General features: G+C 43.0%; 5 protein-coding genes and 2 long non-coding RNA genes across 14 annotated transcripts in view; 3 read left to right on the forward strand and 4 right to left on the reverse strand.

Annotated features, from left to right (window-relative positions):
- Positions 1-11,133: 11,133 nt before the first annotated feature.
- Positions 11,134-65,627, reverse strand: znf438 (zinc finger protein 438). Of its 3 annotated transcripts, XM_086307327.1 has the most exons (6): positions 65,496-65,577; positions 52,967-53,110; positions 38,376-38,461; positions 34,725-34,814; positions 14,106-15,871; positions 11,134-13,970 (listed from the first exon to the last, which is right to left on the reverse strand). In XM_086307327.1, the coding sequence occupies exons 5-6, from the start codon at positions 15,845-15,847 to the stop codon at positions 13,382-13,384; spliced, it is 2,331 nt and encodes a 776-aa protein (XP_086163453.1). In that variant the 5' UTR covers positions 15,848-15,871; positions 34,725-34,814; positions 38,376-38,461; positions 52,967-53,110; positions 65,496-65,577; the 3' UTR covers positions 11,134-13,381. The 3 variants fall into 3 exon arrangements, with proteins under 3 accessions (XP_086163453.1, XP_086163452.1, XP_086163454.1); XM_086307326.1 differs by lacking the exon at positions 52,967-53,110 and having other exon boundaries at positions 65,496-65,627; XM_086307328.1 differs by lacking the exons at positions 34,725-34,814; positions 38,376-38,461; positions 52,967-53,110; positions 65,496-65,577 and adding an exon at positions 19,626-24,850.
- A 16,366-nt stretch (positions 65,628-81,993) lies between these two features.
- zeb1b (zinc finger E-box binding homeobox 1b) lies at positions 81,994-132,203 on the forward strand. Of its 2 annotated transcripts, none has more exons than XM_086307330.1 (8): positions 81,994-82,102; positions 116,886-117,041; positions 122,441-122,602; positions 123,495-123,697; positions 123,955-124,060; positions 124,530-126,232; positions 127,506-127,683; positions 128,360-132,203. In XM_086307330.1, the coding sequence occupies exons 1-8, from the start codon at positions 82,045-82,047 to the stop codon at positions 129,097-129,099; spliced, it is 3,306 nt and encodes a 1,101-aa protein (XP_086163456.1). In that variant the 5' UTR covers positions 81,994-82,044; the 3' UTR covers positions 129,100-132,203. The 2 variants fall into 2 exon arrangements, with proteins under 2 accessions (XP_086163456.1, XP_086163455.1); XM_086307329.1 differs by having other exon boundaries at positions 127,503-127,683; positions 128,360-132,200.
- A 24,023-nt stretch (positions 132,204-156,226) lies between these two features.
- Positions 156,227-219,298, reverse strand: arhgap12b (Rho GTPase activating protein 12b). 5 transcript variants are annotated; one of them, XM_086307331.1, is made up of 19 exons: positions 219,123-219,298; positions 214,352-215,093; positions 168,880-169,152; positions 166,632-166,772; positions 166,429-166,509; positions 165,789-165,911; positions 164,325-164,399; positions 163,897-163,958; positions 163,740-163,821; positions 163,436-163,558; positions 160,978-161,082; positions 160,762-160,860; positions 160,443-160,545; positions 160,234-160,353; positions 160,032-160,130; positions 159,184-159,261; positions 158,949-159,083; positions 158,724-158,829; positions 156,227-157,628 (listed from the first exon to the last, which is right to left on the reverse strand). In XM_086307331.1, exons 2-19 carry the CDS (start codon positions 215,024-215,026, stop codon positions 157,454-157,456), a joined length of 2,655 nt encoding a protein of 884 aa, XP_086163457.1. In that variant the 5' UTR covers positions 215,027-215,093; positions 219,123-219,298; the 3' UTR covers positions 156,227-157,453. The 5 variants fall into 5 exon arrangements, with proteins under 5 accessions (XP_086163457.1, XP_086163458.1, XP_086163460.1 ...); XM_086307332.1 differs by lacking the exon at positions 164,325-164,399; XM_086307334.1 differs by lacking the exon at positions 163,436-163,558 and having other exon boundaries at positions 160,978-161,079.
- Positions 219,299-221,939: 2,641 nt separating this feature from the next.
- Positions 221,940-239,715, reverse strand: LOC147322763 (kinesin-1 heavy chain-like). The gene is made up of 26 exons (XM_086307336.1): positions 239,430-239,715; positions 238,397-238,484; positions 238,247-238,320; positions 238,029-238,133; positions 237,905-237,953; positions 237,771-237,826; positions 237,250-237,337; positions 235,404-235,528; positions 234,802-234,906; positions 232,686-232,831; positions 232,241-232,389; positions 231,589-231,788; positions 230,868-230,936; positions 230,346-230,552; positions 230,107-230,250; positions 229,174-229,362; positions 228,869-228,986; positions 227,230-227,285; positions 227,044-227,153; positions 226,859-226,960; positions 226,705-226,765; positions 225,724-225,795; positions 224,987-225,091; positions 224,672-224,885; positions 223,988-224,105; positions 221,940-223,582 (listed from the first exon to the last, which is right to left on the reverse strand). Exons 1-26 carry the CDS (start codon positions 239,553-239,555, stop codon positions 223,576-223,578), a joined length of 2,883 nt encoding a protein of 960 aa, XP_086163462.1. The 5' UTR covers positions 239,556-239,715; the 3' UTR covers positions 221,940-223,575.
- Positions 239,716-245,845: 6,130 nt separating this feature from the next.
- On the forward strand, positions 245,846-248,184 carry LOC147322764 (uncharacterized). Its single transcript, XR_015130926.1, has 3 exons — positions 245,846-246,201; positions 247,565-247,695; positions 247,787-248,184. It is a non-coding gene; the product is annotated as an uncharacterized LOC147322764 (long non-coding RNA).
- Positions 248,185-250,167: 1,983 nt separating this feature from the next.
- On the forward strand, positions 250,168-255,490 carry LOC147322765 (uncharacterized). Its single transcript, XR_015130927.1, has 3 exons — positions 250,168-250,455; positions 255,086-255,270; positions 255,357-255,490. It is a non-coding gene; the product is annotated as an uncharacterized LOC147322765 (long non-coding RNA).
- Positions 255,491-259,541: 4,051 nt separating this feature from the next.
- The window catches only part of gfod1 (glucose-fructose oxidoreductase domain containing 1), a 35,343-nt gene continuing 6,526 nt past the window's right edge, over positions 259,542-288,358 (reverse strand). The window contains exons 2-3 of the mRNA XM_086307338.1: positions 267,000-267,193; positions 259,542-266,722 (exon numbers count right to left, since the gene is read on the reverse strand). Of these exons, the coding sequence (XP_086163464.1) occupies positions 265,982-266,722; positions 267,000-267,193 (935 nt within the window). The 3' untranslated portion in view covers positions 259,542-265,981. The remainder of the gene's footprint in view (positions 266,723-266,999; positions 267,194-288,358) is intronic.

Consider the following 288,358-nt stretch of genomic DNA (forward strand, 5'->3'; position numbering starts at 1 on the left):
CATCTTCTTGTGCCACCCGCAAGCAAAAGCTCCCCTAATATTTGTAGTTTTCTGTTAGATACATGAGCATGAAGTTTGTTTAGATATTCACGATATTGTAATTGGGTGTTTCACAATTGTACAGTTTTTGACAATGCGTTTTAAAAACTGAAGTGCCAATCTTTATTTTATTAATGCCCATTTAAAAAAATAAAAATAATCCAACGGCAGTAATAATCCTAGCACCGAAATACCGAGTACCTGAAAAGTTAAGCTAGTAGAGGTTCAGACAGACAGTCCTGTAGAAAGAGTTTTTCTTCTTCCACTTATCCAATTCCTGCTCTATTGCAGGGCTAACAGACAGATAAACCATTTGTTATTATTTTGGCTGTTATAATGGTATAATGAAAGTAGGGTATTGTGGCAGCCCTGCTTTAGCCCCTCTATCAGCCATAAGAAGCTAAACTCTGTGATAGATAATACATGTTAATCACCTCTTTAACATGCTAACAGAAAAGATGTCACAGCGTCACATCACAGCCTTACAGAGCCACAGTGGTCCTTCTTCCTCCTGGGATTGGTTGGAAGTAGTTAACGTACTGCTGTCACTTTTGGAGCAGCTGAACAAATTGTTAAATTCATAGATTACAACACACTGTTATTCCGTGAAAAACAACTCTGAGGGTCAGTTTAGGTCACTTGCTAACCCTAAACCCCACCCAGATCTATCCAGCTACTTGACTCGGGTGCCAAATGCTTCGCAACCTCTGGAAATACCTTCTCACTGAGTGCTCCTTCTCTCCCTCTCAACCCTTTCTTTGGGTTGCGTAACAGCTCTTGTGTTGTATTATTGAAACGTTTGGCTCTGATTAGTGCAGCAGATGAAACGGCTAAATGCTAATGTGTGATTTCCCAGGGGGCCGCCCAGCTTCATGGGCTGCAGGTGTTTGGAGAGCAGGAGGAGGGCTTTTAAAGCGCATCAGTGCCAATTACACCTTGCATTGTTTGTATTTTATGTTACTCATCGGGGCAGGTAAACACTCCAGGTTTGCTTCTGAGGTATTTTAGGTGTCGACAGATGCCAGCTGATATCAGACCCCTCCTCCATCCCCCCCTGCCCACGAGGAGTGTAAGCTATTAAAATCAGCCAGGCATTAAATATGAGAAATGTAGGGAGCACCAGAACCCCTTCTTGGCTCTGCTCTAGAGAATAACATGGTATCGATTATCTTGATGGACACAAACCCTCCCACATATCAGCCCCAGGTCACATTTCTGTTGTTTTCTTCTCTACAAGACCTGTAATACCTGAGTATTTATTTCAGCAGCAGAGCTTAGCATGTCTAAGGTGATGCTGCTTTGCAATGATGTTGAAAGATGTTTTTACAGTTCTTGCTCAAGGGGCGTGCTGAGGGCTTCCAGCTGTATGATACCCTGTGAGCAAACTCAGCTGCCTTTAGGATCGTGCATCCAGTGTCCAAGGTGAGTAACTCTCTTTTACTGTCCTGTTTCACTCTGCCACACCTAACCACCCCCACTCCCCATCTCCATCCTTCTGCGAAAGCCTGTGCTTTTTTTCCCCATTGTGCTGAGCAGGCAGGCAGTAGCACTGAGCCTCCCGGCTTCCTTTCTCTTCTCCTTCATTTAATTTTTTTCTACAGTACATCACTGCAGATTTATCACCGTGTGCCGTTTTCCTCCCAAAAGCGTTGGAAAAGCAGGGGAATTATTCCTCGGCCCTGACAGGATGGGGGGCCTCAGGGTGGTGGATGGGGGTGGACGCTGTTAAGAAAGAATGGAAGTAGATGCTCTAGATGGGGTCTGAAAAATGTGAGTCATGTAAACGCTGCTGAGGAGGGAAAAGGGAGCTGAGGATAATTGATTCTGACGACCCGAGTCAGACGGCGCTCCACCCCAAGGGGGTGACGGTGAGCAGATCCCAGACATAGTCTTCAATGTGAAGCTGGGGACGAGGGGATGAGCTGGAGAGGAGGTGGAGGTGTGTTTTCTACACAGATTGTTGATTTGGAAGTCACTTCACCTACAATACAACACTTGCTTTCCACTTAATGTTTAACCCTCTCAGGCTCAAATTAAACTTTTTGTTGCTAATGCACAACCAAGTCCTTGCAGTGGTACTCCTGAGTAAAAAAAACTCATAAAATATGTATGTGGGGTAATCAGGTTGTTAGTTTTTAACTGTTGCAAATCGGCAACGCCTGCCTCGAGAGGGTTAATGCCACCTTCTTTAATCAAACCAAATGCATATTACATAGGTCAGTAATGCAGATTTCCCCATTTCTTGTTCTTACCTATCTTAACTGTAGGCAGGACAGAATAAAAACAATGTGAGGATGATAGCTCTAAAGCAAAATTTCTCTTTTCCTCACATGCACAACACTCTGCAGAAGAACCCCCTTCCTCTTATTAGCCCACGCCCACGGCTCCTTGGAGCCAGACTAAATAAATTCATTACAGATTCAGATGCCTGCTTACTCGCTAACCTTGTTAGCTTTTGCGCTCCAGCAAACAGAGTCCTACTTGTTTGAGTGTGTGCGTCTGGAATGTTTGTATTGATGATTGTTGTATCTGTGTGTGTGTGTGCTCATATAAAGCCCTGTTTCATTTAACCTTATGTGTAAGAATGCTCAGTAAATGTAGGTTACAGCTCAGGCAAACATAATTCCCCAAAGGCAAAGAGCAGCATTAGCATCCGGCTGTTTCGCCACATTCCCTGGAGCTAAGATGACTCCGGAAAGATGCTCTATGTCTTGTTTGAATCCTTTCGGACGCACACACTTAACTCTGCCACACACTCGCATAGCAGAAATAGAAGCTGATGTGAGGATGAGAAATGAGGACAAGACACAGGTAAAAAAAAAAAAAAAAAAAGGCATATTGTTACAGTATAAAGACAACCATGGAAAAATACTAGATGGGAATCTGACCTTTATCCTTTATCTGTGTCTTTACATTCACTGCGTTGAGGCCTAGAGAGTTGGAGTTATATGAGAAGATAGGGGAGGATCAGAACAGATGGCACAAGTCCCCCTGGGCAAATGCCGCCTACCCTGCTGAACACTGGGAGCTCTTGACCATCTGGACCAAGAGGCAATGAGTAGAATCCCCCTAGCAGATTCCCCATCGAAGCGACATGGAAAAGTAGAGGCGGACTCACTTGGAGCAATGTCACCAATATGGTTTCCAATCAGCTCCATGTCGGAATAAAGTGTCCCACATTTGGAAGTCAGTGACCAGATAGACCTGCTGTGTAGGGATATAGCAGAGTAGTGTGTTGCGTTTCCTCTGCAGACATTAATGAAATGCCTGCTGAGTTCAAAGTTGCAATAAAATGCATTTGTTATCCCGAGAAAAGAAGCCTGTCTTGAAGTCCAGGTAGCGTGTATCATGGAGGGAAAGGTCCTGTATTTCTAAAGAAGGGAATGTACAGGGAGGCTAGAGATTTCTTAAAACTTTATGAGCTGTCCATCCTTCGTGTAGACAGTTTCTGGACCAAACTGCATGCAGTCAGAAAGGTTGGCTAACCCTGCCTCTCTGGCAGAATAATGTCTCTTCTACAAATCAAAAGCATATTTTTGGTTTGGCTTGATACACTGTGCAGTCATCTCTCCTGCTGAAGAGTATGAGACTATTGGATCCAGACTGGTAATGGAATAGGAGAGTTGGGCAAGTTCTACATTTAGTTACTGAACTCTGAGCAGGAAAAAAAAATTGGATTTCAGAAGAAGATTGCAGCATTAATGGGTCTTAAGGTGGCTAACTCCACTAGAAGGAAAGTGATATCCCTGAATCTCTCATACATCAGATCAACGAGCTAAGAGGGAAGTACACAAAGGAAAAGACTAGCAGTATTGACCAGACACCATGGAATTCCAGTGATATTTGGTGACACGTAGAAATGACAAGTAAAATAACCATAGGCAGTACTGACAGTCAGCTATGAGGACTGAAACACGTATCAGTGTTAGGAATACCACTCATTGACTGATAGGTTTGGAAATATACAAGAAGGTTGCCTCCATATCATGAAACTTTGTGTCGGAGCAACATGTTACTGGAGGCAGGGAACATCAGTAGTTTTCCGAATCTGGATGCATGTCACACATTTTTACTTTTAGCATCAGAACCCGTGTTCCAAAAGAAAACTAAAGCCTTTAAGCAGAGTTGCTCTATACTGTACTTATCCAATACATCTGTGGTTTGCATCCTGAGGGATTAAAGATTCAAATCTATGTTGTAACTGAGTACATGAACAGTGGAGAAGAAAAGCATAATGGAAACAAACCCCTCCAGAAATGAAGGCAATCCGATAATGCTGCAGCTGCTTATGTCACAATATAAAGGTTTTTAGCCCTACTTAGTTCGACCTAGCTACACTGGATAGCTCAAGAAAGAGCAGTCACTGTTGTTGTTGGGCTTTTTTGTTTTGTTTTTTGAACTGCCTTAGAGTGAAAGTCAAAATCAGATGCTATCATTTCCTTCCTTAGTAAAGCAAGACAAAATGGAATATATAGGCAAAGTAAACTTTGCAGAGTTTTGTATGTCTGTTGGGTAGTTTAGCAAATCTGAAACTGCCTACAGCACCTGATCTAATAATTCCTACTAGTAATTAAAGTTTTTGTTTTTACACCGAGCCAAAAAGAAACCATGAAATTTCAAATTTGTCAGATGCAAATTTGTTGTGTAATATTATTAATTGCATTGCAATTTTGCAAATAATTTGTCCTCAAAAATGCTCTACAAGACTAGTCTTACTAGATCATTTGTTCAGATGTGACAAATCAGGAAAATTGAAAAAACTGAGCACGATCCCAGAAAATAAATCTGTCTGGTAGGTATGAACAGCTGCATAAAGAACAGGTGGGTCCAAAAAATATTTTTAACACACAACATATTTGCATGAATTTTATGTATTCTGGTGTGTAAAGGCCTTTGGTCTTTAGTTTACCTTCTGTCCCAGCAATGTTCCTCTGAGTTTTCATTACATGACCTCACCCAACATTTGTTATCAGTCATTAACAATAAAAAATTATCTATGCTGAGTTTTATTACATTAAAACTCAGCATAGTTTTATTACATGCTATCACGCTGCCATCAGCGTGATAGCATCAGCAAAACCTTTTTGGTTTGTTTTCCTCTATAAGTCATTTTCATTGAACTTAGTTTAACACCCTCCCCTCCCTGATCATGCATGAGCCCACTAACAGTGAAGATCTACTGTGGCAACTGGTATTCAAGTACATCTCTTACAACGGTTATCATCTGCATGCTGCAGCAGTGCAGGTATTTTTATACCTGCACTGCTGCGAGGTGGAATTTATTAACTGTTAAGGTTATAATGGAACCCCCATAATTTTAATGGCTAAGTTATAAAATAATTCACCCTCTGTACTGTCACCATGAATGAAAAAATAGGTACAGAGACCAAAAGTGTTTCTTATACCGGGCTGTAAACTACATTGGACATTATACTTGCTAGTTTAGTCGGATTGGCTCGCTTTGGGTGCCAGCCTCAAGTGGCCATTAGAGGTAATGCACTTTTTGGCACTTCTACAATCTTTTTAAATCAGTTCTTTGTGTTCTAACAGATCTATTGCAATGCTAATAATTAAATAAATTAAAGCCTACTTATAAGGAAGAGGCCTCCCTTACTACATTTATTTATATTCTGTTATCTGTATAGCACTTTAGAGCACACCTTTCACTTTATCAAAAGCACCTTATCAAGCGTTTTATTCAGCATCACACTTTAAGCATGGATTTGCACAGTAAAACATTTGCACACAAGAAGTTTAATTATTTATTGAATATTTATTGGGAATTTTAAAATCAGTTGGTAGCCCTGTTTCAGATCCTGCACAGCTGCTCCTCATCAAGCAATGTGTTGGTTGTCTGTGAGGAGAAAAGAATGGTGATTGAGATTGTGATTAAGGTTTACCAGTAAGGAAAACTAACGCAAATGTGTGTGGGAAATCTAGGATTAAAAGTGGTGCAAATAAGTGTTTGTAAGATATGATTACTCACTTTTCTTGCCTGTGTCCTCTTCAAGGTGTCTGGGCAAACGTTTCCCTGGGGGGTTCAGACACCATATGAAGGTTCCGGGAGAGACCATGGGCTGAGAGTGTGGTGAATCTTTTTATAATATTGGGTTTGGTGTAAAATTAAAGTGTGAAAGATTTATTAATATAAAAATGTGCAATGTATTTATGTATTTATTTATTCAAATTGATATATTGTATACTGTGAGTGGAATAATGGTTTAGTCTGTGACCGGTTGTCATTAGAGAGGGTTGATTGTGCTGTGAAGAAGCTCGACGAGTGAATTCTTTGTAAGGAGAGCTGTATGGCAAATAAATACTTTTTGTTCCACTACACTTGCGTTGATTCACTGTGATTCCAGCCACTAAGGGCTGCCATGTTACACTGCTGCAACAATGAAATTATAAACTTCAGTGGAGGTATTATTGTAATTAAAGGCTTTACCTCAGTATTATCACAAATTCACATTCAGAGGTTTTATCAAGATTTATCAAGTTGGTCTTCCTACAAACTTTGTTGTCCAGAAGTGGCTCTTTAGCCTTTTCCTATTTGTGAATCAGGCAAGAATACTGAATCTACATCCTAATCAACTGAGCACAGAGTGTTGCAGTGGTGTACCTGCGCCTGCTTATCCTCCTGAGGTGTCTCCTTCCCTGCTCCATTTAGAGCCACAGCCCAGCTCGGATCGATCCCTTTCTCCAGCCGCCCGTCATCAATTATTCACCTGATCAGCACTGCTGCTCATTAGATGACTAATCTGGGAGGAGTGAAGAGAGATGAGGTGCTTTGAAACCTGAGACCAAGAGGCAGCAGGGAAGGAAGGGAAGGGTTGGGTCACATCTCCACATCGAGAGGAGAGAGATGGAGGGAGAGTTCATAGATGTGGGATTACCAATTTGTTCGCCTAAGTCCTGACATCCAGGAGAGTTTATAAATCTTTGATGAAACCATAGAATCACTTTGATGAACGTGCACATGGATCACCAACACGGCACACGTGCTGACAGAAGCTTCACGGGTGTTGGCTTATTGAGACAGAGTGGCAGCAGAGCATGCGTCGACACTGAAAACTGAGAAAGTGGGAGTGGAGCCGGCCAGAAAGATTGCATGTTGCCCTGTAATTACACCCCACCTTAGCTGTTCACGAGAACATCTGTGGTCAGCGTGGGTCACATTTTTACTGTCCTATAAATCTCCCTCGGCTTTCTCCCGGTGACGCCAGTTGTTATTCCAAGTCTTCCTGCCTGTTGTTTTGTGCTCTTGTTTCGACCCAGCCAGGCATGCACATCAGGGTCAGATGGAAGAGAAACAGGTACACACACCAACTAAGTACATAAGTGGATCAATGTGTCCAATATGAATAGGATTGAAAAAGCGCTGTTTAGAAGCTGCTCAACCTCAACACTTCCAGGATTGTTAACGGAGGTTTTGCTCAAAGGCTCGAAGAAGGAAAGAAAGAAAGAAAGAAAGAAAGAAAGAAAGAGGCAGCCCCTAGCTCTCCTCCTTTCCCACTGATCATATACAAGCAAGGTTGGGGTAGGTGTGTGTGTGTGTGTGTGTGTGTGTGTGTGTTGTGGGAGGCGGGGGGTCGTGGGGGAGGGGGTGGCTTTGATCTCCCCTGTCCCCCTGAGAGCCACAGTGAGGTGGGAGTGCGCCGTGATGGCTGTGGTGTGCGTTTGATTAAAGGGAAATATGCATCAGCGTACAGCGCTTTCCTTTTTATCTGCGCCTGCGATGTGGTGCGATGGTGACGATAATGTAGCAATGTCGCAGCTCTATCTGTGTTTCCACCCAAGCTGAAATCCACCTGAAGTCAAGTGCTTGTAAAGCAGTTTGGAGAAGTTGAGGCACCAATACAAAACCTGACAGAGGCTGTCGTTGTTTTGTGTTGTTTGTTTGAGTTCGTAGCGGCCGAATCAATTAGAGCCCAGGACCTGCATTCCACACCGGTGTGGCAATGGGTAGCATGGCTAGGTCCCAGGACACATCAGAGACAGTTTGAGCCTGGCAGCATGCAAACTACTATAACGTCAGCATCTCTGTGTTGTGTGTGAATTTGTCGTCTAACAAAGCAGGCAAAGGGGTAAAAGATGGAGATCAATACTCATGACTGGAAGTCCAAAAGCTAGAAGCGTTTGCACACATGTATCTGTAGAGTACATCAAGACTCTAAAACAGACAGATGGAGAGTCTGCTGGGAGGGGAGGAGCACTGAGGTAAGGCATATGCAGGCTCACAAACGCTTTTTGGGTAACCCACTTTACTTGACCTTTATATCCATACATACGTGCACGTCTCCAAAGAGAAATATCAATTAATGTCATTGTCTAAATCTCTTCTGGTGAGTATCCTGCAATGCCTCTCTGCTGTTTTTGCTCCAGTGCATTCCTGTAGAACGGTTTCAGGCAATTAAAATCAGTTTCATTATTTATGTGATCATCTTTGCAAAACTTTTGACATTCCCATCAGTGTCAGTTTTAGTTTGGGATTAGTGCTAATTAGCAAATATTAGCATGTCCAACACATGTAAGATTGTGACAATAGTAAACATGCATGCAAAACAGCACGTTAGCATATCGATGGCAGTTCTGAGCACTGAGCCCGTGTCATGCATGACTATCTTGTCACCAGTGCCGATGTTTTTCACGTGCAGCCGGCTGCTGGTGAGGTGCCAGAGGTAGGAGCTTAGCAAAATGAACAATGTCTTTTCCAAACAAGTGGTTTCAAGCAAAATCAATCATGACCTTTCTAAAGCTGAGATTTTGGGTTGTTTTCAATGATAACCCCGGTAATCATGTCAGGGTTTAGAGCTTTTCAATTCTATTCAGGTTTATTTATACATTGTAAGGTAAAGACCCTGCAATAATACAGAGAAAACCCCAATGATCAGATGACAGCTTATGAGCAAGCACTTGGCGACAGTGGGAAGGAAAAACTCCCTTTTAACAGGAAGAACCTCCAGCAGAACCAGACTCAGGGATGAACTGTCAGCTATGACCGTTTGAGGGTGATTGGAGGGAGACGGGACAAGAGACAAGTTGAGGCACCAATACAAAACCTGACAGAGGCTGTCGTTGTTTTGTGTTGTTTGTTTGAGTTCGTAGCGGCCATGGTGTGGAAGCAGGGTTTTAATAGTTTTTCAATTTTCATTAGTTTTTATTTTTATTTGGTTTTGACTTCAGATTTTCAATTTTATATCAGTTTTAATTAGTTTTTACCAATTGTTTGCTAGTTTAGTTTAGTTTATATTTTTTTGAAAATCCTTAGTTTCAGTTTGGTTTTGATTAGTTTCAGTTATAGTTTTAGTTGTGTTTGCAATAATTAAGTGTAACAAAATCCCAGTTTCATCATATCAGTCATTCTCTTCTGCTTATCCTTGGGTATGTTGCTATTCCAGCTACCATACCCTGCACCCTGCACAGGTCGCCTGTCTGTCGCAGGGCTAACACGCAGAGACAGACAACTCACATTCCCACCTATGGGTTCTTTAAATAAATAAATAAATAAATTAGGCCAGATGAACAACCATTGATACCAGGCAACTATAAAATGTATATCTTGGCCCCAATGAGACTATTAACTCTTGCAGCACCGGGTGTTCGTAACTTTGGTTCAAGTGAATTGATAAACTTTTTGAAGGCAATTGACTCACACAGTTGTGTAGATATCCCAGTCCTGTTGTCTCGGGATGCATCACGCTGCCTTGCCTGGGGTTAGCTTCTGTTTCTGGGGATGAGGGTTGAGTGTGCTCCCTTCTCAAGGTAAGCTAGGTTAGCCTTCTTGTGTGAGCTTTTCAAGTGCACTTTAAGGTTTGTGGGATTTTTTTCCCATGAGAAATGTCCCTCATATTTTGTCTCTTTCCACTACAAGACACTTGCTTCATCCAAAACACAGTCATATTCAAAGTAATCCCAAATTGGACTCTGGCGCTTTCTCCCAACTTTTCCTGACATGATTCTGCGCGTGGACGGAGCAGCAACGCAGACGACTCGACTAACGTGCTGCCACCTGCTGGCATAATGAGACAGCAAGAAATAAATCTGGAAACTAAACTTCATTTTCACCCTTGACTATTGGATGACATGCACACATCAATGAAAACTAAACACATTTTTGCTATAAATTCAGTTAATTTTAGTTAGTTTTGTGAACACTCATTACAGTTTTAGTTAGTTTTCCTTTTTTCGTAAAGTCTCGTTTTTATTTTTATTTCCGTTAACGAAAATGTTTTTTCACTTCTAGTTTTCGTTATTTCATTAGTTTTCGTTAACGATAATAACCTTGCGTGGAAGAGAGTGAGAGATTAATAATAACTAATGATTATTAGTGATTGTTATTCTTTATTGATATAAATAATGCAAGTTATGTATCAGCCACACCCAACCACTCAGCGTCATTACATAAATGAAGTAATGCAAACTTCTTTTTAATAAATCCTGTCCTGTGTGGAAGCTTTTGCAATCAGAACTGTGATCTGAATGCATTTTGGTGCCGAACACATTTTGCTTTTGCAAGAACAGCCGCACAGAATCTCTACAGGCTCCTCTTGTTCATGTGAATCTTTTATCTGTTTATTTATTCATTTCTTTTTGTGTTCATTTTGCTATTACATTGTAAGTGGAATAGTATGAAGATGTCTAAGGCAAGACAGGCAAGAGAAACAAGCCAGAAATGGTTGATGGAAACAAATAGAAATGTACAATGTATCGCCAACTACTGCACCAGGAACCCGACATTCCCCTAGTGGCCAACCCAAGCCACAAGGGGAGCGGGCCAATGACCACACTAGAACATCCAGCCACGCACCTCAGAACCAACAAGAACCTGAATCCCAGGAAGGGGCAGAAGCGTCCAGACGGGAGCAGTGACCATGTCCCATCTTAAACTAGGCCCAGCAAGCCCCAGCCCCATTATTATAAAGAGCTAATGTTAAACCTTCAAATACACAGTGGGTGGCATCATGGCGGCTCTGTCCATTGTTTTCAAATACAGTCTATGCTTCTTACAAGTTTAGCATTCTGAACTTTAACTTTTCCTGAGTTACTGTTTAGTGAAAAAAAGAAGAAGAAAAAAAAACGTCCACACACACACAGTGTCCTGAACAAAGCATATCTTTATTCTCATAAACATCAGGTTCTTCAGGTACATAAACAGCCACAAGCACGAACACTTTCAGTCTTTTGTTATTTTTTTTGTTTCTGACAGCCAACATATCATGTGAGCCAAACACATTACATCGCCTAATGTGAGATTTTTCACTTTCTGACTTTTGCTGACAGTCATACACGCACGTATCTGAGGAGAGAAGAGACTGACCCTTAAGCCTGCCACTTCCTGGTTTGCGTTGAGGGCTTGAAAGCGAAGAACAAGTCACCGATGAACACCCAGACACATCAGAGTACTCTCTCAGTGCTTTGGCCTTCATTCAGTCCCCTGTTTGTGTCAGACACATAAGGACAGCTCTACATGGCTTTTTGTTGCCAGTGCTGGCAATGATATATGCATCTTGTTTCCCCTCCTTCACTGACAGAACAAAGCAGCTGATTCACTAGTTACTCTATGTAAATATATATATATTTATTCTCATTATATCTATATATTCTATCTATAGAATAAGTCTATGTAGCATATATATACTTTTGGTAGGTCTTTTAAAAGATTCAGGTACATTCACTTGACCCTGTGATTTTTTTCTTTTCTTCTTCATATGAAAGATACATACAGACAGACGTTAACAGAGCTACTGTGCTCCCCAACCAAGAGCAAGACATTTAAGCACCCCCACCCCCAAAAAAGAAGCAAACAACAAATGTCTCAGTGCTGGTTCTTTAAGGACCAATAACAAGCATAAATATTCTCAGAGACCTCTTTAATAATCTTTAATAGTATAAAATAGCATATTTTCTGGACTTGACAACAGTTTATATTAACTCTATTCAGAGTCTAGGTGCACACAATTCCACAGGTGCGTACATGAGCTGGCAACAACAGGTAGGCGATTCAATGGTTTTCCTTTGCGTATTTACTAAACCGATGGTATTCTGTCAGTGGTTGAAAAAGCTTCAATGCAAACCTCACTTCTACAATCACAAGTGTGAATAGACCCTTGGCATATCACAGAATACACATATAGGCATTAATCGACAAGTCAAGAAGATAGAACTCGGCTTACTGAGGACCATACCAATGATAAGTCACGTTACGCATGAACACCAACATTTTTTTTCCGTTTTTTTTTTTCTCAGAAGGCCACAAGGATGTCACTTGGGTGCTGGTTAAGAAAAGTGTTCCTTCATGGGTCCAGGTGGATAATGAACCCCAATACTGCCCTTAATCGGACTCTGTTACACGAGCAATACTACACTGAGGATTGTACAGTTACAGAACACTTTTAAACTGTTATGACGCAAAGGCCAGTGGTTAAATTGTCAGCCACTGAGATGGTACCCAATGAACTACTTTTAATTCAGCCGTCCCCGAATAAAATGATCTCCTCAATGCTCTGTTGTAGTATCTAGCCATGCAGACCTGGTAGCTTGAGTCATCTTTAAGATTTCTGACTCTATCTGATAAATGGAGGTGACTAGAATTAGTTTGTGCTCACATTTTACATATCCCCAATAATGTTTTGCTTATAAAAAATAGCAAAATGAATGGGAAATAACGAGTAGGAAGCTGCAGGAGCTATTGTGACTTATGAACAACAAACTTGGAGCTACAGCAGTTGACTGCTAAACCTTTGTCCTGTGAAAAATGTGCCTGGTGTTACATGGAAAGGATTATCTGGCTACAAAAACATGTTTCGCTTTTAAACATTTGATCGTGTGTGGTGTCACTTTTCGTTTTGGTTCGGCACGTTTAAAAAAAAGAAAAAGATAAGAAAATCTGATCTTATCTGCATGGCTAGATATATTAAAGGGTGAAATGACCCCTGGACTATTTCAGTTGGGTCATAGATGACCTCTAATAACTTTTAAATAAACAATAGATAGAAAATAATCATTTGCATTTCCAACGAGATATTAAATACATACTTCCAAACAAAACAAAGTCCAAAAACAGAACAGTGCAATCAAAATAACATGAAAAATGATATTGTGTATAAAACTGGATTCTCTGACCTAGCGAGAGCATCTCTTGCAAATCTTAACACAAAGATCACTTTTCACCACAGGCTTGATTTTATCTTTACTGTTTTTCATCTTTTGCACAAGGTCAGATTTCTCCAGTGGTGAAAGATGAAACTAGTGCTATAAGAGAACATCTCTATCCCTGTGCTGCTGATTGTTAGAACTGAGTGTGTATGAGTAGGAGCCCACGCCAACCCAAAGGGCCAGTCGGCTAACGCGGGCTTGGAGCGGGAGTTTCCAGATCCCGGTCGGCCTCGCCCTCTTCCTGGCCAGAGTATGAGCTCAGGGCATCCCACAGCAGGCTCGGACGCTCACAGTGGTGGTGACACCTCCAGTGCTCCATGACCAGCTCTTTAGTGTCTAGCACCTCACTGCAAAGCACACAGTTAAAAACTGCACCTGTGGCAAGAATGCCGAGGCCTCCGCTGCTTTCTGGTGATGGGAGGACCCCGCTGTCATCTCCTTCCCTTCCTCGGTGGTGGGACATGATGTGCTTCTTAAGCTTGGAGAAAGAAAAGAATTCTTCGTCGCAGCTTCCACACTTGACCAGATTGCGCTTCTCATTTAACTGTCGCCAGTAGTGGGCAGCGTGCTTTACCAGTTCGTTCTCAGCCTCACGGCCTCCCCGTGGGGGTTGGCCCTCACAGAGTTGAATGTGGACCTCCTCCCCGTGCACATATCGCAAATGCATCTTCATGTCTGCAAAGGTGGGAGTGATTGCCTGACAGCGGCCACATTTGATCTGCAGCTCCACAGGATCTTCACAATCCTGTTCATCTGATGGTTCCGGCAAGCTGCCCCTGCAGAGAAATAAAAGGAATAAGGTGCAGTCAGTCAGTATCTTTGGCTGTTTAATTCCCCTTGCCAGAAGTTAAAGATCAAAAATGAGGTTGCAGCATATATTCATTAGTTATCTCAATCGCTAATAATCTTACCCCTCTACAAGCACGTCTTCCTCGTGATGACTGACTGACGGCTCCACGGTTAGCACCACCTTATGGACCTCTCTCAGATGACTGAAGTATACCCCAACATATCCAAAGGCCTTTTCGCAGAACTCGCAGGATAGAGAACGACGTGGCCGTACCTCAGAGTGATGAAGCTTCTTGTGGGTGCTCAGGCTGCTTGAGTGAGCGTACGTCTTGCGGCAGACGGGGCAGATGTGCGGCCGATTGTTGGCGTGACTGTTCATGTGGCTCTGAAGGTGATGCTTGAATTTGAAGCAGCGGCTGCAGGTGGGGCAGCGGTGGGGCGGTCGGCTTCCTATGAACACTCTAGGATGGGAGCCTCCTCTGAGGTGGAGGGTTACCGGGGTTGGCTGAGGTGGACAGTCCAATGCTTTTGTTGTGGTAGAGGTGGGGAGCTGATGACCAAGTATGAGCTCCTGTTCTTGGCCATCTGGCGTAATAGCAGGCAGACTAACCAACTGGGGAACTGTCTCCATCACCAACATGGGCTTGGGTCGAATGCTGCGGTATTTTTTTGAAATATCAACTTCCTTTTGTTTGGATCCTGGAACAACTGCCGGCTGTTTCTCCGGGACCCTTCTACGGAAGAAGGATAAAGACCTTTTCTTGCGGGCTTCAAAAGCTAAGATGTCTTCCATTGTTTTTCTCTTCCTTCCTCTCTTCTTGCCAGGTGGCTTCTGGAGTGTTCCTACAACAGGCAATAATGTGGGCTGGGCCTGAGGCTCTAGACTGGAGTTAGGCACCCGGTTGTGACTCAAGGTTTCAGCTGTCTCGTGGGACTTGGATGTAGAATCTAAAGGGCTGGTGAGTCCTTTCAGGCTAGGTAAACTTTTCTTTTCTGGAGATAAATTATTGAGCTTGGCAGCTGGGATGAGGGTGCTCTTCATTTTAGAGTAGGGCAAAATGGGTAATTTCCCCTTAGGTGGGGATGGGATAATCTGGACTGCTTTACTGAAGATAGCTGGAGAAAGGACAGTGATACTGCCCTGGGTCTGGGCTGCAGCCAGCTTAGATTGGCACACTCTCACTGTAGTCTTATTGTCCTCCGGTGATTTGCTTTGGGAGCTTTTGATGGAAGCAGGGGGGTACTGCAGGTTCTGAATGAGACCAGTGGTGGTAGGTCGTTCTGAGCCATCTGGTACTCGCTCCAACTGAGAACCCGGGTAGAGGACAGCATTATCTGGTAGAAGAGCAGTAACAGAGATGTCAGAGGAGGCTGGGTCTATTAGAATTAGCTGCTCTGAAGGCTCTTCTTTGGGCACAAGGGTTTCCTTTGTGTGCTTGGTCTCTTGTAGATTCTTCTTAATAGCTGTTGATGCTCCACAACCCACTGATTTGGTCTGTGCTGAGTCAGAAACTCTGGAGGCTGTTTTCACCCTGGCAGGTAGTGGAGGAGATTTGACCTTATCTGTGGTCCCCTTGCTCCTCATTGGCTGGTATCTGGGAATGGGTAGTTTAAGGTTCTTCTGATGCTGCGGCGACTGAGAAGAAACAGAAGGTGGGAGCGCCACCAGGGAGAATGTGCCATCTTGACCTGCTATTTGCATGAGTGCATAGTTTTGGGTGGGCACAATGATGGACTTGGGGCTTGAGGCAGTGGTAGCCTCAGGCAGAGCAGATGAGGGCTGACAGGACTGGACCGCAGGGGAAGGAGAGGGCACCACAGCCGGGGCCTTGGGGGCAATGCTCCGAAACTGAAGGCTCTTCATCTGATGGTCTGCAGTCACTACCAACTGAAACACAAGCATAAAAAACATGTATATAAGTTCATGCGCTGAGGGCCTTCAGCTTTTCCAGTCTTAAATCCCCCTTAAACCCCGAACAGGCAACCCATCAGCTAGCCTGCATGCTGATGCTCTGACAGGAACAGCCAATAACGAACATCAAGGCCAAGACGTCCTGATCGTATTTACAAATGCAGATATACTTTTACATTAAATACTTACCAGCATGCTGCCAAAATGTGCATTGCTGGTGACTAGAACTTCAACTAACAGTCCTTGGTGCCAAGGCTGAGATAAACGAGGAGTTATCTCATAAAGAGGAACAAACAGTACTCCAAGAACAGACAAAGCCCAGCAGAAACCTTGAGGAGGAGCTCCATTTGCCCCCACCCGGGAAGAGCCTCAGAAAGGAGAGACATCCATGGCATCTGAGGAAGAGCCTCAGAAAGGAGAGACATCTAAGGCAAGAAGAGGGGTCCCTATTTGCCTCCAACTCTCTCAACAACACCAACGACCAGGACAAGGGACCACGACCTTCCCCAGTCCCCCAAACCCCTGACAGGCCATCACCCTCCTCCCCCTCCCTTTCTCCCTCCTCCCCACACCTGAAATTCACTGAGGAGATGATGGAGCGGGTCAATGCTGGGCTCAGATCTACCCCCCGTCCCAATCCATTTTTGTCCCCCATAAACCCCCCACCAGAGCGGCCAAAGGTTCGCCATCGAGCCCCACCCTCAACAGAGCAATCGAAGTCACATTGCCCAGCCTCGCCCCCCTTAGTTCCTCTTCATGCCCTGTCTCCGCAGTCTGATATGTGATATGTGAAGGGTCCGGGCTGTGAGGATTATGGCAGTGATGACTTTTCCCAGGAGAAGCTGGGACCCTGTTTACTAGAAGGTTTTAAAATTTCTGTACTTTTAGGTGACAGGAGACATGTGGCCTGGTCAAAACACAGAGAGCTGCACTCTAAAAGATCTTTAAACATAGTAAACATACCTTGTGTGCCACAGACTGCTCCCAAACATGAGGGGACAAGTAATACCTCTAAAACACTTAAGTTGGCTTTATTAAACATTAGATCTCTAGCTGGGAAAACATTTTTAATTAATGATTTAATCACTGAGCACAGCCTTGATTTTATGTTTTTAACTGAAACTTGGTTGGACCAAAGTAACAATGGAGCTGTTCTCATCGAGACGACCCCTCCTAACTACAGTTTTATCAGTGAGGTCAGGGCGAGCAGGAGAGGAGGAGGGGTTGCTGTAAGCAGCTATCTCCTGGAAGTTTTCAGTCTTTTGAATATGTGGCTTTACAGCTGAAGGCCCCATCCAAAGTTGTGTTTCTTAATGTTTACAGGCCTCCCAAATACTGCACAGACTTTTTTAATGACCTCAGTGAACTGCTGTCTGTGATCTGTGTTGATTTTGACTGTGTAATTATTGCTGGGGATTTTAACATTCATGTGGACAACCCTCAGGACAAAGGGACTAAAGACCTGAGTAACACTCTGGGCAACTTTGGGCTGACTCAGCATGTAACAGAGGCCACACATAATAGAGGACACACTCTTGACCTACTGATCGCCAAAGGCCTGAGCATTTCAAAGGTTACTGTGTCTGATGTGGGCCTGTCTGATCATTACTGTGTTTTCTTTGAAAGTAAAATCTCAGCCCACACAAATATATCAACAACAGTGATCACAAAACGGTGTATAACTGAACACAGTAGTGCAATTTTTAACCAGGTCTTCCCATTAACACCTGACCTGCCCAGAGGGTCAGTCAATGAGCTCGTCAATAGCTTCAATGCTAACATGTTAAATGTAATGGACACTATTGCTCCCATTAAGGTGAAGGTTATCTCTGGAAGGAAAAAGTCTCCATGGAGAAACTCCACACTGGTGAAAAATGAAAAAAGAGAGTGTAGGAAAGCTGAGCGCAGATGGAGAAAAACAAACCTCCAGGTTCATTATGACATTTATAAAGAGAAACTTCACAATTATAATTTACAACTGAGGAATGCAAGGAGGTCCTACTTCTCTGACATCATCACTAAAAACAGCCATAATGCTCGGGTCTTATTTTCTACAGTTGACAGGCTAACAAACCCTCCTGTGTCAGTGGCAGCTGAACTTCATTCGACCATGGCCTGCAATGACTTTGCCAAATTCTTCACTGAAAAAATCCAAAAAATTAGACAAGCAATTGGTACATCAACAGCAGATCCAGGATATGTACTGTGTCCACCAAAAAACTGTTTAAACACCATGAAACAGTTTCAACCTATTAACAGCAAAGACCTGGAGGACATCTTAGGTCAACTGAACTCCTCCTCCTGCTGTTTAGATGTCCTGCCAACAAGTTTTTTCAAAAAGGTCTCAAAGACTTTAGAGTCAGACCTGTTACAGATCGTCAACTTTTCTTTATTATCAGGTGTGTTTCCAGAATCACTAAAAACTGCTGTAATCAAACCTATACTGAAAAAGGACAATCTTGACAAGACACAAATGAACAACTACAGGCCGATCTCAAATCTCCCGTTTTTAAGTAAGATCATTGAAAAAGCAGTTTCCCAACAGCTCAGTTACTTCTTAAAACAGAATAATTGCTACGATGCCTTCCAGTCAGGTTTTAGACAGAACCACAGCACTGAAACCGCTCTGACCAAAGTGTTTAATGACATATGTCTGAATACAGACAGTGGAAAAATGTCAGTCCTAGTTTTACTGGATCTCAGTGCAGCATTTGATACAGTTGACCACAACATATTACTCAAACGACTGGAGAACTGGACAGGTCTTTCAGGAACTGTACTAAACTGGTTCAAAACATACGTAGAAAACAGGAAATACTTTGTATCAATAGGTAACTTCACATCTGAGCAGACAAGTATCACATGTGGAGTTCCCCAAGGTTCCATCTTGGGACCCCTTCTGTTTAACATCTACATGCTCCCACTGGCACAGATTATAAACAACAACAAAATAAACTATCACAGCTATGCAGATGACACACAAATATATATCACAATGTCACCAGGAGACCGAGGCCCTGTACAGGCTCTTGGTAAATGCATTGAGGAAATCAATGACTGGTTGTGCCACAATTTTCTCCAGCTAAACAAAAACAAAACTGAGGTAATAGTCTTTGGCGCCAAAGAAAAACGATTACAGGTCACCAGAGAACTTCAATCTATACATCTAAAAACCACAAACCAGGCGAGAAATTTGGGTGTAGTGATGGATGCAGACCTAAACTTAGAAAAACACATTAAGACAATAACAAAGTCAGCTTACTATCACCTCAAGAATATATCAAGGATAAAAGATCTGAGGTCTCAACAGGACCTGGAAAAACTAGTCCATGCATTCATCTTTAGTAGGCTTGATTACTGTAACAGCATCTTTACAGGTCTACCTAAAAAATCAGTCAGACAACTACAGCTCATTCAGAACTCTGCTGCTCGAGTCCTCACTAAGACCAAAAAAGTGGACCACATCAGTCCAGCTCTGAGGTCCTTACACTGTGTGACAAAGTGGGTGAGAAGACCATTTGTCTACATTCTTAGTTAACATTCTTGTTTTGATTTAACCATATTTCACATGTAATCTGCAATAGGCAAACATCTACTATCCCGGGTTTGTTTATGTTCTGCACTTTTACAGATTATATAATATAACATCTTGGTTTAAATCAATTCATGCAAGTTTGTTAAGTTAACATGTTATTTATTTCAACTGTTAATTTGTATTGTTTGAACTTACCTTTACCTACCTGTCTTCCAGAAGCAAAAGGAGGAAATGTAGTTCTACTTCCTGCTTTATACCTTCTGGGTTCATCTGAGGTCACAGGAAGAGACCAAGGGCAGGAGGGGAAGAATTCTTATAATTTAATAAAGTTGATTTTAAAGGGTTTATAAAGAAATAGATTTAATGTTGTGATATGTATTGATTACACCAGAGTTTATGTTGCCAGTCAAGAGGAGTAGTAGAGGATGAATATAATCATGTTCATCTCACCTACCTACTGAATGGAATAGTCCAGAGGAGAAAGTGTTTGATTAAGGGGACTACTTAAGCAGACGAACTCAGGTGTTTCAGAAGAAGGGTTCAGGTCAGTGTAGCTGTGTGCAGTTTGACCTTAATTTCCGTTGATTTAAGTTCAGTTATGTTTATTTGAATTGAGTTTATTATAGAGTTGAGTTTCTTATTTGTTTCTTTGTAAATATTCTTGGGCCACAGAATGGTGAATAAATCACTTGCTACACTGGACAGCATCAGTCTCCTGCACTTCTTTGACCGCTTAAGTCGAGTCCTACCACACACTGGCTGCCTGTCCGTCAGAGGATAGACTTTAAAGTTCTGATGCTGGCCTATAAAGCTCTGAATGGTTTAGGACCAAAATACATCAATGACCTCCTGACCCAGTATGAACCATCCAGATCCCTCAGGTCATCTGGATCCGGTCTTTTATCAGTTCCCAGAGTCAGAACCAGACACGGAGAAGCTGCATTCAGCTTTTATGCTCCTTATATCTGGAACAAACTCCCAGAAAGCCTCAGATCAGCTGAAACACTCAGTTTATTTACTCACCTGTTCTCAGCTGCATTTGAATAAAGCACCAAATCCACACTTTAAGCTTAAATTTCAAAACTTACATTTAACTACTGATTTTATCTACTGTTCTGATTTTATCTGTTTTGATTTTATATACTGTTGTTTGTTTGTTAATTAGTTAGTTAGTTTATTTGCTTGTTTTATTCAATTTTAAATCATGCTTTTTATTTGTTCTTGTTTCTAATGTCTCTGTAAAGCACTTTGAATCACCTTGTTGTTGAATTGTGCTATACAAATAAACTTGCCTTGCCTTGCCTTGCCTTACAAGTATCACATTTACAAAGCAAAGACTTCTTTGCTTTGTGTCGAGGTGTTCATCAGTGACTTCAAGTATTGTAAATCTTGCCCCGTGGATGCAGATTTTGTCTATGAACGAGGCAAGATTTTTCCACATGAACAATGAAAGTCAACGCTGCAACACGTAGCACGTGCGCAGGCTTAAACTGGTTTGGTCTACAGACAGCAACAAGATGTGGTCAGAATGGGCGGGAGATATATTTTGGATGCATTTTTTACTCCTGATGCAAGAACAATTTTCAGAAGCCAAAATTTAAGTATTCTCACTGCACTGTTAGTGAGAACTGGTTAGAGTTCATGTCATTGTGGTTGATGGTTCGGACCTTAATATAAATGCAACCCCTCTGCATACGGTCTCCTTTTCTTTCTTTTTTTTTTGTGGTGTCGCTACTTTGCAACCCAAGCAAGACAGCAGCAACGTGCAGTGTGTAAAATGCAGGCATATGCACAAGTGTGACAAGCTGTCCTATTACCCATGTCTCTCTAGACCCAAACAGCAGACTCTCTGTCCCCCAGGCTAAGGACAGAGTGCCCCCTTTGATATGGGCTCAGCATGTAGTCAAGGTACATGCTGAGGATCTGTGGTGAAGGGACTCCTTTTACCTCCCCCCTCACTTCCTGTAAGGATCAGTCAATGGAGCGTGAAAGCTGCTCCCTACTCAACCTGGCCAAAGGCAACGAGGATGTCCCTGAAAAAAAAAGACCTGGGTTTATTTTATCATCCCTTGTTCACAAATAACAATTCATGGTAGCCCAGTGGGGATGAGGCTTTGCACTCCGTGTTTCACCTTTCTGACTATGTTGATACAGTGGGGGAAACTATAACCTCAGAGTGAGGTTTTAAGCAAGTCTTTATTATCTCAATCTACCATAGCGTTTCCATCCATCAATCAAAAGCCACAGGTATGGTTTTAAAAACAAAGACAGAATTCCCTTCATTTATATCAATACTCTATCTTTATATCAAAAGCAGGGACAGATTACACTGGAATGCTTCAAAAGGCCTAACTGTAAACAGACTCTGGGATTTCAATTTCACATTATAACCTGAACCTTAATAGCACCGTTTGATACAGGCAATGTTCCAGCTCCACTCTGTAATACCAAACAGCATAAAGTGCAACAATCTGGAGGTGTTACAAAAGGCAAATATTTAAACAAAATCATTTCTCCATACAAAACCCCCTGCCTGCTTTCACGCTCAAAGCCCTGCACACTCAAAAGGAGGAGAGGAAGAGAAAAACGGCAAAGGGCATATTGTTTAACAGCTGGAAGTGTTTCTGTGCACAGATTATTTATACAGTACCCCTACCGCATTACGACTCCATAAAGCTGGAGATATTCCTCCTCTGTGTGGATAGTTGATTCCAATTTGACTGTGACTTTGGCAGAACACAGAGTGGAATAAAACTGTGGGATGTGCGTTCCTCTGGGTGCTTTATGTAGGTATAAAAAGTGAGAGAATGGACTTGAGGCAATACCTGTTGATTAATTCTGCAATGTGTACATTAATTAAGTTTCTATCTGTGGTGTTATTGCGTTGCTGTGTTTTATAAGACCATATTCACTGCAGGAGGAAGAAGTAGGAACAGAAAGAAAGGGGGAAACTTCCTCATGATTTTTGTTCAGGGAATTTATCCTTGGGCAACTTTGTACACAAAGAAAGGAGAAGGCTCAACCTATGTAGGCAGCTGAAGCACAACTGCACAGTCACTAGGCAAACAGAGCAGCGCCAGCGGTGGGAGATCAGGAGGGTTATGAAAACTGTCCTGGTGTAAGATGGCTCCAGTGAGTCGAGCTGAAAGTTGATGACCACCGTTTATGTTCATAAGCTTAAAACAGTATAAATTTACACTCTAAAAATTACCTATCCAAAGCCTGAAAACTGAATACCTACCTAACGATCAGCCACCTGATCGTTAGGTAGGTATATATGAATGTTTTACAGAGCTGCCATTGTCACTTAGCATGCTAACTTCCATTCATTTGTGGGACTCATTTTAGCTCATTTCAGGATTTAATCTCTGACTGTTTCTTTTGTCCAGACTCCCTCTCCACATCTGTCCCTCCCTGAGCCTTGTTCTGCTGGAGGTTTCTTCCTGTTAAAAGGGGAGTTTTTCCTCCCCACTGTCACCAATTGCTTGCTCGTATGGGATGATCTAATTGTTGAAGTTTCCTCTGTATTATTATAGTGTCTTTAACTTACAATATAAAGCATCTGGAGGCCATGATAAAACCATATTAAACTGAACTGAATGTACTGTTATCACAATTAAGACTTGTTCTCATTTTAAGAGGCCCTAAAGACAACACTTTAAAAAACACTTTCGGGCCACATCTGCTAATTCACTTCACTGAATGGGTCAATGACACAACACAGACCCCTTTACTGTTGCACAGAAGGCAATACAGATATATGTCAAAGTGCTACTTTTAAACTTCCAGCTATTTTTGTAACCCTTCTACAGTTTGCTAATTTCCCTCCGTGTGCTCATAATTTGATTCAGGTCTCAGTATGTGCCTCTATCTACATAACCTGCATTTTAAAAACTCCCTTCTTCCACTTCAGGCACATTGGAGAGGGAAGAGACAAAAATGAGAATGAGAAAGAGGAAGGAGTGGGCAAGGGTTTGATTTCTTGTTGATGTAACAGCAGCGGTCAACTTGCCCTGTCATCATTCTCTATTCTCCCCAGAAGGTTATTTTGGTGTTCAAACACAAAAAGACACCAAATGAACAGAAATCAAGAGCAACGGTTGTTTAAAAGCTAGACCTGCAGCCCTTTGCAATGTCCAGTTACAATCAAGCACAAGCTATAATAAAATCCAGCTAGTGTAACTAGAATTTTTAATAGTTCTGTTGTTTTCTGTTTCACAGGTCAAAGCATTTCAAGGCTCAACATCTGATCAAAGAAGACAACAGAATGCAATGTCATTTTCAGTAGACACACAAATGATAGACAAAGCTTTCAGATACCTTTAGTTGTTATTTTACACATGACAGGATGATGCTGGCACCAGCGTACTTAACCAAATATCCCATTAGGCCCAGTGATGAGCAATATCTGGATCCTGCCAGATTTTGTCTGTCCACTCTAGGTCTGATCAGCTATGAGTTTTTGAGATGGCTGCTCTGCTTACAGTTTCTCCAGACTAGTGGAGCTCTGCAACAAATGGAGATGGTGTTTCTTGACCATTTTATTGGTGAAAGCTAGGGCTGCTCAATTAATCGAATTTTAATCACGATTACGATCTGGGCTTTCAACGATCATTAAAAATGACTAAGCCGATTATTAGCTCCTCCCTCGTGCTTTACTCTCGCACTGCTCCGTGTGGCAAATCGAGCGCACCTCTCTGCATTTCGAACACCCGTCACAACAATTAAGAGGACCCGAGGGAAGCTCGGAAAGCTAAGTAGAAGTTATTTGGAGAGGAGAGTGACTGCCGTTGGTTGAAAAGAGAGGTAAAAAAAAACTTCAGTGGTGTGGAAACATTATGGGTTCGCAGAGTCAGACGTGAATCAAGTAGACACAGTGTGTAAACTTTGCTACAGTGTCGTAGCTGCACCACAGAGCAACACTGCAAAGTTCACTAAACATAGATGTTTACATTTTTCATTTATTTTTTATATTGCAAACATTTGCACTGTTATCAGTATTTGCACACTATTTTATATTATTTTTTGACAATCTTTAAAGTCATTATTCAATACATTGTTATTGTTAAATAAATATCGTCAAATAATCGAGATCTCAATTTCAGTGAAAATAATCGTGATTATCATTTTTGCCATAATCGAGCAGCCCTAGTGAAAGCCTTTTTCAATCTGGTTACATCACTTTGTTTGGCCATCTGCCTTGGATCTTTGAGGGATGATTAGAAAAATCCTAACAGAAAGCTGGATCTTAATTCAAGGATGGTCCTGCTACGTGCCCACTCTTTGTCTACGTATAGAGAATGGATAAACTCCAACAAAGCACAGGCTACAGAAGTGCACTTATGTGCAGTCCTCCAAAAAAAAGGAAAGAAAAAGGAGGGGTTGGGTGATGATGCCATATGTAAATTGGAAAGATAATATTTTTTAATGTGTTATTTTTTTGGGCCTTTCATTTTTATAGACAGTGGAGAGTGGACAGGAAAGTCGTGGAAGATGCACAGCAGAGGGCTTTGGATCGGTCGCTCCATTTCACCTTTGCGCCATGTTCGCCTGCTAATCGTGTGACCTAAGCTAGCATCAATGTAAACCAGACTCACCTCAGTAAAGCTCAGATTAGTGTGCCGTGACAAAGATTGCTCATTAAATAAAATTCACAGTAATTACAAAGAAGTCTTTGCTTTGTAAATGTGATTTATTGTGTGCAGAAAAATAAGCAAGAAGTGCATTTAATTCATAAAACGTGAAGGGCCTGTGAACACTTTCCAAAATAACTCATCCACACACTGATGGCCGACATGCTCCCGTAAAGAAAAATGTCTTCGAATGCGAACCCCATTCACCTTAACTGTTATGCAGCTTTGACTCGAGGGGGCATAACACAACAAGGCTAAGAGACAAATGTGCAAGCAGGTCACTGATGCTACTCAAACTGCTGCTGGATTCAAAACGCCAACTGCTCCGATCTGACTGGGGTCAGAGGTCACTGCTAGGGTGATGCAGAAATCTGGTTTCTGGAGAGAATGTAAGAAACTAAGGAAGAAAGAAGAAAAACGATAGTGTGTGTGTGAGAAAGAGGGGGGTTGCTCCACAGAGACAGATTATCAGGTAAAGCCAGAGGGGTGAGAGGTGAGGATCTGGTGTTTATGCTGGAAACAGGTCAGGGGTGAGCAGCAGGGCAGAGTGGGGACGGGCCAGGCATCCACCTGGAATGGAATGACATGGTATGAACTGCAGACGCTTTACTCACACACACAAAAACGTCAGCTCATGCTCTCACAGCTGAACGCTGGTCACATGAAGATCTGGTCCAGCCAAGACCGACTGGCCGACCAGCCAAAACAACCCACCTATTGTTAGGCAGTAATGCAATTTAGTGAGAACTGAAAGCGCCACTTTGTTCAGTGTCAAAACATGAAGAGCACCGTGTTTGGGGAGCATCCCCGATGCGTTCTGTGATTCTGCTTTGTCTCGCTTTTAGCCAAACAACTACTGTTTAAACTGCAGAGTGCAGCATTTTGCTTCCTATCTATGAAGGCGGTGGCAAGGACCCAAACATAACAACAACCACATCTCGAAAAAAGAAAAAAAAAAAACATTAAAAAAAACCCAATTCTCACATGAAAACGAAGCAGACAATAAGAAAGGGAGAAAGGGGAGGTAATTTCTTTTTTTCCCCTCACAGTGAGTTTTGAAGAAATCAAATCTGAAGTATTTTGGGGAAAGGAGAGCAGAGGAGTGTGAGGTTTGTTATCTCTTCTTGTAGGTGAGAGCAATGCTCATCTGGGACTCACAGATAGAGTCTGGAGATGGAGGGGGTCTGGAATGAGACTGTGTGTGTGTGTGTGTGTGTGTGTGTGTGTGTGTGTGTGTGTGTGTGTGTGTGTGTGTGTGTGTGTGAGTGTGAGAGAGAGAGAGAGAGAGAGAGAGAGAGAGAGAAGACTTAAAAAACAGCAGAGGCCAAGCTCCCCCAGGTTTTAGCCCAGATGAAAGGCCAGGATCTGGACTAGATAAGAGAGCAGATCATGGGGGGTCGGGGCCAGTCGGCTGTGAGAAGCCATGTCCAGCGGCCATCTCTCAGTAGCCCCCTCTCTCTTGCACGCACACACACATTATGTGTGGGATAAGTAAATGTGAGAGAGTTAGTTAAAAAGATAAACCTTTCTTGCCTTTGTTAAGATGCAAAAACATAAAAAAAACCAAAAATGCATCCAAGAGGAAATGACATCATTCCCTCCTGTGTAAAGTTATCTGTGCTCCATTGCTTCTGCCTGCATGCATGCTAACTACTCATTTTTGCGCACCAGCTCGTATATGCATGTGTGTGTGGGTGAAAGCATGAAAGCAGTCATGGGGTAATGAAGTCAGTGTTCTTGCTTTATCTCAGAGTGCTTCTGAATGAGAGAGCCAAAGAAGAGGCGCACACGCTGCCAACATCCAGCTGCTCCTTTTCACCTCTTCACCGGACAACAAACAGCGAAAGCTGTTGTAAGACAGAACATCAGAACACCATATGGTATTCAGCGCACGCACACACACATATGTCATCCACTGTCACCTGAGCAAATCAATGCAAGAGAGAAATCCATTCCAATTAGGATCCGGCTGCTCTGCCCTGCATGTGGATGTAGATTAATCAATAAAGAAATCCCACCACTGATCTGCCATTCACCGTACAGAACACACTGAACTCAGACTCTCTGTGTTTTGCTTTCATTCACTTGCAAAATAAGGAAGTGTACGCACTCGTCCTTTTTATATGAATCCAAATAATTTTCTATTCAAAAGGATTCCAAAGTGGTCAGTAAAAAATGGAGGTCCTGCCCTTTAAAAGCAGGATCCTGTAAACCCCCGACAGCCAGCGACCTGTGACCCGATGTCCACAGCGAGGCCATGCGTCATTCCCCGGGAAGCCATAGCGTCCTCAATCATCTGTGCTTGCAGATGACCCAAATGAGCGTACGAGCACACATAAACAGACGCGGCCACGTTGCACGCAGCTGATGTGGCTCCCGGCTCTGAGCTGAGTGTCGTCGACACGGATGCGAGGTGACAGCAGTGTGTCAAAGTGCACGTAACTGTGTAGAGGTAGGTGTGTGTGTATTCAAGGTCGGAAGTGTTAACGTGGCCCTCCTCCCCCGCCTCGACGCCCTCGGGCATCCAGCGCTGTGTTAGCCGTCCAGACTTTGCTCAGCACTAAAACCTTTACCTGACCTTTCCCTCTGCTGTGACATTTGGGCCCTTCTGAGCAGGTCAAACAGCACTAAACAGTGGTGGAAAAGCAGAGGGGAGCTGGAGGAGAAAAGGAAAGAAGAGAGGGACGAGAGCTGTCAGAGATGACAAGACGTGTTACAGGACAGCCACTTGGGACCATTTTAGTTAAGAAACTGCCATCCAAGACTGTGCATCAAATCAAAATCAAATCAAAATTTATTTATATAGCACATATTAAAACAACAGTGTTGACCATAGTGCTTCACAGTACTGCATAACTACATAACTGCACTATTTGCACTGAAATCCACAAAGAAGAACCGTCATTGACAAGATCTCTTAGCTTTGTTTACCTGGTAGTAGGCACAGGTACAGTAGGTTAAACACATAAAAGTATTGATACTCGTAGATGTACAGCAGCAGAAGCTGCCTTCACCAGTAAGGAAGCAAACCAGGATTTGGCAAGCCCCACTGTGGACACCAATCTCCAACAAGTATACAGGGTGGGCCATTTATATGGATACACCGTAATAACATGGGAATGGTTGGTAATATTAAAGTCCTGTTTGCGGCACATTAGTATATGTGAGGGGGCAAACTCCTCAAGATGGGTGGTGACCATGGTGGCCATTTAGAAGTCGGCCATCTTGGATACAACTTTTGTTTTTTCAATAGGAAGAGGGCCATGTGACACATCAAACTTATTGGTAATGTCACAAGAAAAACAATGGTGTGCTTGGTTTCAACGTAACTTTATTCTTTCATGAGTTATTTACAAGTTTCTCTTTGTTCACAGCCATTGACATGTCGAAGAGGTTAACACGTGAGGAGCAGATTGAAATTGTGTTGATATCTGGTGAACGCAGTAACCGGGTCATTGCAGCAGATTTCAATGCAAGACACCCTACGAGACCACCCATCTCCCATGCTACAGTTAGCAAACTGCTTGCTAAGTTTTGTGAAACTGGTTCACTGTTGGATTTGCCAAAATGTGGACGCAAGAAAACTGCCACTAATGAAGAAACATCAGTGGCTGTCCTAGCTTCATTCAGCAAGAGCCCACAGCGCCACTCGCATGTCACTGGAGAGTGGCATTAGTTGAACATCCCTTCGGCGGATATTAGCTACTCACAAATGGCACCCTTACAAACTCCAGCTACTGCAGCATCTCAACGAGGATGACCCAGATCATTTGCAGAATGGACAAAACAAAAATTGGAACAGGACTCTCAGTTCACGCAGAAGATTTTGTTCAGTGATGAGGCAAACTTTTATGTGAATGGTGAAGTTAACAAACAAAACCACCGCTATTGGTCTGATGCTAACCCACATTGGATGGATCCCTCCAAGACTGTTGGAACAACAAAAGCGATGGTTTGGTGTGGTATATGGGGTACAACGATAGTGGGTCCATTCTTCATCAATGGAAACCTCAAGGCCACTGGATATTTGAAATTGCTACATGATGATGTGTTTCCCTCTTTATGCACTGAAGCTGGCACGTTCCCTGAGTTTTTCCAGCAAGATGGTGCACCACCACATTATGGGTGCCAGGTTCGAGCATTCCTAGATGAACAGTTTCCTGGAAAGTGGTTTGGTCGTCGTGGGCCAGTTGAATGGCCCCCAAGGTCTCCCAATCTGACCCCCTTAGACTTTTATCTTTGGGGTCATCTGAAGGCAATTGTCTATGGTGTGAAGATACGAGATGTGCAGCACCTGAAACTACGGATACTGGATGCCTGTGCTGGCATTTCTCCTCAGTGTGTGAAGAGTGGGAGAAGAGGGTTGCATTGACAATCCAACACAATGGGCAGCACACTGAACTCATTTTATAAGTGGTCAGAAACTTGTAAATAACTCATGAAAGAATAAAGTTATGTTGAAACCAAGCACACCATTGTTTTTCTTGTGACATTACCAATAAGTTTGATGTGTCACATGGCCCTCTTCCTATTGAAAAAAACAAAAGTTGTATCCAAGATGGCCGACTTCTAAATGGCCACCATGGTCACCACCCATCTTGAGGAGTTTGCCCCCTCACATATACTAATGTGCCACAAACAGGACTTTAATATTACCAACCATTCCCATGTTATTATGGTGTATCCATATAAATGGCCCACCCTGTACTAGAAGGTCGCCTAGGTGGCTGCTGTGGCATCAGATCTCTCTTTTGCTTACTCTGAGTCGTCTAGTTTGAAATAGAAATTACATAAACTGTTGTTCTGTGACACCAGAAATTTGACCTGCAACATTCAAGAAAAAAAGATTTGAAAAGTGGTTAAAAAACCCTGAATGCATCCTCAGGTAAGTGCACGAAGCTGAACTATTCTCGCAGTCTTTGTACTAAGGAGACGGCTGGTTAAAGACTGTTTAGTGTCCAGTGGAACATTTGTGTTGCCACATGCACCTCTGTTGGGTAAGTCCAATAAAAGTTCAGGGATGTAGCGTGAAAGCGGCTTTAGTCATGCAACAAAGAGCCAGCTGGAACTGGTGCAACTGAGGCCGCAGTGTTTGAAATTTCAAAATCGCTAAGCTGCACAGTCAAGTAGGTTTACAGTGAATCGGGCACAAGCAAAAACAGACGTCCAGCGAAGTGGGTGTCAAATCCTTTAACCTTCACCTGGTGACCTCGCAACACCACAATCATACCCAGTGCCTGGCAGACTGCAAAGACTTGTTAAAGCATGAAGGCTTTGAACTTTGAGCTTTCTTTTTTTATCTAATTCTTTTTAAAAGGAAAGACTACCCATCTTGTGAGATTATGTACAATCCAGTCCATTTAAGCAGCAATCTGAGCCCTGACATCTCACAGATATTCACTGGCAGCTGGATAACGGTGCACGACACAGAGCATTAAGGGGTAGGGTAACATGACCAAAGAACAAGACACTGAGCGCAAGATTTGTACAACCGCCTGATTGTCAAACACATAGATGTTCAAACAACAAGGCCTGTCCACTTCTATCTATTCTCTGCTGCTCCTTTGTCCATTGTTTATTAATATGCTCCTCCATCTTTGCTGACAGACTGAGCGATGTTCATTACTCACAAGGAGAAAGCTCAAACACTCCCGCAAATGAAGACTGCATAGAGTTTTTGCTCACGCTGGCCCCGATGAAGAAAAGTGATGCCACTGCAGCCTTGACTGGGGTGCTAAGAAAACACCTGCACTCCCAGACCCACCTTAATGATCACTCGACGCAATGGGAGAACTTTAATGGGGCCCTGGAAGGGAGGAAGGAAGGAAGCTGCCAGCTTGCTAATTTTAGGCACTCTGCATCTCAGATGAAACACTGGAAATGGCAGAGAGGAGGCGTGGAGAGGCGGGAAAGATTTCTGTCTCTCACTTTTGACTTTCTGCATCACGTCTCTCTAACCATCATTACGCCATGCATCCGGTATGAGAGAGTCTCAGAGCTCTTTGATTCTCTGAATCATTTCTCCCTCTCTTCCTGTTTCCTAGCCCTCTCTTTCCCTCCCTCACTTCCCAGCTTTCTCTGCCTCATCCTTCCTTTTTCCAACTCTCCCTTTCATTCGCGCCTCCCTCCCCTTCTGCCAGTACCTGAGTAAATAAACAGTGTTGTGTGGGATGCTAATTAGAGCAGGTTCAGGGACGCGAAGAGCCCAGAGATGGATAAACAGCAAGGTGGGGAGGAGAAGAGATGAGATGGAGGGGGTGGAGGTGGAGGTAACCCACCCCAAGGGCAACACAACACACGAACACGTCAGATTAGCGGTGAAGGACAGACAAGAATGGTTTTGGCTTTCAACCCAACTGAAGCACTGAAGCAAAGGGTTCACATACTGGAGCTTTGGCCATGTTGAGAGGAAGAAAAAATGTTGTGTGAACCTTCTTAATGACGCCTGCTCCTTGAGACCCAGTGTGAGATCAAAAGAAATGCAGATGAATCCAACAGTTAAAACAAAAACAGGTCAATGTGAGGCAGCTTTTCCATATTTAACGTTGAATTGTCTTTCTGGTGGGGGGGGGTAAGCTGCAGGATGTGTAGGTAAGAAGGTAATGTTACAAAGGAGAGGTAAACGCAAACAAGTACACTCACACAAGTGATGAATGTACCTCATTGCATCACTTAAAACATTGCATCCCAACCTTTGGGATTCAACAAACACGTCACATGGGCTCAGGAACGCTGTTACTAACAACAACTGTGACTTTCAAATGTGCTCATTATAAACTGGATCCAGCCTTTTAGTTACTGCTACATATAACAGGTAATCTTTGTCTGTAGGGACCATTCGCGGCACACCTTTGCATCATTTGCAGCCAGAAGTTGTAACAATTCATCCATTCACCTTGTTAGCCAGGTCCACTATTTGATGCTTAGCTGGCAAATGTAACCATTTATACTTTTAGCTAGCCAAACACACTTTATGCTAATAATTCCAGTTTATCCTCTTTGTTCGGCTGATAATTCGTTTTTTTATCCACATTAAAGCTAACAAATTGACCTGCATCCTTTAAAATTTAAACTTCTATTATATTATTTTACATACAGTAACTACTAGCATATAACAGAAACCAAATGGAACCATTTATAAAAGGGACCTGATCTTAAATAAATCTCTAAGTGACCTTTAAAACACAGTATGTGCATTGCTGACTTGTGACTATTGTTTTGTATGAAACCGTCTAATCCAAGGTGAGACAGATCAATGGGTGAATCTTGAATGGGAGTTCTGGTCAGTAGCTTTACTCCCACTGAAAGTTCCTTCTTACAGAAAGGTTCATGATTTTGCTAACAGCAATTGTGCCCAAGATTTTATGTCCAACAGACTGAGAAGCCAAAGCAGCCTTTGCAGTCCATTTCTACACAGGCAAGGGGAAAAAACCGAGGTAACTTTACTCTATAGGAAGTTTGATGTCGGAATTCTAATCAGCCTAATGCTTGTTATGTTGGCACATAACTGCATACAGCAACCCACACAGTCATTTTTCAGATTGCTCCGCTGCATGTGATAATTGTTTGTGTGCTATCAGCGCTTGTGCCAGACACTGGGCTTTGTGTTTGCTGTGGGTGCTTTTGTTATGAAATGACAGTGTGTTTGCTTAATCAATCACAATCATCGGCAGCAGCACCCTCCCCTGCAAGAACATTATGGATCATGTTCTGTAGAGACACTATTCCAGAATTTCTGATAGCATGGAATAAAAAAACTGGGATATAAAAATGTTTTTATACTTTCTTATGGACATTTCATGAACTTGTCGAGGTTTTGCATTTTTTTAAAGCCTCTGAGATAAACCATTTCCTCCTCTGTACTCAGGCTGTGTGGATAATGTGTGTGTGCGTGTAGAAAGCGTGAATGTATGGGCGTACAGTTAATGTAAAATTGAAACCTGAAATGATTTCAAAATACTCAGAATGAGGCGTTTTTAAAAATTCAAAAGGAAAATCATTATTTTATCAACACTACTCGAAACTCAAAGCAGGCAGAGATCCACGAGGAGAAAAGAAGATCTTTCTGTCTGCAAAAAGCTACTGCGCTCGAACATCAGCTCAGATTTCATTCTGCGGCCTATGATTGCGTGTTTTAAAGCTTAGCATTCAGATTCAAAGTGACAGACTTTGTGACAAAAGACTTACTGGATAAGGTTCATATTTCCTAAGTTTGTTAAACTGTTTGATTTCTTTATTACACACACTCTTTAAGTGTTAAATGCACCAGAAATTAGTTTCCTGAGAAACAGTAATTTTGCAATGTTTAAGTACACTATAACTCTGTTTCTAAAAAAAAAAAATAACAAACTGTAGAACAAAGTGATTTGTAATCATTTGCACTCTAATGATTATTCCTGCAGTAGCCTAAGCTGCTCCAGCAGAGTGGCTCAGTGGCTGACAAACATCTCCCACTGGTGACTGTGTTTAACTGTGAGCTTTACTAAACCTCAGCAGGAATGGTCAAATCGCCTTTATCTCCATGTATGATGTCTTCAGAAATTGTCTGTCTATCTCAGTCTTTGTTCACAGTCCATAAATCGAGCATCTGCTAAGGAGTCTCTGTTGGATTATAAAACCCAACTAAGACAAATGCTGTCTGGCAGGATCAAAGGCGAACTCGGACTGTAATAATCACTGATGCTGCTGTTAAATTAACCAGACGCTGCTCACTCCAGTGGGAGGGATTCCTCTCTTCTGGCAGGCGGTGGACCAGGTAAAAGAAAAGACAGGAAGTCTGTGGAAAAACGTCGAAACAGCTTGGAATCTCTACCCTACCAAGAAGCAGCGTTAACTGATTATGTAATACGCAATCTTTAATGTTGCTCTGAGATGTTGCATGATTAAAAGACATCCCCAGATTAGGGACACAAAACTAATGACAGGGGAAGGAAACCTTGGCGTTACACGGACTTGCATAAGCTTTTAATCTCACGTTAAGTCCACCTCAAACACTGATGAAGAGATGAGAAAGAGGAAGGTAGGGAGGACTGCCACGTATCTAAGAGGCCGAGGAAGAGAGGGGAAATGTGGGATATGTGATGGCTGGATGGACGAGCTATTTTTATAATGAGGTCAGTGTGAGCTGGGGGATTTCATTCCCCTGGGATGGACACACACACACACACACACACACACACACACACACACACACACACACACACACACACACACACACACACACACACACACAAGAACTGTGGTGCTGTGATGCTTCTGCTGAGTGAGACCGTCTCTGTCCACAGGAAGATGAGGAGGAGGAAACCCAGAGCTACCCAGGTCTTTCAGGGATTTTTGCCATACCCTGATTAATCCATCTCTGCTACTAGAATGAGAGCCGATCTTTGATTATGGAACACGACTGACATTTTCTGATATCTCTAAAATGTTTTAAAATCCTAACATAATGACAGTAAACCCTGCTCTCTACAGCCATCACATAATTTCATTCTCTAGTCCAATTTTTAATTCAAACTTTCCTTAACTTCGTAGTGTTTTTAAGTCATCGGCTGAAAGCAGCAGGTACAATGTTTTGCTGTGTGCTGGTGTAGCACTTCAATGTCTCTGCATGGGGTCAATAAAGTTTATCTTAAAACAACTGACGTAGACCTGAGGTGTTTACCGATTGGATGATCTTTCCTTCCTTTTCAGCTGCTCACTTTCTGGTTGGTGCCCAGGTTGTGGTCCCCTCCCCCCAGTCTCCGCACTCCTCCTGTGAAGACACATCAACCCTTTCACTCATTTTTATAGACAAAGTCAAAGCAATCACAAAATTTTGGTAAATGGTGACACAGATGTGGTGGATTATGGAGTCCCAAAGGGATCAAAATTATAATGTGGGATAAAAAATAAATAACAGGAAATAAAGAATAAAGTTTAAAGAATTATTTAAAAAAAATAAAATAAAATGAGAAAAATAAGCCAATCAACAATTAATAATAATAATTACCCCACCTAATAACACAGTAGTTCAGAATATGCTAACGGTCAAGCTAACTAGCAAGGTCAAAACTGTATTATTACTCTGCATCAAAAATAAAGAACCCATCTTAGCAGACAGCTAATTCAGTTTTGCTGTAGTACTAGTATGTGAGGAGCAAAAAGCTGACTTTTTTTTGTTATAGTAGCCAAATTTAACTAGCTAGCTAGTTAGCTAGAGAGACTCAATAGCCTCAATAACTCTAAATATGCTATCTAACTGGCACGCTAACTAGCAGGGTTGAAACTGTTTTAGCTTTAAGATATTTTAATTAGCATTAAAACAAACACAACAATCACCCTTCTTGTTTCTAATCTGTGATTATGGTGTAAAAAATAAAGTTATTATATCTAGAGACAATAAAAATAATTAGTGAGAATACCTTGAGTAAAATTAATCTATAAATTGCAATTATTTTAATTACTTTAACTTATTTTAACTACTAAAAAAAAAAATACATGAAATATTTAAAATCCCATTGATTTAATTTAATGTTGAAAAAGCATAAATGTATTCCATTAATTATCTGGAGAAATATTGTGGTAGCTGATCAGAAATTTAAAGAGCAAACTGGTGTGATAACAGACTGCACAGGAGTGACAAGGTTTACACCCTAGCATGGCTCTGCATGGCCTGTTTCAGAAGTTTGCGCGCACACACACTATATCAACAAATTCTCTCTTGCAACCCCTCGCTCGCTCTAAACGCCTGTCGCTTTGACCCTCCATTAAGCTGAGCGAGTGCTCGTTTAGCCAACAGTGTCTCAGCAGTTGGGGACGCAGGCTGCCCACTCAGTCAGATCCAGCCGTATTAAATAAATAAGGAGCGCTCTTCTGTGTAAATTATTCATTTAACACGCCTTATCCTCCTCCAACAACCTTGTTAGAGCAACTCAGGAGTCGGAGGGGGGGAATGGGGCAGGGGTGGGGCAAAAGGAGGAGGAGGGGAGCAGACACCGCGGCTCATGTGCGACTCAGCAGAACCTGTGGTGCATCTCTAAGCTCTCTGGGCGTTCAGTTGTAGGGGGGCTAATTCGCTCTGACACCTCCTTTGTTTCAGGCGGAAAAGTGCTGCATACACACAGCTCCGTGTTCGCTCGCACTCTCTACACACTGACATGCACAAACTTGGAGAGAAAGAGCACAAGAATGGAATTTTTAGTGCATATTCATATAATAATCATTCTAGTTGTCTGGATAAATTATTGAGAAATAGGAGGCCAGGACACGCGATGCTGGAACGTGAGGGCTGCATTTGTTTTCTGCCTCAACTCGAATCAGACAACACAGCGAGTCATCCGCTCTAAACAAGCTGATTCTAATGAGCCGGGATGCTAACCTTGAGGACAAATACGCGACAGTACAGAACACCTCATATCTCAAGAGTGCACTCACGGCACGTCTGAGAAAACGTTTATGCAAGCTTGAGTAAAGCACACAATAGGCATCTTTAGCATTTTCTTCATATATATTTTAGAATATAAATATCACACTGACCCTTTATTTTCAACTCAAAGTCAGCTGCACTCAAAGAACAGTTAATTCCTTCTGATTAGGTGGTCTAAAAGCTTAAGTAATAAGCTTCAAAGCAGAGTGTAATTCTTTCCAGGTATGGGGGAATTAAAAGTAAAGTCTTTCATACTTTGAGTTTTAACGCCATTTAAGTCTAACCTCACACCATGTGTCACAGTTTGTAGAAAAGAAAGTCTGAATTTAAAGGAGACGGGTTTTTTTTTAGCACACATTACACTAGACTGGTGAGGTCTGACCATCAGTCTGCAGCTGAATCAGGATCAGCCCGGCGCAGACCGACACACTCACTCTCTCTCTCTCTCTCTGACTCCAGCGTTCAGGCCCAGAGCGGGAGGTTGTTATGTCAGCTCTGACAGTGCTCATTACCAGCCTCTACGCTCTGGATTGGAGTTAACAGGCTTTGGCGCAGGCGTAGGCCAGTTAGACCCGACTGGTACAATGGAATCAGTGTGTGTATGTGTGCGTGCCTGTGCCGAGAGTTAATCACAAAACATTCTTTCATTTCTAAATCGCACCTCGGGGCCACTGTACATTACAGAGGCACCGATATGCTATGTGCAATGACATCTACTGCTTATTTCCATTCTCACTTGAGAAAAGTGCTCCATACGAGGGCTGGCCGCTCAGCTTCCGCATGCCAAAAAGCTTCTGTTGAAGTGTTGGTGCACTGCTGTGCATCATTTCTGATTTATCGTGGAGAAGTTCTCACTCGAGTGTTTAGATGGCTGAATGAAAACGAGATGCTTTTGCTCTCTTATCAGGGAGACAAGAAGTTAAACAAAGTTGTTTTGAAATCTAAATAGTCTGTGGAGGAGTATTAGGACCACGTTCAGCAGACGACAACTGTAATCTTCACATTTCGACTAATTTTGAAATTAAGATAAAATGAAGCTGCAGTTTAAAAGTAATCTTGTCACAACAAGTCACAGATTACTCATTTACACTCTGCCCGACTCTGCTTGGATCAGCTGGGTGTTGGTCATGATGGACCTACTACACAACCCTCACAGCGCGGTTCCTCCCATCTCTTCTTTACCTTTCTTGTCTGATATAAATGCCAATACCGATGTATCAGAAAACAGGCCGACAAAATCATGCAATAAGCTCTTTGTCTGTCCGTGTATACAGCCTACTGTGGTGACTGTTGTTCAGCAGGTGGGTAGGTTAGTGGGTCGGTCTCTTGCTCGTTCCAGTCCACATGCTTTAGTAGAGCCACTTCAGCAGCGACTGATCTCTGATGGGGGTCACCGCCCCTCGAGGAGTAGCATCGGGAATTGAAGCGTGGATTTCTTGCTCATTAGACAAATGTATAAACCACTACACTATGAAGGTTCTTAGTCTATACAGTCAATCAACCAATCAACCACTTACAAATAGATCTGATCTGAACTTTGGGTATAAACCACACCTGTCCACAGAAAAAACTTCTTCCATTCCAGCCACCATGGGCAAGACCAAAGAGCTGACAAAGGACATGACAGGACTGTAGACCTGCACGAGGCCGGACAGAGGTACGAGCCATCGACAAGAACCTTGGTGAGAAGGTGAAAAATGTTGCCAACTTTTTGATAAATAGAAGAAATTTCAATGTCAAACTCTGTGTTGTGTTGAAGTTCCAGTTCAAATATGCAATAAGTCTGAACAACTTTTCCTTGAAATAAAAATGCAGAAGCTTCTTACTGTGAAATCAACCGCTGTCATCCACGAAACAATATGTTAAGGAGTGGTTTGCTCTACGTGATCAAAGTATTTTGGAACTTACAAATTTTCTTGCACGCTTAAATTTGCAGGTTGCAGAAGGGGGGGGATTATCCAACCAGTTCTATACATGCCACCAACGTGCGCCACCTAGAGGAAAGAAAAGCAGCACAAGTCAAGATTTAAACATTTCTCATTTATGTCCACAGACATTACAGCTTAGAAGCTTAATACGTAAAAGCAAAGAGATTTACATGATAGTTGTTTTGGTGTTAGCAGTTATCTGTTGCTGTCATATGGATCATTACACCGGCTCTGGTCTATCCTGCTGCTTTCAGGTGTCTCTGCAGGTCTTGCCCTCCTTCTCTGCCCGTCCCCTCTCAGCCCCGTAACCAGCAAGTGATGCCGGTGATTACACTTGATTAAGGCCTTCTACTTCAAACAGACCTGATGTTTATACAGCCCCTGATATGGCGGATAGGATAAAGAGCAAGTTGAGTTCTGTGTTTGTGTCGGTGTGCATGTGTATTTGTGTTTGCCTAGATGGGAGGATGAACACCATTACACCTAGGCTTTGTGTACATACGATTGTAATGACAGCCTGTATAAAACATGCGGTGTTGTGTTGTTTATCATTAGGGGTGACTGTAGTTCATCGATGCAGTGTTTCTTCCCAGCCTAATTTTAAAAAGTTGTGGAAAACCTACTACCTTAACTTTGATTTAAAAGTCCAATTTTTAGACACGAGTGTGCCCCAACTCAACTACACCTAAATGCACCTACCTATGAGGCGGTGCCTCCTCATATGAGCTCCTCTGTATGTCTAAACCTGGGCATTGCCAAGCCCGTCATATTGCTTTCCATATTTTTCTAATCTCTAGGCAGAAAGAGGAGGACAAAAGTGTGAGGTGTCCCGCAGCTGCAGCACTGCAGCCTGAATTAGCCCCGACCACATGAAAAGCTTTCGTCTCTATTCCAGGCCAGGGCGGGAAAATTACAGCCCTACTCGCTTTACTCTAGCATTAAACCTCAATTAGTGCACAAGTACGCCGATGATGTCATCACCCAGGGACCCAAGAGCCCTGGAAAGAAGGGGCGCTGAACAGTGAGATACGCTCACAAACCACGTTGCTTCGAACTTTCGGGCCCGTCTTCTCAGCCGCTGAGAAACTCAGTTTGGCGAGGAATAAGGTGACGCTCGTGCGATACGGCCTGGAAAAACAAACGTGCAAAAGAGGCTTGTGGCCTGGTTTGGCTAAATTTACCAGGAATTTTAATTCTGAGATGTAACTCGAGGTTTCCCAAGAGGAGAGAGAGGTCAGCGAGGTAGGACAAGAAAAACTCTGGTTTGACCCTCGGTGACCTGGCAGGAGACAGAGGAGGAGGTGGATGAGGAGGAGGGTGACGAGGCCTGGCTTCTATCCAAAAAACACACTGAGAGTTCACGCTGCCCTTCTCTCAGCAAACCACTTACATTACACAACAAACTTACATAATCATATGGAGGACTACAAAAAGCCAGCTGTAACAGCACCATATCACAATGATGCTACACTTCATTATTGCTGTCACATATCTGAGCATTATTTCTGTTAATATAACTGACACTGGCCTTCATTACAGGTTTTGGAATGAGCTTTTTGGATACAGTTTTTTACTTTTAACTGGGAATCAGAGAACGTTTCCTTAAAGGACTGAAAAAGCCGTATCTGGAATTGATCAAATCGAAATCTTAATCAGAACCTATCCTGTGACAAGTGGTATAGTAACCTAACCTGACGTTTCTGCTTCTTGCTCCACCACCATTAACTGAATCGAATAAAATTTGAGAAAAACAATAAGAAATTCTAAAAGTAAGACCCAAGCTCTAATAAAGTAATTCCCTTTTATCAAAAACCCCAGACACAGCGCTCCCTGGATGTTTATTGTAATCCAAGGTAGTCCCCATGCTGTGGGGTCAATGTTCCTTCATGTCCTACAAAGAGGGGAGCGACTTCAGTGCAGCTCAGCATGGGATCACTCGCGGGCATCGCCTTGTACCCTTCTCTTTGTAACACCCTGTGAATAATGCATCGCAGCTCCCAGCAACTTCTCACAGGTTGTTTGAGCGAGCTGCTCGAGGACTACGGGTCCTCTTAGGTGTACCTCCACCTGAAGAGATGGATCACTCTCACATCTTCAAAGAGAAGTCAGTCAAACCATAGATTGTTAGTACCACCCCGTGGGTTTACAAAATGTTACTCGGTCTCTCACAGGTGCAGAGAAAGAGGATGGGGCCAGCATTTCTCAGAAAGTAGAACAAAAATTTTTTTCCCCCTCTCCCATAGAGCCAAGCTCTGACAAAAACTTTGAGCAGCGGTGGGGGTGATGACGGGGGTGGTTGAGATCAAAAGCCTGCAAGTTCCTGGCGAGCGGACCCAATCAGCCGAGAGGGCCAAGGAGAGGAGGAGAGACAAGTGCTTCCCTTTTAAATTGATCCCACTGAGACCCTCAAGGTTCCCCTCGCAGGACTCGCAGAAAAGCGATAAAAATCTGGCCCTGTGGATCTGATGAGAGACTGGGAGGGGAGAAGGCTGAGAAGAAAGACTGTTTCGGGGGGGAAAGAGCGGCACAGAAAGAACAGAGAGGCACAGCGAGAGGAGATCAAGGAGAGACGAGAAGGGTGGGCTCATCCTCTGAAGGTGCATCCAGGCGGCGCCGTCGTGTGCCAGCGAAGAACCAGAGCAGTGAGGACCGGCACTATCAGCTATCTAAACCCATGTTACACGTCTGATCATGTGCTCAACCAATCAACCGTGGGTGTATCTTTATTATGCTCGGGTCCTGGCAGCCTGAAATATTGGCTTCTTCCGAGCTGGCCTGAGATCAGACTCTGGATGAGGCCGGTGTCGTTATCCGCAGCATGCTGGGGCCTCAAAGGAACACGCGCTATCAGAGCAACCCAGAGACCCCACAGCGTGCCAGACTCACCACAGACCTGCCCGAGTCGCCAACACAAACACCCAAATGTGCTCAATAAGGTGCTGTGAATTTGCATTTCCTTTCCAGGTCCACTGGATGTAGTTCATAGTAGAATAGAAAAGTTATTATCAGCAGGGGGTCCCAGTTATCAAAAGCGGCAAATGGGTGCGTCTTGTCAAATGTGACAGAAAAAATAAAGAAAATAATCATCTGCAAATCTCATTTATCACAAATTAGACTATGTAGATTCTGAAACGTCCACAGGAAGCTCTTGGTCTTCATTAGATGATGAAATAAAGCATACCTGGTTACAACTGAATAACTGAAATACATAGTTAGGTTTATAGTTTAAATTCAGATCCTAGACTGTGCTCACAGGTTTTTCCCCTGCTTGTGCCTTAAAACAAACACAAAATGAGAATAAATAACAGAAACAGTCACCCAAAGAGCCAGTTTATAGCGCCAACATGTTATGGAAGTCCTGTGACGGGTATGTTTCCTGCAGGGTCATCCTGGTAAAAACTGGGGATGTCTGAAAAAGATTTAAATTGCAGTGACAGAGCCATGAGTTTAAAGGCTGTAAACTTCTATCCAATAATATACGAGAAGAATTTACTCTATCATAATTAGCTTCTTTTTTTGTGGGCAGTTAATGCTATATGTAGACTCACTGCATACCAAGTATTTCATTTCATAAACCTTTTCAATTAAATATAAACTTTATGTATTTGATTGGCAGGCACAGTAGGATCTGGATGGCACTGTGTGCACTATACTGCTCTTTGCTACTCCACCAACAGCTGCATACGAGTGTGAACCCTCGGGCTCAAAGTGTGCTTGAAAACAACTAGTTTATATGACGTGCCTCTGACCGTCAGACAGAAACATTTTGCACCTTTTTTTCTCAAATGGTGGCACTCGAAGGCGGGGTGGCATTGCGGATGTCGTGGAGAGGCGATAAGGGATAATTGTGTAACTGTGGGGATAATGACACACGTTTTCACACGGCTTCGCACGGAAGCCACTTGTGGTGATGCCCGTGGTTGTAAACATGAAAACTGAACAGCCACGTGCAGTGAGCTGAGAGTGCTGCAGAAAGCTGCAGAAATGTTCGGACACCACGTAGCAAGAGGTGTGGAGGAAGGAAGGTTCAGATGCCGTCCGACCTGCCGACAGCCTTCTGTTTTTTGAAGAGCACACCGGCTCCTTTATTTCCATCTCTGTGACTCACTGCATCAAGCACACAAAAAGACAGGAGCTCTTGGAAAGAGACTTAGGAGGCAGTGGGATGCTGCCTGGAGGATGATGGCATGCTCTCTGCACCACTTTCAACTTTGGACATTCAGAACAGCTATAAACACTTTTGCTTTTAGACACGGTCAGACACACTGTATGAAGCGTGAAGTATTTAATTTTAGGCATTCTGAGCCTGTTAGCGGGAGCAGGAGGCGGCAGGTGAGAGGTGAAGTCAGAAGGAAGCAGGCGGAGGAAACGTGAGCAGAGAAAAAGAAACATTCCTTGACTCGGCCAGAAAGAGGCCTGGTGGGCTAACTCTGAGCAGTTTACCCCAGCGTCATGATGTGAGTGACTAGATAACAGAGCTCCATCTGATAATCACATACTCTGCTATTACACTTCTTAGCTGTGTGACTGTAGCAGGCCAGAATAAGACAACCAAACTGTGATGGATAGCCCACGCTGAGCAAGAATAACTTACAGCCTCATAAATAAGCAGATCTCTACTAATAGGATTACAGTAGCCCTGAGGCTGACACCCCCCCTCTACCAGCCACGCTCCTCCTCTCCTTATGACAAGCACCCTGAAATCACGTCAGCGTTCGACATCAATATTTTGACATTTCATTCAGCTGACTCTCCAGACGGAGCCATTTATTTAATTAGCTGAATCAAAATTGGCAGGAGCGGCAAATTCAAAGTTAACGTGACTGGGGCTCAGTTGCCACAGGTAACCTTTTTGGAAGGACTTACTGTGGCAAATTGATTGCTGAGAGCGCAGACTCATCATGAGTGCTAATTTTCAGAAGCGGCGCACGGCGGAGCAGGGAAATAAGAGGCTCTATTTATAACAGAAGGAAACAGCAGAGGGGGATTAGCCTGTCATTAGAATAAAAGAACCCAGAAGAAGAATCAATTTCAAGGTTTAAAAAGCTGACAAACTCAGTTCACTCGCTCGCTCGCTCTCCATCCTTCGCTGCTTCTTTCACCTCGGACAGACCAGCCTACAGTCGGCCACATATGAGCTTTCATTGAGGCGCCAAGCTCGGATTTCTCCCTCTTCTGCCTAAATGGAAAACTAAAACAGTTGTGTTGTTTTATTCTAACAACGCCGTTGCTCCAGTCACCTGAAAAGTATCACACTGCTGCTTTTTGATTTAAGGAAATATTCCATCATTTTACTTTCTGTGGGTTTGACTTTGTGGGGAACAAATAGCATTGAAAGCTTGGTTAATCCACACTCAGTATTTTGTTTTTCAAAAATATCATCCAGCCAGATAATCCTAGCAGAGCTGTCACTATCACTACATTAAATCTCTTTGGCATGAGCCGCTTTGTTTACAGATTTCACGCTGCTCATTTCAGTGTTCGCCTCCTACAGAGGGAAGTGAGTGTGTTTGATTTAGAGGCAGATGAAATACTAAAGATGGCATAACCGAACGTGTGCGGTTCACCTCTTATTGCAGATGAAAATAAGGAGGAGGACAATGACGACTCCCGTGCCAAAATCTTTCATCGAAGGTGATGATAGTCCTGCGCTGCCAGGAAGCTGTGACAGCATACAGGAGACAACATAATAAAACTAAACTGCACGGCAACAACAAAGAAAGTCTCACTTTTAGCAAGTCATGCTCACTAATTTTACTCTTGGTCTTTAAAAGAGCAGCTTTGCACAACAGTTCAAACTAATTAATATTTATCTCATGCCGGGCCTTAGTTCATCCACTGTATGAAACCAGCTGTTTTAGGTCTTGTCCCTGTGTGTCTAGGACACAATTTTAGGTTTAGCATTCTTATACAGGGCTTTCTATATGTGAGGGCACATGTAAGAATCACGTTTCTAGGCTTTTAGTCCATTTTCAACCAACAAATCATTGAGTTGACCTTCAAGGCCTTGGTGGATTGTAAGCCTGACTTTACCGGATTGTTAACATGACCCCACTCTACACCCCTACAAAATTTGATCACAGTATATCTGAAACTTTTCCAGCTACTTGTTTGCGAATAGAATGTCAGCAAAAACCACCAAAAAAACCTCCTTGGCAGAGATAAGAATAGAGAAGCTGTCTGAAACTCTGAATTCACCACTGTAACAGTGTATTTCAGAAAATAAAGAAGGCCATCTTAGATAAGACACTGAGGCACTATAAGCGTCATATGATTTGCATCGTTGTAGCTGTAAAACTGTGAGGATGACCACCATCACTGTGAAACATACACTCTAAAATCCCAGAGTTGCTCAGCGAGGTCACAGCATCCAACTCCTGTGCTGCCAGTGACTTTGTCACCTCTCCTTTCCATCAACAGCTCACTGAATTATGTGACATTTTCATTACTGGCACGCTACCTGGTCTACCTCCAGGTGTGCATAATGGAGACAGCCTTGGAAAACCACCATCTCCCAGCATGCCGTTGGGAATTGGACCAGGAAGGAAGCTTAGAGCCGATTACCAGGCCGAGAGGCAACCCAAACTGTGTCATCTTCCCACTCCCTCAGCACAGAGCCCTCACCCCCCTGACCCAGGCCATCATGTGCCCGGGTGAAACACGGGGCACGTCTCTGGGACAGGAACCGCACAGGAAGCAGCGCAACTCGACAAGGACGGAAACTCGCGAATCGGGGGAGAGGGCTGGTGGTGAGAACAAATCGCAGAAAAGTAAACTTTTCCACCAACGCCACATCGCAGCAGAGGAGAGGCAAGCGGGGCGGGGGCACCGGCGCATTCCTCATTTGGGGAAGCAGCTAAGCTGGCTGTAGGAGGCGGCAGCGGAGGGATTTAGCGGGCCTCAATAGCGAGGATGAAATGAAGACGGGCTCGCGGTGTCGCTTTCAGAGGATGCTGCCAAGAGTCGTCACATTACTGATACAGAGGCAGGAAAACAGATTCAATTAATACACTGCAGCAGACAGTAATGCTGGACTCTTCAATCCAATCCGCTTAGAGAACATCTTAATAGCGCATGAGAAGGAAGAATATTGTGCTAATCTGTCTTGTCTGCGGAGCGCTCCGACATCCCCCATTGATGTTGACATCCCTTTAACATGAGGTTAGTGGGTGTTTGGCCTCCCCTCCAGTCATTTGTGAGCTGCAGAGCCTGGAAATGATTAGGCCTGGGAGGGCAATTAGCCGGAGCATCGCCGAGCTAAATATAGTCCAGCTTGGACTGTTGCTCCTGGGTCACATCTACACTGCAGCCTCTACCCAGGCATGTTAGCGCAATCTGGATCCCGTTTTGTTTTATGACTGATGCGAAGGCCGCGCTGACTCAGGCCAGATAACATAACTCAGCCGTCGATCAGGTGTCTCCAGGGGAAAGGGAGTGGGAAGGAATCGCGTAAGGAAGAATAAAGAGATGAAGTTTAAAAGAGAAGCACATGTTAACCGTGATGTTCAGAAAATACCAGTCGACTCTATGAGCTGTACAATCGAAACCTTTTGGACTTCTTTCGTAACAAGCTGCCTAGAAGCATGGTTGGGAAAACATGCTTTCCCACAGCCTTACAGCAGCTAAATGGTATGCAGGGAAAGAATTCTTTCCCATCGCACAGCTCCCTGCCCCGCCAGTCCCCTCTAGTATCTCCAACCCCGAGTAAAGAAAAAAAAAAAAGAAGAAAAAAAGGGGGAGATTTTATCCTTAAAAACAGGAGGTTCGCCCACTCGTACACCTGGGACGGCTGTTGGATGGAGGAGGCAAGCTAGAGGGTTATAAGAGCCTGGGAATGTTTAACATCAAGAAAGCAATCAGAACGTAGCCGGAGCTCTGGGAATTAAGACAGGAAACATGGAGAGTAACCCCTTCCAGACCGAGAGGAAGGAGAAGAGGAAGTGATTTAGGTTTGGTGGCAAATTCATACTGTTACCTGAAAGTGTAAACTTCATTTCCGCAGATCTAAATGAAGCCATTTCACAGAAGGACTTTTTAAGGACCTGAAAAGTTTCACTTGTGCCTTCTTAGCCAGATCTCTGCTGCCTACATCAGTGATCACAAGGCTGATGAGGGGCTCAAACATAATACAAGAAAAGCACTGGAAAAATAAAAAAAAAAGCTCAACATAGGCTCTGCTTCAACTTCCCCATCACTGGTTTGACCTGGTGTATCTTTCAGCACAGTATACTTGTGTAGACCGAGGTGAAACATAAGTGGAAATGTTCTGGCACTACACTGAGCTCAGCACAAATTGTACAAGACAGCTCAGGAAACAGAGGTTTGCTTTGTGCCCTGAGCAGAGAGCATTTATCATCCAATAAAACCTGCAGTAAGAGACCTATTCCTGCACTGTCCTCTGACCCACAAGTGGCATCAAACAAGACCAAGTGCCCATAGGAACTCAGGAAATACATGATAGCGAGAATTTTTTGGTTAAATTTAACTTATAATTGGGAAAATAAGTTGAAAATCAACACGTAAATTTTTTTAAACTTGGTCAAAATCCTCCCAGCTGTATAGAGTATTTTCTTGGGTCTCCGTATCAACTTTGAAATTCTAGTATCGTGACAACCCTATAAACTATATCAGTGGCCTCACCCCCAGACTCTGTTTTCATTATGGAAAGCATGACAGTGGGATTGAGGAGATCCTTAAAGTGTTCCTTCCATCACTTGACCGTAGCATCAGTTGAGGTCAACAGCATTCCCACTGTATCGTGTATAAGTAGAGCACTGCTTCCCCCTCTGACAATTTGCAAGAATCATTTTGAGGCTGACAAAAGTGTTGATCCGTGGTCTTAAACTAATCCCAGGGGAGTGGGCCTTCCGGTATCTGACCTGGTACCTCTCCCAGCATCTGTCAGCTACCTCTAGGGTCCCACAGGCTAACCAAGTCCAATAAGACCCCTCCGTCAGCCTGACAGATCCTTTCTGGTGTTCATCACCTGGATCTGGGTTTACAGGCACTAACGATTTTGGACTCCCTCAGATTGCAATCGAAGCTCTACTGGGAATTAAAGATCTCATGGACGGGCACCTCAAGCAGACATACCCATGCTATAGCTCCACCCACTTGTTCTTTTAAACCTTTTGTAAGCTGCAAACAATCACTAGAAATCTAGCTGCTAGTGGCTGGTAGCAATAGGTCTCTAACTTTTTCTGACATGCCCCACTTTCCAATTTTTATGAATTATTAATACTAAAAAACCATCCAATCTGAATTTTTGTTGACCCACAGTTGAGACTTACAGGCTTAAAGTGAGGATGAGGAGAGCTAAATGCCTTTATGAGCAGAAATTTGTTTTTCAAGCAATCACTGTCTTGTTTGATTTTCACAGTTAACAAGCTGCGATTTCAAATAATGGTCAGACTAGAAATCTGCCCCAAGCAGCAACATTATTGATTACTTTTAAAGATGAATCAGTCATTTGTTGTGTCCATAAAATGTCAGAACATAGTGAAAAATGGCTGTACTCTCATTAAAGCCTCTCATTAATAATGCCATCACCAGTAATTATTGGGTATTATTATTAAATTAGCCATTTTTTTCAGTTGCTTGCCCAATTATTCTACATCCAACTGCTTATACACCTACAGTACATTCACAGTATTCAGTAGATCTCAAGATATTTTTCTTGGAATCACAGACTTGCTGATGGTGCAAGAAAAAAGTAAAGACATTCACAAAGTAATAAAGATTTAACATTTTGAAACATAACACATATATGCAATTCTGTCCCAGTTCAAGTAGGAAAACCTCAGGACCGGGAAACAAATAGTTTGAAGGAGAAAAACTGTACATAGCAGTGTACCAAGCAGTAACTTCCAGAACAGGAAAGTAAAGCCAATACTGTAGTTAATCAAATACCCACTTGAGGGTGTCTTCAAATGTGAATCAATGGGTTTTGGGGAGTTGGAAGCCCGATGGACTGAAAGTCGTTCCTGTTCCACTTCTTTGAGGTCTTTTTGAAGTCCACCGCCTGGGGTGCATGCGCAGTTGGTTCATTGTAATATAAAGTGTCTGTGGATGAGCGTCTACGTTCGAAACAAACTGGCACGGACGTGGACATCCACATGAATCCTCGTTGACACAGTCTGATGACAGAATTAACAACACTTGGACCCAAAAATGGACCCAAGCGGACTCTAGCAGACTAGAGAGACACGTGAAGTATAACGCAGGCCATGTTAAAATTACCAAGATCAGTGACAAAATAAGCATGTTTAGGGTCAGGTACAAAAATTTGTTATGGTCTCAATAGCCAATTTCCCTTTTCATCAAAACTGTACAGGAAGGTAGCCATCTGCTGGACTCACCTCCGTTAAGTCTCATCTTGAACTGTGCACACTCTGTGCTGCTGATGCCTTTGAGCCTTTTGATCGAACAATCTCATAATAAAAACAGCATGCTGCGCGGTACAGCCTGCCCAAGAAGCTCATGCTTCAGTTTTAGTGAATGAAATTTTAGTATTTCATTTGTCAGATATGTTCGGATATTTCGGTTTATTTCACACCTCAAACATTTAGTAAACAATTAAGCAAATACAAGTAATCTGCAATAAATTACAGGTAGTAAGAAAATAAACTACTAACTTTTTTACACTACGTCCGCACCTACACGAGTATTTTTGAAAACGCAGCTGTTTCGTCCACACGTAAACGGCGTTTCGAATCACCGAAAACTGAGATTTTTTAAAACTCCTTTTTTGTGTTTACCTGTGGACGAGGAATACAGAGTTCGTCACACAATGTCAAAAGTATGTGCCTTCCACGTCACGCTGTGCGCCACGTTATTGTTTACATGAGATGAATTGCAGAATGGCAGATAGAGACAAAATACTGTTAATCTGACTATCTTCGGTTTTTACAGGCTTACATACACACGCAGCTACTGTTCTTCTATTTAGAAAGGCAGAGGCGTCACGGTGTGATTATTTTACATGTAGTTGGTTTTTTTTCCTGTGTAATAATATTCAACATTGCTATCAATACACTTTTCAAAACATGCCTCTCTGTGCAAAATGGGTTTAAAAACATAAACAGCTGTGGGATCCTGTTTGTCCGTGATTTAGACGGGGGGAACAAATCGCGGCAGGATCAGCCTGATGTTATTTATATCCCGCTGTAACTTTACTGTATAAAGAGCTAAAATCTCCAAAATGTCAGGAGTAGTTAGTCATTACAACGAGTGTTTGTGAACTAAAAATCAAGAATGTGGGATACTGTTTGTCCGTGATTTGAAGAGCCCAGCGAAAACCAATTCTGCAGGGGAGACCTACCTCGGCACTTGTGCAGGTGAAACCAAAGGGAAGATTGGCTTCACTATATTTTCTAGTCTTTGGTTTAGAATGAAGTTGGTTTGGAAACATATTCACTGATGCTTCATCTCCTGCTTTGCGTTTCTGTGGCCGCCCCGTGCTAGCAGTGTCCAAGCGTTTTGTTTTTTCTCCCCCTTTTCATTCCGCCCCCCCTGCAATGGCTCTGCGCCCCCCCTAGGGGGCGGGCCCCACACTTTGGGAAGGTCTGCGTTAGCTGGTGACTCAGCACTCCAACCCCCCCTTGCTCAAAAAAACCCAAAAAACCCCAACTAAACTAAACTAACTGCAGCTAAACCAGAGAGTTCAAAATCCTTAGAGACACTGCAGGGAAACAATGCTACAAAATGCCCTTTTTTCATGAATGAGTTTCACAATAGAGGTCAACCAGTCAACCACTCACCAATCCACAATCTCTTTTACACTTCCCTTAATTCCCAACAAGCTTTCTACTTCTAGAAGAAACTCAGGAAAGAGACAGGCATAGGGAAAAGTCTAAACAGTACATGCTAGCACCACCTAAATAGCACCTACCAGAAAAAGCACACTGGGCATAATCCCAGCCATAAATCGTATCCACTTCTTGCCCACCATATGAAATTCCCTGTAAGCCCTAACATTATGGCCATACCTAAAGATAGCAGTCCAGCTTGTAGGAGCAGAATAAAACTGGAAAATACATCCATCATAAAGAGGAGGAGGTTATTTTGGCAGTGTGCGGAGATGATAAAAGTGCAGACATACTCAGTGCCCCGTTTCTAAACTGTTTGTTAATCTATCATTTGGCACAAGGAGGAATGAGATAACAATACGACGTGGCTTACGGTGAGCGTGGCCGCCGTGCAAAGATCGAAGCGTGTCCTTGGAGTGACATTATTTATTGAAATAAATTCACTCAAGCTGAAATGTGTATAGCGAATGCATTATGAACAGCGCTTCTGATGGAGTGGAGAGCGCATTAACTCACCGTAACATTGCCTTGCTCTTTTCAACAGATGTCCCTTGTGTGACACACGGCGGGGAAAAATGGAGAGGAAAAGGTCTGAACGCTTTAAATTAGCCCTTTCACAAATGGAAGGGATTTTCCATTTGATGGCCTATTTGAACGTATAGACAATTCTGTGAGCCGAGATTCCGATCTTAATTACTTCGTTAATTAGCTGTGATTCATGGGGAAAAGCCTTGCCCTACCCAAAGTCCCTCTGTATTGCTTAGGGGGTTTCCAAGAAGCTCTCACATCCTCACTGACTTTTTAAAGCACCAATCTTGCACTTGTGACACTGTCTGCCTTTGCTGAAGGGCCCCCTCCCCAAAAAAGAAAATGTCAGCAAACCCCACAGAGCCAGAGAGCCTTCGAATTCTACTGCCTGAGGAAGGCGAAGCAGATCGGGCCTTCTGCTACTCCCCGTCATTCCCTGATCCACCACGGACTCAGATCACAGGGATGCATTCCACAGATTTATGTTTATCGTTTTCCAATGAAAGAGTGATAGCCGGTGCAACTGCCCTGCACTGCTCCTCTCTCTCTGTGTGATAAATATAAAATATGGCCACTCGTGCTGGCTGCTTAAACTTGGCCGATCGTTGGAGCATTTAGTTAATCGGAGAAAAGCAGCATGAATAAAAAATAAATAAATTAAAAAAAACCTCTCAGGACAAAACGACAAGGCTTTGTCCAAACACCCCAACAAGAAGTTCTCACTCAACAAGATGGATCAAGCCTGTTCCCTGTCATGCTGCATCCGGATTATGTGCCACCTACAGCGCTTAGTATCTCGGACAGCCAGGGCAGAACTTGGGGGGGGGGGGGGGGAGTAGGCGTTCTGGCATGCAGGTTAGCTTTGAGAGAGCAGCAGGCTAACAAAAAGGAAAGGTAAGGTCCAGCTGAGGCAGCTGCTTGCTATTACTCCATCCCAACCCCCCCAACTCCACTCTTCTCTGGCAGGAAATAAGCAATCATTTAGTACTGACAGGTACATGCTGAACTGCTGCTATCTCTGCTCTGAATCCAACCAAAAACTGGATTACAGCAGTTTAGTATTAACCTTAAGCGTCTTAAATATCTGTGCCGAGGTTAGCCTCATGGCTTTTAGAGTGTGAGCATATATTTTCCTGAGCAGGATAAAACGTGAAGTAACGCTGGCGTTCCACACTGAAGTGAGAGAGATCCAACTTCTGCTTTTAACAGAAAAAAGCATCTTGCACAAGGAAAGATATCAGATTTAAGTGTTTTCGGTGCGTGCGTTTGTGTAGTTGCCACTGAGACAGAAAAACATAACTGCAAACAAAGAAAAAGAAAATAGAAGGGGAAAAAAGCTCTTCTCAAACATGCAAGGTGCTTTTCTGGTTGTGAAAAGCAGTAATTTAGAGGTCTCTGGTGAGCCGCACAGGGTTCAGCGTGTCCAACAGGATTCGAAGTGTAGCTGCAGATCTGCCTTAATGCACTGCCAGGTCACCGTTTCTGTGTGAAAATGGCAATGCAAGGACAGTGTGACTGCTTGTAGCTTGGGGCAAATAAACAAGGTGGTAGTAGAACGAGGGAGGGGGGGGGGAGGCAAGAATGACTGCCAACCGGTCATGCTGCAGTGTAAATCCATGTCTGTTAAGACTCATTATGGGGACTTCAAAGAATTTAAGAGATGGGAACAACAGCTTCAAGCTGCCATTTCATTATTGAACCAAATGGGAAAATGTGATCACAGATCCCTCTTTGTTCCTCCTTATGGCATCAAAGAAAACATTACAGTGTTTGCCACTGAGCTAGATTGAGTAGATCTAACTTGTAAATATTAGTTTACAAGTTTCTCCTCTTGTCTCAGTAGTAAGCTGCAATTAACTCCAACTCCGATGTCACGGAGTTACTGTTCTGCAGCCTCAGCACAGAGGAGCGTAGCTCTCCAACCCACAGCTGACCTCCAGAGCCCAACGACTACAGCTGCCAGCTGCAGTCCATGACAGTGGAGTTAGGGACCACATCCGTCTGCAGCAGCAACAACATGGACAGGCCAGCCGTTAGATTTAAAAAACAGAAGAACAACTGAACTTTCAGATTCAGGGAGGGTTGCCCACCAGGAAACTGATCACAGACGAGTTGGGAGAAAAGAATGATAAAAATAAAAACACGCAAAGAAAGTGTATGTGTGCAAAACAATATGTCGTTATCATTACATTATCATTTTAACCAGTTAGATCACTACCAGATGTGCTATGATTACCAAGTGAAATCTTGAGAAGTTCATCCAAGTTCATCCATCAGTTCATCCTCAAGTACAAATACATCTCCTCCTGGTGCTCCTGAGACATCACATCCAGAAGAATAGGATGGACATGAAGTCACTGTGGTAAAGTTCTTCCTTTCCCTAAAGACAATGTTTAAGAAGTGAAGAGAATAGGATCGATGCACCAAAAGGGAAGGAACAAGCTCAAGTTTACAAGGTTACAAGACTCCTTTGGAAATATTAAAAACATCTAGACAGAACTAGTTATAGCTCACAACAAACAATGGAAGGAAAATTAAAAATAAAACCATATGCAAACACTTACTTAGATTGGTGGTAGATCAAGAAATTACACACGAACAGAAAAAGCACCCATATAGTTCTCTTATATGACTGTTAGGATCAGCCTGCTCTTATACTAGCTGTAGCCTATGGACAAACATCCACTACCCTACTCAAATCAATGGGGAAAAAATCATAATAAAACTATATACTTACATATGGTATAAACTGCTTAGTGCTTTCAGCCTACATGGAGAAAATCAGTTGAGTTGCAATCAAAACTGCAGAACCGAGAACATGTCAAACTTTGGTCAATTTCAACTAAACTATAAGCTCAGGAGGAACATCAGTGTGGTTGAAAAGAAGAAAAAGGTTTCTCTTACTCTCCTCATAAACAGGGAGGCTGTACTGAGGGCCAACCTGGAGCTATAAGTGACTGAGTGACACTATGACACCCACAGTGCCCAGCCTGCAAGGTTTTTGTTTTAGGCCGCTGCTCTTCACCATCTAACTAACAGAAACCAATTTTATTCTTCAATACACAAACTACAGCCAACACACAATATAAATAATAAGTAAATACATTTAAAGTAAAACAGAACTTCAGTTTGCACTGATGCTAAAAAAAACCTATAGTCAAATTATACCTTAAGTGACAGCCTCTTGGCAGCTTTATATTCAGAATAACAGGCTACAGACCAACACAGGAGATGTAGAGAATGCAAACTTAATATTAGAAGACAGGGCAATGAAACGTCCTCCCTTTAACTTAAATAGCCTCATCCTTGTCCTAAATTTCCCAAATGTATTATTCTTTCCAAAGAAATAAATCAAATCTAACATTAGCATGGCTGATGACACCGTGCCAAGGCGGCTAGGGCAAAATAAAAATGCCCACATACAGATAGGAGCAAACAAGCAGTCAGCTCTGTTGTTCTGTCTGCGAAAGCCTTGCAGGCCCTCGGGCTCGGGAACCACTTCTCCCACTACAAACAGCTCTGCGCTCGGGCCCCAGATGTCTCATTACTGTAAAACAAGCAGAAAGATGAGCGACGTACAAGCCACTGGCCCACAACGCTGCCTCCCTTTCAATTAGAAAGGATTAGCTTAGCCTGAGCGGGCCTTCCTGTGCTGTGATATGCTACCTTGCCTCGTGCAGGACAGCCATATGTCAGAGTTAAATAAATTACAGAGGAGCTGAAAAGCTTGGCGATAGCAGAAAGGGAGTTATGGCTCCACTGAAGTGCACAACAGGCTTAATGGGAGTAGGATGCTATAGCCTCTATAAAACTTTACACCCAATGAAAGGGGGCGTGGGCAGAGAAACAGGTATACGCCTTCCCCCAGTGACTGCCATAAATTAGACCTATAGGATCCCACAATTCCTCGGTGGATTTAGCAGTTTTACTCAGCGTGCATCAATCAAGTGATAAAGCCAAGCCTGTGAAATTTCTGCAGCGTCATGTTTTGGCTACACAAGCTGGACAGCTCTCATCCAGGCCCCGTGACACGCTGTCTAGGATGGGAGACCAAACCTAACGGGATAGCCAGGCCCTCATACTGCCTGCATCAGTCACTTTTATGGGCACAGGGCGGTGTGGGCTTTAACAAGACATTTTACTCGTCAAAGGAACCGACATTACATAACCATAAAACGATGAGGCCCACAAATCACCCGTCGACTTGTGACGCATGGAAGGGCTGGGCTTGTTGTGTGGCTCACAGCTGGTACACAGTCTGCACAGTCTAGTGTTTGTGGGTGAACTGGTAACGACAACAACAAAAGATCCCCAATGCAGCCCGTTTGCTCTGTGGGCCAGGCGAAAGCAGCCCAAGTGCTGGAGTTACGACAGCGTCCCACATAGAAACCAAAGTAAAACTACACTAACCCCTCTGCCCACCACGCCACATCATTTTCCAGGGAGTCTGTGCCATAGCTGGAGAGACTCCACTGACCAGGGGCGTCTGTGGTTGAACTGAGCTAGTCTGCAGGTCTGGAGAGGCAGGCAGGCTCCGCTACACCCCTGACATGGAGCACCATCGCAGGGGGAACGTCTGAGTAATGGCGGGGTAACTTGATCCAGGGCTGGGAAGGAGTGGGAGCAGCCCTGACGCCTAAATCATAGCTGTGGGATGGAGGCAGGGAGACACACAAATGTGTCTGGAGGAAAGATATGCCGAGAGATGAGAGGCTGAGGAGACAGTGGGTAGGGCAGGCAGAGAAATGAGCAGCAAGAGGAGAGCGGAGGGGAGGGAAGGTGAGATGGTATATCTGGGAAATGGCCAAATGACAGGGGATGAAAGCGAACGCCTCTCTTCTAACTTTCATGCGAGCGCCGTGCCCGCCGCCGGAGTGGGAGGGGCCTCGGAGGGACGACAAGGCGTGGGTTTGGGTTTCAAATTCTCAAGCCCGTCTCAAACAGAATAAACACGCGTAGGCCCAAAATGACTTCCATTTTCCCTGATGTCTGAGATACTTAGACTGGCAGACATAAATAAATATATCCCTCTTCATATAGGCCAAAACATTTAACCGGGAATTAACCTGCTCTACGGAGCAGAAAGCAAAGGATCACTTTAACACTTACAGAGGCTAGCATAAAATAAATGTCAGTTACGTGCATCATTTTGCAGTAACTTCACCAACTAACAGGACATAACTGGCCTCTACAAGTTTCCTCATAACTGCTCGGATCGTTTGCTCATACCGAGGCTGCTAGCTTGTGGCTAACTATGAACTCCAGCGTTAGCCCCTTTTCCTTTATCGGCTTCTTTAAAATGCTCACGTTCAGCTTGGTGAGCATTTTAAAGAAGCTGATATCTGTAGCCCCATTTTATTTTTTTAGAACAACTCCTATACTCTCTGTTTCTCATAAAAACACGACATAATATCAACATTTGGAACAAGAGAAGACCAGACATATTTCACATTTTATATCAAGGAAAATAAGACACTGTAACACCGGTAACAACACAACAAAGTGTGTTAGCTCTGCTACTCTAGTAGAGTTAAAAATCAGCACTGTGTATGGCATTCAAACTCTTAAACTGTAAGATTAAACTGCCTGCTAGTCCCTAAAGAATGCTTCTTACACAACATTAGTGATAATTTTAAGTGTCATGACTCGGGTCCTGCTTTATTGCGAGATGTGTAGAAAAACAGAACAGGGTTCACACAGAGTGGAGGATTGGGGGGGGTAGTAGGAGCACTATGCCTTGTTTTTGTAGGGGCCAACAAGAACCAGAACAAATGAAACCTACTTGATTCATGCTTATGGATTTATGCCCAAAGTAACCAGTTTAAATGTCATTTATTTCCTCTTAAGACTCAATGAAACTGAGACTTTTTTTAAATAACTTTAAACTTCAAAAATACTCTTGTTCTTCTTTAGCAACCATCAGTATTTGCAAAACATTGCAGCAAAATTAGACCTTTAAAAATACCCTGCTATACACATTTAAAAAACTCCAATACAAAAATAGAGAATGATGAGAAAACCCCATGACTGCACCAACTCATAGCAGGGCTAGGCCACTAAACCACTTCATGATCGTGGCAGAACGCAGCTTCCTTTTCCTAAAACCTTTATATACAAACAGAGAGAACATCCTGCTACACATTTTTAAGAGCTGTTTTCAGTTGGAGGTTAAGCTTGGGGTTAAGGGCTTTGATCAAGGGCACCCCAGTGTGGAGGTATTGCAGAAAAAGGTATATACACTTTCTCACTAGATCTGTAAGAGCTGTAATTGAAACTCGTTATCATAAAGCACCTGATTTGACTTGTGACGCATCACACTGACAAATCTAAAAAGTACCACTCTGTAACCGGTAAGTACAGGGTCGGTACTGAAGTCTACTCTCATCAAAACACTTGGTGGCATTTTTGACCAAAATGGTTTGCTAGAAGTGGAACACAGCCAGGAACTATGCTAATACTCAGAGGGGCAGCCTAATATAATAATATACCTTAGCTGCCTGCAGCCTACAAATCCTGTAACAGTCGGTCATTAGACTTCACATGTAATTTTCAATAACTTTTCTTGGAAACAAGAGTCTAGCAAGACCAACAATTTAGCCGAGAAAGAAATGCTCACCAGACTATTACTGAACCACATCCTCCTTTTTTTCCCCATCCACAATATGGTCGCCTATTCATTATTCAGGCTAGAGATGCACTTTCCTTGTTCTTCAATCCGCCACTCTTGACTTCTTTGGGCAGCACTTAACAGATGCAATGCATATCATCTGCACAGAATTCAGATAGAACTGAAAAAAAATGGGGGGGAAAGTGGGCTAAATGGGATGAGAAACTTTAAGGTTTTCTTTTCAAAACTCACACAGGAGAGTTCTATCTTTTTAGGAAAAGAGCTGCATGTTAATTCAGTTTTGCAGGGTCTATATTGGGCCCATAATGTAGACGCACCATAACTGAGAAAGTAGGCCAAGCCTTCCAGCAAGTTTCAGCTCAGAAAAACACAATTATTAGCAGCTACACAGTCCGACCTGCGAGCTAATCCATGCAGAATGACGGGCGGAATGTTAGGCTGTATTATCATATCCCTCGTGTAAAATGTCAACAAGTTTTGGGAATGCTCTCAGCTTCTTCTTTGTTACTCTACTACTTAGGCTGTTACTTCAAAGCTTGGAAACAGAATGATGCCTGAGTGCAGAAATCTGGTGTGTGCATGTGTGTGTGTTTGTGCGTTATGGTAACCTGATCTTGGTTATGATTGAGCGGAAATGTTAGACAAGCATCTAAGTTTCCTCTGCCTGCTTCCACCATCCTCATCTAGCCACATGTGAAACCACAGCTTAGCTGCGCGCCGGCTAGAACTAAATGCTCCAGTTGTTGGCGCTCAAACATGTTTACACGCTGGATGCTGGGCTTTGCATGCCAGTCCCTTGCTCATATTCTGGGAGCAGGGGGTGGTGGGAGATGTTATCATGTAGCACAATTCTTTTTTTTTTTTTTTAATCGTTGAACCTTAAAAGTGTGAGACATTTCCCACAGTGAGTTGTGTGATAAAGGAGGTCGTGCGTGCGTGCGTGCATGTAGGAAGACAGAGAGGGTGTTCCTCATGCTGAGTCATCTGTAGGCCAGAGCGCGGCTCTGAGTCGGCGAAAAAAAGAAAAATCTTTAAAAGAAAAATGTGTAGGCTAACCAATTTTCCAAGTGAGCAGAAAGCTGCTCTGTGAAATGAACAATAAAAGTAAATGCAAGTCATTTCCCAGATTTACCAAAGCCACAATCAAAGCTGATTTATGAGTACGTCATTAGCTTTATAAGTGGATATGTCACATAATCTGGCAGCTAGCCTAAATGAAGTGCACACTCAGTTTACGCTGCCGTGCTCAGCTGGAGTGACCTGCGCTCATGTCACATGAGACAGTCCTTGCAAGGCAAACATAAAGCAGCCACTTAAAGGCAGAGAGCGCCATTCTGCACATCGCAAAAGGGCCACTTCACTCGAATTAGGTCAAATCAAAACATTTTGCCACTTATCTAGCCATGCAGGTCTGATGTCTATTAGCTCAGATTCTACTGTTCGAGGGGATCCTGGGTGCCCGTGCCATAGCCCTATGATTCTTCTACCGGGGTTAAGCTATGTGGCATCTTACTGATATTTCAGGAAGTCCCACAACAGTTACCCACAGGAAAGATACACAACAGAGCAAACTTTAGGGGAATGTCCTAATTAAATTAGTCTAGCTACGAGATCATATACATTTCTAAATCCTGGTGACTTCCTTTTTGAGTTACTGCATTTACAGAGATTTTCAGAAAACTTGACCTCTGACCTTGAATATGAGGTCACACATAATTGGAATTTTTAATACATACACTACCGGTCAAACGTTTTAGAAAACCCCAGTTTTTCCAGTTATTCATTGCAATTCAAGTCATTCAAGTTTAGTGAATAGTTAAGTTAAACCCTACAACCATAATGGGTGGCTGTGGCTCAGGTGGTAGAGCAGATCAGCTACCCATTGGAAGGTTGGTGGTTCGATCCTTGGCTTCCCCAGTCTGCATGTCAAATATCCTTGGGCAAGATACTAACCCCAAGTTGCCCTCCAATGTGTTCATCAGAGTGTGAACGTAGATTAGTTTGCACTTGTGTGAATGAGGCATGTTGTATAGAGCGCTTTGAGTACTCTGGGAGAGTAGAAAAGCACTATATAAGAATCAGTCCACTTACCATAAACCACCTATCTAAATGTATTTATTTTATTGAGACCTTTCCTCTTTCTTTTCACTTTTCCTTACACTTAATTCTTTGTACAGCATACAAATACTCATTTTCTTATGCAAATATTGGCAGGGTGCTGCCATCACACCTCACTGCTTGGGTTAACAGCGCCTGCAGCTTTGATTGGGGATCCTGACCATTTTGGTGATCAGATAATAGCCTTGTGTTTACAACATCAGAAATCATTGAAATACATTCATTACAATACTGAGTGAGAGTGGAGGAGATCACCAAATGTTCTGTTCAGCTCACAAGAAACCAAAAACTACATTTGCTATAACATGTAATATATCGACTACTGTCTCTATGCTGTCTGTGGCAGCTTTGCTATAAAAACTACTTTCAGTAATGTATCCATTATGTTTAATTAGTCATCTGACTAATTGTCAGGAATTTCTTCTCCAGTAGAAAGCAGTTCCAGAGAAATCTTCAGATTTTCCCATAGAAATAACGGCCAGGGACGCACACAGCAAGGATTTCACAAATATTCAGGTCACTAAGAGTGAAAGGCAGCCAGCTGCTCTGCTGCCTTTAATGCTTCATTTAAGTTCACAATAAATATGCTGCGCTCGTCTCCGTGGGCATTTTTTTTTATTCTAAAGAAGAGAGTAAAGAAAATGGCAAGTGCAGCATATTCATTATTACTTTAAATTAGCTGGAAGTCCAGCAGTGCTTAAATACTTTTTTTTTTATTTTAATTTTTCCTTTTTCAGTTTTTCCTTCCATAAAAGACGTTATTACCCAGGGCCAAAGGAAACACATTAGCACCGTAAATGTTTGATTGACAGGGTTTATTTAGATAGAATAGAGTATTTATTCTTATGATACAGTCATAAATAACAGGACAATACACATTCTGATGACATTCTGGGGACACGTTTATTCCTTTTAAATAAGGGAGTGATTCATTTAAAATGTTAGCATATTTCTTTCTCCATCAATCCGAGAGAACATTGCATATAGGGCTGCTCGATTATGGCAAAAATGATAATCACGATTATTTTCACTGAAATTGAGATCTCGATTATTTGACGATATTTATTTAACCCTTTAAGACCTACTATAGAACCAAGTCCGCCAGAGCTTATATTATTTTTTTACATGTTGTAGTGCCATTTGTGGGAGCATTTCAAGTTGCTAAATAACTGTTATAGCCCATATTTTAATAATATGTATGCATTAAGTCCATAGTAACTACATTAATTGCAAAAAAGTGCAATAAACTACAAAAAAATTTGAAAATCATTTTTGTTTTTTTTACATATATTTCTATTTGGAGAAATTTAAGAGGTTTATCCCTCAAAACTTTAAATACAAAAAAGTTGCAAAAATAGTTTACAACAACAGGAAATTTATTTTGAGTGTCTTCATAGTTTTATTTTGGAGATACACCAATTTTTATATACTGCAGGAAAAACGAAAAAACAATCCTATGATGCAAATTTGCAAAGAAAACAGCAGGTGCATCAAAATAAACTATTTCCAGCAGTGCAATTCGAGTTCTAAGCATCCCAGAAACTATTCAGAAAAGTCAAACATGACCAGTAGAGGTTTTTAAGGCCTACAAGTAAAAAACTACAATTTCCGCGAAAATGACGTCACTTCCGGTTTCGGCCAGGAAATGGCAGACATGCGACATGCGACAGTTATATTATACTGAATATTATACTGCAAATTTGCAAAAAAGCAGCATATGCATCAAAATAAACTATTTCCAGCAGTGCAATATGAGTCCTAAGCATCCCAGAAACGACACAGAAAGTCATAAAGTCAAAGATAACTTTTAAAAAGACGAGTATAGGCCCTGAGGCCCTGATAGTGAAAAAGACTACATTTCCGCGAAACTGACGTCACTTCCGGTTTCGGGCAGGTAATGGCGGAAATGCACAAGTTCGCGCTGACGTCTATTCCAACGTAGGAAGTGTTATGAACAGCTGATCGGATCGGCAAAGCGTGTTTCTGGAATATTATGTTTTTGTTCCTGCAAGCGCTTTTTATGCAATTTTTGCAAAGCTTTATGTGGAAGGAAACCGTGACCGAGGACAAGCTGATGGCATCAGATGTAAGTACAACTCCTCCGGTTTATTGCGCTAGCTTACACGGTTCAGGTCGGGGATTTAAAAATAGTTACACAAAACGGAGTGTGCTGCTCTGACCGGCTTTAAAGGGTTAACAATGACTTTAAAAAATAATATAAAATAGTGTGCAACACCACTGAAGTTTTTTTTACCTCTTTTCAACCAACGGCAGTCACTCTCCTCTCCAAATAACTTCTGCTTAGTTTTCCGAGCTTCCTTCGGGTCCTCTTAATCAGCGGTCTCCAACCTTTTTTGCGCCACGGACCGGTTTATGCCCGACAATATTTTCACGGACCGGCCTTTAAGGGGTCGCGGATAAATGAGGGAGGGGCTAATAATCGGCTCAGTCATTTTTAATGATCGTTGAAAGCCCAGATCGTAATCGTGATTAAAATTCGATTAATTGAGCAGCCCTAATTGCATATACTATCAGTTTAACAGTGGACTGTCCTAACTTTTGTTGCTGTTAGCTGGCTAGCCCCTGCCAACTGCATGTTTTCGCTGCCATTCCTGTGACCCGTCAGATCTCTTTACTGTGATCAGCTGTGAAGTGGACAATCACACTAACCAGAACCTGCATCTGATGGAGAGCTGATGGCATCGAGTACATCATGTTCAGCAAGGCAGCAGTGTAGGGATGAAAGAGAAAATTCCTCTGTTCATCTATTTGCCAAAAGCTACTGGATAGTTTGAATATCTGCAGACAACTACCTGCTAAAAAGTATTAATCAATAACTTGGTAGCTCGCGTCTTATATTATACATACACACGTAGACAGGACAGAATTATTAAGTGCTGCAAAACAGAGCAAGGAATTAAACACAGCTTTTCCAAGCATCCTAGTTATATTTTGGATGCTTATATTATTCTACTAGAAATAAAAAAAATTCCACAGCAACAATAACAATAATTATTTGTTTTTTGCCCGTTACAGTTCAAACCTTTCCTGAAGTTTGTATGCTGTGTATAAACTGGAAGCTCACTCTCAGTTTTAACTTGATTTTACAAACTTTGAGCATTACAAAGTTAAATACTCAGCATTGGTCAGTTTTTCAGGGGGGCTAGTATTTTGTCAGGCTAAAAGAGGTGATGATAATGATGACTCCCTCCTGGCTACTCCATGCTTTCATTCACACACTATAAAGCTGCATGGCCTGGATATGACATCCAGGTCCTAGGCTAGGACACTGTTTGTAGAGAGAGAGATTTTTCTGTCAATTCTTCAGCTTTTCTTTTCTTTTTTTGGTTTCATTGTTTTTTCTGTGAGCCAGCCAATCAGAACAGAAACAGAATGCAGGATTTCCAGTGATGACAACAAGCTCAATCACACTGGAGAGGCTGGTGGTAGGAAACTGAGTGGTGGCGGTTACTGTTTGTGAAGCATGTGTTGGAGGAGTTTTGTTATGAGTGTAAGACCTCCACCAAATGCAGAAAGTCATCTTCTGATTTGAGTGGCATGACCTGTTTTCCATCATCAGCACAAATATCGCTGAAACAGCGATTTCTGTGAATAAAGGGTTTTCCAGTGAAAACATTTTTTCTCTGCACTTCTGAATTAGTTCTCACGGCATCAAATCAAGCAGACCAGCAAGAGGAGAAAAAGAGCTCTTCTCTAAAACGCTGCCAGCCAGGTGCTCTTGAGCAAGGCACTGAACTGAAGTCTCAGACTTTCCCACAGTAAAGATAGAGAGTTACAGCATCTTTATTATGTATAAATAAATAAATACTGGGCTGCTGTAGATGGTGACCATAATATATAGCTGTGTCTAGAAAGAAAGACCAAGAATACTGGCTGGAACATGTATACCACAGCAAGACAGATTTCCAGCTCCAAATAGATGGCTCTGACTGGCGGGGAATTTTCTCCCTCGATCCTCTCCAAAATCCGTCATTAAAACATCTTTAAAAGCATTTAATATCCACTTTCCATTTTCTGTGAAAGAACTGAAAAGGGCATCAACAGCAGCCCATCGGCCTGTTTACTGAGATCAGAACTGGAACCAAAAATCTAAAAACCACATAAATGTGTAACAAAGATTTCATTCCACTTCTAGTACATGTCTCATTGTTGTCATACTACAAATTCTCTGACTCTTCCACAGCTCCCATAAGCAGACAGCTGATCTAAAACTGAAGCCTGCCAATCACAGGTCTATTAAAGACGCCAACCCTCCTCCAGCCTTGGATTTCCACTGTGTGAAAATGTCACTAAGCAATGCCAATTAAGTCAAGAACCTTGACTTCCACATCAAACAGCATGCCTGAAAGAAGAAACAAAAAGAAGCCCTCTGTGGCTCTACAAACGAGCAGCGGGAAGGTTTTGCTGACTCAGGAGTGATGGTTCCACTGTGACGCATGGATGCGCAAACCGGGCCGACATTGGAAGAGTGATCAGAGGGAAACCTTACCTGCCATCTCATCACAAAAATCAACATCTGGATAAGCGAGACTGCACTTGGAAACAAGCGCTCTGGACACATGCAGGTAAACTGAGCTCTTCTGGGACTATCACCAGAGGTATGTTTGGAGGGGGGAAAATGAGCAGCATTTGATGAAAAGAACAGCTTGTCAGCTGTTAAGCACAGAGGTAGAAACATTTTTGGGGGTTGGACAGCAGCCACTGGCACTTAAAACAATGCACAGAGAGTGGGGAGAATGGGTTCCCCTAAACACCGTTTCAGAAATACTCAGTATTGCTGATTTCATCTGCTTTTATTCCAAAGCAGGAATACCACCATCTCCTGTGCCACTGCCCAGGATCGCAGAGTTGAACTGCAGGATGACAGACTCAGTGAGCGCCCATGATAACAATCAGATATTTTTCAGAAGATTCATGCAAAATAAGTGTTCACAGAGGGTGAATGCATAATCACATCACATGTGCACATTCCAATCTCCACTACAAATCAGACAGTTCTGTGTCAAGCACTGTACACAGTTTCACATAGAAAAGTGATTAAAAACCGATTAAAACACTCTGAAACAAATGGTGTGCATGTTGCAGATGTTCTTTAGTTCTGATCATCTTTTGGGAACCTCTTGAATAAACACCGCAGCTCTTAATCTGCAAAGGGCCTGAGGTGGAAAATCAAGTACGTCTGTTATTATCTACTTTAAAAATCACATATGCTATAATAAAATCACAACTTCTGACAATTAAGAAATGTTTTGGGGGCTGCATCTCATTGCACTGCTCCAAAAGGTCCTATAAATTCTTGGCAGCATGACTTGCAGTGTTCTTTATTTTAGATATTTGACACACATATTTGTATGAATGACAAAATCTCTGCCAGCCACTAAATGTCAGCTGGCATTATACTGCATATCCTGGCTAAACCCCTGACCCATCTGCACAGCCTTAGTTATAACGTCTACAGCAATCAAGACCGATATCCATCAAATTTATACACACTGGGGCTCCAGCTCGATCCTCCACTCACACGTTAAAAGCCCAGGAACTGAGCTGAGGGCAGACGTTGGGTTGCATTCAAAACAATATGAATCAGCCTAGTATCTGCTTCCACATGTCTCGGGTCTGCTTTGTGTCAGTGTACACATCTCACTGCAGGGAATCCTATCCTGGTGACGTATTTGTGCACAGCACAGCTGCAGGGTTAGCCGCAGGCCTGCTCTGCATTAGCTACACACAGCCTGTATGACATCGTAGTTACATTTCCTCTACCCACCGTGTGATGCATGAGTACTTTTACACCAAATTCCACACTTTCTGGAGACTGTTATTTCAGTTTGAAGCCGCTATCCACACTATAAATCAACACCAGAGCCAGGGATTGTTCCCGCTGCAAGTACAAGGCACCCTGACAACATTGCAAAGCGAGCCGTTTTCGGCCTTGTTTTTCCCCCCTGTAAGCTACGGGTCGGGTGCAAATGTTGAATAACCTTTAAACGTGTCTCACCTGGATCCCCAGTTATGTGGCGGATGTGCCCTCAAACTACAGGGTGGCTCATTTTTCTTAAAAACCTGGCAAAAGCGTCGATCCTCAAAACTGTTTCTCTACAGCCATTTTGAGCCAAACCATCCGCTTGATCCGGCGAGGGGTGATGAATGTGTGCGACTTATCAAACGCTTACGTTTCTCGACGTTCCCACACTTCAACTATATTTTAAAAGTTAAATAACAAACAATTATTCCACTCTGCAACTGGCAGTGTCAGTCTGAGTGAAAAGGGAAGAACATAATACAGTCGCTGATTTATTTTATCACCCCGTTTAGGCATAAATAGTACGGCCCGTGGGGACCTACTTTCCTCTGTTCTGTCAAAGCAGCCAATGAGTAGCCGTGTAATAACCTGTAGCAGCGCAGCACAGCACTGAAGCTGTCAGACAGCTCAGACACATCAAACATATAAGAGCGGGCTGGTGGGGGTCACTGCAGGACACGGTAACAGACGCATAACGGTGTTTCAAAACTTTAGAAGAAAGCACGTAACCACACATACAACTACTGTACGTGTGCAGTATGCAACAGGGTATTTTATTTAAGGCTGCAGTGACACAAGGGACCCCATTCCTTTGGAGGGGCCTCAGTCTTGCCTTGTAGGAAGTGTGTGCATATACCTTCTTACACATATTTTTGTTTAACTGAGTTTTTACTTATTAGTATTAGTAGTATATAAAGGTAGCATCTAAAACAACTATAATTCTGCATCAAAAAAATCACAGTAAAGATTGGGATGTCTCAAACACTGATGAAAAATAATCATTCACTGTTTTATTTTAATTTTATTTTGAAATTACTTAATTCACTTCGGTTTCCTACAGATTTTCTGTTGCATCTGAGTGTCTTTTCAATCAGTTAAATTCCATATGTAATGCAGTGCAAAAGTCTTGAGCCACATGTTTTTGTTTTCTTTGTATTTTACCAGGAAAGCACTAAATAGGTGGAGTGATTTTTTTTGAAACTGCACAAATTTAAACGGTAACACAAAACAAAAAGCAAAAACAGTTTGTATAATTCTAGCAAGCTTGAAAGTGGATACGTGGCTTGACCACCTCTATTACTTTATCAACACAGCCAATTCATCTGTTTATTCCTTGATAATTTTGCACTTATGACGATTGCTTTAAACTGTTCTTTTTCCAGGGTGGAATGATTGTACAGCATACATGTTTAATGACTTTTATAAACAAAAATTGAGTTCACCAATTTGAATTTATTTTTGATTTAATATAATATATATATTTTAAGTGGTGCTGAAGCTTATACGATATCCTATTAACTTCTTGTTATTGATCATAAATGACTATAATCGGTAGTTTCACTTACACAGCGCAAAAAAAGTATTAGTCACTCATCAGAATGACTAATACTCAGAACAATGGGGAAGTCCAAGGAACTCAAGGAGGGTGTCTTGGGGCTATTTCTAAACAAATGCAAATTCCAAGATCCTTGGTTTAAACAATTGTAACTAAGTACAAGTTATGTAAACCTGGTAATTTGTTAGGATCAAGAGGATCCCACGCCGTTTGATGGAAATGACACCCTGAAAATGAAAGTCAAAAAATGATGCAGCAAGCTAGTCCATTTAGCTGAAATTTCATTGGAGCAACTCAAAATGATACTCAGTAGTTTGCATGACCCCTATATGCTAGTATTCCTGCACCTAATAAGATTATGGATGGTGTCCTGGGGGATCTCCTCCTAGATCTGGACCAGGGTCTCACTGAGCTCCTGGACAGTCTAAGGTTCAACCTGGTGGTGCTGGATAGACCACAACATAATGTCCCACAGATGTTCCATTGGATTTAGGTCAGGCGAGCATGGGGGCCATTTAATGGTGTCAATTCCTTTATCCTCCAGGAACTGCCTGCATACTCTCACCGTATGAGGCCGGACATTGTCGTGCACCAGGAGAAACCCAGGACTACTTGCACAAGCGCAGGGTCTGACAATGGGTCCAAGAATCTCATCCTGATACTTAATGGCAGTCAGGGTGCCATTGCCTAGCCTGTAGAGGTCTGCATGTGCCTCCATTCCTGACCCACCACCAATCTGGTCGAGCTGAACAATGTTAGAGGCAGCATAACGTTCTCTACAACTTCTCCAGACCCTTCTACATCTGTCACATGTGCTCAGGGTGAACCTGCTCTCATCTGTGAAAAGCACAGGGCGCCAGTGGTGGAACCGCCAATTCTGGTATTCTATGGAAAATGTCTGTTGGGCTCCATGGTGCCAGAGAGTGAGCACAAGGCCCACTAAAGGACGTTGGGCCTCAGGTCACCCTCATGAAGTCTGTTTCTAGTTGTTTGGTCAGAGATTGTGACCTGCTGAAGGTCATTTTGTAGCTCTGGCAGTGCTCATAATGTTCCTCTTTATACAATTGAGCAGATACTGGTCCTGCTGATGGGTTAAGGACCCTCTCCAGCTCAGTGAATAACTGTCCGTCTCCTGGAATCTCCTCCATGTTCTTGAGAGTGTGGGAGACACAGCAAACCTCACGGCAATGACACATATTGATGTACTATCCTGGTTGAGTTGGACTACCTGTGTAACCTCTGTAGGGTCCAGGTTTCCTTCATGCTACCAGTAGTGACACTGACCCTCGCTGAGCATAAAACTAGTAAAAACACAGTCATAAGGAGTGGCCTCCACCTTTAAACCCTTCCTGTGTTGGGGTAAGCTCATTGTTGCTTCTCTAATGCAGCTGTTGTTAATTTCATTATAACACCAAAGCAGCTGAACCTGATCAACAACCCCCTCCGCTACTTAACTGATCACATCAATATCCCACAGGTTTAACTTACTTGATGCTGTCCTCTGATTAAAACGTCTTCCTTTAATTATTATTATTATTTGAATAGTGTAGATAGACTGAGTTCTTAGTGTAGTGTTCTCTATATAAATGTATTTGATCCTTCAATAATAGAGGACAGGATAACAAGTACACTCAGAGCAGTTAGTCTTAATGATAGCAATACTTCTGCATTATCTAGTTCGTGTTTGTTGATGCTTCGGGCTCCTTTAAGAATTCTAATGAAGTCCATATTAATTGCTGCATTACATTACTGGATGAGTCAGTTATGACACTTATGCATAACCGAAAACATACACATTCAGACATACATGTAAATTGATGCGCACACGGACACACAAACACACACACACACACACACTGCCTTTCTGCTGGTGTTTCACACTGCATTCTTGGTGCAATGAAGCATGCTGTTGTTAGTTTTGCAATTTGAGTCACCTGGGGCTACACATGTCCCATTCTGTTAACCGCTGTCAAAGGCCGCAGTGTATAGTCTGTGGCAGGTGGCGATGCTGTCTGCTTGTGCATGCTTGTGTGTGTGGATGACAGACAGAAAAAGAAGCATTCGGTTACATGTTACTTCAGATTTCTCCATCTTTTTTTCTTTCTTTTTTGTGTGTCTCTGTTCTTCTCCTGCACACACATGCATGCTCAGACACACACAGCTTTGAGAACAAAGGCATGTAATCAGGAACTTCAGTACAGGTGTTGTCACTGCTGCTTTTACTGAAAGCCTCTGTTTCATGCTGATAGTGCTCGGCGAGTGATATCAATATTTCTCATCTCCCAAAACAGGATATGAAAGAGAGCTGCCTTTTTCGATGAAACACAAAGGTACCACTCTCGAGCATTTGTGTCTCATAACTGTAACGCTTGATGAAATCATCAGGTATCACTGTGAAACGTATGATTAAACATCCAAAATTACATTCTGTGGCTGCATCTTTCCCTCTGGGCTGTGCATAGGAGCTGCTGAAGCTTTTATTTTTAACAACACATAGAGGTCTTAACTATGGAAAAAAGTTGTTGTGGCATCCCTACTTTGTGATCAATACAAGGATCTTTAGCTCAGGGCCAAATAGAATTAAGAATTGCTTTAGGATAATGACAGTATCGACCAGCGCTCAGCAAAGCGTTTCAAGTCATGGCAGGTTAATTCCCTTCTATGAAGGTGTATGGGGAGCCAGTCAGAGGCAGGTTTGGTGGTCAAAGTAATCCTCTCTAGCGTGGTGCTGCTGCTTTGGGTCTATGCGCAGCCACTACCCCCGCTAAAAACCACTGCAAAATGATTTATGACATATTCTTTGGAAGCTGAGACCTTTCAGAACCTCTGTGCCATCACAAAAGTGAAGAAATTCTGGCAAACTCTGACATAGACCGCACTAGTAAAATTTAACCACTGCAAGGTTATGGAATAATTTATCCTCTTCTTTGGCATGCGCGCACATACCTGCGAAACCAAAAGTCCTGAGGCGACTCATGGATGACATGTCATGAATTACAGGTCAGAGTGAGTTATAGCCGGATCCGCCTACAAAACATTAAGGCTGACATTGTAATATAACATAATAACACAATTGCAGATGAGAAAAAATGGTTCGGCAACATTCGTAGGAAAGAATGAGCTCTTTACGTGAGCTTAAAGAACCGAGTACAAGAACTCAACCTAAGAAAAAAGAGCAGTATAAGGCCTCCCTCTCCTTTTCCAGCTGATATATTTTTCAGCGAGGTACTCTGAGCATTCCTTGTTGCATATTCCCTCTATGAATAAAAGTATTTTACCTTGCTCATTATGTGAGACGTTGAGGTGTTTTGATGTTTGGAGATGAAAATGCTTTGAGATGAAATATTCATTTTTTTTTTAGTTGGCTTAATTATGTATGTGTCCACTGTCAAGTTGGAAACTGCTGCTCCTATGAGGGATGTTTCAAGCGTACCTTTTTGCCATTGGCACAGAATACATTACCTCCTTATTACAGGGACTGCCTGGCATACACTCATATGCAACCTTATGGAAATATTAAATGAAGAGGCTGCACACCTCAATGGACACACTGAATAAGCATGAGCATCTCTCGGTCGTGACTCATAATGCGAAGATTGGGCTGATTGTTGCTTTTGGCTCACCTATTGCGTCATCCATTGTTTTACCAAGGCTTACAGTGAAAAAGTAAACCTGAGCTCCTTGGTCCTTTATTTCAATTAACCCTTTCCGTTCAATAAATAATGACTTCTGTGTTTTAACTCATAAACCAGTGGTGGTGGTGGTGCCTTAGGTGCAATATGGTTGCATTGAAGTCACATCCAATTGCGTGTGGCCAAGCTAGGGGGAATTTCCCAAGAAGCCACATCAAAAGGAACAGGCCAGCTTTTGAGGAAATGCTCAAAATGGAAAGTAGATGAGAAGATCAATACCACACTTATGTCAGTACAGTGAAGCTATATTTAGTAGCCTCTTAGCTTAGCACAAACATTTGAAAAAGGTGAAACCATCTCAAGCCATAACCCATGCAAATATAAGAATGTAGAGTTGGCAGAGTTTATCAGACAAGTCTTCAATTATTGAGATGCAGATGTGCTGATGGGCAGATTTTGTTTCCCTGGAGATAGCATCGCTGTTTTCCTGTAATGTTATGCTAAACCCCATGCTAGTGCTAAACTCTAGCTTATGTTAGCTGCACTATCACGGCATTTAGCTATTGAACAACGAATATTATAAGAGAGATTACTATTTTCAGCTCTTCGTTTTTGTTCTGGGAGTCATGTATAGTAGTTTTGCATGAGCTGTTGGTAAAAAAAAAAAGTATATATATTAAGTTGACCCTTTCGCAGCCTCCAAACCCTAGAATGGTAACATCAGGTGATTTTCACCCACGCAATTGCAAACACATTCCCAGTTCTATCATTTTTTATTAGAAACTTTAGAACTATTAGAAACTGTTTCACTAATTTTAGAACCTTTTCATGATATCTTTTTTCGTGTTATTAAAATAAACAAACAGAAAACTTCAATTTGCCATGTAGTGTTGCACTTAAATATATTTTGATGGAAAGTATGTTTTATCTTATATTAAATATATTATGTTGACTAAAATAAACCCAAGATTAAGGATAGTGTAAGAAAAATGCACATTAGTAGCCCATACTGTGCTGCAGACACAGACAACTGGAGACATCATGGCGTAAGCATTCCTGTTAGGCTTCTTAGGAGTTGGCTAATAGACTGTTTCTCAAATGATTTGTATGTTTCTGTAATCTTTCATCCAGCAATATGTGCAAACAAATATTTTTTTGATTAAATGTATCACACAGATACATTTGCTGTAATGGTTCAGTGTTATGCTCCATTGATTTCTTTACATTTTAGAGAAATCCAATGTGCCGGCTCAGATTTGGGTTTATAATATCACAAATTTAGTTTAGTGAACTTAGTAACTTTTAATTTTAAACAGAGTTTACAGGTCTCCTGTATCTGGCAGCTCGGTATTCAACATTCTTTATCCAGTATGTCCAAACCATTTCATCCTTACCTCTCCAACTTTGTCTCCAAACTGCTCAACCTGATCTTCTGATATGCATCAACTCCATCCTGAATGCTTTGCAACATTCTTCCTTCTTTGACTTCCACCATTTAATCCTGGCCTCTGCCTTCACTTGCTTCTTCATATTCTTGATTTCCAAACACAGACTAGAGACAAACATCTAATGTTACATCTACCTGCACCATGATAGAATAGTTTGAATCTACCTCAGATGCTCCTGGCCTCACCTCCCTTCCACACGGTCACCTACATACACAATAAATCTACCTTCCTTCTCTCCAACATATCAGCCAGATCGCTCCATTTACCAGTCACAGTCCCTCCATTTTTTGTCCCTAATTTCACCTCCACATTCCCTTCCTTTCTTTCTCCTTCACTGTCTCCTCACTCCTTCCCTGTCTCCTGCTCCCTTGTCTTCAACCAAAGTAGTTGCCACTGTTGTTAAACGAGGCCCGACCGCTCCTCTGTGGAAATCTCATTCTTTACGATCCACATGCATGATTTTATGCCAGATGCACTTCCTTCCAGGCTTGGGACCAAAACTGGGAGTAGACAGCCTTGGCCCCCCCATGGCTGGTTTGTGGGTGTCCTTGCATTTGTGGCTATTTAAAGTTTCCAACAGCCTAACTTCTGCCTGGCTTTGTTGCTCCTCTCCCTTCCAAAGCACTGAAGTCAAGACTCTTTGGCTCCTTTCAAAGCTGTAAACCATGAAAATGAAACACTAGTCTATCTGACTTTCAGTTTTGTCCAGATGTCGCTTTGAGTACAGATGTGTAATGTTCTCCACGTGTTTCTAATATGGAGTTTCACTGCACACTTGGCTTACACCTTCGGGGTGAATACTCAAGAGGTGATTGAGGTGAAGAGATTGGTTCAACTACATGAATCTACTGTATATAAATTGCCACTCTTGTCAGTACACCTTAAAGGACCAGTAAGCTAAATTAGCGATTTGGTATTAAGTTCTACACGTGGTATCGTCATATAATCTTCCCCTGCAAAAAACACACAGTTTATTTAGGCCAACAACATGAGCATTACGCTATATTCTAAACAGTATACTGTCCTTTCAAGTACTGCCAGCAAAGGCTTACAATAAATCAGTGTTTAACCAAATCTTGCAATGCGTCATTGATAATTTCCATAACTACAAGAATCCTACTGTATTTCTTAAAACCTTTCCCCATCAAAAACAGCACCCACTGCTGAGTGAGTTTCCTCGTCCTCAACACCCCATTACGACACGAAACGCGCTCTATCTCTGTACATGTTTATTTCCAAAGCCTTGCTGGTTGTTATGTTATTATTACAGTCATTTCCTGTGCTGGAATTTCATTTTGGGGCTCCCCTTTTGCTCTTAAAACTTACTAGCAGCCCGTCACCCTTTCAGCACCTCTGGCTGGCTCTTGTAAAGGTGTGGGTGGCCGTGCTTGGACCCTGAAGTGGTCGCACGGACGCTGAGCTGTGAAATTACATTAAGCCGCCAGGCTAAGGCCCATGGCAATCCTCCCTTAATGAAAACTGTTTCGCAGCGCAGGCTGCTCGGAGCACCGGAGACAATCTGTTTGACAAGCGGGGTTTAATATGGAGAGGTTGAGTAAAGGGACACCATAGTAATTGCTGGCATTTTGGATGTTCATTTATAGTGCTCCGCCGCTATTCATGTGCACAGAAAAATGTTCTGATGTTCTGTGAGTGTGTGTGGGAAAGGAGTAGGTGTGCGGTATTCATATTCATCCAGTGAAAACATCAGTGGCCTATCACAGATTGAAACATAAGCACATACACAAACATAAACCACCCACGCGCTATTTACTCATAGAGCCTCACCATTGTACCTGTAACTGCATACTCGCAGATGTGTTTCCTTGTAATGGAACTGTGACATATAGATTCATATCATCAGTTGGGGGAATGACGTGTAGAAGTGGGTATTAAAAGGTCACACAATCAGCGAAAAGTACACTGTTATATTATGGGAGCCACCGCATTTAATTTTAGTAACATGAAGAGGAAAATTAGGAGAAAATGTTCTAAATAAAAACATTTGCTAAAAGAGATGTTCGCCTTTTTGCTAACAGAAGTGGTTGAAATGAAAAGCTTTTGACATGACGTACAATTTGCACCTAATTTTAAACTACCAAACCATGCAGAGTGGAGCAGCATTACTTGTTTTGTGTGTAGATTACCAAAAAGATAAAGGTAAACAAACTTCAGGGACAGCAGCATGAAGGAGATGAGACTCTGAGCCAAATGACTCATTTGCAGCTTTCACTTCAGCTCAGACGTTGAGAAGACACTAAACTAAGTTTAACGATAAGTTATAAGTTATCCTGTTACTATTACATTTTACAGCTGTTTTTTTTTTTCTACAGCGGGACATCCCCCCAAAACAACTGCAGAGTCATAATGATCATTTTAAACATTATATCATACACCGATCAGGCGTAACATTATGAGCCCTGACAGATGAAGTCAGTAACACTGATTTTCTCTTCATCATGGCACCTGTTAGTGGGTGGGATTGATTAGGTAGCATTTTGTCCTCAGAACGAGAAATAGAGTTTGACACAGGCCAAATTGTGATGGTTAGATGACTGGATCACAGCATCTCTGAAACTGCATCTTTGTGGGTTGTTAGAATAAAGGAGTTAGAATAAAATGAACATCAGTTTGTTATGTATCGGGCTGGAAAGCCGCAAACCAGTCAGGGTCCCTATGATGATCTCTGTACACTCCTGAAAGCACTAGCAGTGGACATGTCAGCATCAGAACTGGACCACGGAGCAATTCAATTCAATTCTATTCAATTCAATTCAGTTATATTTATACAGCGCTAAATCACAACAATAGTCGCCTCAAGGCGATTTATATTGTAAGGTACACCCTACAATAATACATACAGAGAAAAACCCAACAATGCTATGACCCCTATGAGCAAGCACTTTGGCGAAAGTGGGAAGGAAAAACTCCCCTTTAACAGGAAGAAACCTCAGACAGAACCAGGCTCAGGGAGGGGCGGGGCCATCTGCTGCGACTGGTTGGGGTGAGAGAAGGAAGACAGGATGAAAGACAGCGGCAGCAGTGTGATGCTTTTGGGCAATGTTCTCCTGGGAAGCCCTGGGTCCTGCCATCAATGTGGATGCTCTTTTGACACCTACCTAAGCATTGTTGCAGACCATGTACACCGTTTCATGGAAACAGTACTCCCTGATGGCTATGGCCTGTTTCAGCAGGATAATTCACCTTGACACAAATCAAAAATGGTTTGGGAATAGTTGAAGGAGCACAAAAGAATGAGCGTGAGATGTTGGCTTGGCCCCCGAATTCGCCAGATAGGCAGGTGTTCATATTGTTACGCCAGATTATTGCAGGTCTGCAAAGCGCTGTGGGGCACCTGTGGTTCACTTTGGAGGTGCAAACATAGAGAGACTGAGTAGAAAGAAGTTCCAGTGTAATAAAATTCCATAATGTCTCCAGCTTTCAGTTACCTCTACTCTAACAGACATGTTCTGAAAGCTTGGCCACATAAAATAGAAATTACCACCAGTGATAGATCAAGTAGACATGAATGGAAAAAATTAGAAAAACTGGCAAACCAAATTTATCTTTGCCGTATCACCCAGTTAATAACATCTTCTTTTCACTGCAGTGCACCTCATTTCACATTTGTTCCTTCACCACAGATTGCCTTTGAACTGTGAGAGAAGATGCCTTCAAAAAAATAACACCTTGATGGACCAAGTTTGACATCTTCCCAGAGAACTCAAACGCCGTTCCAGCCGCAAGGACAAATGAACAGTAAAATGCAACGGGAGTTCCAATAAATACAGTATAAATTTAAACTGGGCTTTCCACAGTGTGGCTGTCTCCTCTTGACAGTCACAGGAGGAGGGGGAAGACTGAAGCAAGCATGTCTGGAGCAAGGAGGTGTGCGTTCATGTGTGTGCACGTGCACATGCGGGGATAAGTTCACACACACGTCTTCCTAGCCAAAACAAGTATATTTCTTGGCCTGGTGTCTAGACAGGCAGCGTTACTTTTACCCATGGGTCAAAAGCTCTCTGCCCCGTGGCCACCCACCCCTGTGTAATCATGGGAGCAAAGGGAGTTTGTGTCTGTGAGGGGTCTTAACTCCTGCTGCATGCTAATCCTGCGTGAGTTATTATCTAATGGTGATACTTGAGAAAGAAAGAAAATACAATAAAGGGACTTTTTATTGCTCACACTTCCCTCCAGTTGTGTCTCAGGTAAAAAGGTGCACGTATTAATTTAACGAGAAACAAAAACCTGCTTATTAGCCATGATGAGAGCTACTCGACCTCTGAAAACACGTGTATGATGTTATTTGTGGCTCTGAAAGGAAAGCTGAGATGTGTCTCACATGAACTCTGGAGAGTATCAGGAGTTGTCCGCTCTCACATGTAGCAGGCAACAGGAGAAGACTTCCAAACGCTGGAAATATATGTGCTATTCACACACGGATGAAATCGGACAATATGCAGACTTTGTATGGCATCGAGGGTCGGGACGATTTTTAGCACAGGGAGGAATGCAAAGAAAGGGAAATAAAGTAGCTGCGACCAGAAGGGTGTACTATGAAGCAACACTAATGGGTTAGCGAGCTACATTGTGCTTAAAGTCAGACCTAGCACTCTCTTTTAGCCTGTCTAATATCGTAATATTAGTCAGTATGCCTGATAAGCATGATCAGATTATAATTCTAAGGTTCTAATTCTTTTTTATTTAGAAAATCCTGTAGGTGCATAAATGCAACTTTTGAAGCCTTACCTTACTAATAACGCTGAACAAAGCTCAGCTGTAAAGTCACATGGTCACCGGAGTTTGGAAATGCCATATCTATAGATACAATGGTTCAGGAATGGTTCTAGGAGCGTAACAATGAGTTTGAGGTGTTGACTTGGCATCCAAAATTCTCCAGATCAGACCAACACAGCAGAATACACAGACCCATCATCGGAGGACCGAGCAGTGAGTGTGATAATATGAGGCTACATAAGAGGAAAAGTTGTTGGGCACATGACATTTATAGATGGCCTGTAGTTATACCAAAATACAGACTGACAAGCTGCTTCCCAGTCTCCTGAAGTCTGGCAGAAAAGGAACATTTCAGTGTGATAATGGTCCAAACCAACACTGCCAAAATCACACAAGTTTTTTTAGAGATGATGAAAACTAGGACCAAGTCACTTGGCTTAAATCCAAGAAGAAAACCTTCAGGGTAGCAGAGTAGAGCAACACAACCCTTTCAGCAAAGAACAGCAGGGAAATGGCTTTCTAAAGATGGAGTCTGACATCAGAAATAAAAGTGACACGCAACTCAAATGACATTTAGGTGACATTGCACTGCGTACTGACATTTATTTTACACAGATTAAACAGCCTTTTGTAGTCTGTCAGAGCTGCTTTTAGCCACTATATACACTGGTGTGTTCAATCTTTATCAGTTCACCACTATTAACTGCCTGCTATTTACAGTTGTAGTGTGTAGTTTTTGTCACAGCAGACAAATGCATTTAGTTTGGCACCTAGGATCCAGCTCATCATTCAGGTGGATGCTGGGCTGGTGGATCTTCTGCAGCTCCTTAAAGAGCTGCAGAAGATCCACCATATACCGTGTTTGGTATATGCTGTGATGAGAGTTTGGCAAAAAATCCTCTTTATCAAAGTACATTTTCAGACTGGAGCTGTATATCAGTATTCACAGGGTAAGCACTCATGACAGTAGAAAGTAGGTGGAGAAAGTGTAATCAGATTCTTTGGGGGGTCTGACAGCTGTTCTTGCTCCGTCCTCCTCACCTTTCTCTCAACTCAAACATCTGAGGCGTGGCTCACTCCAGCAAGCATGTCAGCTACTTCCTGTCTTGAGGGGGGAACAAAATAAAAAAAAAAATCCATGGAAGGAGACGGAAGCGAGCTGAGAATACTGTGCCCGAGATTGACATCTAGCCCTCAAAACACTGCATTGTTGTCTCTGAGAGCCTGACAGCTTGCATTGAGCCGCTGCTGAATACTTCAGCCCATATTTGTTTTAGGAGTTTTCCCCACGGGGGCCGACTTGACCTCAGAAGAGAGACATGAGAAAATTCTCAGGCTCTGTTGATTCACGACGAGCCAGATTGTTAAAAGCAGCAGCTTTTATAAATCAACAAACTCTGCTCACTCGTGCAGTGCTTACTCACGAGGATGTGTGGCACTGAAATGGATCTTTTCTCATCTCCACAGTATCGCTTTGCACTGAAGGCTCAACCTCAGGACTTTTAAACTGTGTGTATATGTGTGCGTGTCTGTCAGCCCTGGCTGTAGCTGAGCAGAATGGCTGTGATAGTGTTTTGTTGGGGGGGGTCTGAAAGGGGGAGGGGGGACCTCACATTTAGGCTGGCGTCTCTTGGGAGAGATTAAGCAGTTTAGTCTCTGCTGCGTCTCTCTCTCTATCACTGCCTCCAGCCGGTCCCCTGTATTCGGAGCGAGGCAGGCTGCGCATTTTCTGTCGTCCTTTTGTTTTGTTTTTGTTTGTGGCAGTTTCTGTTCCTCTCTTTCGCTCTCATTTCCTCTGCTCCTTCTCTTGCTTGTTCTCCTTCCCTCTATTCTGCCTGCTCGTGACACTCTTTCGCTTTCCTTCAGACTCTTTCTCTATTTTATAACCTCCCCCCCTCCCCTTTTATGTTTTTCACCCTTTCGACCTCTGGACATCCAGCTGATTCTCTTAGCTGACAGCCCAGATGGCACACACACACACACACACACACCAAACCACCCCCAAAACACAAACTGAATACTGTCAGCCCCTCACTCACCGATAGGCTGCTTCAGCTGGGCCATCCTGCCGAGCTGATCCCCCTTGTCCTGTGTGGAGTACTGTGGAGTTCAACCACTACTCACATTAATCTCCTAAACGATCCTGGACCTAAGAGGATCAATACTCATTTTCAGGGAGCAGCATGATCCCTTAATGTAGTGGAGGATGGCTGCTTATCCCTCCCGCCCCCCCTTCATTCACCCCCTCCCCTCCTCTATTTTAATTCCCCATTGGATGAGCAAGAGTCAGCCTTTCATTTCATTTCATGGGCCACTTTATTTAAGGCAAGATCGTGCTTTTATTGCTGTTGTCATTTCTCAGGTGACTGGCACCTGTATGTCCTGGTCATAGAGGGGATAAAAACGGCCTCCATCTTCATTAGGGTTTCACTCTGAGGAGCTTGTTTTTATGACATTCGATCTGTCTCTTGTAATAGACTCTCTTCCCTCCCCAACATTCATCCCAATCACGGTGGGGTCACACAGGGTGCCTATGTATAACTGAGAGCGTGCGTTTCCCATTTGCGTGAATTCGCTGCAGTGCAAACTTTGCAGAGGTTTGCAAGAGCAAATAAATCGCTCTGGTTTTACTCCACTTACTTTGAAACACATCAGAGGCGTCTTCGGTCTATTTCGTATTAGCGGTCCTCGTGTAATTGTTATTCTTTGTTTTCCACAGACGTTGAGAAAAAGAAAAAAATGACTTCATGCTATAATAGCGGCGTGATCCAAGGAAAATGGGAAAGATCTGACTTTCCACTGGATAACAAGCATCCTATTTTTCCAGACTCTGTGTGCAGCTCCGACCGCACGCTTAGCTTAGTGTCTCATCATTGATCTTTGCTGATGCAGACTGTTTCTGGGGCCTTTTTCATCAGGAGAGGTAGCCACAGTGCAATGAAAGGCAGGCTGCCTATTGGTGGAAGAGGCCACCTAGAGCAAGTTTGTAGGTGTTGTTTATGCTAAAGCTATTACTCTGCGTCTGGGCAGCCTGCCCCGAGAGCTGGACCGCTCTGCTGCTACTGAATTATTCACCTCAGAGGTCTGCCATCCCGTGTATACAAGCTGTCACATGTAGCTGAGTGATAAGCTGATTGTCCTGCAATGTGGGGTTTGTTACTCTGTGTGTGTAAATACTGTACGGGCAGATTTATATGTTGAAATGTTGTGTGTGATTAAATGATGAAATCTGCAAAGTCTAATCCAAATATATCTCTGAGACTTCTGCTTGCTTCTTAAAGCACTAGCAGCTCGAAATCGTTGCATCCTCCTTAAAACAGTTTGCCTTGACAATGCGGGATACCCCAAACTGATGCAAAACCGGGGTTATGCAGTCAGTATGGGCTGAAAGATGATAACATCTCAGATACAAGAAGTCCAGGCGTGAGAAGCCAATTACAGCCCACTTTGATCCTGAGTGGCCCCGACCACTAAAATTATTGCCGAAAGACGTGTTTTTAAAAAAAAGCCTTCTTCTTTTTGCTGTTAACAAGTTAATGTATATTCCACACTTATTCATGTTTTATAAAACATCTATCTATAACTTAAAAGCTTACTAGGAGAAACCCTTGAAGCTGTTTTCTGAACTGTCATATTTCAGGGCTGCTGAGGTGTCAAAGCTCATCATTAAGGGTGAAGGGGAGATCATCAAATGTCATCTTTAAGAAAAGCGCTAGAAAGACTGTTAAGCTGATGATTAGGATATCCAACTCTGTTGATAACTCTCTCAAGATGTGATCCATTCTCTCTGCTGAAAAATCAAGTGAAAAAAAAGCATGCCATCTTTTTTTTGCAATTTTTACTCTGCAAAGCCGTTGACTTGTTCTGGCCCCTGGGCCCTACATTTGACACTTCTGGCTTGTAGTCATCTGCTTCAAGAATAGCCACGACTCTAACACACTGCTGCAAGTCATGGGACCGCGAGCATCATATAAACTTCATCTTTCCCCATCACTACAAGCATCCAGAGGAATTCACCTCAAACATGTGATCCTGGATATTTCTCTTCTGTTTACACAGTGTGGTTCGCCCTGTGTGTGTGTGTGTGTGCCCGTGTGTGTGTGTGAAGGTTTTAGGTCTGATTGGATACAGTCTGAACCTGCTGATTGTGCTGGCATGTCTGTGTCCTCTTCATCACCGCCGTAGAGGGTTCGGCTCAGGAGAACAGCAGGGTCTTTCTTTAGGTGGAGGATTGAATCAGTGATGACAGTCTCATGACTGCTTCCTCTTTCTGACACACAAACACACACAAGCCCTGGCTGCTGTTTTTTGCAACCCTACTGTGCTCACACACAGGAAAACATACATTCAAACAGAACAGGTCAGGCTCAGGTGTGAAAAAAAATGAAAATGATTAAAGATAGCAAACTCCCTTTAAAAATGCACCTGAGGAGTCTCCTGTGGAAGCCATGCTTCTTTTAAATCTTCATTAAAGTTTGCAGTCTCCTCTATCCGTGGCTACTTACCTAATTTACAAAACCCATCAGTGTGAGGGTAAGGGGGGTGGGGGCTGATCATCCTAAAATCTGGTTGGAAGGAGATTTGGGAATGGCAGTGACTGAGCAGTAGTGCTGGGAAGCCATAAAAAGAGAGCATACTAACTCAACTTGTGCCAAACGTGGCCTTTTTCATTTCAAGTGTTCACCTTCATTTTCCAGGGCCAAATTCTCTGAAAGGTTCCAAGAACAAAGATCCAGCACGTGACAGATACAAACCGGCTCCAGGCTTTTTTGCATTCTTCCTTGCAGTGCACTAATCTGCTTACCTACTGGAATACCTGTACAATCACACACACTCCCAAACTTATCCAAAACGGATTAAATAACTACTAATTCTTTTATTATTTACATCTCTGTCATGTATTTTTTTTATTTGTTCGTTTTGTTTTTGTTTTTGACATTTGTTCCACGTGCTTTAAAAGTCAACAAAACATCCAAATAATAATAATAATAATAATAATTTGGAGAAAAATATATTTTAACTAACTTCCAATTTGCGCTGTGGTCATAAAAATAAAATGTGGTGGAAATACCTTTCAGTATCATCAAAGAAAAATACACAGAAAAATATTTATGCTGTTTAAAAACACGCCACATTCGTGACAGCGGAGCAGGTACGGACTCCACGCAGCTTTCTCTCTCACTCCCAGCACTCCGCGTGAAGGATACTGGCAGCGTGGGTCGATGAGGTGCGGGAAGGTGATGCCGTAAAGAGTGTCGTAAACCAGGTGCGGAGAAGGGGAGGTGAAGGGAAGCCAGGAGGAGGAGGGGGGGAGAGAGGGGGGTGAGAGAGGAGGTGACTCTCCGGCAGCATTTAGACACAACGAAAGGATCATGGCGGATGGCCCCAGGTGTAAGCGCAGAAAGCAGCCGAACCCGAAAAGGACCAACGGTGAGTAAAACTACTTCCGACTCGGAGCTTTGCTTTCAGAGATACGGTGTGAACGCCGTCCTGTCTCCCAGTAATTTTGCCGAAAAGTTTCGTGGCCCAGAAGTCCGGTTTTTACTCACCGAAAGTGCTGGGAAGTAGCAAGTGAGCGCTGTATTACAGCCCTATGTGGTGTACCGTTATACCTGGGTCGCGGCTCTCCCACCGCCTAGCGGCTCTCTGCGCCGGAGACCGTTATACGCACCTCAGTCCGTTATGAGTGGAAAAGCTTTTGTTTCCACTTTAAACTGCTTTATTCGTTTAAACACACTTTGTCCGTCTCTACAGGCTGACAATCCATTGATTTAGTCCCATTCTGTCGAGTTATTGAGCCCACCACTAAACTCGGACCTGTTTCTGAGGGGAAACGGTCTACCTGATTCCTGTTGCGGACCTCGACGGACACATTGTGTTTTTACATATGGATAAAAGAAATCATTAAGCAGAACTGTGTTTTGGTTTGGTTTGTTTTTTCTCGACGATGTTGATAATTATCTGTATTATCTGTGCGCGTGTGAAGCAGAGGGGACACAACTGTTTGTTCTTTCTTTCGCGCACAGGCAGCAGGTAGCGACAGGACACTGTTGCTGCGCTACGAGGGCTGACAAAACGAATTTTCCCCCATTTAACCCGACCTGTCCCGTTATCCAGACACTTAAGTGTGAATGTAAACACAGTTTTCAAGCTTTAAAGCCGAGAAGCGCTGAAACTGTATCGGTGTATTGGAGCTCGCTTTGAACACTTGCCTTTCCTCTAACTTAACTGTTTCATTTCGATGCCGCACACGCCGTGAACATTAAATATGACTTGTCAGAGAGGGTTTGACAGTGAAGCAGTGGTAGAAAGCTTGGGAGAAACATGGATGGGGTAGCCGGAGGTTCCGGAGAACGAGGAGTATCTCACGCGCTGTTTGTGTGAGCAGGGCGAGCGCAGCCCATATAAGGACAGCGGATCCTCTCCTGTCGCGCATTGGGAATCCTGATTGTTGTAGGACGGTGGTCGCGAGCGAACCTCTTTACTTTTCTGTCTTTACTCACTTCATTACAGCTTGTAGCCCGCAGCAACATTTGAAATGGTTACATTGTTTAATGTTTTAACATGCCGACGTGCGAAGCAAGACGGGGTTTTTTGTTATTTAAGGGTGGTGTGAAAATACTGGTGAACCGTTACAAAGTCGCATGTGCGGCTCTACTTTGTTCAAATATCTGTCTCCTGGTTGTGTGACGCGCATAAATGGACTTTTGCGAGTATATAACGTCTGTTTTTTCCTGCTTCGCTCTTTCTATTTACGTGCTGGACTGTGGTGAAATCGTCGTTTCCGGTGCTCGGACTACTTTTTTTCTTCTTTTTTGATTGACAAAACAAGTTGTTCCGTCGTGGATCTGACAGCGTGTGGCGTCCATATCAAGTAGTCTCGGTCCTGCGTTAGCCTGTGTACCACCCAGTGTAGCTCACGGGAACTGAGGTGATACGCGAATATCGCTTTTATTTTTGCTTAGTAAGATGCGATGGCTCCTGCGCTGCTGAAAACGAGTTAGTGGGTGGGAAAATGCAAGCAAATTGTGCCGTGTGGATTTTCTGTTGATGTCTGATCAATTTAGGAGAAGAGTATAAAACAAAAAGAGAAACAAAAACTTTGAGCCACTGCTATTTATGTTCTCCATTGTGATTTTGTTCTCTTTTCATAAGGGTGTGTTTGCATTTCATTCCTGGAGCGGTGTCCAACGTGTGGACACACCTCAGATAACGGTCCTGCTGTCAAAGTGTGGGTATTTCTATTACCCCTGGGAGGAAGGGAGCTTTTAAAGGACTTCTCATGTGCTTTCCTTTGTTGCTCTTTCTCCTTTCTTTAAGTTAACGGGCCTGTATTAATCATTTCTCACTGATGACACGGCCCTATTGATATTTAAAGTCAAACAGATGTGCTCCTTGTTTCCTTGCCTCATTTGCATTTCCTTCAAAGGGGATGTTGAGGCCTGTGTTTTTAAAGTCCTTGCTTCCTACCACCACCTGACAAGGCAGGTGATCTGTCACATAAATGCACCTCTCAGCTGAAGGGGATTCCTCAGAGAAGTTAGATGAAGCTCTTTTTTTTGTTTTTGTTTTGTTTTTGTCATGCTCATTTGATGTCTCTCCCTAATTATAAGACCCTGTTGCTTTTTTAATGAATGAAGCCCTTGAGTTTTGCTCGGCTTGTTATAGTCCGAGACTTTGCCAGCAGAGAGGGAGCCGAGATCAAGGTGAGCCCCATTCCCTGTTGTAAACAGAGAGGTGTTAACAGCCTGCAGGACAACAGGTGTTTGCAATCGGCGGGATACTACAGCTTCCTTTGTCGCTTCTCCCCCCCGCCCACCCCTCAGGAATAGCAGCGGTAATTTAAAACAGCAATTTGGGAATAGAGGAATGCGGACGGTATTAACATTCTTTGCAAAAATAAACAGGGTCATTGGGGGGGGGTGCTGTGAAGGAGCTTGTGCACAGGTAGCTTAGATTTCTGTTTATTTGATAATATGACGCAGACCTTTTTCCTCATCTCCTCGCGTGTCTCCCGCCCTGCATCACTCCCTCTTTTGCTCCCTCTCCGTCATCCTTTTTCTCTCTTTCACACACACACACACACACACACACACACACACACACACACACACACACACACACACACACACACACACACACACACTTGTACCACCTTGATGAATCATCCATCAAATAAGGCAAATGAGGTTGCGGGCTCGGCACTTGGCAACAGCTCATGTAATGTTGAAGAGTATGTTTATTGGCCTGGTAAAACTATACTTAAACTATACTTGGTGCCCTGGACTCACTCGCCCTGTCTAGAGACCACTGAATACAACCACATGCTGTAAGTTTGTGGAATAACAATTTAAAAAAGAGAAAGAAACATAACAAACCAATAGTTTAGCTGCAGCTTGTGCTGTTTGTGTGAAACAAGTGATGTTTGGGCCCGTAGCGGAGGCTTCGGGAGGAGGTGGGGATTGGCTGCCACTTGTGCATCTTAAAAGCCATCTGTTTACATTTAAAAGGTCCACCCCTGTTGTGGGAAGAGTTTAGCAGAGGAGGAAATTTTTCATTTATCTCGCTGCTTTTCACCAACTTCCCCGGCAGCTTCATTTGAAAGTGCCAAGTAAGAAGAAACCCCCCCCCAATCCCCCCAAAACCCCTCAGCTCCTCCTCCTCCTCCCTTCTCTCTCCGCTCTCAGTCTGTCCCCTCTCACTCCTTGTTCCAGATCTAGAGCTCGTCCTTTATTTCACATTTGGGCAGGGAAGTTTTGGGGGATTGGACAGGGGGGCGGGTTGGGACACAGTAGCCAGGGGTGCTGTTGATTGCCCCCTGACCTAGGCACCCATGCATGCTTAGAGTATGACTTCACTTTCCCCCCTCTGTGCCATTGTGAAGCTTCCAGCATGTCCAATTGTGTTTGTGTTTAAGTCTGTTCAATGACAGGGGGAAGAGGGGGAGAAGGAGGATGGTGGTGGTGGGGATGGTGAGGGGTCCTAGAGCACTTTTTTTTTCTCTGCTCCTCCTTTCTTCCCCCCCCCCCCAATTCCTCTCTGACCCCCTCTAAATTGCAAGCTCCGTGTTCCCAGTGGAGTCGAAAGGGGATGGGAGGTGGAGCGGCGAAAGATTTATACAACAGGTGACAAGTGAGGGAACGATGCTGGCAAGATATAAAGAATGATGCATAGGCAGCCAGCTCCCAGACCTCTGAAGTAGTTGCACAACTTGTTTTGAACATCAGCAAAAAATAAATAAAATAAAAATAACACAATGCAGGTAGAAATCGCCTACATTAAAACTTTTTGCTTTTTAGCTAAGCTTCACATTCTTCGTGTTGGAAATAAGCTTGAGATCATCTGACCGTTCGGTGGAATTAAAACGATGTGATGTACGACCACACTCCCACCTCTGTTAAGGCGGCTTAATGATTAGCTACTCCCATGGAGGCTGAGAGCATTAGCCTATAAAAAGGTGCTCTCCCTCCATAAAGAAGGAGTTTTAAACCCAGAGTCAGTTTCAGTAACCCCCTTAACTGTGCTTGGATGTGCTTTATTGGGGGGGGTTTGTGTGGCTGAATGCTTAACTGGACCATTGTGTGTCACGGCTTTAGTGAGAAAGCCTGAGGAGAAAGAGCCTGGTTACCTTTGGAGTTTGCCTGCTCTACCTCATACACTTTCAGTGGCAGAAGAAAAGGGCCATTCAGCAGGCCCCGGGATGGGGAGGGAGAGCCCTTTTCACACTGGGCTTGTGGGAAACTTCTCCTCCATACTGTGCATGCCATTTGCATATGACCCATTCTTTTCTCAAAGGTCCCTGTGAGGGAGGAATCCGTGGAACGTTCGCAGAATTCATCAAATCCCTCTCTCACGTGGCCCTCAGGGCCCCTCGAGAGGCTGGCATCGAAGCGCTCTGTTTGACATTTTTGTCTCAGAAATGTAGCTTGTGGCTGCGTCACGCTCACTCGCCTTAATGTTAACAGCAACGCATCCCCGTGGCATTTCTGTGCCATGTATGTTTTAAAGTGTGCTCGCCCATTCTGCTGATTTGAATGTCAGGGTGAATTGAAGGCTTAATTTGGCACAGCAGGCAGGAGTTTCCCCAAATCCCCAGCATGATGTGCATGACAGCCTCCGAGGCTCCTTAACTGTTGATGATGCAGCCGTATGCACAACGGCAGTCGTTGCCACTCGAAGGACAAAAATATCCTGGAGTTGCTGACTTAGGGTGTTTGGGGCCGGGGGTCCGGATAATGGGGGTAAGCGGTGGGAGCTTGTAGCGACGCGTCAGCTCGGTGAACTGGACAAAAACACAACTGTCGCACCCTCCCGCCCATCCAGAATCATCCTGGGTTACTTCACTCCAGGTCATGTTGGTAGTGTAGTAACAGCATCCACGCTTTTCTTGTTGTTGAGCAAGGTGTGTGTCTCTGACTGCCTTGACCCTAGCCACAGATACTGCCACAGAAAGCGGTGTAGGCTGGTATTTGATGCAGTGCAGGGAGGAGAGCTCACTTAAGTGTATCATGTAAGCTAACTGAGCAGAAAAGCCTCCTTTGCCCTCCTCTCCTGACTCCAAAGCAGTGAGTCATGGGCAGAAAGGTGTATTTGCAACCTTTTGAACTCTCCCAGTCTTTCTTCTTTCCCTCGCTCCTTCCACACAGGTGTGGGTGTGATGGACAGTGATCCTGAGTAGTGTGTATACTTGTGGGAGAGATTACCTCTAAATTGCCATCCTGCCGGAGGTAAACGTCGCGTACACCCTGTCCGTTGCTGTCTGTTGATGTGTGTTTTTAATCATGTTTTTGGGTCTGTCTACAGACCCCTCCTCACATCATCACCGCCGCTACCTCCTTCTCTCCCATCCCACCCACCCCACCCCCCCCCCCTCCCTCCCTGGGGTCCTCAGTGGAGCGGTTAATGAAAAAGACTGGACTGACACAATAGGCAGAAGGCGCACCCGGTGTGGGGCTTTTACACCAGCTTGTGTTTGCAGCAAAAGCTCATCAGGGCGAACCTCTGCTGACCACCTTTCTGTCGTGTTTTTGAGACATAGATGTTGGACATCTTATCCTTTTTTATTGTGCCCGACCTTGTTACGGTCCCAGAGCGTCTCTGTCTAGAGGGATGAAATTAGATGACATCAGTTGAAAAGTAATCCACTGCCGTGTATTGTGCTTTGAACACAACCCAGCGGCTGGCTTTTTGCCAGCCCCTTATGATGACCATATTGATTTTCCTCTCCATAGCACACAGAACTGATAATGGCACTCCTGGGGGGGGGATACACATTCATATTCACATTTGATTCCAGTTGCCCAGTCTGGTTGTGATGTCCCGAGGGACACGGTGACTAACAAATCGACTGCTCCTATGCCTTCCCAAGCCTGTGCAACAAGGTAGCTGAAGCTGGGCTAGCCTTGCAATTGCTTCAGCGAGAAACGACAAAAAAAAATCTTAGTCACCCTGTTTGTTAGTCAGAGAAGAGAAGGCCGGCCGCTATGCTGAATGTCAACATGGATAAACATCCTCACAGGATTAATGAGAGGAGAATGGGCAGTCTGAAAACAGAGGGAGGGCAGAATAGCGGAGGCATGGAGATTCCTCATTGCCCCATTTAACCCTTGAGCGTTTTATTGAGGTCCTCACTGTCCAACAACTGCAAGCTGACTTACCGTTACAAGAAGGAAGCTACAGTATCGGACAAAGAATCAAGTGATAGTTTGTCTGTGCAACAGCAAACGCATTAAAACAAAGACACATAAAAGTACTTTCGGTTAGTGTTTTCTGCAAGTCTTATAAGACAGGAGGCTCAAAATCTGCTTCGCTGAGAGCCATGTCATAGTCATGCACTATATTATATATGTATAGTATGTTGACATGCTTTCATTTAATCAGTAATTAATGTCTCATATAGAATTTTCACATAGAGTTTGCACTGTTCAAACGCTTCAACAAGCCCATGATGAAAAGTTTAGTCTCCTTTACAGGGTTTTAGTCAAGCAGCCAACTCACAGCAATCTGTTTCACGAGCCTGAATCTCACAGCTGCTGGCAGTGTGGAGCATTTAATAAAACCAAATACATCCTGATGTAAAAGCACAGTAATGACTCTGTAATTGTGTTTTTGCACAGAAGTCTGCAAGTCTCACCTCACAGGCCTAAAAAAAAATCAGCTTTACCTCTAACATATTGCTTAGCCATGAAACTGGCTACATGTAAGCATGAACCTTACCTTTACAGCTCCAGCACTTTGAGGCCATCCTCAGTTATGGTGAGCTGTGGCTGGATGCCTTTATTTAGTGACTCTGCTGCTGCTCAGTGGATGCAAACATAATAACGATAATGCAAATGAAATGAAAAACAGTCTTGTTGTAGGTGGGTTTACACTCAGTCTGTGTTCGCCAGTCACTCAGAATTATCAACTTTTGTTTTTGTTTCATTCTCTGTGAGCTAGCTTGTTAGCGACAGGTGCTGTAGAGGGGCGCCACGAACTTCATAAACTCTTTATATGACATATCTTCTTCTAAAGAAAAGGACAAAGTGTTTTTTTGGGTCTCTTACTGGAAATGGAACAAAGCCAGTGACCTTTGACCTGTCTCAGCCCACCTGTGCTGACTCAGCTCACTGCTGCCAGCATTCAGGTGTTTACAGTGAAAACATACTTTGACCTCCCTGTGTGCGTTTCATGTATATGTGTGTGGCTCTAATGGATAATGAAATGAAAGGAGTGAATACCTCTGGATCTCCACAGCCAGCCTGTCTGTGTTCCTCCTCGTTGCTGACGGCGCCCTCCCCTCTGTCATTACAGCGGCACCAAAAGTCAGTGAAGCATGGCCTTTAATTGATCCTGTTTGGAGCTGTACAACATTATTAATTAGTGCTTGTTCATCACTCGTTGGTGTGTTCCTACAGCTCATCGTTAGCTGTCGGTGCTCTTAAACGTCAACAAACTTTCTGTAACTCCCCGCGTCCTCCTCTATGTATTCTTTTCGTTTCTGTCTCTCATTCCTCTCTCTAGCAGCTGCCTTGGCTCAGACTCTCCAGCACCAGCAGGTGCTGTAGGCATACAGCACTCATAAATAACACCTGACAAAAGTATGAGAGAGCCAGAGCCACGGGCAAAGCGAGGGAGGGAGACTGAGATTGAAAGTTTCCTCTGGCAGGAGGAAAGAGGGTGTGGCTCACGGTCAAACGCTGGCCTCCTCAAGAAGGACATGATCAGAATAGAGAGAGAAAATGTGGGAGAGGCAGAAAAAAGAACTGGAACGGAAGCTTCTTTTTTTTCCTCTGTGTGGATATGTGAATGTGTTGCCTATTCTTCTGAAGTTTGCACTCCTGCTCAGTGCCAACTTTTCAATAAACCCCTTTCATGCAAATTTCTAGTAAATGGACCCTTTTAAACACAAGGCCAGCTCTAAAGTGACTGGTTAAGGGACTTGAATTTGAAGGAAGGCAGCGTTGTCTTTTCTGTAATTGGGTTGTAAGAGCTTGGAACAATGTTAATTGTGCTCTAAAAGCAAATGAAGAGGTCAGAAAAGAAATTATATGCACACTTTTATAATCATCATCAGTAATGAACCAGCACTCGGAATAAATGAACCCATAAATCAGCCATGATCAAGGGCCATTAATGAACACCGCTCAGAGTCAAATCTGAGCTGTCTCTTTGTCGTTTTACGCTCTTCAAATTCAACATTACACGCATCCTGTCTCGTCAGAAGCTATCGATCAGCTTTTCGGGGCGAAGGTTAGTTTGTCATTTTTCTCTGGACTCACCGCGAACAAAACCAGGAAGTGTGCGAGAGATTACGGCCCAGGATGCAACCTGAAAGCCCTTTATCTCTGGGAAAACAAGAGGCTTCCTGCAGACCTGCTCCCATCCAGGCCACCTCCCCCTCCTTCACCTCGGCGCACCCCCGGCACCTGTGGCAGCCTATTTAAGGATCCTCATCAGGGGTTGTGGAGGCCTCAAACCGGGGCAGAAAACATGAAAGGCTGGAAAAGGAACCGGCACTACAGCTGACACGCTAGCTTGGAGCGCATAGAGGGCAAAGAGAAAGAGCATTTCTTTTCATTAGAAATATATGGCTTTTCTACCACACATTTAATGGTTGCACTGGCTCCTTTTACTTATTTGTATGTTTTGTTGTTTTTGCAGAGGCTCTTGCCTCGCTCACCTCCAGTGTTCCAAACACTGGTAATGACACGGTGCCTGTCATGTAACTGTTTCTAACACTTTTCGTTGCCAGTGTTTGAAGTTAGGGTTGTTTTTTGCTGTATTTCTTCTTCCTAATGTTACCAAATGCTTACACGGGCAAATTATAAGCCAGGTCATGAAGCAAGGTTAGCCAAATTTAGAGTGAGATCATCCTTATTTTTAAACTGCATTCTAATATTATCTTAGTAAGGATCCATAAATAAATATAGATGTTAGGGAAATCAGTTTATGTTTCATGTGTTTGAAAGAAAAGAGCAGAGTTAGCCACGTTACCCAAACTCACAGGTAACTTTATTGCTATTTTCAAATGGCTAATGTGGCAAACTGCTCATCGTCAGTCTTATTTAGTGTCGCTATAGTCTTAGAGTAGGCGTCACAGACCATATATACATTAGTTAGTGAAGTTCCACTGTGAAGCCTTGAGCTGTTTTCACAAACTTTACTAAAATCAGGGCGGTTAGCTAGCTAGCTGTAGCCAAACCTAGATGTGCCTGGCATCAAGCAGCAGAGTACTGATTGCAGTTCATTCAACAGCACTGAGTGTCATTACATTGTAATCTGTAGCTGTAGTGAAACAGTGGCCCAGTCTTCTGAAGGGTCTTTTTTACGTGTTAGAAATGGCACGTCAGTGCTGGTTGGGTCACCTGATGGTGTGTCGGTAGCCCAGAAAAACCTTGAAAACACTCCCTTTGCTCCTTTAAGTTACTGCCACAGCTGGCAAGAGTGGTTTGTCTCGACAGTAGCCTGCGCTGAATTTCAATGACCCTGCCACCCCCACCCGTCTTATTATGCCATCGCTGCTAACTGGCTCCCATTCACTGCAGTGTCCTGACTTCCCAGAGGGACCTAGATAAACAAGGGCTATTCAGTGAGTGAAAGGCCCACCCCCTGCCAGCTTTGGCCTCTCCTTGTTTCACTGCCAGGCTGCAGCGCGCCTCGCTTACCAGTGCAACACCGACGCCGGCAGCAGCAGCGGGCGCGGTGCCACCGACTCTGCCACACCGCACACTTTCTTAGGGATTAAAAGTAACTGTGAAGACTTTGTAAATCTTGTGTTTCTGTGCGAGTGCGAGTGTTGCTGTCAGCAGTTATCTGTAGGTGTGGTGTGATGTTGCAGGCCGGGCTGACTTCCTGTTGTTACAGTCCATAAACGGGGGGAGCTCAGGGGTGGGGGATGCTCCCATGAGATTACCCCGTGACAGTCACATGGTCTAGCTGCACTGCATTCGAAGGCTGTGTGTTTTCTGTGTTTTGTGTGTGTGTTAGGTTTTTGAGTGCATTCCTAACCTCCACCTGAATCCTGACCTGAGTATGACCCATCTCTGAGGCTTTTTCGGTTTCATGTGATTCCCATTCGGCCATCTTTCCTGTTAATCAACACATCTCAGAGGAAAACCACACATCTCCCCAGGGTGTCTCGCTTGCTCTCTCTGTCTCTCCTCACCAGATGTTTAAACGCTGTTTGTTTGTTTACTCTATGGAAGTCACTTTGATTGATGCCTACCATAAACTGGGCCTGGAAGCTGATGCCACATATCTCTGTAAAATATTTTAAAGAGCCATTCGTACGAATTACATCAGCAGCCTTTGCAGCTCAACTGATTACAGACATTGGGGGTGATGGCTGGCAGCTGCATAGCATTGGTAAGCATGAGGGACAGTGTCCCCTGTGCTGTAATGGCCCTCCTATCCAGCCCACCTCCATCACTCCCCAACTCAGCAGCTAATTTAAAGCAGTGCCCTTGTAATCTAATGGCTGTCTGAAAAATCTATTGAATCAGGACAGATGTCCAGAGGGGTGTGGCAGTGACACAGTGTCTAGACGGGCTGGAAGGTGAGCGGACGACTCCAACGTGATTCAGATCCAAAGGAATCTCACCTCTCTGGCTCTCCTCTACTCTGCTGCTCGAGGGTCCTTGGGGACTGGGACAAATTCTCAGAGTAACTTGGATTGTCACGGACACACGTAGTGACACGAGAGCAGACCCTCAGAAATAACTCGATGGTTGGACGAAGCATGCATTATGGTAACAAGCTCATATTTGGGTTAGGCTTTATCTATCCCTTTTCTTGGGAAGGGCAGAGGCCTCAGGGTTGAATTTCAACTAATAATTGTATTGGCCCTTGACAGATAGCGTTGATGTAAAGCTGTTTATTGTTGATGATGAGTCTATTGAGCCTATGCTCTTTCACTTGTCCTTGGGGAGCTTATCCCTGAGGCAGGCCTGCCTGTGTTTTATTAAAACCTCGGTTTAAATGGTCTGGCCCTCTGATCAACAAGCAGATTACACAACTAATAAAACATACATCACAACATATAGAGAGGCCCTCGCGGAGGCCGGTCCTATTAATATACAAATATAGAGGATTACTGTCTTCTTGTCTCCACGGCCGGGGGAGAGGGGATTAGGGTCCTGGTCCAGACAGATTGGATTTAATGTGTGTGTAAGACTAAATGATTGCAGTGCTACAAAGCCCTCATGCGAGTGCGGGCTGATCTCCGCTCTGTGCTGCAGACGTCCTAACATGCCATTGTGTTTGTAGATACATTTGTGGTTCTCGTTAAATTAGAAAAACCTTACTAATCTTGCCCTAGTTTGGAGCCATTTCAACCAGTTAGTCATTTACACCTCTACATCTTCATTCTTCAGAAACTGTACAAACCTGTTTAATGCATTACACAATAATTGTTTGCTTGACTGGCAGCATTTGATGGCCTCCTTTTGATATTAGCATACTCATAATTAGCTTGTTTTAATGACCTAACAGCATCGTTTTCTCTATTTGGCAGATCAAAATGCGTGTTTCAAAATGCAAAATAGTAAATGTAGTATTATAGAATTAGATATAAGATGTAAAATGAGGATTTCAGATTCCTAATTTCACCGCATGAAAGTGTTATTTTAGAGCGTCATTCAGTAAATAGTACAACACTGCTTCTTTGTACAGAACAGGACTATTAACTGTTTGCTTTTATTATAATGCTATGTGTCCATCTTGTTAATAGTTTATTACTGTCAAATATATTACAGTATATACTGTCTGCTGAACAGAGTGTGAAGCTCAGTCAGCTGAAGAGCAGCATTGGTCAAATGTGATCAGCTGCTGCAGGAGTCTTGGTTGCTGTGGTCTCTTGCTAGCTATTGTTAACCCTTTACTTAGTTTTAAACCACAACACGTATCCGCAGCATTCACAGAGAATGGTTGCTTACTGTGCGAAGTATCCTGTATCTTTACATGAGCTTTGCACAGTCTACTTATATGTCCCTGTTCTGTTTGGGAGTTGGCGTGTTGACTGTTTATGGCGGTCTCAGTAATGTTTTAGTGTCAAACACAATGCAAGCCAACACGCTCACACACAAAGCACAGCCGAACAAATGCAAGGCACATCACTCTTTTAACTTTGGATCAATAATTTCATAGTCTGGAGCAAGTCTGACGCTGAGAAATTAGTCGCAGTCTGATGCACTGGTGAACTGACAAATGACCACAAAATGCAGCTTTTTCAAAAGACTTTGACAGACATAATATTTACTTTTATTCTCAAGCAATTCCTCAATCTGTGAGAATTAGTCGAGAAACTCAAGAGTCTCGGAAGTCAAGGAAAAACTCTGGAGAGACTCAAGTCCTCTCCACGAGTGTCAGCTCCTTAAGCATTAAAGTGGAGCCTTTAGGGAATCCACATAACGAGGGAAGAAGGGTTAGCGCACATTCGTATGTAAATTCTCTGTGGAAAAAGTGGAAACATGTATTCTCCTATCCCACAGATGTCCTGGAGATAGCACTGGGAGTGTGGGTGTCCTTTAGCAGTTTTAACATGCAGCCCACACAAAAGCACACACGCACAGGGCTGTTTATCCCCAAGGGCGCCAAGCTAAAGGAGAGAGAGCCCCTTAATCATGTCCCTGTCCCACATCCTCGTTATCAGCCACGATTAATGAGCTCTCCATTAATGAAAAAAAAAAAAAAAAAAACTAGAGGTGCCAAAGAGAGAGGGCCTGAGAGTAAACGCTCCCCAGGTGCACTGACATCATCGTCCAAGGTAGACGTGATAGCTGTCACATCTCACTTTTGTTAGGGATGACGGGGCGTGTGCGTTTGTTCAAAGTGTTTGGTGGGTGCACGTGGCCTCGCTCTCAGCACCACGAGTTCACAAAGTTGATTGTTCAGACCCGTCGTCTGTTTTGCCTTTGTGCGACCGCCTTCCCCTTTTGTCTATGGCGGCTATATGTTGCGAGCACGGAGAGATGGAGGCGAGGGATAAGGGGCGCCTGATGAGACAGTGACAGAGGCGGGTGGAGGAGGAGGGGGGGCGGGGCTGGAGGAGAGGGCGGCAGGTGCAACGGACACCCAGCGCAATCACCGGCGCTCGGCAAAAACGACGACAGGAAATCAAGGTTGTCTTGGCAACCTGGCGCTATCGATTAAGCACGGCCATCTCATAGCACACATGGGAATGGGGCTGTGTTGGGTTTCAGCAGAGGAGGAAGATGAGGAGGAGCGGGAGGAGTAAATGGTGGTTTAAGAGCAGGAAAAAAGACGATGCAGGTGATTGCATCTGAGTCAGCCCAACACTTTCCTTTCTCTTAGTCTTTAGCTGGACATCCGCCTCGGCTCTTCCTGATTTATGAATGCAGAATAGTTCTCATCTCTTAAGTCATATCCAGGGTTGAGGCCTTCTCAGAGCCCTGCAAACATTTAACATGCCTCCCCCCTGCCTCCTTTGTACTCTCTCCCTGCCTCTGGCCCTATATATGGGTTTATGCGAGCACAGTTCTCTCAGTGTTTCCAGGTCTTTTGTTCACATTGTGCAGTTTGATTTAAGGACCCCATGGCACACATGAACAGTTTACTTTTCCATCTCTACGGGGCAAGCAGGTTGCTGTGCAAACCCCCCTGCTTGTGCACAGTGATTACACCATAATTGTATACTGAGGTGGTGATGTTGCATAAGCCCTGAGTAGAACTAATCAATACATGGCATTGACTTGTTAGGAGGAGTATTTTTGGCTGATACTGCACTTGGTTGGTGTATTTCAGACAGGCCGTGCCTCTTTCACACTCGCTCTCACTGTTATTCTGTCTTCCGACAGAAGGTGAAATCAGCCGGTCCCAAATCCCTCGCAGATGTGTCCTCTCCCTCCTTCACTCTGTCTGTCCGATGACTTACAAACATTGAGGAAAATTAAATCAGCAATCCTCCTTTTTGATCCGTCAGTCATCAAAATGAAACTTATTTTCCCACCTACTGTATGAACTGAACACTTGTTAGACATGGCCACCGTGCTCAAGGGGGAGCTTTACTTCATTTTGGAAGGACAGCAGTACAAAAACTCCCCCTGTCTCCCTCCCCATCTCCTCCTACCTCCCATGGTCAGTTAAACACAGAGCAGTCCTCTGTCCTGCCATCATGTGGGTTTTGCAGCCTAGTTAACCCATAGCTATCAGCTGAGCCACACAGTGTTTTCATTTACTGAGCTTTGTGTTAGGCAATTAAAGGGCTAGTTCTGGGAAATGTGCTGATCTGCTTCTTCCATTTATTTGTCAGCACTGAACATGAAGACTGGAAAAGAGGGGGAAACCCTTAAATTAAAAAGAAACACACCGTGTATCACCTCAAAAGCGCACTGATTTAGCACGCTAGATTGCGTTTAACAACATATAAAAACGTAAGTGTTAAAGCAAGTCAGTGGGTCGCTGCATGGAAACTGTCCTGTATTGGAGTTGGGTTTTTCCACCGCATCATGAGACAACAGATAACACTAAAGCCTGTCAGAGAGGAAAAAATTAAAGTGTCATGGTGGAAATTTCCTATGTGATCAACGTTAACTTTTCACTTAATTGTTTCAAATTGTTCCTGGGGGTTTTCTAACAGAGATCATTAAAAAAAACTCACTGACATTTGAATGAATCTTCTTCAAACTCATAAATGATATTATTTAATCTTAGTGACTAGTTTATGTATCAGCTAAATTTATTAGCTTGGCACAGTCGTCTAGGGCTCATGGCAGAACCCAGAAAACATTAACAAGAGGCAGTGGCGAGGTCGTCTACAGCCACAGCGGCTTTTCTGCAGTGTTTCCATGCTGCATTTATAATATTCCTAATGCATTTGTCTTGTAAATTAAAACAAACCGTTGATATAACGGTATAAGTGGTATAAACATGTTTTCAAAACTGTTGTCGCTACTGCTAATTCCATTAGCTGGAGCACTAATTTCTGTGCACATTTCATCATGTTGTGTAGCCATAGCAGCGGAGAAACTTCACATGTCTGCAGGCACCACCCAGTGCATGTCGGGTACTGGATTATGTCGAGTTTGTCGAGTTAAGTTAAGTCTAAGTTATCAGAATCAGAATACTTTATTAATCCCGAAGGAAATTAGGGTTACAGCAGGCTGCTAATGGCGCATGCGCAATTATAGACAGTTGACCTACAGTTTGTAGGTCTTTCATGGATGCCTGTTAGCACAATGACTTGGAGCGCTGGCCCTGTTTTTCCTTACTTTGAAGCTGTAACAATGCCACAAAGGCTGGATGCGGTGAGACAACCACTGCGGTTCTTACAGCATTGAGTTTATGATAAAGACGAATCCAATAGCACATATCGCGTGCGGTCGAGAGTAATGTCTTACAGGACTGCAGGGGCGCCAAACATCCCTGCTCCCTTCTCATCTCTCTTTATTTGGGGCTATTCTGGGCTGGGCTAATGTGGCGGCACTGCTGCGTGCTGAGTGAGTCAGCGGTCATTAGGGCGTGCAGACAGCACTCTGCCGGAGGCCACAGGAGCCAGTCAGTCTAATGATGAGGGCAGGGAAGTGCTGGGGACCTGAGCACTCAGGACGTCCTATAACTCCATCCAATTAGCCTTCCCATATCGTGGCCACGCCCATCCTAATAATGGAAGGGAAAAAAAGGCACTTTTCTTTGCCGTGTAGGAATGACAGATTTACTTCACACGTCTGTATACAAATATTCTTTTGTTTGCCAGAGCCAACAAAGAGTGTTGACTGTGTGCTCGTGTGTGTCAGCCACGGGTATCTGTAGTAACCATCATGTACTATGAGAGCGAGCTATGAGAGCGAGAGAGGCTCAGCTACAGTTCAGATCCAGTCATCCTCCCCTGGGAGGGGCTGACTGAGCAGGAATGTAAACATGGCAGCTAAATAAACTGCTGCGTGGGGTACACACACACACACACACACACACACACACACACACACACACACACACACACACACAGGAGAAGCTGAGAGAACAGGATGGTGGTTCAGATGTCATGATCACTGAAGAAAGGAGCAGACGATTACAGGCTGGGCCTCTGCAGTTTGAAGTGGAATATATGTTCACTGTGAACGGTCTGGATTCGGACAAATGCAACAGAGGAGATGTTCTTTGAGCACTCGCTGCTTCTAATCAAACATTTTAACATCCAGCATGAGTCGCGGCTTACAAGGACAGCTCAGCATTCCTTTCCCTCCCCTCCTTTTAACACCTTATCTCAACCTCTCACTCTAAAATAAGATGCACTCACACCATGTCACATGGCACCAGCCGTCAGCCCACAGCTCCTCAAATGCTTCCCCCGGACTTTGAAAGCTTGAAAGTGTGTTCACACTGTTCTGCGTTGTTTTGTGGCAGATGAGCAGTTTAATTGGCATCCCTAAGCCTCGGCGAACGCTTATTGATACTTTTTAGGAAATGAGGGGCAGCTCTGCAGTCACACCCTGAATTATTTGCTCTTAAATAGAGTTATTGAAATGGTTTAACCTCCACCCAAACTACAGTCCTCGTTCCAATGATCCCGGTTGACGAAGGGGAAAACATCTTGAAAAGCTCTATTTGTTGGTTCTTCAGATGCCCTTGAGCTCCACCCTCCGCCCCCCCAGGCAGTGCTATAACCCTCCAGGCTTGTTTTGATGTGGTGATCTGACTGTTGAACACAGGTGCTGCCGGCTGCTGCCATCAGCTCTCCCTGTAAGCTGCCATTACCCGGGACAGGTGGCAGCTATTATGACTGCATCAGAGGTAGCAGACTGGCACCATCGTCAGCCCAGCGCCTGTTCTGCCGGTTCCCAGTCCGCCACCAATGACCGATTACGCCGACCCGCTTTGGCACCGTGTTCACCTTAAACCCAAGCGCTTTCTCAAAGGCGTTGCTTTGGATCCTTCTTCCCAGGTCCCCATTCTTCCCGTGTTTTTCTTTTTCCACTTTTCCAGCGCCTTTCATTTTCTCCAAGGCGGATCAAAGAGAGGAGTTCTGTGGAGGCGTATGGAACCAGACTCAGTGTCAACAAGTAGCTTTCTCTCCTTCACTGCTGTTTAGTGTGCTGTTCAGAAAGACCCCTGTACTTCTGCTAAATGCTACAGTCAGAGTACTCACTAGGAACCAGTGCACCTCCTTAAATCTATTGATGTTGATGTTCTTTCTAATGTCTCCTCCTAATTCCTCTCTTTGTCCGCCTTTCCACCATCTGTCCCATCTTTCTAACACTGGGCGCTGGGCCAGAGGTGCTAAACCGCGTCTTAACCTGTTGTCTGAGCCTCGACTCATCCTTTATTCATCCCCATTAAAGTAGCATGAGAGTTGTTCTCCGCCTGTAGCCGCTGCTTCACTCTCCATCAGAGAGACAAACGACCATAGCGTGAGTGTACCTACCTATAAATGATGGCTGTGCATGAATGAAACATGCACGTACGGGTCTCTCCTGATACCTGTGAGCCCAGTTTGTGACACGACAGAATATGGTGATGCTATAGGATGGCACACATGACAAAGTATTGTCTGATTTTTGAAATCTTTTATTTATCCTAATGTTTTTCTTAGCTCTGTGGGGAGCAGAGAGAATTTAAAGCACTCTGCATTCAGCCCAGATCCATTTTCTGATAGGTCTGATTGTTGTCTTGTTTATTAAATTTGGCTGTTTTAAATTAGCATAAAATCCAGTAAAGACCTTAAAATCTTCATGTGAGGAAGCTTGAAGTCATCTTGAAATATTTATACCTGCAAAACAGCAGCACAAAAGGTGCACGTACATAGCGGTGCCACTAAGCTGGCAGCATGCCTAACCCCCACCTATACAGGCCCCAAGGTTCTCTTATATATTGTTTCATGTAGAGCGCACACAATATCAGCATCTCCCACCTTTAGAGAAGTGTGGTTTAGGGAGAAAAAAACAAGAATAAAGGCAGAGATAAAGTGAGGCGATGGGAGGAGAGGAGGGAGATAAAGGTTACGAATGAAGATGAAAATGGAGAAAAGTGCTGGGCCAGCGACTCCAACGGGGAGACAGACAGGAGGGAGCATTTCTGCCCTGCTGGTGAAATTTTAAGGGTGCGGGAATGTTTGTGTGTGTGTGTGTTGGAGATAAACTGAACATCAGCATATCCTGTTGACTGTCATCCTACGACCTGCACTTTCTTTTTTTAATGCTTGCCAGATCGTACAGGCTGCATCTCAATCATACACCTAATTCCCGCAGTTTAGTTGGATTCCACCTGTTCTGAGGTCATGCCAATGAGGTATGTTCAGCATAGGTAGGCGGGAGGGAGGAGGCGGGCAAGCACCTGAGCGCATAATCCAGCCAGTTAGGTTTTCAAGGAGCCATTTAAAGTGAGCGCAGGTATTAAAGAGAGTCGGATGAAGAGGTCAGGATTTTCCTTTAATCCTCACACTGCTGCTGGCAAAGGAGAACGATGAGGGCAGAGAGGCAGCAAACTGCACGGCTGTAACTGAGTGATGTGAGAGGGGCGAGGCTGGCACTGGGCCACGGCTACACTGGAATAACAGTGGATGCTGGTGCTATAGATTATGAGTACATACATATGTAAACCCGACTGGTGGGTGTAGTAAAAACAGGCTAACATCAGAGGGTTTCACCAGCATCCCATTGTTTTATGGAGACCTCTCTCATTCTTATTAATGAAAAGCTATTGTGTATACAAGTCCAGATCCGACCCCTAAACACACACACCGACACACGCACACGCTTCCTGTCTTAATCACCAGCACCGTGGATAAGGGGCATTACAGTAAAGTAGCAGGTGCCTGTCCATCTCAGCAGTGCACGGGCTGATTTGATGGTAATCTGTAAGGCTTTGATGCCACCGCCATCCTTATCAGCCAGGTTTTGTTTGGCCAGGCTAGAAGCTCCAGCTTTAACAGGATGACAGTGCTGTACACTTAACCTCTGGTGGTTTGCAGTGCAGCTCTTTTTTTTTAGTTTTTGTTTATGCATGAATGGATTGATGGTTTTTATGGGGTCTGTATCTGAGCACAGGCACTTCATTACACAAGTGTATGTGATACAAAAATGCAGCCTTCTAAACTTAAACTATGTATGAGGTTAAACTACATGATGTGAGCCCAGAGCTCTAAACACTCTTGTTTTCTCGTAGCTCTGACGGTCAGTAAAGGAGGATATCTCTGATATACAGGGATATACGGTGCTGTGAAAAGGGCACTGTTCTATTTAAGTGATGTCTTGATTCAGCAGGTCTGGCAGTAATCAGACCTGGATGTGGCTGGTGAAACTGAAATGTGATTAATCACAACTAATTCATGATTTAACAAGAGGAGACAGTTACCATTTCACATAGGGTCAGGTAGGTTTGGATGCGTTTTTTCCCTGAATAAAGGAAATGATCATTTAAAAGCTGTCTTTTGTATTGAATCCAGTTATCTCAGAATTAAAAAGTGTTTGATGATCTGAAACATTAAAGTGTGAAAAATGTGCAAAACAGTAAATAATCAGGAATGGGGCAAACATCACATCTCTGTGATACTCTCTTCGTTTGTGATGAGCAACTAATCAGAAGAAAGTTGGCGTAAAGGGAGGAGCTTGTTTTAGATGAAGGGCTTCAGCAAGGCCAGTTGTATGGTTTCAAACCACGAATGATCCAGAGCTACTCTAACAGAGTCTAATAAAAGTACTGAGTCGGAAAAGAGTAGAATAAGTTCCCCTCCAGACTACACAAGGTTTTTTTTCTCTGCGTCACTCTGAACTCGTCTGTTCGAGACATTTTTGATATATTTATCCATATTTGTTGTTAGATTCTCGTTGTTACTATGTGCAGCAACCAGCGGAAAATGCAGCAGACAGTGGAGCTGCTGGCGGTGACATGTACGGCTCACATGGCGCCAACTACTTTTATTGGACAATAATGGGAGGCTGCCATGGATGACTTAGAGGGACGCACCCGCAGCCTTCCATACGGAGTTTTTTTTTTTTCTTTATTTAAACACCAGCAGTGCAGAAATGTGGAAGGTGTTTTGCTGTGTGATGCGTGATGTATTTGGCCTCTGAGACTTTATGCAGTGACAACTGTGCCTGGCTGCGGCTGTTGAAATGATGAAGTGTGTTTGTGCCCGATGGTGGAAGATCCTTAAAATGTGCATTAGAGGGGAAACACTGGAGCACGTGCAGTGTTCGTACAGTATCACACACTGTGCTTTTGCTTACTTTGTTGTTGTTAGAACGGTGGATCCCCTTGTTAAACATGATAGAAGTTTCAGCATATGTTTAAGCAATCCCTGTGAGCAGAGAGGTTTAATGAAGGAGGAGATGGGGTGCTTGAGGAATACTAAATAGAAATTTACAGGTTTCCCTGATGGCAGAGGTGGTGGTTCTCCCACCCCTACTGCTGAAGAGCAAATCTAAAGTTCTTGCACTGTAGCAGGGATTTAGCATTTGGATGGTGCCCTCGTGGGTCAAGTAGAGGAGATCTCGCTGGAATAAAGCTGTCGTGACTTATTTATGCGCAGAGTTTTTTCTTGTTTTGTTTTTTTTTTTTAATCAGCTTTGGTCATTCAACACATGCAGTCGTTATGTCCCTGTGACCACTGAAATTACAGTTTTGACCCTCTCTTTAGTAGGGCTGAACGATTATGGAAAATAATCTAATTGCGATTTTTTGCCCCAATATTGCGATTGCGATGCGATATGCGATTATTTTTTAAGGTCTTTGTCTTCTGTATTATTAAACAAAGACAAGCAATACATCATATAGTATGGCCAATACTATATTACATTAATTTTAAACTGTTCTTTCCTGGAAGACAGACCTCTGTTATGATGACATGAGGTGATGCATGAATTGATGACTGACATTTTTATTTAACTTCTTCAATCACAACAGTATATTTGAACACACACAATAGTTTATTTTTAGCTTACAAACATCTGAGCATAAAGTGCTGACAAGGAACCCTGGTGTAAACATTAAAATGAAAGTCAGTACAATGTGCAGATTGCAGAAATATACATAAAAAAAATCAGTGGCTTTACCACACTCAGTTTTTCGACATCTGTGAACTACTAGACAGTCATTCAATTAAAAAATAATATTAAATAAATAAAACTAATAAATAAAAAATACACACATCTTACTGATCTCTGCAGTCAGTAACATTACACATAAAGTGCAAACATAATAGCAATTGTATAAACACACACACAAACACGCCTTTAAAATTTAAAGGCGTGAAATTGGACGGTCTAGCCTTCTGATTAGCTAATCAGAAGGCTAGTTCTGATTAGCGTCACCGCTGTCTCGGTGGAGTTTAATAAACTCGGCCGTCTGCTTCTTGCTATCTAAAATATAACCAGACACTGGTGTAAATTCTCGACTGTCTCATACTTCTGTTTAATAAGTTTTCTGTTTGACGTTTAGTCAGCTGTGTGAAAACCAAGGAGGAACCCACCCGGGGGATTAATAAAGTTTTATTTTATCTAATCTAATAACTTTAATCTCAGCCAAACCGATTTACTCACGAACAAACAAAACACTGAAAAAAGCCCAACAATAACATTTTTAGGTTGTCTAAGTGACTTATATATTACGTTTAACCCGAGCAGCGAAACTCCGCGGTGATCTGAAAATGATGTGCCGGGAGTTGTGCCGCTCTCGGCCGCATCAGTAATCCTCGAGCTCCCGGCTAGCTGTCGAGCTGGTGGGTAGCAGACGCCTCTGAAAACGTCGAAGCACTTTTGCAAATATGGGATATCTTGATAAACCGAGCAGATATTTGATGTTTACACAACTACTTTCTCGCCTGAAAATATGTTAAAAGTTTATTTTGTGACCCAGAAAGATTAGTATGAGTAATTTTAAAACTTAGTAGCGGCCGCCATTGCTGGAAACTGGAGTTTGGCTGGGCCGCGCTATGAATTCTGGGATATGGTAGTAATTTGGACAGCCTTATAATCGCAGTATAATCGCAGCCTTTGCGGTTAGAAAATTGCACTTGATCATGTCGCGATATTATCGCAAATGCGATATATCGTTCAGCCCTACTCTTTAGATAGGGGCCCAAAGTACAGAGAGCCAAAAGGCTCATGCTTCAGATTGCTCTAAATGCTTAGTTTCCAGCTGTTGTTTTCCTGCTCTCTGGTCTGTATAAAAGTAATGGATATTCCTAATATGGTCAACTCAGTAGTTAGCTTTAAATGGAGATTGCTTTAAAAGTGGAGAAGCTAATCAGACGGCGTTGCTGCATCTCACTGCAGTGGCAAATGAAAAGATAGAACTGCTAATGATCAGAATTAAATGAGCTCACCCTAATAACAAGCTTCTGCTGTATGTTCAGACTTGTGGTTTATGCATTCCTTCTGTACGATAAGGCTCCTGCTGAAGAAGTCGCCTGATTACATGGACTTTGATAGAGTAAGACCTCTAATGGACTGTTAGGTTATCAGATTAAGCACACATGACCACAACATAACTGCACATTTTCACCGTACCTGTGTTACCTTACCTTTTACACCAATGCTAATTTATTTATCCATTAACTTTCAGTGCTGTGAATGTGATGCAAACTGCAGGCCATGTTACCACACGGGCTAAACTGGGCTAATTAGTCAGTCTCACCTGCTATTTGTGCGAGTCACACGCTGTCTGGTGTAATTCACAGCCAGACTAGTTTCCTCTGAAAGTGTAGTCACCATCCTGTCTCCTCTGGCAGGTACTGGAAGTGTCGTGTCAGCTCTGTGTTAGCTTCAGCTTCCTCCTACTCCTTAGATAAAACTTCCCGTTTGCATGCAGGGTCTCAGAAGGAGGGAAAACTGTGGAAACACAACACAATTTGTCTGCAGCAGAGGTGTTAGAATGTGTGTATGGTTAGTTATGTAGTGATAAATGGAAATTTGGGGTACTTATGAACAGAAAGACACCAATACTTCTCTTCCAGGAGTGTTTTTTTCTCTCTCTCTCTCTGCGCTCTTCTACTTTCACCCTCCCTCTCTTTGTCGATGTCCAGTTGGAGCACCTGGGAGGAAGCAGCTGTAGGTGGTGATTACAGTTCAGAGACTCCAAAATAACCTCTCCTCCTCCCTGCCTGCTCTCTCTCTCTCCATTCTCTCCTTCTCAGCCGCCTTCTCCCGGCCTCCTTGCTCTGAATCAGCCCATCGTGCAGATAACAAAGGGAAGTACTGCAAAAATTGAGAAAGACAAAAGAAAAAGAGCACGAATGCTCTAAATTGCCTCCTTCACTGCTATTTGTGTGTGTTTAAATAAAGTGACTAATACACACCACTTGGCTCATCAGTATGGGGAGCAGTGTGCTCAGCTTACACGGATGAACACGGGATGAATAATGTTAGGTGAACATTGCTGCGTATGACCACCCCTCTCTCCGCCCATCTCCTGTGTGTGTGTGTGCGTTTGCATGTGTTTACTGTGCTAAAGCTCCCATCAATCACACGCCCAGGACCTTTCAGCAAGCCACACATGCACACACACACTAAGACACCAACACACACACACGGCACTGCTGCAGAGTTTATTAAAAGCAAGAGTGTTATCACTGATCTGGCAACACCTGTACACACACGCACACAAATTATATTTATATACACACGAAAGGGTGACAAAATTAAAAAAATAACACTAAATACCTTTCTAAAATGCTGGCAACATTTCAGAACAGCTTCAGTGAGAGCTGCCTAATGATGTGCAGAGACCAAACGTTAAGTTTTGCCTCGCATATCTCATGCAAATACAGTAACTGGCATGTTTTTAGACCATTTGGCAACCCAGAAATCCTGACGCCTAACAGCCAACGAGAGCAGATTTTACCACGAAATCCGGTGGTCTTGCTCCAAACTCTTTTACTGAATCTGTTTAACGGTGAAGCTGAATCGTACGCCTCCATCAAGAGCCTTGCAGAATCTCTGCATCGAGTGAATTTCTCAGCTTGTGTGGAACTAGTTTGTGTCTTGTATTGCTTGGTATTGCTTAGCATTTGGTATGAACATGTTCAAAATCTCCAGACTGAGATCTGTTGACTGCAGAGACAGTAACAGATGACTCAGATGACTTGAGTTCAGCCCAGAAACCACCAGATCCCCATAGTATTGCTCAAATGTTCACCTTACTGCTTTAATTATTTCACAACCAACAGGACAAGGAACAGTCATGCTGGTGGGGTGACAAGAAGAGCTAGTGCTTGGACAGAGCCGTCTTTCTTTCCTCTTCCTCTCGGCGACAAAGTCAAATCACAGCGGTCAAACAGGAAGGCCGGTGTTCAGGGTCACACACTGCCCGATGGAATTCCCCCTGACCGGCAGGGAGAAACGTGGCTCTGTTTGACCCTGTTCAGTCACCGTGCTGTCAGAGACACAAAAAGCAGGATCCTCTTCTTGCTCTTTGGTGTTTTTCTCCCAGTATCATCTCAGCTCTCGCAGAATCCAAATCAAGTGTAGGCCGGGATGACTTGTTTAATAAAAACAGGTCAGGAAATGTGTCAGCAGCCAGTTGCTGTAAGTAATGCTGCTGGTTAGCTATAGGGTTAGTTTGGGGAAAGTTGGCTCGAAAAGGGGACTTAACAACATCATCTTTCCTGATGCAGGTTTTCCCCCCTAGGACCATCAGATAGGGTCTCTCAAGTGTTTCTACTTGAGAGTACTTAACAAGAAAAAGAAAAGAGAGAACATTTCCCTGGCTGTTTCCCTGCTAAATTACTTCACATTATAGGTGACTTCACATGGAATAGTCCCGAGAGTCCAGTCCAATGATTGCAGTGTACTTGGGTAATCAGGGTCCCACCCTGTTGGCTGCAGCATGCAAAGAAACCCTGGTCTGGCCTCACGGAGCAGAAACGAGCATCTGAACAGAGCAGGAAAGAACATGACTAAGCTGAATGAAGGACAAGACAGCTGCATGTGACTCGCACAGAGTGACTGCATTGTTTGGTTGGCAGTCGCATTAGTCGCACTTTTCGAATTCATTCCACACGTGTTCCCCTTCCTCAAAAGCAACGGTTCATTTTTCTCCTGTTTACAAAGCTGGAGGAAACAAAGCAGGGCGTAATGGCAGGAGTAAACAGAAGCTGTGTTTGACTCGCTGGAGGCCCGTTAGCATAGATGGCAGAGAGGAGTGAGAGATTTGCCCATATCGATTACCCCAGCCACACCGTCGATACTCCCCTCCAAATTCTGACACGGGGAACTAATGGCCTCCCCGGGCCGGTGGCACCCAGACACACGCCCATGCGCCTGAGAACGTAATGGACAAAAGAGGGCCCGTCGATACATCACTGCATGATGAACCTGCGCTTGCCTGCTGCCTCAGCCATTTCACTATAGAGCGCCACATCCAGAGGGTGCATTAACAGTGACGCTGCTCACTCGGCCTGCCATTTTTCATCTGTCCGCCCCTGTTCTACTCATCATAGCTTATGTATTAGTTACACAAAGTACAGCTGAAGGGAGTGAGTGTTGAGCAGCCCTGTGGAATAATGTGACCCCACTCCACATACACAGTTTAGTTGAGGTCTTGCATCATGTATACGCACATGCACACGTTCCTTCTCGCCTGGTTTAACAAGACAGATTTTTGTAGCTGTCCATCTGTAGTCCACCCTTGTGTTCATCTAACAGCAGGGTAATGGTGTGAGTGCTACTGCTTGACTGCTCTTCAGCTCTGTTCGCCCCAGGGGCTGGTGTTGTAGGGGGGGACTAACCCTTCCTGATCACAGAGGGAAAGGCCATTTTGCCTGGGGAGAAAGGAAAGGACAGTGGTGAAGGGAGTGGGGGTTGTTAGCGGAGGAGTGAGGTGACAAAAGAGCGTTTGTGGATGCAAGTTTATGTCGTTAACCCCTTTCTCTCTGCGCTTCACGCGAATAAGAAGAAACCACTGTGACAACTGCGTGGTGGCCTCGGGCGATGTGTTTGATTGCGCGCCGTGTGTGTCGGGGGTTGTGCAGGACGTTTGGCCTCTGGAGTCTTGTGACAGAGATGACATTCTGGAAACAGGAGAGTAGTTAGCTGCTGTTGAAATGCTACACAGAGGAGAGTTTTCATAAAAAAGGAAGAGCTCGCACAGCGCTTCTGAGTGTTAGCGTCGCTATTAGTGAAGCCACAGTAGGTTGTCAACACGGATCTGGACCGAGTCCTCGCTGAGGTGTGTCGACCTGCTGATCGCTATAAATGGGGAACTTGCAAGTGTTGTAAAACTAGATGCAACCAATGAGCAAAAGGGAACTTCTGGGTTATTTCTGCACTTCCACCTGTCCGTGAATGTGTGTACAAATGTGTGCAAATGTGTCTGTGTGTGTTGCCTATTGCCCTGCAGCCTGTCCCCTCGATGAGACATCTGTCAGGCAGAGCCGCAGCGTCAACACCTGACCTTTACCGAGGCACTTGTGCACCAACCAAATGTTGTCCCTTGCCCTCGCTCTTTTGGGTTAACCCTCTTTCGTACTGCCACTCCCTGGTTGTCTTGATTTCATTTGTTAATTAATATTATTATTCACATAATTTTCCTCATGCCTTCTTCTTGCAGCCCTCTGTTTCCTCTCTCTGTTTTTCATGCCAGTCTGTCAGACAGTTTGTGTCACTCCCTCCCCGGGGCAGCCATCAGTTCAGTTGAGCATCATATGTGACAGCCCAGCTTTGTCTTTTTAAGCCATTAGCAGTTCCTGTCCTCCCACTTTGCCACCATTCCCCTCTGTTTACCTCTTCTGCCCTCTTTCTGTTGCACATCTCTTGCTGCCGACTGGCCTTCTCAGTATTAATCTACATTGTAAGCGCATTCTCGGCCAGAGTGAAGAATTGAACAGTGTAAACGTGACAGCGCTGATGGCTGAATGTTCATTCGTGTTTAATGAACTGAAGTTAGCAGTGATGAGGCTGTGCAGTAAGGTACGCTTACAGGTAAGCAAGATTTAATGAGGTTTTTTCACATGGAGACTTGTTTGACCACACTCCTCCCTCTTTCCCTCCCTCCATTCTTCCCTCCCTCTTCAGAGGCTAGTGTAATTCTCCGTGCTCTGCACTCCCCCACAGTAAACTGTCAAGCCTAATACAGGCAGGAATGTCCAGTCACCTGCTCCTAAAATGCAACAGCCCTGTGCTACACTAACCTAATATAGGCCTGCACTACACAACCAGGTTGGATAACATCATCCCTGCTCATTGCATATATTTAAACACACACCTCAGTGTGCTTCAGCCAAGCTGTTAGGCCACAGTCTTGCAGTTGCAAAAAAAATCCCCCTCCCCTCCAAAAAGGAGGTTTTGGCGTTCTCCCAAAGGGAAATAAGAAGTTTGTAGGAAAAATTCACTCAAATATAAATTCTATTTTTGCTTAGATGGAAAGAAATATTCAGAGTGTAAGTAGCAAGTAAGATAATATATGCCTTAAATATATGCAAACTAGTCCTGCGTAGTTTCCACAGTCGGGAAACTAAAAAAATACCTTGCACACCCAATGGCTCAGCTGATACACGTCTACAGATCCAGCTGGCTACACTCACAATTGCTTTATCTCTGCAAGCTGCATTGCAACCCATCTCTACCCCAGTGTGCTATCTGTTTTTACTGATGCCTGCTCTCTTTAAGACTGGGGGTCTTGCTTCTCTCTTCCCCATTCAAATTTCCATATTCAATTCAATTCAATTTTATTTATATAGCGCCAAATTACAATATAAGTCGCCTCAAGGCGCTTCATAGATACAGAGAAAAACCCAACAATCATATGACCCCCTATGAGCAAGCACTTTGGCAACAGTGGGAAGGAAAAACTCCCTTTTAACAGGAAGAAACCTCCAGCAGAACCAGGCTCAGGGAGGGGCGGGGCCATCTGCTGCGACTGGATGGGGTGAGAGAAGGAAGACAGGATAAAGACATGCTGTGGAAGAGAGCCAGAGATAATAACAAGTGTGATTGAACGCAGAGAGGTCTATTAACACATAGTGAGTGAGAAAGGTGACTGGAAAGGAAAAACTCAATGCATCATGGGAATCCCCGGCAGCCTACGTCTATTGCAGCATAACTAAGGGAGGATTCAGGGTCACCTGGTCCAGCCCTAACTATATGCTTTAGCAAAAAGGAAAGTTTGAAGCCTAATCTTAAAAGTAGAGATAGTGTCTGTCTCCCGAATCCAAACTGGAAGCTGGTTCCATAGAAGAGGGGCCTGAAAACTGAAGGCTCTCCCTCCCATTCTACTTTTAAATACTCTAGGAACAACAAGTAGGCCTGCAGAGCGAGAGCAAAGCGCTCTAATAGGGTGATATGGTACTACAAGGTCATTAAGATAAGATGGGGCCTGATTATTTAAGACCTTGTATGTGAGGAGCAGGATTTTGAATTCAATTCTGGATTCAAACATGTTCAGTCTTTACGTTTTTAAGTAAGAACAGTTGAGTTTCTGGCATTTAGATGTAATTCTCCCACTTGTTGATGACAAATAAATAGTCCAGTTTGCACACATCCCACTTTAATTTCACTTGTGTTTGCTCAAACGGCATTTGCTGACCCGGCCGCGCTACTGCCGTTAATGCTGAAGTGGCTGGAGAAAAAGGAAACAAGCCATGTAATGAAGTTTGATGCTCCTGATGTAGCTGACTACATTTAAACAGGCTGAATACCTTCAGGCAGCCGCTCTAATAATATCCTCACAGAGCCTCCACTCCAAATGTCAAGCCCAGACATACAAATTGGCAAAATGAAAGGAGAAGAACACCAATATAGTGCTGTGCAGCTTTCCAAACTCATCAGTCTGTACATGCAGCCTGAATGGAGTCTGACAGCAGAAGTGACGGGGACGTTTCATTCTGCCTGCGACGACCAAATGAGATTTGACGAAGGCTAACGCAACATTAGCCCAGGTTTGTGCTCAGTCGTCTGCCGCTTAAAGTTAGAGTGGCTGTTAACAGAAGGAAAACAACTGTTTACCCAGGTGTGCGCTAAAGGTTTTCTGTACTGGCTAAATATTTGTGTTGCTCTTTTTGGTGCAGTGTTTTTTCATGTGTGTGTGGGTGGGGGTTTCCAGTGCAGTCAGAAGTGAGGAGTAATAAAATTGCATCACTCAGGTAAAATAGTTTTGTTGGCCTGGTGGTTGAAAAAGGGAGGAAGAAAGAAAAAACAGTGACAGATCAACCGTGAAGAGGTAAAAGAGAACAGAAGGAAGGTGGTTGCTGGAAGCGTGACTGCAGGTTTTACCAGAATCTACAGCAGATGTTTCCTCTCCTCACCTCCGTGTTCCCCCCCTGCACACCTCACACTTACCCAACTCCTACATCACTGCCTCCCTGTCACCTGCCTGTGCTGTGGATGGCTGGACCGGTTGCGGGAGTTTGCATTTTCTCACCACAGACCTGCTGAGTGTTTGAGAACAGGCCTCTTCACTGATGGACAGAGGGAGGCTTTAGAGATACTGGAAGTGGGTAGCAAAGCAGGAGGTTTACTTCTCCTTTTTTTTTTTTTAATAATTTAGTTTCTTTTTGGGGGGGGGGGCATCTGTGTTATGTAAATGTATCAGTTACATTCTTTTCTCTCACAGTCACTCGTAATTATTAAAATCCTTCAATAAACAAGGCAGATTTTTTAACTGCTACATTCAGAACACACATTCTCTCAATTAGGTGTACAAGTGTTATTACCTTGGATGGGGCCTTCTCACCTCCAATATAAACATGAGCTGGAGGAATAGTGTAAACTTGGTGGCAGGGCATGCTGTGGATTGTGTGTGTGTGTGTGGTGTGAAGACACCCTCTGGTTCCTACCAGCCCACCTGGCCTTATTTAGAAGAGCTAAGAGGAGCCAGAAGCAGCAACTCACTGTGGACACCCAGTGCAGTGAATGTGTGTGGTTCATCATTAGCCCTGCAGAGAAATACCATCACCGGTTCGTACCTTTACCAGCCTCCGACTCACTTATCTGGGGAGTTATTAGGACTAACTCTGACTAATAATAAAAACATGTGACCTAACAAGCAAGGCCCCCCTTTTTTTTGCTTTACTTTACACTCATTAACACCCACCTTTACACCTCCAAGTATCATCATGCAGATTAAGAGAACAATAGCCTCCATTAGGTTTAGTGTTATCATGGAAAGTGCTCATCAGATGGGAGATGAGTGACCCGCAGAGGCTCATTAGCTCACGTGCTAAAACCTTGATCAGTGTCATTAGGAAGACAAAAGCCCATTGTCTTCCAGCTCACCTCTAAAGTGATTCCAGTGAAGCGCTCTGCTCCACAAGTTGTTGGAGTGCTTTGACAGATGCTGCAGTCTCATATGTGTTAATGAACGGGAATATTTTTCATTTCTAGCAGTCATAGCAAGTAAATACAGAACTGCGTTAAAAGTGACTAATTCTCAGGACTGCTATTCTTAACTTTGGCCCGTACTAGTGCTTCTGTTTTTTTGGCCTTCCCAGCCTTGCTTGGAACGGTGAGTAAGAGTCATTTGGGGAGTTTTTGGAGCTGCATGTTGTGCTGCATCTGTGGAGGAACAAGCCAGTCGCAAACTTGCTGGGAAAAACAGTCTTCTGAGACTTAAACGTCCTCTACAGCTAACTAGGTGGCGCGAAGGGATTCTGTTTTGTGTTATTCACAGTTATATCTCTCAAACCAAGCAGTTCAGGTCAGCCTCTGTTGACCTGCAGCCTGTGAGCAAGCTTACCATAAAAATCCCCATTTCTTTTGTTTTGTTATCGCCACTTGAGTTGACCTTCCTGACTCTGTGGGAGGACGGCTGTTGTTTTAACAAAACCAGCAGCGTTTACCTCAGCACTGAATGAGGCGCCTCACCTTGAGACGGCATTCTTGAGGTTTTGAATGGCACGGCTTTGTTTTACTTTGGTTCGAGCTGGGGTTTTTTTGTAGTGGTTGCCTTCCCTGAGAAAATGGCATTGCAGAGCCACAAGGGCAGACTCAGTGACGGCAGAGCCTGTCCTCTTTGAGGATGCCTGTGGTAGCTTCACCGCTGCCTGCCTGGCCCTGAGCTCCAAATGAGATAAGTGGCGTACCTCAATGAGGGAGCCTGTACTAAAGCTAAATATAGAGATAGAAGAGAGGTAGAAGGGCAGACAAAGAGTTGCCGGTGCTCGCTGTGAGTCAATCTGTCTAATCGTGAGCAGAACTACAGCAGACCTCACAATATGTGTCAGTCAGTTGACTGAAATTAGCAGCAGCCAGAGAACACACCCTTTGATCTGTCTCTTTAAGAGACAAACTCTGAGAAAAGTGTTTTGGTTGGACATTCCAGACATAGCTCCTACACATTCTAGTACACGAGGCTGTCAGTCAGCAACGATGAGTTATAGGTTCCTTACGGATATCCTCGTAGTTAATGAATGTTTGTTCAAAGACTGTCTGTGTCACTGTGTCCAAATCCAAAGCTCACTTTTTAAGCCAGTCACTCACACCTTCAGGGCCCTAGAGCACAGAGATAGCAACCTCCCAACAAGGCTGAGCTGAGATAGTGCCATTCCTTTCTGACACACCTCAGTGTGGCAGAGCATAAACTGCACCAAGCACTCCTCCCTCTTGTTCATCAATCAGGCCAGGTTTAAATAGCGAGAGCTTAGAATAAGAGCCGGTGTGTTTACACAATTACAGGACACTAAGTACTCGTGCAGGACCAACAAAAGTGAACCTGCATTCGGGGACACATGGCACTCAGTGTTCCGTGCCGCTGAAAGATCAGTGACAACACGTCTGCCAAGGTGATCGCCGGACCTGTTTTGGGAGTAACCCACCCAGTCATCGGTTCTTTGCCAGTAATTGATACAGCCTGGCAGGTGTCATAACAAGACAGGCCCCTCTCTCTCTCCGGCAGGCTTATTTAAGTGTGGCTGACACAGACTGCCTGGCACTGTCTTTCAAAAGACTCTGGGAACTTTGCAAATGGGGAAGGAGGGTGGCGAGTGATGGCGAGGGTGGAGAAACTCGAGCAACTGTGGCTTTAGTCTTTTACTAAAGCATTCAACGACAGCCTGCATCTGTAGCGTGTTAAAGAGAGCTTTTTGCAGGAGACGCGAGGTACCATGGAGTGCTGTGATCCACACGGAGGAGTTCTGGTGCATCTTCAGGCCTAAGCCACACTTAAAGGCTGTTATTTTCTCAGGTGTTCCACACATTGAAACCTAGAATAAGCATAGTTGAAGAAGTAAAGCTCCTCACCTCCTCCACCTACCGGCACTTTTTCTCTCTCAGATGCGTAGGAGTCATCCTCCTGTTGTGTGCTAGCATGCTAGCGCTAATGAAGCCAGCTGTCCAAACGCTCAGCCTGGTCAGCCAGAAGGGACCGCAGCCTTTGTTGATGCTAGGTGTTACATCTCCTGTTGGAACACACACTTTTGTTTCAACACCGCCAACCATTTGGCACAGGAAGGGCCCTGTCTGTTCAACTCTTCTATCACACAGACACACACGGGCACCCGCGATCCACTACTTCTATCTCTCACCCCATTTGCTGTACTTTGCTGCTTTTATTGTCCTGCTCGCTGCCACCTCCCCATCTGCACACGCCAGCACATTGATTTTCTCTCTACAGCTTTATAGTTGATCATTTTCTTTTGACACTGCCTGGCGGAGCGCGTTGGCTTTGTAATCGCTGACCTCAGCTCCACACCTGAGTGGCTGTGGCCCCACAGCCTCTCAGACTCATCCCAAAGCAGCTTCTGTTTCACAATGAAGTGCTGCACCCTGAGCGGACAATCCCCGGCTGGGTCGCTCTTACAGCAGAGAGAGAGTTTGGCATTGTTAGGCAGACAAGCAAGAAGAACCGATGCAGAGCAGTTCATACATAGCAACGCGACATCAAGCTAATTAATTATAGCTTTATTTGAATGGGATCCCAGCTTTGTGGCTTCAATTGTTCTTGCCTGTCAAGGTCTTTAAATAGATTGCAGGATGTATCCTGGATAGCGGAGCCAAAGGATGTGCAACACCCTGCCGAATGTATCTCTTGAGTGTGGCGCTCACATCACGATAAAGAAAAAGAGAACCTACTCTTTTTCTCAGAGAAAGAGGAAAGAGGTTGTGAGTGAAATAGTTCTCCTGATGAACCCCGATTGGATTTCACAGCTGCGGCACAGCAGCGATGACCCCGCGCAACGACTCGCAGAATAACAGCTCCTCTCCCTCCTCAACCGCCTTTCATCCCTCGCCGCCCCCCTCGGCCTTTTGCACAGTTACTGAGTGAATACGAACCAGTTGTAAATGACCCGCACGACGCAAAAGACAGAAGGAGAGCGACCTCGCTGAAACAATTCTCATTGATTGAACCAGAGGCTCACGATTCTCCCAGATACGCCTCCTCCTGACAAATTTGCAGCCACTTCAGAAAGAGGTGGGCGAGTGGGGATGGGGAGAGTGAAGGGAAAAAACTGTTCAGGTGCTTTGTACTCAGTGCATATTCTGTGAGTGAATGCAGGTGGTGTGTGCGTGTGATAGAGCGCGTTGTGTGATGTGAGATAAAGTAGCCAGAGAGCTAGTTTGAGCGCCGCAGCCCGGGCCCTCTGCTGATGGGGCTGCTCTCGCTGGAGAATTGATTTGGCCTCCGAGAGGATCTGTAGCTCTCTCTGTGGAACAGAGGGATGGAGGAGGAGGGGAGGAATGGACGGAGAGTGGGTGGAAGTAGCACAGGTGGAATTGAGAGATGGTGGAAATGAAAAGAAGACACGGGAGCACACAGCCAGCGCTCGCACACACACACACACAAATGTGAAACAGACAGTCGGTCAGGAAAATTTACTCCCCGTAATAACCCTCTCTGTAGGCTGGCTGTCTCGATGTCTCCTGGCTCCTTCAGCCCGAGCAGGTCACACCGACTCCCACACAGCACACACACCACTTCAGCACGAAATCTAATGATCTCACACACTGCTTTAGTGTGCCTGTGCATGTGTGTGTGCAAGTGTGAATGTTCTCTGTTCCTCTGCTGCACGGAGCCTGTTGTTCAGAAGTTTGTCTTCACCGTTGGATTCAGATCGCTCACATTTTACTGCACCGAGCATCAAAAACGTCTCCGGCATTATTTTTAACGGCCCCTCGTTCACTCCGTGTGGTTTTATTCTCTCTGGCTTTAACAACACCCCCCCCCCTCGGTAGGGGTCATTTTAAGTTTCATCTAATCTATTTAGCCTGGGTTATTGGGTTGGGTTTATTTAACTGGTGCTCCCACTCCCTGCCCCCTCCTCCTCCTGCTCCTCCTTCAGCCATTCCCTTTAATAGTTTTGACATTTAAATGACATAGTACATATATTTAACCTCGCTGGCTCCTTGCACACTCAGTGCTCGTAAACACAACGCACATACAGCACACCTCTTATTACCTTAATCAAAAAAATACAAATGCCAAATGTGTGCAGCTTCTAGAATTGTTGTGGATACATTTTTTTGTGGTCTTAGGAGTCAGTCAGCAGCACATAATGGAAGTTTTAAGACTGTGACAGCCACAACAAACTCACAATAAATCACAACAACCGACGGTCTCTTCACGTTCATCCTTTCACAGTGTAAACCGCTGCTCTCCATCGCTTTTTGAAGCCTTGCTGCTCACTCAGTGAACAGCGGGAGACGGAGCTGCTCAGCGTACAGTCCACAGATTAGTGTTTTAGGAAAAATCCGCCTATGACAAGTGATACTGCTGTGGGTTTGGATCCCAAAGTTAGCCGTTCAATTACCAAACATTTATCTCCAATTATCTCCGTACCGCCCCAGCAGCTTCTCAAAAACATGCACCCCAGTCATTCTGATGTCTTCCCTTGTTTCTTCTTTTCCAGTCACTAACTACAATAATGTGGTGGAAGCCGGCTCAGACTCGGACGACGAGGACAAGCTGCACATCGTGGAGGAGGAAGGCAGCCTGGCGGACGGGGCCGACTGCGAAAGCACCCTGCCAGAAGATGAGCACCCCAGGGAGCACTGCTGGGACCGAGGTGAGGATGCGCAGTGTGTTGTCAGTTGTTGTGAAGCAAGCCTACCAGCTATCTTGGCCTCTTTCTGAAACACAGTTGATGTTTTTGCACCAGGAAAAAGCTCCAAACGAGTGCTCGCGTAATCTGATTTTCTGCTTTGAGATTCGAACGTAACATGATTTAGTATTTGCTACACCTGTCTGTAGACAAATGCTGGTTTGTTCAGTATCTGAAGATGAACAACTATCAGAACATTTATATTTTTATCATTTCTCCTCTGACTGGCGTTCGTGCCACACTTATTTCTGAAAAAGCTTCTTGTTTTTTGGGGGTTGTTTATGCATTTGCTGTTGTTTTAACCTCAGCAAATGGACCGTAGGCTAAGTTAAGAAAGGCCTCGCTGACATCTGCACACAGTTAAGTACCAGGCTTTGTCTCATTGTGAAACAGAGTGTGAGGAAACAGGTACTACATCCAGCTATGGCAGGAAGCATGATATTAAACAAAGACAATGCCAACAGAGGGAGAGACCTTCAAGCAGAAAAAAAATAACCTTGTGGCCCACCGAGTCAGTGGAATGCTTTATGGCACTGGTGGGCATTGGTGGGGCCTCCGTGAACTTCTTTTTACCTCAAAGCACGCGGAAGTGACATCAGAGGCAGCTCACCGCCACAGGAAGGGGCTGACGTCACAGCACTCCCCCCTCCTACCCACACTAAACAACAATTGCAGGTGCTGAAGGACGTTGGTGTTTCAACCTGGGCTCAAGGCCTCTGTGCTGCTGACCTCACACTGCATGCGCACATAAATCTGTATTCGTACTTGTGGCGCTGTGAGCTTCAGGCTTGTGCCAAGAACTGAAGGTAATGAGATATTCAGCATTTTAGCCTGTTGTGCTACTTGGTCGTTTTGGGCTGTGATGTGTGAAACAGAAAGGAGGCTTCAGTTTAGCCAGAGCTCAGGTTAGCAGAGTGAAAATGTCCAGTAACATATCACTTTCAGTCTGTGCAGTGATTTTTTAATGTATTTTAATTCCTTTGCAGTGAGCAGCCTTCAGTTTTTGTCGCACAGTCACACCACAGACCTGTGCACGCCGCAGCCACCTATTCACCAGACGATGCTGTCATTCTCATCACTGCTCTCCAGCTGTAGCTCCTCGCATCAGGGGAAAGTTGGAGGAAGAATAATGTCATTGGTCTTGGCTCGGGCTTGTGAACATTAAACACTTCAAAAGCATGAGTTACACTGAAACAGCTCAGTGAGCTGGCCGTGCTCCACAGTTATGCCTGATCAGGCATATTTTCTTTTGCCTTCAGTCATGTACAAACACACACGCTCTGTCTAGCCCACATCTCATACATCAAGCAGCATCTTAGCTGTCGCCCTGGATCGCACTGATGAAACACGGGAAAGCCGCAGTCCTTTAAACAAACCCTTGCTCTCGGCCCTTCATCTCTCCTGCACTCCTGAGAACAGAGTATCTGGTGCAAGCCTTGAAAAAGTGACCACCACCCACTAGTCTTCTCCTCAGCAGAGCCCGGTTTGCTTCAAATTAAAGCCTTGACACCCATTCTCCAGAGACTGCTGTGCTCCAAACTGGAAAAAAATGTTGTTTTTCTGCACCGTCCCTACTTTCCTTTTTTTACCTCCTCATCCATTCCCTCACCATTTCTGTCCTTGGGAATCATTCCTCTTGATTATACGGTATCATGGGTCGCCCTGCTCGCTGTCATTACTCATTCACTCCTAAATGATTGTGGAGCAGTATTGTTGCAGTAAACTGCAGTCTGCTGTCCTCTAAGGACAGGCTGACTAAGTCATGAGGAGGGAAAGGTAAAGAGAGCGGTGACCTGGGAGGGCCTCTGCTTTACATTTAATGACTCGAGGAGTGTGATTACATCTCAGAGAATAGGTAGGCTGGAGCTGGAGAGCTTTGATATGGCGAGGCTGCAGTGAAAGGCTGGGGAAACACAGTCTTCCCTGTTTCCTCACTGTTAGCTTAATATGCAGAGACAATATTTGATGCTTGCTGAAACTCCATTTTGTGGTTCTCTGTGGCTTCATGGACGCACATCAACACCTACAGTGCGTTCCTGTGTGCCTCACATCATGTGATGTTAAAACTGAGCCACGGGAAAGGAAGAAACCCCCGAGGGTTGGAAGGATTGCTCAGTAGAGACTCAGAGCACAAATGTTTGATATCACTAAGCCAAGGATAAGTAAATCATTGTGGACTTGGAAATACCTCACATCCCTTCTCCTGCTGACAGGAGATAAAGTGGAACATCTTTTCTAACGAGTGCCTGTGTGAATCCCGATTGCTGATACGCATCGCCCAGCCGAGATAGAATCGGCAGACGGGTCTGGACGCACGACCACAGGAAGCAGCAGGGGCAAAGGTTGGCCAGGGCAGGAAATGCATCATGGGACAGCATTGTATCTTGTTGCAGAGATGTGGGCAGAGAAGGGAGCGAGGGAAAGAGAAGAGGAGAGAGTGGGTGGTCTGGTGATTTTGTTCTAAGATGTGCTGTAGTTGGGTTACACCGTGCAATAAATAGTTTTTTAGACAGGAGCTGCAACAGAACATCCTGCTACAACCTCACGGGGGCCGAGTTTCTGCAGCTGTTTTGTAACTCGCTTGTGCAGCGGTGCATTCACATCCCTGTGTCAGCAACATAAATGGCCTATGTGTGATGTTTCATAGCAGGGGAGCAGCCTGATAACACGGAGCCGCCTCGGCAAAGCCCGCGAACCCTTCTGGCCGGGCTCTGTACCTAGCAAAGAGCCGAGAGAAACACGTCATACCTTTCCAACACGCACCCCCAACTGGGACTCTACTTCACACACACGCTTAACATTTTGGTAGCCTAAAGGTGTGTTTGGATGTTGCCTTTAAGCGTGAGATGGGAGCTAAACCCAGCTTGCTGTAGCAAAGAGCTGATCTGCTGTCGGATCATCAGTTTGCTACATGTGACACATGTTCTGCACGTCAGCATAACTTTAAAATATGAAGCTTTCACTTCCAACCGACTCTCGTGTCTGCCAGTTAAACGCAGCTCACCAAGCAGCAGATGTCCATGGAAGCTGCTTTCTGGGCTAATTTTGCTCAGCCCGTCATGACCTTTATCGAGCCCTGAAATAGTGAATAAAATCTGCCCATCAGATCTGTTCCATATTTAACCAATGATGGGTTTAGATCCCATTAGCTCCAGTAGAGAAATTAAAATATTACCACCCACCCAAAAAAAAAGTGTTGATGAGATAAGTTTAAAACATGAAATGTAGGAGAGGTATATTTTTAAACCATTGAAAAGCATGTCTAAAAATGAGCTTCCTTTTCTGTAACTTCACAGTGTGGAGTTAGATCACATGTGTTATGTTTTTTTAAAAACAGGCCTGTCTTCTTATCTGGATTGGCCAGTATGTATCGTGCGAGATAAAATAATTGATTGATCTTCCTGTAGCAAGACACATCTTGCTCAGAATTGGATACTTGGCCACTTTTAAACCAGGCTGATTTCATACTGTGAATATATGGCAAGTACAGTGTATGTACTTGAGGCGTGTCTGCTACTTACTCACAGTTGTTCCTCTGTTATTTATTCGTGCTGTGCTTTCTCTTGTTGGACTTTGCGGAAGTGTGAATGTGACTGCTGATGATTTGTGTGTCTCTCTGGGTTAGCTGTGTGATAAACTGGTCCACCTGGTTAGGATCAACTGCGGTGACGCTCACTGGATTTAAGCAGTGAAGGATGGGATTCAACTCTGTAACCAAATTTAGATGGAAAAGGATCTCTTCCCTCTCTCTGTCTTTTCACCTTTAACTTTTTCAACTAATCTGAATGTGGTTCAGATGTGTGGCAGAGTTGTCTTTTGAATGGCTTTTTGATGAGTGGGAGGTGGTTAATTCAGCTTACCTCTGCTACGGTCGTTTTTTTTAACTCATCAGAGCAAATGCTAGATATTGATTTTCTCATCTAACCCTTAGCCAGAAAGCCATTTCCCAAAATGCCAAATGATTTCTTCTGCTATGAAAAATGAGGTAAACATGTCTACGGGGTGTTACTGTTGCTGCTGAGGTCATGGGAGAAAAGCTGAGTGATATTCAGGGGGTTTTCAGCCCCCTAGTGTGGGCTGAGAATTCCTCGATTAGACTTTCTCAGCACCTGCTGCTGGCTTGTGCTTTCACACACACACACACGTTCATCAACAGACCGCCTCGTTCTCCATATTATCTCCCACGGGCTCATTCCAGGATGGGAGGTTTTCTTCAAATGGTCTTTAATAACCATAGCAACAAATGAGTGCCCTCATATTGTTTCACAGCTTTGTTAAGGTGCGCCAGAGGAAGCCGGAGTGAGGCTGTGCGTAAGAGCGCTGGTATTCACTGTGCGTCGGCGAGTCATGAAGTGCTACACCTGTTCCCGTCTCTGAGGAGAAAACAGCTGGCCCCGTCGTTCAGCACGCTCACAATTCACAAAACACAATCCTCAAATCTGCACTAAGCAGGGGTAGAGCTTAAATCGAGCCATAAAACATCTGCCTGGTAAACACCAGCGCAGTAGACTTTGCTTTTAGCTCATAGCTCACTATTCCAATTATTCTCTGTAATGACACACACAGGCACGCTAACATATCCATAATATCCATTGAGGAATAATGCTTGTGTTTAATAGCTGACATGCTATACCTGGTTCCGGCAGCCACTCCAGGAAGCGCTGCGAGAGCAGAGATAGAAAGAAGGAAGGAAGCTTTCATGCATCCCCAAGTCTGTCCTCAGGTTACACTTCCTATAACCGCAGCTTGGTCATTAGTGCTCGTTACTAGCTAGTCGGGCTCACGTGATGTGGAGAAGGAAGGCGCTCGGCTTCCACATACAGCACCTCATTTGCTGGGATATTAAACACAGTCTAAAGGCCAAGCCTCTTCAGAGAACACAGTGTTTGTGCGTCCATGTGTGTGTGTGTGTGTGTGTTTGTGTGTGCTGGGTCTCGTGAAATGTCTGTCTGCTGCAATGCATTAGGACAAGATTCATCACCTAATTATCAGTCCAGTCTCTACAAGTGCCTTACCTAACATAGGGAACAGAGGCTGTCCATTCACTTCTAACAAAGAGCATGGTGTTCATACAGTAGCCTCTGGCCTTTGATGTTAATTAGTTTCTCATCCTATTGTGAAGTGTAGCATTCAGGATGTTGTGTTTTTCCCCCTCAACGCCGCACGCCTCGTTCTGGGCTTGTGGGATTCAGTTCAGTCATGACACTCTTTTTGACACCATGGATTATTGCATCTCATATACAAAGGTTAAGGTTTCATGTGTGCAGCGTGCATCAATAGAAAAAAAGGTGTCAAAATAACGAGGTAATCAATAACATTTCTGCAGTTGAGGCTGTAATCACTCTATGTTTGTCCTCTCGCAGTGAAGGAGGATTGTGTTTCGGATGGCGAGGATGATGTGAGCACAGACGCCCTCGTAGAGGAGATGCTCCAGCAGGGAGACACAGCCGTCATCTACCCAGAAGCCCCGGACGACGAGCCTCAGCGCCAGGGCACTCCCGATACCGGCATCCACGACGAGAATGGTACAGGGCATTGCTCGCTCTAAAACACACTTTTCATCTTAGATCTCAAAGCTACAGCAACCCACCCAGTAATTACTCGCCCCAGGGGGGCGGGGGGGAAACAGCTCTACCTGCTCACTGTATCACCTCTGGTGTTAACTCCACCCCATTAGCGCCACTTTCCGACATCATTACACACACTGCTATTTGTTAAGTGCAGCACACTGGGGCCTTTATGACTCCCGGGCTTTTGGCTTTTACCTGCTACCACTGAGAGGAAAAAAAGAAAAAGGGAGGTGAGAGGGAGGGAAGGAGGGAGGGATAGTGAGAGGAGGAGGAAAAAGCAACACCTGAGTAAATTTGTCACGTCTGTGTGAGCTCTGACTCACAGCTACCTGAGCGATAATGTGTGTGCATTCCCATCTCGAGGCCCTCACCTGTCCCGCAGGGGAAACTTAATACATCACCTGTTAACAAAGTAATGTTTTACCTGTGTGGGAGCTGGCCAACTGAGACCCTGTGTTAACCAGATTGGATCCAGACGGGAGGCTGTTGTTTACCACGCTCACTTTTCTCCGCGTGCGTGGGCGTTTTTTGAAATGCTTCAAATGCGCAACAGGACATCGGATCATGAGATATGAAGGGAGTGAAAGCTGCAAGTGCTTCTGAAGTGCAAATGAAGTCTCAAAATGTGGTCGTATACATATGTTTTGTTTACAAAGACAGGCAGGCATTTGGATAGATGATTAATCATCCATTTGGGTACCTGTGTCCTGTTTACCTGTGGGGGAGGATCCCTCAGGGATTGGTTAAATAGCACAGGAGTCGCACTGTGGCAGGCCACGTGTAACATCAGGAGTTTTTAACCCCTTCTTCTTTCCCCTGCTCACTCTCTGCCCTTCTTTTCCACTAGGAACTCCGGATTCATTCTCTCAGCTGCTCACCTGTCCGTACTGTGCACGGGGTTACAAGCGCTACAGCTCTCTGAAGGAGCACATCAAGTACAGGCACGAGAAGACGGAGGAAAGCTTCAGCTGCCCCGAGTGCAACTACAGCTTCGCCTACCGCGCCCAGCTGGAGAGGCACATGACGGTCCACAAGAGTGCACGAGATCAGGTAGAAACTGACTTCTGACAATTTCTTTTTCACAGAACGATTAGAGATGATTTGTTCCAGTAGCACACCTGCTTGCACAACGCTGTAGCGATTGTTCAAATCGACCCTGCTTATCTTAGCTTAGTTTCCTTAGCAGCTTCCAAACAGGATGAATAAACAAGAACTTTTGCCCTCCATTGATTAATGACATGAATTAGTCGCAGTTCAAAGGTTGCGTTTCCACTGTATATCTCACTGCCTCACCCCTCTCCCGACAGAGACACATCACACAGTCGGGAGGCAATCGTAAATTCAAGTGCACTGAATGTGGCAAAGCATTTAAATACAAGCACCATCTGAAGGAGCACCTACGCATTCACAGCGGTGAGTGGACAACCCCTGTCTCCATGGCAGCGTATTGTGTATGCGTGTGTGTGTTTGTGGATGGGCGTGTGCTTGGACGTGAGCGGGGCGGGCGTACGCCTCGCGAGCCTCTGTTGGCCGCAGATGTTTGAGTCTCCTCTGAAGCAATATTTATGTTTTATTTCTGTTTCAGCCAATTCCCCATATTTAGATATCCTTCATCATGTTTCAGTCCATTGTGTGCTCTTCCTTAATGTGCAATAATTGTGTTTCTTTTGGCATTATGGGACAGCAATTAGAGAAGGGCATTTCCCACTGGTGCTATTACATCAGCGTTTAAGCATCATTGAAATGCATTAGAGCTTTTTCCTGTCGTGCTGCTCATAGCCTAGCTTGCTCATTTAGCTTCATTCACTAATGGAAATTTGTTTCTCCTGCCCCCAACCGCCCTTTTCTTTTTCTCCCTTGTACACATTGTGGTTTTATCCAGGAGAGAAACCCTATGAGTGCTCCAACTGCAAGAAGCGCTTCTCCCACTCGGGCTCATATAGCTCCCACATCAGCAGTAAGAAGTGCATCAGCGTCATCTCAGTTAACGGCAGATCGCGCCTAGGAAACGCCAAAACCCAGAGCCAGGGTCAGTCACCAGGACTTTCAACACCACCCTCGGTCCTCCGCACTCAGATTAGGGAGAAGCTGGAGCACAGCAAGCCCCTGCAGGAGCAGCTGCCGCTAAACCAGATCAAGACAGAACCTGTAGACTACGAGTACAAGCCAACAGTGATATCGTCCCCGACTGTGACCGCCATGAATGGCGGCGTTTTCGGCGGAGGAGCTGCAGCTCCTCTGCAGGGCACAGTGCAAGCTGTGGTCCTACCCACTGTGGGGCTGGTATCGCCCATCAGCATCAATCTGGCAGACCTGCAGAATGCGCTCAAAGTGGCGGTGGATGGTAATGTCATCCGTCAGGTGCTAGAAAACAATGCCAAAGGCCAGGTGAACTCGGGGCTAACCACTGGAACGCTTCACACCCCACAACAGCAACTCATCTCAGCCATCAGTCTGCCAATAGTGGGTCAGGATGGAAATGCAAAAATCATTATCAACTACAATTTGGACCCCAACCAGGGTCAGCTAACAGCCCATAATCTAAAGAAAGAGCCAGAGCCTATGTCACCAGCTCAAACCACCACCAACACGTTCAAGTCCCAGAAACTCCCAGAAGATCTGACTATCAGAGGCAACAGGGCCAATGAGACAAAAGAAAAAGAGGAGAAGACCACTAAGACTTGTCTCCTGTGTGACAACTGTCCCGGTGGGCTGGATGCACTCCACGCCCTAAAGCACTGCAAGAAGGATTGTCTCAAACTGAATGGCGCAGGCCTGGATAGGTCCGATTCTACTGTTGCTGCCCTGCTGTCAGACGGAGGTCTCTGCAGCCAGCCCAAGAACCTGCTGTCACTGCTCAAGGCCTACTTTGCCTTAAACGCAGAGCCCACCAAGGATGAGCTGGCCAAGATCTCTGACTCGGTCAGCCTCCCGGTCTCTGTGGTAAAGAAGTGGTTTGAAAAAATGCAGGAGGGTCAGATATCTCTGGGTGCCCCAACACCTCCCTCAGAGGAAGAGGACACTTGTGAATCTAACAGCGTGGTGTCTCTGGTCCCAGGGAAGGACAAAGCCACTATAATTCCTCCTGTGACCCAGGACAGCCCAACAGAAGCTACCCCAGCAGAGATCAACGGCACTCACAGCTCGCCGGCCTCCCCTTCGCCACTAAATCTGACAGCCGGAGGTCCTGGCCCAGCGAAGAAAACCCAGAGCACCGAGGGACCCCTAGACCTATCGCTGCCGAAGCCAGCCAGAGATGAAGCAGAGAGAGCGGCCAATAAAACCTGCCTTTACCCCTCCCCTTCCTCTGGCTCCGCCAACATGGACGAACCCCTAAACTTAACTTGCACAAAGAAAGAGGCATTGCCACTCTCAGCCATGGGCACCTGCCCCACCGCACTGTACGCCAGCCAGCCAAGTGCCAAATCTCTTGACATCGTCACCACAATGCAATGCCTAAGAGCACTAGCCACCAACAACAAACAGACTATCTTGATCCCCCAGCTGGCTTACACCTATACCACTACAGCAAACAGCCCCGCAGGGACCGAAACGCACGAAACCATCCACCTCAACGGAGTCAAGGTGTGCACCATTTATGTCCCCTCATTTTATTAGCAGCAGAGCTGATACAATGATGCTACTCGTATTTGCACACTAAATATGAAGCTAGCTAGCTTATGTAAATATGTAAAACAAAGGTTCTGACTCATCGCTAATAGGACACACTAATTAACTGTTACCTTTTATTTACGTGCCAAAGGAGACAGAAAGGGTTATGTTACCTTTTGATAGAGCCAGGCCAGCTGTCACGCCCCTTTCAAGGCTTTATGGTACTCTAAGCTAAGAGGCTAGTGGTAGCTTCATATTTTCCCATCTCTTAATCGTTTAATCGCTAGCTTAAAAAGCTAAACTATTACACCCATTTCCAGCTCTTTGTTTTTATTCACAGAGCAGTTTTGCATGATTTACAGTTCAGATTAATCCCGGTGCCACTCCTTTATTCAGCAGAATAGCTCCCTTTAAGCATATTTTTCATAATTAACACTTTAATTCTAATGCTTACAAAAGAGCTTAATTAGTTTCCTGAGTTATCAGAAAATATGTTTGCCTTCAATTATGTGAGTTATATAAAGGATTGAGGGTTTAATCCATGAACAACTTTGAGAATCAAGTGCATCGGAATCAAGTTGGCTTTTATCTTTTTCGGAGCAATCAGTCAAAACATTCAATCCATGTACGGGCTTGTTGTTCAGAACCACCATCACCTGATAGATAGTCTGAAACCATCCAAAATCAAATCAATAAGTCATATATAGAAATGTCAAAATTGGGCTCTTTGTAAAAATGATAGCCCTTAATAGTTCTTCATTGTGCAGACATCTAATGGGCCTCTAATGATGGATGTAGATGCCTGGGTGTGTGAGTGATCTTCCTGGGCTGTCACCCAGAGGACATGAGGCTGCACTTTACTGCAAAGCTTCTATTGATCTGTTGGAATCTGTTTAAGCGCCGCACCTCTGCCTGCCGCATTGATTTATCGCTGTTGTATTATACTTTTGTGTTAAGTGGATTGGCATAGACCTGTCTTGTAAAAAGGAGCCCTATGCATATATATTTGCTCCTTAGCCATGCCAAGCAGCCTGTTTGACTACAGCAGTGGATAGGTTGCTAGGTTCAGAGTTTCTAGGAAAAGATTGGTAAAAACCTATGATCAGGGGATGATTCAGTACCACATCCCACAAAGGACACATAGTTTACTGGTATTCTGAGTCATCAATTGTCTTTTGCTGTCAAACAGATTGAGCATAACTATGCATTCCTACAAGTGTGTCTAATTTCTCATATTCCCCAGGAGGACAGGCAAGACACGGGTTCAGAGGGTGTTTCCACAGTCGAGGAGCAGAACGACTCAGACTCGGGCCCTCCGAGGAAGAAGATGAAGAAGACGGATAGCGGCATGTACGCCTGCGACCTGTGCGACAAGATCTTCCAAAAGAGCAGCTCGCTCCTGAGGCACAAATACGAACACACAGGTAAACATTCGTGTTTCCCAGGGCCTTCACACAAACACAGCCAGAAAAACAGAACCGGAACTTGTCTCACCATCGCTCACTCTGTTGGGTCCTGGGAAAGATGAGTCAGAGTGCGAGCAAAAGGGGGATTTTGAGCTACAGCATAAAGAAGGGTGGACACCTCCATTCCAGCAGGTATTACTCAACATGCACAGAAGAGGTCTGAGAATTTCTTTCCGCCAACTCCCCACCTCTGCGCTGCCAGCTTCTCATGTGAAGCAAGAGGCGAGCTCTGGTAGTGATTTGGATTGCTCCATGATGATGATTCTGTGGCCAAGCTCAGGTCAACACTCTCAGAGGCATTTTCGATGTTTTTTTTCTTTATTACTCTGATACCTGGCTCGGGACCACAGTTTTCGGCTCCAAATGATCTCATGCTAGGTGAAACTAGCTGCTCCCTGCCTGGATAAAGTTTTCTTGAAAGTTTTGAAGCACAATCGTTGTGATTTTGTTGTATTGTTTGGAAATGTTCTCCTTGGATACACTGATGATAGATACTGATTTCAGCTTTCCGGCACTGGCACCTTTCAGACAGCATGATGGGGGATTTGCTCCCTGAATGTTTATTGTTAATATTTTCTCTTTGCATAAATATGTTTGATGTGTTGACATCTATTTGCTTTGTTATTCTCTGCAGGGAAGCGACCTCACGAGTGCGGCATCTGCAGCAAGGCCTTCAAACACAAACACCACTTGATCGAACATATGCGGCTCCACTCGGGGGAGAAGCCGTACCAGTGCGACAAGTGTGGCAAGCGTTTCTCCCACTCGGGCTCCTACTCCCAGCACATGAACCACCGCTACTCCTACTGCAAGAAGGAGACGCAGAGCCAAGCGGGAGGGCGGGAGAGCCCGGAGGAGGACGGCGAGACCCAGATCGACATGGAGGTCCTGAGCGGGGCACAGAGACAGCTCCTGGCCCCGTCCCAGCTGGATTCAGATGAGCGAGGGAGCAGCACCAGAGAGGATGAGGAGAGCGAGGAGGAGGAGGAGGAGGAAGGCGTGGTGGACATGGATGATATCCAGGTGGTGCAGATAGGGGACGAAGGAGGGGAAGAGGAGGACGAGCCAGAGGAGCGGAATGAGGAGGAAATGAAGAGAGTAGCGGTGGAAGAGGGAGGAGAGGAGGAAAAAAGCGAGACAGGAGAAGAGGAGGCTGACACCGGACAGGAGGATGGGCTCGGGAGCGTTCAGGAAGAAACCAACGTGGAGGAGGAGAAGGCGATGGAAACTGAAGGAAGCTCCCCTGAAGCTGAAACTGAAGGTGGCCTGAGCGAAAGAGAAGGAGGAGAGGTCGCAGAGGAGAGTCAAAGCGAAACAAACAGGAACGAGGTTTGTGAAGATGAGAAGCAGACGCCACGGGAGAAAGGAGACTAAACGAGGAACCAGACTCCTCTACTAGACACAATCAGACTCCTCCTCGCTGTGTGCAGAGGAAGAACGCACGAGATGATGTCTGGTCACTCTGACAGTTCACTACTGTGTAGAAATCCAGGTGTGCCTGAAAAAATACTAGTGACTTTTCCACAGGAGAACAGTTTCTCGCTGTTAGAAAAATCCATTTGTAAAGAAAAAGACGAAGACGAACGTGAATTTTAACAAATGAAGGACATGCATTATACAGACTTTGGAAGCTAGAGCCGACACGTTTTAGATAATGTTTTATTACTAAAACACCTTGGGTCATTTCTTTTTATCAGTGTTACTAATTTTATCACTCATATTTTAACCTTTAAAACCTGTACAGTTCGGGAGATATTTCTATATCTTTTTATTGCCAATGAACAAAAAAAAGTCAGTATTTTGTTAGGTTGGAAGGAAAATAAGAAAAAATCCTGTGCACTACAAGTGGCTTGGTTTACCTTTTGATGGAGCAGTTGAGTTGTGTTGTCTACCCTTCAGTATTACCGCATTAGATATACAATGCCATCATGCTAGCAGATGCTAGCGTTACAATTCTTTCTTTTTTTATAGTTTTGATTGGATCATGAGCCTTATGAAGAAAATATCATCAGCATTTAGTTCCTTTGAGACTTTGTTTTCTTCTTCTTTTTTTAAAATCAGCATTTAACAAAAATTGTTTGACATGTTGGGCAAATATTTTCTTTCTTGATACCAATTTGGTGTAAAGCTCAAAACCACTTAGCCATATTGGTAGCCTGGCAGCGTCTGAACAATTACTAGCACATTATAGATCATTAATTTAAACCCCTAAAACTGCACACAGTCATGTTTACCCCTGTGCAAATGCTTCACTGTGGCCTAAATGCAGTTCAATTGGCATTTCCCACTCCTGGTTCTGCTGTCTTAAGATCAGGGTTTTTTCTTTAGTTATATAACCTTTCGTAGCTTCTATAAGATTAACATAAGGCATGGTCACATTTTATTATGCAATCGTAAACTATGTTAGAAAACGCTATTACATGTCCCAGAGTAGACGTTTGCTAACGAGTGGCTAAATGAGGCTACAGAAGTTTCTGGGAAATACTCAGCAGCTTAGTATTGGTGATGCCAAAGTCATGGCAAAGCCTAACTTTAGAACAATTTGTGGAGATGATTTTGCTTAACAAATCATGTTACGTATCTTTCAGGTTTCCACAGAGATTTTCCACGATAATCCAAAAGCCAGTGGAAAAATCTTACTGGCTTTTTATTGAAGGAATGCTAACTTCCAGGTTCACCTATAGAAAAGGCTGTTGTTCTATATAAAGATACAAAGTATATGTAGTATGTTGGAGTTATATTGAAAAGGGAAATTGTTTATGTTAAACTTTTCAAGAAAGTTTTTCACTAAATATCTATGAGATAGCCTGTTCATCTGTAATGCTGCTCTGCTACATGTGCTGCAACAGCTAACAGCTATGTAATGACACCAAATATAAAAGGCCTCAATTTCTGCAATTCTTAAAAACAAATCAAAAGTATCCCAATATCTTCTACATTTAAGCTGATAAAGCAGCACTCAAATATCCGTCGCCCTCTCCTTTAGACGGAGCCAGGCTACCTATTTCCCTTTGTTTCCATTAGCTTAGCTTATTGCTAAGCTAAGCTAATTTTAGTTACTAGCAAGACAGTATAAAGCTCAAAATGTCAAACAAATTATTTAAAGTTCAGAGCGAGCAGAAAGCGGATGTAGAAAACTGTCTCATCCTTCCTATAACCCCGCCCCACCCTCCCACCCTCAGAGCCTTATGCAAAAAAATAACATTAAAATGATCAAACTAAACAAGAGAAGCATGCATATCAAAAGTGCCACTGAATATTGCTGTTGGAGCTATGATCAGGTATTGCCGGGTCCAAGATCAACCGATAAGCCGGGATACTGTTAACTTTGGCCGGTGGCCGCACCAGAGAGAGTATAGTTTAGCGTAAAATGTGTTCCTGTGTTATAGATTTTAAAGAATTTGCTTTCACCTAATCTGAGAAACGAACGGAAAAAAAATTGCAATGCACATTTTGTTTTTCAAATGGGTGATGATGAAATACACTTTCTTATTTTTGACTGTGTCCTGCCTTTCTGAAGCTTATTCAGTGCACTTGTTTAAACACACCATGAAATGCTCAGATGTCTCTTCAGGTAACAAAATGTAGGCAAATATGAATCCTAGGAGTTTAATCCAACATCGTTTTACCTGTCAGTATTATTTTTTATTTCATTTTTTTAATTTGTTTTCATTTTTTTGCTCTTACGTTGTTTTATGTTCCGTGTCCGTGTGCGTACTGTATGTTTTCAGCAATGGCAGTATTATCCCCACCCCCAGCGAGTTGGGTATGTCTCTTTAGTCATAGAGAACTTTTATATTTATGTGTCTTATTTTTTATATTTCTTTATGGTTATTTATTACACTATGTAGTGTACAATACTGTAGTTTGTATTAATACGATAATATATTTTAGTATGGGACAAAAAAAGAATCAATGGCAAATAACTACAAGCCTGGAAAAATCAGACTCTGGCATACTGAAGTATGTTTTTGGAACAAATGAAGTGATGTTTTTCTTAGGGAAAAAAAGAAACTCGCACCCTGCAAGCCTGAAAATTGGAACCTGTGACCTCTGCATCCATTCTCATGTTAGTTTAGTTTTCTTTCCCCTTTCTAATATGAAGCTACTGAACTTTTGAAAACTAATTGTATGTCTAATAGCATGAGTGTGTTCTGTTGTATTGAAGGATGATCCTTAATCCCACAAATTGTCCTTTTTGCCAAGCCAAAATAATATTTGACGTACGTTCTTATTTGTTTTTATTTGTGCCAATTTGTTACTTTATATGTCAGTGTCATGACCGCACCCAGTTTTATATGCCCCCCCTCTTTAACACCCTCATCTTTTTTTATAGTGATTGTTTTTGTTTTGTCTTTTTTGTTCATTTTTTATGACTCCCCATCTCACAATAAAATACATCAATTACAAGCTGTTCGGTTTGTCATGAGATTTTTCATTAAGAGTTTGGAAATTACAAAACGCTCTTTCATGCACTTCTGCTTTCATGTCTTTCTAAGCTTTTGCTTTCTTAATCAGAATTTTGAAAATAATTTTGAAATGTTCATTTTAGAAAACACCGAATTAAATCTGGCTGTGGTGTAAAACATGGAGAAATGCAGTTCATGGTCACATTTTGTATTTGGGATTGATGTTGGTGAGCCCCACAACCAGTGTAGGAGTCGTTACTTTAAAAAAGTAGTTTAGACACATGACTTGTTAGTTTTCTTAAAGGCAACACAGTACATTACTTAATTACTTGCCAGAGCAAGTAAGATGTTACACTACTCATTACATTACTTACTACATTACTCATAGGATAGGATCTTCCCTTTAGTATTTCCATATAAACACAAACGGGGTTAAGGCAAAGCAAAGATGAAATATAGCACAAAGAGATTTCAAAGCGATCGCCATGGTGATTCTGCTTTTAAAAAACACACAGTTGGAAATGGACCCTGTCTTTTTTACCTGTTGAGGATCAGGGTCCGGCTGCTGGGCAGCATGCAGTCGGGCTTTAACATCATTCTCGGCTCTTGGCTACACTGCAAAAACTCAAAATCCTACCAAGTATATTTGTCTAATTTCTAGTCAAAATATCTCATCAAACTTGTTTTTAGACTTTTTCCCACTTAATACGAGATATTTTTGCTTGAAATAAGTGGAATGAAATCTGCCATTGGAACTGTGGGGTAGCATAACATAAGCAGCAAGGAAAGTGACAGGAAGAAAGCATCAGCAGACTGTTCAAGTTTCTTTTAAGTGTCCTTTGTTTTCTGGCATCACCATTCAACAATTTTTCACTCAAAAAGTCAAAATCCCACCTGCTTTACACAGAATTCCACCCACAGCTGAACCCTTATTAATCCCTACCATTGAGAAAACAGGTTAGACCAAATAACACAGTCTAGACAAAGAAACAGGAATAAAATCATTCTTCCACTTAAACTCAATTAGCCAACTGACAGTTTGAAAAGTCAGTCTCTTCCCACAATCCGACTCATGAGGTTATTTTAAAGTAAATAAATAATTTTACACAAAAGAAAAACCCCTTCATTTGGTTACACCCAATTAACTCGATCATTGACATCACACCCTATATAACCAGGAAGTACTCGGGCGGCCCCTCTCATACACCTGTTTTATATACTGGACCTGCGCAAAGGAACACAGAATGGTAAGTGTAACCAAACTACATGAACAAATGAAAGATTCAAATCAACTAATGATTAACTGACATTTAGCTTTAAGAACATTTGCACAGGTGTAATGAATGTAACCAATGCTACCACAAACAGACCGGGATGGTATGTAGAGCCAAGATTACATCTGCAGTGTCTACATTAAAGCAGTATGATTCATTATAAGATAACACAAGACAAATTAACAACATATGTAAGTGACAAATGGTAAATGAATGAAATCCCAGCCACTTTGTCACAGGAACAAGTGAAAATTCTCCAGAATTCTGTCTAAACACAGCTTTCTATATCTCACTGAAATGTTACTCTGTAGCTGATTGTCACATTTTAAGAGTGATGAGATATTTTGACTAGAAATTAGACAAATATACTTGGTAAGATTTTGAGTTTTTGGGTTGGCGTGCAGTAAATGAGTGCTTTATACAACTTGCCTCATTCACTCATATATACACACATAAGTGCTTTCTATTCACACAAGATGGATTCACTGGAGAGCAACTTGGGGGTTTGCGTCTTGCCCAAGGGTGTTTGGCATTAAGGCCGGAGCAGCCAGGGATTGAACCACCAACCTTCCAATTAGTAGATGTCCAGCCTCTTGAGCTACAGCCCCCCCTGTCTGTGCAGATGCTTGTGGCTAATGTAACGTGATTACGAATTACTGTAATCACATTACATTTTTCAGTGATGCAGTAATGTGTAATGTTACTAAAGAAGTTTCACCCAACACTGCCCATGACCCGGACCATGATAAGCCACAGAAGATGGGTGGATTCATAAAGTTCTGAGGAAAAACCTCAAATGACCAAAAAAGCAGAACAAAATGAAGCAACAGTTTCACATTTTAGGAAACACTTTTTAGCTTCAGCGGAAAACAGGAAGACACTTCATGAAATATTTGATGTGATAGAACTGAAAAACAAAACCTTTTAGTGGAGACTTGACTGCATTTCAGTCAGCGTCAGTAGCATTCACGGCTCATCAAGTTACAGACACATGGGCACAGCTGTTTGGTGGAGCCAACTTGTTTTGCTGATGAGGCTTTTTATTCTTTTCGTCACACAGGAACATGTACATACATGTAGATGGAATAGTTTGAAATGGAGAGCAAGATGAAAGTAAACATCACAATACAATTTCATTAAAAGCTCTAAAGTACCTTATATTGAAAATGAGGCAGCCAGAGCTTTTTCATGTAATGATAATACTATACTGTAAGTTTTCTCACACACACACACACACACACACCTGTTGTCCTCTTCTTCCTCTCTCCTTGATAATCTCCTCCTCTTTTTAATCCTCTCAGTGCCTCATGCCAGCACCACAGTCCTGCTTCCAAATGAAAGTTGAAACAAAAGTAGAGCTCAGGGAGATTTTCTCTCAGGAAAACACTTTTAGGATTTGCCCACAGAAGAGAAAACCTTTTTGTCCTCTTGTTGACAATAATAATGTTAAAACAGAAGTATTGACTGCAATTTATCCTGAATTGGTTGAATAAATATGACAATTTTCAGAACGACAGGGCATCCATTTTATTTTTTTCTACTAGTTAGCTGACTACTAACCTCATCAGTGTAGAGGAATCAGGAATCATTGAAAACTGTATTCTACAAGTGATATCATTTTATTATTATACATGTGTGCATCTTATATAAAAAATACAATTCTCTTGGATACAATTTAAAAAAACCAACCATCTCTTAGACTGTATTTGACTCCCTGGGTACGTGGTCCATTATATAAGCCTGGGTCAACAGACGCTAGTAGATAAGCTAATTGTCTTCCATGGGTATCTTAAATAGTTTTTTTCACTTTTCTTTTTTTTTTCTTCCACTATCAGAATCTTAGTGGAATTGCCCAGATACTATGTTTAGTTTCTTTTTCCTTTCCCATAGAGGCACCGGAATATAATAGACTTAGCTTGCCCCCCCCTGCAGGCCATTAAAAAGAATACAGGTTTAAGGTCCTTCCATTCATTTTTCAGACTTTGAAGCTTAAACCATCTTTTAACTACAGTTTATGCATGGGAGTTGTCTCCTATGCCCCTTGAAGGCAGTAAATAGTCCTATTTTCCAGACTTTACTCAGCGCCTCGGGTCACAGGCTTATCAACAAAAGAAATACTAAGTCACAAGCAATGTTCCCTCTAAGCCCCGCGCGTGCGTAATTGGGTCTCTGCACACAAAAAAGATCTAACCTGAATTGAAATTAAAATTAAAACTTTAACAATTCTGTTTTGCAATGTTAGTAAGTGACTGGCTGCTCCCATATGGGATTAGAACGATGCCACCTTATCCCATAGCCCAATGGTATACGCAGCTAATCAACGTTGTTGACAGGCTATGACAGCGTCCTTATGTGCCGACACCAGTGTTTTAGCTAGCAAAGCGGCGTGGCTGATGTGGAGTGAAGCCACGTTAATGACAACGTGTACAACCATTGGAGATGTGAGCAGGACAGACAAACAATTGACGGAAAAAGTGTGGACTTTATACCAGTTTTTAAATTGTGTTGATCGGCCACGTAAAACCAGAGTTATGATAAAAATATATGCAATGTTTGGAAAACGCTGGAAAGCACTCTCCACCTGTGAGCAAAACCAAAAAACCCCACACCTTTTCCTATTGGTCGAAAAATGTAACATGTCGACCAATCAAAAATTATATGGCAACATGGCATTTAGTTGTTTATGAAGGGGGGAAGTTTTAGGAGTGACGGCGGTGTTTCGAGATGTGAGAGATTTGAGACGTTTAGCGCAAATCTTGTGTAGTTAGTGTGTAGTGTAGTCAATAGTTTTGTTGTGTGTGTCAGAACAATGAGGCGACTGCTGAGTGTTACATCTCCTGCTGTCAGGCCTGCAGGTATCAGACTTGTGATGTTCTCCTTTATCTCATAGTGGACAGAAATTATGTTTTGCAGTGGCACAAATAATTTGTGTGGCATCAAATTTGATGCAGAAACACCTGGTTGTTCTGTAAATAGTTTGAAATGTTTATTTAAAAAGACGCCTTGGCTGCATTTTTAGGTAAACAGCTGCAAAAACTTTGTTTAACTCAGTTACTTTGAAGATGTAACTATATAATTAATTGCCCAACACTGGTCATTATATACTGTATTTTGCAGACAGAGTTACAGGACTCTCTCCCAGACCACAGACTCATAATACAAGTCAGAGCTTTATTTAAAAAAAGAAAGTTGTGTTTTCAAAATTGGAATTAGTTATTTTTTACTTCCAATAGTGTTAACATGCTACACAGATCATGAACAAGATTTTTTATTTTTTTTAAATTGTAAGTGGGCTAAAGCACTTAATTAAAAGTAGTCTAACATAAATGTAAATGCTGTAATTTGATTATTTTAATAAACCAAGTAACTTGGATGGATTCGATGCCAGCGTGACCACAGTGCACACGTCTGCTGTTGCTCACAGTGGGTGTGAGTTTGTGTTCGCTCAGACACATGAAAAATTAGAGGGAACATTGGTCACAAGTGGTAGTTTATTTATAAACCATGTTATCTGAAGTGGTTACATAGTTGCGAGATCATGGAGGCGTAACAAATTAATCAGAAGAGCAGATTTAAACCTTACTCTATCATAAAAATAAAATTTAATAGAGGGATCACATGTTAGTGATTGGGCAGAATCATTCAAGCCCGTCTGGTTATAGACCAGCCCAAGGTCAACCCTATTGATCCAGATTAGGTTTCCAGGAGGTTCGACCCTCCTCCGGCCTCCCCAAACCCACCCCCTCCACTAACATGAATTAGTAATGGAATGGACTGAAAATCCATAGTCAGTGCGGGCGCTGTAAATGATACAATAGCTGGTGAACATATTTGATAGTTATTCTTGCATAGTGTATTCTTTCTGCCTTCCCAGAAGCACAGTCTCGCTTTGGATCCCTAAGGATGATTTTGGGGGGCATTTTAGGAACATCCTTAAGTCTTAAGAAGATGCTCCTGAGCCAGAGTCTTTGTTTTAAAGGAAGGAAATCGTGGGTGGGATGGGATTCAAACTTCCTCCTTTGTCTTTTGTCTCTTCGGAGCAGAAGGAGTCCAAGCGATTGTACTATACATCTGCGATCTGAATTTACGGGAGTGTTTGTGAATGTGGTGGAGGGGGACTGTGGCGGAGCGATACAGAATAATCTGTCAGGGGTTTTGCTCTGCAGTCGTGTTAAATAGGTCTTCAGAGACATTTATAGAGGAGGGGGTTTGGTGGTGGAACAGTGCTTTACAGCTCACACCCTAACATTAAGGTGTCAAAACATCCAACAGCATCTTGTAATTGTACCTGTAATAAATGTCTTTAACAGTGATCACAGCAATACTCAGACTCCATTCTGAAATTCCACAAAGGTTAACCAGTGCGTAGCCTGTGGCTCCATGTTCAATATGTGGGGCCGTTTTACAGGCTTTCAGGCCAATCCGGGACTTAAAGCCAAGATATTGCCATATGTTCTGCTGGGCTCAGCATTTCAAAGGAAAATTGAAAAGCTATAACTGCTAAGAGGATATGGAGTGCTCTTGCCAATAATGGTGCAAAAGCCTGATGAAGTATCATGGCTGCCGGGACTCTGACACTGAGCCAAACCCAGGGGGCCGAAGCTCCCCGGGGAAATTTAGAGAAAAGCCGGGAGGAGGAGGCAGAGGAAAGAAAAACCGGCGCTCAGGAAATAGCAGTCACTTAAATATCATGTTCATTTACTCAACCACTAAATAGCAGAATGTATACAAAAATGTGTGTGTGTGTGTGTGTGTGTGTGTGTGTGTGTGTGTGTGTGTGTGTGTGTGTGTGTGTGTGTGTGTGTGTGTGTGTGTGTGTGTGTAAGAGAGCAGGCTAATATGCCACTTCATTTGACAAATTGCTGTTTCAGAGCTCTAGTTTAACACAGCGGTCAGCAGAAGCTCATACATAACTGAAACCTGCGCATCAAACTACATTATATAACCATGGCCTTTACAGGCTCATAAACATACCAAACAAACAATTATGACATTACTTCTTTTTTTTACTTATTTAGCAAAGCTACGTTAGCTATACTGCGCTAACAAGGTAGCAATCATATCCCGGGACAAACATGAAACTTTATGTGCAACAGGACTTCTTGAAGTATTGATCTGTTTAACTCCTAAACCATGAAGGTAGAAGGAAACAGTCACACTTCAGTCATGAACAGAAGCTCAAATCAAACAGTCAATCCCGGCTGTCGAGCACAGGCCACAAGAGAAACATCACAGGCTTCTGCAAGCCTTCAAACTTTAATAACAGAGCAGTCATTTCCAAAATGACTAAACAAAACTCTTCCCAGAGAGCAATTTAACAGCCTTAATCACTTGTTCACAGACACGAGTGACCATTTCGAGAGATCCTGATATTAACGTCACAGACGTCCAGCTGCTGTTAAATTAACAAAACAAAGGCTGATTTAAGCTAGCATTAAACTAACATTAGCTATAATATATATTCATCCATATATTGTTTTTTGCTAGTTCAACTGAGGGTTGCAGCAGGCCACATGCTTTCATTTTTTCCATGTCCTTCTATCAACACTGCCAACACAGCCATACACAAACATGTTTTAGCCCACTGTAGTGATTCCTGCAGGGTTTTTTGTGGGTTCTGTTTAAGCTAAAGTTTTGGCGAGGCCAGCCAAAGTATGAATGGCCTAGATTTTTCCTTTTTTTGGGGGGGGGGTGGGGGTGCTAACAGAGAGGGACAGGGGGACAGAGAGCTCAGTTTTTTTTGGTTTTGTTCTTTTTTTGTTGTTGTTGTTGCATATACCCCATACACTGTGATTACAGGAACACTGACTAGGACCCCAAACTGTCCTCCACTTGTAGATAAGCCATGTTTTTGTGAACTGTTAAATAGCTGCACCCTCAGAAAAGCTGTTACCAGCCTCGAGTCCTACAATGCTGCTTCTAAACTCCTGGGACAGATGTGATCAAGGCACCTCTTACCACCAATCTCATAGCCTCATAACCTAAACCACAGGTTTCAAGTATAGTCTATTGTTTCCTTACTTTTCCCAAAGTCCACTCTGTTTCATTACTTGATAGGTTAGAAATAACACATCAGCTTATTTGTGACTAGCTGAGGCCACATTTTTATGGGAAAGCAATGCAGAAATCCTAGTAATTCCCCCGGTACTTCCACAAAGTTTTCTTTTTCAGCTGCACTTGTGGTTCCTAGTTCTGTTTTATAAAAAGAAACTGTAAGTGTTCTCCGCTCGTCCACATTTATGAGAAACTGTTGCACTGCTGTCTGTATGTCCTAGCAGGACAGGGTTTATCATGAACATAGGAAAGCACATGTCCCGCCCACTGATTTACCATAATAGCTGTATGATAATGTAAGCACATTTTTATAACATAATTATATTGCTGTTATGCATACCAAAAGGTTGTCATATTACATTATTACATAATATAATTCAATTCAGTTTCAATTCAATTTTATTTATACTGCACCAAATCACAACAAGTCGCCTCAAGGCGCTTTATATTGTAAGGTAGACCCTACAATAATACATACAGAGAAAAACCCAACAATCATATGAGCTCCTATGAGCAAGCACTTGGGCGACACTGGAAAGGAAAACCCCCTTTTAACAGGAAGAAACCTCCGGAAGAACCAGGCTCAGGGAGGGGCGGGGTCTTCTGCTGCAACCGGTTGGGGTGAGAGAAGGAAGACAGGATGAAAACCTGCTTGAAAGACTATTTATCAGAAGAAAATTGTAAGTAACACATAAGATTCATCAGCAATCCATGCTGACACAATGTGTCAAGACAGGAAATACTGTGACATTTGAATACTAATTTAAAAAATGTGCTTAGCTTTACAGTTACAGTCCGGGGGGGGGCTTCTGGAGTAAGTAAATGGATATAGAATTGGTTGTTCAATTTCAGCAGTTATGTTTTATTATTATTTTATTTTATTTAAAACAAACAAAAACATCTGACTCAAAATACAGGTGTGTGTGTGTGTGTGTCTCGTCCTTTTGCATTGGTCAAAGGATTGCAGGGTGACGTGTGTGTGTGTGTGTGTGTGTGTGTGTGTGTGTCAGTCAAATGGTTGATTGGATTGTTCTGTATTTGGCTCAGACTTCGAACATCTCCCTGGTGAATTACCCTTCAGCTACAGTAATATGAAACCAGTCATTAACCATGTTGAGATCCACTGAGGTTTTCGGTGTCCTTGTTTAGGGTGCAGTCGTTATCCTGAAGCCTGGTCACCTTTTACCCATCACCTTAATCACAAATAAAAGCTTTACCCCTCCTTGCCCACCCTACCGACACACACGCACACAGTTTTGCTCCTCTTGCCTTCGAGCTGAATCCTATTACAGTGTTTCTCAGAGATAAGCCCTGGTGAAATCTATCTATAAATGAAATTTATGCATCATCGTTTAAGCTTGTAATTGCTTAGAGGCTCTATTTATTTTATTAGGCAGCATATCTTTTCTATTGGGGAGCTGAAAGCGTGTTAGTAGCTGAGATTTCACTTTCTTTTTGGGTTGCTTTGTATTAAGGACAATGAGATGAAAGCTTCGCATGTCAAATCTCTCTCTCCCTTCCACACGTACATATATTTAGAGTATTAAGGCTCTGGCAGTTTCGTGCTTTCTTTTCAGGGTGAGGTTCAGGGCTGAGTTTCACCACTTCCCCTCCTCGTTACCACATTGGGACTAGAGTTGCGCTAGAAAAACACCAGCGCAACCACAATCACCTCGCAACCTCTGCCTCTACACACACACACACACACACACACACACAGCAGAGCAACCGATATTTGCAGGTAAGGCCGGCCCTCCCACACTGCTGGGACAACATGGAGCAGTTCTCAGTCATGACTAGAATAACAAGGAGCTGCACAGAATTCAATTAAATGGTCTGCTCTTTGAAAAGCTACCACCCACCTGCCTGCATACACACACTCACACTAAGCTCTGTGCTGTAAGTAACGCACCTCCACCCATCTACCCACTCTTGTATGCTTTGGTCTTCCCACACATGCAGGAAAGCATGCATGAACACACACATACACAAGCTAATATCCATTTCTCCTTTCTCAGTCTCTCTGCTGTGTGTGTGTAATCCCATTGTCCCGTCCTCCTCAGAGGAGCACGGACCTTCAAGTGTCGTCTCTAAAGCTGCCACCTAATTGGTTGCTGGTTGCTGGATAAGCCCATAAAAAAGGCGTGACATCTCTTTACAATGCCTTAAAGGTTCACCTTTTTGTCCTTACAGGGGCAAATGCTTCAAGGACTACAGAGCATCTCCCCACATTTCAGCTCTTCAGTTAGTGATGTTTCCTTCCTAGATATCATCTCACAGGAGAGCTTCTTCGGGTACCACGAAAATAAGATTTCACCTGTGTCCTTGTGACCCAAGACGCTAAGAGAGAGAAATAAAATGGAAAGCTCCACATGTTGATTTCCACTGTCACAGACTCCCTTAGATGATGCTTTTACTGTAGATGTCCACTCCTCACCATGAAGCTTTGGTGTAGAAACATCCCGTACGTGCACAGAATGGAAAACTTTTGTTTTATAATTATAACCATGAACATATAAGACATTATATTTACACTGTAAAAAAAAAAAGATGTTATCTCATTTAAATAGGCGGTTTTTATTTCATTGATACCAGTTTTTAAAGTGTTTTTGATTATTATATTTAGTCTTCTAATTTCTAAGTGGATATTGTATAGATGGTGTATAATTGTGCCTCTTAACCATTTTTTAAAATCTAAATATACATCTAACTGTTAATGTTGAACTAAAATGCCAATTTTAGTAGAGTTGCGATTGTGATTGAAATGACGTTGTGTTTTGACTTTTGATTCTTCTGAATGTTTGATGTGGTTTGTGGTTAAGAGTTAAGAGCAGAAGGTTTCTAGTAAGTGAATAAAGACTCCTAGTTAGTGTTCCTGTAATCACACAGTGTATGGGGTATATGCGACAAAAAAAAAAGAACAACAACAACAAAAAACTGAGATCTCTTTATTTATACAGCACCAAATCACAACAACAGTTGCCTCAAGGTGCTTTATATTGTAAGGTAGACCCTACAATAATACATACAGAGAAAAACCCAACCCTATGGGGTGTCACATGCCCCTATGGTGACAGTGGGAAGAAACCTCGGGCAGAACCAGGGCAGCCATTTGCTCCGCCACGTAGCACATCATTATATAGCAGCTAGCCCAACTTCATTAACCCTACAAACGTCACTGCTATTCAGTTTTCTGTCTTCATTTATGTGATAGCAGTGATAGCAGTTTGAAATCCCTCAGCCACAACATGGTATCATCTTTAGATGGAAATTAGTGAACTAACGCCCTGCTAACTTCAAATGGCCTGTATTTGTATAGCGCTTTACTAGTCCCTAAGGACCCCAAAGCGCTTTACACAACCAGTCATCCACCCATTCACACACACATTCACACACTGGTGATGGCAGCTCCATTGTAGCCACAGCCACCCTGGGGCGCACTGACAGAGGCGAGGCTGCCGGACACTGGCGCCACCGGGCCCTCTGACCACCACCAGTAGGCAACGGGTGAAGTGTCTTGCCCAAGGACACAACGACCGAGACTGTCCAAGCCAGGGCTCGAACCGGCAACCTTCTGATTACAAGACGAACTCCCAACTCTTGAGCCACGATCGCCAACTTCAAACTCCGTTAAACTTCATAAATGCTGTTTTCATGGATGCCTGGATGTTAAACTTTAATAAAATGGTCAGCGTGGCTGCTCTCCCAGGTGTAACAATAAAGACAAGTTTGTAGCTCACAGTGATGCCGCAGTGTTCGTTTGACTTTGGGACCTGAAGCAGAGTTTGGACCCGGAAACAGCTAACGACGTCAGACTTAAAGACTGACATTGGCAAAGTGTTAGCAGTGTGCAAGTATGCATATCCAAAGTTTACAATAAATACATTTTTTCACACATTATAGCTTAATAAAAAAAGGTTAATAATTACTTTTATTATTGTAAGAGTATTTATGGACAATAATAATACTGTGTAACACATCACATGTAAACATGCTAGTTACAACACTGCTTTAATATTTAATATTTAAATGAGCATGAGCATAAACTCTCGCTGGAAGTTTTAAACACTGTGGTGGTCTCTGTCATGGTAATGTGTACATCATTTCATTTCATTAGAGACCTTGCAGTAGCATTATGGAATATTAGTTTAAGAGCAGTTAGCGTCTTGTCTAAAGCGTCTTTCTAAAGAACAGAGAGTAAACATCCAGATGTGTTACTGAGCTGTGAGTCACTCAGCAGCCAACAGCTGAGCTCAGATAAACCGACTCTCAGCTCTCTCACGTTTGGGTCACCTCACCAGTGAGGTCTCTTTTGTTAATCCGTTCGTTTCTCCCTCATCTATCGCACTCGTTAAGAATGTGTCCACCATCACCATCCCGCTGCGCTCGACCTTTGGCTGCTCCCAAGGTGTACATGCCTCGGTAGAGATGACCTTTAACCTACACCGTTCTCTTACTCTACTGGGAGATGGCGGTGTGTATGTGCATGTTTCATGGGAGTAGGAACAGAGGTTAACAGAGGGGGATTTCCTGCGCTTTAGCAAGCTTGTTCATCACTACTCCTTTCACCGATACCTGCGCTCCAAAGCACCTTCCAAATCACTCCCTCACAGTCTTCCTCGCCTCCTCCTCAACATACTTTTCACCCCCGGAGCTGTGGTTTTCTTGCTTCTCCTCTGGCTGATCGGGCCCAGAGACTTTGACGGCACCTGTTGTTTTGAATCCAGCGATTATCAACAGTTTTGGTCTTCCTCCCTTGCGCTAACAGCAGAGTCTATCAGCTCCGGCTGAGCCGCTGTTGTGTCTGAAGCCCAGGCTCCAAAGGCTCCACGGCTTTTTGCATAACAGTGTAAAAAGTGCAAGTAATGAAAGGAGCCCGTTTTCTAATTACAGACAAACTAGAACAGAGAGTCTTGTTGGGGATAATTTCATATCATCACCTTTGGATGAATACTTTGTAATAGTAACGTGGGCTTTTAGATTCAATACGAAGCTTTTTTTTTTAATGTGGCTTGCAAAAAGAAGCTCGAATGTGCCTACACAATAGTGAAACCACAGAGAAAAGTGGTGATTTGAGCCCTCATAAACAACACAATTCATTAACCGTGTTTTCTTCACCGTTGGCACGTGACAGCGGTGCAGGAGAACACAGTGTATGAATATGCAGGGTGTGATTTGTGTCTGTTTTTGAAACATGTTTATTCAGGGAGCACAGCGGGTACACGATGAAAGTTTATTTGCTGCCGCTGTCGATGTGAATTTATTATTGTTTTAGAAGCGTTCAACTAAACATGTTTGAAACTTAAACAGAACTACTGCATTATCAAGAGTATTTTTATGTCTTTTAAAAGGACTCATTTGAGGAATATTCTCAGTGTCACCTTTTGTCCTTATTAAGATTTATTAAGCAAACAGGTTAACCTTTGGAGCTGAAAAAATAGGCCAAAACCTGCAGTTCCTCTAGCTGCCACACGAGGCTGACCTCCATCTATACACTACCATATCCAACTTTAACAGAAAGTTACATTAAATAATTTTGTTCACTGTGGATAATTTTGCCCCTCATAACAAATCCAAGTCTGGTTATTTTCTTTTCTATAAATTATCCACCTGGATAAATGAGTTAGTGATGTCCCTGCTTTGACTGACGAGTGTCCCACCACAGGCAGCTTGATGTTGGTGAGTGCTGTGCTGTGCAGGGTCTGTGTAGTTGGTGCTCAGTTTTAATACAACATCTGACTGCTTTGAAATTCTATCATCAGTCCGTTACTTAACACTAATTAGCCAGTATGTCATACAGTTTATGAATGCAGCTCGGCAACCGAGTTACATAGAGTTAGCGGATATAGTTACCATATAGGTAACTTTTAGCTTTAAAAAAAACAAACAAACAAACAACAACAACAACACAGCGTCGGACAAAATGCTAAGTACAAATTTTCAAAAGATTCAAAAAGCAGAGCACAAAACAACAGGTGACGAGCACAGGCAGTGTTAAAGATGGATGTAGCTACCGTAAAATCATCCATTAGTTTTTGAAGTCCTGTTCTGAAGGTTTGAGATGAACGTTTCCATCATATCATATTGGTTGCAAAAAGATTTTACGCTGTGTACAGTGACAAGATGAAGAGAAACAGCAAGCTAATGGGATACACTATAATTAACATCATGAACACATTGCTAGCTAAAAAAAAAAAGTGCTTAGCATGGGCGTTAGGTCTAGTGAGCTTGTAGTATACCATAAAAACATGGCTAACTGTAGGACCTATGCACATGACATTTGGGCTTGTTGATTTGGGCCTGATGATGTAAGGCCCAAGTAAATGATCTGGGTCTTTAGCTGCTCAATATTCCATTAAACTAAATGGCAGCAAAACTTTTTGGCAGACTGATGAGTTTATGATAGTGGTGAAAGAACCAAAACAATCAGTTCATGGGCCATAGATAACCAAACCAGCAAGCTAATAGGTGCTAAAACTTGCTGTAATACTCTGATCCAGACAAAGTGCTTCACATTTCTTCATTAATATCAAATATTATAGAAGCAACAATTACAGAAAAACAAACATATTCTTTTTCCAAACAACAGTAAATCAGAGTTCATCTACATCTCTGCTCAGACTGCTGGCCCGTGACCTGAACCCAGGTAAGAAGCAGAAAATGGATGGATAGTTTGTGTGAAAGTGTATATTTCCAATAAACATGAAGGTGAACTGTTGCTACGCATTGTTGTGTAGACATTTCAAATCAATTTGTGCTTCAGCTACACTTCCCCCTCATCTTGGGCAACTTGAAAGCGTTTATTCTAGAAATAACCTGGAAATTTCCGAATGTTCCCATCTTTCTTGGAGACACCATTACCTCGCCCCGGGGATGCCAACGTGGCTCCTGTCACCTACGTTCCTTAAACTGAGGTAAAAAAGTGCCCAAATGTGAACGATGGAGTTTCCGCCTGGCAGCGTTAGCAGTAGCTTGTGTGTTTTAAAGTCTCTAAAACGACTGAGGCTAATTCACATCATTACTCAAAGCCTCAGCCGTACACTTGCACTTTCATTTGTTCTTCTTATCACAACCTTTAAAAATGACAATAGAAATGAGGCTCCCAGTCAGAGGGTGACAGAGGGAAATGAAGAGGAAAAAGGGGTGGGGGTGTGAGGGGTGGAGTGAGATGATGAGGAGGGATACTAATCAGTGCAGGCAGCATCCATTCTCTCCTTCTGTCTCTGTCTGTCCCCATTTCCTCAAGCTCTTTTCATTAAGACGCTGGTGGCCTCATTTCTGTGCCAGCGTCCAGCAGACCCTCTGACCTTTTGATGCCCTCTGTGCCCCTCCCCCCCACCTGGTGCAATTGTTAAGAAATGTTTGGGTGTCCCTTTTTCACCAGCGGCTGACTGCTGCAAGCCCTTCCGTGCCTTCTTTTCTATGCCATTTACTGGGTGTGGCAAGAACGACAGAAGCAATCTTGCTTTGGGTGTAGCTGACCCACAATAACAACACGTTGTCCCCAAACGTTAAAGAAAAAGAAGACAAAGAGATATCATAAAATCCCACAGAGTACATGCAGCATGTGCGTGTAATCCAACCCGCCTCCCCTCTCAGGAAGGAGAACAGGTTGGAGGCCCATCTTTCTGTGCCAGATGGCTCCACATTGACAAATCAATTAAGCTCCACCTCATCACCAGGGGGAACGGCCCCTACCTCCAACACCCTGGGGTTCTCGCTCGACCACTCCTCCGTCTCCCCTCACCTTAATCACCCCCTTGATCCCCAGGAAAGCCTTGGCTGGGTAAAGGGGGCGAGGGAGGCGAGGAAAAAAAAGATAAAACAAAGAGGCTGGCAGCACATGAATCACCTAGCATCAATATGGATGACTTCCATGCTAATGCAGAGGGGACCTGGAGAGGAACAGTAGCAAAAGCTTGATTTTGTCTGAGTGTGTGTGTGTGTGTGTGTGTGTGTGTGTGTGTGTGTGTGTGTGTGTGTGTGTGTGTGTGTGTGTGTGTGTGTGTGTGTGTTTTTACAAGCTCAGTCGGAGCAGATTTGCCATGTGCCAAAGATCCAAATGTCTCTAGTTGTTTTTCCTCCTCTATGTGGAGGTGGGAGAAGAGGTGGAAGATGAGGGGAGGGTGGACGTTTGGGGAAGTTAATCCAAGGAGAATAACAGCGCAGCCTGGAGCAGGTATGCATCTGGGTCGCCGGAGCGGAGGGTGAATCCATGTTCTTCACTACAACCTAGTGGGAGAGAAAAGGCACTGCAGAGAGCGAGAAAGAGTCATGTAGACTCGCGGCTCATCGGCAGGAAACTGTGGACTAAAATAACGTGTTGATGATGTATAGAAATCCAGGCAGAGCTGAAGGTCAAAGAGCATTCTTACCCACTGATACCTGAACATGTGCACTGTCTGTGAAATGTGATCCTATTAAACACCACAAAAAAGCTTTGACAGTGAAATTACTGTAATAACAGACAATAATCCCATCCCAACAAGAGTAAAACTCACCACAGCAGGCTTCCAAAAAAGAAGAGTCATCAATTTATGGAAAATATTTTTAAAAAATGACAAAGAGCAAGCCTCGCTATAAAGTTAAAAAGGTATTTACAGACTGAGGAAGTAAAAAAATCCAACTAGTGTCCCAAAATAGGTGCTGGAGTCTACCCCTGCTGACATTAGGCCTGAGGCAGGGTAGACCCCGGCCATGTTGATAGTGTGCCACAGTGCAAACGCAAGCAGAGAGACTACCATCCACACCTACGACAGATTTAGAATCTCCAATTAGCCTAACACGGATGTGTGTGTCCTAATTTTGCCAAGATTGTGATTTTGCCTCAGCTAATCATTGTTTTTGATGTCAGAACAGAGCTCAGCTCGCCAGTCACTATAAAGATAAATAAAAAGGCTACAGGGAAAAGTCACAGAATGAAAGCCTTCAAATGTATCAGTTAGTTACTATTTACTTTTATTAGTTTACAGTCTGCTGCTAAAACTTTCCTTTTTGATTACATTAAAATGCATTTTAATATCATATTTGCTTCTTCGCTTAACATTTTTTCACAATGGAAATAAGGGAATATTTGCTTGCATGGGTTAATTGCTAATAATAGAGGTATAGATTAAGTACGGAGCCCCCCAGGGGACATGGGAGAAAAAAAATTAGGGAGGAAAAAAAAATTAAGACGGACTTTTGCGAGCGCTCGCAAAAGTATTGCGAGCGCTCGCAAAAGTATTGCGAGCGCTCGCAAAAGTATTGCGAGATCTCGCAAAAGTTTTAGCCGCATTCTTCGGAGGCCGCCAGCTCGAAGCCGACCGGGAGGTCGAGGCACGATGTGCCGGGAAAGTGGTGTTCCTCCCGGCTGTAGTAGGTCTCGACTTCCCGTTAGCTTCAAGCTAGTGGCCGCCAGCTCGAAGCCGACCGGGAGGTCGAGGCACGATGTGCCAGGAAAGCGGTGTTCCTCCCGGCTGTAGTAGGTCTCGACCTCCCATTAGCTTCGAGCTAGTGGGTGTCAGATCTCCAAAAACGTCGGAGCTCTTTTGCAAATATGTGATGTCTTGTAAACCGAGCAGGTATCTGACGTTTACACAACTACATTCACGCCTCAAAATATCTTAAAAGTGTATTTTGTGACCCAGAAAGAGTAATATTACAACTAAGTAGCTGCCGCCATTGTTGGAGTTTTGCGAGATCTCGCAATACTTTTGCGAGCGCTCACAATACTTATTGCGAGCGCTCGCAATACTTATTGCGAGATCTCGCAATAGTCCGTCTTAATTTTTTTTTCTCCCTAATTTTTTTTTTCCTCCCTAATTTTTTTTTTTCCTCCCTAATTTTTTTTTCTCCCATGTCCCCTGGGGGGCTCCGTAATTAAGCCCTAATATAAAAGATAATGCTAAGCTAAAAGTTAACCAGTGAAGAGAAGCATGCTAGGACACTGCTAAGTCAATGCGAATGCCCTGAATAGATTGGCAATCAGAGAGACACTCACATTCACACTTAACCTAACATGCTTCAGTCTAAGCTGAAAGACAACAAAATGTTGAGCTGAGGGGAGCTGCACAGTCATTACGAGTACCACCTTTCACACCACCGATTAGTCTGGCTGTAAAGTTTGTTAACTCGTGGCAATGGTGACGACGAAAGTGAGGAGTGTGGGAAGGTATCAAAGCAAAAAAAGGGGGAGAGGCAGATCAAATGTGTCATCTTCATCACAAACACCCCGAGTCGAGGCCTGAGCGGGGAAGGTAGGAGGCAGGTTTGCGCATTAGGAGGGGCGGTGGGGTGATGAGAGATGTGTGGGTGCCCTCCTGGCTTGGCTCAATCCCCCACGTCCCTTTACTCATCCGATCTGGGGGCAGCGACGGGAAAGAAAGAGAGAGCTGATGCTGAGACCCCTGGGGAGAGATTAGCGCTGACAGCACAACAAAGAAGAATTATGCCAGGGGGTCCTCAGCTCTTCGACAAATTCAAATGTAATGTATGGCTTTAACCACGCCAAAGGAGGATCAACATAATATATGATCGACCCACTTTGCGGTGCGCTCCGTTGGCAGTGATGTAAAAGCGATTTATGCCCGTAAAGATGTGCAGGCTAATTAAGTAAGACATTGGCACAGGAGCAAATCCAATGAGCTTATGAGAGAGCTGGCAAACTAGCGCAGCCCTCCCTCTGAAAGGTCTACCTGCGGTGAGAGAAAGAAAACTTCCCCGAGCTCAGACCAGAAGCAGGAACTGTCAAAAGTGGCTTGTCGAACGCGGACGTCCACGTGTGAGGCTGTTGATCTGCTAATTGAATTCTTGTTTGTGATTTGTTTAGGGTCCCTCCTCTCCTCGCCCGACAGCATTGGAGGCCCAGGGCCTCTGTAATTACGCTGGGCCTTTTCCACCAATCAGACAGCTGCGTTGAAAAGGCTGTGGATGAAATGTCCTAATTACAGCCTCGGCGGAGACTGGCCCCACCAGGGGAATACATGCGCTGTTAGCTAACATATTCCAGAGCCAACAGTGTTAATGAGAGAGAGAAAGGAAAAACAGAACCACCCCACCTCCCCCCCAATCCAGCTCCTTTCACATTAATCAGAGCACCTAGTTCTTCCTTTGTCTCACTGTCAGTACTTATCACGGCCAACCTCCACCTCACATCTCCATCCAGGCTTGGAAGATCACTTCACAGCTGCCCTCATTTCCAAACGAGGAGCCTCTCCCTTTGCTGCCGATTGCTTCTGATTCCTGCATCAATTAAAAGCAACACACCGAGTGTAATCATCACTTGATGGCCCCCAAAAGCCATACATGCCACTGGCACATAATCGAAAGGTCTCCGGGGGGGAAGAAAAAAAAAAAGGGAGGGAGAGTGTTGGTGCAGATGAAGGGAGGGGCAGCCAGCTCAGCCCATTTCTCTAATGAGCTGCTGAACAGGCTGTGTCACAGACCTACAGAGGCCAACAAGTACCTACGCCACGTGTTCCTCGTCGTCACAGGAAAGCAGACGCTGTACTTGATATTAATATTGAAGCCTGGAGCATGAGGTTTTAACCACCAGTTGACAAAGCCAGGAAAGAAAGTATTTTTTATGTGTTTTTTTTAAAGCTTCGAGTTGATTGAAGTCCCGTTCCACCTCTGCATATATACAGCATGCCACTGTTGTCTTTGTGTTCTCGCTCTATCTACAGTTAATTTCCCCAGACCCCCATTGCAGCTGCCGCAGGTAGACCTCAGAGAGGTGTAAGGAGGAGGCCCCGTCTCTCCTATTCACCCTCTTTTCCTAAGAGCTGCCTCATTTCAATTCTCACTGACAACAAGAGAAAATACTGGAGCAGAAGAGGCGGGTTTAGACTACCCGTGTGTGTCTGCTACAACAGCAGCTGTAACTGTCCAAGGGTAAATAAATAGATATTCTGGAGAGAGCCCATTATCTGTCATGGAATGCTGATACAGTCTTGCCTTGTATTTATTGCCTACTTAATGGACTTGATTGTATTACTGAAGGTAAGGAGGAGGGGGGGGAAAAGTCCATTGCCAGCTAGAAGGTGCTTTCAGCATCCTGCAATTACCTTATGTAAATCCTGGCCTGGAATGTTGATCCACCGCTATTTAAAATGCATTGAATTTCCATGGAAAATGATCCACTCCTGCCACCCGAAGCTCATTAATAACAACGACGAGTCGGGCTGACGTTTGGAATACTTACACGCTTACTTAGCATCACCATGCATGCGAGAACACAGCCCAGTCAGCCACGCGCTGCATCTATGACAGCACATTTGGATAAAGGATGGCTTTGAGTTCAAGCGCGCTGGCAAAATGAGTTATTTCTGCAACAGGAACTGGTTCTTCTTCTTGCACATGATGTTAAACTTGTATGCGCTCACACCATCAGTGTAGGAACGTGCAGACTTCAATGCACCCCCCTTTTTTTGTTGTCTTAAATTTTACCCTCACATTAAAAATGTTACAGTGTGTGGGCCGTGTTAAAGGCCAGCTCTCTCAAATAACTGAAGAAATGCTTTCTCATCTACATTTTTGCTTTTATGTCTCCAGGTTATGTGATCTCTCTCTGAAAAGTGTTTGTCCAAACCCCAGTGCACTTATAGAACCTTGGACATGTTGTGCTCACAGCTCAAATGCATTCAAAAATCCCTCCAGTTGAGCTCAGAAATAGCAGTTTGTCTGGTTTTTGTCATATGGAAGTGAAACAGCTGCATTTAGGAAGTCTAGAGGAGCTGCCGAAGGTCTGAGGTTGTCGGTAGAGTCACAGGTTAAAAAAAAAAGAAAGAATATAAAACAGCATCATTTTACAAAATGACTGATAGGACACGAGGGGAAAAAGTCCTGCTATAGGTACTTGTAAAGAACTGCGGTGTTATACTAGTGTAAAACAACAGAGTCCAGCATATATGCTGTATACCTGAGAATAGCTACAATAGTGACAACAAACTTGATAATACTGCCTTCTGTCACTCGTTTTATTCAATGTAACCAGAAATGGGTGAGTGCAAATACACCCACTCGGAAAGTGCTTACAGAAGTCAGGGCCACAGGACGTTTTCCCCTGGACAGGAAGTGTTTTTGTAACCACAGGTTTAGTTTAAAGGTCATTACATCTCAAATGAGCAAATTTATTTTTGAATAATTTCACCTCTGATTTAAATAAAACCTTCATGGTCAAAGGTTTGAATATATATGAAATTTTAACTTAATATATGAAATAATTTGTGTTTTCTGAAAATGGTGTGTTGACTATTTCGGGGCTGTTATTCGCTCACTGAAATCTGCAGCAGTGTTTAGCCCTGAATATCTCAACAACAGGATCAAAGTCTGAAAACTTCCCTGCTTTTACTTACTATGAACTATGAGTATTAGCTAGCTGAATACACATGGAATGAAAAAGAATAAAAGCCTGGTCTTTTTTATCATCAGAGAAAAAAAAGACATGAGTTTATTTGCAACGGATACATTAAAAACTGTTTGAGTATTAGCCTGTAAAATCCAATATTTGAGTACATACCAATTAAAAAAATGTGACACTGCAAACATAAACCAGTGATATAGCAGCATATAGTTGACAATCATGCAGACTACAACCTGTAGAACACTTTATAACTTTGAAATTCTTACACAACCTGATTCACTGTGATGGATTCATTCACACAGTGAATCAGGTCGCCGATGAGCACAGATGCCGGTCCCTTTGTTTGCCCTGACAAATGCTGCTGCCTGAAAGCTTCAATCACTGATACAACATTCAGTATTTTTAACTATATCATCATAAATATCATTATTGCAAATTTCGATGAAATATCGTGATATAATTTTGAGGCTATACCGCCCACCCCTACATAGGTGACATTATATTAGGTGCATTCATTCTGTATTAACAGCTTCAAAAACATATCGAGTTCATATCAGTGTCAGCAGACGTCTAAGTTTGTGTTATCAGACATGAAACTGCAGCGCTGAGTGATGTCGCCCTGCTGCTGCCACAGAAATCATTAATGGTGGCGTAGCAGGCTGGTGGATGGATGCAGAGGAGGTGGAGGAACATTAGTTCATCTGTCAAAGAGATGTTTGGACTGGATTGTCAAATGAAACGTCACTTCTAATGCACATTAGGATCTTCAACAAACCCGTTTCACCAGAAACAAAAAAGAAAGAAAGAAAACCTGTGTAGTAAAAAAAATTAAATTAACTGTCAGTCAGAAAACACAACGTTTAAAAGCTCCAACGCTCTAACTGCTGCACAGCTCAACAACCAATCAGCATCATGGAATCTAAAAGTCTCCTCTTGGATGTCTTCATCTTGCAGCACTGAGCTAACAGCACCTCACGCTTGCTCTCTGAGCTATTGGTAAAAGCAGTTGGTAAAAATGTCTTTACCACAGAGTAGAAAAAGAAAAACCTCCCAAACCATTTTGTTCCTCATTCAGCCACTTTGCTGACAGCCCACCTGCAAATGAAGCGGGGGGGGGGGGAAGATCCATAAATCTTTTATGCTCCATAATGGCTTGTTCACATTACCTGCCCACACCTCGGCCTCCACGGAGCAGATCAGGCCTGAAAACCACTGCAAGCATACGGAGCATTTCAAACACTCAAAGCCTCTCCAGGCCTGCGCTGTGGTCACATCCATGAATTATAGAAATGATCTAATTGTTTTCTCATTTGGAAATACTGAGGGCCCTCCTCCTTGCATCTCAGTTTTAACGGCCTGCGGTTTTCAGCGGGGTGCACGACTCAGTGCTGCCTACCTTTGACACGTTTGTTGAATCCAGGGTGGTCCGTCCTGTCAAAACAGAGCCAGAGCTGAGGTATGAGTTAAACCTGTTGCAATAAATTAACACATAGGCAAAGAGAGCGGAGGTGGTTCAGAGTAGTGGCTTCAATCAGAGGAGGGCATGTGGTGGAAAGAAAAGAGCCTGTAGGCTGGATGAAAAGTTCTGTTTAACTCCCTTAGAGAAAGTACAGAAGATAAATACTGCCAAGAAAGAGGGAAAAGTCACACGAGGTATTCTGCTTACAGTATTAAAAATCTAACATACATGTGACTCACACATGATGTCACACATCGCACAGCTTTTGTCATCTGTGAGATACGGTCAGTCATAGATTCTAAACCCTCACATTAATGTCTGCGGGCTAATGTACAGGCTGAAATGTTAAATCAAACCAGGGAATCCACCAACAGCAAGCATTTGGGAGATCCTGAAAACCAGGTAAGAGTGAGATCGTCTGCTATGCTGCTGTCTTCAGGTGTTTGACCTGCCCATTGAAGAACTCCTTTCTTTGCTTTGAGGAACTCTTGGGTCGATTTTGCGGTTTGCTTTGGCTTATCCATCTGCAGTGTGAAGCGCCGTCTCATCAGTTTTGCTGCATTCGGCTGAATCTGAGCAGCGGTCCTGTACACTTTAGTTCATCCTGCTACTTTTGTTAGTAGTCACATTATCGGCAAACACAATTTACAGGTTTCTGCTGACAGCCAGGCCTGTGCCATAACATCGCCTTCAGCGTGTTTCACAGATGCTGTGGAAAGCTTTGGATCATTTCTCTTCTCATCATTCTGACAGAAGTTAATCTTTGTTTCATCTGTGAAGACTTTTTCTGTCACATCTGCAGCTGATTGTCACCATGTTGTGTGAGGACACAACATAGGTTCTGTTGTGCTTCTTTATGTGTGTGTGAGCTTTTGCATTCTTTTCTATTCGCTGGTGCTTTTGACCTCTCCAGGCCACCGTACTTTCACGTTTTCTGTCAGTCCAATCTACCCTTGCTGTTTTTAGTATAGGCAAAGGTTTACACCGTGTTGTAAACGCTGTTTACATTCACGACATTAACACTGATTATGATACACCTACCTCCCCAAGAGTTTAGTTGCCTGCTGTGGTCTTTCAGGCCTTTTGGTTTTCTTTGTAGCTAATTTGGCTACTCTTAAAGTTTCTGCTCTGTCCTTCACTCCATTAACATTTCTTTGGACCTCATACTGAGTTTCAGTGAAAAGATACCAAATGTATTGACTTAATTTGTCATTAAATAGCCTCATCGGGCCAAGAAACTATTTTATATATATATATATATATATATGCACAAAAAATGATATGAAAAAGAGGTTAAAGTTAACAAGGTGAAAACAAGGATATTCTGAAACTATAACAACGGGAGGTGTCTTTAGTTGACGTCTTTGATGTGGCATTCCCCCGACAAATGCCACATTCCAAAAATCAAGGAAAATTAAACACTGGCGCTAATAAAAACTAAATTAGATTAAAGCAAACCCACTCTGGAAACTTCCAGATATGGAGACAACTACAGAAAATATACACACAGGCTCTGTGTGGCTTTCAGCAAAGCAGAGTTTGCTCCATTTCGTGCTTCTTAATCAGAACTGACACTGTGGCAATTACCTAATTAGACATCAATTAATCCACACCCTTCAGGTCTGCAGCCACGTTTGACCTGAGACGTAACGACAAAAACGGCGTTTGAAGAACGGAGAAATCAGATTAATGGAAGTGGAGCGGCAGAGGTTGGGCTGCGTTCAAGAAATCTCCAGAAATACACCGACGTTTCATTTCATAATTAACAGGTAGGAAAATAATTGATTGAGACATGAAAGCTTAATCACTCAATTCAATAAGCAGGATATCAGTGCTGAGTAGATTAATTCAATTATGTAATTAAAGACGAGGGAAAGGGGGGAAGCTTTAGAGCTGATTGAAGGTTAAACAGCCTGCTAACCTTTTCTACACGTCACATCCACCACAGCACACACCGACGTGGGTTTGTCTTGTTTTTTATTAGACATAGCAATTTCACAAACAGCAGTTAGCCTGAAAAGTACATTCAAATGTATGCCTGACCATGCGCAAACACTCCAGATACACCTGCAAACAAAAGTAACAGTCGGTCACGGGTTTTTTTTTCTTTTTCACAATCTGTCTATTTTTCACGTTTTTGATTCAAACTTCAACAAAGTCAGACTCTTTCACTGGTTCGCCATCAAAAGCACACATACCTCAGTCACTACGACAGTTTAACAGCTACTTTCTTTCCCTGTACATACGCTCCGAAAGGGTTTAAAGGCTCTTCTTTGCGTTCGAACAGCCGGGCGCCATGTTCCCCTGTCTGAACACTTTGTAATATTAGCTTACGTGAGGAGAAGGGTCAGCAAATTCACGTGAAATGGTAACACTGAAGTTCCCAGAAGTCCGCTTTGTTGGTTTCCAGTAACACCAGGACTGAGGTTGGCGACCTTTCTCGCCACTGAAGTTTTAATGAAGTTCACGAAGGACCGCGGCCGGCTTAACGCAAATGTTACCAAAGCACGTTAGACTACACGACACACAGTTTGTTACAAAGTGGCAACACAGGGATGCTTCTGCTCCGATTTGATGCCATTTACCTCACTCGGCACACTCGTGTGTCAAAGGGTTAATGGCCAACACTGGTTGAAAGTGGGGGCGGGGGTGTCACTAATAAGTGGGATAAGTGTAATTCCAGTTCATCCAAGAGCCAAAAGACAGTCTGTTAGCTTAACACTGATTCTTTTTCCACCTCATCCAAATACTCAAAGGGCTCACACGTCACAAACGAAGCTTCACGACACAGAAACCAGAACCACTGCTGGTCGGATTCCACCAAGAGGTGCGAGCAGCTCCACTTTCATTTACTGGCCACAGGGAATCCAGTGTATGTGAAAAACACCTGAATACTCAAATCCACCACATCGTCCACACGTCATCGCAGCACCACTCTGAAAAAAAACTCATCTGGCCCCACTACTCGCAGCAGGAATGGCAACTGAACAAGTGGGTGAGATTTATACACTTTGTTTTTTTCTTTTAAATCATCTCCAAAACTTCTTCAAGTGCAACACTTTAGGAATTTTTTTTCTGCTTGGTCCACAGCAATGTTCAGTTCAGTCCAGAAACAAAAGAGAGGAGGGGAAATGGAAAACAAGTCCGTGTTTGAAAAGTGTGGCATCCTCTTCCTAAGTAGGCACCTCTACCTACCAAAAATACTTTCGTACTCGAGCAGTATAAGCTCTACTATCTGGTTCTGGTAGACCATGTGGACCGCGATGTTGCCCGTCTCGGTCTCGGGCCTCAGCAGCGTGGGTCCGAACACGATGGCCACGCTCTGCGTGGTCATGCGGTTGGCCTCTCCGTGGTCCACCACCCTGGAGAGAAGAGGAGAATGGGGAGAAGAGGAGATTTAAAGATTGCACGTTTTATAAACAGCTTCAGATGTTCGCCGGCGTTCCGGTTTCATCTGGAGAAAAGTGCATTACATACATCTTTAAGGCTCGAGCCGGAGCGCAGAAGCAAACTCGGTAACACGACAGAACGCTCCAGGCAAGAGCATAATAGCTTTTTTAAATAGAATCTACATCCTTGCATGCAGATGCACAAAACAATAACATATTCATGGAGCGAAGGAAAAAAGAAGGCAGATTAAATCCCCCTGCTGATATATGTAGACCTCCATATACAGAATGTCACGCTATAAATTTCCTCATGAAACACCACTTCACAGGTACTGAATTACAGCAAACACGGCACCATATAAATGCAAATTGGAAAGCTAGGCAAATGTCATTGTGAACATATGATATTGCCACTGGCTGCAGTGAGCCAAGAATACACAGCTGGCTCAAGTTTGTGTTTGCATGTAGGCTGATCGGAATGAGGGAGAGTAAACAGCTGAACGGGTCCGTTTGAGCCACGCGTGTGAAACTCGTTCAAGTAAAACGTGACCCAATAAATCAAAGAGGACGGGCATTAGAGAATACACACTTGAAGGCGTTTACTTTCTCCGTGTCGGATGTTCCTCATAAACGTTTATCACCAGTTATATTTTTCAAAGTGACTGCTGATGAGTTGGCCAACTAGTTATGATCCTGGGCTTCACACTGGGATGGGCTGGTTACAGTTGTCAGGCTGTACTTTTCCCATGTGTTGATACAGACACAGGTCCGAATATTTGTTTTTATTTGATGGATCTTCAGGGTAAAATGATTTATATCTGGGCTGAAACAATGTTTTGTCATTATACCTTAGTGTATAACAAAATACACAGTAATAAATAACTAACATACAACACAGTGGCTTTAATTCAGAGAATATCCGACTTCAATTGGGAAACCTAGAAGTGAACAAGTCTGACTGATGACTCTCTCACTTCTGAAGACAGTGATGAAATTTCACAGGTTTCAGGATCTGAAGAAGTTATTTATTAAATGGATGAATGGAAAGTGTCCCAGCGCACTGCTTACCTCCTCAGGTGTTTGAAGAGGATTTGCATTGTGTCATGGTTGGGCTTTGGCAACTTCTTGATTAAATCTTTGATTGAATTCACTCGCTGCTTGTAGTCGGAGCACTCTGAAGAGGAGAAGCAGAATCAGCGAAAACACATGGATGCAGTGCCACCTTGTGGTCACACCAGGCAAAGGATTTAACCTAAAGATTGAGAGCGGCACTATTTTAACCGTATAACTCACTGATGGCATTCACAAAGTCATTGAAGGATCCGTATGAGAACAGAGGCTCTGGAAGCTCCCTGAAAAACATCTTGAGAGCTCCGGTGGTGACGTGGATGTCCTCCCACTTGCTATCATTGAGATCCACCTTCTCATCTGACAGATGACGAGGAGGTAAGGCAGAACACAACTATTACCAGAAAGCTGACCCTTTACATCACATCACATATAGAGATACAGTGTAACTAGATCTTACCATGATTCACAGCAAAGCGAAGCTTCTGGATCACTGCCAGGTTCCCGCTCACTCGATATAAGCCGTCAATATTAAGACCTGTGGGTGTAGTTGAGAGGAAGGGAACACAGACAGGAGCAGGGAGTGTAAACGACAAGGCCGCGTTTATGTTTCCTGACTTTAAAGCAGCAGCACCAACAAAGAGAGACTGATCAAATGCTTTTGTCTTCACTGCCTCGCTTTGTGTTGCTCTGGAACAAACTGCAGGTAGTCTGAATGAAAACAGTTGAGTTGATGCTTGAAAGAGACTAAAATTACGCCTGATACAGAAAGTCGCAGCATCAGAAGCAAAAACAATTTAAAAACAATTGAAATTCCACACAGATGTTTAATATTCTGAACTGGCTGAAGTGGCAGAAAACCTGAGTTTACTTCTGAAAGACTCTGCCTCTCTCCGCCATGACCTGGACACAGGTCATGTTACTGGCCTGTGTCTATGTAACCTCATCGGCTGGAAGATCTATTTATTTTTGTATTTACTGATTTTCAAACATTTTTTCCATTTAAATACTTTTACACAGCCTCGTCCAGTTTACGACTCGGGTAATTGGCTCGTGTACTTTTAACCTCTGGAACTCTGTTGTTTAATGTGTGTGAAAAAATAATGCAACTGTAACAAACGACTGGCTGAACATGAAATAAAACTGAGCCGAAACCATCGCCATGGTGATGCATGATTTATAGCAACATATTCTGGAGTCTTTAGATTAGAATGGGGGAGCTTAATGTCTGCATTTGTGAAGTTGTATATAAAAATCGATAAAAATAATAAGCAGTGTGACATATGCGTATGTATGGGGGGCTCATACCTGTGTTCTCCACATGTTCGATGCACATTGTGACAAAGTTGGGCACTGATGTGTTCTCCCGCTGACACAGACTGGTCAGACTGCAGCCGAACACCTGATCTGTGAGCACGCACAAACATTTATTTCCATCTTTCACCCGTCTGGTGGAACATCACAGAGCACTCTCGCTGGAGTCACGTGCATAGAGCTGCTGTCCGCTTACCTTTAATGTATCCTTTGTCTCGGACAGCCTGGTATGTGGGTCGACGAGTCAGGAACTTCTTGAGCTTCATCCTGGTTTTCTTCTGGTCTGATGAATCCATGCTCACAGAGTTCTTCATTGCTGTAGGAAGACAGGCTCCATGTGAGTGCATCTCTTTTGCAAACACACTGAATGTCCATTCTGTAGCGCAGGGACACTCGCAGACTTACCTCGGCTCTTCTTAGAGTCCCGGTGCTCCTTCTCCTTGTCCTGTTTCTCAGCTCCCGGAGACTCTGGCATGTCCTCCTCAATGGCTTCATCCGACTCCCACGCCTGGACGGGGAAGACACATACATGCTGTTAGCTTAAGCTGGCTCAGAATGAATTTGCTCTCAGTTTCTATTTATTCTGTCCACTCCTGAATATTTAACCTTTCACTGCAGTTTGTTTAAACAGGTGTAAACTGGGATTTCAGCTCTGGCTGGACTTGCACTGAATTGTGGGAAAAGTATCTAAATTAAAGGTAAAGCTTCTGTGTCCTCCACTCACATGTGTGTTGATGGTCTCTGTAAGGGCGCGGTACCAGTCACTGATGACACTGTCGATCTCAGACTGTATCAGGAGCTCTGTTCCCTGACGGGTCTTCAGCTAGAGGAGGAAAGGATAAAAAGCCAAAACAGCTCAGCTTGTTCTGACATGTTTGAACCGAAAATGACTGAAAAAACAAGAGCTGAGAGTTGGGAGCAGGTCCAGTGGGTCCAGCACCTCGATGACGTGCTTCTTGCTTGATTTGTCCTTGGAGGCCCACTCCACTGTCCCCCCGCGCAGATCCACAGTGAACTCAGGCTTAGACTGATTGCTGCCAAACTTCTGGAACAGAGAGACGGGACACAGTATGAGAGACAACATCTGACGCACACATAATATAACAGGGATGTCATGCTGTGTCTGTACAAGGATGAAACCAGATATGCAACAAAGGGGTAAAGACTTAACACTGGACTCAGTAAATAACACAACAGTTAATAAAATAGTCGTTAAATCATCTAAGAACCTCAGTTATGTTCATTAATATTGCATTGATGTCAGAGGAATCACTGGTGGAGCAGGAGGTACATATTGGATCTCTTCACACACAAAGATCTTTAGTTTTGTGTTACGAAAAAGCAAAAAGGCTATTAGTTATTTATATTAATGTCATGCATATTAATAAACACGATGTTTGGAGGTTTTAAATCTAACAGCGTTGTAATTCAGTCAGAGCTATTCCTGGAAATATCACCGGAAAGTGATGAACACCGTGAGCCTCCTAAATCTCTCTTCTTGTCAGACATGCGGTCCATATGGCAAATGCCTGAAACTGTGCGAACAGATTCCTGACATCAACGCCTGGTCAGACACCCCAGCAGAAAGCTGCACGTTGGAGCAGTTGATCAACTCCAGCACTGTCCCCAAAGTCTGGCTCTTCATGTGTGGGTAACTTTCTGGAAGGGGATGCCAGGACACGACCCAGCACTGTTATTAATCACTGGAGCTGTGGTGTGACCCGTCATAAAACAAGGTCAATTATAAGTATCTCCACTTGTTGTAAATGACCAAGACAAGATTTTAAATTTGGCACTGGATTGTAGAGTGACTTGCTTTATTTTATTGTGCCTCACTCTGGACAATGTAATATATTTTTGGAATAAGACCAGGGAACCCCTCTGACTCCTTGGGTCCTGGACCTATGCTTGGTAAGCCCTGTTAGCATTCTGTATTTCCTCCCTGTGTCTTTATATGCTGCCATAATATCAACTCTTGCCTCCTCTCTCTCCAAGTATGCACTTTGTGCTTGTCTCTCCGTGCTCTCCTTCTTTTCTCTTACTCTCCACACACAACTACCAGCCAGAGGTTTCTTCCAGCTAAATGAAATATCAGTACTGCTTAAAAAAAAAAAATCTTTCAGTGACATCACAGAGAAACTGTATGAAACACACTGATGCAGCTGTTGGGTGTGAACCTTTCATGAAGGTTTGATCACACTTTGTTCTTCCTCTCTTTAAATCACTTTTCTATAGTTACTGGAATGCTGATTTTCTTTAAACTCTTTGCATTTTTTCTTTCTTTTCTGCATATTTTTACTCACTTAATATTTAAAGAGCATTCCATTTATCAATAAAGTATTAAACACACTTGCCCCAAGTAAAATATAAGTGGATGTCCTCCTGAGGAGAGACACACTGCATACACTTTTATCCAACAGAATAATTTAAGTCCTCTTTATTAACTATTTTCTGTTTGTCTGTCTGTTTGGGCTCCACTGCTGCTCATTAGTGTATCTATGGCTACGTCCACACTAGCCCGGATAGATTTGAAAACGGTGTTTTCGTCTGAAAACACTCCGCATCCACACACTATCGTCTTCAGTCATTTTCACAGAGTTGTGCGTCCACATTGAAACGGGCGAAGACGCTTACGTTCCAGTACTGCGCATGCATGAAACACAAGACGATTCGACCTGCCTCATTTCTGCCTGCCGTTTATTTACTTTCTGACTCTTTGAAACGTCGCAGCAAAATGTCGAGAAAAAGCACCGAGTTTTTTTTAAAGTGGACTAACAATGAGGTGGAGTTGTTGGAATTTGAAGAAAAGCTATCTGAGGGATGTACAAACTGATATCAAAATTGAGAGCAAACAAAACAACTGCTGTATAATGCCCACCGCTGTTTAATTAGACACTTGATTGCATCACATGACTAAAATGTATCATTGTTTTCAAAATGTCTCAGTTTTTGCTGTCCACACTGCGACACAAAAGCACCATTTTCAAGTGTATGCGTTTTCCTTCACAGAAAATGCTGTCTGAGTGTGGATGGGAGGCCAAAATGGAGAGAAAACTATGCGTTTTCCAACGAAAACGCATTAGTGTGGATGTAGCCTAAATCCTGGCTGCTCTCCAAGCACCAGGTAAAATGTGCAAGTTTAATGCCACAAAGTGCAACAAAGATCAAAAACGTACGGTAGCTGCTTTCTTGTAAATTTAAGATAAAAGTATAAATATCACACAACCTTTAAAAGAATCCTTTGATCTCTCTCTAAACCGCTGTTTCTCTAAAGTGAAGTTAAGGTGAGTCAAGCTTGACAAACACACGTCAGTCAGTCTCCTGGTCAGTCACAGCAGGGGTGAATGAACAAATGGGAGAGAGGTGGGAGCGCATGCAGAGAGAGAGAGGGAACATACAGCGGCAGCCTGACCGGGCCTACAGTTCACATAGGAGACAGCGGGACGGGGCTTGACTGAGTGCTTCCAGCTGCTAAGAAGAGTGAGGAGCAGCTCTGGGATAGAGTCGCTGCGGTAGTAAGACTTCAGAGAGAAGAGGAGAAAACTAATGAACAGAAGTTGACAAACGTCACAACACAGATGGCATGAAGGCCGGTGAATACGCAGGAATATGGAAAAGGAAAATATCAGAGAAACAAATGGAATGATAAAAAAAAATAAAAAAAAAAGCAAAAGAAGAAGTCCGAGGTCACAGGATACATACCCAGCTGGTGCTGCCCCCCTGACCCTTTGCAAAGAGCAGGGATGAGCCCTGCAGCACAGTCCATGAGGAGGTCCAGTTCTTCCTGTTAGTCAGAACAAATGTGTTAATGAGATTCTGTGGATGCAGAGAACACTTTTAGAGAGTAATCACGTCTTACCTGACTTTCTTTCCATTCTCTGTGATTTTGGTGACATTGAGAACTCCACACTTCTCTGAAGGCTGAAGAGAGAGACACACAGTGGCAGATAAAAACCTGCTGGAACACATGAATGAAAATACACACACACACACACACACACACACCGATCCTCAACAAGCAAATGGAGCGGAGCAAACAGTCTTAAAGCTGCTGTGTTGCCTTGTGTCATAGCTAAACACCACCAGCAGATGGCACCCTAATGCTGCAGTGTTGAAATAGTAGTTTAGTAGGTAGGTGATAGGTTTGATGCAGGTAAATATGGCATGCAGCAGACGATAGTAAACCAACTGGGTTGTTGAGAAGATTAAAGATGAGAAGTGTTGTCTTTACATGCAGAGACAGCAGGATGATGATATGCAGTGTGCAGTGGAAGCTGGGATACTAACGGTCAAGGGGTGCTTAGGAGATGAGGGGCAGGAGTCAGAGTCTGGAGAGCTCTGCTTGGGCACCGAAGCACACTCCTACCAACAAGAGGCACAGTGTGATAAGTCACTAATAACTATACATGACTACACATGAAGACAGTAGGTCTGAGGTTAGAGAGTGATGGAGAAGAAACCTGGGATGGAATCACAAGAATGAGTTATTGTTAATAGAAGTCATTAAAAGAGAAAGATAAAAAAGACAAGTTAGGGTTTAAACTGCAAACATCTTGGATTTCGGCTTCAGAGATGTTCAATATTTAGTCCAATAAGCTTCTTCTTTTCCTGATCTGCATCAACAACAATGTACACTGAAGAAACTAACAAAACACCAACATATAGGGTGTTGTTTTTAAATCTAGCCACTCTTTAGCCAGTTCTTTTAACTCATGCATATTGTTAGATCCCATATTAGAACCATTTCTTTAATGTGACTTGCTAAACTCTGCATCAGGGAGGGTTAAAAAAAGAAAAGAAAAAAATACGTGCCTAGTTGCATAATAAAAAGTGCAGGGACTAGTTTTTGGAGCTTTGCCCAAATTGAAGGGTAAGGTTGAGGATGTCTAAATCTCTGCAGCGTCTCCTTTCTTTTATCAGTTTGTATTCTGTGAGCTTTCCTTTCAGAAGCCCTGAGCGGAAAGTGAGAAAAGCTTGTGGTGATTCATTTTCTAATCTCTAACACGTTTATTTTCCTCCTGACTTAAAAGGTAAAAATCAATTTCAGACCGTTTTACAATGTTTTACTTTTTCTACCTGTGAAATGGGAAGAAAAAAGTTCTCCAGTTGAAACAGGTGAAAAGAAAATTAGCCAAGTTTGTAAAAAAGTTTCTTAGGTAAAAAACAAAAAAAAAAACAAAAATGTATTTTCAACCTGTGAAAAAAGTTCCTCGGAGAAGCTTTGACAGGGGGGAAAAGCCCCCCACCCAAAAAAACCGTTACAGAAGCAAACATTTTTGTTCTCACAAGAGACAAAAACAAAAAAGCACTCTCACAAACAAAGACACAAGCGAGACTGATAACTGACCCAGATGGTAACAGATGTTGCATTGTTAAAAGGAATTCAGGGACATTCAAGTGTCAGCGTGTGGGTTTGTGAGCTGTACTTTGTGGCTCTGGCCCGTTTTACATGTCACAAGATTGAATCACACACAACATGACGAGCAGGTGCCCACTGTCCTCACAGAGATATGCTGGCTACACACACCATGAAGTCGTCCCCAGAAAAAGCAAACTTGTTAATCCATTTTTTTGGCCATCATTAATTTTCACAACAACCTGCTCTCTTCTTTTCACACACAGAATTATTCACCACCTTTCCATATGCTGAACTCAAAGTGCACACAAAACACAGCATGAACAACACAGCAGAGCCTTTTTCCATCAGCCTAACACTGTTTAACTCCACATTAGTGGTGGTCTCTGTCCTACCTTGTCATTGAGGTCTAAGACATAAGTGCTGTGCCTCCACTTAGTGAGGACAATGGGCTCCGGCTGCTTTCTCTCCAGGCTGCGACTCTTAGGAACCTCGCCAGGCTGAGGGGAGATGTTGTACTGCAACGACAGAGACAAGTGGTGATGTTTACAGTCCAGATGTTTTTCTAACAGACCTCACAACCCCTTTCCCTACCTCTCCTTTTACTGTCCACAGGATCATTGGACAGAGGAACTTTCCTTACACAGCAGGCATTGTTTACAGTAAAGTCCACTGACTGTACCTGCGTGTGCACTGGACCACTGTTTACTCACTCTGCAAACGAAGCGGTCTATTCTGATCGCCTCTAAAGCCTCCAGATTAGGTGGTAAAGTGCCACTAATAGCCAGTCACTTAGAGTTCAACGTAAACTTGGCTCTTCCGTGAGCTCTCAGAACTTCATCCACTTACAACAACAGGACTGGTCTCAACACTGCTAGGATGAGGCAAAGTGTGTTACAGTGCAGTGGTGCCAGGTGATGTAATACGACAAGACTTGTCATTGTCACAGGAAGGAACCTGCATTAGGTGGTGGATGTCTGATGTAAAGAGCGAAGACAAAGCACACGGACAACCAAGTTCATCATGTAATCTTACCTTAGGCAATTCCCACTCTGACCTGGAGCCATCAGCGCTGTAGTAGTAGGGTCGGCCTTGTTCGTCCACATGTTTTATCCACTGTAAACATAAACACTGGTCAGCTGCAAATAAAGAAAAAGCATCTGATGGAAGTGCAGTCGCTAAGGGTGACAGGTGAGGTCACCCGAACTCTTTTAAGCACAATCAAAATCAGATTCCACCTTCTCCTGTGTGTATTCAGACACATAGAGGGTGTGTCCATGTTCATCCAGCTCTTCAGACCAGCCTCTAGGGGGTGACCCATACTGGCTGTCAGACTGACTGGAGTGGGTGCTGTGGCAGTTTTCCTCTGAGGACAGTGGCTGTGGAGAAAGAAGGACAGCAAAGAAGACCTTAAAGCAAAGAACTGGCTGAACCAAGGGTCACACGTATGACCACACGTATGACCACATGGCAAGTTTGTTCTAACAGGACACAAAGTTATAGTCAACCAAAGTAAAAACTGGCTGCTGAGTATAAAACTCCAACATGTGAGTTACAGTGGATGTTATGCACTTCAGCAGCATCTCCATGGCTTCATGTTGATATCACTGTAAGGTACAACACCAACATTTAAAAGGTTCTCAAGTAGTTTTCAGCATCAATCATCTTGCCCAACTGTAGGCAAGAATGTAAAACTGTAAACATCATGTAAACATTTTAATGCAAAATGCTGCAGCTACACTACTTATGAGGACCACAAAGAAAGAGCATATTTCGCCAGTATCAGCTTCTCTTCATTAGGTTCCTGTTGAATCCCCCTCCTCACATATAAGGTCTTAAAAAAATCAGGCCCCATCTTATCTTAAAGACCTCATAGTACTGTATGACCCCGATACAACCACTTTGCCTGCAGGCTTACTTTTGGTTTCTAAAATATTTAAAAGTAGAATGGGAGGCAGAGCCGTCAGTTTTCAGGCCCCTCTTCTTTGGAACCAGCTTCCAGTTTGGATTCAAGAGACAGACACCATCTCTGCTTTTAAGATTAGAATTAAAACTTTCCTTTTTGATAAAGCATATAGACAGGGCTGGATCAGGTGACCCTGATCCCTCGCTTAGCTTCCCACAATGCACTGACTGTCTCTTTTTCACTCACCTTTTTTTCCCCACTCTTTGTGTTTAATTCAATTCAATTCAATTTTATTTATACATCGCCAAATCACAACAACAGTCTCCTTAAGGCGCTTTATATTGTAAGGTAGACCCTACAATAATACATACAGAGAAAAATACAACCATCATATGATCCCCTATTAGCAACCACTTTGGCGACAGTGGGAAGGAAAAACTCCCTTTTTAAACAGGAAGAAACCTGCAGCAGAACCAGGCTCAGGGAGGGGCGGGGCCATCTGCTGTGACGGTTGGGGAGAGAGAAGGAAGACATTTAATCATTAGTTATTAATCTCTGTCTTTTGTCCTGTCTTCCTCTCCTCACCCCCAACCGGTCGCAGCAGATGGCAGCCCCTCCCTGAGCCTGGTTCTGCTGCAGGTTTCTTCCTGTTTAAAAAGGGAGTTTTTTGTTCCCACTGTCACCAAAGTGGTTGCTCATACAGGGGCCGGGGTCATCTGATTGTTGGGTTCTCTCTGTATGTATTTACCTTAAAATATAAAAGGCCTTGAGGCTGCTGGTGCCAGAAGAGAAAAAGAGTAGAGAAGCGTTCAACCAACTATATTTAGTGAATATAAAAGCTGAACAACCCAAGCATCAAATAACATTTGACGTGTTTCTTTTACTTTATTTATTTATTGTTCTTACTTTATAGCTGACTAATGCTTTTATTTGTGTAAAAATGGTTAACAGTCACAGCTGGAAAATAACATATTGAACAACTTCACACTAGTAGCTGATGGTATTTGCAAATGTCAGTGGCAGATTTATCTGTCGTGTATCGCCACGTTTTTCCTCAGGCTGGTTGGAATTTCATGTTTTAAGTCTTTCAGCCAAGCAGCACAATCAACAACAATAAAACAAAGGTCCTGTGACAAGCTGGAATCAACACGTTTGTTTTTTAGGCTATAATAAGCCACTCCAGTGCTCTATCAGTTATACATCAGTACATTAATGCTTCACAAGGGGGCAGTGTTGGATAGTTAGGATGAAATGACAACCTACTAAGAAACCGAAAACATGGTTTCTCTATATCAAAGGCGCACTTGTCTTCCCACCTTCGTCTAACCACAACATCTTTTAAAAGTGAGGTTGACCACAACTTCAACAGAGCCTGTTTATTTAACGTGAACTGCCAGAGACGCCATTTACAGACCATCATGATCTGATTCCTGTTTCCACATCCACTCACACCTACTAAACCCTTTGGCCCAAACAAAGGATTGTTTGTTTGAATGCTTGTTCATGTTTGACATTTATGACTACTTACAGAAACAGATCATTTTTAGTATCTCTCTTCAAATACTCCAGGCACCCCTCACCTCACTCTCCGCTGTGCACTGACTGTCTCCTCGGGTACTGCTGGTGCTGCTGCTAGTATCCCTGGTGCGTGGTGGCTTCCAGGTCCGCTCCCCAGTGGCCCGGTTGTAGTAGAAGTGCCTGCCACTCAGATCTTTGTGGGTCTCCCAGTCACCCAGGATGTGGATTGGGGAGCCTGAGGGCACAGGAGGCAGGCTGGACTGAGAGATCTTCAGCTCCTGGAGGTTGGTATAGACAGGTGAGTCGGACCGGCCCTGACTTGTCGGTGATGTTGTCTGGACGAGACAGATGGAGGAAAAGAGGGGGAAAGATCAGGATTTGTGGTGCATTCATTCACGGGTGGCTGATCATCTTTTTTTCATTTATATTCACTGAGTTGTCCTGGGAATTTACGACTGTCCTCACTTTATTCTGAAAATTCAATGACATTCCAGGAATTCCATGACCACAAGACGCCAGTGTCTGCTGACATCCAAGCTACAAACAGCAGCAGCTGTCACAGCGTGGACCCAACGGTAGAACGTGATCAGCTGAGCTGTTTGCTGCAGCACAGTTAGCATTACAAACATAAACATGGAATTTAGCTGCAAAGAAATATAACTGTTGCACAATAATCTAATTTCTCCATTTAGAAGAAGGAAAGTGAGTGAGTGAGGAGGCAGACAAAGGCTTTGAGAAAGTCTGGCAGTCTGCACGGCAGGATGGAGGCGGCACATGTGGCTTGCAGTCACAGAGGTTGAAATCGCACCATATCAGTGAGACTTGAACCACATGCACTCAGAGTTATGTAATCATTTATCTGTCAAATCAGAGGCAAATGCTCTGAGGACAAATGTCTGCTGGTATTTTAATGCAAGAAATACCCATGTGGGATAAAAGATATGAAATGCAAAAGAAATGAAATGGTGAATTTCAGAGATTTTACTTCACGGTTCATGCATGAGGCTGTTTAATAGTTATATTAAACAATATGTAGATTGTTTTGGTATGAGCTGCCCAGTTTTTCAGACAACTTCTGCAGCAAGGCTCCTTGAATGTATTGGAACTGTTTCTACTCCTGTTCACACAGTTATTTATTATCATACAAGCCTAAATCTTAACCTAAAGCTAATGATACCATGCTGTCACACTGGCATTAGCACTGCCAGAGGTACAGGTGTAGTTTCAACTGTTCACTAAAAGGACTGCAGATTTTTCTGAGTAACTGGGTCTTAATTCCTGGAAAGAAATATGGATTTTTGGTGCTTTGAGCACAATTTACTTCATCAAGAGAAGGCAGACATACAGCAAATTTCCCCCTAGCACACAAAAAGAGCTCTACAGGTCAGAGGAAAATACAGAATTTTAAACAGAAAGTTTTCACAAGACTCTGTGCAGGCTTGTGAAGAGCTGTCACTTTAAATGTGGCTTTTTGCCATAACAGACAGCACTGTCACGGCACGGCGACCTAACAGCTAAACATCTCCTTAGCAACCATAAATATTGCTTCAAATTGTGCCACAGCAGGTTAGAAAGATTGAAAAATTTGGGGAAACAAGCGTTAGAGAAAAAAAAAAAAAAGCACGTTGCACAGCAAAGGCAAGAGGAAGTAGAAGAGATAAGTTACGTGTGTCTTTTGTGCAAATGGCTGGTATAAAGTGCCGATGCGGTATAGAGATAAAAAGGTTTCTATTAACTAAACAGTTTGTCTTCCATTTAGATCTTTACTTTTACACAATCTAAGAGATGCCGTCTGAATATATTTTCCTGGATTTGGACCTGGCCCTGCAGTGTCAGAGCAGATAAACATCAAAGACAGTTTTTGAGATGGTCTTTTAAAACTTGGCAGCATCCGAAGGTCACTCCACAAAAGGGAAAAAGCTAAGTTACCATGGCTACGGCTCAGAGCGTTTAACGTTCTGTATGCTCTGAAAAAAAAAAATTGGGGGCTTTTGGAGCTGAGCTGAGTCTGACCGGTGCCAGCTTTGGGTGTCTCTAGCGAGCAGGAAAGCATTAGATACAGAACGCTGTGCCAGCACTGCCTCTGTTTGTTACAGGTGAGGAATGTAGGGGTGGAAACACACTTCAGTTACAAGCTTTTGGGCATCTTTCAGGATGCAGATGGAACTTCCTGCCGGTTTTGGAATAACAGGAATATTTTTCACATGAATTATTATTTAATATCCTGCACACGTGCTGGACCGGAGCAAAGGCCTCGTGGCACCCTGCTGGCTTCAGTTAGTTTTACCCGCTGCTTCTCAGTTTCAAGTCCAACACAGAGCGAGCAGCTGAACGAGGCAAAGCGAAGAGACATGACAGTTTGGCTGAACTCGAGTTCAGACTCGTCCGTCGCCACCAGAATGGATCCAGTGTGCTGCAACTTTAACTGCTCTTTTTTTTTTAAAGGAAGTAATACAGCAATGATGGAGTCTCGCGGCTGTGGAGAGCACGGCTGGGGTCAAATCCATTTAGATTCCACTCAGCCCAAACAAACCTGAATGCATCTGGTGGAGAAGTAATTTATATGCTTTAATGTCTGTTTTGACAGAAGGGAAACCAAAACATTTTTTTTGGTTTCTGCATTCAGAGTCATTTCAAAATGATTGTAGTCTGAGTGGAGTGTGCACACGCTTTATTACTGGTTAAAGGAACACAGTTCAACTGCTGACCACACATGCTACAATCATTTTATATCATATTCTGCTGCCTGCATAGAGTGTTTGTCTTCTTTAGCTGCACTGGTCATTTTGCACCACCCTAACATGTAACGTTTAAAAGGACGCTCAGCTCTTCGTTGTTGTTATTAGTGTTATTACCAAAGACTGGACGAAGCTCCCTTTGTGTTTCCACAGGCTGAGTAGTGCTCCCCTCAGTGCTGTTAATGTGGAACATAATGAGTAACAAGAAGAGCACAACCAACAGAGTTTATTACCAAACACCCGACTAATGACTACTGTACACTCAAACTTAAGGCAGTGAGCAAATGCAGATCACAGTCACTGCGTGTTAGCATGACAACATAACCACAAAGCTATAGTGATAAACTCACTATAACCTTCACCAAATTCTGTGTCGTAATTCCCAATGACATGTAGATGTTTTGTCACATGAACGCTCACTTTCTGTGTGAAATCAAGCGCACACCTTAAGGTTTCCAGTACATCAAACTTTATATATTATTTGCTTCCAGAGAAGGTACCATGATGGTGCACACACACGCACAGACTAAATCACAGGATGAAAACAAAACTAGCTTTGCTGGTTAAAAACAAAACAGGAAAAACAAAAACAAAAAATACAGCCTCTAACACCATGATTCACAGCTCTTTCATCCTCATCAAGCCATTCAGTGAAAGCTCATTACAAATGATGATCCACTGCTTTCCAGGAAGAGACCACTACCATCAAGATAGATATGTTTCATCGCAGCATACAGGTGACGACTCAGGACCATTTCTAGTGTACACACAGAACTGAGATATCACCAGCAGATTCCCTCCTTACTACAAATGGTAAATGGACTGGACACTTAAAGCACTTTAGCACTTTGCCTCATTTAACAGCTGCACTGCAAGCTGGATGCATCAGAAAGCATGGGGTTAGCATCTTGCCCAAGGATATTTGGCTGCAGACTGGAGCAGCCAGGGTTCAAACTACCAACCTTTTGATTAGTGCTCTACCTCCTGAGCTACAGCGACCCCATGCAGGGGTTCAAAGTCTAGCTTTTCCTTTTTTGTTGCTAATCTGTATGACATCTAAACTCGAAAGAGGGAAAAAAGTGGCAACTCCCTCGAAACTAGACAGAAATGAAAATAGCAACATGAAGAGAGGCTGTTCTGTATGAGAAAGAAAAGCTTCATGCAATGTACACCATACACTAAAACACAACACATATCTGGTATTGCAGGAGACAACAGAGGAACTTTTTTTTTTACTTCAAAATTAAACTTGACATGAAGAGAAACATCACTGGCAGTCACCATCTGTTCCCTAAATTCAGACTGGCAAACTTTCACTATGCTGTTATTAATAATACCTGGAATCCAATGCAACAGTTTCAGGAGAACAAAGCTGCTGCTTGCTGCCAGTGCTGATGGAAAGGTCTCAAACTATAAATGAACAGTTTGAGGAAGAGCACAGAGGAACTAATTGTTATGGGACATCAAAATCCATCTGTGCTGGCAACGCAGAGGCACTGTGCTATATTAATGCAGAGGGCAGAGATCTAAGCAAGCTGACATGGTGAAAATATCTAGCAGTCTCATTTGTGTCACCTTGTGTCCAGAGCTGCACACAAAGACGTCGTCGTCATCCTCCCCGGCTCTCCTGTAGCCTCTGAACACACTGAATGCACGTCGCATGGTGATGCACGGCGGCCATCAAGTGCAACGGGGCACGCGCTGTGGTTTCAAAGCACCCCTCACCAACACAGACGCAAAGAAATACACCGCTTTCACTCAGTCCTTCTGACTTGTAATGTTCCAGCTGAAGGTAACAGGAAATCTGAGACCTCACTTTGTGTGTGTGTGTGAGGTGGAAGGATTCTGTTCCCCTTTGCACTTGTCAAACACACACACACAGAGCGCGGCAGTGTACACAAACGCAACTGACACAACAGGAAACTGCTGAAATAGTGTGAGCTTCCCCTACGAAGAATGACTTTCTGTGGGTTTCGCTCAGACCAGCCGCCGACAAAACTGCTTCACCAAAGGCCAGACTCTATTTTTACCACAGTGTAGAGACCTGAGTGTGCTGATGAGAGATAACACCCCCGATCACTACTCCTGTGGACTCTTCTTTCACCGGGACAAATGAGTGCCATATGACAGATTAGGCAAAGTATATTTAAAGGAGGTTTGACAGGCAATAAAAGTGATTAGGAGAAGAGGAAGGTGTTATTTAAGTTTTAACACCAACGGCAACAATTCTCTAAAGATTTTTGCAATTCCATGTGGCAACATGCTGAAGCTCTTTCACCATTACAACACTTAGTTTTGATCACCGATTTCACTTTGTATTGTTTCTAGATGATACCTGGCACACGACAGAGTGTTAAAAATTACACCGGTAATCTTTTAACATGTTTTAGGTGCCGTATTTAATGTACTTGAGAAACAGTTGAAAAATACATCTGAGAATGTTACACTACAGCAGGAAAAGCCATAGTTAATCTTCAGGTATGACAAGCTGCAGCCGACTAAATTTAAAGCACACACACATGGCATCAGTTATCTATGTGTATCATGTGAAAGGGGTCACATGTCATGATGCATGTGCAGAAAATTATTCCCAGTATTGTCATATCTCATAAGAGCTGCAGGGACCAAATCACAATAAGAGAGATACCAGGGTCAAATAAGGAGTGGATGTAATGACTGCACCTCCTCTGATAGCAATTACCCAAGGTAGGCTATTAATGCTATATTAAATATGACTTGAAACTATCAATGAACACCAAAAAGTAATCAGTAAAATGGTAAATTAGGTCATAAATCAAGTGAGAAGTGGGGCAATTTCCTCATTAACTTAAAAAGTGCAAGCTTTAGTTGACAGTCACCTCTTTTTGCAAACACTTTATTTCAACTAATTATATTTATTTAATGCTAAATCACAACAGTCGCTGCGTTATATTGTAAGGTAAAGACCTAATCGGACAAACCTCTGTGTACAAGCACTTGGTGACAGTAGGAAGGAAAAACTATCTTTGATTAAGGAGAAAACTTCAGCAGAACCAGTTCAGGGACGGGCGTCCATCTGGGGGTGAGGGGAGGGAAACTTGACAAAACACAACGATCAATAACAACCGGGAGGCTTCCCCTGCTGGTCAACAGGAAGACTGCAAGTATAAGGCACTTCCTTACCTGTAAGGTAAGTAAGATACGATTGTGCTTATGATGATGATGATTATTTTGATGATAATGTGCCAATTTTAAAGATAATAAGCATTATTTAACCAAAACGTATGACACATTAATTTAAATAATTCACTCAATTAAATAACACACTTTTTAAAACACTCTTTTTCTTTTTTTTTTTTTTTTTTTAAATGACATCAGAAACAGCAGTATGCGACATTACGTGATGGCAGAGCTTCAGTTCATCCTTTGTCAGAAAAACACTCTTTTTCAACAGTACCAGAAAATACAGGCACACCTGCTAAAATCTTCCCTGTGGTATTACACAGTAAAATACAGCAGGCAACTTCAGCATGACGTCCTCCCACAGTATACTCCCAGTACCCTCACTGTAAATCGCTGTATTCTCAACAGGCAGATTCCTGGCTGAAGTGAATGAGATGTGGCAGAGAGCGGGGAAGGAGGGATCAGGACCCAGGGTCTCTGACAGGTAATTAAAAATAGAGAGGATCTAGGGGATGGGTGGAGGGAGCGAGAGAAAGAGAGCAGGTGATGAGGAGAGAGGGAGAGAGGTGCTGTTGAATACAGAACAGTCTTCTTCACAGCAGAGCAGCCTGTCTGTTGGCAGAGCCGTGATAAATGAGTTTCAGACTACAGGCCAGTACAGTATAGGATCTCCACAAACTGCATTAAGAATGCATTACGCAGGCTGAGTGTGTAGGCCCGTGTGGTTTCATGTCGTTAATTCAACTCAGAGGTCTAATGGAGAAATTGAAGGAAGCTGGGAACGGACGTGCACAGCAGAAAACAAAACAACTGATTAGAGAGAGGTTTACTAATAGATCCCGATGAGCTTAGGCTCTGTTGCAGTTTGCTATCGCCCTTGTATTTATCGCCATATTGAGAAAAGCACACTATAAATCGCCTCCCTTCAGTCAGCCTCCTGTCCCACAGAGCTTGTACAATCGCTGGAGAAGGACTGCACCCAGCAGTGCGCTGTAAATTAAACCATAAATAATTCTCTGTGTAAAGAAGTACAGGTCAGGGTGAGGGCAGCAGGGAAGCACAGGCTGCAGTTAAACTGCAGGTCCAGTAGGTGTCTCCCTTGGGTTACGACAGTAGGCACAGGGGTGGGAGGGGGGAGAGTTTCCATCACAAATATCTGGCCATGAGGAGAGTACCGTGAGGGGGAGGGGTTTCTAGCACATGGCAACCCACTCTGCAGCATCTCCATCAATGGTAGCTGTGCAGCAGTTTGCAGTCCAAACAGCACACAAAGGCAGATCAAACACTGCATTTTCTCATTTCAATCACCGATTCAGGATGCTGCTACTGCTGTCAGGATCCTGACAGACTAAAAAAGCCGAACACATTACATAATGTTTACAGATCTCACTTCCCTCCTTTGTGACACAGAATCTACGTTTCTGAATAGACACAGATATTTAAAAATGAACAGAAACAAAATGTCTTTTATGTCTTTTAAATGTCTTTAAATTGTGGGTCTGAAATGACACAGCCCCTTAAGACATCCATGCTGTTGCACTTGGTTTTGCAAATGAAAAGAAAGGGAAGTAGTTCCGCAAAGATGAAAGCACACAGCATGAAACAGAAGTTCAAACTTCCTTAACACGGCTCCACCTGTACTGCAGGCCAGAGCCTGGATAATACAGACCTACTGTGCAGTGTTTTGGGTCTGATCACTAATAGTGAACACCAGCACATAACTCCTTACTGGTAAATGTGATGTTATTTATTTGCTGGTAGGCAAATATTCTTTCCCACAAAGTCAATCTTAGGAGGTCTGCATTGAAAATTAAAGGCAGCAGAGAGATTCAACAACAAGCTCCACTCTCTGTAATAACTGTTGTTAAAATAATAATTCTGTATTCCTCCCTCTCATCACCGACAGCACACGGGTCAATCTCACCTCTGAGCGTGGCTCTATTCCCCCGGTAACCACCTTACATAATGCGACTGAGTAATTGAATTAGATGAAAGCAGGTTAAAGGAAGTGCGGTGTGGTGGTGAGAATAGACGGCATGGTGACTGAGACCACGGAGACATCCAGCCAATAAAGTGGTCACCACGAGAACCGTTTGAAGCTAGGTCATGAGGGTTGGAGAGAGGGAGGGCAGGGGAGAGCATGCAGCATCGCTGAAACGCTGCCTCAATCTGCTCCCATTCCCTCTGTTCTTTTGTCCTCAGCTCTCTCATCTTTCTCTGCTGACCTCTTCCCACCGCCGCCTTCCTCTCTCGCTTCTGTTTCCCCTCTCAAGCCACGTTTCTCTGCAGACACACACACACACCAAACAACCCTTTCATCTGCTGCATCTTTTGATAATCATGCACCAAAACCTCTTTGGCCATTCTTTCCCTCTTTATCCTGTGCCACCTTTCAGTCAGCCAACGCCCTACTGCTACCCCTCCTTCTCACATTCATCATACTTTCTCTCCCTCTGCTCCAGGAGATATGATGCTGATGACGATGGCCACATCCATATGATCAGATTAACCTACATTTCCGCGTTGCTAGTCATCGCTCCGAACACATTCGCCCACTCTCTCATCATAATATTTCTGGCAAAGCCCTCCCTGTCTATTTTCCATGAACATGAGAAAAGACGCATGCACACACGCGCACCACTCCTCACCTCCCTTAGCAACCAGTTTAAGAAAAAGAGAAAAAAGAAAAAAACGTCTAAATAGTTTGTGCAGGGAAAAAAATGTTAATGAAACATATATATGCAACCTGCACAGGTAGACAGGTCAGCACTTGACAACCAGGGTTAGGCACAAAAAAACAAACAAAAAGAAAAAAAAAAAGCAAAAACCAAGAGATTAAAATCAAGTCAGCATCTTTTCAGCGGTCGGCATGACGACAGCTCCTTTCATTTCACGGATCAGAAGGTTCGGTGAGGCTCATGCGCTGATAGAGATGCGAACAATTAACCTTTCGGTGTGGAGCTGATAAGGCTCAGCTAAAATGTCAGTTTGTTGTGATAAACCTCCAGATAGCTTGTTGGAGAATAACAAGTCTAATAGACACAAACTGTTGCTGCCTGGATACAGCAGACAAAAGAAGGCTCCAAGTGCTAAAACAAGCTGCAGTGGACAAATGAATTTTTGAGTTTTTGTTCCAAAATCATCTGTTTTACATGATTTAAGGCTTCTTCTTTTTTTTTTTGTTCAAACAACATCTCTGCAAAGAACAGAGGGAGTTTCACTGCCACACACTGCCTCTCCAATCAGGTTTCCTTCTTGAAATATTAATTGAGTGAGGGGTGGATTTTGAGGACAGGGGAAGCCTGCAGCCATGTTCAGTCTCCTGTGCATAAGGGGGAGACTGTCGTAGAGCCAAGAATGAGTGTGCGGCACTGTGCTCTGCCTATCTGCAACAACGCAACTGAGAATAACTAGAATGAGCCAATCAAAAGCTTCATTTGTAAAGGACCCAAGGACCTGGTTACTTTACAGGTAAACATCAGATCACAGGGGTCGGATTCTATTTGGGCCTCAACACGAATCAAAGTGTGAATGTGAACACAGACGCAGAGAGAAACCTTTTTTAGTTTTGATCTTTTCTTTAAAGCACATGGAGACATTCCCAGACTATTTAAGAATGTGTGTGTATGTGTATGTCAAATATCACCAGGTCAGTGCATGCAGCTGCTCACACTAGCAGGAGAGACGGATCAGAAACATGTTTGTTGCATGTGCTGCTACTGTCAGTGTATGATGTGATTTGTGTAACAAGCCGTTTCAGGTGGGTACCACATGTACCTTTGCTTCACCTGGCTGTGCTCAGTCTCAGTGGTCAGTGCCTCACTGCAAACGGTGTGGTTCTTCTAGAACAGGGGTGTCAAACTCCAGGCCTCGAGGGCGGGTGTCCTGCAGGTTTTAGATCTCACCCTGGGTCAACACACCTGTTTCAAATGATTAGTTCATTACCAGCCCTCTGGAGAACTTCAAGACATGTTGAGGGGGCAGTTTAGCCATTGGAATCAGTTGTGTTGGATCAAGGACACATCTAAAACCTGCAGGACACCCGCCCTCGAGGCCTGGAGTTCGACACCCCTTTTCTAGAAGCTCCGTGCAGTCTCTATACTCACAAGCGTAAATGATTAAGTGCATACTTGACAGATCTGTGGACCTATTACACTCCAGTCTTACGTCTTGACTCCAACAGACTTCCATTGAATAGATTATTCATATTTCATTAACCAGTTACGACAGAGAAACATATCTGCCTGTAGCAATCAATTCCACAGCAGTGCATGCAACATAATGAATTTTGCTGGAATTTTTTCTAGAGTGGAGCAAAGTTGCTACTGTTATCATGCACAGTGCTATACAAATGAGCTGATGCAACAGAGTGGATGAATTCGAAGATCTGGACCTAGGCATATTAACTGCTCCTGTAGCTGAAAGACAACCATAATGTTATTAGCAGGTTGGACTAGTCACAGCATACATCAGCACTTCAGTTTTCGCTCCACTCCATCTTTACGCATCAGCATGTATGTAACCACCTAACATGTTCTCACTGGTTCTTTTGGATGCCCAGAGGTTAGTTTATGGTGGTTATGGACACCCCTGGCGCTCCATTGGCTAATAAAGTTAGAGTCATTTAATATTGTTTTAAATTAACAAACTTCTGTGGGTTTAATTCACTGCAAAGTTTCACTGTTTAAAGTGCTGGTATAACTATGCCTTTTCTCTAAGAAATACTCAGTGCAAAGGATTGTCTAACAGAGTAACAGATTGCAACAAAGAATCTGAATGCGCATGCTGGGGGAAGTTAAAGGCCACCGATCTGCACAGGAGGACAGACTCCCAGACCCCCCAGGAATGTGTCCAGTCTGGGTCATACCCCCCCTACTGTTCAACTCCTTTTGCTTTTCATTTTCTGCCAAACTTGGAGTCAAACTTTCACTAAAAGCTGCGAGCCAGCGTGTGCGCTCTCCGATCAAAGTGTGAGACATGCAGCCAGACTTGTGGGAAAGGACGACAGAGCCGTGCTGCAATCTGTTACCCACACAGCCGTCCAATAAAAAAGGAAGAACAGGATGTGATGGATTTTGCGTACGCTCCTGAGAGAGAACTGGAAGGGGTCTGATAAATGAATTCAGGCTGCACCAGTCAAACGACCTGCCAGCACCCTGACAGCATCAATTTGTTCTGTTTAGTTGCAGTGGGGTTATGGGGGTTGGGGGTTGGGGTATCGATGACGCGCTGAAGGAAAATTCAATTTCTTTAATGGAACTGGCGTTGGCAAATCTCACTCTTATTTCTCATTTCAAGTGGCCCTCATAGTACAAAGAGTGTCTGTGTTCAAACTTGCTGCCATCAGGTTTTCTCTGACTGCAGAGCCAAAGCTAACAGAGGGTCTGTTCTGTGGTGACACCACTAAACATTACACATTACATTCTGACACTTCAGACTATGAAAACTTGCTTAATTAACACAGACAGTGTGCCTGTTTTCAGGTCCTCCTGTATCCAGGCTCACAGACTGCATTACTGCACCAACATCTGTTGGACATTAAAAGAGCAGCACCGGGCTACATATGCAACGGAGATATTTACAGCTGGTGTCTGATCCATCCACCCGTGTCTACGGCTATTAACAGAGCAGAGCGGCAGACAGCGCCACTGTATTTTAAGAACTATTTCGCAGGCGTAATTTTTGTTTTCTTGCCATGTCTTGGTGGCACGGGGCTGAAGCAGAGGCTTAGCAGCATTCCTCTGTGGCTGACAGCTGACAGCTAAGCCCCCAGTTAATGACTAATCCTGCCCTAATGCCTTCAGTGTGATTGGTTCAAGCTAATTACACCGACTCCCTTCCCTGGGTGCAGAATGGCTGGTCGGGTGGGATGGAGAAGAGGTCAAAAGGTGTGTGGACTTGTGCAGCAGAGATCTTGGTGAAAGATGAACAGTCAGAAAACTAACAAGGACCGATTCTAATCAGCTGATTAAGTTGATTGATTTAAGCAAAGCTTTAAAGCAGATTTGTCAAAGTTTTGATAGTTCTAGCTTTTCAAATCTCAAAGCAGCTTCTTTTCACTTGTTGCAACTAAAAGCAGCCACTCCAAAAGTCAAGAGTGCTGAGGCCCACGTAGAAAGCAGAAAACCCCACAGGTCTCCCCCAGTTTTAATCTTCACTCTACTCAAAATACAAGACAAGGTATTGTATTTCTTTGAAATATTTGATTAAAAAAAAACATAAACAACACAGCCTGTTATGTAAAAATTGCTGCTGCTTGTTGAAGTTAAGGGCGATATGTGACAAGCCTTCCACTAGGACCCAAACTCCAATGCGAGCATATATCCAGCTCGCCATTGAGTTCCTGATGAAGGCTCTTAGGGTCCTGTTGATCTTGTATCCAGCTGTGGGGCATTGAGTCATAGGCCTTCTTGTAATCAATCCAGGCAGTGCACAGGTTGGTCAGCCTGGTCTTGTAGTCTCGGCTGACTGGTCTGTCTACCAGTAGCTGGTGTTTTACGCCTCTGGTATTCTTGCCAATCCCTTTCTTTGCCCCATGTATTGACCCGGGTGTCTCTCGTCAACTAGCAGCTGGTTCATTTGTGCTGCCAGACGCTCGTGGAGTGCAGTCAGCTTCTTTAGCCAGTAGGCGTGAACCATGTCGGGCCCTGGTGCTGTCCAACTCTTCATACTAGAGACCCTTGCTTGGATGTCTGCCACCGTGATGGTTACTGGACCCTGTTCAGGGAGGTCGCTGTGGTCTGCCCTCAGATCCACTAGCCACTGAGCATTGCAGTTATGGGTTGCGTCCTTCTCCCATATGCTCTTCCAGTATTGTGCCGTCTCCAGCCTTGGTGGTGCTGTTCTCTTATTGTTCCCTTGCCACTGAGAGTACACCTTTGCTGGTTCTGTGGAGAACAGCTGGTTTATTCTCCTGCCTTCTATCTCTCTGGTGTACCTCCTCAAGCGGCTGGCCAAGGCTGTGAGTCTTTGCTTGGCAGTTTCCAAGGCCTCAGGTATGGACAGCTTGCTGTACTTTTTATGCACTTTCTTTGTCGCACCTTTCTGCAACTCCGTTAGTTGGCTAACCTCCCTCCGTGCTACTTTGATCTTGCCCTCTAGCCTCCTTCTCCATGGAGGGTACTGCCCCTTGTGGCTGTTCAACTTATAGCCAAGTATCTCACTGATCACTGCTGCCGTATTATAGATCAGCTTGTTAGTCTCGGTAAGCGTGGTTGTAGGTATCGTCCGTAGTGCTGCATTATCATCATCTAGCAGACCTTCTGAGGGTACTTCACGTAATATTTTTTATATTGTACCTCGTCAATCTCTAGCTGTGCGAGCAGTCCCTTCTTTCGAATGTTGGAACACTGAGCTACTAGTTGTTTCGCCGTCATTGTGGATGTTGGGTATCGAAGAATCCATAGGTCCTTCATCCTATTCATGTAACCCCTTCCGCCAGGGTTACTTGCGTAGTAGCATTCCAACAACGCCCTGTTTTCGTGTCTTGCCCACCGATGCCTGTCTTGCTCATGTCTGCGGTAACATCATGACCCACCAGGGGGCCCCACTCCCATTTTGGCCATGACGCACAAAAGAACCATTTTGGATTTAGCTTTAAAGGTTTCCTTGGCCCCGCCTCTCGCCCTGTGGTAGCTGGGATAGCCTGATAGTTCAGCGTTGCTTCTAACCTGCTTAAATCACCACAAACACTTCTGCAGAACACACAACCTGCAAGAAAGATGGTTATGATCAGCTTCGAATGGATGAAAATAAGTTTTGAATATGCAATCTGTTGAGCTGTACATTGGTAAGACCACGGTTACCATGGGAACCTGCAAGCATTCAGATAATCCATAAGAGGCATGAGTTTGTTTTTTGACGTTATTACTATTTTTCATGCCCGGACTTTATCTGCCGACAAACACTGCAGCACTGCTAATGCTGCAGCTAACAGAACACAGAAAAGAGAACTGATTGGTTTGTTGTACTAATTTTTTTTAAGTCTTAATTTTGGTAAACAAAGCTTTTATCAATTAGACCTCAATTACACTCTTATACTTCTTGGAAGTCCACCACCTGGGACACACACATAGTTGGTGCCTTATAATTAAAATTCTCAGCAGACGAGTCTGTTACGTCACAAAAACCATTCAGATACACGTCCACACAGACCTGTGTCACATTGATCCGGGAGGACCCCAAATAGTTGCCTTTCCTTTCTGTTATTTATTGACCGGGCTAACTCAAAGAAAACTTGACTTGATCCACTATCCAGTGCATTACTCCGCAAATGCAGCAGCACAGGATCTGTGTTAACACAGCTGCTTAAACAAAGCCATTATCCTTCCACTTGATGGTCTCATACTGAGCATAGCAGGCAGGAAAACCTCGGCTTTCATCACACACAGAGCAGAGCTGTTATTGGAGAAGTCTATCCAAATGCGGCATTCTGACGAGCCGTGTTTGTTTCTAGTGAAATACAGATCTATTTTTATTGTACAACATTGCTTTACAGTAGATACAACACACTTTACTAAAGCACAAACTACATCATAAAAACACATATTCAATCTGTAACAGCTCATTAGACAGAAAAACAAGGTCAGCAGAGAGCTGAAGGATTTCATTACAGAAACCAGGCTGTTATAGCATTAATCTACTGCCACAGCAGCCTTTACTTTTATGATTTTAGGATTTTTAAGAAATGCTGGAACCAGGCTGCAGGGATCTGCTCCCATTTAGCCCCAGGCATATTTGTGAGTTCGGCCACTGATGCTACCTGATAAGGCCAGGCTTCGACCACAACACTGATTGATTACAATGTTTTAAAATTTGTGTCTGAAAAAGGTAACTACATGACTCATGGTGCACCTTGTTAGCTGACAGTTGTGTTCGGGTGGTAGTTGAATAACAGGTACTGGTAAGTATAAAATTCAATCTTGACTTAAAAAGCTGGAACGGGTATCATGACAGTTTATGGGGTTTGATTTATTCAGCTCAGCTCTGTGTAGTTTGATTTTCAAAGTTTTCCCATGGTCAACCTTACATCACCCGACTTCTAGGGATGGGTATCGAAACCCGGTTCTTGTTGAGAACCGGTTCCCACTGTTTCAATTCCTTGAAATCGTTTGCCATTTTTGCAAACGATTCCCTTATCAATTCCAGTCGCCCCAAATGACGTCACCATGTTGCGGAGCGTCGCTTACCTGGCAGGAAACACGGTGCCTAAGCGGCTCAAACGCTCAAAAGCTTGGTTATACTTTACGAGAACGGATGACAACAGGGCAACTTGCAATACTTGCAAAGTAGATATTTCATTTAAGGGAGGAAACACTACGAATATGCAAAAGCATTTGCTCACAAAACACGCGATCGTGTTTTTAAATCCGCTCCGGACTCGTGAATCTCAACCCAGCAGCAGCGGTAACTTTTACACGTCCTCTCCCGTTAATGCGGCAGGTAAATAATCAACTAACAGTGCATATTATGTTAGCGCGATCTGCCTTATTACAAAACCTGCTATTACTGTGCATTTAGGTGACCATGATGAGACAGACAGAGTCTGGCTCAGATGCTGGCAGTTCTCACTGCAGTCTACTGGTAGCGTCTCCTTTCAGGCCAGGATAGACGAATGTCACCGAGCAGTGACTCAGTTTGTGGTAAAAGGCTTGAACCCATTTGCCACAGCAGATGCCCCCGATTTCACTTTGGTAAGTGAATGTGTTTAATTGTAGGCAGGGACATTACTGGATATTCTTGTGTAATTGCTACAGAATAATTTATGTTATACTTTGTTATTGCTACAGAAGAATATTTATTTTATTATTTTACATTTACAATTTTTTTTCCTGGGGACCCTGTGACACCCCATTGAAGAGCCGTAGGCTGGATCTCTCAAGATCTCACTGTTGGGTTTGTAAGGCCATGTTACTCCTAAATTTCTATCTTGTTCAAAGAGAAGATATAAAACAAAGTTCTAAGCTAATCGACCTTAGTGTTCTCCTTTTTTAAAAATAAGAATCGATAAAGAATCGAATCGTTAAACAGAATCGAAAATGGAATCGGAATAGTGAAAATCTTATCAATACCCATCCCTACAGACTTCATACAAGGTTTTAGACGGAGCTAATGTCTCTGGGGTTTGTTCTTCAGGAGCAAGCGGGGGGAAATATTTTCCTCGTGAACATCAAACGTCAAGGCGTTTCCTTGGTTGGCACAAAAGCTCTGTCCCAAACCCTAACAACCCCCAGTCCCATTATGACAGCATGTGATGGTACTGTGCCCACTAAATCAGCCAATACAACATGGCAACCAACACAAGCAGAATGTATCATTAACATGCCCGTTTCAGACTGCATTTCATTTTGCCAATAAGAGTATGTTTAACTGCGCAGGTCTTCATGTGCGTCAGCACCTGGTTTTTATTTTAATGAATCTGACTGGAGCCTGAACCAGAGGTCACTTCCACTCTGCAGCAGAACAAAGCTGGAACATTGGCTCCACACATCAGAAAGATGGAACGAGGCTTTGTTGTTGTGAGAGACGAGGAGAATGTGTGCACGTGCACATATCCTTTTAATACACGTGCAAGGGCTCATACGCACACGCACACACACACACACACACGCACGTTTCAACTTTTTATAAAAGAAGCGTTTTACACACAAAGGCTTCAACATATAAAGAAAAACGTGTCAGTCTGCAGAAAGCACTCCCTCAGTGCTCCCTGTTTTAGTAGATTAGGTTTCAGAAATCACAAACTGTATGCAGCAGTGGAGGTACATAATGACCTCATTGATGAGTTCTGGAAACATGTTGATGTATATTAACATCTGTATTCTTGGTTTGTCAGCATTTGCAGGCACTTGGCTCAAATTAATCAAATCCTGATGAGTCCTGAGCAGGTGAGAAGAAAACAGCAGGATGTGTCATGCAGTGAAGGCGTGATTAGACCGTTTCTCAGCTGAACTAAAACCAGTGATTCATTTCACGCCGATAACACCGAAACAGTTACATAAATAATGATGAAATAAATCCTAGCCGACTCCTGGAAGAGAAGGAATGGTGCACTCCCGTCCTTCACTGTCATCTCAGCATCCAAAAAAATGTTCCTGCTGCAGACAGATGAGCACTTGAAGCAGGGACTGGGACAAAAACAGATCGAGTTACTGTCTTCACAGTACAGACGCCAAATATATTGCGAGTCAGCTGCCATCAGAGCTGAGATATCAACCTGTTAGATAATTGGGACTTTTTTAGTGATGACAGCTTTTACAGATTACTAAAATCTACACATTTGCTGATAACACGCTGATGGCGTGTTCATTTTGCAAACTTAAACAAACAGTAGAGGATTAGGATAATCTTATTGATCTATGCTGCAGAAAAATTTCTTGTCATCCTCTTCAGTGATTCCAGAGGTCAGGGGTGGCTACTAAATGCTGGAACAAGCTAGCATGCTTTAGTTAAAGCCTTTCATACAAAGAACTGCTTCTCCCAAGTCAATCATCAGCTGTTTTCACACATCAGGATGTTCATTAGAGTTAGGTCACTTGTCATAGCTTAATTCAGATATTCCCACACTGGTGGAACAAGTCACAGTACACAGATATTATATCTAATAAACTGTATAAACAGAAGTGAAGTATTATTTTTACGCTAGCTGACAAACTGCCTCATTGTCTGGAATAATTTATCTTAAGACATTAATAAAGTAATGATTGCAGCTGATCGGTGTAGCTACTGTAAGTTGGCATAAGCACAGAATGACACAGTTTTTGCTATTTTGGTTTTGAAAGCCAAATAGTGCAGTTTTTTGTTTTGTTTTTTTGTGGAGCCTTCCAAGGATCATCATCGTTTACTTTTACAAAATAACAGGATTTTAGTTCAAGTGCATGTCGGTGCTAGTCCATCCAATCCTCACCGAACTTGGGAAAAAAAACGACTCAACTGCTTCAACCTTTTACACACCTGGAAACTGAATTTTGTGTCCACTTGCGTCCTCTGTGTTACTTTTAACTGTGTATCTTTTACTATTAGTATAATTTTAAATACTCTACATCATTGTCAACAACAGCTAGCCTTCAATAACATGTAATATGTTTGACATTATAGGTGACCCAGTGCTGTTCTGGGATATTTAGACTTTTGTCTTATATTAATTTTTTAACATCTGTGATTTCCCACAAGGTAGTGTAGATTATTCCCGTGCATGAAGAACAAACTGGTCAGATGCCAACAGATTAGTCAAAACGAGTGCATGTCTAAAAAAAGTTATACTGCTGCGAGAAAAACTGACAACCTTAGGTTCAAGATGTCACATTTTATAAACACCAGCCCTGTGTTTGCATCCTGTGAAGCTGATTATGTAATACCTACAGTAGCCTGCTAAAAAAGGTCAGCCTCGATTTAAGTCACTGGACTGTAGTAAGTCCTGCTACAGAGGCAGCAGTGGAAGAACACTAGTTTTAGACACAGGGAGGTGTGTGTGTGTGTACAAGTTTAGAAATCTTTGTCTAAACAAATTGGCATTAGGTCAATTAGATTTGTCCTCACTAAGATATGAAAACAAATGTGTGTCTGTTTTTATTGAAGAAGATTCACCTGCAATAACAGAAATATGTCAGAATAAGTCTCCCTGCTTTATGTTTTGTATGTGACAAAAACATTTTTTAAGGTCTGTTACCTAAAATTATATATAAACAGCCCTCTTATCTAGACAACTCACTGGGGCTGCTGCTAACTGAGGTCTAATTAATTCACCGTAATTACAAACATTAACTTCAGTGAGTGATTGTTGTCAATATGCACAAGCCCTGAGGGGCAAATGAAAACCGAAGAGAACGGTGGTGCGTTACGGCTGCAAGCCTTCCAAGCAGACCGCAGGTTTGAAGGTGTCTGACACCTTTTCATGGCAGCAAATAAACCCGAGTGCAACCAATGACATTTCCAACATAAAGGCTCTATTATAGTTATGTGTTCCAGTTCCAGGTGCTATAATCCTATATCTAATTAACATCCCATGCATGAAAAAGGTTTATGGTTAAAGCAGACATTTGGAATTGTCACAATACAAAGAGCACTAATAACATTAATTACAGCGTTGCTCCATCCAGGTAACTGCAACAACGTCGTTGTTATATGAGCCGACACAATGAAAAGAACTGCAGGAATTAGTGATTCACCGTTATGCAACAGTCAGACATGGTACGGGTCTTTCTGATCGATACTGGCCTACGGACTGAGATGAGAACTTTATGCATGGCTGTGGCCGTTTATCTATTATGTCACATCAGTTTTGTGAGCCATTTGAAAGCTAATCATTTTAAAATATTTGTGGTGCACATACAAAGGTGTCACTGAATAATTAAAAAAAGCATAAATTAAACACAAAAAAGTACAGATACTGGAGAATTTGTTGATTGAAAAACTGATTGCTGAAACTTGAAATAGTTCTTTAAGGAAAAACACCTTATGAAAAAGTGCTTGCCCTACTGTATCTAGAAGAAACAGTCATCACTGCTTTATACCAGCGTTCACTGAACAGTCAACCAGTGCTGCAGTATTAAATGATTATGTATCATATGAGAGGGCTGGATTAAATGTGACAACTCTTCGTTGTCCAAGCTTACATCTGCATGCTCCTTGTTTACTGGCTGCAGTCTTCCATAAAACAGTTAACGGGCAGAAATAGACGGTTTCACAGTTCACATAAGAAGAATTTTGAAATTGTTCTGGTACATGTGAGGTATTCCGCTATCCTCCCCTTCACTGTCCTGTACATTGTGAGGAGGGCTGATGGAAAATACAGGCCCTGAGAGCCTGGTAGCAGTAGGTCTGAGGTCTATTGATGCTGTGAGCGATGAAGTGCAGAGACGGCACACAATACAAGGGTTCTTGGTACAGAGGATAACAATGACCAGTCAGCCTTCAGTCACTGCAGCTGAGCAGCTGACTATGACGGGGGAAATGGAAGAAATGGGGGGGGGGGGGGTTTAAAAAGAGGTGTGAAGTGTCACAAGGGTTACTTGGTAGGAGGGAGGGAGCGGGCAGAAACATTGTGACATAGGCAGACACTAACAATAGAGAACAACAGAGCCACAGTAGGTACTACTGTGGTTGCTGTGGAGAGGTGGTGGGTGGAAGGGGTTAAGCCAACCTGCCAGTTATTATTAGAGAATAAAAGAACTGTCTGTACATGGTGTATTTCAGTCTTTTCTTCCTTCACACTGGAAGGCAGGTGTGTGGGTAACAGAGAGGGGGGGGGGGGGGGGGGGGGGGTGCTTCAACTCATCAACCCATGTTGAGGAAAAACTTTAATTGTGAAGACAATCACCTCAGAGCACGCAGGCGAGGCACTGTCACATCTCACAATATCAGCTCTGTTCACTGACACAGTCTGTTCTCGTTACAGGCCCGTTCAGGCTGAACTGCATTTGCCCCGTGGTTAAGTGAAGGTCAGATCCTCTTTATACTCACTCGCTCCGACTCCCTTTTGATGCTGGAGGAAGAATGTGAAAACAAGCATCAGCCTCTTCTCTCTCATGTAACCCGAAACAGACAGACAGCCAAGGTTTAGAAATACTCCTGAGGATGCTTTAGTCTTACCAGGGCTGCCCCCTTCAAAGTCACTGTTTCAAAGCAACAGTTAAGGATCCCTGATTCAACTCAAAAGATTAATTTATCAAGATGATAACATGCGTTGTGCTCGTGGCTATCAGAAGAGAGAAGGCGAAACCTTAGGTAAAGTAATTCCCTGCTAGCTGAGCCCCTCTCTAAAAAAAACACGGTCATGTGGGTGACCTCCTGTGTGTGATGCAGGCCCGGTGTTGATCTCTCTCTGTTGGTGTTTTTCCTGGATCGTCATAATTGATGTTGGTCCAAGTACCACATCGCAAGTCAACAATCACATTACTGTGACGTCATGGTTTCCTGCAATCACACATAACCTTAGCCGCTGTAACTTTATCACTAACCACGATAACGCTCCCAGCCCTGACCCTAGCTTCCCATTTTCTGAGTTTTTTTGTCCTGAGTGGACATCAGCAGGGTTTTTTTCTGCATTGTAAAACTATGACATCATAACAATGTGATTGGTTACTTGTAGTGCTAAACCTTAACCAATATTCATTATGAAGATTCAAGGAACAACACCAATGCAGAGATATCAGTACACACTGAGATGTAACCCTTAACAACACACAGCTGCTGTAGTTATTCAGCCAACCAAGAAATGCCTTTGAGTTGAAATAGTGTTTTCCCCCTCCAATAGCATGTTATTATGTCAAAATAAAGGAATTGGTATTTGAATCACTGTAGTGAACTGCAGAATCAGAGTCAACTGAACGGGGAGGTCCTAATTGTCAACCTTCTATAAGTAAGGCCCAGTTGAACTTGCCATTCGTGTGTTAAATGTTACTTTGACACATAACGCCCACGTAAAGGTTGTTGAAGATGCATGTTCCCCATGGCAACCGGTTGCCTAATTCAGCAGGATAATGCACTCCACCGAACTTGTCCCAGATCTCAATCCCAGGCTGAACATTTATGGGACATTTCAGTAAATCCCCATGAGACAACACACAAGACCCACAGGAGCAGCTACCAATGACATGCCTCGACTTTTCTGTTTTTATGTCACGGGGTTGAACGGTGTTAACCAGGTGGTTTTAATAACTGCGTATATCCTTTGGATGTTAGGTCTAACGTTTCCACAGAAGTGGATCTTGAGTGCTCATATTGTAGAAACCTACCGATCAACAGTTAAACCACCCTAAAGAACGCCTTGCTAAACTATATGGACAAAGGTATTGGGCCAACCTCCTAATGTGATTTCAGCCCCACAGTGTATAAAATAAAATACACTGTTGAAAAAAAATAGGTAATTCTAAAGAGCTCACTGAATTTAACATGGTGATGTAAGAATTCAGTCAGTTCATGAATTTTCTCCTCTCCTCGATATTTTACAGTCGACTGGAACTTATGCCCCCTGCTGGAGTGTGTGTATAAGGCATTTCTGCATTGGCTTCCATTGTTTAAACTTATGAGCTGTGGAATGTTTTAGTGCTACTGTTTTGGTGACTGTCTGGTAAACAGACATAGCTCCAGTTCTATGATGGATGCTTTGATTATAGATTTCATATTATCATATAGATTGCTATATTGCTATTTACCAGTGTAGTTTGGATTACTGTCATCTTTTTTAGTTTTAATTCTCTGGAACTTCACTCGTCATGGTGACTACCGGGAGCCAACAGGTACAGCATGAGGTACAAAAGCAGTTTTACTACGAAGCTGCTCTGCTGCTATTCTAATTAAATGATCAAGTCGCACATTCAATTTTTAACGAGAAACGTAAAGTAGCACCTCTAGCTCTATATTTAGTATGCACTTAGGTGAAACAACTATGCTACAGCATAGAGGTACTTGTTTATTCCTATTATTTAAAAACGAAATATACAGAAGTCGGATATCTAATAGTATTAGTCTTTTTTATGGAATTATTCTATCAATAACACATGCTTTTTACACAAGGAAATTACAACAGCAGCAGGGCTCGCAAAATTGCTAGCCCGACGTCCCGGGGCTAGCGATTTTTCTGGTCGGGCTACCAAAATCCATCTCAGCCCTGCCCGTCAGGCTGTCATAGGAAGAAAAAATATGTCAATGCTTTTGCATTCTTTGGCAAACGTAGCTGTCAGTATGTGACATATTGAAATCGCGTTTGAATTTCCGCTTGTTTTTTGCTTCACTTTCACTTTGCGATCGCGCGAACTGTGAATAGAGAGCGGCAGCTACTGACTGGTGAGTGACAGATTAATTGTGCACTAATTCCTCTGACATCGTCTTATCACTCATTAGCTTACTATTCAAACGTGACAAGTGAAATCTCCCGCAGCAAGCTTAAACATGTGATACAGGTTGATTGCGCAGAGAATCGCTGATCATTATGCAAGTGCCTGTGTAAAAGCAGATGGATTTACGCAGGTATTTTAGTTCTGCAGAGCCAAATAAGACAGGTCAGGGTGAAGAAGGGACAGCCAAAGAAAAGCCGATCACAAAACGGAAAAGATATGACAAATCAGGCTATGAGGCAAAAGAAAAGCGCAGCTTTTTTTGGTTTCATGGACAAAAGATAAAAATAAAAATAAACCCAGCACAACAAGAAGTCCAGAAGAAACGCAGAAGAAAAAGCTGTTTAGAACAGCGTGATGTTGCAAAGAGTGAACTACCTTTGGCAAAATTTTGCAGTCTTTGCAAACAAAGCAAATGGCCTAGATCTTGGTTCCACTTACCTCTTACCCGTGACTTCAGTGGAAATGTCAGATTCAGGATCTGACACAGACTGATTCATGTTCTACACAGTTCTTACAAGTTCATAGAAGTTTCTGTTCAATTAGAACCAAATATTTGAGTTGATGATTGTATTTTTTTTTTTACAGTTGTTGTAATTTGTGTTTTAACAATTTTTTAAGTCAATCAAAGAAAAATTGTCCTCTTTTTTTTCATGCTACTTAAATTTATTTTGGGCTACCATAAACTGAAGAGTGTCTGCCCGAAGGGCTACCAGAGATTTTGAAATTATACGAGCCCTGAGCAGTCTGCTGGTACAGCATGGTAGTGATTATCAGAGACCATGACAAGATCCCAGACTCACCAACACCTGCTCCACTTTTCCCCTCAGCCAAGTAGCCTAAGCCTTGACACATCCAGTCCCATTCACTAAGCCTTCTCCTCTTACACAGTGCACAATGGCAGCTACTCACAATGTAATGAGGGGTCCTCAGGTATGAAAACATGGTCCGAAAGAAGAGAGACGAGTCCGGTCAGGGCTGGGGTGGTCCTGAGCAGGTATGTCGATGTGGCAAGTAGTAGCTACTGTAACAACCTGACTACATCCACACAGTCGTCACGGAGAACAGAAGAGGCCTCAGCGGCCGATTAAAGGATCTTAAGAGATCTATTTAGGGCTCTGGTGCTAGCCTTAAATAGGAGGACTCATTAGCTGAATGACCTGATCCTCTCAGAGACACAGGGAGGGAGAGAGGGAGATGGATGTAAGGAGGGAGAGAGAAAGAAAATACAGAGCAAGATGAAGGCAATGGCAGAAAGAATCAGAAGGGACTGCTTGAGAAGTGGCCGTACCATGGACAAAGGCTATAAAAAGGTCAGAGTTCACAACCTTGGGGTCATAAAATCTGGTTCACACGCTCCATTTAGAGTGACAGACGCTCCAGTGAATTCTGCACTGAAAACTGTTGTGAATCTACTCACGACAAAAGCCAAAAACTAATCTCAGCACTTTCCGAGACACAACAAGAGCTCAACAAAAGCCATCGGAAAGCCAATCGCAAACAGGAAATAACATCCAACAAGCCGCAATGATCAAATTGCCAAAACCCACCGCCATCGAGATTAGATTTTTGGCATTGTTGTAAGTCTGCCACCAGCTGTGTGTGAAAACAAAACTAAGTGATCACAGCTGATCCCAGTGCCCCCCTTTTTGTGTGTGGTTTCAGTCTGTGAATGGAAAGGTCAGCCAAAACAGACGAGGATGATGACAGATTAGAGTCACTACCTCGTTAGCCGGGCAGCAGATCGGTGGGAGGAGTACGTCGAGCGCACATCACGGTTTTGTTTTGACGAGCCAGGTGACAGAAGGCATCAGTGCAAGTGTTTGGTGTGGGTGGAAATCCGAGAAAGGTGTCAAACTCATACCCTGCCTCTGCTGCAGGGTATGAGTTTCTACTTTCTTTCTTCCTTATTTGATGTCACCTATTTATGTGAAGTAAACATCAAGTACTGATGCAGTTAAATGGCTTTTTTCCTCTGCTTCTGTAGCACTAAGCCCGTCCATTACAGAGCATGTAGCAGAGGAACTTCATAGGCCACGGGCGACGTTTGGGTCCCAGCTTACTTTGGCTGACAGCATTAATGCTCATTAAACAGTAATACAGTCAGCATAAACAAGCAGTACATCAAAACATCCAAGGTTTCCCAACCAGCTCCTTCTCAGTGACATCTTTTCCGCTTCACACACCCATGTGAAGAGTTCTGCTTGTAGCAGAGTGCAATGAACAAGTTAAAAACAAACAAAGTAGAGGGGCACTTGGAGAAAGCAATGTTAAAGCCTTAATGTGGATACAAGAAATACGAGTGTGTGCGTGCGTGCGTTAGGGGTAGGATCTCTCTGTCTTTATAGCAAAGCCAGGTTTACTTGAATACATATACTACTTAATACTTGAACAGCATTGTTTCTCAACTTGACTCCCGCTATATTAATGGTCACCCAAGTGCATTTTGTAACTCATTTTACCATTTAATATTTTCCATCCTCAGATTATCTCCACGCTCTTATTTTGAAACTTCAGCTGCTTCTTACCAGCCAAGGTTTTGACTTTACATGTCACATTCTCTACACAGGAGTTTGATTCTGTGCTGACCCTTCATGTCACACAGCTGCTTCTCCACACAGTCTCTCGTGGACTCCAGCTCCAAAGCCGTGGATCGCGGCTAACAACAGTACTTATTACCCAGAGCACTGCTCTGCCTTATTTGATCCTGCAGTTCAGGTGGAAATGACAGGAAAGGTAGTCTGTTACAGATGTGGTATTTATTGTTCAAAAGTAATTGTTTTGTCATTTTTTGGGATTCAGTAAAGTGCATGTGCCGCTCTTTTTGCATGTGTGGGCCCGCTCATGAACTCATTACCTGCAGCTGTACAGGAAAACTTATTCCTGTCCTTTCACACGTTGAAAACTCCAAAAGTGCTTTACTTCCAATCGAGACTGCTCTGATTAAACTTTTCATCATGTTGTTTGTATTTCTTCGCTAGCCTGATATATCATACTTGAGTTTTTATTCTGACCAAAGATTAACCTGGAAGCACAGCTTACCAAATACAGAGTTCAACTTGAGATGTTATTTTTATGTTTCCATGTTAGTTGCTTTATTTCTCTTTTAGAGAAGGCTCGTGGCAGAGACAAAGGGAAGCTTGTCTATCTGTGCTCAGACACAAGATGACTCATTAGTGGAAAGAACAGAGTGGGAGCGCCTTGGAGCCGCCGAGCACGCAGGTTGCGGTGCATCAGGGTACTAACCCCAGTGAATCAGGTTAATTGAAAATCAAACGTACAGCGAGGAGTGCTTTTATCTCACAACAGCATTACAGGCAAAATATGAAATGGGATGGCAAGCTGCGTGAGTTGTGAGTCAGTGTGTATCTCCATCTCAGTGTGGGGGATTGTGTTTGCACCATGCATATGCATTAGTGTTTTCATGTAGCTGATTTCTAATGCTCCAGATTTAATGATCCTCCTCTCCAGAATGTGACCCAGATAAACACCACCCTGCCGCCCTCGAGGTTCAAATAGAATAATTCCACACATCTCCCTCTCTCTCTCCTTCTGTGTATCACCCTGTAGCCGTCTTTGGAGTGCTATAGGGTGTGAGGGGTGCGAGAATGTGCGTGCGTGCATTTCATCATGTGAACTGAATTATTAAGGCCCCTGGTTGCGATCACACTCTGCAGAAAGCTGACACAAACCATGGTGAAGCTGAGTGCCAAGTGGTACCACTTCACCAGACAACAGCCAACCGCAAGGGAAATGGAAACTTCCTCCAAGAAAACAACCTCAAACCAGCAATCTGTAGTAAATCCAACTCACGCACAAACACAGGCAGGCAAACAGGAAGTGCAGGTTGTGCTTCGACAGCTTTCCTTAAATTTAGGCTGAAGGTTCTGAATATTTAATGAGAGTTTGAACAAGCTACACCACACAGGCTCTGATATATATCAACATAATGAAAATGTCTTGTTGCCATGTTGGGTTTTGTTGTAGCTGCTGAGTAAAAAAAAACCTGAAAGGCAACCCAGGATGTGCAGGATATTCAGGTGTACCTGATACTCTCATAGGACAAGCAATGCAAATTATCATGGCATGACAGATACAGCAGCAGCAACATCTATAGAGCAGTGAGGGCGAGCGCTAAAAGAGGAGGGACAAAAGGTGAAAAAAAGAGCTAGGACGGAGGGATGAGGTGGTTTGGGACCGGCAGACAGTAACGGCACATCTGGGCTGGGAGAGGCTGACGGCAGGGACCCCCCACAGAGCTGAGTGCTGCACTCGCAGCTCGTCTACAATAAGGAAATGGAATTACCTTAGCAGAGCGAGAAAAAGAGCCCAGAGCACAGCAGGTGGTTTGGACAACTCATTCTGCTTAAGGCAGAGAATAGGAGGGGAGAAAAAACAGTTACTACATTTACAACTCTGATTTTTATTCGTTTAGTCCTCATAAACAATCATCTAAAAATATGCAAAGAGTTCACAAATGAATCTTGCTGAATTAAAAAGGGAAAGGGAATACGATAATGATCAATACTATAGCGATACATGCACAAATACTTCTGTGTATTTTCATTACAGAAGTGTTGATTTTCTTCAATCTGAAAATGTCTCCTATAGATATTTTAATCCACTAAAGGGTCACAAAATATCTGAAGTCTGAAAATTATGTCTTCACTTTGCATTGTTTCTTTATGTGATCAAAGGTTTGGGCGACTGGAGAAAGATGTTAGCCATCACTGAGTCAATTAGCGATTAGCTTTTTATTCCTTCATTTTAGTGATTTTGTAACAGTTGTATGAAAATCCTCAAATGTCTCCACAATGTGAACTTATGATGAGCTTCGAAATCTGGCCAATGGGTTATCATTCTTTAAGAAACGATGGTATTCTGGATTATAGTAGCAAATTATTATTTTCAGTAATCCTAATCTAGATTATCAGCACCATAGTTCATCAACTTAAACACCATGCCTTTAAATGTCCTGTCATTATTTCTATGAAACAAATAAAAACAAAGACTTTGACGTGGTGGACATGGCTAACTGGTGGTTGGGTAGGCCCAGTAAGGCTAGCAGAGGCAGGTGCCGGACAGCCATCCAATACGAAAGCAGTCCAGCTTTACTGATCCTTGGAGAGCCACAGACTAAGACAGCTACAGGCAACATTTGATGAGCCTTCTATAGTTTGACCTGTGGGGGGCCTTATATGACTTAATTTCCAGATAGATCCTCTAATTTATGAGCTTATGAACCAGTTCATGCTGTACAAACGACAGTTCGAACAAATTTGGGGAGAAAAGAGACAATTACTTTATTTATTTACAAATATATTTCTAATATTTACCTTGAGTCATGTGGAAATTCACATAAAAAAAACCCACTGATGGCTTTCCACTGGACAGAAAACCCATTGATAACTAATCATTTCCGCTGTATAGACGTTATCTACAGATTTGCTGTGTAAATAAATTCTTCAAAATGTTCATTTTCAAAGCCACATTGTTCTTGTCAAGCTATCAGCGTCACCAGAGATTAATTGTTCAATCTGTGACCTTAGTAGCAGTGAAACAGTGGTTCGATGTATTGATTGGTCATTTGGAAGAAGCTGAGCTGATGATGTTTTATCACACAAGAATGTCACACATTTGATTACAGCTACTCGAAAGTGAGGACAGGGTTGTTTTTGCTCTTCCACCAACCTCAGCTGAATCCCACTGGTTTCTTGACATAAGTAGAAGACTTTGCTTTGGGCTCTGGTGAAAGGGCAGCGTCACTGTAGATTAGTTAATAATGATTTACCACAGCCTTTAGTGACAGGGCCAAGGAAAGTGGGCTACTAGGCTATACATACAATTAAAAGGGCACATTTAAATCTCCAGCCTCTTCACCCCACTCTACCCACTGGCCTACATAAAATGACTCAGGGTGTTCAGCTGTGTGTGTGTGTGTGTGTGTGTGTGTGTGTGTGTGTGTGTGTGTGTGTGTGTGTGTGTGTGTGTGTGTGTGTGTGTGTGTGACAGAAAGATGCATTGTGTCACAGGTTATGGGTCAGGCAGCCCACAATCTGGACTCTGCCAAGCAGCCGGCCCTCCCCTCTTTGTGCCCCCGTCCCGGGGTATATCCAGCCAGAGAAAAGTTCCAGCACGGGAGCAGCCACTGTAAAAGCCATTGTTGCGTACAGTCTCTGCCAGAGAGAGGGCTGCCTTGTCATCTATACTGCCTGGTCACATGTTTGGGGTCTTTAGAAAAGTGACTTGCATCATCAGCTAGCCACTGGTCTGCATGTGACACAGAAAACATGACTACACACTGAACTGTGCACTGCTTGCCACCTCCTGAGTTACACGTCAACATATTCTTGGCAGTGTGGTGCTCACATGCTGTTAGACTTGTATTCCTCTCATATTTGACAGAATCCCACTACCCATATTTAGGTTAGAAAATAAGAATGTATTAAATAAACAAAGAAATCTGGTTTAAAGTGGTGGATTTTCATTATTCTAGGTAGGAAAAAATGATATAAAATACAGAATATAATCATGCTACACTAAAGCACAAGGGAAAAACCAACTATCACATGTACACGCATTCATGGGCTCCAATATCTTTTAACAGATAAGCTTGTTCTCCTTTGTCCTCTGGTTGACCCACATAAAGGTCTTGGTTGGGTAATTGACTGTCACAGAGCTGCTTCTGTAGAAAGCAATTCAATTTCCACTGGGCGAGTTTGACCACATTATCGAGAATGCCGCCATTGTTTTTGTCAAGCCAGCAATGGCACGTAAAGGCAGCTCAGACCAGTGGGCCTTGAACAGAACGTGTACCGGGCAGCGCAGAAACTGGGGCAGTCGGTAACCCTGAGCCATGAGGTGGTCCCCTCCTGCTGAGTGGTGCTGACAGCAATCTGGAACGTGGCTGTCACTAGGTTGGATGGCATTTACGATCAGGGTCAGTGGGTTTGCTTCAAAGGAACAAAGGGGCATTGGAAATGGGACCAGATGAACCAATGGGATGGTTCAGAACGGAGAGGCGTTAACACTGCCTGTTAAGAACAAGAATGGATCAGTTGCCCAAAATGTAATCTTGATCCGTCAGCTATTTATTGGGGTTTTTACATGTATTTATAGTCACACTTGGACTGTAAACTATGACTGGTGCGTAGAACTGAAAATATTAACCTGTATATGCATTGGTCATTATCCAGACATCTGCTGGTTACATTGGAAGCCCCAGAACATTGGTCTTTGCCCCCATAACGGTATCATCTGATACCTTTGTAGACCTTTTAATCAAAAATAAATGTATTAAGGAGTCCTGACAGTAAAGGTTGTTTGCTCAGCATGATGGTTTGGATCAGTTTTAGCTGAATAAAAAATACCAACAATCTGCAACAAATGCTGTAGCCTTGGTTCCTTTTTGTTGTCCTCCATCCAAACTATGGGATGCATCAGGATTCTCACAATTCTAAAAGGTGAACTGAACATGTAATTAAACTAACATATTTAAAGCAAACTGGTGTTTCTGTGATTGGCTTTCCAACACCCTCATCCTTAAACAGTGTCTCATACACAGCATGCTTAACATATCTAAAGCGCTGCAACCTAGTAACCAGTGGAGTGGGTGCTATCTGCCCAGAATATGTCACCATGGTTGCAAACGCCCACTCATTTTAGATCAATAGATGCTCAAGAGCCTGGGGACTGGCTGGCAGATCAACAACAAACATTTTTACTGACCACCAGGAGGGGGTCCTGGCCCGGGCCACCGAGCACTCACATAAACCCCGACTCTAAGAAAGGCAGATTACTTGCCTGTCAGTTACCACTGAGGGTTTTTTAGTGACACCCCAAAAATAAGGAGAGTGAATTTGTAAATTAAGCGACAAAAAAAGACATGGAAGCAAACAGCAAGCACTCTCGCATCTACCTAGGCCATCAGTATGGCACACTTGGCATTTGGATAAGGTGGGGTTTTGTGATTTGCCACGCCACAGTGAGGGTCAAGATAAGCACATTGTTCAACAACATGTTGGTGTGGGATGAACAGGAGTTTGGAGGGAGGGGTTTAACCCAGGAATGTACCGTGCACAACCCCCTTAATCCAGATATGTAAGAAGATTGCATTCTAGTATGTGTATGTGTGTAGAGCAGTGTGCCTAGGCTGACCAGTAAAGCCCCTCTGTCTCACAGTTGCCAGTGCAGGAAGCTTAGCCATTGAAGCCTATAACACTTTTCAGATGATTATGGCACTCCAGCACGGTCCATCTCTAGGTTAATCCACTCAAAACAATGTTCCAGTCGTAGCACTTTTCAGAGAAAACAAAAACTACACTCAGGCTTTAGTGTGCCATATATGTTGAATTATACACAAGCTGATTCCCTGATGCACACAAACATGAGACTGTAATACAGAAAGTACACCAGAGGGAAGTGAATCACTGGACTCAGACAACTGACCTTTGTCATGGGGCTGCTTTCAGGATTTTATTTGTTTACTTAGTCAAGACTTAGTTTTTCCAATTTAATCTAGAAAATGAAAGATGAAACAAATTCAAAAATAAAATATTAGTCCTGATCTGTCTAGACACTTCCAGACCTTCACAACACCTAAAAAGCTATCAGAGATAGACATAAAAAAAGAAGAAGCAAAGAAAATAAATACAGCAAATATATCTAACCACCACCCTGTGCTAAAGTGCCAAGAACTGCCGCTCCTCTAAATGCCAGCATTAAACAACTTAATTACAGCCAAAACACAAAAGTGGTCCTGGCCAGTATGGATAATTTCTTACAATAAAATGATTGCACCTCAGGTAATTGATTTTAACGCATCTGCTTGAACTATGAGAATATTGCAGTTTAGGGGCTGCTTCGATTAACCGTGTGTTGTAGCAGGCAGCTGCTGATTTGGTTCATTTGAAGCGCTGAACTGGAAAACTGTGTTTAATGAGATCATTTAGCAAATAATATGGCCTCCTGTATGGTACAGAGCATCCAAGAAGTTTGTGATTCAGGTTTGGTGAGTGGAATTCTAGTGTTTAAGAGCCTGTTGTTCTGTACTGATCAGCAGGTATGCGTCTCTGGGCATTACTAGCTCCATAAATGCTTATGCTGAGGTTAATGGGTGACACCCTGTGGCTAATGTTTATATCTTATGATCAGCATATGCCAAAAGGAACTGCTGGCTGACGGCCTTTCACTGTGGAAACAAGAAGAATTTAACCTCTATTAGTGGTTTCGGTCACATCCCACAGCCAGGGATCAGCAATACAGAAAGAGAAAAATAAATCATATCATGCCAAAATTTCAGATCAAAATTTAGATCAAATCATCTTTCTATCAAGCTTAAAAGTTTGAAAGTATTGGGAAAGAATCCCACAAAAACAAACAAAAAACCTTCTCTATACATCAAACAAGTTCGAGAAGTTTTGTACACAAAGAAGAACATTAACTGACATATTAACTCAGTTGTAGTACCCTTATGCTCCAAAAAAGGTAAATCAAATACATTTTTTTTAGAAAGCACATGAAGTGCAATACTGTCTCTGAGTGAATCTCATCTATGGATGTACAACCACAAACCTGATATATATGACACATATAGGGCCAAGTACTTTAAACAGATGCTTAAATCCAATATATTCAACTATGCTAACTGGCACCATGTCTTTTACAGTAAAGTTACCTGTTGCATTTGTGATATTACTGTGTCTCTTCATTTTCTGTTGTATGGTATGCTGCAAGAACAGTCGTTACGTTGTGTGTGCATTGGGTTGTGCAGGCCACCCAAAGCAGTGTCTACTTCTCTGTCTGTCCTTCTCTTTTGAGGCTTGGGTTGTTTCCTTTCCCTGTGTCAACCTAATTCTCAACTATTCTCATCGTCACTGGCCGTTAGGATGAGTTCTATCGACTGTATATTGACCGTGTCTCATGTATGCATCGATGAAAAGTTTATTTTATTTTATTTTTCCCCCATTTTATCGACCGGCCATAACCACAGCCAGTGTGAGAAACAACATTAAAGAAAAACAGCAGGAGAAGGGAAAGAAGAGATGTTTGATCAGATAACTAAATGTGTTGTTACGGAGAAACTGACATAAAGAGGTGCAGAAAAGTATTCCTGATTTCTTTGTTCTGTTTTTGTATATTTCTCACACTTAAACGTTTCCGGTCATCAAACTAATTTTAATGCTAGACAAAGATAAACCAACTAAATACAAAATGCAGTTTTTAAAATTTGTTTTTTTTAAGGGGGTAGGGGAAAAAAAGCAAGGCCCTGTGTGAAAAAGTAATCGCCCTCTAAATCTAATAACTGGTTGTATCACCCTTGGCACCAAAAACTGCAATCAAGCATTTGAGCAATGAGTGCTTCACATCACTCTGCTTTAGTCTACCCTTCTTTGCTGTATTGCTTTAACTGAGCCACACCAGAGGCTTTTCGAGCGTCCAGTATAAAGTCATGTCAAAGCATCTCAATCAGATTTAAGCCCAGACTTTGATTTGGCCGACCCCGGGAAGGTTCAGCACTGTTGCAAGTTTTTCTCCATTTGGGGATAATGGCTGTCAAACCCTTAGAAATGGCACTGTAACCTTTTCCAGACTGACAGATGGCATGACTTTGTTTCTCAGCTGTTTCTTTAGATGGTGGCATGATGTGCAGCGTTTCACGTCCTTTTAGCTTGCTACTTTGTCAGACAGTTCCTGTTTTAGTGATTTCTTGATTCAGCAGGTCTGATCGTAGCTAACAAAACAAACTGAGCTTTCGAAAAGGTGTGGTTAATCACAGATAATTTATGATTTAACAAGGTGTGTGTCTTTTCCTTTAACAATTAAAATCACCACTTTGAAAGATTAGTCAAATCTCGAGTAAATACAAACTAATCTTAGACTAATACTATTTTCTGATGCTGTGTATGTTTATAGTTTTTCACAACACTAGCTCTGAGCCCAGTGAGAAAGACTTTGCCTTTAATGCTCCTTCATAAAAGTATTTGCCACAAGCTGTTTTGCATCGTGTAGAGTTAATCTGAATTAATTTAAAGAAGTTTTTAAAAAAGTTTTAAAAGGGGTGTGCAAGGCAGGGGTAATGCACTATGTCACTGGTTCCAACAATCCCCAACACTTGGCTGTTTTGCTCCCATTCAGCTAATGCTTACCTGACCAAGGTCCATCACCAAGGTCATGCTTCAAACAGCAAAGGAGGGGAGCAGAAAATAAGGGAAAGAAGGTGATCATCATTCTAAAGGTTCCACAGACCCTTTTCTTTAATGTTGCAAAGCTTCTCAGATGAACTATGAACAGGATTTTGTCTCCACTCCTACACTTTAAACACGAGCCAGTCTATACGTTTATGACGGAAACTCTAATCTCTCCCTGACAGAATAACCAACGAGCTGTCAATCAGTTATAAACAGGGGTGCACATAAGTGGTCCGGTGCGCATTCGCTGTCAAAATAAAACACGCGCACCAGATAAGAAGTTGCAACGTGCATTTGCGTACATATAAAGGCACTGTTTTTGGGATTTTCATGGCATATTCTGCACCACATCTCTGTGCGTTCATCATTTGTTTGAAGCCAGCTCACCTTCTGCAACCACTTTTCCAAGAATACGCGCTTCTTTTGCGGTTTGGACTCCTTCTGACATTTCTTTGGAGGTGGAGGAACACCTGATTAAAGGAGATTGCTTCTTGACATCTTTAAGAGTTCTAAACAAATGTCTGTCCTCCTCCAGAAAATCTTATGTACGCAAACGCGCGTTGCAACTTCTTATCTGGTGCGCGTCTTTTTATTTTGACAGTGAATGCGCACCGGACCACTTATGTGCACCCCTGTTTATAAAAAGAGCTGATCAGCCCAGCCAACAGCACTGCAGAGCCAGCAGAGCATAGAGGGAGCACTGAGACATCCGTTACTGCAGACATATCCATTTCATTAATGGACACCGGGAGTGCCTCTCTGCCAATCAAATGCAAGGGCACTGAAAGGCTCCTGGCCTTGGAAGGTTCTTCCATGTGTTAAAGAGAACTCTGATCACCATCCTAACGCCTATATTTTATCAGTGATCAGAGTTCTGGTCAGCTTTGAGGGAACGTACAGACACACATACTGTATCCCCTTAAGGCAGGGTTTGGTTGGAGGATTCCCCACTGAGCTGAAAGCCCATCTGAGAGCAATTATAGGACTTGTGCTGAGGCTGTGTTAAAATTGGATTTGCTGTTTGGTTACAGAGCTGTAAAGCTGGCAGAAGGATCCGGACTGATCCACAGCGGTATAGTGTGTCCACTCCCTGTGTATCCCCTTTGTTTTTCCCTCTGTAGCATCTCTGTTCGGTGACAGCTGCTCGTGGAAAGTTCTGGGGACAAAAACAGTTTCTGGAAAGTTGGTTCAGGGGTAAACGACTATCTGGGCCACGCATGCTCGACCGCGAGCCTAAAAATGACCTACACGAACAGAAAGGATTACACACCCACTGCAGAGCTGGTTCAACTAATGCCTATAACCTCAGTGCCAAAAAAATCAACACTGTAGCACTTCTTTGTGCTACTGAGTTTTATTTATTTTTTAAGTAGTAACTAGTGCTAGGCTTCATGCCCAATAATTTGACTAATAATATTCTAGCAGTCTGACAGAATGTGAAACATAAAGAAAATATAATTACACATATAATAGATTATTTTTGATCAGTTTGTAAGCTTCTGATGTATCTCTTTAAATGTGACAAACGGTGTTTTCATCCCAATGAAACACCAATAAAAGACATTTAGATTATTTCTTGCATACTTTGTCTCCACAAAATGATTCTGCTTTGTATTTTTAGGTACTCCTGCAGCACTTTGTAGTGCGTTAGGTCAAACAGCAACTGTACCAGCCCACAGCAACAACTCTACACCTTTCCATGCGCCTGTACACTCCACCAGATGATGTGACAGACCAATTCCATTCTCCTTTTAACAGTAAATGACCTCTGGCAAGACAGCCGCCAGCAGAACAATTTCGGCGTTGATCGATTCACTGCTCATACTTTGTCTCTTTGGCAGCTGCATTAAGTAATTAATGATAGCAGCAGCATATGACGAAGACAATACGTGCCCCTCGATGCCTCGAGACTCCTACGCTCTGATGCTTTCACCAGTCCTCCCACTCGCTGGCAACCAGCTCCCAGCTGCAGGTCTCCTGAGGAAAACACTGAGAGCAGAGAGACACAGCAGATGGCTCTCAAATATTGTCTTTGATCTGCAGGAAATTGCTGCAGTGTTGCGCTAAATCGCTGAGAAATACAAGCTGTTACACTCAAAGACAGAGTGCAACAAGTCAAAGAGCAGCCAGAACCCAGGGAAGAGGGCGAGAGGGCCGCAAGTGTTTTTTATAACACACTGATTAGTCCAAACTCTGACTTTACATGCAACGCCATTACCTGCCAAGTTGTGCATTTTGGATAGAAAAGCTGTTAAAGAAACAGTTTTTGAATTGTAAACATTAGAAGCATGGTGACGTGATTTCAAAATTCAGTCTTTATGCAGGCGAAACTAGCGTGGGCGAAGAAAAACAAACAAAATGCCAAGAACAGTGGGATACTGATGGTGCTTCACTTCAGCGCTGCGCTGACTGTGATCCCTCAAGGTGCAAGTACAAACCTCAAACACAGATGCAAAACACTGCAAATTCTAGCACTCTATTAGTCTGTTACTTAACACTAATTAGCAGATAAATGTGCCTGTGCACTGCTCCGGCACGGTTTATTAATGTAGCCTGCTAACCTTGGGTGATAACAGATGCAGCAGTTTTGAGCACGCTGGTCACTTAACAGCATATGTTATTTATTTAGAGACTGAAATATTCAGTATACTTAACAATGGTTTTATTCAGGTCCTAGTTGATTTGTCCACTTTAAAACAAAAATAAAACCAATTAGGTAATTTAGCCTCCTTTTCTGCAACAAGCAACTGTGTGCTGCCAGATACAGTTTTTATCATCAACACAGAAAGTGCAGTATTTGTGAGATTCTTAAGAATAGCTTGACCTGACCACTCATCCACACCAAGAGGCGGCTGGAGGGTGTAAAGGACTAGCAGCTGTTCAAAAGGCTCTGGACACAGCGAGAATAAGTTATGTAACTACGCACTGAGAGCCCAGTGCCCCGAGCATCATCACTTGTGTGCAAACAGACCTCTGTGGAAAACACAGCAGAGGGGGAGCTGGCAAAGTTACTTTCTAAATAAATCCTACACTAGAACACCCACACGTGCCCAGCACCATATCAAACACATAAGCGTACACACAGCAGTTGGTGCTGTCGGTCTGAGTGTTTCCAGGTGAAATGCCACAGGCAGAAGGGAATGAGGTTTCCACATTGATTACAAACAACAGTGAAGGGGAGGGAGAAAGCATGGACAGGGAACGATCCAGAGGGGGAGAGAAGACCAGAGGAAGGCAGCTTGAGAAAAATAATGTAGCCGAGTTATGAAAAGCAGCCCAGATAGGTGTTCTTCTTACCTTTTCTGGGTACATGCTGTCCCAGTGCATCAAGCTACAGCAGTGAGCCAGGCTCAGAGAGAGAGAGAGACACGTTGAGCGACAGGCGAGGGACTAGCTAAACAACAGAGAGCTGCGGAGCAAGGACGAGCAGAGCGAGATAGCCGGAGTGAGCAAATTAAACAGGTGATGTACCCCCGTCATCCACTACATGAATAGGCAGCACGCTGCCTCACAGGCTGACAGGCAGAGCAGCTTTAGGGATGCTGGATACGAAGAACTGCAACTAAAAAGGGAGACAGAAGAGAGGCCAAGGCTTCGGTCTCTCCTGTGTCAGCTCTGTTCTTCAGTGACATGCGGCTCACTTACATGTCAAGTTTACACTCATTACCTCATCTTGGAAGAACACAAGGTAATGAAGACAAGTAACAACCGATGGATTTTAAACACTAACCAACCTGTCACTCTCACTTGAAGGAGAAGTTGCCGTCTAACCAATGCAAAACCAATGTTAAATGATTATAAACTACATAACCTGCTTTTTCCCAATAACTGAGCAGTAACTGAGCAGATGTAGAATATTATGGTTTTCTAGGAAATCACTACAGGACAGCAACCCTATTAGCTTGTGACACAATAACATGTTCTCTTGCAGAGCACTTCTTTGTTACTGAAATGCCTAAGGTCACATGGAGTATGTATGCATTTCAGTAACAAAGAAGTTGTTACTTCTGGTTGTGCCCGGTTTTGTTTATGCCAACTGCAAATGAGGAAACAAGCATTGACAGAACTTCTGCAGGTTAATATAAAGGGATTTGTGCATACACTGCAGCCTTCACCTGTTCTACGCCATAACTGATAGATGGGCATCTGAGAGCAAACATGCAATGTAGTCAAAGAAGATATCAAATGATCTCCAACCTAGTACATGGTCTGTGTGTTGTCTGATTGTGCCCTCAATCTTTAGCTGGCTAATAGGAGTGATTATTGGAAGTACGAGCTCAACATCGGGGAAAAAAAGCCTCTAAGAGTATGCACTTCTTTTGTGGACCACCAAGTGAGTAGTTACCCTTAGGGTATCCCCAGAACTGTTTGGGCTGAAAACTCCTGATGTCCTGACATGTCCGTGTCAGTTCTCAGTTATCCAGGTCTTGGGGGAAAAACAGGCATCTGGACTTTTTGTGGAGATATTTCAACTCTAATCCAACGGCTTCCTCCATTCGAAAGAAAAGGTGGAGAGGGCCAGGTATTTAACCCCTAGTGGGGGTTGTCTCTTGGCCTCTTAGACGAGAGGAGGAACCTCTTCACAGGTTCAGCTGTCTTCTTTTTTCAGGCTCTTAAGATTAACGTCTGAACCTGTTTTTAGGAGTGCATGTGCGAGCAGCTTACGCCCTCCAATGCCATCGTTCCTCTGTTCTGAAGTGAGCGGTTTCCGTCATATTCCTTCCTGTTTTCTGAACAAAATGACTGGGTGTGCATCATAAGTTAGTACGGATAATGTCTGCCTATGTAGCTATGTGCTAACCTTGAAAAAGCTGGGAACCTTATCTTGTGGTCAACAAACCACATCTTTATCGATATATATGGAGGTGTCAAAACTCGTCATTAAGGGTACTAGGTGAGGTCATCAAATGACGTCTTTATTGGGGAAGAAGAAGAATTAAACTGGTGTGACACTTTATGACAGATTGGTCTCTCTGGCTCCTTTCATGTGAACGCACACTGTGACTTGATATGAAATCTTCTTATATCAAAACATTAATAAAGGAAAAATGGAAAGCAAGCAATCCCCCATAACAGCAAGCCTTAATATCAGCTATTGTGGGTTTCTTAAAGCCTTGTTGCTTGGGGCTTGTGGATATAATCCTCATGCGCATGCGTCACAGAGGCATGCATCGGGATGGATGTGGAGGAAGAAATAAATAGAAACATCAGAAACATCAATAGAAAAATCTCATATCCCGATATAAGGCATTTATCGTCCCGACAACGATATATAATAACAAAAATTTTACATTTTCTGTAAATTCTGTTAATCTCGGGCAACTTGACTTGCGTGAAGTGTTTTCAGCTGGGCGTTGTGTACCTGGAGTCGAGTGTTACGTATTTATTACACGGCGTGCTGCGGGGGAAAGCCTGTTCTAAGCTTTTTCTTTTTTTTTTAGCACCTGACAGCTCTTTTTAGCTTCTCATGCGTAAACACTCTGCATTCTATTTCACTTGATTCAGTTTATTTTGAAAAATCTCAACAGGCTCTTCAGCTTTATTGTGAAAGGTTTATGTGGAAAATAAACATGCGGACGGCGGAGCCACGCGGTGGTTTTACCGTCGTTGTTGCTAACGACAATGCATAAAAACAATCACTTGTCCGTCTGTAGTGTGGCTATATTAAATATAAGAGAAAGAGAGAACTTCAGGAAATTATACAGTGACCATCAAAACGATGAAAAAAATATTGCCGTAAACAGATGATTTTGCGACACCACGAAACAAACGATAACATAATATGAAACAGACGTTTTCACATCGTCATCCGATATATATCGTTATATCGAACAGCCCTAGTCACCGGTTGGAAAGTGGACCAAGAGGAGCCATTCACTAAACTCCAGAGACAGGTGTGCAGACTGACTTAGCAGAGGGAGCAGCAGAGAGACAGAGCGAGGCAGAAAAGTAGAAGAGAAACCTCAATGCCCAGACAGAAGAGAGAAAAAGAAGAACTAGGAAGAATGCATGCAGCCAGATGCACGCACTCGCAGAGACAGACGCTCACATGAGCACAGCAGATGCACTGTTTGCTCAAGTTTATTATTAGATTACCAAAAGGTCTAGTGCTGCACTTCTGAGGGAAAAGCAAGCCTTCATTGATTTTACTCGCTTGTTGCCTCACCGTGAGTGAGTGTGCGTTTGTAGGCACTGATGCAGGAATGTCAAGCACGCGCTGGAAAACAAGCAGGGGCCTCCTTTTCAGCCGGACCGGTAGCAAGTCTCGGCACAGGAGATGGTTACAGCACTGCTTGCGCTCATATCTAGTGGAATTTACTGTCTTTGTGTAATAAGAGTGTATGCTTTCTTCAAAAGCTTTCAGCTTATTTGGAAATTGGCTGTAAAGAGTCCCTGCACATAATTTTAGGCTGCACGCACAAAGGGCCCATTTAGCAAAACATGCAATTAGCAGGTTATTGTGGTGCTGTGTGTTTAAGAGCAGGTTGTTTCTGTACAGTAAACTCAAGAGCTTCCCAGGACACTCAAGTGGGACAGAAAGGCTTTCTCACTATCCACCTCACTGTCCTTTCTAAGAACAATACACACATTCTGCTTCACGTGGGAGAAAACGCACGTCACTGAACTTTAATGAGCCGATTCAGCACAACCAAAATAACAGCGGTAAATTCATCAAACCTTTCAGCGAGCGACTGCAGTTTCAAAGTGCATTTAGGAGTCTCAAGCAACCGCACGTAGCGGTATATTTCATTACACTGCTAAACCCTTGATGCACATTCCCAAACTTTGCTCTGTTGCGCAAGTCAGCAAACATACAATGCAGGAGGACGGGGCCAACGTGTGCACGTGCTTCCCTCTGCGTTTCATACACAGGAAGAAGGAAACAGCAATGAGCAGGCCATCGACATCCCAGCATATGCTCACACATTCACAACACCCGCTTTTAATGCTCTCCTCCATTTTTAATGGTGACCTTGTAGTGTCGCTATTCTGGATCACTCAGCTCACCGTGGCAGCTGCTTAGAGGTTCACAGCTCACGTGCTACAACTAATCTCCTCATTAACCAAAAATATGACAATGTACCTGTCTGGGATGCCTTTGCCATCCCATAACCGGGTACGAGCAGCAAAGTCAGGGTCCAGGGCCTCCAAGCCTTCCCCCCGTCTATCTCTCCTCCTCCAGGCACGACTAGCAAGCAAAAAGACCACAAAGCAGGCTGAAGGCAGGCAAACGCTGGCCTCAAAACAGCAGCATACTTTCATTTTTAACCCCTCTAAGAATCCATCTGGATGCATACAAGCTTGTTATGTCACTGTGGCTACACAGCAGCCCTTCAATTAGATTTCTCTGAGAGGAGAAAAAAAATAAAAACAACAACGCAATACTAGAAGACAGCTTATTTAATGGGAGTGACTGATCCATCTTGTAATCTCAGGGAATTACCAGTTTCATCACAGACACAGAGAGTGCAGCCTGTGAGGATTTACTTAACAGCCAAATGTGTTGGAATTATGAAAGAAAGGGAGGGTCCAGCAGTGTTTAGACACTGATTGTGTCAAATGGTATAAATCCTGGCGTGAGGGTGGGGGCTTTAAGGCCTTTCTACCTGTGAGTGCCTGCAGGGCAGCTGGCCGACTCCATGGCATAAAAACACAGACCCAAACACTTCCAGGGCCACCACATCTGTGTGACACATCCACTGAGAGAGAAAACAACCATCCGACCTCTCCAAAAATCCCACAGAGTGGCATTCATCTGCTCATTAAGTCACAGTGCTTTGGAACAAAGAAAACTGCTTCCAGTCAAAAAAGAAGAGAAGCTGAGTAAAAAGCACTCCTGAGGAACCTGACTCAAAATAACTTTCTTTGTGGGGATACACACACTGTGTGGTCAGACAAACAGACAAAACAACAGATAAAAGCAGAGTAACCGTAGAGAAAACCAAGATGTTTATGTGGAAAAAAGGGCTTTAAATCACATGTTTGCTAAATTCAAAAAAGAAAACACACAACAGATCCTACTGCGAGGTCCCCGAGAAGTGAGGAAAAGAGGCTTATTTTGCCCGTCCAATAAGAACGCAGTAGCTGTGCTGTCTAGACGAGAGAGGAGGGGGAGGGTTGGTTAATAAAAGGGAGTTGGTTTGGATGGGGCTGTGTGACCACCGGCCCAAGCAACCTCCAGTGGTGCAGAGGAGGCGTGGAGTGAACCATCAGTCTCTGCCAGAGCCGGCGAGATAAGCAAATTACACGAGGAAAGCATGAAGAGACACGGAGGCGTTAATCGCCACCCGCACATCAAATCAAATCAATTAAGAGGGGGCCAGCTGGCACTTGAATCCTCCCATCCAGTCTCCATTCATTCAAAGGCTCCTGAGTCGATGTGCTCAGGAGAGGAAATGTGTTTGTGGATGGGTACCGTTACTGCAGCTTTAGCCTCTTCTAATAACCTGATTTGTGGACAAGGTTTGTCCTCCTTGGGTGGCTTTAAGTTGTAAGTGGGTTAAAATTAGTCTTATTAGATGATACTGCCACTCCAGACAGCCTGACAGCAAGTGTATTAGTGCCTGGCAGTCTGCATTTTCACTGCACTGGCATGCTGGGACACTGGACATGCTCGTTGCCATAGAGATACATGATGACATCATGGTTTTGCACCTTCAGTGAGGATCTGAGATGACTGTGACGTTTACTGCAGCTTCAACAGTGTTTGCTACCTCACGTTTAGACCAGCTTCAGCAGCTTAACAGAGAAGCTCCTGTATGTCAATGAGCTACTCAGCCTTCAGTGTTGATAAGATAAGATAACCTTTATTAGTCCCACACGTGGGAAATTTGTTGATGGGCTATATGCTAATATATCGGCCACTGTTTTCCCCTTTCAGAACATGAAACAATCAGATTTCCCTAAAATTTGTTATGTTATGGGGAAGAGAGAGATGAGGAACATTGAAAGTGCTGCGAGGTTACGCAAATAAAAGTTATCATCTTGTTAAAATGGAGTGTTCACAAGCTTGGATTCTAGTATTTATGTGGATGCTAATTTGAAATGCACCACCTACCTAATCTGTTCCAGATTAAGCACACTCTTCATGGCACTTGGCAGCTGACACCTCCCAGCAGGATACTATGCACTGCCACACCACAAAAACTTAAGGTAGTCACACCAGATCGCAATATGCAGAGCGGGGCTGATCCAGCACGTGATTCATGCTGGACCAGCTCCGCTCTGCAACCCAGTGGACACAAAAGCTCTAATGCCTACATGCCATGTTGCACACCACAGCACTGCCATATCTATGCCACAAAGGTCAGAGGTGTCATAGTGGTGCGATGGTGGCCCACCTTGGGTCAATCAGATAATTTTATGTATGTTTTAGCAAGTCTCAATCACAATACAGAGGAACCCCGACTTACGAATACCCCATTTAACAAAAAATTCAACTTACGAAGGCACTTAACGGCAATATTTCTGCCCGTGTTACGTCAAAATGCCCGCTTAACAAAATCTGCTGGCTCTGATTGGCTGAGCCCAGAATGCCTACAATGCCCACAATTGGCTTTTGTACTTGCGCTTCGCTGTTCCACTTGAATGACGTATTAGTGTTGCAGTTAGCAATTAGCCTATAGCCTATCGTTCACTCAAAAGGCGCAATGGGTGCTTCGACTTACGAAAATTTTCGACTAATGAAAGACCCTCAGGAACGAATTAATTTCGTAAGTCGGGGTTTCACTGTATTAAGTAAACACAAAGGATACAATTAACTATTTTTTTTCAAATCGCATAAAAGTGAGTTTTACCACTCTGGCACTAACAAGTGTCTAAAACCAACTTCTAAAATACAATATTGCCTCAGCAGGAACCTCCCTCTGCCTCTCTCTCTTCAGGGGGCAGTTTGCTTGTACCCGTGCAATGGCAGGAAGCAGTGGAAGGAGAGGAGCTGAAAGAATTGGGCTTTCTGCAGGGTCATTCACTTGCCTGGCAACAGGCCAAACAGGACAAGCTAACACAACAAGGTACAAAGAGAGAGGGAGTGGGTTCCACCTGCCCCGGCGACTACAGACACCGCAGAGCTTGACGGGGAGCTCTGGCTAAATCCTGTCTGCTGTCTGTTACTTATGCGCCAAAAACCACCCCAAAGAGCTGCCCATGCAAATGTAAATGCCTGAGAGTGAAATGTGTTGATTTTGGCCAAGCATATAATTAACTCCAAAAGTTTAGTGAGAAAGCAACCCTTTTCTTTCTTCTTTTTTTTGTTGGGGGGGGGGGGGGGGGGGGGGGGGGGGGTTATGTCAATAGCGACCCACCAACCCGTTGGCCATCCAACAGTACATCTGTGGCTCTGAAGCCATAAACTGTGTTGGTGTGCTGCCATTCTCACTTTCCTTCACATGGCGCATCACACATGGCATTCGCACTCACACATGTTCTCGCTCACACAACGGTCCCCGCAGCGGGGCGATCGGGGGCTACAGACTGATCCACGGCAGATATGACCTAGTTTCTATTCAGGCCCGTCTCTTTGTTCACTCAACAGTGGAGGAGGCTGCTGCAGCCCGTGGAACAAAGAACACAAGCAGCACTTGGAACCTTGGAACCAGCTGACCCTGCCTGGATACGGCCGGCCCAAAAATGGCTCGTGAAGGCAGAGCCACATGGCCTCCCACTGTCTTCAAATCTCCTCCTTTTTCCTACTTTGATCTACCAGCGCTCCAGACAAGGGAGGATAAGCCCCAGTTCCTGCAGTCTCCCACAGTCCCCCTGTCTGAGAGTGATGAGACATATCTCGTGGCCTGAGTTATCAGTCTGTGGGACGGGAAAGAAAGGAGAGGGAGGAAATAAATTTTATGATTTCAAAGTGTGTGTGTGTGTTGGGGGGGAGGTCAGGAAGTCTAGATCTCTGCAGATACCAAAACCTTTGCAGAGATAATCTGTCTCAAAGCATTAGCCTAGCTATAATGATACCTTTACACACCTTCCTGTGGTACAGCAACATAAAAGTGTTTGAAAAGCTAAAGTGACAACAAAGCTGCACAGCCTTATATTCGATCTACCTGAAGACTCAGTTATAGAAGCCTGCATTTAACAAGCAAAACCATTTAGTCGTTAATGGCCCAACTACAACGCAACCCCCTCACCCCACTCCGTCTGTACAAACCAGACAAATTCTGCTTCAAAGGCAACAGCAGATTTTAATAAGCACGTGCAACTGTTGATGCGTTTACTCAGAACTGGCAAATGATGCACAGCTGATGAACGATTGCAGCTAAGCAAGATGATGAATGAAGAAGCTGGAACTTCTCTCTACGCAATGACAGAATGTGACTGGGACGAGGGCAGCTATTTGCAGATGGCCCAGAGGAAATGTGAGCAAAGAGTGTGAAATAAACCAGGGAGAGAGGAAGACGTGAACAGAAAAGGGAAAAAAAAAACATAGCTGAGAGAACAAAGAAACAGAAAATGAATGGCGATCATAAGAGTGAGTCACTTTTGCTGGGAGGGGAGCAGTTACAGAACCAAAGGTGTCACCCTGTGTGGTATTTGGTGCACCTGCAAAGCAATGCACAAATGCGCAAAGCAAGGCTTACTAATAGAAATTAAGCAGCAGCTTACCTGCATGTGTTCTGTTGAGCTGCTGCTCAGCTCGTCTCCAGACTCCGAGTCGTTGCGGAGCTTGTTTAGCCCCTCTCCAGGCAACTCGCTCAGAGGGGACGTCTTGCTGCCATCCGGGCTTTTGTGGTTGTTCCCCGATTTTGGTGTTGGTGAATCAGCCCGCGTCCGTGGCAATGTGGAATTGTTGGGGTGGTGGTGGTTGTTGTTATTGTGGAGAAGTACCAACTCAGCGACCAGCTTGCAGTGGTGGGGACTCCCCACGTTCTGGTTAGCATCCTTGGGCAGTGCAGGCGGAGTGACGCGATCAGAAGATGGAGAGGGGGTGGAAGAAGGCGACGGGCGTCCGAAGCTGGACATTTCTGGCTGAGGTCTGTTGAGGTTCTCATTGGAGGCCCGGCAGATGTCCAAAACGGCGGGCTTGGCCCTCAAGGTGGGTTTCTGGGGGGGCATGAGCGCCCTGCGCACTTCCCTGACGTACTGTGCTGGCACATAAAATGCCTTTGCGCCTTCGTCCTTTCTCACCTGCCACCAGTCCTCGTTGGTCTTCTTCACCAGCATATAGCACTCTCCCTGCCGGATAGCCACCATCTTGTCTTTGGCCTTGTACTCGTAGTCATATTCCACCTCAATGTAGACCTGTCCCGGAGCGATGGGCAGCCCCTCTCTGTCAGCCATGTCTGTGGGAACAAGTGCTTGCCTCAGCTGATCAGCAATCTGGGCCTGCAGGGTTCCTCATATCTCACTGAGGAAGACAAGACAGAGGAGAACCATAAGTTGTTAATTTTTATTTTTTTTTAAAGACTACAAAACTTTGAGCAAAGTTGAACACACACATCCAGTAAACAACACAAACCCTCTGCTATTTATATGGCCTGGGTATCCACACCCCACTTTATTACTCAGCTTATAACCACAACCACAAAGCGCTACTGCTGAAACACGCTCACATTATGACACAATGTTCCCCCAGTCAGACGTGCTCGGATGGTGAGTCAACCACAAGCAGGCAGTCAACACTGACTGGCCCTGATAACGGATACGACCACTAAGGATATCCAGCCTGGTAATCCGATCGTCCTCTGCTGAGCTAAAGGTGATGGCAACATGACCCCACACACTAATCTTAATGACTATAACGACACTGTGGAGGCCACGTTCTTTCAGTGGCTGCACTTAAAAATAAAGTCGGCATCATTTTATTAGCTTCTTGTCATGCACTGTATAAAACCACTACCAGCCCGTGGTAGCCTTTGTGTAGCTCTCAGGCACACAAGCAAGGCTGCACTTCAGTAAATGTGCTTCATGGATGTAGCTCCCCCGTCTAAAAAGTAAAGCCCAAGTGCAAGTGTCTTCAACATGGAGTGTTTTTAATGGCCATTAACATGCAGTTTCTCAGGGTGTAAAGAGAAGTCCAATTGGGAGGAAGTCTATGGGAAAATCCACTTCCTTCTTCCTTGATCTATGGCCTCAATAAAACCTTTCCTCACGAGTTCATAGTTTCAGTCGATAATGTGAAATATTACGAAATAGATTGTTACATTTACTGTGTAAATTTTGGTCCCAATTAGTCTCCAGAAAGACAACAAATAATGTATAAAATAATTTTAGCTCAATTTCACATGTAAATAATAATAATAATAATAATAATAATAATGGATTGGATTTATATAGCGCTTTTCAAGGCACCCAAAGCGCTTTACAATACCACTATTCATTCACTCTCACATTCATACACTGGTGGAGGCAGCTACAGTTGTAGCCACAGTTGCCCTGGGGCAGACTGACAGAAGCGAGGCTGCCATATCGCGCCATCGGCCCCTCTGGCCAACACCAGTAGGCAAGTAGGGTGAAGTGTCTTGCCCAAGGACACAACGACCAGGACAGAGAGCCCAGGGATCGAACCGGCGACCTTCCGGTTACAGATGCGATTCCCAACCCCCTGAGCCAAGGTCGCCCACAAAAGAGCCATTCGTTTAGAAAACAGAAGCTATACAGCTTGAGATGTGCAATTTCAACATCCCTAAGTTCTTCCAAACTCATCGAGAGTGTCATTACATGGATATTACAATTTACAGATCACACTGGATCTAGAAAGTCATAAAACCTTCATTTAGAGAGTTGTAAGGAAAATAACAGTTTTCTGTTTTTCATGATCCAAACCATTGTTTAGATTTTAAAAAATAATAATTTAAATCGACGTGCATTTTTAATCCGATGTGTTGTAATGCTGGCATCATCGCACCAGGAATATCTCAGTATTTTATTTAAAAACTGTATCCTCTTGCAGGCTGGTTCTGGACCACATGACTGGAATCCCTGATATAAAGTCTATGAGTCCTGCTCTGCAGCTTTGGCATCATTACTCATTAATGCAGCTACAAGACACTGTGTGAAACCTCTTAAAAGCTTGAGGCGATCTCTTTGCTATATCATGTACACTCAGTGTGTGAGTCAGAAGACAGCTGGGCCCCACGCCATTCCTGTGCAGTTTGTTTTGGGACGAGACCTGTCATTGAGCCATCAGATAGTATCCTTTCATCAGTTAACCTAATATCTCCTCATATTGAATTCTTCTTCTTCTTCTCCTGCCCCTGAAATACCAGCCGCCACAGACTGAAGTCTAGGCGGCAAAAGCAGCTGCTATTAGTGAGGCGTGAGAACATGCCGCCAAATCTACAAAGGGCCCCATCCTTACGTAAAGAAATAGACAGCTACACCCAGAATAGATTTACAGTGGTAAGAGCCGTCTGGGCCAGAGTGGGAACCCATGAAAGATGTCCATAATGAGCTTTAATAGTGTCTGTTTCATCTGTTTCAACACTATGAAGTATTACAGTTGCATCAAGCCACAGCTTTCTGGGTGTGTGTCTCTGAAAGCAGCCCGGTCCAGGCTTGTCCCAGCACAACCTCCAACTGTAATGTCAAATTACACATGCATCAGCCTTTATGAATGACCGTCTCTTCAGGAACATGCAAGGGCAAGAATGCACCACTCAGACACAATCTACAGTTGACACCATGAGCAAAGCTGCCAAAGATGTAGTCACGTGCCTGTTAGGGCTTCCACGTGATAACACCATTATCACCATAGTTTGCATGGCAGTCACTGTCCTGACTTCATCACAGGAAGCTAACACAGAGAGCAGTGAGTTTAAGCTCTTCGGTCCCTGATCGCGTACGTAGTAGTATGCAAGGTTGTAACAGATAACTACTAGCATGTGAAGCTGAGGCACCTATCTGAAAGGCTCCCAAATATACCCAAGGAAAACCATTTCCCACACTGACCACAAATGACCACAAAACCAAACGATTAAATCTGCTCTAATAGGAGCATAAACCGAGAGAAACTGGCTGGAGATCAAGCATGACATCACTAGCCTCGGAAGGGGCCCCCAGCTCCACTAGTCACTACTGTTAATTATTAAAAGCAACTTCTCAGCAAGAATGCAGCTGAAATATGGAGCTCCTCGTCTCTCCTTTCAACTGCTGTGGTTCTGGCAGAGGACTCGAGAGTAAATCTTGTTGGAAATAAATCCCCAGCACTGCACAGCAGGGTGTCACAGCACTGTGCAGCTTTACAGGAGCGCACTGGCCAACTTGTTGCTCAGCAGACTCTTACAAAAAAAAAAAAAAAGGGATGTTGTGCAAATACTGCCTGTCCCTGTCGATATGGACCTTGATAACCATAAACTTACTGTGTTTCTTTTGTGGAGTTTTAAAAGAGGAGCCAGGTGGTTCGAAATCCTCAACCAGTGACAACAATCCGGTGACAGAAATAGGTCTCTGGAAAAACATTTTTAAAGATTCTTAACGAACATGTTTATGACTTGCACTGCTGCACACCGTTAACATGTTAAATCAGTGTCTCTCAGCTGGGTGGGTGTAGATGGAAGAATATTAAGCTAGGCATCAGTAAGGAGATCACGACCAGAGCGTTTACCTGCATACATCTGCAGACAAGCCACTGTAGCAGCAGAAACACCCTGAGACCTGCACTGCCTTTGTCCCTATGCTTCACCCAAAGCAGATGTGTGGATGAGCAGCATCCACTCCAACATGTGCTCCTGCTGCTGCTGCATTGCAATCCCATCTATGCGGGTTATTTGCTGCATATGATGAGCATCAATGGGAAATAAACGCTGCTTCTCCCTGACACAGCACTGGAAAAGCCCCCTCTAAAGGCAAGCAGTCTATAAATTGTAGGGGGGGGGGGGACTCAGAGCATGCCTGAGGGGGCAGGCGATGGTGAGGGGCGGTATAGGTGGGGGGTAGGGTCCCTTCCACACACACACACACACACACACACACACACACTGCAGTAACGCAACACAAAGGAGTTTAATCCATGTGAATTCATGACAAAGGGTCTCCGAATCGACATCACCAAGGATTCCCAGGAGCGAGGGGAGAGGAGGGCATGCCTGCCAAAGAAAGCCCCCTCCTCCTATTTATGTCGCCTCCCGGACCGGGACAAATAACCAAAAACACCGAGAGGAAATTAGCCCATCAACACGGAGTGATGCTATCACGTGGAACCTTTAATTACCCTCTCAGTAGAATATCAACAACGTTTCTTTAGTTTATTTTCCCACTAGCAGACATTTTCGGGGTATTTTCGAGAAGCTTCATGCGTGGACAAAAGCACTGCAGGTTCACTCGAGTACGAACCACCGCGCGCTCTGCCACAGCGTGCCATAGCAACAAAGTAATTCCGACAGAAGCCAATAGCCTCGCGCTGACCATCGCGCCCCGCCAGGATAAAATCACTCACCTCGAGAAAAAAGAAACTCCCGCTTCGTCTCTCCGTGCTTCGTGCCGACCGCAGAGGTACTCCGAGGGAACTTTTTTCTAACCTATTTCAGTCTCGCCTGCTCCGACTGAGTCCGCAGAAGACCTCAAGTCCTTCAGCCAGCTTGTTCGCAATCCGCCGCCTCTCCACAGGCTGTCAAGTTCCGAGCGGAAACAGCGCACATCCGGTCATAATTGCCAAAATAAATCTGCCTCCGTCAAATTCTCGCTATTGGAGATAATCACGATAACGCTATCACCATAAGAGCCATATTTATATAATCATAACAAAAATAATAATATTATTAGTAACAGACAACCTTGCCTTTGCACTTTTCTATTTCTTGGAAAATGAATTACGCTTGATGCAGTCACACAGCTGTGGGGCACTGACAGACTCTGTACCCACAAATGTACAAAACAATGGAAAAGAGTTTTATTTAAAAAATATCAAATGTGCATTAATTACACATTTTGGAGGTTATTTAAAAAAACAAAAAACACGGTTATCAAATCAGCAACAGATAATTATATTTCTTGGTTATTTTATTGTTTTATTCGTCTTATGCTACGGGAACTTTACAGGGAACTTTTGTTTTGAAGTTAATTTGCATCGTAAAGAACACATTTTATTATATCTATATTTTTGCTCACTAAAATTTATATCACAATACTCCGCAATACTAATTTGTCCAAGCATAACAATCTCCTCGCTGAACGGAGTTGTAGTCCTTGGACTGTGCTACTATATTATCATATTATACACATTTCATCTCAGAGGAAATCCTCACACATAAACACACATTTGTTTTGTTTTTTTAGGAAGAAAATTTTACTGTGTAAAAAAAACAAATCCTTGAAGGCTTGGGGAGTTAATTAACTTGCGTTTATAATCCTACATGATGTGATAAAGTAATCAGCAAAATTTTCAGTTGAATAGTTTTTAGATTTTTGATGGACCTTTAGTTTCATGAACAAACAAACTTGTTTCCGGTTTGAGTTCGCGTACTTTATTGCACCCTGTGGCAGTTGGGGCATTTAACACAGCAGTCGTCTGTCACTCCCACTCCGCCCGTCTGTCAACGCTGATAGACGGGTTTCAGAGCCTCGAGGTCTCCCTGGCCTCTCCCGGCCGAACACCCTGGGGGTCTTTGACTTTGATCTGGTAAACTTGGAATAGTTGTAAATTTCCTCAAGGTAAAGGTCATGACAGTAAGATGAAATTATTTCCCTTCAGAACCAGGCTTTTAATTCTCACAGTCTTTAAATCGTGTAACATCACCAAACATACATAGGCTACTGAGCTGAAATTTCTTTTGGTGATCAAAGAAGAGTGTTTTACCATCCAAGCAGGAACATGAATGATTTAGTGCCAGGAAGCAGGGAGGCTTCAGTGGAGTCACTCACCCAGACTTAGCCTCTGGCAAAAACACTACAACCATAGTATCTTAGAAAAATGTATGAATGTGTCATAAACAACTCTGTGTTAAAACACAACGTGTTGTTGTAAAGAGGAAATGACAGTTCCGAGCACTGATTTCAGTACACATCAGTCTTGTTTAGAGAGGTTTTTTGGCTGTTTTGCTCTTTTTTTAACGTTTTGCTAGTGTGCTAGCAACTTGCTAACTTGCTTTCAGTTTTTTCAGAAAATGTTAATTCAGACTTTTATCACTGAGGGCAACATTGCACTTTTCCATGCGTATTGCTGTTCCTTTCGCTTTTGCTGTTTCTTTGGAATTTTGGAATGCCAACTCAACTTGGATTTCCTACTCAGAGAGTCAGAGCAGCCCCGCCAACCACAAGTTAGCAATCCAAGATGGCGGCCTTCAATATAAACAGTAGAAAACGAATCCCGTTTTTTCTCACTTTCCTGACTTTAAAGCTGGAACAGGCTAACTCGGGAGTGTCTGGAAAACAGCATAGGAATGCTTTCAGTGACTTGCCTTGGTTGAGTTAGGACACCATCCTGTGGTACAAGTTGGTATGACGCAAAAGAACAGCCAGGACCTTTTTCAGCTCCCGTTGATGTTGTCTCAGTCTTGTCAAAGTTTAGATCTCACTCAGATGTTAAACTGTTCAATGGTGCCTGAGTTGTGTCTCCCGCGCTAAACTGAAAGTAAAAAAAAAACTTCCCAAAATACAGGAAACCAAGTGTCTGATGCTCAGAATTTTCTGAGGCAGGATTCCCCACCTAATGTGTTAGGTAGGGAATTTGTTTTTCTTGTATTTATTTTCCTACTCGTCTTCTGGCTGCTCTTTTTAAGGATTGCCACAGTGGATCATTTGCCTTCATGTCACCCTATCCCGAGCATCCTTCTCTGTCAAACCTGTGTTTGGCCCATGACATCCATCAATCTTTTCTGTGGTCTTCTTTTCCTCCTGTTTGGTTGTTTATTTTCATACCCTCTCATATTTTCTACATTAATCAGCTCATCAAAGTCCTCCTTTCACCTTTTCAACACTCGTCATATGTTAGCACATTTCCATCTCTATTCTTAATCATGCTGCACATACTCAATCTCTGTCTGCAGCCAATCACCACAAGTCCCTTTCTCCTTCCTCAGCGTCCAGTCTCACATACAACTCAGTATAAGCTTTTTCCTTTGCTACCGCTCACTTTAATAGATGCCCCCCCCCCTCCCCCATATACTCCTGTGTAGTTTATTCATCTCCTCAACTGTGTGTTATACTTGTATAACTATGCATGTGACAAATAAAGAACCTTGAACTTGAACTAACCCCCCCTCCATTGAGTTATCCTGATGGTACAGGAAATAAAGTCACCAAGCAAGCTTTCAAATTAAAGTTTATTAATAATTATTAATATATACATTTGAAAACTGCAGTGGAAGCTGAACCCAGCACTGTAGTAACAGATTCATTTAATAAAATGTTAAATGTTTAAGGGACAAAAAACTGCTGCTTCAGCATCATCGTTATTAGCTTGTTAAGCTATCACACCAAAATCTGACAGCAGTTCCAGATTGATTTTATTGAGGTATCTTTACAATAATAACAATTACACATAGGCAGATCATTCTCTGTTCTATAATGCTAGACACGGTCATGCTTTATGCTTATGCCATTTCTGCCCTCTGCTGTCTCCAGCAAAAGGTGCTGCAATGCAGCAGTGCAACTTCAGTGACATAAACTAAGACACAGTCGTGAAAAAGAAAGTTTTCACAGTAGTCTGTGCAGTCCAGTGAAAAACTCAGTACACCCCACAATTCAGTAGCTCGTATAACCTCCTTAAGCAGCATTAACTTGCAGTAATTGTTTTCTGTATAACTTTACATCATGTGAGAATTTTGGCCAACACAACTTTACATTGCTTCAGTTTGTTGAGTTTTGAACTGAATTTATGCATAAGGACATTTCAATCAGGTTGAGGTCTGGACTGTCACTGAGCCAAAACAACACCTTTTCTTTTTTTCAGCCATTGTCCTGTTGCATGACCCAATTTCAGCCAAGCTTAAGCTGTTGGACAGATGGTCTCACACTTGGCCTCATCTACCCAGAGAAGTCATGCAGTTCCTTCAGATACAACTTTGCAAACCTAAATCATGCTGCCATCTTCCTTTCCAATAGATGAGACTTTCTCCTGGCAACCTTTCCAAACAAGTCATACTTGTGCAGTCATTTCCTAATCATCCTGTCATGAACGTTAGCATTTAGCATGCTAAGAGACGTAGCTCTTGGCGGGGTTTTTTTTGTTTTTCAGATTTTCCAAAAACTCCACAATCTGAGAATTTCTGGTGATTTTCCCCTGGGAAAACTGTGGAACATTATTAAAACACATCCGAATGTTCCAGACTAGCAAACTGGCAAAACATCTGTTTCATAGAGGCGCTCACACTCGCTGATGATCTGTTAATCAAGTGCATTTGATTAGCAGCACCTGGCTACTATGTGCCCTCGTAAATCCTATGGGAACAGCAAGAGTGGACTGCACAGAGTCCTGTCAAAACTTCCTTTTTCCTATGAGTACAACTAAAGTGGGGGGTTTTTTGCCTTCAAAAGTTTTTGTGACATCTGTGAATTGCACATGTCACATTTTAACCAATCAATAAGTCAACAAACAGACGAAAGAATCAAGGCCTTCGTTCAGCCTTGTTTTCATCTCTGCTCTCATGCTGAGGTGGCCATCAAGGTCTGATACTGTATGTACATGCATGTTGGCACAATGTAAAATATTATCTGTGCCTGGGAAAAGGAAACACACCAGCCTGTCATAATAAAAGTGGATTTTGCAGGACACTATTACACGTTATGAGTGCTTACAGAGCTTAAAAGAGCAGCTTTGCAGCTTATGCTGCGCTTATGTACAGTAAATAAATACACATTTAGACATTGGAAGAATAGTGCAACGATTCAGCTGATGGATGTCCACGTCAGTCTGCTTCTTTGGTTTTGTATCTGAGTGAGTATTAGTACCATCAGGGACTGTGAGGGGGAGAAATTTTGACAACAATTAATAATGAAGTCCATAAACTTGTGGATAGATGCAAAAGAATGAATGAGAAAAGAAACATGAATCATCTTAGAGTTGATAAGTTGGTCATCACTGGCTTGTCACGTTTTTGTGTCCCCCTTTCTACAAGACTGAATTAATCAATTTTCAATATGATTAATTTATCTCTATCAACAGGATACGTATCAGAGGCTTTTAAGGCAGCTGTAATTGAGCCATTATTCAAAAAGCCTTTACTTGGCCCATCTGTCTTAGCTAATTATAAACTGGGAGGCCATCTTCAGACAGAGGTTACTCAAAGTATTAGGATTAAGCAAACATGAACGCTAATTCATAAACCTGGGACTGCAGGGAAACAGGGTGCATGTTTTTCTTGCCTGTTATTGCCTCCTCCTCCCTTAATGCCGGTAGGGTGGTTGTTCTGGATGAGGTTGGACCTGTTGACACTGAAGTTTATGGGAGCCCCTGGCAGCTGACCAGGTCTGATAGGCTTGGCTGGATTGGACACAGCGAAACAATAACAATCATTTACAGAGGGAAGGTTAATGGCCCACTGATATTTTTAAAAAGCCCAAACACTAATTTCTTTCTGTTTGAGAATCAGATGAGAACATTAATAAAATACTGACGTATATGCATCATTTTAGTGATAAAGCTAGGCGGCTGTTAGCCTAGCTTTATCACTTTAGTGCTAAAGCTAGCTGGCTGTTAGCCTAGGTTAGCATAAAAATAAAAAACACTGATCAATGATTAGCCTGATCCTGTCCAAAACAACAAAAAAACTACAAAACGTACAAAACCTACTATAATAATCATAGTGTTATATATATGTTCCCTGGTCCCAAACTCCGCCTAGATTTGTTAGTCAATCTGGATGAAATTTATTATATAATCTGCCCAGGGTACCAGGATTATCAACATCTATATAGCTTTTGAGAATTATTTTTATAATGTGTCATACCTGATCTCAAAACAAACAGCAAGATTACATCAAGCTTAGCTAACTGCTACCTTTTAGTCTGGTAAAAGACGTCGCTTTTTAAAACAGTGGTGCCACCTACCTATCTGTGCTGACCCTCTCCTGCCCATGTTTTTAGGCTTGGCGGCATCCTTAATGCGCTCCACCTCCTGTTGGTAGCGTTTACGGTCATGGGCTGCATTCTCTTTGGCTTCCTTTAGGGCGGTCTCCAGGGCTTTGACCCGTTCAGCGGTGGCCCGCAGGCGCTTCTCCATCTTTGGGATTTCGCTGCGTAGGTCATTGTTGTCCCGTACCAGCTGTGGAATTTAAAACAGAAGAGAAAAAATAGAGCTTTTAACCTTGAGATGCCAGTTTGAGTGGGAGACACTCGTCTCACTTTGCTTGCATCTATTTCTACCTGCTTGTGAACTCTGGTTAGCTGCTCCAGGTTGTTCTCCAGGAAGCTGATCTTTTGCTTCTGGGCAGCGCTGCTCTCTGTGTCCTCTGAGTCCATCTGAGCATTCTGTCCAAGCACAGCAAACAACTTTGTTATCTATGTAATTTATTTTGTTGCTTTCAGTTTTTCAAATCCGTGTCAAAGTGAAAAATAATTCTGTAACCAAAGAGCCCTGATCCAGATAATCCCATCTGTGCCTAAATGTGGTGATAAGTAGCAGTTTTTGGATGAGTACAGCAGCATAATATATTCTCTGTGTGCTCCAGGAAAGCCTGCTCTGCCTTTGTCTCATCAAGCTTCCGCTGGAAGGCAGGAGATGAGCAGCACTGAGGGCCCAGGTCCCTAAATTACAGCTGCTACCTTTGAAGAATCAGATGGCCTACTTATTGCAGACACTTTCTGTTGTGTTCCCTGGATTCATTAAAATTTCATTAAGGATGCAGATTTAATGGGAGTGTTGCCGGTGCATGAGCGAAATATGGAGCTGTTTGACTCACTCCAGGTAAACGTCGTGGTCGAGGCAAGAAGAGCTCATGTGATATTGTGTAAGACAGGAGTCTTAACAGATGACAAATCAGATCACAAGATGGCAATTACTGTGATGATCCACCATGGCAACATTCAGGGAATGGGAGGTTACATATCTGCTCCGAGAGCTGAAATGTGTTCCATCACAGAAACACTTTGAGGACTTGTACCTTTTTTAATCTTGTGGATAAGTCTTGGACAAAGAGCCTTCTCAGGTTGTGAAGTGTCTGCAGCTCCCGTGCCTAACACAAGACAAGAAAGACAGGTTTGCAAAGAATAACGGTGACAAGAAATCGCCCTCCAAACTCATGTCACAATGTATCATTTGCTGCTGGCAACAAATCTGGGTTATATCTGGGCTAGTGAGCCATAAAAATAATAGTGAGGCTGTACTGAGATGTCACATCATGTCAGTTCATACCTAATTATTGCTCCCAAAAATTACATCTTTGAGCACCACTACTCTTTGTGCAAAAATACATGAATGTGGCAAGAGGTCACATGATTAAAGCTGATTAAAGGAAACTAATTACACCAATTTCACTAGAAAGGCTTTCCATAATCCATCAAATCCATCCATCTATCCATTCATCCACCCACCCATAGACACCCATTCATACTCACAGTCACACCAGAAGTGACCATATTTGCTAATGCTAGCTGAATGTTAAAAATGTTACTGTTTTTCCTCTTACCTCTGTTGTATTGGTGGAGATCGAAATCTCCATAGCAAATGGCCTGGTAAATGGCCTGTATTTGTATAGCGCTTTACTAGTCCCTAAAGACCCCAAAGTGCTTTACACATTCAGTCATCCACCCATACACACACTGGTGATGGCAGGTCCATTGTAGCCACAGCCACCCTGGGGCGCACTGACAGAGGGGAGGCTGCCGGACGCTGGCGCCACCGGGCCCTCTGACCACCACCAGTAGGCAACGGGTGAAGTGTCTTGCCCAAGGACACAACGACTGTCCGAGCCGGGGCTCAAACCGGCAACCTTCCGATTACAAGGTGAACTCCAAACTCTTGAGCCACAATCGCCCAGCAACATACTACTGCTAACAGCTACTTACATAAGAGGTTTGTTGTGTAGTGGGTGAACTCATTTTCTAAGCAAATACAGATTTCAAAACTTGTGGCAATAACTGACCACAGTTTCCTCCAGTCCCTTCAGGTCCTGTCTGGCCTGCTCCCTCCTGTCCTGCTGCACCCTGCAGCACATGAAACAAGCATTAATAAGACTGGAAAACAGTTCTGCTAAACAAGTGTGCATTTTCCTGTTAAATAAACGCGAGAGATGTTACGTGAGCTCTTCCAGCTGGCGGCTCTTTTCCTGGTCAGCAGCCTTGAGCTTCTCATGCTCCACTCTGAGCCTCTCCTGCTCCAGCATGATCTGCTGGTTCAGACTGCACAGAGGTCAGGGATAAAATCAGCCGAGTCATGTAAGTTTCGCTCAAAGAGACAAGCATTAGGTGATGTGGTGTCTTACTCCTGCAGCTCAGTGATAAGCTTCTCCTTGGCGTCAAGCTCATCTCTCAGGCTGCTGATCTGCCTTTGATGGGCCTCTCTGTGAGTCTGGATCTGCTTCTCCACAGCTTCCTGAAGACACGGAAAAAAACAGCTAGTCACTGCATGAGATGAGGTGGGCAATCACACTTTGTACGTGTTACAGTACCTTGACTTCATTTGCAGACTGGATCTCGTTCTCTTTCTCCATGGCATTAACCTTCTCTGGAAGGAGAAGAAATGATCCATGTTATTGGGAACAACTGGGATATAACAATGGATCTTCTTTAGTTTCTTATGGCACAAACAAGTACAAACAGTATTTTTCTTAAGCTTGCCACATCATGTAAACCCTTTTCATAGTTTACTGGAAACAAGATTTAAAGGAGAAACAGGTATTACTTGACATGACTTTCAGGGAAATCCATAAACACAGATACTTCTTTGAACGTTCAATGCTAATAATCAATACTTATGACTTATTCAAGTTTAGTTTTACAAATTCAGGTTTAAAACAATAAAAATGTCATGGTCCCTGGATCTTGGACCCAGGATTTTAAGTTTCTTTATGGTTTTAAGGATACCTTTAAGTTTGCCCTTTATTATATTCTCAGTTTGTAGGATTCTAGTTCACCTTCTTGCTTATTAAATCTATATCTTTTGTGATCCCTTTGTTCCCCCAGTGACGTTCCCGTGTCTGTCTAGTCTTTCTGTGTTCTGTCTCTGTGTTTAATCTTCTATCCCTGTGTTAGTTTGGCATGTCATAGTCTGGGTCTCAGTGTGTATGCTTGTTCCTGTTTTATTGTGATAGTCTTGTGTCAAGTTTAACTTCCCTTGTCTTGTTATTCCTGATTTGTTCCCACTTTGTTTCCCATCTGTTTCCTCTCCCTTCATTACCTGCTGTGTATCAATTGTCTGAGTTTCCCCCTTGCTCTTTGTCACATTGTCCCTCTTGCCGTGGGTCCCTGTGAGTTCCATGTTTCCAAAGAGATTTTCCTAGTTAATAAGTTCTATTATTATTCTGCACCTTGGTTCCTATGAAGCCACCAGTAAAACTACCGTTAAGGTTGAGTTCTGTTCTCTGTGTCCTGTATTTGGGACCTGCCTGCTGCACCGCGATGCACAACAAAAAATGTATCCAAATATTTTTCACATGTGAGTTGTCACAAAGAATTAAGACAGCTGTGAAGACAAAAGGGGTCAAGGTGCACCTAATGAAGTGGCCGGTACATATAATAAATACATTTTTAAAGAAATGTGGATTTTACCCTATCTGACTGGTCAATAGCCCTAAAACACCAGAGAAGATTAAATCCTTTTATTCAGGGTTGTTTCCAAGACTTTATTTTTTAAAATCAGTGTGTGAGACTTTGTTTTAAGGTCACCATTGCACCACTGTACCCACTTGCTTTAGCTTTTATGTCCTAAAACATTTGAGTCACTATACAGCAGGGGTGGGCAATCTCAGTCCACGAGGGTCGGTGTCCCTGCAGGTTTTAGATCTCACCTTGGGTCAACACACCTGAATCACATGATTAGTTCGTTACCAGGCCTCTGGAGAACTTCAGGACATGTCGAGGAGCTAATTTAGCCATTTAAATCAGCTGTGTTGGTTCGAGGACACATCTAAAACCTGCAGGGACACCGGCCCTCGTGGACTGAGATTGCCCACCCCTGCTATACAGACAACTATTAGTTAGTTTAAGGACCTCTTACAGCAGTTTCACTGCCTTCTCCACAACAAACCTTTAGCCAAACAGGGCTCCTTGTGCAAAAACAGAATGGAGAGCAGAGAGTGTGTTGCTCACCCTGGGCCCTGGTCCTGACTATTTCCTCACTGAGAGAGTCCACATTCTCTTCCAGCTGTCTTTTCTTCTGCTCCACATTCTGGAGGGACTCCGTCAGGGACTTGATTTTGGCTTCTTGCTAAACAACGACCGGCCAACGAAAGACATGAAAAGGACTCATACAAATTAAATGACAGTTCTTTTAGGCCAGACCCAATTGTTAGGCCCCATTGTTATTGATATAGAACCACATAATCTGACATCTTAACTATATGTCACTATGGCGACAGCATCTGAGATGGCAGCAGTTGTTAAGCAGCTGTTACCTGGGAGATGCGGAGCTGACAGGCAGTCAGCTCGCTCTCAGTCTCGTCCAGCTTCTGGGTGCTCTCGGTCTGTGTGCTCTCCAGCAGCTTGCTGCGCTTCACCATGGTCTTCACCTCTGACTTCATCTTGCTGATGTAGAGACGGGCCACAGTGAACTCTTCGTCAATGAGACCACTGCTCTCCTGTTGCTGAGGACGTGAGAGAACATTACGTAGGTCAAAGACATTCCTCAGACTCAGTCCCACTCAGACCATCCATGGAGTTTAAAATAGATTAGGAGTTTATCAAAATTTCTTGAAGAGCATGCAGTTGGAGATACACTGGAAACCAGTGGAAACAAACCAAGATGCTCACAATTCCTATTAAAACTAGACAACAAACTGATTGACTGTCGTCTGATCATAAAATATGCAGAACATTAGTCTGCTGAAGCGTTTTCTGTGAGCATATTTGTGCTTTTACCAGTTTTACATTTGAATCAATCAATTTCACACTGTTGGTTCAACCAAATCTGTTTTACCAATTTTTTAAGGACTATTGAAAGTCATTATCTGCAGAAATTCAACACTCATAGTTTAGTTTCTGTTTCTTATTTTTCAAGATTGGGTGCTTTTCTTTTTTTGTGATAATAAAGGTTGATTTGAAGTTCTACTTTGGCAGGAACTTTATCAAGGTTCATGTTCTACATTTTCTGACTGAATCCACTAAATAAATTGAATGAGAGATACATCCACAGTGGAATTAAGTGCTTGCAACCAGCCTATGCAAAACCATCCTCATTTTCAGCAAGGATCACCTGAATACCTGATGATGTTGATAGTTCTTAGACCACAAGTTGTTAGCTTGTGGTCTAAAGCACTGTTATTTCATAGTTTTAACCCAAATGTCACTTTTCTGAATATGAAACAGTGTATCAGAGCCAAACTGGGAACCTTGATGTCATTGCTTCCCACAGCGATGCCTATTTCAGCCAGGTCTTTGAGTAATGATGACATCATCTCAGTGACCCTCTTTTTCTGGTGGTTGGTCATCTCCTTCAATTTCTGAAGCTCTGAGTCAATGGAGGCCAAGGAGCTCTAGTGGTGGACGATAACACACATCACAAAGCATCTAGGATTAGGATTAGTGTTTTTACTTCCAGCAAATTCCCCCAAAGCTTCAAGCTGCTCACCGATTTCTCGTTCAGCTCCTCACTGAGAGCCTCAAACTCTTTGGTTTTGTTTTCAACTTCCTGACTCTTCTGGTCGTAGTTGACAGCCAGCTCCTCCAGGGCCTGCAGCACTTCCTTCACTTCCTCCTTGGAGGCTTCATTCTCCGCCAGCAGCCGGTTCAGCTCCGTCTGCAACGTGTGGTGGTCACGGCGAGAGGATGCTAATAGCTAGGAGAGGTAAATGATGCTCAGTGATGCTCTCCTATGGTCAGGTTTGAAAGTATGTTAAAAAATGTATCAACAGCAGGGACTACAAAACAGATTTGTGAACAGTGAAGAAAAATGTGCTCAATCTGGTGATGCTCCTGTGCTTGCTAAGGGTGAGTTACAGTTTGACCTCTCCTGCAGGGCTACTAATGGTCTGCAATCAGCTGTCACACCAGGTTTATGCTAACAGGAGTGCCTAGGGGGATTTGGAACAGCGGGAAGGCACAGGGGAAGGAAGGAAGGAAAGAAAGGAAGGCAAGGCGGATGCAGTGTCACCTCCTCCTGATCCAACATCTGCTGCTTCAGCGTCTCCACCAACTGAGACTGCTGGTTGATCTCATCGTCCTACAGGAAAGGCAGAGGAAAAGAGAAATCCAGTAATGTTTCATTCACATAATTCTCCTGCCAAAGAGCAATACTGAACAGCAACCAGTTGCACCACCTGCTGGTCAAAAGAAATAAGTTCACCACAATTAATTAGAAGACGAATGTTGGTTTTCACATAAATATATTCTCTTTATTCCAATATCAAGAATGAATTTACATTATTAAAACAAAAGAGAAAGATGAAGTGAAGATATTGTGAAATTTCATGTGACAGGAATTGTGAAACCTTTCATAGTTTTCATCCTGCTCTCACAAAGTCAAAGTACTACCGAAATAGATTCAGTGTTCTAGTTTTTACTGTCATCCTGCTGGAGATTAATAGCATGTCTTGCCTGAGGTAATGTCTATTTAAATATGTTAAAAAATCTGTCAGTTGCTACTGCATTGCACTTTATCTGCATGTTCTAATATATACATATATATACACATTCATATATATATACATACATATATACACATACATATATATACACATACATACATACATACATACATACATACATATATACACATACATATATATACACATACATACATACATACATACATGTATATATACACGTACACACACACACACACACACACACACATACATACGTTGTTTCGTTACCTTGTCGTCCAGCTCTTTGTAGAGCTTGGCCATTTCCGCCTCGTACTTCTCTTTCTCTGCATCTGTGAGTTTGACTCCTGGCAGGGAGCTCAGGGCAGGTTTGGGTGGCGTCTTGTCATTGTGGTGGGTGCTCTCCAGGGCCTGGACTTCTTCTTTGGCCTTTTCTTTGTCAAACTGCTCATCCGCTGGCACACTCTCTCCTGCAGGGAGCAGCAGAAAGATGATATAAGAAGGTCTGTTTCCACCCTAAATAGCTCCCCATCAGAGAAAATATTATGACTGCACACACAGGAATCCTTTTTTTAACAGGTTCTTAATACAAAAAAAAGAAAGGAAAACTAGTCAAAATTAACGAGCCTTCATGTGTAGCATTAGTGCAGGACAGGCATGGTCTTGCATATTTTTCCGGGGGACTGTTTGTCGTTATTAAATATAGAAACAAGGAGCTCTTTCTTTAAAAGCCTCCTGTTAGGATCCATGTGCAGCTCAACTCTAATTGCTAAACACAAGGACACAAGATTTAACCTTGTTATGAACATATCCATACTAACATTAAACACATAAAAACAATGATCATATGTCTGCAAACTCCTCTGCCTCTGCTTTAATGACCCACACATAACCCACACATAATACAGCCTGTGGCCCTCACCGCTCCTCCAGCGGTTCAGCTCATTCTCAAGCCAGGTGACTGTGTTTCTCAGTGTCTTGTTCTTCTCCTTCTCTTTCTCCCATTTGCTCTTCCACTGCTCTGCTGTCAGTTCCACATTCATAGTCACTTGGTTCTTGATGGTCTTTGCTCTGGTGAGACACAGAGGTGAGAAAGTGGTAGCGGTCTGTTTTGAATACTAACAGCACACAGTTGAGCCTGGTTTCACCGCAGAGCCAGCTCAGAGGTCGGTGTTTCTGAGCTTAAGTCGGTGCCCTGTCTTTATGGAGTCAGACACCAAACCTATGGATCATTCATATTTATGACTCTAGACCACAGTCTTCTTTGCCTCTAATCTTTTAATATTAAAACGTAGCTATTTGTGGAACACCTTTCAGTTCAGTAACATCATTTGTACAGATGTGATGACAGGTTTGTGTCTACGTACCTCTGTCCAAAAAGCAATGTAGTCCTGGTCTCTGCATCATTGTAAGCCGAAGGTGAGCAGCAAATGACCATAGTTGTCCGACAGTTCCCTCCCAGGGAATCCTGCAGGATTCTGGTCATCTTACTGTCTCTGTATGGTATGTAGGACTAGGCGGATTGAGAGGGACCATATGTCGCATTATATGATAATTCTGCATGTCACAAACAGCATTTACAACAGTGAAGCCTGTTGTGATGAAATGTAACTGAGCAATTTAAATTAAGGACTGCAGTCCACTATCATGCACTTACAAAATATAATATACTCAATTTGTAACATTTTAGCAATATAAAAACCCTCTATGGAGGCTCCTGAGCAGTAGGCCGATGGTTCATCTCAGGGTTCCTAGAGCTTTGAAATAGGTGCAACTCCTGGGATATTCAGGGTGGCTTAGATCAGGTCTTATGATAAATCTATGGTATGTAAAATGTATTCAGGTTCTATAATGCCGTCCTACAATAAAAAGAAACAGTAAATATTTAAAAAATGTCTCCAGCTGCAGGCTGATGTTCCTATTTTTGCACACAAGATTGTTCCACAGTATTGCAAGTCCTTTAACCTAAACAGCTACACAGGTGGTTTGCACTCTGATGATTTCACAACTTTTCATAAATATACACCTTTGCCTTCACATTTTAGCATGCTGTGCTCATCTTTAGCATAATTTTTTGAGGTCCAATCTGGTCTGATAGTCCCCCCAGAACTGGAAATAGTCATAGTAATAACCAAGAAAATGGAGATATGATGTGATCAGTAGATCAACATCTATCTTGCACACATTACATGGTGATATGCACATTTATCCAGTGTGTTAAGTGTTTAAGGCGCAGACATCAGCAGAAACAGTACAACAAATTCTTCGAATTCAGCGATCTGCCTTCATCTCACCCTGTCCCTGTCATCCTCTTCTGTCACACCAACTCTCTGCATGTCATACAACACTACATAACATGAATCTTCTTTGTTGTCCTCATTTTTTCCTCCTGCCTTGCAGCTCAATATTCAACATCCTTCATATCCACTCTCCCTTCTCTGAACATATCAAAACCACCTCACCCTTGCCTCTATAACTGTCTCCAAACCGCTCATTTTTACTGTCTCCGATGAACTCATTTCTAATCTGGTCCAGTCTGGTCACTGCCAGTGGAAGTCTTAGCATCTTCAGCTCTACCTCTCCTGTTTTTTTTTTTGTTAGCCACCGTCTTTAAACCATACATAATGGCAGGTCTAACTTTCATCTTGTAATTTTTCCCTTTCACTCTTGCTGCCGTCCTTCTGTCAAATCATCCCAACGCTCATCTCCACCCACTCCACCCTGCTTACACTCTCTTCTTCACCTCTCTTGTGCACTGTCTGTTGCTTTGGATGGTTTAAGGTATTTAAACTACCTCTGCTCCACCTTCTTATTCACACACATGCATTCTGTCATGCTTTTACTGGATTTCTTTATGCATGCTCAATCATTTAGGTAAGTAAATCCCAGAAGGTTGATTCTGTTCATCTGGACGGAGCGTTTCCAGTGGGATAAACGTTTCATCGCTCATCCAAGTGACTTCCTCAGTCTCAGCTGACTGCAGGTTTCCCCAACCTTATAAAGAGCACATTGCACAATGACTGAAACTAGCACCACTGGATGAACAACGCTACGTCCAGATGAACAGAATCAACATTTTGGGATTTACTGGATTTCATTCCTCTTCTCTCCAGAGCATACCTCCACCTCTCCAGGCTCTCATCCACCTGCTCTCTTTTGTCACCACAGATCCAAATGTCCTGTGTAAACATAATGGTTCACAGAGACACCTGCCTGGCCTCTTCTGTCAGCCTGTCCATGACCACCGCAAACAAGAAGCCGTTAAGAGCTAATGTAATCCCACCCCACTTCACAGCTCTGTCACCATGCTCATGCAAATATAACTTATGGGATCAAAATATCTAATGAACGAATCAGCACATTTGTGATAATAAACTCACTTCAGCCTCTCCTTTTTACGAATTTCATTTATAAACTTTGAATCACATTTTGGAGTGGCAGTAATTCTAACGCTTCACCAAGCAGAGTCGCAAAGTGTCTCACCGAGCCTTCTGCCAGAGCTGAGATGACAATTCCCAGTGCAGACAGGGACTTGTTAATCATCTTGGCTTCATCCAGCACTGTACCCTCTGCTCCAGTTTTACCCACCTTTGAAACAAAAAAACAGCACAATTGTCATAGTGAAGCTGAAAACTGTGTCACATAACAGATGCTCAGAACCTTTTTCTTTTAACAAGATCAGCTTAGTAAAGTTGACAAAGCATGTCAATGGCTTTCCCAGGGTTTAGCGCTATGACTGGTCTGTTAACATTTTACACTTTACTGATGGAAGATTGCTCTAGTTTCCCCCCTGAACTGAAGTGGCAGCACGATAGCATCATTAAACTTTTATCATACCGATCCATTTAATACAGACACACTTTGCCACTAGGGAAAAGGTAAATGAGAGTAAAAGAGCTGTTTCCACCCTGAGTTTTAAATCAGGCCTGGTTTCTACTCTATTAATAAACAACTACTTAAAAGCTACTCTTTAGCTGGTTCAAGTCAGAGGCGGGCTCTTGAAATTGGGAAAAAACACATTTGCAGAGGTTATGAAGATGAGAGAGGTCAGAGAGGAGGAGGAGGAGGAGTACTGAGGATCATACTTTTTCACTCCCAGCCAGATCGACGAGGTACAGCTTGCCGGTTAATTTCTGTTCAGTCTTACTGTTTTCCTGCTTGATGTTGATGAGGAAGATGCTGTGACTCCTGGAGCTGTGCTCATTCATGTCTGAATGTACATGTGGGCACACAAACAAAAAAACAGTTATTACTGATAATCTAGGTTTGCACGCTATAAAAATAATGGCCCATTGAAGTGTTTTTTTCTGAGGGATTACCAAGGTAAAAGAATGAGACTTAACCAGACTAGAATACATAAAAACTCCAGCTGCGACTAACACAGGTAGCTGTAGCTGACTGGTATCTAAAAGGCCTCACATCTTCTAACACCTCTTGACTGTCCATATGCTGTTCTTGCCTTTTTAATGGAATTATTGAACATAGAATATGTCCTGCTGAGTGGAAAGATAAATGGAAATGGACTGGTATTTTTAAACCTGCAGGCACAGGGAGGATATGCAAACTCCAAAGTCCAAAACCAATCCTTGACATCTGGAATGGTGGTATAGTGGTGAGCACAGCTGCCTTCCCAGCAGATCAGCATCTCCTTTAATCTTCATGTCACAGCGTTAAATTAGGAGATCACACAGGACCTTCCGACTGTGTTATCCTGCTGATCTCAGGTAGAGCAAAAACGTTTGTTGTGGTGGCTGCAGATCAGGAGGCAGAGCAGGTCATCGACTAATCAGAAGACTGGTGGTTGCTCCAGTCTGCATGTCAAAGTATCATTGAGCAAGATACTGAAGTTGCTCACTGGTGCTTCCATTGGAGTATGAATGTTACATAGAAAGCAGAAACAAGTGCTGGTGTGAACTGTTGTAGAAATGCATTATGTAAGAACCAGTCTGTTACCATCACAGTGGCTCTATGCATGGACCTGCATGCAACCAAAGTCTGACTAGATACAAACAGTCAGCTTCCAGCTTCCAGGACCAAAAATGTTGTCCCATGCTTACAGATTCTGTATGTGTCAAGAATCGCTGTGTGGCGGGCAGGAGTTGGACCCAAAATGCAGGCTCTCAGACACGAGGGGTGAATGCAAAATCACAGCGACATGGAACAGAGGGAGATTCCGACATAAATACACAGAAGGTAATGAGTGAGGTGGGAACACACGGGGAGCACAGCTGAGGACAATTATGCATAACAAGACAGGGAGGGCACAGAGCTGAAAATACTAACCCAAGATGTGGACCTTAAACGTAACACAGGAAGAACAGAGACACAGACAGGAGGGGAGACAGGAGGGGAGAGAGAGCATGGGGAGAGCACATGAAGAAATACACGAAGGGAAGAGGAAAACACGGAACACAAGGAGTGGGAGCAAAACACAATAACTCACATCACTATATAAGACAGTCACACAGAGGGAGACACAGAAGGCAACAACACAGGGGGAACACATGGGCAGAGAAGACTAAACAGAACAGAGGGCACAGAGAAACATGAGGGGCAGGGGATCAAAACCTAGGAACCATAGAATAAATCACAAATGAACTTGACATAATACAGAAACACAGGAAAACTAAGAACGCTGGGTCAAATGACCCAGGATCCTGACAGTATGTTCATATGCAGATGTCTGTTTACAGAAATTATAATTTTCCAACAAACTTAACTGATGCCATAATGGGATCCATTTAATTCAGAAAATAAGTGCATAATTAAGTCAGCTCAGCTTCAGTTTAAATCGTGTACCCATGGTTAGAAAGAACCTGACTTTAATGTGTTTTTCACAGATGTCTTCTTGGCTCAGCTTTTGGGAGTGTGGCAACAGTCAGGAGACTCAGTGAGGATGAACCCATGAGAGGCCGCAATGTACGAACTCACTTGTGACAGCCACGCTTCGGTTATTTTTGCCTTCGTCTATGGCTTCCATGACCTCGTCAGGAGTGCAGACAAAACGCTCGGTACAGCCCTGGGGACACATGAACATCACAAGGAAATATTATTCTCAGTAGCCCCACAGCAGGACTGGTTTATAGAGACACATTTATTAGCTGAAGGGACCGTGACACGCTAACAGTCTCCACTGGATATTTATGAAAGGAGAGCTAGTGCTTCATGGTCTCAGTAGCTTTTGTATCTCCTTGGATTTCTTCATGCAGTCATGGTCTATGCGACTTATAGCTGAATGCCAAATGAAATACAATGATCTGTAAAGCCTTCTTACCCTTTATACATAAAACCCTGTAGGTAAGCTATCGCATTAGCATCATTGTTTTGCTCTGTTGTTCATAACTAATGCATTAGAACCAGCAGGGAGAAGTTTGTGACTGTATGACTGCAGACTTTGAGTTTAATCAGAAACAATGTTGTGCCTTGAAAATGAAGCACTCAGTCTGTCTTACCTTGACATATGGGACCCTGTTCTTGTCCTCATGTACAGGAAGGTTGGTCTTTGACACTGTGGAGGAAAATGAAAGCAAAGAATGAATCATGGTCTCTGTAACAGGGTCTGATTGATGATGAGCCCCGTACATACCATCCAACAAGTCCCTAATTTTGTCCAAATAGATTTCAAAATATGAAACCTGCAAAACAAAAGCGCACAGTGAGACTTTATCAGATCTTTTCATGTGCGCCTGCCTCGTTGCTCAGCTACATACTTTGATGTGGAACTCCAGGTTCTCATCCATGGAATAAATGTAGTTAAAGATGTCTTGCACAATTCGAGGAATGATTCCCATCATTTCAGGGTCATGAAGCTTCCCCTTCAGGACATGATGATAAAAGTAAGACAGCACAGAATCTCAGGCTTTTCCTGGCTATTTTTAATATGTTTGACCAGTAGCAAAAAAAAGCAACAGCTGATACTTCATAGTACCTCCATTGTGTGTGTTTTGCCTGAAGATGTCTGCCCATAAGCAAAGATGGTCCCGTTGTATCCCTCCAAAACATCTGTACAAAGAAGTAACACATTTAGGATTGGGGTTTGGCTTTGTATTTCATGAACAGATTCCAATGCATAGCTTACCTTTGACTATCTTCTGAGCCACAGCATTATAAAACTCCTCCTGAGTTGTCTTGGACTGGAACACACGGTCAAAGTAGTATGGTTTGCCCTTTAAACAAGAGGTGGAAGCAGTGAGAAATAGTAAAGTATACCATCAAGAATTTAGAGTTTGCTGCACAACAGCAGCCCTACTTTTTCATGCTCACTGCACAATCTTTTTTCCCACTGTTTTCTACTTTTAGTTTGTGTTTGTAATATTTTATCCACTGTTCTTAGGGTCTCTCTTTTAGTCTTGTTTTACTTTGAAGGTCAGCTCTTTGGGGGGTATTGCTTTGCTTTGATTTCCTGTCTTTATTTATTTCCCACCCATGCATTTACATAAGCCTATATTACTGTTTTCTCCTCATGCCATCTTTGAGTCATCTGCTTCTAGATCAGTGTCCCCCCCTGGGTTTTCTGGTTTGAGATTTTAATTTTTCTTTCTTTGAAATTTTCTTTGTTGAACATGTTTGTTATATTTAGCAAATTATTTATATTTAATATATGCTTTGTTACTTCCTCCTCTGCCTTCAGGGTGTCCTCAGCTGAGGCACTTTAAGAGCATCAGATTAAAAACATAAGATACTTGATGTGACACAGCTCAAGTGTGTTCGCAAGTTACTAAACAAGTGGGATATGTTTCTAAACTATTTTACTACAGTGAGGAACATTTTGGGGGATGGCTGTGGTTTGGCAGGTTGAGCAGGTCATTTACTAATTGGAAGGTTGGTGGGGTACGAATGTTAAAAAGCACTTAGACATTAAAGAAAGTGAATGTTCATGTTCAACTGCTCCGAAGCAGTCACATCAGCCAGTCACACTGCAGCAACTCAGTGCAGGCATGGTGAAGATGACCTGTTCAAGTTGATTTAAGTGGCTTGCATTAGCCTTAATTAGCCACTGTTAGTGCCTCCAAAATCAGCATTTCCAACCCAAAATATAGAACGATGTAAAAAAAACAACAATTTCAGTTAATAAAATGTGAAAAGGTCTGCTTACTGTTTCGCACACTCACCATCAGCACACAGTCGTCCCCCTTAAACTTGGGTATGTACTGGTCTCCGCGGGCCACCTCAGCGCTGTTCAGCGGCCTGAAACGGCACACCACCTTGATGGTGCACTCCGCCGCCGCGTCCCCCATCCTCGCCGCAGTGGATGAATGGATGGATGAAGCGCTCAGAGAACAAAAATGTGGTGCTGCTGAAGTTGTCTGTCGCTGTTTCTATTCAACACTTTTCAGCGAAAGCTGACAATAAAAGTCGGCTAGAAGAAACCTAACAGCATGCTCGCTTCGGGCGCAGCATTGATGAAAAAGCCTCTTTGCAGAGCAGGGCTGAACTAAAAAACGATTAGAGCACATGACACATGAACAGAAGCGTCACATTGCTGCTCATGATCTGCGACGCTGTTGACCACCCGACGGTCAGAAGTCACGTTTAAGTACTGAGTAGCTTCAGGTATTTTAAAAGAAAGAAGGTACATTTATACTGTAGGGAATTTGAAGTAGGAACTCTGGGTATTTTACAAGAATATATATCTCACAAGAAAGAAAGACAAGTGACAGTGTGCACTTTTTTATATAAGTGCTGCTGTGGATATAAAAAGTAAACACACCCGTGTTACAATGCCAGATTTTTGTGCTGTTAAAAAATTAGACCACAATAAAAAGAGAGCGCGATGAGGAAGATGATCCCATTGCTGATGAGGACTGAGATGAATGTATCAGTGAGAATTGTGAGTATATGATACCATGAATGAGGACGAATTGGAGAAGTTGTTGAAGATGAGACTGAAGACATCAGACTTCATTCCCCTCTTATAGAGCAGTTACCTAGAAGACACTCTGCAAGAATATTAACAGGCTTGGTACTTAAACCTCTGAGACAGATGTTACAGGAAGCTGCTCTGTCAAGTTTACCAAAGAGAAGCTTGGAAGTGAGACTGCTCTGAGACTGCTCTGTGCAAAAAAAAAAAAAGAAGAAGCAGAGAGGACGCTGTGAGCAAATTCCAAGGATACTAAATCCTCAGCTTTTTAGCCCTTTAAGAGGCAGTGAAACAGACACAAACTACAGAGAGTGTGCACCGTTAAACTCAGCCCTCAGCTCCTCCTCAAACAATAGATTCTGAGAGAGACCTTTTAAGTGCCTAATGTGAGTTATTAACAGCTACTCAGTTAAACAGTCTTGTTTGCAGGAATGGAAAACTGTGATTCCCTTACATGGTTGGCAGGCTATATTCTTGTGCCAGGGCCTGTTTTTACATATATAAACATGCACTTTAAAATACTGACAGCTGTTCTTTGCTTCTCTACTGGACTACATTTGCTTTTTCTGCATCTGTCTCAGTAGGTACTGATGTAAATAAGCAGGGTTTTAAAGGCAAGTGTATCATATTTGATACATGAGTTTTTGAGACCATCCAAAAAAGACTAAATTAATAGCACAATATATTTTTAAGGAATAAAATGCAATGTCCCAAATATGATACAAAATGAAACTCATATGTGCAAATTAACTCTTTTTTTTTTTAAATTGTCAGAATGTTCACAGAATTTTAACAGGCAGTTATTTCATGGTTCAGGCTTTGAAGGGTTAAAAAAATCAGCAGCTTTATGCTGATGCTACTTTTATAACGTTATTCTTTGCCTCTCATGCTCAACACTGCCCTAAACTTTGGTTACAATGTGAGGTTCACTGTGTGGCCCAAGACAAGTCAAAATGTTGACCATGATTATGATCTAGTAGATCAGGGCTGCCCAATCCCAGTCCTCAAGAGCTACTATCCTGCAGCTTTTAGATGCATCCCTACTCCAACACAGCTGAATCAAATGGTTTGATTACCTCTTCAGCATGCCATCATGTTTGGCAAAGGCCTGATAACAAGCCATTCATTTGATTCGGGTGTGTGGGAACAAGGATGCATCTAAAAGCTGCAGGACGGTAGCTCTCGAGGACCGGGATTGGGCACCCCTGTAGTAGATGATCTATAAAGACAGCACAGTGTACTATCAGTGTAGAGGACAGATATTAGCCAAGATAGCTTGCAAAACATCTCCTTACACAATACAGTTGTGTAAATCCACAAAGAACAGTAAACCTCAGAGCAACAGCAGCAGCACACATCACAGCCTGTACTTTAAAAACACTATTGACTAGTCTGCATTTGAAACACATACAAAGGCACAAGAAGAAGAAACCAAGAAAGTCAAGGTTGCAGAAAGATGAATCATCAGGTTTAAAATGAGAGGAGGGGAATATGTTCTCTTTACTGCATGCAAACAGAACACTGCTCCCTCGTGTATGAGGTCGTCTGATTAAATGTAAACTCTTCATGGTATTTTTTTTAAAGCATCCCTGCTTTACTTGTGGTGCCTGAATGTTGGCAAAACAGCTTTCCTCTGAAGTAACTAGCAAATCACAAGCATTCTGATTAATTTTGAGCTTCAATCTGCCTTCACTGTTTCCTGAGGGATCACCAACTGCTAACTTAAGGTGCTTAAATATTTTTGCACAACTTATTAAAAAAATAATGTTAAAATCTTTTAAATTGAAGTATTTTCATTTTAGAAGTTTGGAAGTATTGCATATCAAGGTTTTTCTTCTGCAAGAGTTGAAGAAAAACCTTGATGGTTTGCAGAGTGTTGATTTGGTTGCTTTTATTGCAAAAATCATACTTGAATGGAAAAAAAACACAGGTCTTCTTGCAGAGCTTACCTTCTTCTTGTCACACTCAGAGTTAATAATGGATAAGAAAACATATTCTGCACCCCTGTGGTAGGAAAAAGGTCAGGAGGCTGTACAGTATCCTGAGGTGGTTGTGCATTTTAAATGATGATGAATCACTTGTGTACAAAAACCTGCTTGATTTACCGGACTAGTGATGTCACATAATGAAAATGTACCTTATACATTTTACCTTTGTACACATATCATTTTGTATTGTAATTTCTGCCCATGATGTTTTGGATTTGTAGTTATGAAAATGATATTGAGAAACCGGATGGGAATGAGACAGAACTGTGGAGTTGTCTAAAACACATGAAATTTATATCCACCTGCAGCTCAGAGCAACTTTCAAAGCACGTATCTTTTCCAAGACTGTAGTGGAGGGTTTGTTTGTTTTTTTAAAATGCAGTAGCTCCCTCTGCTGGACTCCAGGCTTTCCCGATGCCATTCTGGGGGAAATATCTTATTAAATTGAATAATGTCTGCAAAACGTCTTGATTCATTGCCTTCCGCTTATCCTGTTCAGGGTTGCCTGTCTTAGGTTGAGAGGCAGGGTACACCCTAGACAGGTCGCCAGTCTGCCGCAGGGCTAACACATAGACAAAGACAACCAACTGCATTCACATTCACACCTATGGGCAATTTAGTATTTCAAATTAACCTAACCCCACTAATTAACTAAGTGTGGGAGGAAGCCGGAGCCCCTGGAGAGAACCCTAGCAAACACGGGGAGAACATGCAAACTCCACACAGAAAGACCCTGGCCTGATGTGAGGCAACAATGCTAACCACCGTGCTACCGTGCTCATAGACTGTACAACCAAATCAAGTTTGAATAAAAACGCTGTCAGCTGTTATAGCTAAAGAAATCAATTTTAAAATTCTCTCCCTTCACTCCTCTGTGACCGTATGTCTGAGTGCAAAGATCTCACACTTTCAAAAGCCACCCACAAAGCTTATAAGGAGGGTGCTTGTCACATAAATGTCACACAAATCACTGTAATGATCTCACTGATGGAAAATAGCTGAAAAAAAAAGACCCCGAAAAGTAAACAGCTAATGTTGCTAGGCAAAAGACTTCAGAAGAAAGAAACACAACTGCCCTGGCTGGCTACCATACATTCATCTCTTGGTGAAAAGGTCCATATGAACAAGGAGACTTCAACATTGGGACTTCATCTTCTCTTCAGGGGCGGATCTACAGGGGTGGTATGGGGTGGCATGTGCCACCCTAAAATAATCTCTTGCCACCCCTAGTGCCACCCTTGCTTTTTGCATATGACAATGTTGTTTATTAAGATAAGCTAGCATTAACCCTTTGAGCCAAGCTACAATTAATGTTGAATATAAATTCTAAAACTGGATATATTGCATAGTGTTACCCTCCCTCCCCACTGCTAAAAAATGGTTCAGCCCTGCAGACAGGCTTTATTTCTTGTTGTCAGTAGCAACCAATGCCTATGATTGTGCTGAACACATTTTGAATCTAGAGTTCATCAATGAGGTCGATGCGGGGATGGCCCCACTGCTCATACTGTTAGTTCAGAGTGCTCACGATGGTCTCGGCTTGTCTTACGACAAAAATAAAAAGTAAAAACGGACAAAGTGATAACGTGCTCCGTGAAAAGCAGACTGTGGGTTGGAAGAGAAAGAAACAGAGATCTGTTTAGTTTCACTTACAGAATGTATCTTAACACTTTCCGTGAGAATATTTAAAGTAATAAGTAATATATGATATGGTTTCTTTTTGTTTCCATTTCAGTGCCACGGTGAACTGAGGACTCAAACACGGGACTCCGATGGTTGGAAAGAACACAGTTTTATTTGACACTCCACCAGGTATATGTTCAATATTGCAGGAAAAGTTCCTATATACAATAGTGCCAGGGTAAGGGCTCCGGGAGATCAAGTTAATATGGATATATACAAGTTAACACGAAGGCACAGAATCAACAAGAGCTATGAACTAATCTTAAAGATGGGGCTACACTGGTGCGAGTCATACAACGATCCAGCGATGAGTAGCGTCCTTTCCTCAGCTTAAGTAGTGGCAAGGATAATGAGGCGCAGGTGTTCACTCTCCACAGGTGTGTTGGGCGAGGGCAGGAACCCACAATGAGTTCCACTCCGGCGAGAGAGAGAAAAACAATGACACTGTTGATCATCTTCATGCTGGTCCACCGGGCCGTGACGTTAAGTAACATGAATATGGAAGTGTAAAGAGGCACACAAGATCTCAGTTATTGAAGCACTACAGGTTAAACCATGGCCACCTTTGCTGCAGAAACGCTTATCCATGCACATATTTAAATTGTCTGTGCACTCCGAAGTCACCTATGTAGATCACATGATCAGACATTGCAGAGATCAGTAGATTGCTGGTGAGGTGATTGAAGCAAGCTATTCATTGATGATTTCAAAAGAGGGTGACCAGCTCTCTTGAGGTCAGCAAATATTATTGTTATTATTATTATGAAATATTTGTTCCACAAAACTAAAGTGTTGTAATTTGAATTTACTTATGTACACTGTGTGGAAATTGTTGACATATCCTGGTTTAGTAAATCAACTTAAAACCTCTACGGTTATACCAGTTAAAACAAGTTAAGTGAAATAAAATCCAGGTATTGCCACACACACTGATTTAAGTCAGTTAAGTTGGAGCTGCAAAGTATTTTTTTATTGGATTTACTAAATACAGTTAACCTACTTATGTAAATAGAACTTAATTCAGTATAATGACATATTTTCATGTCTGCATTAATCAACAAATTTAAGCATTTTTTGGGGTCACTTTAATTAGGTGAACACAGACCTATTACTTAAATCAAAGCTGACCAGATGAGTTTGGAATTACCTGATTTGCTTATGTTAGTTAGCTGGTAAGTACAAAACACAGTGACAACGTGCGTATTAGATACCCTCACTCCAAAAGCATAAATATTAAAAAAAATGAATCTCCAAGAATATCATCCTAAAAAATGGCACTGAGAGAGGGTGTTACAGTGAAAAAAAGCAGTCAAATTTTCATCAGAAAATGCTGAATTTTAGTAAAAACAATGCTCTGCAGTTTGATACTGTCGTTACAGACAAAGCGGATGTTTAAAGGACGCGCATTTGAAATGCCATAAGTCTCCTTATCAACTGGAAATATTAAAGCCGTAAAATGACTTTTGAGAGTGGATAAAAACTATTGAACAACAGCAATGTTGAGCCTGTTCCAAAATTTGAATGTACATGTGTTGAAGGTGTGGCTCTTGTTGAATTATTAAACATATTTTTCTTCAATCTTTCGAGCCATAAAAAAAAAAAAAAACTTTTAATTTTCTTCTGCTTGAGTCTTGGCCTCGGGTAGCTCTACTTATCATTGATGAGTTAGTTGTCTGTTTGTGCTACTTTTTTCAAGGAACAGTCGATTATTGGTAAGGGTGACTTCATGTGTTTGGTTACTTAAGTGGATGTACTGTGGAAAGTTTAACCTTACATACATAGATCTGACAGTACAGGTTCTGAGGTTGTTAGGAGTTGGTGTTTCTCTGGTGTGGTGTCACGGGGTCTGCTTCTGTTTTCAGCACAGGTAAGCGGGGTGGTGTGTCACGGGATGCTGACACACCGGCGGTGCATCAGACGTCATTTGATGGAGCGTTACTTAGGAGCAGCGCGACTGACGTCTGGCAGGGACGTGCAGAGGGGGGGCTAGAGGGGCTTGAGCACCCGCCCCTTTCCTGATGAGTGCCCAAAGTGCCCTTTTGTTGAGGCAACTTTTAAATTTTATTTATTTATTTATTTATTTATTTATTTATTTATTTTATGTGTGTGTGCGTGCGGAGTCCTGTCTGTGCCCCTCAACAATAATATTTAACTATCATAGTTTTGCTAAATAAAAGGATCTGGCTTGCATCAGTCACATGATCACATTTAACCAATGATCGCCCTCGACGGCAGAACGCGCTGGTTACGAGCCGGGAACGAGCTCACAAAGAGCACGCGCATTTTTAGCGGTCCGGAGCTGTAGGAGAAACACAAGTTAACTCAGAGACACAGACTGATGCGACAAAACCAGTAAGTAGGTGTACAGCGTACACTGTAGTGTGTAGCACCCAGGAGTATTAGCTTATTACGTACACGTTGGTAAGCTGTCTTGTTGCAACTGACGAACTGAAACAAACGAACGTGCTGTGTGTGCAACAGCGCGACAAACATTACCTGTCCTTTTATTAACTGCACAAGTAGTGCTGGTCATAGCTGCTGGCTACCTGTGTAAGGCTGTCATGGGTCTGCAGCTCTGTCACCGTTTTAGGGAACATATTTAGTTTTAAAGTAAGTTTCTGGGCATTTCCTGCCTTTCTGGAGGGATTATATTTCACTAAAAAACGATCTAATATGCATGTCCACATAATAATTATTATAATTATAATATATTAAAAAACACACGCTGTATTTTAAAGAACATACATTAAGAAGCAGATTATATTAGATTTATATTTTAAATAAGACAAAAGTTGGATTTTACAGCAGTAAAAATACAGTTTAAAAATGTAATAAGCTTTGCCCTGCACAGAGTGGATAGTGAAACAAATGGAATCATCATAAATACATTATTTCATATTTATTACTTCCCCCTCCTCATTGCTTTATTATTGTAGCTCTAGTAATAAATAATAATGTAAGGATGCCCATAGTATATACAGTATTCTGAAGAAGGTCTAAAATGTCACTGTGTGTGCATGTGTGTGTTTTATTTAGCTGGATTTAAAAAAATATTACTCATGATATAACATTGTGCAGACATGGCTGGTAAGGACATGAGGAGGAAACAGTAGGAGCTGTATGAGGCTACTAAAGGCAGTGCTATAACATTTTTCTGTCATCATTTTATTATAGATTAAGTGCAAGAGTTGTTAGGTGTGGATAATTAGATTATAGTTTATTGCAATAGCAAGTTGTGCCTTGTTCTCAGATAGACAGCAAGTGGAGAGTGATATATGAAATGATGGGAAGGAAGGAAGAAGAGAAGCAAAGAGTGATTCACAGGCAGAGCCGAGTTTATGTCAGTTTTTCGTTGCCTTATGGTTCCAAGCGCTGTCACCAATCTTTGCATTTTGTTATTATCTCATGACACTTGTTTAATCAGCTACCATCTCTCCTGTGGACTTTTTAATGTCTACAGTCTCAGATCAACACAGCCCTGCCCTTCCCATATTAGATTCTTGATGAATGTGTGTTGTTGTTATTCAGCATGGTTCAATGTGCCCCTTTTTAACTTTGAGCACCTGCCCCTTTAAACCTCTCTGCACGTCCCTGACGTCTGGTGTCGGAGTATTGCTACCTCCTCGAGTGGTAACGTGTTAATTCTCCGCGGTGTGCATTACGGCCAACCTATGTCTTGGATTTTGTTTGCTTACCTGTTGTCCTGTATCCTCAGCCGGATCCATCACCCGCTTACCTGTCAGCTGTTTGTGAAGCCGCATTTCCGGGATCACTACGGAGATCAATTACAGCGTTTCTCCCACATCCCGAGAATCCTCGCCCGAGCCTGTACAGCCAGTGTGACAAGTGAGCTCTCCAACTCTCCCTATGTTTATTGCTGTTTCTTACCGGTGGTTTGGCATCTCCCCCTAAAGTTTCGTTTTTCTTTTTCTCATAGATCCACCCTGCGTGCGCGGGTAACCCCTTTCCCTCCGAATGCGTGTCAGCATCCTCCCCTGGTTTCCTTCTGTTTATTCATCAGTATTATCTCATCCCATGTAAATAAGTTTGACACAGCAAATAAAGAGCACTCCCTGCGCTTCTGTGTATTCTGCCATAGAGTCCGTTCACTCAGCATAACAGAGGTAACTGTTTACAAAATGTATCCTATCCAAAAGTCCTTTGCAATGTTACATTGAGAAACATTATTGTTAACATATTTGACCCGCATAAAGTACTATGGCCATCACGCTGTCATTTAGAATTGTTTAAATAACTCGTGTCTTAAGTCATCCCATCATACAGAAAATAAAATAGCCGTGTGGTTCACTTTTACATCACAAAATGTTAGAAATATAAGCCATTCATAACAACCTGAAAGGTTGGGAGTTTAAGAGTTTAAGACTATAATGTCACAGAGCACATGGTGTCTCTTATTGTGAAGACATTTATAAATAATAGCTTAATAAAGACACTTCATTTCTTAAGAAATATGCAGGTGGAGTGGTCTTTATCAAAAGTAGAAGTCACATCTGTGGCTATACCATTGTACACCATTGTGTGAGGCTGTGCAAATAAAGGGTGACTTGCCCTTCTTGAACCTGCTGTTGTGTTGCTTTTTGAGTGTTTGAACCCAGCGTGTGACAAACCATCTGTTGGGGGTTGTGGATTTGACACCTTAGCATTGTGAAAGTGGGGCAACGCGCTTCAGGCTGAGCATAAAATTTCTGCTTACAACGTAGAATCTCAGTTCTAAATGAAATTCAAAATGTTTTTGTAAGTGTGGCTAATGCATACTTTGACTTCTACAGCATACACACACACACACATACACAAGAACAACAACACAGAGAAGAAGAAGAGGGGGTACTATGCATCATAAAAACGCAATCATTCATCTTCCAACTGCTAGCTGTGTTGTCCAGCAATAAACTTGGTTGGATTAAGAGTAGGAAACACTAGTATAAGGTGTCTATGGAACAAATCTCCTTCAACATTCACAATGACCAAAGTGGATGACTACAGGCATTTCTCTCAGTTAACTGATTGTGTTTAGGGAAAAAGCAGCTAAATACACTGAGACTGCTCCACATTGTTAGTGAGCTGTGGGTTTTGTCAAACTTGGAGCGAACAAAAGCAGAAAAACAGTAAAAGATTCGGACATTGAAATTCTGGTTTATTTCATGAATACAATGAAACTTTTTAGTCCACAGAGCAAAGTAGCATACATGATAAATCGATACACATAACACGGACAGTGAGAAGTAAAACTCATTGTCATACCAGATGTTATATTCTGTAAACTTAAAATAAACCCCTGAAATTAGAGTTTAGTGTTTTAAGTCTTCTATTAAAAAACATGAGTCAACACTTCTTTCTCCCGGCAGCACTGCTGAAGTGACACTTTAACGACGTTTAAATTCTCAGTCGTTATGATGACAAAACATGTTCTCTCATTAGCAGATGTCTGCACTGTCACTTGTCATGAAAATCTCCAGAGCCAGGGTTGAAGCTTCCTCTTCAATCACCATTGATCATTATTAGGGCCCACAAAGGATTTGTCACATTATCCCCATAAACAACATGCTTTTATAGAAATCATTGTTTCACAAAGATTTAGATTCTTGTTTCACAATGTGATGGCTGCACTTACAGCCACACAGTGGTAATACCCAACATGTTAGTGTAGAGGCTTATATAAGTAACATTGCATTCACATTTGTCTTTCTTTAAATATAGGAATTAATTTACAGGACAATAAATAACTGGTTTTGGTTTAGAGTTAATTCACATATCCACATAACACTGCATTCTAAAATAAGTGCGCACATTTTAGTTTACACTGTTATGTATGATTAACCTTTTGTTTTCTGAGTTACCTTAGTTACAGCTGTTCCAGTCCCTTGATTAAGGAGTGTTTGTATCTTTTTTTCCTTTTTTAGGTATAAAGACGTCCTTGATAGTGACACACAACACCACTCTTTTTTTCCACTTTTTAAAGCAGAAAGACACGCTCAAAAACGGAATTTTTGGCTTGAGTTCGTTCAATGCTGAAATATAAAAAAGGGCGCCACCTGGTGGACAACTAAAAAAATTACAATTTTAAGGCCCGGACTCCAAAGTGTCACCCTGACTTGGAGGATGGCACTACATTTGGTTATAATGATCCTGCAATGAAAAATAGCGTTTATAATGGGTTTCAATGGGGCGTTTTTTGGCTCTAGGACCTTGAGTGGATGGCGGTTTCATCCACCTTTTGTCCTAGAGCAAAAGGTGGATGGCGGTTTGTAGCTTAGCCACTTTAAGCTAATTTAATGAACTCAGACCGCAATTCTAAAATTAAAAAAAAAAAATGTTTGGCAAATTTGGCTATATTCTATTCAACACAGTGAAAATGGCTTGAAATTAAAAAACACAGTGGATGAAAAATGGCTCCAGGACATTCCAAGAGTTAAAAAACTAAAACGGGTTGGCATAGAAATAACGAAAAAAAAACCCCACATAAACACCAGTTTATCGCGGTTTCATAGAAACACAAATTAACAGAGAGACATTAAACGCACCTCATTGCCTCCTGTAGCCAAACGGGAGACAGTACGTTCTTTGGATCTGTACTTCATCTCAGAGGTAGGTTAATAAATTGGATTTAACTTAACCACAATACTTTGACATGGGTTCTTTATAAACTTGAGTACAACTTGAAGGTGGTAGCAAGATGCGTTGCATGGATGTTTTGGGGGGAGTTCTCTGCCGAGTGCTGTGTGAGCCTGCGCACAAACGGTGGACGGAGGCAAAGAGGAGTGAGACGTGATACCTGTCATTTATCTTGTGCCTTTGAATTGCCGTAATATGAAGCGATATACTTTTTCATATCGTCATCCGATATGTGCCCTATTTTGAACTCTCCTCGTCCTTTGAGTGCGCAGTCACCTTTGTTATATAGCAAGGTATTTAAAATGAATAAATAAATATCCTGTTCATTTCAATACGCATGATCTGAGCATGCGCGGAATGACACGGAGGTATTCTTTGATCCTTTGATCTTCTCAAAGGGGAGACTGTGACCGTCACGAGACAGTCTCCCGTGACGGTCGACCGTCACCAGCTCTACCACATGAGTCCTTAAATAGAGGTGCTTTAACACAGTTTACCTTGGTGCGTCTTCAGTAACAGCGAGTTGTTTTTGCAAAGCAGGGATCTTTGACAAAGGTAATACCTTTACATAGTGATGGCCAAATGAAGCTTTCCGAAGCACTGAAGCTTGTATTGAAAAGCGGTTCATTACTCGAAGCTTTTCAACACAGTCCTCTCCGGTGACATCTGGTGGTGAAAATTTTGAAGAGCAGCTTGAATCTGCAAAATAAAACGGACTGCTCAATTATCAGTGCTCACTCAAGAGTGGAGTTCTCTCTGATATTGGGCCACCGTTCCGTTGCTTTGAACATGTAATTGGTTTTGTTTTCTCGATTGGGGGGCTGAAAAAAATGTAATGCGTATTTGCGTAATACATTTTGATCAATAAACTTTCCCTATTTAAACATGCACTATGGTGTGGCCTTTCTTTGCTCATAACTCCTTGATGTTGGTAAATACAATAAGTGAGCAATATATATAATATACATATGAGAATGCACAGCACATTATGGAGTATGCCCCTGCTGTGAAGTCCTGCCTCCATCTACTTGTCGTTTAATCACTGGACAGCTGGACAGGTTCATACAAAATATTAGATTAGGCCAATTCCTATACATATTTTTGACTTAGGGGTGGGATTGATTGTGAACTGGAAAGGGAAAATGCTTAGGAAGCTGAGTACGGCTGCATCGTCACTGATTTGTAGAATCATTTTGATTCGATACAGGATCCGATTCAATTTGATTGGAATCTGGAAAGTTTTGCCTCAGTCAGAAATATTACAATTCTGGTCATGTATCAGTATATATCCATAATTTCGTATCTATTAAAAGAAAGCTGACACATGTGAGACTTAATTAGAGATGTAAACAGAGAGTTATGAAACCTGCAGCTGCAGAAGCCAGCGAAAAAAAAAAGAGGCAAACACAGCGCGGACCCGACGACACACCAAAATCTGACTCTGACGCGTCGGGTCCGCGCTCTGTGTTTACGTTTGTATGCAGAATCCGTAAACCTGCTCCCAGTTACTGTTTTAGCTGCATGGTGTTTGACGACATGTTGTGAGGTTTAACCTGAGATGCTGGCGTTTCAGGCATAATAACGTTAATTTACAAATCGACACGGGATTTTAATGAATCAATATCACTTTATTCAATTTAGCATGGATTGTAATCAGAAAAGCGATAATCAAAACCCACCCCTAATCAAGAACTTGCAAAGTAAAAACATGATCAATGTAAGGTAGCCCTTTTGTTATTTACATTTAAAAAGGGGATTAGTGTTACTGTGCGCTGGCTGAGTCTGTTTCTTTTCTTAGAAATAGTTTCTCCTGCCCTGGAGAAAATCCACTTGCATGGAACAGAAGAGGCTGTGGAGTGCAGGAACTACACTGCAAGTTGGTAGATATGCAGGTATTCCTGGGTCCTGCAGACTATCACCTAAAAACAATAAACAAAATGATTTTCTAAACTGTAGCAATGTAATGTACGTATAGTGTCAAATACATTTTTGTAGTCTTCATCAGCTTTAATTCACATGGAAGTGTTCCTAAAGTCATATGCTGTAATGATATTTACATTATGAAAACATGATTTTGGACATTTCAAGTTTTTCACTTCGGCAGATAAAATGAATTGAGCAAAATCAACTCAAAATATTCCCACACGCCAGAACGTCCTCTCTTCCTCGCTGGCTCCATATCTGTCAGTGGAATGATCACCTCGTCGCTATCTGTCACCATCAACACACTCCACGAATCCCGTGGATGATTCACTTCCTTATATCCGTTTGAATCAGGTACCGAAGCAGTTACGTGCGTAATGAAGCTTCAGACGTCACTGGTCACGTGACTTTTGCCAAACGAAGCAAGCCTCGACACAGTGCTTCTGAACCAGTGTGTTGTTTTTTTCGACACACGCTCCGGAGCGTCAGCTTCAAGCGGGCCATCACTACCTTTACATTTAAATAATTCAGGGAACATTTTTTTTCTTTTGACACACAATGGAGACAATAGATCAGCGTTTAGAGTTTATCATAGAGCAAAACAGAATGCTTAATACTAGGATGGACAACTTTGAAAGGGAGTTGAATGAACTAAAGGAAGAGACTGAGAAAATGAGGCGTGAAATCCAAGAGGAAGTACCACAGAGTGCTTTTGCCAACTTCGCATGTAACGTACCTACGTTACATGCTTTCCAAATGATGACATTTAACACCTGTACAAGTCTCACCTGTACGTTACAAGGGAAAGGATCAAAGAGCGAGCGAGTGAATTCGACAAAGTCGAAAGCTGACGGCAGCTCGCGGCCCTTGCTGTCGAGGTAGGGCTTCATGTGTGACAGACCTATAGCGCCCCCTATAGGTCTTGCCATAGCGGGCGCTATTTTCGGTGGAGTTTACCTGGCCACCTTCACATATTTGGAATTGTACGGCCTACCTGATTGGCTTATTATAACACAATAACTATACTGTGCTCTCATTTATGTTAAATTTTATTTTGCCCTCACCTCCCAACCAGTCATGACAGAAGACTGCCCGTCCCTGAGCCTGGTTCTGTCACAGGTTTCTTCCTGTTAAAAGGGAGTTTTTCCTGTCCACGGTTGCTCATAGGGAATCACTTGATTGTTGGGGTTGAATTTTTGATTTGAATTTAATTGCCTTAAACTGAAAATTAAAAATTCAAGTGAGGGGTTGACCAGGGCTCGTTAGCTGGGTTGTTTTTTTTTTTATTTGTAATTTGCTAATCAAAAATAAAGAAAAATTATATTAAAAAAAATCCACTACTGCTCTGTGTGCTTACTTCAATGAAGACTTGTATTTTTTGTGATAGAAAAATATCAACACCATTAGTGATATTGTTGCTCCTGCTCCACCTGCTGTCCCAATTTCATCAAATGAAGATTGTGAAAAATTTCTTTCTTTCTTCGTTGAAAAAGTCAGTGACGTGAGGAATAATATCTCTCCTGTGTCTCTCTTGTCTGCTCCAACTCAAGCTAGGCCTGTAATTTTAGAAAGATTTTTACCTGCGTCCTTACCTGAGCTGGTCAAGTTAGTTAATTCGATGAAAGCGTCCTCCGGCTCTCTTGATATTTTACCTGGATCTTTGTTTAAAAATGTCTTTCAGTCTATTGGTCCCTGTGTGCTCACAATTATCAATACCTCACTGGTTTCTGGTCAGGTCCCTGTTTATTGTAAGAATGCTGTTATTCACCCACTGTTAAAAAAAACCTAAGCTTGATGGTTCTCTTCTTAGTAGCTACAGACCAATTTCAAAATTACCGTTCATTGCTAAGATTTTCAAAAGGCTGTGGCTAAGCAGCTTATAGCTGTTCTAGATGAATACAGCATTCTGGATAAATTCCAATCTGGCTTTCGTAGAACTCACTCTACTGAAACTACACTTCTTATAGTCTCCAACGACATTTTGATGAGATGTGATGCAGGAGAATGCTCCGTTCTGTTGATGTTGGACCTGACCTCCGCCTTTGATACTGTGGACCATCATATTCTGCTAGACAGGCTGAGACACTGGGTGGGTATATGAGGGGCTGCTTTGGACTGGTTTGAATCCTCTTTGCATGAACGATCCTTTTCTGTGGCTACCTCTAAGTACAGTTCCTCTTCTACTTTTCTTGCCTATGGTGTGCCACAAGGTTCAGTTTTGGGGCCTTTATTGTTCTTGCTGTATTTACTTCCTCTTCAACACTTATTGAGCACCTTTAAGGACATTTCGTATCACTGCTATGCAGATGATATTCAGTTATACATCTCCTTTAAGCCGCATGATGTTTCCAAGCTACAGATTTTGCATAAGTGCATAGACTCCATTAGAGGTTGGATGGCTGGAAACTTTCTTCAACTAAATGAGGAGAATACTGAAGTGTCATGGTCCGGGTGTGTGCCAGGGTGTCTCCCTCCAAGTTGGCATCTCCACCCCTGGGAGGGGCCTCAGTGTTCTGCTGATTGCTCACACCTGTGGGTAATTAAGCCGGGGACTCATAAGGCCAGCGCACTCAACCTCTCTTCGCCAGATTCTCAGCTAACCTTAGTTGGTGCAGGCCACCACTGTGATTTTGCACATGCTTTGTAAACTACCTTGTCTCATTGTGTGTTTCTCTCACAGCCACGCACCAAGTTGCCAGACACAAATCTCCGCCGAAGAGCTCCAATCCGGACGCTGGACCACCTGACAGTCCCACGGGCTGTTCACCCGACTCACCTGCCTGCCTCCTGCCTCAATGCCAGGAATTTCGGACCACTCACCCGGACCACCCACCCCTCCACGCCACTACAGACCACCCGCAGCAAGTACGCAGTGCTAAGGAAAATTCAGAATGAACAGCTTGCCGATATTCCTCCTGAACCATACCTGAACGTCTGTACTCTATTTACAGGAACTGCTGTTTCCACTGACCAACACCAGATTGCTTACTTAGCCCAGGCTGCTTAAAACCCTTTTGGTTTAGTTGTGGCATTTTGCACTTGTTAAACGCACATTCCAGTTTCCTGTTTATGAACACTAACTGAGAAAATAAACGTTGTCTCTAAAACTACTTCCAGCATTTGAGTCCTTTCTCTTTTGAGGTGGCCTCGGCCGTGACATGAAGTCCTTGTTTGTGCTCCTAAAAATTTTGTACCTAGTGTTATGGAAAACTTGGGTCCACTTGCTACATTTGCCAAACTGTCTATCAGGAACCTTGGTGTTACTACAGGGAGTGCAGAATTATTAGGCAAGTTGTATTTTTGAGGAATAATTTTATTATTGAACAACAACCATGTTCTCAATGAACCCAAAAAACTCATTAATATCAAAGCTGAATGTTTTTGGAAGTAGTTTTTAGTTTGTTTTTAGTTTTAGCTATTTTAGGGGGATATCTGTGTGTGCAGGTGACTATTACTGTGCATAATTATTAGGCAACTTAACAAAAAACAAATATATACCCATTTCAATTATTTATTTTTACCAGTGAAACCAATATAACATCTCCACATTCACAAATATACATTTCTGACATTCAAAAACAAAACAAAAACAAATCAGCGACCAATATAGCCACCTTTCTTTGCAAGGACACTCAAAAGCCTGCCATCCATGGATTCTGTCAGTGTTTTGATCTGTTCACCATCAACGTTGTGTGCAGCAGCAACCACAGCCTCCCAGACACTGTTCAGAGAGGTGTACTGTTTTCCCTCCTTGTAAATCTCACATTTGATGATGGACCACAGGTTCTCAATGGGGTTCAGATCAGGTGAACAAGGTGGCCATGTCATTAGTTTTTCTTCTTTTATACCCTTCTTGCCAGCCACGCTGTGGAGTACTTGGACGCGTGTGATGGAGCATTGTCCTGCATGAAAATCATGTTTTTCTTGAAGGATGCAGACTGCTTGAAGAAGGTGTCTTCCAGAAACTGGCAGTAGGACTGGGAGTTGAGCTTGACTCCATCCTCAACCCGAAAAGGCCCCACAAGCTCATCTTTGATGATACCAGCCCAAACCAGTACTCCACCTCCACCTTGCTGGCGTCTGAGTCGGACTGGAGCTCTCTGCCCTTTACCAATCCAGCCACGGGCCCATCCATCTGGCCCATCAAGACTCCCTCTCATTTCATCAGTCCATAAAACCTTAGAAAAACCAGTCTTGAGATATTTCTTGGCCCAGTCTTGACGTTTCAGCTTGTGTGTCTTGTTCAGTGGTGGTCGTCTTTCAGCCTTTCTTACCTTGGCCATGTCTCTGAGTATTGCACACCTTGTGCTTTTGGGCACTCCAGTGATGTTGCAGCTCTGAAATATGGCCAAACTGGTGGCAAGTGGCATCTTGGCAGCTGCACGCTTGACTTTTCTCAGTTCATGGGCAGTTATTTTGCGCCTTGGTTTTTCCACACGCTTCTTGCGACCCTGTTGACTATTTTGAATGAAACGCTTGATTGTTCGATGATCACGCTTCAGAAGCTTTGCAATTTTGAGACTGCTGCATCCCTCTGCAAGATATCTCACTATTTTTGACTTTTCTGAGCCTGTCAAGTCCTTCTTTTGACCCATTTTGCCAAAGGAAAGGACGTTGCCTAATAATTATGCACACCTGATATAGGGTGTTGATGTCATTAGACCACACCCCTTCTCATTACAGAGATGCACATCACCTAATATGCTTAATTGGTAGTAGGCTTTCGAGCCTATACAGCTTGGAGTAAGACAACATGCATGAAGAGGATGATGTGGACAAAATACTCATTTGCCTAATAATTCTGCACTCCCTGTATCATTCCAGATACAGGCCCTTAGAATCTGTACTCACTCACATTTATCTTCACATCTACACAACTCAAAGGTTGTTCTTTTGTTTCTCACTTTATTTTTGGTATGTTAAGTATGTCTCAATCATATTGGAGTTACCTTGAACACATTTATGATCTGAGATAATGATGAAGTTGTTCCTTACTTGCTGTGAAGCAAACATGTCTCAGGTTGGGTCCTTGTTACCCTGACTCCTTCCTAATCATGCCTCTCACCTCTATTCACATTGCTGGTGGAGGGACTAAGTTGTGAGGAGAGGAAGCTAGGAAAGGAATCGCAGAATGCCCAATCAGAGAAATTAGAAACTTCAAATACACTTCCCTTATAGATGTAAACTGTTCATGACATTAGGTAAAGCTGCAGCTTTCTCCTACCTGCTCTGTCACACTAGGCTGTTATTGCATTTTATTATGGAAATGATACAAGGTTACAGTAAGACTCATATGATATTCATATGAGTCTTACTGATATGAAACTGTGAAGGTTTTGAGCAACCCTTCATTTCTTTACATTTAGCTGGTAGAAATAGGAGTGATGTAAACATACACAGTAATACAGTATAAAAGGTAAAAGTCAGTATTTGGTACGACCACCTTTATTCAACACAGCCTGAACTCTCTCGGTCTGCTTTCTTATCATGTGTTGAAGCACTTTTCAGGACTCGTTCTCTATTTTTCTTGAATCATGTGGCAGCTCCAGCCGAGACTTTTCAGTGTTAAGATTTAGTTTAGCTGATCATCTTTCATACAGACAAAATTAAAATAACACGACACACAGTTTTGATTTGATATTTCCTTCATTTAAGACAGCTGTTTTCTAATACGTCTGCACGCAGTTAGTAATGAGTCTTCTGTTATTAAAAAAAAAAGCAGGAAATGGAAGAATGCAATATTGGTTTAAAGCAGGAAGAGTGGTATTGGAAAACTTGTAAAAGAACCTATTTTAGAAACGTGATTATATACAAGTTTAATCTTGGGTTTTGGCAGCAAAGTAGTTGGTATTGTTTCCTTTGAGCAAGAAGGTCTTGGGTTCCTGTGTCTGAGCAACACCATGTGCAGCATCCACTATAGCCAGCAGAGGTCAGCAAAGACTTTCAAAAAATGCTCAGTAACACAAGCTGGATTTATCATAATACACATTTTCTAACCTTTCTTCATATTAAACACATAAGAGTGACAAATGAAAGCAAAAACAGGAACTCCTTACATGTACAGTGTGGGATCTGCTGGCCATCTTATGCTATGGGGTTAATTGCAGGTATAGTTTGAGTCTAAGGCTACGTTCACACTGCAGGCGAAAGCGCATCAAATCCGATTTTTTTGACCCTATGCGACCCATATCCGATCATGCTATGACAGTGTGAACGGCGCAAATCCGATATTTTCAAATCCGGTCTGGGTCACTTTCGTATGTGGTACTGAATCCGATACATATCCGATGTATTAGAAAGCGACTGCTGTTTGAACGGTCAAGTCGCATTAAATCCGCCTTTTACGTCACCGACACAAGACTGAAGCCAATTATCAGCGCCAGAGAAGCGCCCGAGAAGACATCGCGAACGCTTCCTGGCCATCCAGTGTAGATGTAAGTGAAACTGTTGGGAAGACAACGTAAACATTTTATTTGTACTGTATAATCTGCAGATTCTGACAGAAATCTGCAGCTATCCTTTGAAGCACCGCTCCTCTCTTAAACAGCAATAAGGATCATTATTAGGTTATTTACATTATTATGTAAATGACAAAATAACTTAAAGCAAAAATTGGGAAACGTGAAGTCCGAAGTCTTTATATTAAGGGCCATCAGTCAAACAATACTGTTGCTCTGGGTCTAAACAGAGCGCGTTGTGTGTGACATCTTCTTTTGCGCATGCGGGCCGCTTTGAGCGTTCACACTAGAGAGCGTTTGCTGTCGCATTTTATTTGTAGTGTGAACGAGCAGACAAAAAAATCGGATTTGATCAAAAAATCGGAATTGAGTATTAAGACCTGCAGTGTGAACGTAGCCTAATTGTCAGTGGAAAGGTTTTTGCAAAGTAATACAGAATTTCTGTGGTCTTTCATATGTTAAAACCAATGGAACACGTACCTATCAGTGAAATGTTAAAGAGCAATATGTAAGATGGTGCATTCCACGACTGTCATAAAAACACTAAATAACGGAAGAAATGGGTGCCTGGTTCCAGTAGAGTATCAGAGACTTGGAGAATCAGTGTGCTGAAGCAGTCCTGCCAGCATGTGGTGGCCCAGTATCTAACTGAGGAAAAATGAAATGAGAGCCATCGTGTATGTATATATTGTTTATTCCATAGAAACTGCAGCATTAGACAAGTGCTGAAGCTGTAAACCATGTCGCAAACACAAGATCACACTTTATTTTCCCCCACTTTCACGCATTCCCTTAGCCACACACATTCGATCAATGCCGAGCACTGGTGCAGGGAGATTTGCCAGTAAACACTGAAACAGAAGTTACACAGTCACTCAGAACAAAAAAAACTAAACAAAAAAACAAAACATTACAGCAGGGCGTTTATTTGTGACACCAACTGACCTCCTTAACGGATAGAAAATATAAATTATTCCTACAGCAAGTACATTCTCTCTAGTAAGACCCATAAATATGCGTTTGAGAGTTCAAATTACAGTATCTACAGAGGTCCATGCATCCACGATATACATACAGAACAATAAATATCAGATATAGTCACAATACAGCATCAAAATGGATATCTGTGGAGCGGGAAGCAAGCAAGACATGGCCAGAGTCAGCTGTGGAAAGGCATTCACAACCTGTGAGTGTACGGAGCGGCCTTTGTGCGGCTGTGAAAACAACAAATAAGATGAGCGGGAGGTCTGCAGAAGCACCAGTGAGCTTTTCCTCCAGGCTTCAACCTGGCTCACGATAGAAAGGGGAAAGGGAGGAAAAGGGGACAAGTGAAAGGAGAGATTGATGCAAAGTAAAGCAAATCAACTTTCTCAGCAGTGGCTGAAAAAAGGAACCTCAGAGGGAGGGGAGACCTACAGAGGAGCGAGTGTGAAAGAATGAGATGAGAGGGGTCAAATCAAGACTTAGTTTTGGCAATGTGGGATCCGGCTGCGAATTAACAGTCTCCGAGTGTATGAGAAGCATCTCTTTGAGGTTTTCACCTTCACCTCCACCTCCTTTCTCGCTCTTTCTCCCTCTCAGCGAGCGAAGGCCTTTCCTGAGCAATGAGTCAGTGAACGCTGTCGACGCAGAGACAGAGCGGTTCATAGTCAGACTGTCAGCAAACGAGGCAAAGTGCTGGAACCGGAGCACCTCTTGTTTTGTGTTTAGGTTTTCTGCAGCGTCTTTCTCAACGCACAATCGGGCCATCCTGACAGGCGGAGGAAAAACCAACAAAATTTGTCATCAGAATGAAAAGCAAAAACACTCAGTGGTTCAACTTAGAAAAAAAAAAGATAAAATCAGTCAACAGATAAAATGCATGACATCCTCACACTGTGCCGTATCGGCTCATTCACATTCCTCATTAAATATTCAGCGCTTCAGAAGCCATGTATTGCCTCGTGTGTTTCAGACTGCTGCTCACTGCCTCTCCGTTCACAGATGAAAGCTGGTGGAGACGCTTTGCTAATGACCACTAAAGCCTTGTGATGTAACAACACTCATAATGACTTCTTCTCTGATTCACTGTTTTTTTCCCCTATCCAGCATCTAGACTGGCTGAAATGAAAAGTTTTTGCTGTATCCACTAACTGAGTCTCTGTGAAGGGCCATGGCTCTGTGTGGACATGAATGAAACCTGCACTCACCCCTACACAGATAAGCTTCAAACACATGAAGAGCTCAAGAAGGTCTACTTAAGTTTATGGGTCTTCTGACCACGGAACACTAAATATAGCTGATTTATTTCTAGATGAGGCCCAGGCTGATCTAAAAGCACACTGAATCTATTTGTGCAGAGGCACTAAAACCTGCTGAAACAATGTGAGCTTGTGTGAGCAGGCAACATACACTAATCAGCCACAACATTAAAATAGGTGCAGTAAAACACGATGAGTATTTTAGTGTAACACCTCTAGGAGACTTTGGCTCATGGCACGTGTACCTTTGACATCACCATCAACACTGTTACCTAGCATAGAGTATAAAAGATGGATATGGCAGATGTCATCCACTGATTTGCGAAGCCTCGAGCTGAGCGTTGTCAATATTTTTATGACACCGCAAACTTAAATATTAATGACTTGTCAATCACTAGGTAGCCCCGCCCTAAAGGATTCCCTGCGTTCTCGTTTTGTTTTTTAAACTCTACTAAGGATCGTAATATTTGTATTCAGTAAGACTCGACAGCTTTAAGGCACTTTTCAACTGGCTTCAGGTTTAGGACCTGGAAGCCACATCTATCCTTTACAGTCTATGATGCAGATCAAGCTCCCTTCCATGGTTGTTCCAAAAGACATCGACTTCCTTACAACTATCACAAATCCTGCCTGGAGCGTGATCCCAAGAACTGAACCCAACCCCAAAACTGCTACCACTAATCCATTCATCAGGGCCCCACCCTGGGGGCATGGTGGCAGCATTGGTAAAAATAATAGATACGTGTCACAAATTCTTAATAATTAATTAGCACTTTAGAGATGTTCTAATAATGCTTGGGAGGTTTACTGGAAAGAGTCACAATACTAATTATCAGCAAATTGATCAGCACAGCCAACTGCTAACATCTACGTAGTTTTGGCTTTAATCAGTCGTAGTCAGGCCCTCGTGTAGAATACGAAGGCTCATAGCTCTGCCTTTATGCAAATTCCAAATCCTATGTCTTAAGGTGTTGCCTCCTTTGAGATGTGTCCTCAAGAAAGTCTGAACTGATCTGAAAAATGCATTTTCCATCGGAAGAGATAAGCACATAAAGTATTTACTTGTGCAGAAACAGGGAGGACTCACAAGAGAATCCAACTGGAAATTAACCAGAAATCACACTCTCAGATCTTTGACTGCACCAAAGTGCACAGTCACACAGGACTTTACGAGAGTGCATAAGGGCCAAACAGACCTGCAAATAAAATGCTACCAATTAAAGCAAAAACGTCAGATTTTACTGCAATAAAAGTTAACCTAAGTCATAAGCTGCCTTTAATATGCTGTAGGTGTTATATTTAGCCTCCAACCTTTCCCTCCCTGTGTGCGTCTATCTATATTTAACCAGCGAGAAAGGCAAATCATTCAGCTCCAGCTGAACTCAACAGGGACAAATAAACAACCAGTTCTACTCCAGCAGAGAGCTATAAATCAAACAGCAGTATAATGAGTTAAAGGCCATATCAGTGGGGTCCTAAAGACCTCTCCTTTTTCCTATTAAGTGCCTGCTTATCTAGTGTCTTCTTCACAGTCGACCAACCCTTAGGTTCATTTCCCCAAATCTGTGTTGATGGTAATAAACAGACAAATTCAACTCTGAAGAAACAAGTCTAACTTCTGTGCATGTTCTGTTTTTTCTTTACATAGCTATATCTTGTGAGCTTAACTGACAAAGGGGGGAAAGTCTATATGCAGATTTGATAAGGCGTTTAAACACGGGGCAATATTTTCCCTGAAGTACTGAGAGGCAGCTTATCAGTGTCGGACTCTGCGCTTTTCATGCAAACTATTTAGGCAAAAGTGTTTTCTGGTTCTTCAATTTCTGTTCTGTGACATGAGGGGTTTTAAAGAGGGCCTGGCCTCAGCAAAGCACTAAACAGTAAACAATAAAAGAGCGTGCACTGACACTCTATGATCTATGAGTTCATGGGTGACGGTGTAGTTGTGCTGCTTTCTGATATAGTGCATTTAAAGAGAAAACATAAAGCTTTTCACAAGAGACTCTTTTGGTCAATATCCGATAAATGGAAATAAGAAGCTGAATGCTCCGAAGGCCTCAGTCTGCTGTTAAGCTCCCACAATAGCACTGCAGGTCAGTCAGTGGAAACTTCAACATAGAATAAATACCCTAACATTCATCCAGACATGTTCCAGTTCCTTGGTTTGTACAAAAAAACAAAAACAAAAAACCCCATACAGTACTGATTTAATTCTTTAGACAAAAGCGTATTGTTGCTTCATATTATTTTTATGTACATTTTCAGTAGTCGTTACATATTTAGTATTTCAGCACAGCTTATGGATAGAGAATGCATATTAAAAAAAAATCAATCTTTTGGCTTGTGGGTTGGTGTTATTCCTTCACCTGCGTCGACTGACGTTAAACTTTAAGTTCAGCTGTATTTGCTTTCATCACTTTCTGATGGTTTGTTTCTGTTTCCCGGGAAGCTGGGCTGTGAGTCACACACCTGCTTGTTATGTTTTCTGATTGGTGGGTTAAACTGTTACGTGCATTAGTCGAAAGCTGATGAAACTTACAGCATACATTTCTGCTTACATAACAAGTCCAAAGCTGCATTTGCCTTTGTCCTGATAATAGAAAGCTGTATGGAGGACTGGGGTTTGAATTAAGTTCCAGTTAAAATATTAACCAGTGTGGGGGCTTGTAGTAATATCGATTGTTCTGAACTGCAAAAGATCAAAAATGTGATTGCTTTCGGGCATTTTGAAACTGCTTCACTGCCACTGCTCATCTCTTTTCCAGCATTGTTGCTATTTACAAAGCAGCAAACCGACATGGACAGCTTTGAAGCGCAGCTGACAACGTCGCTGCAGTGGTTCCTGCCACGCTTACAACTGTTTTAAAACTACAGTGTAGCTAGAGCATAGTCTGATGTGCACCTTCAGAGAAAACAACTGTGGTTGGTCTGTTTGGTGTTGATGGTCTGTGTAAGCATAGTTTACTGATTAGCTTCCTCACTATTCTAATGCAAGAGATATTAATCTTCCAATGTAGGCGGATGCCGTTTTCATGTTTTCATTCCTCTTGACAATCCGCGCATAAACTAAATAAATAAGTTAGATTCAATCTTGGCAGCAGACCAGTGCAGACAGCGCTGTCACCTACTACGGCACTGGCTCTATAGGGGTTCAAAGCAGGACTGCAAGTTAAGCTTTAATTGCTTTAATTGTGTACTGTTTGGTATGGCTTTATTGTTGTAGTCTTCTACAGTACCATAACCCTTTTCTTAAAGTTGCATATTAAAACAGCCTTTGAGTTTCCATGTCAATGGACCAATTTCCGTAATACTCTTTAGTCTTTAGAGCACACTGGTGACATAGATATCAGTGGACTGAAGGAACCTTGTAGTTCCTTTAAAAATATGTATGGCAGCATACAGTGTGTTTGCTGCTGCTGGAAATAAGGTCAGTGAGAGCGGTGAGAGTGACGCAAAACCAAAACACTGGAACATGAGCTAAAAGAGGCCAAAACGCTGGACGCATATCTGAATTGTTCTTTTTAAAAACAGTTAATGTAAAAATTTGATGTAATAATTGAAAGCAGGGATCAGTGGGTGTGGGGCCAAGGGCCACAGACACTGTACTGTAGTTAGGAATTATTGACAGATGGATTAATGCTACTGGGTTTGATCTTTAGGCCTATATGAAATTTTTCCAACAATGAGAAAAAAAACACAAAATAACACCAACCTTAACACTTTGAATAAAAACTTTTTCTTTTTTTTAAAAAATGTAGTCGCCCACACTTTGCTACACTGCTTGATTTCAGTCTTACTTAAGCTCTGGGCAGACCACACGGGCTTGCAATTAGTTTGCAGCACTGATTGCACAGAAGTGTGCGAATGAAATCTGCACATAGCTTGCAAACTTACATGCAAGACTGTCTGCACTTCAGTGCCACATGAGATTAAGTCGCTACAATGATAGCATAAAACGAGTCAGAGTACCGCTACACTGACCAACCACGCAGGTGATGCACAGCCGACTGGAACTGCATAAAGGCATACCATAGTTTAATCTAACCCTTTATTTCAGGCTCAGAGAGAAACTAGTGCCCCTTCTGCCTGTTTATATTGCATATGAAAACCAGAGTCCTCTGGGACCCCCCCCCCAAAAAAACACCAGCCAAATGATTGATTCTTTTTTTCTCTGGTTTCACACACATAGGAGAAACATACGGAGCAGACAGAGCATGACTAAGAAGCACACTGACTTGTTTTTTTTAACATTCACTTGGTAAAACTAGTACTAAAAGTACTTCAGATTACAGCAACAACAGACTGGCACAATTTTAAAAAAAGACTATCGTTCTTCCTTGGCAGTCCTTGTTCAGACCCACAGTGTAGGGCGTGTGTCTTTCTAGACCAGTTATATAGAAGAGAAGGAGAAACAGGAGGCACAAATAACTGTTTGATCAAGCAGCCAGCAGGGGTGATGAAAAGCATATGAAATTGCAAGTATCTGTTGGTGAAATGGGAACATTAGAAGGCGATCCCCACAAGGACGCCTCCTACTGATCGACCAACTAACCAGCAGGTAGTTTCACTCCCTGATATGCCGCCACTGTAGGTCCTTCTGTTGCATGAATTAGCTTGATTTAAAAGTGCATCTCCCCGCAGGGCTTAAACCTGCTGCCAAAATGAAAAAAAAAAAGCTTCTTTATAAATAAAGTTCTGATTATTTATCACATTGCTTTTCCTACCGCTGAGGACGGGAAACCACAACTCTCTGCACGTCGTCGTGTAAAGCCTCTGTAACAGTGACAACACAAATTTCAACAAAAAACTGGAATCCGGCAGCTCTGTGAAAAAACTTCCAACAATGCCGCTTGAGCGCCACCATGAGTTTTAAAAATGCTAACAGTAGAGGGACATCCTACTCCGCCGCATGGCCTCGCTGATCAGATAAGCTGGGCTGACCTCTGGTTCTTCTGTCATGACCACAATGTTCTGCCACTCTCCGCACTGGTTGGACTTCTTAATTGTATCCACCACACACAGAGCATATAGGCAATCCTCAAAAGTGGCAGCCATTGTCAGGGGCCTCCCGTCCCACGTCCGCCGGTCATCTTGGTCCTGGAAGGCCTGCCGCACAGCCTGGATCATGCGGATCGTCCCGGTGAGGTAAGGGGACGGAATGTCACTGAAGGCCTTCTCCGGCAGGGAGGCCTTCTCGAGAGGCGTGGTGTCTTTGAGCAGGAGCTCAGGGCCGCCACCACTTTCTCCACCGCCACTGTTCTTCTGTCCATACAAGTCTGTCCCTGTGACCGTTAGCCTCCCGTCAGTCCCTACAACTATCACCTCCTGCCTGAACTCTCCGGGGACATTGAAGTTGAGCGTGACGGTGCAGCAGGCGCCTCCCTCCAGTACCATCTGGAACGTGCAGAAGTCGTCACTGGTGATCTGGCGGATGCCCCGAATGTGGTCGGTCTGTTTAACGAAAGTCTTGAGGAAGCCGTGGACTTTGGCCGCACGCTGGCCTGTCAGAAACGTAAGCAGGTCAATAATGTAGCTGCCAACCGAATGCAGGCCACCGCCTCCCATCAGATCATCGCAGCTCCAGTTGTATTTTTTCCCAAGGAGGCTACCACTGTGGACCTTTAAGACAAAGAGGATAACAGGGGAGGGAGCACAAGTTTTTTAGATTTTATTATGGCTCACTTGACTGTGATCAGGAAAAGCAAGAATGAAAAGGAGATAGTTGGGTAGCATCTGGGATCAAATCACCAGGGTACCACCAGTGTCTTGTAGCAACATTGATTCTTTGCTATGCCGGTGCTGCTATAACTCAATCTAACATCGAGATAAAAGCATAAGAAACAATTTGTATAAAATGTCTTCACACAGCAATAAACAGAAGTAGTTCTGGTCATACCTGGGCCTCACAGACCAGAAGTTCTCCGACGTAACCTGCCTCCAGCAGCTCCTTCATTCGAACAAAAGCTGGCAAGAAACGCAGAACATTTCCCATAATGCTCAGCAGCTTGGGGTAGTACTGGGCAGCTGACATCATTCGGAAGGCATCCAGAGGCGTGGCGGTCCTGTCGCAGATTACATTTTTGCCAATACCTTATAAAATAAAGGAGAGACAACGGGGAATCAGACATGCAACCTTGCAACTTATTGTACTAAAAAAGCCTGACAGCTTACTTGAAATGTTCAGATGAAGGAAGAAGGTGGAAGAGAAGAGACGGAAAGAGAGAGAGTGAGAGAGTCATAATATCCTCTTGAGCATAAAAACATCCCTTCCCCTGAAGAAACAATGCAAAGCTGCTAAATGTGGTAACTCCCACAACAACTGGCTCAAGATGTCATGAACTTTCAAGTAGTTCCTATCTAGGTCGTGAGAACTGTTAGTGTAAACTGCGCACCAATGGTGAATCCATGCAAAAAGGCAGTTTTGCAGTCTATATTATTGGCTCCACCAGCCAAACCTAATGAAGATCTTCTAAAGTCACTAAAAGCCATTTAGATGGGCTGCTGGGGTATTCCCATGATGTATTGAGTGGTAAATGGCCTGTATTTGTATAGCGCTTTTACTAGTCCCTAAGGACCCCAAAGCGCTTTACACATCCAGTCATCCACACACTGGTGATGGCAGCTACATTGTAGCCACAGCGGCAAGGCCGCCGAACAATGGTGCCACCGGGCCCTCTGACCACCACCAGTAGGCAACGGTTGAAGTGTCTTGCCCAAGGACACAACGACTGTCCGAGCCGGGGCTCGAACCAACAACATGCCAATTACAAGGCGAACGCCCAACTCTTGAGCCACGATCGCCCACATCGAGTGCATCTTCTTCAGTCACCTTTTTCACTCACTATGTGTTAATACACCTCTTTACATTTAATTATTAGTTATTATTAATCTCTAGATCTCTTCCAAAGTGTGTTTTTGTCCTGTCTTTATGCACCTAACCGCCCCTCCCAGTGGGTTTTCTCTGTATTATTGGCTTTACCTTAGAATATAAAGTGCCATGAAGCAACTGTTGTTGTGATTTATTAAATAAAAAGTCAATTAATTTGATACGTTGAATAATTGTTGGCAGGCATGCGTGATATTGCAGACATAACCATGGTGTACAGTAAGACCACACAGCTCACAGAGGTTTAGACAGGGTTCATTTGCATTACTGGATGCCTTATGGTAGAAGAGAGGAGAAAGACCGTGTACGAAACCCAATAAAAATCACTTCCAGCACATCAAAAGGCCCACTGGTGGCAGAAACACCCGAACACAACCAAGATGTGAGGCTGTATGTCTGTCCTCACATCACCGTTATAGTGATGGTACTGCAAAATATGCTGTTGAGGAGTAAGTTGCTTCGTACTCATTGATTTGTTGTTCAGTTTCTAGGCAGACGAAACAGAATCAGGCCAAGCACCAATTTTGCCTCGAGCCAACAGTTCAAACAAAATCAATTCTGAGTGACAGAAAAGAGACCCCCCCCCACCGCAAAACCCTGAAATCTGTCTGCAAGTTGCAATCGATTGTCAAACTGGCTCTGAATGACAAAAACATTGAAACAGCTGTGCTGTTCTTTACTACATCTTTGCAAAGAACATCAATGTTAATCAATAACACTCAATACTGTACAAAGTATAAAAAATATCCATCATGAGGACGCCTTGAATGCATACAACCAGTGCAAAGCAGAAGTAAACAGTCTCTGTGGCCACAATAGTAAATGATGAAACATACTGTAGAACAAAGTCAACATAGTGACACAGTATAGTTCATAGTATACAGAAATCTATATAAACTTCAACAGAAGCCCATCTTTGTTTGCGGTGTGGCCAGTACCACAAGGTTCTTGTAAAAAAAGCCAGTTAACTTATATCTTTTTGTCAATGAAGATAATGTGTTACATTAAATTTCAAGTTTTTATGTGTATGTTTTTTTCATGTGTAAAGACAGGTAATGTGAATAGTAATCTACATTAACTAGCTTAAATGTTCTAGGTTTTCACAAAAGATGCATACAACCACTGACAGGCACAGGAGCAGAAACGCTGCTTCCTCTAAACCGCGCAGTTGGAACCGGTAAGACCGGTAAATACAAAACAACGGCTGGCCTGTTCCATATTAGAAAAACTCTGACTGACCACACGTGGTACCTGTTGTACTGTTTTAGTTTGATAAGAATAAAGAACTCAAAGAGGATAACTACAGACCACTGTACTGAATAAAGGTGCATTTTTAAATCCATTTGTATTTGTAAGTGAAAGAATGTGGTATTTTCTCTGCACAATCATGCTTATGTCTTAAAACCTTTGACTGACTGGGGGGGTCTAAGCCTCCCACTAGTGTCGGGCTGTTGCTAAGGATTTATTTTGACTGATACGCTGACACTGAGCTGTTCTCGTGGCCACTTCTGCCACTGTTAGCTTAATGCACTGTAAATGCTCTAGATTCACACTGTCAACAGGGAGTCAAATAATAAAGGATATGTACACACAATCTAAAAGCATTGCTTCACATACTGTACACATTCCTTGAGCCCTCAGAGTGTGAAAAGCTTCATAGTGGAGTCCCGGCTGAGGCTGCCTGTGGGTGAACTAGCAGTTTTGGAAGTGAACTTCAGCTCCAATTAGCCAGGTCAGGATATTAATCCCTCTGACCCAGTTCTGAGGATCGCTAAGGGAGCCCCTCCCCCCCCACCCATTACCCAGCCACTGTGCACACACACACAAAGCAAAAAATATTTACCCACGTCCCCTTCGTCTTGGCAGCAACACACAGAAACAGATACAGGAAAAGACACACTGCCTCGGGTGAGACTCTTCAGGCTAAATGCTAAATGTTCTTGATGGGGTATTTTGGTTTTCATATGAAGCACTAGCTTGCCTAGTTACAACACAATACAGAACAATAGAATACAAACAATACAAAAATGACAAAGAATACTGGAACTTTTTATACTGTTATTCTTATGGTTGTGCTGTCATGCCAAACTAAGTGTGACCTTTATGGAGATGAAAAGCGGCTTCTCTTCAGATCAGCAACGACCTTTCGTTCCTTGTCTACAAAGCTCTGAAAGGTCGAGCCTGGCTTAGGCAGGTCAGACTGATGAGTCAGGGGAGCTACTCTGCTGAAGTGTGACTCAGACAGTGAGAGGACACATCGTGTGTTTGCGCAACAGATTATGGATGCACCTGAGCACAAGGTGCTATCATAGCAACCACTGCAGTAAACCAACGGCTGGGAGATGAAATGATACAGCGCTAATGCTGTATTTGGTAGACCAGAATTAAAAGTGAATAGAGGAGCGTGAGAAGAAATACGAGTGCAGAGCACAGAGCAAAGAGTACAAAAAAAAAGAAGAGGAGGACGATGGGAAATGGAGCGAAAGCAATTGTAAATTTAAGAAATCACATGGGAATCCCTTGAAAGATGGGATGCCAAAGAAAGATACAGTGTCATCAGTACAACTAGGCAGGACTTCCAAGAGTAAACAAATGGCACTCGAATGGATAAGGATTGAGGGTAAAATACAATACTTTGTGTACTTACAGCAGTATTGTGGGCCATATACAGCTCCCCGTAAGGGACCTGAAGAGCTCAATTTAGTGGGCGATCTATGCTCCAACACTCAGTTGTGAGCATTGGGAAGTGAGAATCGTTGAGTTGATGTTAATCTCTAGACATATCATCTCTAGACAGACGTGCTTCCTTTCTGCATCTGAAATTTTTGTTAGTTACAGAAACAACAGCACCAAGTAATACCTAGTCTAAGGGGAAACCCTGAGATTAGGTGTACTGGTGCAGCATATGGGAAGGAATTAATGAGGAATTAATTAGAAATAAGAAACATAATAACTTTTTTGTCAGACAGACTTAGACTTCCAACTGAATTTATCAAGACGCTTGATGTAACCTAACATTGACTGTTAACAGCCTGCTTTGCTCTCAATTTGTTTAACAAACAGCTCATGTATAAATTCAATATATGATTTTAAATTGCTAAGTTGATTGAGGACATTACATGTAAGCTTTTATTTCCAGTTTATCTATTAGTACATACCAAGTAGTCCTGATCGGCATCTGCACCTTATAGCTAGCAGACACAAACAGCGGAGTGTTATGTTGAGGTGCTCAAAAAATTCATTTGAAATAAACTGTCACTTAAAAAACCCTTACTCCGTTTATGCTTGCTCCTCTTCTGTGCTACTAATTAGATGTTCAAGCACTGTAACCCACTTTACACCTGCACCATGAACACATCACAGATGTACCTTCAATGGAAGCGACACCAGGATGCCAGACATGAAAAATGAACTCATTCGACAGTAATACGCACTGACCTGCCTATCAGATTTAAGTGGTCATTAAATTAAGGTGTTCTGGATTATTGGAGCCCTACCTAGGATGTAACAACTGGGATAAGTGCAAATTCTGACCTGCTTGGTTGCCACAGGGCTGGTAGGAATCACCTGCCTCTGTTCCTGATGCCATTCTGTTAAGGCTGCTTCTCTCCTGGCCAACCTCGCTTTATTGAAATACTGTATATTGCAATTTAGCTGGTCTTTGAGCCTTCAGTGTGTTAACAGTGGTGGTTGATAATCTACTGGATGTACAGCTAGTAAGCTTCTTCTTTTTCTTAATGTGTGCCACATGTGAGATCAACAGTGGAAAATATCCTTAGATATACGGTAGGTTTAGTGTAAAGGCCTGACGCTGGGGGTTAGGGTTGGTCGAATAGCTACACTTCCTCAGGATTGGTGGGGTAAATTGAAGCTCAAATCGCAGGTAAAGTTCCTGACCCAGTGGGAGAGCAGTAATGGAGCAGAAAAAACCCTTGAGCACAGAGGCTCAGTCCCTTAGCATCAATAATTCACATATAAGACTTATCTAACCAACAGATTTAAAGGCAAAGAGAGAGGAAGGCCCTGCATTAGAGGGAAAAAGGACAATCACACTCCTATAGATATGACAAGAGTATTAATAGATTATAAAGGGGCCAGTAATGGGGATGCATCATTCTTTACTGTGTAAATCCAGACAATGTACCATGGAAGCAGGTATGCAGCAGGAGCAGCAGCATTGCATAAGAGTCACTGACATTTTGCAAAGCAGGTTGTACAAGACTGCCATTTTTTAGCTTTCTAGGATTAGAAGCTTCCTTCAGTGAACAGTGGTAGCACGCTTCCCTCCAGGTGCCTTCAGGTACACGCTCCTGACAACTTGCCTAGCAAATCAGCCGACCTCACAGACTGAAAACACACCCCATCGCCTCACAGACCTGACGTCCAAAAAAGAAGTAAATTGCAGAAACATATTCCTGCTACAAGCTGGAAAGGCAGAAACACCACCCAGCAGGTGACTAGTTTTAATTTATTTGCTCGCACATATTCTGATCATGACCCTCTAGTGAAAAACAAAAGTTAATTCCTTAATCTCATTGCAGGGAGAGGAGAATGAGGCAGACAGGGGCTTTGTAATTAATTGGACGGAACAGATGAGTCACTGAATCTTGAATGGATGAGCCATGTGCAGCATGTTAACATCGTTACAGCAATAAGTATGAGATCGTGTACAATCAATTTTAACAGTGCAACCACTGCAGCAGTTAGCAGCAATTTCTACTAAGTTAACATATGCAGAGAAAAAGAAAAAGCATTCAAAACATGTAGTTCTTGTCAGTCATACATAGGGATGGGTATCGAAAACCACTGTTTCAGTTCCTTGAAATTGTTTGCCATTTTTGCAAACGATTCCCTTATCGATTCCAGTCGCCCTGACTGACGTCACCACGTTGCGGAGCGTCATTTACCTGGCAGGAAACATGGCGGCTCAAACGCTCAAAAGTTTGGTTATACTTTACGAGAACGGATGACAACAGGGCAACTTGCAATACTTGCAAAGTAGATACTTCATTTAAGGGAGGAAACACTACGAATATGCAAAAGCATTTGCTCACAAAACACGCGATCGTGTTTTTAATTCTGCTCCGGACTCGTGAATCTCAACCCAGCAGCAGCGGTAACGTTTGCACGTCCTCTCCCGTTAATGCGGCAGGTAAATAATCAACTAACAGTGCATATTATGTTAGCGCGATCTGCCTTATTACAAAACCTGCCATTACTGTGCATTTAGGTGACCATGATGAGAGAGACAGAGTCTGGCTCAGATGCTGGCAGTTCTCGCTGCAGTCTACCGGTAGCGTCTCCTTTCAGGCCAGGATAGACGAATGTCACCGAGCAGTGACTCAGTTTGTGGTAAAAGGCTTGAACCCATTTGCCACAGCAGATGATTTTCGGTAAGTGAATGTGTTTAATTGTAGGCAGGGACATTTCTGGATATTCTTGTGTAATTGCTACAGAATAATTTATGTTACACTTTGTTATTGCTACAGAAGAATATTTATTTTATTATTTTACATTTACAATTTTTTTCCTGGGGACCCTGTGACACCCCATTGAAGAGCCGTAGGCTGTGGCTCTCTTAAGATCTCACTGTTGGGTTTGTAAGGCCATGTTACTCCTAAATTTCTATCTTGTTCAAAGAGAAGATATAAATGGTAAAATGGTAAATGGCCTGTATTTATATAGCGCTTTACTAGTCCCTAAGGACCCCAAAGCGCTTTACATATCCAGTCATCCACCCATTCACACACACATTCACACATATAAAACAAAGTTCTAAGCTAATCGACCTTAGTGTTCTCCTTTTTTAAAAATAAGAATCGATAAAGAATCGAAAATGGAATTGGAATCGTGAAAATCTTATCAATACCCATCCCTAGTCATACACATAAAAGTTGCTGAATTTAAAACCCACTGTCCTCTGCATACACACAAAGCATGCGTGACTTCCTGCAAGTTCTATTTATTAAAAACAGGATGTGCAATAAAGATGGTGACATGACAATTTTACAAACTCCTGTAAAAATCCATATACCTGCATGTTTACGCTTTACTGTCCACGCAGTATTGATCAAGTGCCAGCTGTTATTAGAAAACTTTACTGGTGCCAAAACAAACAAAGTGCATTAGGTGGAGATCCAATTAAGTGTTTATTTAGTCAAACTAGGCCATGTTTATCAGTGTTGGCTTCATTTTTCAGCCCCAAGAGGGTCCCACTTGATCTGGCCCCTGAGTTCATATATGGCTTATATGGAAACTGTTCACTGCTAACTGTTCATGTTACTTGTTCTATGACATTTACACATCAAAATATCAAAAATTACAGTGACAGTCTTTAATTCAGCCAAATTACCGCAATGAACAAGCGAAATTCTAAGTCTTGAAGGCTGTGATTGCTTCAGGTCCTGTAAATATGATTATTTTTGATATTCTTCCATTTTGCTAAGTCAACACTGGCTGGACAGAGACACTGACAGAGGAATGCCAGGATAGAGAAAGAGAGAGCAGCTGCATCATTACAAATGAAGGCCAACTTTCTCCAGTCCAGTGCTCCTCTCTGCTCACTGCCACACACATCATCTGGGCCTCTCTGCACGACTCGTGGCGTATCCTACAGGGCACCAAATATTCACTTCAGCAGACACACAAACACAGGGCACAGCCTTGAAACACGAGAGGGAGGGTATGAGGCTGTGTGTGGTAGAGGGAATGCTTTCATTGCATGAGATCTCACACCTCCACTGTACAGGAGTGGCACTGCTGAGGAAGGAAAGGCTGGAAGTGTTGGCTGTGCAGGAAGGTCAGGCTGGGTTTAAGTGAGGGCGAGGCTCACTGACTTGCTTTTGATGGCAGAGCAAATACTGATCAGCAACACTGATACAATAAACTTGACTCACCAGCTGAAGAAATGGGGACAAAACCAGACTACAAGACCAGAGTTCACATTTAAATCCGCCTCTAATGCGGCCATGTGGAAACAGCTGGAAAGGAAAACCAGGTGGCTCGAGAAGGATGCTGAAGGCATCATTGCAACAGCCAACACAATAGGCCCTCCGCCCGAGGAAGCCAGAAATAGGAAATGTAGGGGAACCAGTCAGGAGAAATAGCCATCTGCCACGCTGTGGCACGCACGTGCTCCTGCAGGGCGAGGGTCACAATGAGACGTGTCAGGGAGGAGCTTTCTACATTCCTATCCACTGATGAAATCGATATGTAGTAAAGCAGAGTTCACACGCAGCATTAGCTGGTATCATGATGTGTTTGAGTAAACAACACAGATTCTCTAAAGCCAGTATTACTATTCTCAGCATCTTTGAAGCAGTTTGTGCCTCACTGAATGGTTCTTCAGCACCAAACAGGAGCAGACACTAGGCAAGGCAGGCCAGGCTCATCTTTCTGCTCAATATTCCAAATTAAATTTAAGTTAAAGCAATTACACAGCAGAGAGGGGGTGGCAACAGAGCCCAGAAACAAATGGAGAATTAGACATTCTTATCAGTGTACACTGTATGCTTCTGGCTGGACATAAAGCAAACAAAAGCCAGCTGTCTGCTCACTAATTTGCTGTTTTTTGTGTATTCACACTGTGAAATTAGCATGTCAATAGTGACCTTGATAGCAGTGATGGATGAACGCAGCACTGTTTGCTCTACTGCTTTGGATTTCAAATCAATCTGCTTCGAGTCCAGAGGAGCGCAGTCACTGTTTAATGGAAACAAAATTTGGTAATATTTGGTGTCTGGTTCAAAAATGTTTAAAAGATCAATTTTGTTTCCTAACCGATTAAGAGATGCACATGTTTGATTTAGCATATTTTTATACTAACCCCAGAGTCTGTGTGTTCCCTCCCGTACACCACTACACAAAAGAACCACTACCTGTCTACTGACCAGCGTTATCACCTTCCTCCTTAAACAGCTAGTGGATAATCTGAATGACATTTCAGTAGGAAAACTTCCTTAAAAGGGTGTGTGCAAACAATGTCAACTGTTATACAAGATAAGTGTTAATGAGTTGATGTTTGGTGCAGTTTTTTGTTAACATGTGTACACAAGCTGCTATTTACTGAGAGCTTTGTATTCTCCAAGTGGACGTTTATTGCAACAAATTATCGGTTATGGTTTTTAAATCTATTTTCTGTATGCCAAAGATGTCAAGTGACATTCATGCATTTTACCGCTGATGTCAACTGATGCCAAAATGTTCATTTCTTGTGTATTATAAAGTATATAATGTTATTTAATGCATTTTTTTTACAGTAATAGGCATTAAGTTTGGTGTCACCTTCTTGTCAACTGCTTTTGCTTGGAACTTTCCAGCTAATGCAAAGGCAGGGGGCATGTGTGGATGCCATATAACTTCTTTAACAAATCCTGGAGAAGCCCCAAACACTAAACTGCCTTATTTAAGATAATATTTATGCCAAACAGGAGTAAGAATTTGGTGGTGTTCATAGTGTTACGAGTCATGGAAAAAGCACACCTGGGGAGAGTACAGCCAGCAGATGGATAGGAATGATAAAACACTAGGTATTGCAACACTAAGTCCATTAGGACACAGTACAGCTATGAATGATAGGAAGCATTAGCCTCATTCAACCAGCTTTGGCCTCAGCTAATGCCCTTGAATCTCAAGGAGTTTAGCATCCCTAAATGTGCTTAAGTGCAGCTATTAACCCCAGCACCAGCGTGGCCCTCTGGCAACTGGCACTCCTTTGACTCGTAATCAAAGGAGTGGCTTCCACTAAAACCACAAGCACTATGGGCATGCATTAAGGTTGCTGCTGCCCATTGATAATGCAGGTATATGCAAACAGAAATGGCCATCCATACAATATGTCACAGTTAGCTAAATATTCCTACTGTGCAGTGATAAAAATGTATTTAGCACAAACAAAAAAAAAGTAATGGCAAAATTAGCCTTTATGTTTACCTCGGATCACAAAGAGTTTGCACGTGTCTGTAGTTGAAGAGCCCCCCCCCCCAAGTTCCTCCAGGGTCTAATTAACTGCTGAGCTGAACGGCTACTTTTCCTCTCTCACCACTGACACACAAACACAGCATCCTAATCAGCACACTTCCCATCATGGCTCATGGTAACATGCACAGCTGAGACAGATAAAACAAGCCTGACAGTGATAGAGCTGTCTCCCAAAGAAGCACCTCTCTGTTACATTTTGCTTTCAGAGCTGCCTTAATTTACTATGTAGGTCAGGCAGAAGACTACCCAGACGCACATGTTTTTCCTCATGTAATTGCCACTTTAAGCTGGTTGGGCTCATTTACATATAAACAACTGCTTGCGGTCAGGCAAATATCACTTTAAATGCTTAGTCATGCGTACGTGTCAGCTCATTAGGTACAGAAAGAAGTAAAGTCAGACGACTTGATTTAGAAAAAAGCAAATAGAGGACTACAAGGACCGCAGTGAGCAAACCTGCTGTCATCAATAATAAATACGTAACTGACTCTTTGTCCCAGAGAAGCTGCTCTTAGGTGGCCAAAGTAACTGGCATTTAAAGCAGCCTGGGACAATGTGACAGAATAATGCACTAAAAATGTAAACGTGCTATATGTTAGGGTAAAGGACAGATGCCATGCATGAGGTAAAAGACACATGTAACTCTGCTGTTACTGTGTACAGTGTCTGAGAAAATATTGCCAAGTTTGAGCTTTTCAGTTCACAATAATAAAAAACAAACTGCATCTTCCAAAGGGATCGCACTAACAGGTGAGCATGCTAGAGTGGCCGTTTGGAAGAAGTCAGGCTTTGTCAAAACAAGAGGTGAGCTCCAGCCCTCCTTTCAGTTGGCTTCATTCAGAGCCATGAAGGGCGTCTTTGTGCCAGACTGAGCTGCTGTGAAGTGAAAGGAGGAGGCGACAGGAGGAAGGTCAGAATTGTAATGAGCAGCAGTGAGCTAACAGTTATCGTAAGGGACCCTGTATGGAGCACATGACAGCATGTGATTGTTAATGAGATGACTTCTAAGCTTATTACTTCTATATTGTGGGAAAAAAAGGGAGCGGGGAAGGATAAAGTTATTCCATAGTGAACTTACACGTCGCTGAAGACCCACAGCTAACGCTACATAAGGAGGCAGACAGCTGTACCATAAACTGACACGTGAGTAAAGGGCAGTGAGCAATCATTAGTAATCATTAATGTCCTGAGATGCATGGGCGGGCAAGTGACTTAAGGCGCACGCTAATTAATTGACACGTTTTGATGCGATTGCGTTCACAAGAAAGACGTTCACTATAACCATTATCACTGGAGAGGGATGGAGGAGGGAAAACACTTGGGCCAAGCAGGACTGTCGTCATGGTGATAATGCACCTCTCGTATCTGCCTGTCATCTGTAAAAATAAGGCTCTATTAGTTCCTGTCTCTTTCAGGTACCCGTCTCCTAAAGGGCACTTTCTTCTGATTGGCTGATTTGTGGAAGCCTGCCAAGGAGCAGGCGCTGCCTCGTTCTTTTGCCAAAGTGTTGGCACAGTGTTGTAAAACTACTAAAAAACAGTGACTGTGGCAATCTCTCAAATCCAGCCAAGCATGCTGGAGACTGAATCCAAACCAGAATTAGAAAACACAGCACAAACATGACAACGATTACTGTGGAACTTTGTTACACACATCAAATTACTGCACAGGTAACACTGTATCAAAAGCTGTATAGAGCAGTAGCTACATATGTCCCTGTTAAAAGGAGTAAATAAAAATATGTTACATTTCCTGACTAAAGTAACAGAGCTAGTTTTTTTTTTTTTTTTGCTATTGGCAAGCAACTGTGTATTATCTCACTTCACTTGATTAATTGGATGCTGGAATACTTAAAACAGCTAAAATAATACTTAAGTAGTGCATCGTCTTGCAGCGATAACAGTCCTTCTGATGCAGCTTGTGTTAATTTCTACTCAGTAAGGGCTCAATTTAACTAGTAACATATGAACATGTGAACAAAGTGCTGTCTGAAGAGGCCCCTGATCAATGTGACAACTTCCCCACACATAATTCTGCCAAACATGTCACTTTAAGTCTCAAACATTATTATTATTCGTGGGTCACTAATATCAAGGGGAAGTCGTGTTTCCCGTCTCCATAAACAACAATTGCTTGAAACATAGCCCAATTACAAAGTAACTGCTGAGATGTGACACATAACGGTCTTAGAACCTGCAGTCAAAGACTCTAAATCGACAATGACGTTACATAAATAAACAGAGATGACCTCCATCAGCTGAGACAGACACACTGCCTTTTGAAAGATCTCTTTTTTTTTTTTGACCCAGTTGAATTTGGCTGGCAGTCTCCTGGCTGCTTTGGAAGTCATAACTCACTATGGCTGGGTTAACAGCAGACAGGGCACCGACACAATGCTTCATTCATGCGCCTTCTGGAGTCGTGAGATAAACGAGGTCAAAAAATGCAAAGCGCTTCTACGATGACTGTGCAGAGAACAGACATCGCAATGCGCCGCAGAAGAACATCAATGGTCAATAGGCAGGTCTGTGGGACTGGCTGAAAGAATGATTGAGCGAGATTGTGAAACATCGTGAACTCATCAAATTCTCCCCAGAGATCCAGATGTGCAGTGGTATGCAACTGCACAATGACACATCTGTGATTCTAAGAAATCCAAAAGGGTTGTAGCGGTCAGTGTAATTTAAATAACAGTGCTCTACTGTACGCAAAATCACCTCCAGTATTTGCATCTTTCAGTCTGATCACATGGATCATTTGCATACTGTGACAGAGAACAGTGGCTCTCAGCTTCTAGGCTTCTCACTATACTGGGGTAATGTGTGAACATATCATTGAAGCACCTTCAGCAGCAAACCTGAAGCCACACCTCTGTTTGAGGTGCCTTCCACCATATGCACATGAATACATACATTATCAAAATGCCATATATTGTATAAAAAAGATGCATTCAGCCACCACCGCCGCATCCATTTTGATCTCAAGTGTTTTAGTCACGTACATAATGAGTTTTGATGAAAGGGATGGATCTGATTATGCAACACATAACACTGCATGCCCATACAGTACTGACTTGGCATTTATTTTCATACAAATGATCCAAACAGTAAGTAAATAACACATTGTATTGAATATGATACAGTAACTGGGTCCATATACTCATTAGAGAAGTATTTACTGAGGTCAAAAAATAAGAGATAAGAGATAAGATAGAACTTTATTAATCCCTCGGGTGGGTTCCTCTGGGAAATTCGACTTCCAAAAAGCACAGCAAGTAAGGCTCAGGATAAATTCTCACAGACTTCTATGCAAACCGACGTCTTTTTGCAACCGAGTAGTCGCCCCCTGCTGGGGAAATGCAGGTTTAAGGAACTTTCATGTTGGCTTCACATTCAGAACCAGGGACAGTTTTTATTTTAACTGCAGCCTACAATCAACACTCATTTCTGGCATAATAATAAGACTTAAACCCTCTCTCCCAGGAGAAAGGCCTCTGCTTAACACATAACACCACTTCTTAATTTCCAAGCAGGCTTTTTCTAGTCTTCATACTACCGACCTGATTTGGTTTGAAAAGATGTGTGACTGGCCGAGGTCTTCCGTCAGGGGCTAGAATTTCAAGTCAGAGCCCAGAGGAAGTGCAGCAATTTGGCTCCTGCTCAGATGACTTAAATTACAATATACTAAAAGGTTTACATGAATTTCCTATGTCCAGTGACGTCAAACAGACCACCTAATCTTATAAACCTAATGCGACATACCTGGGGAGCACTGAAAATCAGACAGACAAAGTTAGCAATTATCTGGACCGCACAAACAGAGCTGTTAGGGGCTTAAAAATCAGATAATTCCCTCAAGGAGGAGGCTGAATATATAACGTATGGCTAGAATCATGACTTCAAACAATGCTGAGAATGCTCAACTATTTCTGCTATATATAGTAAAAAAAAAAATGGGACACTGATAACATGGGACCCATAGCACCTTTAAAAACTGATGATTTTAGACAATTCCTTCAAATGGTGGAGATTTAAATGAAGCTGGTTGCATGAAATCGCTCCATAGTGGTATCTGACTTCCTTTCATGCACCTGGCTGACTGGGATTGTGTGATAATAGCAAGTCAGTGGGAGACTGCAGCGACACAGTTACACCCGTGGTATGACTGAGTCATGCATGAGGGCAAGCTGGAAAGAATTTGTCAGAAAAATAAGAAGGATGGAAAGAGACATTAGTCAGAGAGATACATGACCAACAAAGATATTATTGATATGGAAAGAAGAAGAGAAAAACCTGATCTGTTTTCTATTTTTCTGAATCGTTCCATCTCTCCGTTTGTTTATTGGGCAGCTGGATATATTTCATATGTTACACACATGCACAGAGAAAGAAAAGAACACAAAGGGTCACCGGTCGTTAGCAGGAAAACGCTGAAAGAAATCCTCAATATCACCCAAGCGCACACTTCCCACACACAACAGGAAGTGAGACACACTTTACTACAGAGTACCCAAGTATCACTTCCTGTTGACCGCGTTGCTGCGTCGCACGTTACTCCGCAGTGTCAGTTTATGCTTTTTATTGCTCAAGCGTGATCTAAAAATAGGCCCAACAAGGTTAAAAAGGAAAAAAGTGCAGGACCTGGTGTGGTTACAATAGTCTTAGCGGAAAAACCGGACCAAAAACTTGGGGGCTTTAACTCATATCCGCACATGCCTCTTGTCCCTGTTCCCTGATGGCCAATTAAGACACACAGACAGACCTATTCCTGAACACAGCGCATAAAAGGACATCTGAGCGGAACAACAGAGGACAAGACGGGGAATAAAGAGCCACATAAGCTGATGACAGTGCATCAGCCGGCAGCATGCTAGAGAAGATGATGACGGGGCCACTGGTTAAGTTTGTGCAAGTTGAAAATATTACTCAAGTAGTTTCCCAACACCGCAGCTGATTGCACAGGTATCTTTGTTTTGACATGCTGCAGTTAGCTACACACAGACACTCAGTAAGTGGGAGTGTTTTAACAGGCTGATCAGCGAGGTGTTTTCAGGCCGGGAAGGAATTAAGTAGCGACAGGTCATAACAGGATAAGATATGAGTTAGCGTTTAGCCACATCGTCTGGCTCTTGTTTTTCACTGAATCATGTGGAAAACAGTACAGCTTTATTTATTGTTATTTTTTTAAAACTCGATTGCCCCTCTAAATATGTCTAATTTAGTCTTTCGACTAAAAAAACTATGACAAGTGTTTTACGTATTCCTACGACTGTGACTATGTGTTATTCTCACATTGCTCAGTCAGGCAACATGTAAATGTTCAAGGCATCAGTGTATGTATGAAGATGGCTTGAGTGTCACCAACACCTTATTCATTTAACTTGTCACCCATGTGAACTGGTGATACAGCTGTAATGATTTCAACCATTATTTACCAGTAATAACTGTTGCCAATCCACCCCAGTGCGTTAGAGAGGATTTTCTTATATAATTCAGAAGCTAAGGATGGATGGATGGAATGAGAAGTAATGCCGGCTTCTCATTTCTCCTCATGTGGATAATAAAAATAAAGACAGAAACCTTTTCCACACACGGCAGATTTACTGACTGACACTAAACGAGAAATCTCTGAAAGCTTCTCTTCCATTCCTGTTCAAATATAATAATAGAGGAAAATATCCTCATTAAGACTCTAGTCTAATAATGCAGAATTATTCAACGCTAAAAGCCTGCCTCAAATCCCATTCTATATAAAAATCTGGCCTCCCTAATGCCCTTGGATTTAAAAACACACACACACACAAACACACACACACATACACACACAATGTGATTCCTGTTCCAAAGCCTGGACCCCAAGTTCATGCCACACAACAGTCCCTAATGGGTCCATGCAGAAGAAAGCGGGCATGTCGAAGGGGCAGGGACGGGGAGGTTTCTACTTTCCTTTTCTCCAGGAATGCTCACTTGTCCGCACAGCGTGGCGGTGAGCTGAAAGAGCTTCCCCCGTCCGGCCATTCATCCAACACACAAAGGCAATTTCACAGGATGACAAGCTTTCTCTCTGCTTTTCTTCCTCACTGCTCCTCATCGTCTCTCAGTTCATTCCTCTGTCTCTAAAACACACTTTTTCACACTTGCGCTCCCAGGCTGTCATTAACATGTTAATGGACATCCAGTAGAACATGAACGCAAACCAGTGGGAAACTTGTGGTGAAAAACACAAGCGGAGAAAGCAAAAAAAGAAGGCCTGGGAATGTCGGCATACCACTCTATCTCCTGGCTGACTCCGTCTGCGAGGGTGGTTAATTTGTCTGGAGCTAAACCACTCAGCAGCACCGCTCAGCCAAAGGGCCCTTCATCCATCAGGCTGATGAATGCAAGCAAAGTCACCCTGAAGAAAACGGAGCCCTTCTGTAGACTACATCAGAGGTGCTCTCTTCTCGTGTACCTTTTTATCATTTAAGAATGTGATAAATACAGAAAAAGGTTATTTTTCCATAATGAGTGACCTGCTCTGGTTATAGCAACTCAAACAGAAAACACTAACACTGGTTGGACTCCCTCATTTATACAATGTGGTTTAACCACAATGGTGTGTGTGGTAGCTGGAAATAAGTCATCAGATGACAAGATTAATTAGAAATGTTAGCTAGTTAATATGCACTTTATTAACCCCTAAGTTGCTTTTCTGCAGCCAATATTTAGCTGTTCCAAACAGCTTGATTTTTTTTTTATATCATACTCTGTAATGTTTATCTAAAACAACATGCCATGATGTGGTAATAGTTGGAAATTTGGAAAATTATGCATCAATTGTCCTGACATACAGGCATACATTTGGTGGTGTGGCCTTCCTAATGCATTCACACATTTGTAGCTATGACTGGCCTAGTAGCAGCTAGCTAGTGTTAGCGTAGCTGTCACTTTAACAATAGAGAACAAACTCCACACACAAAGCATTTTCACACATGCTCTTATGCATTATGATAAAGAAATAGTTTTTTTTTGTTTTTTTTTAAATTTCCACATCTGGCAAACACACTGAAGCGGGTAAACATAGGAAAAACAACTTCATGGTTTTCAGGCTATTGCTAACAAAGGAAATGCAAGCTAAGCTAAGATGTATTTTTAATAACACATGTACAATTAACATTTCTTTTAAGCTTGTTAACAATATGAATGTTAAACTAATTTAATGACACTCATTTTACATTTTCTTTTTTCTTCAGTGATGACAAATTTGCCTGACTATTCTCTTGTAATTTGTACATTTGGGCATCGTTTGCACTTTAAACATGTTCAGTGGGCTGCCAGAGAGCTCATCACCAGTCAAAAGTGCTGTTAGGTAAGCGTATCAGAGGTGGAAACATGTATTTATGATGACATCCTTAGTATTCAAGTTATAAATAAACCCGTGCCTTTGGGTGGCCCTGCAGAGCAGGTGTCTGAGAGCTTGTGTAGTGCTGATGAACCATGGGCATGATTTAGATTTCAAACTACTGCAGATATCATCTACTGTTAACTGTAGCAGTCCTCTATTATGATGACAGCTCAATAACACACTGCATGTTTAGCGTCACTCAAACCCCCTTGACCTGATTACTGCTGGCTTTTAGTCTGCATAATGCTTCATAGTTACCTGTTATCTACACACTGTGTTGTTCCTGCATGATCAATATGAACAAACACGGGGATACCTAAAGAAAATGTTTGGATTTGTTTATGTGCTGGACTGGACCAAGACAGAAAAGTTGAATGCGGTAAAACCTAAACAGTGAACTGAAAGATGCTAAAGATGCCACAGTTATATTTTTCTGCGGGCTTTCATTATAGCCAACATCCTTCACATTACACACAGTCACATTATGGAGACGAGCGATTGCCCAAACTGTCCATCTACTGAGCTTTACATGCTATAATTAGCAGGTACAGTCTGGTCCAGTCAGCAGCATGAACGAGCGTCTGGCTGTGCAGCTTAGATATCTTCTATCAGTGAGACGAGAGAAACCAGATTCACATTTGATAATTCAATTACAGTTTTTTTAATTTCAAAGGGCAGTCACTTCAAGGGGCCTTATATTCTAAGGTAAAAGATGTTACAATAACATAGAGAAAAAACCAACAATCAGATGACTCCCTATGAGCAAACATTTGGTGACACTGGGAAGGAAAAACTCCCTTTTAACAGGAAGAAACCATCAGCAGAACAGCACGCAGGGAGGGAGACAGGACAAATACACTTTAAAAAGGACTGAGGAAGCTTTTCAACAGGTGTTCTGATTTCAGTGTGTCCAAGTAGGACTTTATCACCTTCATACTCATGTAGCCATTCAGAGATGTCACCTGCCCCATGGAAGGAGCATTAGACCACTCTTGACAGGACAGAATTGTTAAAGGACTAAAGTGATCACCCAGTACAACTCTGCATTTATTTAGAGGGAATTCTCTCAAAGGTAGGGATCCATCAGATCCATTCAAATCCATCTTGTGGTCCAAATTAGAGTCCTTATCAGGTCAATTCTTGCTCAAGGGTTCAAGTTTTTCTGTTGATTTGTCATTATCACGTACGTATTACTAATCAACCTGAATAATGACTGATGCAGAAAACACACCCCAGTGCTGTCAGTTTCATGCTCAGCAGTCATGCTGTGCGGCTGCTTGACCTTTTCAACTTCCTTGTGATCTATGTTGCATTTTTCTCAGAATTACAACAGAAATCGATTTTGGAATTTCACAATGACACAAGTGATGAAGTGAATAATTGAAAGGGATTTTACACAAACGTCACAAGGTGCCAACAGTCGCTTTAAAAAGACACAGCATGCTGTGCTGTGCCTGTTGCTCATCACTGTAAAAGTGCACCGCAGAGCTGAGCTGTAGAGCTGCACTTCCTTCGCCTTCAACAAAACGGAACCACACGAGGGGACAGAAAGCGCACCTGAAACTCATGCTCGTCTTACATTTCAGTTCAACTCTGATTCCCCATTAGCCATTCAAGCTTCTGCAAAAACGAGAACATTTATCAGAATAAAAGCACAATCTTAACAAGGTGATTAGTGACCCAGTATGCTCATTTTCACCTATATACTTTTATCCTTGGCCTCCACTAAAGTAGTTTTGTGTAATACACATTTCAGATACACGTTTGAATATCAGTGTCCACCACTTTAACATTATATATGTGACAGAAGACAAAGAAAAACCTCAACACTTTAAGTAGTGTGAGACTATAGTCCAACTCTCAGGCACTTACTGGACCGTCAACAGTCTGAAGTATTTTTGTTCATGCAGGGACACCTGAGAACCTTTGCACAGCCTTCTGAATGATCCCCAAAACAGGACCGGGCACTTACAGGATGACAAACTGGGGCATCGTCCTTCTTCTTTTTCTTGCATTTTCACAAAGCATCTACCCAGGAGGAAGTTAAAGAACAGAAATGATTCTACTGCAAAGCTATACAGGACACCTAAAACCAACGGGACTGAAATGTATTGTACATATGTCTCAACAACCTGAGGGCATTACTCTGGATGCAGCAAACTGGAAACGCTAATACAAGCTTCACACCACAGGAGTGCTAGATTAATAAGAAAGAGAAACCAGAGGAAGAACTGCAAAAGAAATCCCAATGGAAGCCAAGAAGCTGCTCAACAAGACCGACAGGTTCACTGTAATGTAGACCAAGTATGCTTATCTTCTCATGTAAAACCTGAAGAACATGTGTGGTGCTGTTCGCTTCCACCGGTGATTTTCCATTTTCCCAAAATCCTCGTGGTTATTATTAGTTCTTAATTCTGTACTCAGTCATTCAAGCAGGGGTAAAGGGAGGACACACAATACAGAGACGGCTGGCTGGATGATGTAACTGTTAATATTAACAGTCAGACTTTAATTTCACTGAGTAAACCCAACTTGGATTTAAAAACAAGTAAATATTGAATATTTCTTTCAATTTGATTTGGTGAGATCAATTAAAACAATCATTGTTTTGTCTGTTGGAAATTCAGTTTATGTAGACAGCAGCTGATATGTGATTTTCAATGATTTATCACAGTTATTTGATAAGATAAGATAAGATAAGATAACCTTTATTAGTCCCACACGTGGGAAATTTGTTATATTATGTATTATTATTATGTTATGTATTATCAAATAAGATTGCATGTAATTGCCAACTAAACTCCAGTCAGTCTCAGACTGATATCAGACACAAAGCAGACTGACTTTATCTGAGGGCAACAGTGATCTTATTCTACACCTATTTAAATAAAAATAAATATAGTGAGATAACTTTATTTAATGAATAAAACAGATATATAGACAAAGTTTAACTGTCATTTGATTTGACAAAAGATGATAAATTGCAATATATTTTACTGCAACACTTAGTGTACTGCTAAATACTAAAAATTATATAATATTATTATATGATGAATGACTTATTCTCACCTTCAGCATAGAACATCCTAATATGAAATAATATATGACTGTAAGCTTTTGTTACCCCAAATATTCAACTATTATGGACGGATTATAAGACGACAAACACATAAACCAAACATTTTTAGATTTATGTCTAATTTTGCATTCAATGTATGTTGAATTCAATTGTTGAATTAAATGTTTGCAAAGTACAATCAGTATTAGACGTTGTGTTCATGCATCACAAAAGTCAAATGAAGAGAGGGTAAAAACAAACCGGTCAATGTGGTCAAAGGCAAAGTTCACATTCTTCTGTTGAAGAAGCCTGATCACATTTCAGCTCATGAGGTAAGCAATAAGCAATGAGGAATGAGCAATAAGCAGGCCACAGGCAGATTACTATCAGCTCACACGCCCTGATAAAAGAGGAAGTTTTAGTGCTTCAGTCCCTCGGGTCAGCCAATCAGTGACTGCGTAAGACTTTCACAGAGCTGTCGTGAAAACGGTGATGCAAGAAAGGGCAGGCGTGTGGGCCGTGTCTGCTGATGAAATTTCAGTGGTCAGCTGATATTGCGATTCACTGTAATTTTATTTTCAACTTTACCACCAAGTCTGCCATCTGTAAAATTTACCACTGCTTTCTACGAGCATCTACTTGGAGTTCAAGTCCAGTCACGGTGTGAGTGCGTATATCTGATAAACATTACACAATTTTATAACAATTATTAACCACAAAAAGTGATCCCAGAATGTGGCTGTTACATCTGCTCAGTGTGCATGTGTGACACCTGAGATAGTTGTCTCTCTATCTTGATCTTAGCTTTCTATTTTGGTTTCTTTTCTTGTGTTACAAACTAAACTTTCTACACTAACAAGCAAAAATGCTGTTTTAATTCAAAGCTTTGACAAAACACACTGGAGTTCACCTCTCATCTGAAACCACTTTAAAGTTTCACTTTCACTTG

The sequence above is a fragment of the Aulonocara sp. 'chitande type north' Nkhata Bay genome, linkage group LG9 (assembly GCF_057382095.1).
Source record: "Aulonocara sp. 'chitande type north' Nkhata Bay isolate Kocher_YH1m ecotype deep benthic linkage group LG9, A_spYH_male_GT1.1, whole genome shotgun sequence".
In the NCBI taxonomy this organism is placed as follows: Eukaryota; Metazoa; Chordata; class Actinopteri; order Cichliformes; family Cichlidae; genus Aulonocara; species Aulonocara sp. 'chitande type north' Nkhata Bay.

What these genes read in the sequence shown, in the direction of transcription:
- znf438 (XM_086307326.1), bottom strand. Translation starts at nt 15,847, where the DNA reads ATGAAGAGCCTTCAGTTTCGGAGCATTGCCCCCAAGGCCCCGGCTGTG. An exon ending in GAAGACGTGCTTGTAGAGGG is followed by an intron (nt 13,971 to 14,105) that starts GTAAGATTATTA and finishes ATTTCTCTGCAG; the next exon opens with GGGCAGCTTGCCGGAACCAT.
- zeb1b (XM_086307329.1), top strand. Translation starts at nt 82,045, where the DNA reads ATGGCGGATGGCCCCAGGTGTAAGCGCAGAAAGCAGCCGAACCCGAAA. An exon ending in GGAGCACTGCTGGGACCGAG is followed by an intron (nt 117,042 to 122,440) that starts GTGAGGATGCGC and finishes GTCCTCTCGCAG; the next exon opens with TGAAGGAGGATTGTGTTTCG. An exon ending in GCACCTACGCATTCACAGCG is followed by an intron (nt 124,061 to 124,529) that starts GTGAGTGGACAA and finishes GGTTTTATCCAG; the next exon opens with GAGAGAAACCCTATGAGTGC.
- arhgap12b (XM_086307331.1), bottom strand. Translation starts at nt 215,026, where the DNA reads ATGGCTGACAGAGAGGGGCTGCCCATCGCTCCGGGACAGGTCTACATT. An exon ending in CAGAGTGGGAATTGCCTAAG is followed by an intron (nt 165,912 to 166,428) that starts GTAAGATTACAT and finishes CTGTCGTTGCAG; the next exon opens with TACAACATCTCCCCTCAGCC. An exon ending in TCTTAGACCTCAATGACAAG is followed by an intron (nt 164,400 to 165,788) that starts GTAGGACAGAGA and finishes TCTTGTTGGTAG; the next exon opens with GAGTGTGCTTCGGTGCCCAA.
- LOC147322763 (XM_086307336.1), bottom strand. Translation starts at nt 239,555, where the DNA reads ATGGGGGACGCGGCGGCGGAGTGCACCATCAAGGTGGTGTGCCGTTTC. An exon ending in AGATGTTGGATCAGGAGGAG is followed by an intron (nt 230,553 to 230,867) that starts GTGACACTGCAT and finishes TACCTCTCCTAG; the next exon opens with CTATTAGCATCCTCTCGCCG. An exon ending in AGTCAGGACCAGGGCCCAGG is followed by an intron (nt 227,286 to 228,868) that starts GTGAGCAACACA and finishes TTCTCCTTCCAG; the next exon opens with AGAAGGTTAATGCCATGGAG.